The 288,358-nt window shown below is 38.9% G+C and overlaps 10 protein-coding genes across 15 annotated transcripts; all 10 read left to right on the top strand.

Annotated features, from left to right (window-relative positions):
• The first annotated feature begins 6,952 nt into the window (after positions 1–6,952).
• Positions 6,953–9,318, top strand: LOC128545829 (collagenase 3-like). The gene is made up of 10 exons (XM_053516501.1): positions 6,953–7,054; positions 7,131–7,366; positions 7,442–7,617; positions 7,729–7,857; positions 7,937–8,098; positions 8,181–8,316; positions 8,405–8,538; positions 8,614–8,767; positions 8,854–8,957; positions 9,075–9,318. Exons 1-10 carry the CDS (start codon positions 6,953–6,955, stop codon positions 9,167–9,169), a joined length of 1,428 nt encoding a protein of 475 aa, XP_053372476.1. The 3' UTR covers positions 9,170–9,318.
• Positions 9,319–40,858: 31,540 nt separating this feature from the next.
• LOC128545681 (collagenase 3-like) lies at positions 40,859–43,314 on the top strand. Its single transcript, XM_053516193.1, has 10 exons — positions 40,859–40,971; positions 41,059–41,282; positions 41,378–41,526; positions 41,728–41,856; positions 41,945–42,106; positions 42,181–42,301; positions 42,386–42,519; positions 42,637–42,790; positions 42,881–42,984; positions 43,091–43,314. Exons 1-10 carry the CDS (start codon positions 40,867–40,869, stop codon positions 43,183–43,185), a joined length of 1,377 nt encoding a protein of 458 aa, XP_053372168.1. The 5' UTR covers positions 40,859–40,866; the 3' UTR covers positions 43,186–43,314.
• Positions 43,315–58,822: 15,508 nt separating this feature from the next.
• On the top strand, positions 58,823–61,667 carry LOC128545680 (collagenase 3-like). The gene is made up of 10 exons (XM_053516192.1): positions 58,823–58,948; positions 59,039–59,280; positions 59,383–59,531; positions 60,000–60,128; positions 60,212–60,373; positions 60,456–60,591; positions 60,690–60,823; positions 60,918–61,071; positions 61,154–61,257; positions 61,368–61,667. Exons 1-10 carry the CDS (start codon positions 58,829–58,831, stop codon positions 61,460–61,462), a joined length of 1,425 nt encoding a protein of 474 aa, XP_053372167.1. The 5' UTR covers positions 58,823–58,828; the 3' UTR covers positions 61,463–61,667.
• An 18,204-nt stretch (positions 61,668–79,871) lies between these two features.
• Positions 79,872–82,595, top strand: LOC128545679 (collagenase 3-like). The gene is made up of 10 exons (XM_053516191.1): positions 79,872–79,996; positions 80,087–80,328; positions 80,431–80,579; positions 80,956–81,084; positions 81,168–81,329; positions 81,412–81,547; positions 81,646–81,779; positions 81,874–82,027; positions 82,114–82,217; positions 82,300–82,595. Exons 1-10 carry the CDS (start codon positions 79,877–79,879, stop codon positions 82,392–82,394), a joined length of 1,425 nt encoding a protein of 474 aa, XP_053372166.1. The 5' UTR covers positions 79,872–79,876; the 3' UTR covers positions 82,395–82,595.
• Positions 82,596–105,975: 23,380 nt separating this feature from the next.
• On the top strand, positions 105,976–108,341 carry LOC128505384 (collagenase 3-like). 2 transcript variants are annotated; one of them, XM_053475747.1, is made up of 10 exons: positions 105,976–106,080; positions 106,175–106,371; positions 106,471–106,619; positions 106,863–106,991; positions 107,107–107,268; positions 107,354–107,474; positions 107,569–107,702; positions 107,772–107,922; positions 108,037–108,140; positions 108,247–108,341. In XM_053475747.1, the coding sequence occupies exons 1-10, from the start codon at positions 105,976–105,978 to the stop codon at positions 108,339–108,341; spliced, it is 1,347 nt and encodes a 448-aa protein (XP_053331722.1). The 2 variants fall into 2 exon arrangements, with proteins under 2 accessions (XP_053331722.1, XP_053331723.1); XM_053475748.1 differs by having other exon boundaries at positions 105,976–106,089.
• Positions 108,342–129,748: 21,407 nt separating this feature from the next.
• Positions 129,749–133,415, top strand: LOC128505581 (collagenase 3-like). The gene is made up of 10 exons (XM_053476089.1): positions 129,749–129,873; positions 129,965–130,197; positions 130,306–130,454; positions 130,852–130,980; positions 131,079–131,240; positions 132,025–132,157; positions 132,259–132,389; positions 132,486–132,645; positions 132,885–132,988; positions 133,103–133,415. Exons 1-10 carry the CDS (start codon positions 129,772–129,774, stop codon positions 133,201–133,203), a joined length of 1,404 nt encoding a protein of 467 aa, XP_053332064.1. The 5' UTR covers positions 129,749–129,771; the 3' UTR covers positions 133,204–133,415.
• A 5,911-nt stretch (positions 133,416–139,326) lies between these two features.
• Positions 139,327–144,558, top strand: mmp30 (matrix metallopeptidase 30). The gene is made up of 10 exons (XM_053476088.1): positions 139,327–139,591; positions 139,753–139,997; positions 140,731–140,879; positions 141,070–141,195; positions 141,546–141,707; positions 141,797–141,956; positions 142,077–142,207; positions 142,302–142,461; positions 143,362–143,465; positions 144,180–144,558. Exons 1-10 carry the CDS (start codon positions 139,448–139,450, stop codon positions 144,308–144,310), a joined length of 1,512 nt encoding a protein of 503 aa, XP_053332063.1. The 5' UTR covers positions 139,327–139,447; the 3' UTR covers positions 144,311–144,558.
• Positions 144,559–145,019: 461 nt separating this feature from the next.
• acat1 (acetyl-CoA acetyltransferase 1) lies at positions 145,020–151,465 on the top strand. Its single transcript, XM_053515589.1, has 12 exons — positions 145,020–145,116; positions 145,570–145,617; positions 146,972–147,089; positions 147,242–147,337; positions 149,085–149,185; positions 149,355–149,498; positions 149,581–149,731; positions 150,136–150,231; positions 150,416–150,529; positions 150,674–150,738; positions 150,825–150,982; positions 151,063–151,465. Exons 1-12 carry the CDS (start codon positions 145,075–145,077, stop codon positions 151,181–151,183), a joined length of 1,254 nt encoding a protein of 417 aa, XP_053371564.1. The 5' UTR covers positions 145,020–145,074; the 3' UTR covers positions 151,184–151,465.
• A 12,017-nt stretch (positions 151,466–163,482) lies between these two features.
• Positions 163,483–176,835, top strand: tmprss2 (transmembrane serine protease 2). 2 transcript variants are annotated; one of them, XM_053515743.1, is made up of 14 exons: positions 163,483–163,617; positions 166,978–167,164; positions 168,462–168,554; positions 168,643–168,759; positions 168,927–169,043; positions 169,273–169,402; positions 169,547–169,669; positions 170,359–170,402; positions 170,630–170,798; positions 170,890–171,062; positions 172,184–172,279; positions 172,477–172,619; positions 172,719–172,871; positions 176,201–176,835. In XM_053515743.1, the coding sequence occupies exons 2-14, from the start codon at positions 166,978–166,980 to the stop codon at positions 176,207–176,209; spliced, it is 1,554 nt and encodes a 517-aa protein (XP_053371718.1). In that variant the 5' UTR covers positions 163,483–163,617; the 3' UTR covers positions 176,210–176,835. The 2 variants fall into 2 exon arrangements, with proteins under 2 accessions (XP_053371718.1, XP_053371719.1); XM_053515744.1 differs by lacking the exon at positions 168,927–169,043 and having other exon boundaries at positions 163,485–163,617.
• Positions 176,836–194,354: 17,519 nt separating this feature from the next.
• On the top strand, positions 194,355–264,845 carry dscama (Down syndrome cell adhesion molecule a). Of its 4 annotated transcripts, none has more exons than XM_053476362.1 (33): positions 194,355–194,976; positions 206,203–206,520; positions 206,870–207,016; positions 230,847–230,993; positions 231,157–231,435; positions 232,224–232,499; positions 232,863–233,159; positions 235,415–235,690; positions 236,389–236,667; positions 236,778–236,897; positions 237,396–237,575; positions 246,750–246,964; positions 247,219–247,315; positions 247,496–247,624; positions 247,741–247,908; positions 248,799–248,869; positions 248,949–249,189; positions 249,520–249,666; positions 253,773–253,928; positions 255,179–255,312; positions 255,691–255,844; positions 256,184–256,301; positions 256,454–256,614; positions 256,695–256,784; positions 257,141–257,329; positions 257,447–257,737; positions 259,564–259,731; positions 259,869–259,899; positions 261,084–261,199; positions 261,302–261,469; positions 261,561–261,767; positions 263,574–263,876; positions 264,284–264,845. In XM_053476362.1, the coding sequence occupies exons 1-33, from the start codon at positions 194,934–194,936 to the stop codon at positions 264,598–264,600; spliced, it is 6,033 nt and encodes a 2,010-aa protein (XP_053332337.1). In that variant the 5' UTR covers positions 194,355–194,933; the 3' UTR covers positions 264,601–264,845. The 4 variants fall into 4 exon arrangements, with proteins under 4 accessions (XP_053332337.1, XP_053332336.1, XP_053332335.1 ...); XM_053476361.1 differs by having other exon boundaries at positions 256,686–256,784; positions 261,561–261,758; XM_053476360.1 differs by having other exon boundaries at positions 256,686–256,784.
• The last annotated feature ends 23,513 nt before the right edge of the window (positions 264,846–288,358 follow it).

The raw sequence follows: 288,358 nt of genomic DNA, 5'->3' as shown, positions 1-288,358 counted from the left end.
CAGAGTTGGAGGTAGCAGAGCTGACGATGTTGAGGTTCTCCTTGGGAGTGACGAGGATGGATAGGATCAAGAATGAGTTAATCAGAGGGACAACCCATGTTATAGGTTTTGGAGATAAAGTCGGAGAGGCCAGATTAAGGTGGTTTGAACATGTTCAGAGGAGAGATGGTGAATATATCGGTAGAAGGATGCTGAGGTTGGAACTGCCAGGCGGGAGGTCTAGAGGAAGACCAAAGAGGAGATTTATGGATGCAGTGAGAGAGGACATGAAGTTAGTTGGTGTGAGAGAAGAGGATGGAGAGCATAGGATTAGATGGGGCAGATGATTCGCAGTGGCGACCTCTGAAAGGGAACAGCCGAAAGACAAAGAAGAAGAAGAACAACAACATTTGAATAGAAATAAGCTTAATAAACTAATATTTGGTTTGTTGTTATCTTATTTTAAGAAATTATAGCTATTTGGCTAAATTTAAGAATATTTAATAAAAGGGGGTAGGGCATATTTACAAAAAGGGGTAGGGCATTTTCATATTTAGCTCCAAAGCTTTGGAATAGCCAGACAGTTCCCCAGTTTAAAAGTAGACTTAAGACACATCTCTTTAATCTGGCATACACGTAATTTATCCCATAACCTCATACTTCAGTACATCTATCCTGAATGGCAACTACGCTAATTCTCTACATCTGTTGTGTATTTTTCTACCCATCCCGAGGCATCTGGAGATTGTACCAGCTTCAGTAGACAAAAGCCAACCCTGTGAGGTTCCTGAGGCATCCAGAAAAGGACCAGCTACACATGCTGCTCCTGTGCTTCCAGTGATCCAGACCCCATCTGCTCTTTGCACCTACTGACTCATCCCTATGCATGTTATAGCTAATTTATTTAGGTACTTTTTACGAAAAACATGGGGTGAAATGTACCCAAACAAACTGAGTGCAAATTGTTACCTCACATTTTTTGGGTAGATTATTTAGGTAGTTTATGACTAACTAGCCCTAATTTAATATATATATATATATATATATATATATATATATATATATATATATATATATATTGTAGCGTTTTTACGCCGGGAAGAATGCTGGAGAAACGAGTGAGCTTATTTGCTACCCAATGCAATGGCTGGGAGTACTTTATTAAGCACACAGCATGAAAGGCATGAGCAGCACCTTCACTCAGGAGCCTACATATAATTCAGCACTAGCTTGAACTGGAGCACATTTCACACGTCACACACCCCTCACACAAACAGGGCCGAAGCCACCAACCCAAACACCTTTCCCCAACATGGTGAACACACACCGACATCCCCGCAAGGCATGCTGGTCGTCAGCCGCCGCCCCGCCCACGCCACACTGCCCCCACCCGAGCTGTGACCGTCCCTGGTCACCATGACGAACTCCGTTTCGGAGGCGTGGAGGCGGTCGGCGCTGGCGGTGGGAACGCCGGCGTCCTTTGGCAGGTGAGGGGTGAACGCGAATGGAGTCCTGAGGCGGTCCGGCCTCCAAAGTTCGATGGTTCCACGGCGTGCGGCTGGTGAGGCGCAAGACGGTCCCGGTGGGGCAAAACTCGTGCCCGCCCTGCCAACCGCACCCGGTAGATGACATCGGAGAGCCGAGCTGGCTGTGAGTGTCCACGCCCATTCGCCCCATAGGTGCCCTCACCCAAAAGTCTTGCAGCGGTGCCCGCGAGTGCTGGGTGGGGCCCTTCTGCCTGGCGATGAGCGGTTCACAGTTCCACAACCCGTGGGAAACAGTGGAGCCGGTGTCCGCGAGCGCCCGCAGTAAGACGCCGTCCAGCACACAGTCGATGTAAAGCCCCGCGGGGCTCCCCAACCGTCCACCCGGCGCTAGTTTAGCGGCTGCTGGTGTACGCTGTCCCTCAGGCCTGAGAACGTTGAAGCGGTAGTCCGGCTGTCCCTCAGGCCTGAAAACGTTGCAGCGGTAGTCCGGCGGTCCCTGGCCTCGGCGTCGTCGCGGAATCTCGGAAGCGGTGTCGAGGCCTAGCCGCGACGGGTAGCCCTGTCCCCGGCTAGGTTCACCTACCAAGCGCCACTGAGCTGCGGGCGGTCGCTCGGCTCTTTCGCCGTAATGTGCCGCCATTATGGGCTCAGCGCGCTCGACCTCGCGCAGCGCCTCCTTACGGTCACCCGCGCCGTCGCCTCGCAACGTCGGAGAGCTGCTCGTTGCCTAGCCGCGACGGGTAGCCCTGTCCCCGGCTAGGTTCACGAACCGAGCGCCACTGAGCTGCGGGCGGTCGCTCGGCTCTTCCGCCGCGATGTGCCGCCAATATGGGCTCAGCGCGCTCGGCCTCGCGCAGCGGCAGTTCGCTTTGCCGGCTAACAGCGCACGGAGCTGTATCTTGCTCCGGCTCTTGCGCAGCGCCAGCCTCCGCCCCGAGATCCAGCGCCGGGATTTTCTGCTTCCCGCTCCGCGTTGGTTGACGTGGTGTGCTCGCGCTAGCTCCGCCAGGAAAACGCTTATTCTGCGCGAGTAGTCGCTCCGCTACTCGGCGGCCCGCTTGGATTTTTAGAAGGTCCTCGTTTGTGCGCTCGAACCCGTTATTCTCCATCCCACTTCTGACACCAATGTAGCGTTTTTACGCCGGGAAGAATGCTGGAGAGACGAGTGAGCTTATTTGCTACCCAATGCAATGGCTGGGAGTACTTTATTAAGCACACAGCATGAAAGGCATGAGCAGCACCTTCACTCAGGAGCCTACATCCAATTCAGCACTAGCTTGAACTGGAGCACATTTCACACGTCACACACCCCTCACACAAACAGGGCCGAAGCCACCAACCCAAACACCTTTCCCCAACATGGTGAACACACACCGACATCCCCGCAAGGCATGCTGGTCGTCAGCCGCCGCTCCGCCCACGCCACAATATATATATACTGTATAAAAAAAATAAACGAGATATAAAACTATCTTTTATAAAAAATAGCAAAATAAGAGAATAACACTAAATAACTTCTTACTTAGACTTGGGTAACTATCCCCAACATAAAGCAAGGAAGCACTCTATTCCATTCAGTGTGGAGTTTAGCTGAGTTTACCTAAACAGTCAAAGGCAAAGAAATTCACCTCATGCAGACAAATGAGTCCAATTCATACAGACAGGAAAAAGTGTATCATTTAAATGCTGTAGCTAAAGCTTAACTCCAAACTTCTTGTCGTACCAGCAAAAAACACAAATATTTATATTTAAAGTTAGCTTTCTGTAGTTAAAGTTATTTCTATCTTTTTCGTTAACTTTATCTGTTAGCCTAGACTTTGGCTAAGGCAGTCACTAGCTAGCTATAAGAGTTGGCTATCTTACTAGCTAATGTTTCGGTAACTTAAAACAGATTGTGCTTTATGACTTTACAGACATAAAATACAAGTCAATATAAAAGTCCACTAATAGTGCCACTAATACCTAACTAATGCGGGAAAAAAATGCTTTTTCTCCTGGACATTAACATTAGCTAAGCTAGCTTGTTATGACAAATGTTTGCCTAAAGAAAGCTACAAATGTGAACTCCTCATCGAACATACAACAATGACCATAAATCTTATGAGAGATAAGAATAAATGTTACCCTTTGCTTTCATAATATGATAAATAGACAGCATGTTAGAAACATATCTTACCTTCAGCCCAGAAGCTTGACAAATGAACAACTGCCTCAAATAGCTCATGCTTACAACAGATCCAATGTTTTGGGGTACCTGTATATATTACAATGTTTTTTTAGGTTGCCGTTATTACTATAAATAATTAGGTAGTGTGGGTGAATTTTACTCATTATTATATAATTAAAATTGCTGACTGAAATAATAGGTAAATGGTAGACTATTTGCAAGGGTAGTATTTACCACCCACCAAAATCCTTTTTTACAGTGTTGCCACTGTCGCCTTCACCCTTGGCCCTTCTAATCAGAGACATTTCATTCATCATTCATCTCATTTATATCTAGACACATTTTTTCTAACACATACACACTTGCAAAATTTTTAATTTTTGTGAAGCTGCTTTGAGTCAATGACCATTGTTAAAAGCGCTATATAAATAAATTTTATTGAATTTTATTTGCTACACAAGCATTACAAGAAAATTATTTAACATTTTATTATATTTAATTATTTTCACTAAAATTAGTGAAACACCTTAAAAGGTTTTTGGAAGGCATGGCAAGAATGTAAATAAGAATTGTTGACTCCGTAAGTCCATCATCCATGGTGTGTATACAGCCATGTTTAATTTAATATTTAGTAAACAAAAATGTGTTTCTATCTCTTATAATTCTTCTCCCATAGATTTAAAAAGGATCCAAACTACAATTTCTACATTTCCTATATAGAATTTGTAAGTCATTGTATACAAACACAGTTGCATGAATTCTTGGAATTTCCAAATGGCATCACAAATCCACAAACCTTCTGCAAAACTACTTTCTTTTTTATCCTAGCTAGATATGTTTATGGAGTTTTATTGACAATTACTGTCTGATTGTCATGCTAATATTTTTTTGTTGGGAATGCTCTTGTGAATGCATGTAAATGCAAAATTGAATTTCCTAGGAACAGCTACTTCGTAACTTTGTTGTTATGTTGTATTAAGTTCTTCAGGTGATTGTGAACCACTTATTCACTTTATATACTATGCTTAATAATGATTAATTATTAATCTTTTGAAGATATGCCAGGATGTCTCAGTGCGCCATGCTTTCTCATTTGACAGATCTAAATAATAGTATTTCATGAGAGGACATCCTGTGCACTGTGAAGTAACTCGTGCTTTTGCTAAAGACTATAAATATCTTTGCTGATGCTATTCACAAGATTGGACATGCCTTAGGTATCTCGCATTTATTTGCCTTTGAAGCATTTGTTTGAGACAGTTATTTATGACAGTGTTACTAGCGGAATTTGGGGCAGAGGTATTTAGGCTGGTGGTATTCAATACAAGGGTATTTGGGAGACTGGTATATGGGGCAGTAGTATTTGGGGTAGTGGTATTTAATATGGTAATGTTTGGGACAGTGGTATGTGGCAAGTGGTCTTAGAGACACCAGTATTTAAGAGAGGTATTTAAGATAATACAGTGATGTTTGGGACAGTGGTCCTTATGACAGCAGTGTTTTAGACAGAAGTATTCAGTACAGTGTATTTTGGATCATGGTAAGTCAGTGGTATATGGCAAAATTATGACCAAGATAGTGGTATTTAATACAGTGATATGTGGCAGTGTTATGTGGGGCAATGGTTTTGGAGACACCAAGGTTCGAGATAGAGGTATTTGGGATAATAGTGTTTTAAATGATGGTATTTAGTCAGTGGCATTTGGGATTGTGTTATATAGTGGTAATATTTGGGAAAGTGATATGTGGAGCATTGTTAATTGGGATGGTTTAATTTAATAAAGTGGTGTTTGGGCAGTATCTTATCACACTTCATAAAAACTTCCATAATCCTTTTGATTTGTGACAAATGACAATTGTTAAAAGCGCTATACAAATAAAATTGTATTGAATTTGAGACACTAGTGCTTGAGACAAGAGTGCTTCAAGATAGTGGTATTTTGGGTACTGTAATTATATTTAGTCAGACGGCACAGTGGTGTAATGGTTGGCATTGTCACCTTGCACCTCCAGGGTCTGGGTTCGATTCCCAGCCAGGCTCGATTCCTGTGTGCATGGAGTTTGCATGTTCTCTGTTGGTGGGTTTCCTCCCACAGCAGGTTAGGCTAATTGGCGTTCCCAAATTGCCTGTATTTGCCCTGCGATGGATTGGCACCCTGTCCAGGGTGTACCCTGCCTCATGGGATAAGCTCCAGGTCCCTGTGACCCTGAATACAGGATAAAGCGGTATAGAAGGTGAGTCAGTGGTATTTGGGACGGTGGAGATACAATGGAAAGTTATATTTGGAATGGTGGCATTAAATACAGTATATTAGGGAAAGTGGTTTGTATCAGTGATGTGCAGTAGTATTTGAGACATTGGGATGGTGGGATGTATTTAATGCAGATAACTTAGACCATGGTTTTTAAGGCAGTGATATTTGGCACAGTGATACTGTGGGAGACAGTGATCTTTGGGAGAATTTTATACAGTGATATATTGGGTAGTGGTTCATGGGGCAGTATCACCTGATTATAGTAGTATTTGAGATGGTGGTATTTGGGACAGTGGGGTTGGTACATTGATATAGTAGTAAATAAAATAGTAGTACCTAATATAGTGATATGTAGAAAAAAGGTACTTTGTGACATTTTTATATACCCTGCCTTGTGATTATAATGTTAGTCATTAGGTTTTAAATAATCTTTGACAGTATATGGCTCATTTTTGGCTCCAGACAAGCCAAAATAACAGAAGTGGCCATAATTACATCATTAACCAAAACACGCACCAAAACTACACACATGGTAAAAATTATTATTCATAATTAGAATCCTACTCATAGCGCCCAAAATAACCTAATACACCATGTGATGCATATCAACATGAGAACATGATAGAAGATTATTTAAACTGAAAGATAGGGATTAAAGAGATAGTGTCATTTGGATTTTTCAACAATTCATTGTCTATATTGATGATAGAAACCGGACATAAGACTAGAGGGAAAAAAATTCACTTTAGTTAATGTCTCTTTTTACACCATTATATCACACAATTTATAAAAAAAGATAATAAAATAAAAGAAAGATAATCTCTAATTAAATCTGCCATTTCCAAAATAAATAGTAATTTTTGGTTCATAACATTAATTGTTAAAGTAAAATTCTGTTGGTTAAATATTTAAGCCCTATTCACAATATGGAGTCATCTGTAATTTCCTTTCTTATCTTATCATATCACCGTTTCGTGACTCTGATGGTTGCTCAATACTTCATCCTTTATCTTATATAAACGGAGGCAGTGAAGCCCACACCACTTTTATTAAGAAGAAATAAGATGAAGACTTACCAGTTGTGTGTCCTTATTGGTCTTGTGCTCAGGGTTCACTCAGGACCCATTACACCACTTCCCAACAAGGATGATGAAAAATTTGCAAAGGTAAGAATGGCATCACCTTATGTAGTTTATGATTATATAAACAGATTTTTATTGTTAATTGTATCTATTTAACCAGAATTACTTAAAAAAACTGTACAACATGGAAGAAGAGAACGAGTCGTCTTTTGGACGCAAGATCAATGAGATGAGCTTGAAGCTGGGTGAGATGCAGCAGTTTTTTGGGTTAAAGGTGACAGGAACTTTGAATGGTGAAACACTGGAGATGATGAAGAAGCCTCGCTGTGGCGTTAAAGATGTGGCTTCTTACACGGAGAGAAATCCCATATGGCCTAAACACAAGCTGTCGTACAGGTAGGAGAGTAGTATAGTGTATTAAATTAACCCTTTTCTAGCTTCATGAAACAAAGGATGAATAGATTTATCAAGACACACTTTGTTATTTATATTCTATGGGCTTGAGAATTACACACCTGATATGTCCATGGCTGAAGTGGACAAGTCCATTGAGAAAGCTTTGGAAGTCTGGGCTCGTGTCACTCCTTTGAGGTTTACCCGTTTCTACAGTGGTCAAGCTGACATCATGATCTCTTTTGTTACCGGATGTGAGTCTCCAAATTAATAAAAATCTATGAAATTATTTTTTTAAAATCAGAAATCTAAACAAAATGGAAAGTTTTAGCTCAATGAACACATAAACTGTTTTGTATTTCCAGATCACGGTGATAAAGCCCCATTTGAAGGCCCCCACGGTGTCTTGGCTCATGCATATTTCCCTTCCCCTGGCATCGGTGGAGACGCCCATTTCGATGATGATGAGACATTCACCTTCAAATCTTCTAGGGGTGATTATGCTTACATTCTATTAAAAGAACTAAATACGATATAAAATATGCAAAATAATGAAAATGTCTTCTTTTACAGGATACAACTTGTTCTTGGTCGCTGCTCATGAATTTGGACATTCTCTGGGCCTTGAACATTCCAATGTTCCTGGTGCTCTAATGTTCCCAACATACAGCTACACTGATGTTGAAAATTATGATCTGCCCAGAGATGATGTAAATAGAATTCAGGCCCTGTATGGTAAGTTCCTGAACTACATATTATTAGCAAATGTACAGTAGAAAAGCTTTCTGTAATTAACAAAGTAAAATTCTTTTGACAGGCTCAAACTTTGAAAAACCTGTTGACCCTGATAAGCCTGAGCCCACCCCTCCAGTCACCCCTAACGCCTGTGACCCCAATCTGGTCCTGGATGCTGTGACAACCCTACGTGGAGAGAAAATCTTTTTCAAGAACAGGTTTGCCTGAATCCCATAGTAACTTTAACATCATACATGGATCCATGGTTTTTTAGAGAGCTCTAACTATCTGAATTGTCTTGATCAGGTTCTTCTGGCGCGTCCAGCCTCAGCTCACCACAATTGAGCAACTTCCAATCAAGTACTTCTGGCCAGAACTTCCTGATAATATCGATGCTGCTTTTGAGGATCCATCAGCTGATCTGGTGTACATCTTCAAAGGTAACATCTTCAATACTAATCTATTAGTGGTATACTATTGTAGTTGGTGTTAAGTTTCATGTTTATGATCCTTAGGTCAGAAAGTCTGGGCTTTTAACGCTTTTGACATTGTGGAACATTTGAATCTTGGTAGCTTCGAGTTGCCAGATGCTGTAAAGCGCATAGACGCTGCCCTTTATGACGAAAATTCTAAAAGGGTGTTGTTTATTGTTGGCAGGTCATACTACAGGTAATTCTTATTGTTCAGCTATATTAAAGACATTTATTCCCTACCAGTTCTTTTTCAAGATGCTAAGTAATACTTCTTTTTTTAAGCTATGACATTGACAAAAAGGTGATGGACCAAGGAGCCCCAAAACCTGTGGAAAAAATCTTCCCAGGAATGTCAGGAAAGGTTACTGCAGCTTTCCAGGAAGATGGTCAGTATTTAATACATTTCAAAATTTACTGCATAATAAAAGTCATGAATATAATTTAGTTGATAATAAACTGTATAATTCAGTTGTGAGTAATGTGCCATGCCTTTTGGTTTGCAGGTAATACTTATCTCTTCAGCGGGTCACATATTTTCCATTTCAGTAACGGAAAGCTGATGAACACGCTGAAAAGCAACCACTTCTTCCGGTGCTAGTTTTTTCAATTTAAATGCTCCACAGGCCAAACGCATTACTCAACAAATGGAAATTAATTTGTAGAGTAAATTATCTAATATTTTACATGGCATTGTATTTAGAATAACACTGATTTAAAATTGGTCATGCACCTTTTTTATGTTTTATTATGTTCATTACCGTTTTGTCATTTATGATTTGTGTTTTACAAATAAAACTTTTTTTTACTTTTGCAATTTCAACTGTTTGTGATGGTGTGATTGAATACATACTACTGTATGGTTTAAATTAAAGGCAAGACACAGTGAAATCCCCAAACAACAAGGAAACAATAGACCTTTTTTAAGACCGTGTATTACAAATGTAGACTAGAGGTTCAAAACATGAAATGTGATAGGGAACAATGCCAGTAAATTACAAGTTCAAGCAAACATCCTCAAGTACGAGTACTCAAGCAGTCACTCATTTTGTATTGAAGTTTTTGCAAGAAAGAAAAAGACTTGTGCACTCAGACACAGTTCCATTCCCAAGTGCACTTTACAGTTTGCTCCCTACTCCCTGCTTTATTCGCAGGGAATGTCTGTGACGGGAACTTCCCTTGACAAAAATGGCACGGTTTGGAACACCTAAAGTGTAAAGTGCTCTTCGGAATGGAACTGCAACATCAGCGCAGACGTCACTTCCTCCATGCGTTACCATGGTAACATAAGCCCCTTGGATACCTGTCACTGCTGTTGTGGAAATTTCACACTACGTACATTAAATATTGCATTTTTATTTAAACAAACTGATACCATTATAAAACATACTATTGAAACATGTATAACTTGTAAAAATTTTTTATTAATAATAAAAATTTATTAAAGATATATGGAGATTATAATTATTATTATTATTTTTTTTTACAAAATACTAGCCTATATAAGACTAGGGATTTCTTAATTAACTTAAAATTTTAATTGTTGTGTCCTTTTAATAAGATGTCATCCTTGATAATAATTATAATAAATATATAAATCTTTGATAAATTTGATAAATACATTTTTGAGCTCTATTTTTTTTTTTTACGCTTCAGTGATACCCAATGACTTATGGGACATTTTTAATTCCCAATTTCAGTGAAAAAGTGAAGTGAAGACCTGGATGGTATTCCAGAAAGCTTGGTTAACTTACCATTTGGTAAACCATAATCTCTGGGGTGATTTACCCCAAACCCGCATACCATGAGTATGTCGGTTTCAAAACACTTGAGAAGAGTAAGTTTAATCAACCCTCTACTGGTTACCCAGAGTTAATGCGTGTGCACGGTGCATACATAATGACATTTTCAATGGATCGCCGATTTCACGAGTCAAAATGGAAAATCGAAATCAAAAAAAGAGAGCAACATACTTTACAGAACTTTTAATGCACGCATATGAAGGATTCAAGCCAATAATAATGAAAAAAAGCAATACGGCTGCACTGACTAAAGAACGAGAGTTGGCTTGGCAAAAAATAACGGACAGAGTAAATGCGTGAGTGTATTAAATTGCTCATTTGTTAAATTATTTTGCCTTCCTTTGTGCCAGCAAAGGAGCTGTATAAGGTCCATCTTCAAAAGCAAATAAGAAAAAGTGACATGGAGATGGACTTTATACAGCTTCAAAAGGAAGAGAAAAGACTATCCATTAAAAAAGCAATAATAGAAATTTAATTATACTGATGCATCGCCTTAAGGTGAGAACTTGTGCGTATATTAATCTGTTGCATGTTAAAAGTGTTGTATATAAAACAATGTAATAAAAAAACACATTTTATTCCATTTTACTTTCATTGTTTTTCAGGAAATAAACAAATGAACTGCACAGCAGACCAGTGCAAACTATTTAATAAAAGTCATTTTGACAAACCCTGTCTCTCAAAAGTCTTCCATCTCTGTTGTGTGCAAAAATCTGTAGAGGTTCCTCTGGGCCATCTTCTTCAATACAAGAAGGGTGGCTCTCTCCTCTTATAGTGGCAATGTTGTGAAGCACAACACAAGCCACTATGATGTCGCATGCCCTCTCTGGACTGACCCGGAGCCCACGCAGACACTGAAACCTAGACTTGAGGATCCCTATGGTCATCTCCACCTTGGCCCGTGTTCGGCTGTGAGCCAGGTTAAAGCGTGTCTGTGGTCCAGGATCAGGTTCAGGGTATGGTGTCATTAAATAGGGCAGACAAGGGTATCCTCTGTCCCCCAGCAAGTAACCATTGGACGGTTCTGAAATGATTCAAGTGTACAATACAAATATAGTAGAAAGAAAAAAAAATGTATAAAGCAAAACATACCCTGTTGAAATGTATTGCATAATGATGACTCGGAGAAAAAACTCTGGCATCATGCGCAGATCCTGGCCATTTTGCCTCAACATTAGTAATGATGTGGGTTGCCTGACATATTACCTATAGTTAGTGGAAAAAGTAATGAGTGTAATGATTTTAACCAGGCAAAAAATTAAGGATAGAGAATCAAGTTGTTACCTGTACATTAATACTATGAATAGATTTCCTATTAACATAGTCGCCCTTATTTATTGAAGGAGCTTCAATAGGAATGTGGGTGCCATCAATGCACCCAATTACATTTGGAAACCCTGAAATAGAAGGTCATATGGAAGTATAAAGGGTGTGTATGCAGGATAAATATATGTATAGATATAAATAGTATGACTATATATTAAATATGCGTCATCGATTTTACTGCAAAAGGATAAACCTGTCACTTTGTAAAATTCCTTTAATAACACACAGAGGTTTATGGCCAGGGAACTGTACACACGTGTGTAAGAAGCATTTAAGTACTAGACATACTGTGTACGAACGGTTCTACACACAGTTGCCTTTCCCACATGCTCTGCATCGCCCACATTGTACAATAAATGGCCTGACGCAAAAAACCCAAGTGCTAAGCACAGAATGTTTTCTGTTCTAAGCGCAGACCCGCCGTTTGTGACATTTGCAATATGCAGTTTCAAGAGATGTGTTAAGTAAAACGGATAACCCTCTTTCAAATAATTATTAGGAAATGAAAAGACATCAATACGCGGTCTTATAACTGTCTCCCGGCGACACGAGGTTGCATCATTAACCTCATTGCAGCATTACTATACAATTTTCCTTCACTGCCATTAAGAGGCTTAAACCTGTCCCAACAAAACAATATCCCTGTGCACAAAGTGAGTCTTATAAAGACATGGTGTGTTAAGTTTGGAGTGGGAGACTGTGAAGTGTAATGCTGACTGCACCCCAGACCTCCTCACCCAAAATCAGCTTCCCACAGAACCTAAGAGATTATAATAAAAGAATGTAGAGTATATCACTAATGTAAAAGAATATATATATATATATAAAAACTAGTTCATGCATTCATGACCTCCAGACTGGACTATTGTAATGCATTACTAGGTGGTTGTCCTGCATCCTCAACAAACAAGCTACACTTAGTCCAAAATGCAGCCGCCAGGGTTCTCACCAGATCCAGAAAATATGATCATATAACCCCAATATTATCATCACTGCACTGGCTACCTGTTCAATTTAGAATTAATTACAAAATAGTACTACTTACATACAAGGCTTTAAATGGTTTAGCTCCCTCATACCTAACCAGTCTTCTGATAAGCTATAATCCACCACGTTCCTTAAGATCACAAAACTCCGGACTTCTGGTAATTCCCAGAATTTTAAAATCTACAAAAGGGGGCAGGGCTTTTTCATATTTGGCTCCAAAGCTTTGGAATAGCCTTCCAGACACTGTTCGGGGAGCAGACACGGTTTCCTAATTTAAAAGTAGACTCAAGACGCATCTCTTTAATCTGGCATACGCGTAACTCATCCCATAACCTCATACTCCAGTACACCTATCCTGAATGGCAACTACGCTAATTCTCTCCATCTTTTCTGTATTTTTCTACCCATCCTGAGATATCTGAAGATTGTGCTAGCTTCAGTAGACAAAGGCCAACCCTGCAAGGTTTCTAAGGCATCTTGAGAAGGACCTGCTCCAGCTAGATTCTGCTTTATGATGGCTGGAGCTACACATCCTGCTCCTGTGCTTCCAGTGATCTGACCCCATCTGCCCTCTGCACCTACTGCTGAACTGAATCTACACAACTTCTGATATATTGAACTTTCACCTGCACAACACACTTGATGTTATTTCTATCTGTTATCACCCAGATGAGGATGGGTTCCCTGTTGAGTCTGGTTCCTCTCAAGGTTTCTTCCTTTTGCCATCTCAGGGAGTTTTTCCTTCCCACTGTCGCCGTCACCCTTGGCTTGCTCATCAGAGACATTTCATTCATCATTCATTCATTTCATTATTATCTAGACACGTTTTTCTCACACATACACACTTCCAAATATTTTCTTTTCTTTTCTTTTCTAAAAAAAAAAAAAAAAATCTTTAATTTTTTTTTGTGAAGCATGCTTTGGGACAATGACCATTGTTAAAAGCGCTATATAAATAAAATTGAATTGAATTGAATTGAATATATATATATATATATATATATATATATATATATATATATATATATATATATATATGGTACTGCTATGTAACCCAACCTTTGTTTTTTTTGGACAGTTATCCTTTATTTATATGTACAAACTATAAATTACATTCATGAGGTATGTAAATAATAAGGTCTGCACAGTTTAGATCTGTAGATTGAAAAGTACTGGGTGTGTCACTGTAACATGTCACAATTTTGGTAAAGGTTTCCGTAGAAGAAAAGATATTGCACCACATCCTTCTTTTTTTTTACTTCACAGCCACAAACTGTCCTCTTTAAGAGCTATGTGGCATCCTGATGTGCCAGAGCCATGTGCAGTGTCTCCAACATCTTCCTCAGATGCACGAGGCGTTTGGAATGAAACAAGATCCAAATGGAAAGTGGCAGGCCCTGTGCATTCCAAAACTAAAACATGTGCATTTAATTTATTTTAAGCATATTTTAGCAATCGTTCTCTTTCACCTTTAAGTAAAAGTTGGGGATCTTAAGTATCTTATGCAGTGAGAGGGTATTTGTAATAGTGATAATTGGGAAACTTGTATAGTGGACAGTGATGGTTGTGACGGTGATATTTGAAAAGATGGCATTTGTAATATTAACAGAGTTAAAATATTCTGTAACAAAATAGCAAAACACAAGTACTGAAAAAAGCAACAACTTAGAAACCTTGAAATTAAAACAAATCTGATTTTAATATGTTATTTTTTTTATGATTGTGGGCTATATGGTGCACAGATGCTCAAAGCTGCGTTCATGTTTAAAAAAATTGTTAAGCTGTATTTGATTTTCTTCCCTAATATTTACCAATTCAGCAGTATAACATGCAGATTGTTGCTCATCCCTAAAAACAGGTAGTGAATAACATCAGAACCATTAGAACCATAGCAAGATAAAGACAGGCAGCATGGTGGCTTAGTGGTTAGCACTTTCATCCTGCATCTCCATGTCCTGTGTTTGATTCCCTGCGTTGTGTTTGTGTGGTTTCTTCCAGGATTTTTCGGTTTTCTCCCATAGTCCAAAGACATGCAGATTGGGCTAATTGGCGTTTCTAAATTGCCCATAGTGTGTGAATGTTGACTGGAGGTCCTACGCTGGTCGTACAAAAATGGGAATAAATACAGTGGTCACCACTGGCCTTCATGGTCAATAGCTGAACTACAGATGTTCCTGGGTAGATAAATAGATGGAAGGAATATAGACTAATTATCAACTGTGCATTCTCAATTAAACTGTTTTTCATAAGTTTGCTTAATTTCTAATTTGCAAATGAAGGGACAGCATCCTGAGCATGACCTCACAGTGTGACTCACAACAACCAATCAATCTGTGGTGATTACCTTCTTAGTTGCAAATATAGTGTTTGCTAATTGAAATGGATTATTTTATGAACAAGTATAATTTATCCAATGAATGTTGAACTATCAATTAAAAAAAAATATTTGGAAATTCAAATAGACTTTAGTTTTGTTAGGTTGCTGATTGTAGTAAATAAGACAATTGTATTATTTGCTGTATGATTCCCAGGAAAGTAGGATGGCAAGAGTTTAGATTAGAGATCGAATAACCACCAGGTGAGGGTACTATTGAACAAGTATGAATTTAAATCACAACTTCTGATACCTTGAGACACATAAGCAAACATATCCTGCCTTTAGAAACGTTATGTGGCTTGTTTTGCCTTGAGCAAGAGTTGTATATATCGCAACACCAGCTGTGAAAGATCCAGCAGAAAACAGGAATGTGCCGACAATATGTTATCCAATACAGCACACACACACACACACACACACACACACACACACACACACACACACACACAACCATCAAACAAAATATAGACTGATTCTATCTAAAGACAAATATTCCACTTTTTTTCCCATATACAGTAAAAGCCGGGAGCAAAGCCCAAACTACAACAGTGTCTTAGAAGAAAAGAAAAATGCAGACTTACTACAAGTTGTTCACCCTTGTTGCCCTGTTTTCAGGGCTCACTCCTGCTCAGTACCATTGCCTACTGAGATGAACGATGAGGAATTTGCAAAGGTAAGAATAGCATTGCATTTACAACATGTAAGAGGAGAGAAAGTCATCCTTTGGACACAAGATCAGTGAGATGAGCTTGAAGCTGGGTGAGATGTAGGAGTTTTTTGGGTTGAAGGTGACAAGAACTCTGAACTCTGAGGATGCTGAAACGCTGGAGATGATAAAAAAGCCTCGCTGTGGGGTTCTAGATGTGGCTGCGTACACTGCAGGGTCTTCAAGTAACAAATGGTCCACTGACGAATTAACTTAAGGTACAAGTGGCATCGTGGTCTTAGCCCATTATATAGTAGCTTTATGTGTCAATAATTATGTGAATGAATTTAGTAAGTGACACTTTTAAATATTTTTATTTTATAGGATTGAGAATTACACCCCTGACATGTCCGTGGCTGAAGTGGATGTCTCTATTGAGAGAGCGCTGCAAGTCTGGGCTCGTGTCACCCCTTTGAGATTCACCTGCATTTACAGCGGTGTTGCTGACATCATGATCCCGTTAACTGTTGGAGGTGAGTCTTGCATTTATTTAGTGTTATTTTATGGTCAGCATTTTTGACAAGAACATGGTTGCTTCAGGTTTTGCCTAAAATCTAAATTTAATTAGATTTGTTTGTACATGGAGTTCCCTTTTAAAGGGGTCATCCAGACACATTTTTAATTAAATGTTAATATGATCTTTAGGGTCCTAATTAACAGTTTGTAATATATTTAATTAAAAATTCTCAATGGTTGTGTAAAAAAAACACTACTTTTAACTGGTAAAAACTAGCTCTGTTCTCAGCAACCTGTTTCAGTGCATGTTCCTTTAAATGCTTATATGGGGGCATGTCCCCCCCCCCCCCCCCAGTTCTCTGGGGCGTGTCTTCACAACACACGTGGGGTATAGCCACGGGAGTGTAGTCCAGTGCGGGCAATGCTTTGGACTGCATTACCCACAAAGCATTGCCCACACGGCCATGCAGTCCAAACTGAAAAACGCTGGAATATAGAGCCTGAGCCTGAAACGCAGAAATTAAAAGAATGGACATGCATTTACTCGATTTGTCTTTCTTATCACTGCATGTGCATGAATTAACGGGCTGTTACGCTGCCGCGAGCAACAACAAGAAAAGCGGAGAAACTTACCGAGAGAGATACGGACGCGATGTGTTTACTGATGTGTTTACATGACTTCTTAATCTTCGACAGACATCGTTATAAACCATCTAACGTAACAAAGGTAAGCATAATATAGTTTTCCGACTATGTACACAGTTTGCAACTAGACAATCACCTCAATGCATTGTTTATTATAAACGGGCGATTAGGGATTATATAGAGACGGATGTACACAGAGAAGAAGCCATAACCATGTTCTATGAGAGTGTAAGTTAACTTACACTCCGCATTTATCGTGATTATTAGAAAAGGCCATCTGCAAAGAGTCATAGTAAAATAAATCACACTCACCGAGCCTGGTGAAGATGAAGCAGGAACACGAAGCGTTAGTACAGATCCGATTTTTAGGAGCAGCTTCCTAGTAAAACCTGCTTTATATTGACCCGCGTTTATAAAGCAGTCTGGTGAAAAATGATTAGTGCAAACATGGACGCATTTAGGTAGATCGGCGGGGACGTTAGCTTCAAAAACTAAATTCAGCCACTGCGTCCTCAGTGGCTCAGATGTCAGTAGTGAATGACGACTGCTGTGTTCGCTATTACACCCAACAACTGTACAACACACGCGCTTAGGCGACATTTTGCTCCAGCGGTGAAAAACAATGCCCGACAGCTTTTTCTCACTCGGGGCGGGTCTTTGCTAAAACACCAGTGTCAATCAACTATAGTAGGAGCGGCCTCTTGTGGTGTGGCATCACACTGACAGGCATTTGCGATTGGCCTGATTTCAGAAGGGGCATGTTATTGTAATAAATGAAAAGAAAACCACTAGGCGGCTCTTTATCATCGTAGAGTGGTTGTGTACACACTCTCCTAACACACAGTTCAGTCCAAACAGCTTAAAAAAGTGCATGTAGGCCTGTATGACCCCTTTAAAAGCTATACTCAATGCTGCGTGAAAACACTATGGGAACATCTTTCTGTGTTTCCGGTTGTGAAGCATGTGTGTATTAAACCCGCCAAATCTTGGCATATATAACCTCGGTCAGGTGACGTCATCTGATAAAGTGCACCTGCAGGTTATAAATAGGAGTCAACCGGAAACATTCCTTAGATCTTTTTGTCTACAGCAACATATTTTGTTTGCGTGTGATGTGTGCAAGCGAATTTAACAGTATTAACTCACCGATATCGTGAAGTTTGTTAGGAGATCCGAACCTTCGCGTGATAGATCTCTTTCGGAGCACGATCTCCACAACTTTGTTTCGAGTGCTTTGCGCGCGGCTCGCATTCTTAAAGAGAAACCGCGAGTTGCAATGCTATCCTCCCCGAAAAAGCACACACTCCCCACCAAGCCGCGTAGACTGACATCTTCCCTGGTGGAAAAAAGCTTTCAGGCAGCTGATCAGACTGGTGCTCTACTCCACACCACGGCGGTTTTGCAGGCTTACCAGGCTGACCTGCTGAAAGACTTGAGCACTGGTGGGGCTCTTCAATGGTGTTCCTGGAAAGGCGATCCGATTTTAGATCTTTACGGGCTGAACCGCTATCCAAAAAACAAAAAAAGACAGGTTCAAAATGTTGACTGTCATAGTGATTGTTTCTGAAATCCGACCAAGGGATTGGTTTGTGACAATTGATCTGAAGGATGCATATTTTCACATAGTGCCACAACACAGGAAGTTCCTAAGGTTCGCTTTCAGGGGCGAAGCTTAACAGTATTGGGTCCTTCCATTGGGTCTAGCTCACCCCGCACATTAGACGACTGGTTGATTCTGTGTCAGTCTCAGAAGCTAGCGCTTCGACATCGGGATGTCATCCTAGCTCATCTCCGTTCCTTAGGATTTAGACTCAACGCCATAAAAGCGTTCTTTTTCCTGCTCAGAACAGAACATATTTGGGTGTCATGTAGGATTCAATCGCAATGCGGCTACAGGTGTCTCCTGCGCGTGTCGAATCCATTTCCAACACCCTGAAGGAAGCCAAGCTAGGCCAGAAAGTGACTGTTCATCACTTTTAGAGATTTTTAGGTCTCATGGAAGCTGCGTCCATGCACTGAAAAAAACACTGGCTCAATTTTAAAAAATTTAAGTAATCTGTCACACCTAATTTTTTAGCATTGATGTAATGTAAATAAACCATTTACATGTAACTTAAAAATTTTAAGTTCATGTAAACTAATTTCTGAAGGTAAATCAAAACTAATTTTTTTAAGTTGTTCTAAATCAAAATAAATTAGTTGGCTATATTACTTTATCTAAATATTCTGCTAAATCTAACCTGAAATTATAAGCTTGATATAAACCACTTTTTGAATGTTTGAGAAAATTAACTTTTTTAAGTTGCATCAAATAAAGATTTAAGGCATTCATAATTTAAATATATAAAAAAGATACAACTTAAAAAAATTGCAGTTGTAGAGAAGTTACATTTATAAATGAAGACAATGAAAAAAACAAGTTTTCCTCCAAACACATTTATTACCATCCTTGAAGCCATACCATGTTGTGCTATTAAATTATTTCTCCAATAAAAGACAGAAAACAAAAATAAAATCAATAAAACAATGCATTTTTAATAACTTAAGCTTAAAAACTGTATAATCCTATTTGCTAACCATGTGAAAATCTAACAATTGTTTGACAAATAGTGTGACCAAAATGTAATATTTGAATGTCAATATAGAATATTGTGACGGGGGCGGGGTTTCGCTTGGGAACCATCATGCTTTGCGGGGGGGGGCTGTTATGTGTTCACCCTGTTGGGGAAGGGTGTTTGGTTTGGTGGCTTCAGCCAGGATATGTGTGATGTGTGTGTGTTGTTATGCTGCTGGTTACCTTGTGTGAGTCAATAAAATACTCCCAGCCATTTGCATTGGGCAGCAAATTAATAACTCGTCTCTCCACCATCCTTTCGGGCGTAAAAACGCCACAATTGGTGTCAGAAGTGGGATGGAGAGTCGCGAGTTAGAGCGCACCCCGGAGGAAATCCGGAGGATCCAAAGAGGCCGCCGAGTGGCGGAGCAGCTGAGGAAGAAGACCCTCCCTGACGGGGCCAGCGCGGGCAAGGAGCGGCGACCGGAGCGGAGCGGCGCGTTCCAGGTTCCAGCATTAGACCTCGGAGCGGATTCCTCCAGTGACATGGCGCCGACGCCGGAGCAAGCTACAGCTCCGTGTTCCGTCCGCCAGCGAAGCGACCTGCAGCTACGCCTGCCGGCCTACAACGGCGCCGGCGACCCCCACGCGTTCATCGCCCAGGTAGAGCTAGCCGCCAAATTCGCGGGCTGGTCCCCGGCGGAAACAGCTGTCCGGGTGGCTCTCTCGTTGGAGGGTGACGCGCTGCGGGCGTTGCAAGATCTCCGGGCTGATGAGCGGGGGGATTGGGTGAAGCTGCAGCAGTCGCTCTGTTTCCGCTTCGGCGCAGGGGATCGTAACGAGGCCGCGGGCGAGGAGTTGGCAACCCGCGTGCGGAGCGCCTCTGAGCCACTAGGGGCGTTCGCCATGGACCTGCGATCTCTCGCGCGCCAGGGCTATCCGGATTTCGGACACGGCCAGCAGGAGGAGCTAGCTCGTCGCGCGTTCCTTCGGGGAGTCCGGCCGTACCGGCTTCGCGAGCACCTCCGGTTAGCGGCACCGGCGTCCCTGTCCGAGGTGCTGCGTGAGGCCGAGCGCGCCGAGCCCATCTTGGGGGAACACCGCGGCGAGAGAGCCGAGCGATCTTCGGTGGCTCGCGGCCGCTGGGTAGGTGAACCTAGCCGGGGACAGGGCTACCCGTCACGGCTGGGCCTCGACCCAGCCTCCGAGTTTCCGCGACGACGCCGAGGCCAGGGACCGCCAGACCACCGCTGCAACGTTCTCCGGCCGGAGGACAGCGTACCCCAGCAGCCGTTAAACTAGCTTCGGGGGGCGCCGAGGGGAAACCGCCTCCCACAGCCATCTTTGTTTCCCCAACTGCCGGATTTAACTTCCGGTCGGGACGTGTCGGAAATCGCGCCGGGGTCTATGTGGACTGCGGCCTGGACAACGTTTCGCTGGGGGCGCTCGTGGACACCGGCTCTACAGTTTCGCTGCTGCGCGGGGGATTGTTGGAGCATGGAGAGCGCGGTCGTGTGCTGCCGGACCCGGCCGTGAACATTCGCACCGTGTCGGGGAGTTATCTGAGGATACGGGCCTGTCGCACAGTGCGAATACAAGTAGGTGCAATCATTCTTTTTCACCCATTCTTTGTGGCGGATATAGAGGATGATTGTATCTTGGGATTAGACATTTTGGAAAGGTGGGGTGCGGTACTAAATCTCGCGGACGGGACTCTGCGTGGTAGTTTCGGCTTAGCTAGGTTGCTAGTGCCCAAAGCGCAGGCGGACGGGTTAGTAGCACGCACCAAGGGGGCGGAACTTCCGGTGGACGCGCCGTGTAAACATCCGGTAGCTGTCCGAGCGAGAATAATGGCCGAGCTGATGCAGCGTAGCAGTGTGGGGCTAAATCAGACGCAGACCGACGCTGTGAAGTCCCTTTTGCACGAGTTCGCAGATATTTTCGCAGTGGATGAGCGCGAGTGCACGCATACCGATCTGGTGCAGCACCACATCGATACAGGTAACGCAGCTCCTGTTCGGTTACATCCGAGACGCCTCCCGTTAGCTAAACGAGCTATAGCCGAGCAGCAGCTGCGTGAGATGGCCGACTCGGGCGTCATAGAGCCAGCATCCGGACCGTGGTCTTCACCCGTTGTACTCGTGCGTAAAAAGGACGAATCGTGGCGGTTTTGTGTGGACTACCGGCGGTTAAACGAGGTGACGCGTAAAGATTCTTATCCGTTGCCGCGAATAGATGATGCGTTGGAACACGTTGCGGGCTCGGCGTGGTTTAGCTCGTTGGATTTGCGTAGCGGGTACTGGCAAGTAGAGCTCGCCCCGGAAGCACGACCCAAAACCGCGTTTTCTATCGGACAAGGGCTATGGCAATTTCGGCGCATGCCGTTCGGCCTCTGCAACGCTCCCGCTACGTTCGAACGGTTGATGGAGAGAGTATTGGCCGAGATCCCTCGCAACCGTTGTGTCGTCTACTTAGACGATTTATTGGTGCACGGCAAGGATTTTGCGGTCGCGCTAGCTAACCTACGGGAGGTGTTTCTAGCTATCCGGCGGGCGAATTTGCGGCTCAATCCCAAAAAGTGCCAGTTGTTACGGCAAGAAACTGTCTTTCTGGGACACGTCATTAGCGCTCGAGGGATTGCCACCGATCCAGCCAAAATTGCCGCGGTACGGAATTGGCCTGAGCCGTCAAATGTGTCGCAGCTGCGCACTTTTCTCGGGTTAGCGTCGTACTATCGCCGGTTCGTGAGGGACTTTGCTACGATTGCCAGCCCGCTGCACGCGCTCACGAGAAAGAACCAGCCGTTTCGCTGGGACAGGGAGCACGCGCGTGCGTTTACTCGGTTACGGGAAGCTCTGGTTACGTCGCCCGTTCTCGAGTATCCTGATATAGCTCGTACGTTTATTCTCGACACGGACGCGAGCGATGTAGGGCTGGGAGCCGTCCTGTCTCAGGTTGCCGGGGGCGAAGAGCGTGTTGTCGCTTACTTCAGCCGCGCGTTGTCTGGACCGGAGAAGAATTACTGCGTCACGCGGCGCGAGCTGCTAGCGGTCGTCGCGGCTCTAAAACATTTTAGGCCATATTTATACGGGCAATCCTTCTCGCTGCGGACCGATCACGCTTCGCTGGTGTGGCTACTTAGTTTTAAAGAGCCCGAGGGGCAGTTGGCGCGCTGGTTAGAGCGGTTGCAGGACTATGACTTTACCGTCCAGCACCGAGCTGGGAAACTGCATGGTAACGCGGACGCTTTATCCCGCCGGCCGTGTAGCAAGGAGCGTTGTCGACACTGCGAGCGGGCTGAAGAGCGTGTGGGTGGTCACGACAGCGAACACACCCCGACCCCCGTGAACCAGAACATTCTCCCTGCGCAGTCTTCCGAAGCCCCCGTCGGTAATCGGCCGTCCGAGCCGGCGTGCAGCCGAGTCACTGCGGCACCTAAACCATCGCCGGTGGTCGTTTCGCCTGTGCCACAGATGGACTGCGAGCAGCTAATGGTCGAACAGGAGAAGGACCCGGCGCTGCAGCGGGTATTAGGTTGGGTTCACGCGGGCCAGAGACCGGATTATGCCGCCATTGCCCACCTGGGTCCAGAAGAAAAAGCTCTCCACTCGCAGTTTCCCCGACTAGCGTTGCGGGGGGGCTTACTCTACCGCCAGTGGGAACGGCCGTGTGGCGCTGGCGAATCTTTTCAGCTGCTGGTGCCGCGGACTTTGCGGGCATGTGTGCTGGGGATGGTTCATGGGCACGCAGGTTCGGGACACTTTGGGGTAACTAAGACACTGCGGCGGTTGCGTGCTCGGTTCTACTGGCCGGGTTGTCATACTGACAGCGAACTTTTTGTTCACAGATGCGATGTCTGCACGGCAAAGAAGGGCCCTACCCAGCGCTCACGAGCACCCTTGCAAGACTTTCGGGTGGGGGCGCCCATGGAACGTATGGGCGTGGACATTCTGGGGCCGTTTCCCGTCTCTGATCGCGGGAATCGTTACGTGCTGGTGGCCATGGATTATTTTACGAAGTGGCCGGAGGCGTTCGCTGTTCCAGATCAGAGCGCTTCCACCACGGCTCGAGTGCTGGTGGACGAGGTGTTCAGTCGATTCGGCGTCCCGGAGCAGTTGCACAGCGATCAGGGGCGTAACTTCGAGGCGGAGGTGTTTGCGGCGGTGTGCGAGCGCCTCGGAGTAAAAAAGACCCGCACCACGCCCCTGCATCCACAAAGTGACGGCCTCGTGGAACGGTTCAACCGAACACTCACCACCCAACTCGCCGTGCTTACCAGCGACCGGCAAAAAGATTGGGACGAGCATTTGCCTCTCGTGCTTTGGGCGTATCGTACAGCGGTGCAGGAGTCCTCGCAGCTGACGCCAGCTGCGTTGATGTTCGGTCGCGAGTTACGCACGCCTGTGGATCTAGTGTTCGGGTCCCCCCCACAAGTGGATTTACCCACGAAACCAGGTGTGGAGTATTTTTGTTTATTAAAAGACAAACTGTTCCGTGTCCACGAACTGGCGCGTAGACACTTGGCGGACGCCGGGGTTAAGCAGCGCCGTGTGTACGATACGCACAGCCGGGGGCGAGACTTTGCTGCTGGGGAGCAAGTTTGGGTGTATTCCCCCGGAAGGAAAAGGGGGCTCTCACCTAAGCTTATGTCGCACTGGGTGGGCCCCTGCACGGTCGTCGCACAGCTCTCTGACGTGGTCTACCGGGTGCGGTTGGCGGGGCGGTCGCGACTGGTCGTGCTCCACCGGGATCGTCTGGCTCCTTATCAGCCCCACGCCAGGGCATCGTCGAATGCTGTGGAGGCCAGTCCGCCTCAGGAGGAGGGCGACGGGCCCTCTTCCTCCGCAACCAGACTCCGGCGTTCCCAACGCCGGCGCCGACCACCGTCACGTCTGTTGGACTGAGCCATGGTGACCGGGGACGGTCACAGCTCGGGTGGGGGCAGTGTGACGGGGGCGGGGTTTCGCTTGGGAACCATCATGCTTTGCGGGGGGGGGCTGTTATGTGTTCACCCTGTTGGGGAAGGGTGTTTGGTTTGGTGGCTTCAGCCAGGATATGTGTGATGTGTGTGTGTTGTTATGCTGCTGGTTACCTTGTGTGAGTCAATAAAATACTCCCAGCCATTTGCATTGGGCAGCAAATTAATAACTCGTCTCTCCACCATCCTTTCGGGCGTAAAAACGCCACAATATGTTCCCTAAATATTTTCTGCCGGGCCACAAATGTGTGTTTGAGCTCACCAGGATAGCTCAAGTTTAACGCATAGATAAGGCCAAACATGGAACATTCATGTGCGACTGACTTCCTGTGGTGGCTGAAGACAGTCCTCTTCCTCCCTGAGGACAAACAGGGCCATCGTGCACCTCTCAAGTTCAGCCTGAGCTTCACCTTTCTGAACAACCTAATAAAAGAAAACACATTTGTTAAAAGTTGCTCTATTTGGCAAAACAGTGTCTGATGTATGAATGTAAAAGTCACTTAATTCTCCCTATGAGTGCAAAAAAACACCTAGGATTATGGTGCATCAAGTTAAATTTAATTATGTCAATGAATAGGCCAAAACAACAAACATACATATACACACACATTATATATTACATTATATTGCCAAAAGTATTGGCTTGCCTGCCTTCACATGCATATGAACTTGAGTAACATCCACTTCTTAATCCAAAGGGTTTGATATGATATTGGACATTTGCAGCTCTAACAGCTTCAGCTCTTCTGTAAAGTCTTTCCAGAAGTTCAAGGAGCATGTATGTAACTAATGTAAATACATACTATGATTAAAAAAATAATAATGGCCCTGTGTAAAGGTTGTGCTGCAGCTGATAATGCCACTGACCTCGTAACATTTTTCAGTCCTAAGGTTGAAATGCTTCATGAACAAATGCTTACCAGTGTTTAAACAGTTGGACCACATCTTCCACTAAATACACCATAAGACATTTCAGGAGATACTCTCTTCATACATTCACCTCCAGGCTCTAGGCATGTAAAAACAAACATAGTATTATGTTAGGCTTTTAAAGCGTAATAAAATGAACATGGCAGACATTGAAACCTGTATTCAGACAGCATTCACTAACCTGTGAAAAAAATAAAAAATAAAAACAAAAATTGGACTGGCTAAAGTTCTTAGAAAATATTAATTACAGTATGTATAGAAAGAATCACCACCCCACACACACACCTTTAAAATAACTGCATTCTGTTGCTCTGTAAGCGCTCTATACTGATAATACAATAAACCAATGAACATAATTCAGTTTTGCAGTTTTTCTCTGATATTATCAGATAATTTAACCACTAATTTTCAGGGCTCTGTCATTTCGAGGGAGTTTATTTTAGGATATTTAGATTACACTGACATTTAATAAATTCACGGCAATTCTATTGTATCATTTCCATTTCAAAATATATCCACATAATGTTTTTATTTGTGGATTCTGGGACTTACCAATGTCTGCAGAAGGGGTAAAATAATGCCCTTTCAGAAAAGTTAACGGACCTTTAAACACAAAATGAATAAAGATTTCATGTTTACTTTTATACTTCACAGTAATGGCTAACCTCAGCTTGTTGGTCTAAGTGACCACTAGCTCAAAGTGGGACAGTGCTCCGCATATTTAATCCATGCTACTATTACCAAGCAAATTGAAATATTTATATATATTTTATTTCACATTTTATTTAATTTAATTTGATTTAATCGGTCAACTTGTGGACTTTTGTACTCTAACTTGTAGTAACGTTAAATCAACGTGTAAAATTGCTGCCAGTATTAGGGATTATATACTGATAACGTTAAAAACGTGTCATAAAGTGTTACCAGTATGTCAGGAACATGTGCTAATGCCCCGTTTCATACGAGGGAATATAGTTTCAGCGATATTACATTACTTAGACGTTAGCAAGTCCAGAAGGTTTTAATCATAACTATAAGTACAGTACAAACATCACTCACTCCAAACTGGCCGTTCTATGTTTAGATCACTTTCCTATTAATTTTTTGATCGTTAACCAACGGTAGTTAAATGTAATTAATTTCATGTTATTCGGCACAGCCGACTTAGCGTAAAAACTCCGGTGTTTTTGAAAATAACCGCGTTAGTTTGCTAATGCTAAGTAATACTGTATAGGTGTTTTTAGCCAGCAAACACGGACGCAAAACTCAACCTACAAAGTAGTTGTTCCTGACATAAATTATAAATTTGCTCATGGAAGAGATACATTTAACATAAAAATGACATGAGTTTGCTTTCTTACCTGTTATTTTCTTTGAAAAACTATGGCCGCCAGCAGAACGGGATTCAGTCTGCCATAATACTGCGTCATGAGGTCACGTGACACGGCGAACTTTTGGTTTGAAGTAGAAATTGTCCTTTGAGTGAACGGATACATTTAAGTTTAACCAGGAGCTAAAATTTTTGCTTTTAAGCAACGTACAAATATCAGTTTCGTATAGGAAATAAAATTTTTTTCATCAGATCAATGTAGAAAACTTACTTCGTATCAATGACACAGCAGTTTACTTTTTTCAGTGGATACCTTTGGGCCTTCTGCACATGAGATCTTTTCAGTTGTGGCTAAAAGCAAGGGGATTTTACTCAGGGCCAATTCCCGGAGGCAAATAAGGGTTACGCGCCAAGGGCTACCCTTTTATGTGGTTCAGACCCCAGTTTCTGACTTTGGGTCCTACTCTATGTGCATTTTTTTGTCGTTGCGAGACGCTAACGACAGACACTTCCCTCACGGGCTGGGGTGCGGTCTTAGATGGTCGTCCAGCCCAAGGGAGCTGGAGAGGCCATCCTCTCGCGTGGCACATTAATTCCCCTGAACTGATGGCTTTATTTTGGCCCTGAAACACCTCCTCCAGCAGTGGAGGCTACCATGTACTAGTGTGGGTGGACAACACTACGGTAGTCTCGTACCCAATCGCCAGGGCGGACTGTGCTTGCACCACCTGAATAAGCTAGGTAGTCATTACACGCGCACACACGTGTGCCTCAGGATCACAGGAATGGGCAAGACCCAGGGCCATCGAGCAACAGGTCAGACAGGCACGGCATCAGGAAACAGATCCTGGAGGAGGACCTCCTGGAAAGTTAAACATCCTGACACCATCTGCTCCCAAGCTCTACATGGAACCACACATCCCTATTCACGCCACCCCAGACGCTGTTAGAACCCTTGAGTTCCTTCTTTGGTGGCCTGGCATGGAGAAAGATGTTCCTGCTTCTGTGCCAGCCTGCCTGACCTGCACACAGAACAAAGAATCCCGCACATAGCCCACCGGACTACTGTACCCATTACCCATACCATTACGCCCATGGTTCCATCTCTCCTTGTACTTTGTTACAGGTCTTCTGTACTGTAAGTGTATTCCCTTACCAAAACTTTGGAAAAGGAGATGGCGCAGTTGATTCTTCAACAGGTAGTTGACTGATGTAGTCTCTGAACGGGGTCCAAAATTTGCCAGTCGGTTTTGCAGGACGTTCTGTTAGCTAATCGGGGCCACGGATAGTCTGATATTAGGGTTGTCCAATGGGCAGATGTAGGGGGTAAATTAAGATCTAGAGCCTGTCGTCAGGTGCGTGGCCTGCTCCAAACCGCTATGCTTGTCCAACCACCTAATGTGTGTAGAGTATACCCACACTACCCCATTTTTTGGCATGCCATCCTTCGAGTGTTAATTCTGGTGTACTTCCCACATGTTTCTGGAGAAGAAACCTGAGGTTGGGGTCCCCATTGCTAGTAAATAAAGATAAGTAAATAAAAATTATAGCAATTTCAACAACCCTTTTCGGCTGTTATGCTATTCATATACATATTCTCCATATATGCTTGTGTTGTGTTTATGTATCTATTATACAAAAGAATAAGTAAAGTGTCGATGATGTAAATCAATAAACAGAGAACCTCTACTCTTGCAAAGCACTCTGCTGGTTCTATTTCATAGATTTCTTTGTAGGTACAATAAAAAATATCATATAAATTATACATACTGTATATATTTGTATATAAAATATACAAAGTATGTGAACCTCGAATATAATAATAATAATAATAATAATAATAATAATAATAATAAATGTAGTTGCCAAGTAGCGATGAGGGGGCCCAAATACCCAGCACAACCTGTGTGCCTTTTGAGCATGGTTAGACCTGTGTGTGTGTGTGTAGTGTATGTAACGTGTGTCCACTTATTGACTTGCAAGTATATATATTAAATATATATATATATGTGCAAGTGTATGAGCTACGCAGGAAAATTTTGTGTGAAGGCCCAGGGCTCAGCTGTTTAGGTGTCCTAATGGCCACAGATTTTACCCTGTGCGCTGATTTTCATGACTTTTTAAGCAAGTTAAGCCCTGTGTGGTCTGTCTGGAATGCATGTGGTTGCAGAGGTTGATTCCACCTTGACCAAAGGCGGTCATGGCCTCGGAGATTGGATGGATAGATGGATCTGGGAGATTCAGTGTGTGCAAGCTTTGGTTGCAGTCCTCAATATTTCAGGACTGAAATTCCCTATAAGTCTACCTGGGCCTTCACGACTAATCTGGACCCAATTTTAACATTTCAACTGTTATATTGAACTTCTAGCCTCCTGACACACATTGTGACTAGGTATCTTCTTACTGCCATCTCAGGGGATTTGTTCTTGCCACCGTCACCCTCAGCTTGCACATCTGGGACAATCTGATCATTTTGATTAATTCACATTTCATACAAACTTCCATATTTTTTTTGATTGTGTAGAGCTGCTTTGCAAAAATGACAATTTTTAAACTAACCAAAATATTTGTTTGCTGGCCAAGGTTAAAAAACACTAATAGCACATTCTCATGCTCAGAAACCTATATAAACATGGAGAGAACATGTGCAGAAAATCTAGATGCAGTTTTAAAAATACTTTAACCAACCAGATTACCTTTGCTTTCTGGAAGTCTAGCTTCCATTGTGATGATATTGAAATCGTGTATGTGCAGTTCATATCAGTACATTGTGTCACTGTTGCGTGTCTCATATCTGATAAACGTCCTGCTGAAATATCACAGTTATGAAATAATGATTGAAATTCTGATGAATCTTTCTAGAGAAGATAAAGACATTGATTAATTTCTTACTCTTTCACCACAGTGATACAGTATGATACATAATTTAACTGAGAAATATCAACAAGGAAAGTTGGTCAAGCACTGTGGAGAGCTGTCGAGTCTCACGCTTTGAGCGTGAGACTCAATCGATCACGGTTTTCATGCCACACTTCCAATTTCTCACACTTTTATATTCATTTTCTGTGGAAGACTAATAAAATCATTGACCTCCAGTTTCTTTCTAATGACTCAACTATAAACAGATTTAGTTTTTTAAAGCATTTATAAGGCAAAATGCTACTTTATCCTTGTGTGCACTTCCTCACATATGGAACGACGCATTCAGCACAATAACATTATTTTACAGCGACATGAGGCATCAATTAAATGCAACAGTGGGAATGGGAATGGAACAGTCTTAATACTGCTGAACAGATTATCTAATAAAATTGTCATTACTGATCTCATTGTCAGTTTACATATCTGATATTGTAGATCAGTTACCTTTGTATTTCAGCATGATCAGCAGAATAGAAGTTGATGATTGGCGTCTGTCTCCAATGTTATTTACTAAAGTTAGAAAACCCATGACAGGTCAGTGGAGTGACACAAATAATACCAAAGATAATTATTGAAATGATTACCTTTTATCTTTATCCCTGGGTTTCCCCTCCTACTCTTCATCTCTCTGTTTGGCTGTGTGTTTATATTGTTTTCATTTTTATATATTTTTCGTGCTCCTTAACTTTATTATTTTTTTCCCTTCAATCCTTTTAATGCATTTTACTGCTTCTCTTGTCATATTTACTTTCCCTTTTCTTTTTGTATTTTTTTTCTTTACATACAACTCCCTCTCCTTTATTGATTTTATTTTTATTCTTAGCTCTTTCTCTCTTTTTTTTTTCTTATTTTGTCTTTTGCTCGCTCCTCCTAAAATCTTGATTACTTGTCTTTCCTTCTCTTCTCTTTATTCTTTCCCTGTTTTGTGATATTATTGACTTAATATTAATATTGACAAATAATGTTAATTTATCACGTTAGCTTATTGTGTGCATGGCTGGGGTGAATAGTGTAGGTCAAAATATAAAAATTTGACCTTGCAAACTTTGGCTTCAGAAAATGTTATTACTGACTCCACTCCACTGATTTTCTTCCTTTGTGCTCAAGAAAGAGAATAACCCAGGCCCAGGCATGAAAAATGGTGTTGCCTTTGCTAAAGATCCTATTAATATGCTGTTCTTCTATTTTTTCTGCGTCACTTGGGTAACTTAATTTCATGGCTGTAGATGTAAGTCTCCTGCTGTTCATTCAAACTGCAGTGAATAACTTTCCTCTTAAATCATATGAAATATATTGTAGTGTCTGTTTGGGAGGGATTGCTATATATATATATATATATATATATATATATACAGTATATATATATATATATATATATATATATATATTGCTAATGCTATTCAGCAAACGGATTTAAATAATTTCAAACTCAAAAGTTACGCATAAGTCTTGGGGCCCTGGCAGTTCAGAGATCTAGGTGCTCGCCATTTTTTCCCTAATAGTAACACTGCCTCAGATTACCCTGTATGGTGTTAGTGTTATACAGTAAAACATCAGATTGCGAGTCACGCGGTTTGTGAGTGTTCCGCAAAATGAAGAAAGATTTTTAATACATTTTGACTTGAAAAACGAGCATTGTCATGGTTTACGAATACCGAGTATCATGTATCATGCATGTGCTTCTTGTTTTGACGGCGAGTGTCACGTGATCACAACTGAGTCAATGTTTTTTTCTCTCTTGCGCTGCGGAATTGGGGGTAATCGTCTCCCCTGCTGGGTCTTAGTGCTCGTCTCTTACTGGTATAATTAACATCCGTGCACGCATGTACTGTTTACTATAACACTGTGACCACATGTGTGCGTGTAAAACATATAATATTTTGTGTTTGAAAGGGTGTGTGTACAGCGCGCGTTTACTGTGTCTTATAACACACGTGTGTGTGTGCGTGTAAAGCAAAAAAAAGTTTAATTAGAGGTAAAAAATCTATTTTCGCTCTCTGTCGTTTAGTGTGTGCATTATGTGTGTGCTACTAAATTCAAAGACACTAAATGCGAGAGAGAGAGAGAGAGACAGAGAAAGTGTGTGAACCAGCACATGGTCAAATTATGCGCGCACACATAACGCACACACTCCGCAGCGCAAGAGAGAGAAACACACACACACACACACACACACACACACACAGCGTCTGCGTGCATAAACAGAAACACTTCTGTCGCGATTTATTTTTACTTTACTTTACTTTTTTAAGGAAAAGTGCAGGTTAATTTGTTTTATCTTTATATTTTGTGTTAATTATTTTTATGTATTAATTTTGGGCTGTGGAACGAGTTTTCTTTATTTTCTATGTTTTACACGTTTTTCTATACTTTGTTTTACGAGTGTTTTGGAACACAAGCCCATTTCCTGAACAAATTATGCTCATAATCCAAGGTTCCACTGTACAGATGGAGCCACGCCAAATAGCCGCGGCCGTGTGAATGGCGTACGAATGGCGTACGGCTGCCCTATGCACGCCGTAATCCCCCCTCCTTTTTCTTCGAGAAAGGCGTGTCAAGATTTCACAGTAAACACGCCCATTCAAGCCCTATTTATGCATTTACCTGGTTCCACCACTAGATGGCGCTTCGTTCTCAAGGACACGTTAACACAAGCCAGCAATTTAGCTGCGCTGAGTTGCAATCACGTGATTTTAACAACCCGCTCCCACCCCCGCCGAACTGACGCTGCCAAACTGCACTAGAGATGAAGATGGCGGCTTAATGGACTATTCGCGGTAAGTGGTGTTTTAATTTATAATTTTTTTGGGGGATTAGTTTAAAGTTTATTTCCCAGTTTAGTTTTTTTATCGGCCATTTTGAAAATCACTGGCAGCACCAGCAGCGGTCAGATGTAACTTTAGATAACTTAATGATCTGTTTACCAAGTCTGGAGTTAACATTACAGCTTACTGTCAGTGTCACAAACTCACAATGTCACTCCTCTTCTAAAAAGACACTAAAGCTTCGAAAATACTCTTAATGTCCCTATTACAAAAGCTGCACTACCGGATGAAGAGTGTTTGTGCTCTATCAAAATGCCTTTAGAGTCTGACCGCGTGTTGTCTGGATAAATTCAGCATTTATTTATTCTTTGGGTAAGAGTTAATCTGCAGGTTATATCTGTGAATATAATGTGTTGCAGTTCATGAAGGACACAAGCTGAGGATAGATGTACAGGAGCTCGCGAGCTAAACGCTCATAACCCGGTTTATATTTTTCTCAGTTTGGCCGTGACTTTGCGCGGTAGCGCGAGCGCTTAGTTACCGAGATGGATAAAAACTCTGAAGTGTTTATCAGTTAAGGAGTGTGAGGAGGGGGAGGTGTGTGTGTGTGGGGGGCTTCAGTACTAGGTGAGTTATAGTTTGGCTTCAGAGATGAACTAATATATACGAGTGTTATATCGCCTAACTTATTTGTATGAAAAGCGCATTTTAATTTAATGCAGACGATAATGCAGACAGACCGGGGGTTAACACTAACAAAGTTCAATGGTTAAAGTTATCCCAGTTTATTTACATTCCAGAATTCCCCAAAACAGTATTTCACCCACTCTGTGGTGTAGGTTTACTAATATCTTTTATATTTATTACAACTAGATGTTCTGTAACATTTATTTATTTTTGTCTTTACTAAATTCTCCTGTTGTCTTTAAGCAGAGCTCCGCCGTGGAGGACTGGGGGGTCAGACGGATGACGGTTGGCCTTTTGGAGCTACTGGAGGAGCCTGAACAAGCTGTTGAGGGAGCTGTAGAAGGGATGACGTCACAGTGCAACAGCTTTAGAATGATGTTTGGTCAGGTCTACTGTATGTTCTGAACATAGAATTGCAAAACGTCTGATACTTTAGGGGAAAAACAAAGAATTAAACAGTTCCATCTTTAATATATATATATATATATATATATATATATATATATATATATATATATATATATATATATATTTTTTTTTTATGATATTTTAATATAAAAGAACCAGATAGAGACTGATAAGCAGCTGGTGTTATCCGGGTATTTTAATGACCTTTAAGCAAAAATGTAACATGTTTTTACCTGTTTTATACAAATTATTGTTTTACCCTTGACTAGTTTTGGAAGAATAAATTTTATTTTTAAAGTCATGTGTGCGTGTTTTAATTGTTGGGGGATTGTTTGTGTATTTAAAAATACATTTACTTAAACCAACAACTTCAATGTGCAAAAATGGGACCCGACGTTGTTTTAAATAGTCAAAGAGTTAGGCTAATAATAATAATAATAATTATTATTATTACTGGTTATAGAAACAAATTAAAACAACAGTTAAACACTTAATCATATGTATCTGTGCTAGTTTGTGACTATGTGACCCATAATAATTTTTTCTCAGTATAAACGTTTTGGGTTTTTTTAAGAACTCCATTAAAAGAGCAAAGACAAACTTAGAAGGAGTGGAAGGTAAGAAACCTCAGTGGAGAATACTGACTGTGACATGGTGCTAATTGCTCTCTCTCTCTCTCTGTGTGTATGTGTGTTTGGCGGGGGGAGGGGTACTTCAGACTTACTTGTCTCTGCCCTAATGTTTGTGTTAAAGCAACGGAGAAATGCCGGAGCGCGCACACACACACACACACACACCTCTCATCCACAAACGCTTTAACTGTTGTCTTGTAAATCGTTGATTAAACCTATGAACACAGCTGTTCAGCATCAGTCCTAAACACAAGCGCAGGGTCTGTTTTTGTCCTTAATTAAAAGACACCAATATGTTAATAATTTACACAATGATAACATGTTGTTTATGTTTAATGTTTATTTTGCGGGAAAAGGTAATAAGCAATATTTAAAATAAAACAAACCAGGAAGTAAGTGTTTCATACATTAAGGTGCTGTGTATAACCAAGTGCCCCAACAGAAATAGCAACAGTATACAGTGTGTGTGCGCTGTGGGGGATTGGAAGGTGAACGAAGATAATCATTTACAAGACAAAAGACGTTCAGAGGTGTGTTATGCCCTAAACCCCCCCCATTACGCAATCGCTATCTTCAAAGAAAAGCCGCCGCCCCTTTTCATTCAAACGCGTTAGCGAGTGTTTTTTCTTTCCCTCCGCTCGGTTTTGTGAACACAGTTGCGTTCAGTAACACGATGGAACCAATTACCTAAAAAGCAGCAACAACAACCATTATGATCACACTTTGTTGAATTTATATTGCTTAAATATTTCGCAGCTCTGTCCACTTTGCATTGCTACGTGTTTATTTACTTCCTTTTCGCATCGCACGTATAATGCACTCTAAAATCGACACTATCAAACTTGGAAATGATATAATATCAAATCAAACATCACGTTATTAAAATTAACGAATTTGTCACTACTCTTCTCTTATGCAGCACGGCTAAAAAGATAATAAAAATTACACCAAAGTGCTGCAGGTTTGGTGTCTGTGAGCTTTTCCTAATCAGAGTTACACGGGGGGCATTTTGTGGCTGCTCCAGTTACACACTACTTAGATATTACACAGAGGGGAGTTAATTTTTGTTTTCTTCATCCTAGCTTAATTTCATCTCATAAAATAATAGTAAGTTTTGGAGTTTTGGTATGAGTTCATCTCCCCAGCCAGTGTTGGGACAGGGTAGCATCATGGCAGGATTGGTGTAACTTTTCTTATCTTTTTAGCCGTGCTGCGTAAGAGAAGAGTAGTGACAAATTCATTACTTTCGTTACTAGACATGGTCTATTTTGTCTGCAAGTGAAATACATCGATACGTTAATAATTTACACCACGATAACATTACTGCAGAAGGATCTAGAGACGTGACTTTGAGACGTTCACAGTATATTCGAACCGTAGACAGTGTTTATTTTGCAGAACATTACAAAACAGCCATGTCCAATAAAACAGTGCATCTTTAATAATTGGTTTCGAGTCAGTAGTAAAATTAACGAAAGACTGAGAAGCCCCGTAAACTTGACCCTGACAATAATAGTCGATCTTATATTTATGTTTATATATATTTATTTATTTATTTATTTATTTATTTATTATTATTTTTTTTTAAATGTTCGAATTCACGTTTCAGGGTAGCCTATATAATTTGTCTTGTCATCTGTTTACAGCGTTGGCTGATTTTGTGATTGAGACCCATGGGTTACATTGAAATATTTTTTATTAGTAGTAGTAAGCCAGGCTTTAGTAACCCTGGATAAATCACAATATAAGCCCTCTCTCACGCACGCTCTCTCTCTCTCTCTCACACACACACACACGTACACACACGAACAAGTAAAACATGAAATCGCGTAAAACCAAATGAAACTATGGCAAAAATATATAAGCAGTAAAAATTACAGTAGTATCCTGTAGGTGATCCCTGTCCTGATAACAGGCGCTGACCCTCTGGACCTGTTTAGTTCTGTTAGTATTGTGTTCAAGTGTAAATGTTTATGGGGATTTAGTCTGTCACTGCTGCCGCATCTATTCACCGTAGTGATAAGTGATTAATGTCCCATCAGATCTTTGATGGGGAAACGTTATGCTGGTTAAAGACATACTGATCCGTATGAACAGATATTTGTTCCAGATATTATGCGCCATTAATCGATTTGTTATGCCAATTTTTGACTATCAGCGAAAAAAAACATCAGCGAAAACATCAAAAATATAACGAAAACAAACTCAAGCAGAAGTTAAATTTCAAGCTTTACTTTGCAGTAAAATATGATCTACCAGTCTATTAAACGGAAATAGATAAAAACACCGTAATGTAAAATACTGTACATAGCCCGCATTTGTATTTCGTACCTATAACGACTGGTATAGATAAATTACAGATTTTACCGTCTTTAAGTATTATTAAGGATGTCGTGAAAAATATTGCAATAAGTAGTTTTATTAATTGATTTAATCATTAATTAAAATAGCATAAGCATCATGGATTGTGTATTGAGTGATTTAAATCTGTTTTATGAATTGTTTTTTATCCCTCTTTTTTACCACATCATCTATTTATGAAACTATGTTGACGTAAGTTATGAAATATATATATTAAATATAGTAACCGTCTGCTTGGACACTGCAGTTAACTGAAGCAGTCAATGCTCCATCTGGCGGAATTATACAGCATTGCAACCATCTTTTTAGAAAGCGCATGGGGGCGTTTATGGGGTGGGGCATCGTTAACTACGTCATCGCGGGGGATCACATTCCGTGCACGGATCGATCATGGTCCTGTCACGGTCCTGTCATGGACCTATCATGCTCCAAGCGGCTGTTTGACGTGGCTCCCACTGTATAAGATAGAAATGCAGGTGAATATTTACATTAATATAAAAATATTTGCATCAAGTTTAGTTATACACAAAACTATTTACCGCTTTTTATATTCATGAGAACACTCAAAGGCTAACAAACTAGATTAAGAATCATGTATATGCATAAGAAAAACAGAGAGAGAGAGATTCACAATCATACAGTACATGTATGTAACAGTGCGCGAGGTCACGCCCACGGCTGGAGCCAAGCCATGATCACCGCAAGTCCTTTTCCACACCTCATTCACGGGCTTGAGCACACCGGCTCTCGCTTTTCATTCATCACTTCGCTCTATATAAGTCTCGCACAAGCAACCACTCATTGCCGAATTATGTCGTGCTCCAAGGTCTGTGGTTTTTCGTGTCTAGTTCTTGCCTAGAATATTTTGTTGCCCTTCATGCTCTTGTTTGCCTCCCCCCTCTCTTCCCACACCTCGAAAGTACTGGTTCGCTGCTTAAGCTTCACCTTCTTTTTCTATCTTTCACTGTGTTCATTAAAATCAATGCAACTAAGTTCAGTTTGTTTCTGCTTTTGGGTTCTCCAAGCGTGCCCTACATGGGCACTTCATGACAATGCAGCACAATCCCACTATATGTATTATCTTTTTCTCTTTTTCCCTTTTCTTTCCTTTTATATTGATAAAAAATTCTTATTTGACTGTACTTTCTCCATTCATTTTATTGTTTTTATTGTTGCCATTATTTTTATATTTTCTTTCATATTGTCACATTATGTTTGACAGCACAGTTAAATGCATGTATTATTATTACTTTTAAGATTGTTTTCTGTTAGTATTGTGGTATCTGATTCTGAGCTTTGTCAATACGAGTATCCATATTTGTCATACCAGTAAAGCACCAGTTGAATTTTTGATTCTCTCTCTCTCTCTCTCTCTTTCTCACTCTCTCTCACTCTACATGTACACACTATCCGGGGTAATTCACCCCGATGACCAGTTGGCAGGCTTTTCTATCCTAAGGTTTGAAATATCTTATTTTTCCCTTTTTTTTCATCTGTCTCTGCATTGTTTCCATGCTGCCCTCATACACACTCTTTGTTCTGTGGCTCCTGTTTTGTTGTATTTTCTCTTAATGAATATAATTAGTGATACATTGTTTTGTGTATGATTAAACTCAAATAATGTCTGTGTTCTGTTTTTAAATAATTTTGCCTTCCTCAGGGGTTTTATAACTTTGGGGGGTGGGGGGGGGGGGGGGGGTTTGCGGTGAGCTGGGGTTTATGGGACTGACTACTCAGGGCCCCAATAATGGGAGTGCCCTTTTAAATCTGGAAGAAAAAGTGAGAGATAAGGATCAAAAAGTAAGGAGTACAGTGGGGTTCTACGCCCCTGCCGCCCTATACTGCTGGAGGTCATGTGGGCAGTTTGGACCTATTTTATTTATTGTTTGGAAGAATATTTCAAATGACAGTTGTACCAATATACCAAAAAATACAGACAAATGCATCTGCTATTTCACTTTAACACTGCAATGCTAAAATATACAGAACCTGAGCCATAAAATAATGACAAAAAGACAATAATGTGTAACATGGTAGGTTTTATGACGCTTTCCTTATCTGAGTTGTTGTCTTTGATCCTGGAGGGTTTCTGCAAAGGTTAAGACTTGCAGGATCAGAAACTAATTGGTGATAGAGTGGTTTGTGTCTGTCACACTAAAGCGACTAAAGGGCTTTCTAGTTAAAAGGTATTTCAGGGCTTCTAACACCAATTTGCTTGCTAGCACTACCTGATTTATTGCTGTGAATAAATGGAAAAACCACTTTCTCTCAAGACAGGACCACTTCCAGCCTCACTACAGTATCACCATAAAAAGCTCTGGTTTGGCAGAAGAACTACATGGCAGCACTCTGCTTTAGACAGTTTTAAAAAGTTTAATGGTAGAGTATAGCCACCTTCATTTTGTTGTGGCTTTCATGTTCCTACACCTGACTTGGAACCTTTGTGTTTGCAGTACCTCCAGTACCATTCTCAGGTTGTGAGCTATTAAAAGAAGTGGAGGATGGCACTGAGAATAAAAGACAAGACACTGTACTTCTAAAAATCCACCAGTGCTGGGCCAATAAAATAAACCAATAACAGTTAGCACAATGAAGTGTCAAGATGTTTTGTCTAATGTTTACTTCAATCCAGTTTATGTGTATAGAACTTCCAGATGTAGATCTGTAATGTGCACGAGAGTTGCATGGAAAAAGCACAACCTAAAATATGAATGATGGAAATATAAAAAGTTTGGCATCATCTGGCACCAGCATCACATTGGCCAGTCTAATCAACACAACAGATTATGTATTGCAGGAGCACACAGTGGCCTAAGGCCTATTTGACTTAAGCAAATATTATTTACTGTACAGCAGATCAGAGCCTTACAGTATATTATATCAAACTTTACTTTTGTATGCATAGAGAAATGAAAATTAACTTTTACAGACTAAACAAAGAGCTCATGTCTTACCAGGGACATGGGCAGGGGTCTCCAAATCCAGTCCTAGAGGGCCAGTGTCCAACACAGTTTGATAATTCTTCTTCTCAAACACAGCTGATTTAACTAATCTGTTAACTACTAGGTTCAGTGGGTGTGTATAGATGTTGGTGAATCACTGGCCCTCCGGGACTGGATTTGGAGACCGCTGCTCTAGAGAAATATTGCCAGTTTTAGTAGCAAAGTCTAGGATACTAAAACAGGTGCATGTGCTGGTGAGATGAAAAGTTTTGTTTCATTTTTTGTGAACTGCTGACAATATTTCTCCTAAAAAATCTAATTATTGTTATTTAGAGTGTATATTTAAATTAAATGACATCATCACAACACATTAAAACATGACATCATTACAACACACAACACTCAAGATCATGCAGTATTTGCAGAGCTTCAATAACAAATAAAAATAAAATGCGAATAATTTGTAAACAAATTGTGTAACATTAAGAAATCAGTATTTGGTTGAGTAACCCCGATTTGCATGTTTTTTGGCATGCTCTAAACTAGTTTTTCACATTGCTGTTAAGTAACTTTATACCACTCTGGTAGCAAACAGCTCAGCCTTGCATGATGGTTTGTGACCATCCATCCTCCGCTTGATGACATCCAGAAGTTTAAGAGATTAAGAGTAAACTGCAGTGATCTCTTATATATATATATATATATATATATATATATATATATATATATATATATATATTTTTTTTATTTTTATTTTATTTTATTTTTTTTTTATTATTATTATTTTTGCAACAAGCCAGCAATAATTCAGACAGTTTCTTTGAAACACTATGCATAAATTAACCATGAGTATTGGAAAGCACAAGCATTGGAACATTTGGAATACATCTATCATACACATCACCTTGGCAGAATTTGACGGTCAGATTTTTGGGGGGAATGGCAACTTTAGGCAACTTTAATGGAAACCAAACCACCTAAGTGTGTACATTTTTTTTAAATTCGACAACGATTTAAGGGAAATAGGTGATAATATCAGCAGATACACAGTCAAGCATAATAACTTCATCAGCATCTTGTCTTTTAGAAATGTAAAGTTGCTTGCTTTGCCTTAAGCAAGAGTTTTACAGTATATGGTATCCCTCCCGAAACACACCCACACAAAAACATTAAATTTTCAAAAGAAAATATCTACACTGGTCCTAACTAAAGATGAATCTAAATAAAAATAATAATTTTTAAATAGATTGCTGCATCAGGGGGACTTGTGTACCCATATTCTTATACCATAATGAGCTTTTGCTTTTATTTGATGGTGTAAATTTGTGGTTTGCAAATCTTCTGCTCAATTGCTTCAGACTATACTTAAGAACTCCTTGGTTTGTAATCTTTCATTATCTAATGATGTATATTGCTCAACATCCACATTTTTCATATAAATGCCAGCAGCAAAGCATAAACTATAGCTGTGTCTTGAAAAGATTAGAAAAATGCAGACTTACTACCTGTTGTTCACCCTTGTTGCCCTGGTTTTTAGGGCTCACTCCCGCTCAATACCATTGCCTACTAATATGAATGATGAGGAATTTGCAAAGGTAAGACTGGCATTGCATTGAAACTTTTGCTTTTGTTATATTTTTTTTGTTTTCAGTTTCTAACTGTATTTTTCCCCATTTTACCAGAATTACTTAAAAAAACTATACAATATGCAAGATGGACACACAACCAGTGAGATGAGCATGAAGCTGAGTGAGATGCAGAGTTTTTTTGGGTTAAAGGTGACAGGAAATATGGATCCTGAAACACTGGAGATGATGAGGGAGGCTCGTTGTGGGGTTCCAGATGTAGCTTCATATGCTGATGGGTCCTCAAGTACCAAATGGCCCACAAACAAATTAACTTACAGGTACAAGGGGCATAGTGGTCTTAGCCCATTATATAGTAGCTTTATGTATCAAAGAGTTATGTGAATTGATTTAGTAAGTTTTTTTTTTTCTGCAGGATTGATCATTACACTTCTGACATGTCCCAGGCTGAAGTAGACGCCTCTATCAAGACAGCACTGAATGTTTGGGCTCAAGTCACCCCTTTGAGGTTCACCCGCATTTACAGCGGTGTTGCTGACATCGCGATTACGTTTACTGTTGGTGGTGAGACTCACGCTTTATCCAATGGTATTTCTTGAAGTCTTTTTGTCTGGCAATTAATGGTCAGAATTTGGAGAAGAACTTTTCAGGTTTTGCCATGGGCCGTGGGAAGCTCAACTCAAAGCCTGGTCTAGATATGATTAGTTTTTTTTTTATATATAGAGTTTTCATCAACATTGTGTGTATGAATGTTTGTTTTTCCAGATCATGGAGATGGCTCTACATTTGATGGGCGTGATGGGGTCTTGGCTCATGCCTTTGGTCCCTATCCTGGTATTGGTGGAGATACCCATTTTGATGATGATGAGACCTTCACTTTCAAATCCCCTAATGGTAAATATGGTCACAAATAATTATACATGAAAATACACAATTCAGTGGTCAAGATACACACATAAAAATCTTTATTGGGGTTCCACAGGATACATCTTGTTCTTGGTGGCTGCCCATGAATTTGGACATGCCCTGGGTCTTGACCATTCCCGTGATCCAGGAGCTCTCATGAATCCAAGATACACCTACAGAGATGTTGACAGCTTCATTCTTCCTCAAGATGATGTCAAAAGGATTCAGGTTCTCTATGGTAAGCTTATGCAATTAGTGATTTTGTAACTAGTTGTCAAATATCAAATTGATATAATTACATGAATTCAACAGGTTCTAACCCTGAAAAGCCTCATGTTCGTACACCTCCACCCACTCCTAACGCCTGTGACCCCAATCTGGTCCTGGATGCTGTTACAACCCTGCGTGGAGAGGTGTACTTTTTTAAGGATAGGTATGCATACTGTAAGTCGAAAAGAAAATCTAAAATCTTCTATCGCTCTAACAATAACACTATCTGAATCTTCTTTTTTTTCAGCTTTTTCTGGCGTCAATACCCCCAGAGCCCTGAAATAGAACAATTTCTAATTAAGGCCTTCTGGACTGAACTTCCAGATAACATTGATGCTGCTTTTGAGGATCCATCCAGTGATTTGGTGTACATCTTTAAAGGTAAAAAAAAGAAAAAAAATCTTTAAAATCTAATTTTTACCATTAACCATAAGGATATAAAAACTGCATAGTCTACATCAGATTTGATGTGCACTTCTGTATGTTTATAATCTTTAGGCCAGAAGGTCTGGGCTCTCAATGCTTATGATGTTGTGAAACGCGGAAGTCTCAGTAGCTTCGGCTTGCCATCTAAAGTGAAGAAAATCACAGCTGCTCTTTATGATGAGTACACTGCAAAGACATTGTTCTTTACTGATAGATTATACTACAGGTACATCTTGGTGTTCTGATGAAAAAATAAATAGAAAGAAGATGGGATGTTTATTCTTTTTGAAGGTAATGACTAAAATCTTTTTTAAAGCTATGACTCATACTCCAAGAAGATGGACGAGGGTTACCCTAAGAAGGTGGAGGACAGATTCCGGAGAATGACAGGACAAGTTACTGCTGCTTTTCAGAACCAGGGTTAGTATTTGATGAATAAATGAAATAAGACTTCTAAATAACCTTGGCCAATCTGAACCTTGTTATTCGGAAATGCTGATTTGATTGACACCACATTTTTCTGCAGGTTTCACCTACCTCTTCAGTGGACCGCGCGTTTTCGAGTTTAACGAGTCAGTGCTGATGCGTACGCTGGGAAACAAAGACCTCTTGCAGTGCTAGACTCTTTGTCCTTTATATTTATGTCACACTGATCCATCAGCAGACCTGCCGGTATTACAGTAAACTATTTAATGATTTAGAGTATAAACTGTTTTTAAATGTGTGTATATTGAGTAATTAAATGAGTGAGTGCTATTTCTCAAAATGCCCTTTCTAAATAAACCTTTGACAATCATTTAAAGACATTGTTGTTTTATTAAAAGAAAAAAACAAAACAAAACAAGATGAGGTGAAATTGCACAACAGCAAATAAAACTCAACCCACACGTTTTATGATGATGTATAACAAAGGGCTACATATGCACTGCTACTGTATTGATTTTTTTCTCCACACATTGTTTAAAAATAAAAACCGTCATAGATAGAAGACAAACCAGATGTGGGGCTTCCAGGCAAAGTTAATTTTTCAGTATAAAGAGAACTACAGTAATTAGAAGAAACAGTTCAATTAGGACCTTTTGTTGCCAAGCTAAATTAAACCTGGACTCGTCGATGGTGTATTCTTTAGTCGCAAAAATTAGTCAGTAGTCAAGAACCCTAAGGAATTCTTTTGCTTGTTCCTCTAACAGGAACCCCACTTTGTTGTGGCATGAGACATGTGAGTTCTACTGGGTGGTAACTTTCTGGTTGGTTTCCAGAGACAAAGACCCAAGTCCACCCAACCTGCAAGGTCCATGAGTTCATGGAATGATGTGGGCAGTTCCAGAGAGACTAGTTTGTCTTTGATTGCTCACCACAGTCCTTCAAAAAACATATCGCTCAAGGCTCAGCTGTTTTATTCACTCAAAAGCGCCAGTGTCCGTAACTCTATGCTGTAGTCAGGAGTAGCTCAGTGGTTAAGGCATTGAGCTATGGTTCAGTAGGTCCCAGGTTTAAATGCCAGCACCACAAAGTTGCCCCTTTTGAGCAAAGCCCTTAACCCACAACTGAGCAGATGTATAATAATAATAAAAAAAACCTTAGTTGCTCTGTATAAGAGTGTCTGCCAAATGCTGAAATGCAAATGTAGTCATAGGCCGAGCAAGAACCTTGATGAAGCTTTAACAGTTTGTTCCCCACCTCTTTGCCATGACAAAAACGATCAAATACCCTCCTCATTTACCTGGAAAAGTCCTCAAAGTTGAAGCATTATGACATATGTGACATACGTGACTTTTAGCATTCTGAGGAGAAAGTGGAGGCCTGTAGTTATAAATGTAGTACAATTAGAGAACATTAGGAAAGGAAGGAGCAGCATGTGCCTGGATCCCCCTCATAAATAGGTGGGGCAGGAAGGCATGGTCAAGACTGTGTATCCAGTTGGCATTGTAATGAAGCCAAATGCAAAGGGCTTGCTGGGATATGCAAATGGCTTCTGACACATTACTGCTGGCTTGTTGTTGGATTGAGGACTGTCTGCAAAGTCTGATCACCTGAGTCTAAAAACCTATCCCAAATATATTTAGGGAAGAAATATTTTGTTTGGGCTGTAATTATAATTTTACCACCAACAGCAATTCATTTGTAGCCTATTATTCAGTAATGTGTAAACTTGCTTTAGACACTTTTCTTTTACTGTGCTATTTGTAAACTTTAACCTCCAAAGCTGTCTTGGCACATTTATTTTGATGCTTTCAGATACAAGATCATGTTTTAAAATGCTATAGAATTTCTTTCCCTTTAGGTGATCAGTTTGAAGAAAATATTTAACATGTATAGAGTTTGATAATTAACTGATTAGTTGAAAATGTCATTTCTGTAAGAAATCACTGCAAGGTTTTGTTTTATGTATCTGATGTTTAATTTTAATACAGATCATTAACACTTTTATGAATTACATTAAATACCTTTTTATTTTTTCTCAATAACCAAAGTAAAAATAGACTGCTTTATAATATTTTTGAATGATTTTAGCTAACATCATGGATAAAAGTAGGTACGGTACTGCATACTTCTAAAAGACTGACTTCAGTACACAGTACTGTAAAGATGGGAGAGCAGCTGCCTGCCAAAACCGACATCCAAAAACAGTCACCGAATCACTTTTAATAAGAAAAAACACCTGAGGTCCGTTCTTCGTACGTCGCTTGACACATCCAAGATGAATTGACACATCTAAGATGAGATCATCGTGCTAATTACGATCCGGCTAAGTTGGTTCTTTGAGCTTACCTGTTGTTGATGATTAGTATATCTGGATTGAGTTGTCTAGGATTATTGCGCGCTTGTGCGTTGGTTTAAAAGGCAATATGCATCGACAGTAGAAACACTGATCACAAGCCCTCCGATTGGTTGACGAAATGGAAAAAGAGCGGCTCAATTTTTTTTGTAACACGTGTTATGCGCTGAAATGCCCCCTTGCCATGGATTGCCCCCCCTACATAATCGCTATCAAATATTATATTAGAACATAAATTCATAGGTTAATGGTTTACAAATTACAAATTACATAAGACAATAAAATAAAATAAGCAATATGAAAATAAATATGTCGTATATGAAAAAATAGAAATATTATGTATACTTTTATATTGTTTATTTTATAATAAAATTAGTTTCGTTCAATTTATCATTATAAAATATTAAATTTTAATATATATAAATATTTATTAGCATATTTTTATGACAAACCCCTGAAAAATAAATGTTACAAAATAAACATTGTACAAGAATTTGTAATAATGGTCTTGACGGCTGTCTCATGCCTGGGGTTTATTATAAAAGTAATATCCTATTTGATAATACTAAACCTATGAATTTATGTTCATATATAATATTTGATAGCGATTATGTGTGTGTGTGTGTGTGGGTGGGGGGGAGTCCATGGCAGGGGGAATATACTTTTCTTTTTCCACGTGAGTCAGTCGTGCTCTTTAACCAATCAGATGTGACCTCGCCATTTCAACCAATCATAATCCGCCAGGAGCGCAGGCTAAATCCTGTTTACATGAAATAAACCTGCTCCCGAGCAGGTTCAAGCTTACGGATATGTTGCTATGACAACAAATGCTAGAAGCGCATCGAAGAACGAAACAATCCAAGATCAGGACAAATCCACAACAATCAAATCCAGCTAACTGAGTTAGCGACGTACGAAGAACGAACCCCTGTTAATATTATTTTATTCTAAACAACACTTTGTTTTCTTGGTAATCTTGGTTGTTGCATTGAACTTTTTAATTCATTATATGATAACACTTATAGCTCCTATGAATATACATTAATGTGTCCACTTGAATAATTTTGTTTATGCCTGAAATGCTGTTGTGTTTGATTTACAGAAGCAGGCAAAAGTTTGGGGTTTATGGGGTTTATGAGAGTCAGTTTCATCATGATGCTTGATGGGTTTTGCAAATGTGTTCTAACAGTTTTGCATATTGTATATATCCCTGTACACTTCAGAATTCATCCTCTTACTTTCAGGAGATGTATGAGAGCTGTAAGACAATTGTGAGCTTGATTTTATTATTATTATTATGATTTCACTACCTACAGAAGGAGACCTTGTTGTGTTGTTATGTCTGATTTTTAAAATCCTTTTGACTTAATAATTTGTCCTTCTGACTTTCTGTGTCTGTGTTTATTTAAGTAATTCTCTATAAATGTCTAGGTGACTAACTTTTACCTTCTGTCTGTCTCTGTCTTTTGATTTAACTGCTTGTCTGTCTGCGTCTCTATCTGTCAACATAATTAAATGTTTTGACCATTTGTTTATCTAAATGTTTATTTAATTATCTGTCTGGCTTCTCCTTGAATCGAGTATCTGTCTCTGTGTCCGTATGCTTACTGATTTAGTTTTTTATCTGTTTGCTCATTTGTCTTTTAATTGAACTATGTCAGTCAAGGACAAGAAGCTTTCGAAAAGTTCAAGAAGTTTCTGAAATACTGGAAACAGCGCATCTGCCACCAACAACCACTACAGGTCAGTAGGTGCGTTTACATGGACACTAATATTCCAGTATCCAATATTTTGGATCAATCAATCAATCAATCAATCAATCAATCAATCAATCAATCTATCTATCTATCTATCTATCTATCTATCTATCTATCTATCTATCTGTTTCTCTCTTGTTGGATTGAATATATTCTTTCTACACATTTGGGGGTAATAGTGAGTCATGTGACGAATCTCCAGGAGGTAAATGTTGTTACTGTTCCTGATCCAAAAAGTAAATCCTGTGAGAACAACATCTCTTTCTTTTAATCTCTTTCATTTAAATATTTTATTTGGACTTACTCTCACTGGGTGTCTGGCTGAGGAAGGGACACTGATTAGCTCTCGTGTCACATGTATTAAAGCACCTACTGTATCCTACAGTACCATAGGTGAGATTGAATTATTGTAACCAATCATAATGCAGAAGGTGGGAAAAAATGTAAAACGTTTGGAAACCTTCATCTTCCCTAAGTAAGATAAAAATACTTTTTCTAGTAAATCTTCAGCAGAATAAACACCTCTCTCTCGCTCTCTCTCATCTCTGTCATGTTACTAAGCACTAACACTGGAGACTCCTTCCATACGTTATTTTAATAACCGGGTGACTGTAATGCACTTACAATAAATTGAACAACAGGTCACAAATCAATTTTAATGTCTTTATGTACTATTTAATTTATTTATTTAATTACTTATATTAATGGTGCGACTTGCAAATCCTCCGTACAAATGTTTAGCGCGTAACTACAGGAGTCTCATACTGTTTGTTGTAGACCCAGGAAAGAGGTGTCAAATTGTACATCTTATTCGGGAATGGGTTGCTATGACTTTTCTAAGGGGTGAGCCCAAAAACTTCCATAGACTTAACATGGACACCAACTTTGACAGATTTATAGCGAAAGCAAGAATTTGGTATAAATCTCAAATTTACCACATTTGAAGAGGCTTGCAAGCTGTGTCAAAACATACCCTGCAAGAGGGTATAAGAGGTGCCCAAATTCGTTCCCTTGACATTTAAGGGAGAATTTGGCCCGTAACTAGTCCCTTACCATTTGTCGTAGACCCATGAAACAGTTACCAAATCGTGCGGTTTATTCGGGAATGGGGGGCTCGACATGACTTTTCTGAAAAACCAAAAGATTTAACTCTGAGAGCAACTTTATGCTAGCAACATCATGATGCTAGCGTGATTAGCATGATTCTAGCATGACTTCAATGTTTTGCTATTGCAAGCATCGCTCACATTTTCTTCAGAAAATGTACCTCACTAGGTATTATTATTATTATTATTATTACATTTTTAGAAAGGCGTCTTTTTCTTTAACCAACCAATAAATTATTACGAAATCTAAAAATGTGTACAATGTATGAGTGTTGAAAAATTTCTTTTTTTTTCTGTAAAGATACAGGGTCACTGGGGGAAAATAATAAAAAAATTTTTTTACAGAAATTACTAAATTTAAGTATGTTTAGGTAAAAAGAAGAATATCCGTTTAGTGAGTACAGTACTGTAAGGATTAGACTGCAGTTCTGCATCTGAACACCAGAGGTGGTAATTGTGTACCGATCAGATACTGTGTGTCCACCCACACTGCTGTATACCGGTGACCTAAATGAGTCACGGGAAGATAGTTTACCTGACTGCGTCATCAAGGTGTGAGCTTCAGCTTCTGTTCACAAAAACAGCCTTAAACAAAGGAATCATTCCAGTCCCATCAGGTTAGTCCAGGAGCATGTGGATTGTATTTATGCTTCCGATTTCATTTATTATAATTCACCCCAGACATTCCTTCCAATGTAAAGATTTCACAATAAATCCAATAATACAATGATCATGCAATTTTTTATTATTATTTTCAAACCTATCATCATGTTTATATAGATATAGATGTTTATATAGGTGTACTGAAATAATAAAAAGTTATTTGCTGGAATTGAAATTCAATGCACTCTAAAATATAAAATGCTAAATAATTATAAATTATATTTATACATTTTTTATTTGAAAAACAGCAATTGGCTTAGTGTTTACAGTAGCACTGTCACATTGCACCTCCAGGTTCTGGGTTTGATTCCCGCCTCTGTGTGCATGGAGTTTGCATGTTCTCCCTGTTCTTTGTGGGTTTCCTCTGAGTACTCTGGTTTCCTCCCACTGCCCAAAGACAAGCAGATTAGGCTAAATGGTGTTCCCAAATTGCCCATAGTGTGTAAGTGTGTGTATACAGGATACAAGTGTTATAGATGATGAGTGAGTGAGTGAGTGAGTGAGTGAGTGAGAGAGTAAAAAACAGTGTTATCAAATTGTGGATTCTGGTTTGGTCAAAAGTTATTGAATCATTTTCTGTAACAGAAGCTCTGACAGTGGTGCATGTTTATATTAATGCAGTTATTCTAATACGTTATTATTCAGGTTGTAAGGAACTGTTTACTTAAAACTTTGTAAGGAGTCTCCAGTGTCAGCACTTTGTAACACTCAGATGTGAAGCTGTAAGTTGAATTCTTCCATCATGGAACATTTTTTGAGATGCTTTCTGGTTTCTTGATCAGATGACAACCTGAAGCTCATTTCAGCTGGTGATGAAAGGAACGACTTTTTTTTATATCTAAAGTCGTGGGCAAAAGTTTTGAGAATGACACAAATTTTAATTTGTTACAGATTTAGCTGCTTTATTCTATTTGTGGCCATGGTTGTACTAAAATGTAAGTAAAATAAGAAAATAATATGTTTTGTGGACAGTTCACAACAGAGCACCACAAAATTCACTCATTATGCATAATTCAGTCGTTCATGAGACACGAGAAAACAAACGAAAAAATCCCCTGCTTTTCCCCATTTTCTCATTTTCATATTAACCATGAGTTAAACGAGCCATTAAAATTTAGCCCTATTTTGACTTCATCTAGGAAGATTCCCCTTCCTCAGCTTGTTGCTCGGCTGTTTTCTGGAAGGGGCGTGGCTTAACAGTAACTCCTTTAAAGTACATAGACAAGTTAAAAAAGGTTTTGGAAGACGGATGAAACAAGGGGATTTGAGGTATGAAAATACTATTGTAATAGTATTATTTCAGATGGAACAGTAACACCTGCACGCCGAACACGCACACACACACACACACCAGGGTTAACTTGATGACGATAAATGGAAAATAGGGGACCTTTAAATGTGACTATTAATTTATAAATGAAAAGTTTTGAAGAAAAGATGACAAATGTGCATCACACTACCTGCTCACTGATTTTTTTTTTTTTTCCTTTGTATTATATTTTCCATGTATTCCTTACATATTTGTAACTGCATGTGATTATTCAGTTACAAAAAAAAAATTCATTAAACTACTAAGGGTGACGTTTTCCCCCCTGCAAGCGTGTTAGTTATTAAAACACAATTGTGTTTTCTTTGCAAGAAGCTAGACCTTAATTTTTCTGACTAATAACAAGCCACAGAGCAAAAGATCCGAGAAGGAGAACTGCCTGCCAGTGAATCAGCCCAAATCACATCTTGATCTTTTTGCAAGTGAACGGAAATGTAATTAATGAACAGCAACACTTTATACAGCAGGAATTCCCATCTGAGTCCTTGGGGAAACTCTGAGCGTCTCGTCTCTTAGTCACCTCCATCTGCTGGCAGGGTACTGTATCTGGCTCAGTTTAAGTGTGCTGGAAGGTACCCAATATTAAGAAATTTACAATTTACTGTACACTAGAAGACTGTTAAAATAAAAAAAAGCTTCCTACGGAACTCCCAGAATTTAAGTACACTTTGTAGTATTTTCAAATAATTTAATGTAGTTTGTCCAAGAAGATGTGTTATTAATTTTAGCGTGTTTTCTAGTTAGATTTAAAATCTTAGCTATAGATATAAATACTTTCATTACATGCATGAGATGCGTGAGGATGGTTCCACTTGATGGCCATGAAGACGGTCTTGGACTCAGCTGTTTCAGGCAGTTTTTCTGTAATGTCGTTCAGTTTTTGCTTTATTGGGTCTTCAACAATTAAAGTGGACTTTGTATGAACTTAAACCACCTTTCTGTTATACTTAACTTTTCAACTTAACACAAGCAGATATACCAGGGATTGTTTTATGGTCGCGGGTGGTGTCCTGTTGAGTCTGGTTCCTCTCAAGGTTTTTTCCTATCATTATCTCAGGAAGTTTTCCCCCTTGGGTTGCAAACTGAATTTTATTTCATACATTTTTATTCTGTAAAGCTGCTTTGCAACAATAATCATTGGTAAAAGTGCTATATTAATAAACTTAAATTTAATTGAATCAAATTTAGGTAATTGATTATAGTTTTGTCTATCCATCTATTACATTTACTGTATTGTGTATATATTCAGATGTGCAATTTATGTGTGATTATGCTCAAATAATCATCTTCACAATCCATATATGCATATTAATATGGTACTAAAAGCCTAATGAATCAAATTTTGACACCATCAGCTGTATCCAGAAAGCCAAGTGCCTGTCCTGGACTTTGCCTGACTTGGAATTTACTTTAGATGAAATCTTATGGAAAAACAACTCTAACACTATTGCGTAAGCAACAGCTGACTTCCACTTCCGATAGAAACATCTATAATCAGATATGGTCATGGCACTGTTGACGTCTGAGTCGTTACCTGAGTCAGTCATCTGGATGACCAGTTTGGGAAAATTCCCTTTACGCCCCTGCGTACTTCCTACACACACACACACACACACACACACACACACACACACACACACACACACACACACACACAGACAAACTAAATCAACACTGGGCCTGTGGCAACATGTCTGTGCTTGGATCCTTTTTTAGCTTCCAGTGGATTATTACATAAGACTCTTTAGACAGCATTATTTCCCTTTTTCCGTTCAAGTCATGTTGTATAGTACATGAAAATAATAAATAACTATATGTACACTAACTGGCAACTTTGACAGAAACATAAATGATCATGACAGAAACAAACAGGCCAAGAGCTTCAGCTAATGTTTACATCAAAGAAAACATGTTCCTTAATGACTGCGACTTTAATCACACCATGGTTAGTATTTCAGACTGTGTCTAATGTCTTAAGTTTAGACATCATGGTGTAAAAACAATATCTAATTGATTAGAAAAGGTTGTCAGACCAATTTGAGCTGACAGGAACGCTACGGTTACTCACATAAGCACTCTTTACAACTGTAGTGAGCTGAAAAACATATCAACATGATATCATATAAAAACTTATAAATAATAATAAAAAAAAACACAGAAGAGCCTCTGTCAGCCAAGAACAAGTATCTGGGGCTGTACAGAGCTCAAAAAGTTTTTCCTTTTGGTGAACTTGCAGGATAAACTACAGTATAAAAAAGATATAGAAATAAAATTTGTATATAAAAATAAAGTTTAAAGTTAATTGTGAGCTCTGGAATAAAACTTCCACCCACCCCCCTTCACTCACCCGCCAGAGCATTATTTTTCCTGATGGATCTCTGTGAACTTCATTTCAACACTGAGTAGTTTAGTGGTTCAGTAAATATATAAATTAATAAATAAAATAAAAATAAATAAATAAATGTAATAATTAGAATTGCTATAGAATTTCTGTATTAATTTGTGCAAATGTGTTAAAGCCTAAAGTGCATAATATATTTTATTGTCTTCACTGGTTTAACTAAGTTATTATTATTATGCAAGCATCCACAAAAAAAAAAAAGGGGGGGGGGGGTTATAACTTGATTTGCATATGCTTATGTAAAACCTATTTTGGTCATTGTATTAGAAAATGTTTAAAAGTTTTGGAAAGATTAGTCATATTGCATTTTTTTCACTGTAATCTTTCGAATGGTACTTATCTTCTTCTTGACAATAGACCATAGATTCTCTATGAGGTTCAGGACATTTACTGTATTGGTCCATTAAATAAACTGCATCAATATTATTGCTATCTTTTGTTAAATCATTATATATTTTTAGCATTTTAGTCATAGATATTTAATATTTTATACTTGGCTGTTAGCAGTTTTTGTTTATAGAGACAATGGAAGGATTTTCACCACTCCATTTTTTTTAAGCCAAATTTTACAACTGTGGGAAAAAAACGATCAAATGGATTATATTTGATTTGCACTTCTCATGTTAGTAATTGATGATGATTTGTTAAACACACAGTTATACTGAAACCACATTTTACCGATGTTGTCTAATTCACATGAGACACATTCCCACAATGACGTTTGGTTTATGTTTTACACACTCAGACGTGTTCAGAAAGACAAATCAGGAAACAGTGCAGATTAAGGAGGAACTAAAAGCTGCTGTAATTGCTTCCTTGCATCATGAGTCACTGTTGAACATTGATTTGGAGATTCTTTTTTAGAAAATTAGAAGATTTAGATTTCTCAGTTAGAATGTTTATATTTGGAAAGAATAAGGTAATTTTTCCTGAAAGTATAAAACCATGTACACAGTGTAGTTATCAGTTTTACATACAAAAAAGGAATGAACAACTTTAGGTACATATGGCAAGAGAAAAAAAACACTATATACTTGGCATGTTTCAGTGAGCTTAATTATATGAATATAATATTCATCGTACTATTTTTCTTTTTCTGAAGTGTGTATACAATTTCTTGTGTGACTCTTAATTTTTTTCATTCTCTTTCCCCATCAGTATGTTATGCTAAAGAAAGAGATTTCAGTCTTCTGTGGAAATATTATGCAATAACCTATGTCTGTGAAAGATAAATTATATTTATCATTATTATACATTATAAAGGAACATTAGAAATATTTGAGAAGTTTCCGATTCCTGATTAAGTAAGTACACCCCTCAAATTTTAGCAACCACTTTATATTCCACAACTACAACCATGTTCTCAAAGAACAACACTATGAAGATGAGAATTTGATATACTTTGGAGTAGTCAATTTGCAGCTTGTAAAAAAATACAGATTTACGGTCACAACTTTGTACAAAGTGTAAATATTCTGCGTGAGCACCATTGTTATCTAGCATGGCCTTAATCCTCCTGGGCCTGGAATTCTCCAGAGCTGCACATGTTGTTGCTGAGTTCCTCCTCTACTCCTCCATAGTGATATTATGGAGCTGCTGGATGTTGGACACACGCCGCTTCACCACCCTGAGGACGTCCCACTGTTCAATAGGGTTCCGGTCTGGAGACATACTCGGCCACTGACAAACTGAAAATGATGAATAGGACATGTGACTCTGCACGGTTAAAGATGTACAGCTGTTATTACTTATGGGGTTGTAAATCTATACTGTTATACAAGCTGCACATTGACTACCCTAAAATATATCCAGGTTTCATTTCTATATTATTGTCCTTTGAGAAGACTTTTGTGAGTGGGTGTATATATATAAGATCTTTTATAAAATCTTTTTGTACAAAGATTATATATATATATATATATATATATATATATATATATATATATATATATATAATCTTTTATTATAAAGAATTATTGTCCCATACTAGCATATCCTGAAGTGCTTTTAAATCCTTATTTATTATAGTGGCTGTATTGGCTGTTTTAACAATACTGAACTGTATATACAGAGTGAGAAATCGAAAGGGTGTTGCTATGCTGTTGCATTGACAGGTTCTTAAGTAAGAGGATGTTTCAGGTGTTTCATTAGCTGTGAGTGATTTACGACATGAAGGACTGTCTTAAATGATCTTTTGTTTTTTAATCCTCAATATTTCCCTTATATATATATATTTTTTTCATATCCTGTGGTTGTCCTTCGTAATGTCTCTACTAAATTATGTTTCTCCCCAATATTTCTCTTTTAGCCTATTCTTCTTTTTCTTGATATTTCTCTTAAACCCTTCCTTTTTATCTTTCTTTTCCCTATAATTTTCTTATATCTCGTTATCCTCAACACTCTCACTTACCTGTTCTCTCCAATTCACGCCAATCCATTGCAGGTCACACAAGCACACACTCCACCAACCTTTCTTTTGCTTCGCATTTCCCTTTTGTTTAATCTGTTTTCTTATCATTTCTCTTAAATTCTGTTTTCCCCTCTTGATACTACTTTAAACCATTTCCCTTCAATATTTCACGAAAAAAACACCTGATTTATGAAGTTTCAATTGTGTACTGTCATGATTAAGATAATGAAGATGATGATGGTGATAATGATGATGATTATTTATTAGAACATTCTTCAAATTTGTTGTTCATCCAATGATTATTCAGGTCGTACGGGATAGCTTTTCTTGCTTATGTTCATGTATTTATAAACCTATCAAGCCAACTCCATGTCCCATAATCATGGTATTTCAAGGAAACTTCTTTGTTATCTTTAAGATGCTTGAAAAGAACAAAGATTTCACATTTTTATAATACACTATAATATTCACATAAGGAAATTATAGTGTACCTACAGAAGAGTAAAGGTATAGATTCTGTGTAAAACATTTTGCAAATAGAAGTATTAAGTTAAAAGGCACTGAAGGGAACTTTTTTTTTTTTTAAACGCTTATTTTAAATGGTTTGAAAGGACTTTGAAATTGAAAGGAACTTGAAAGGAACAATTTTAACGGGTTAAATTTAGTTAATGCCATAGCTTGATTTAAAATGAAACTTTTATTAGTTATCCAAAACCATTCAAAGTTTTACCATTTTGCCCATAAACATCACTCTTTCTCTGTGAGTTTGCAATGTTTACTATTAGCAAAAGAAATTTAAGTGTTTCCTAACAAATTTTGTAATTTTTGTAAATTAGCAAGTGAAATTAAACAAAATACAAGATCAGTGTATTTCTAATAAAACGTTGCAAAAAAAAAGCGATAAAAAATTCTTGTTTTATTGGCACATTATTTTACTTGTTTTAGAAATTAATTTCTTGTAAAAAGCAAAGGTCACTGCCAATAGAACAAACAAAATTTTGCTAACAATTTTAGTAACATTTAAATAGAAATAAGCTTAATCATTTTAAATTTGGTGTGTTGTCATCTTATTTTAAGAAATTATAAATATTTGGGTAGATAAAAATATTTCTATATTTCTCTCTCTCTCTCTCTATATATATATATATATATATATATATATATATATAATCATACACCATACACACAGATAGCTCTACTGCTAATTAGATTATATCACTTTAAAAATAATATCAAGATTAATATTTTTCCAATTTTAAAACTTGACTGGATGCAAAGCAGAAATGATAAACTAAACTCTTTTGATTGATGTTTAGCATACACTCAGTACAAGTGAGACCAAGTAATAAAATGTCAATAATACTTAAGTAAATTATAAATACACAAAACTAATACTATTAATTAATACTATAAAACTAATTACAACTACTCAAGTATTGTCCACCTGACAAAAGCTAGAAAAAGCATGGTGCACTGAGACATCTTGGCATATCTTGGGAAGCTTGATCGGTGCATAGTGTACAGTATATAGTGAATAAGTGGTTCACACTTATATTACTATTGAACACTATGCTTTCTGAGTGGTGAAGATTCAAAGATTTAAAGAACTTTATTGATCCCAGGAAGATATTGCTTTGTCTTGGTTACAGATTCTTTAAATAAGAAGCAGACCTGGGTTACAATCACTTAAAAAACTTTATACTCATTAACAACAAAGATAAGTAGCTTTTCCTAAGCAATTTTATCTTAGGAGCAGTATGCATTCACAAGATCATTTCCAACAAAAATATTAAACGTGACAATCAGAAAATAATTGTTCATAAAACTCTTATAAACATATCTAGCTAGGCTAAATTAAAGAAGTAGTAAAAATGATCCAAAAGTGTTTTACAAGACCTCACTCAATTTATACCTAGACCAATCGTGACAAAAGACCTTTCACAAGCTGGCCGGAAATGTGGTTTGTGGTTTTGTGATGCCATTTGGAAATTCCAAGAATTCATGCAACTGTGTTTGTATACAATGACTTACAAATTCTGTAAAGGAAATGTGGAAATGATTTTATTTCAGGTTTTTGTTGTAAATCTGTAAAAGAAAAATAATAACAAGCAAACCAAATTTAGTTTACTATAAATTATATACAGTAACAAATTCAACATTGCTGTATATACACCATATTTTTCTCTTCATAATTATTCTCATGAAATACATACAACTTTTTTCAGGTAGTAAATTATTCTGCATGTTTTGGTAAAAATTATGAGCTTTAAATAAATTATACAAATAGTTTTTATTCTGCATGTCATCGACTTTGAGTACAGTATCACAACTTTAAAATATGTGAGATTTTCTTTAACTTTTAGTGAAAAGTAGGAAAACTAAGCATAGGGTCCAGATTCAACTTTTGTTAAAAATTTTTTATTCAACTTCAGATTTTTAATTTAATGCAGTTATATTCGGGGCAAATGCTACTTAAGCCATGAACAAGCTCCTTGAAGGATATTGAACACTTTATGTATAAGGAGCATTTCTGTTACTGTTTACTGATAGTCTAAATGAGATTAAAAAAAAAAATCATATAAAGCTCAAGTTAAACCAATACACATATTTTCTATCTTGTCAAAAGCAGGCTTAAAGCTGGTGTTTAAATAAAAGTATTTCACGAGAGGACATGCTGTACACTGTGAAGTAAATACACTTGTGCTTCTGCTGAAGGCTATAATTTTCTTTGCTGATGCTGTTCACAAGCTTGGACATGCCCTAAGTATCTCGCAATTATTTGCCCCTGGAGCATTTGTTTGAGACAGTGTTATTTAGGACAGTGTTATTTGGGACAATTGTACTTCAGCTAGAAATTTTCGGGTTCATGGATAAATAGTCCATGAAACGGGTATTTTGTCGAGTGATATTTGTGCCAGTAGTATTTTGAGACTTTGCGATGGTGGTATTTAATGCAGATAACTAGGATCATGGTTTTTAAGGCAGTGCTATTTGGCACAGTGATGATTCCTTTAGTGGTATTTATAAGAGTGATTTTTGGGAGAGTGATATTTTATACAGTGATACATTGTGTATTGGTACACGGGGCAGTAACACCTGATTATAGTAATATTTGATATAGTGATATTTGGGACAGTGGGGTTGGTACATTAATATTTGTGGTAGTAGGTAATAAAATAGTAGTACCTGATATAGTGATGTGTGGGAAATAGGTACTTTGTGATATTTTTCAATTTCCTTCCTTGTAAACTTGATGTTAGTAAGTTTTAAGTAATCATTGACAGTATATGGCTCAACTTTGGCTCCAGACAAGCCAGAATAACAGAAGTGGCCATATCATTAATCAAAACACTTACCAAAACCACACACAGGATGTACACGCATGCACACACATGAATAAAAATAATTAAAATGATTCATAATTAGAATCCTACTCATAGCCCCCACAATAGCCTAATGCACCATGTGATGTATGAGAACATGAGAACATGACAGCTTGCACAGGTTTAAAAATATGATGTTATATGGATGTTTTATCAATAATTTATCTATATTGATGATGGAAATAAGACTAGAGGGAAAAATCACTTTAGTTAAAGTCTCTTATGACACGATTATAACATACAACATACAAAAAGATAAAATAAAATAATGGTTGAATATTTAAGTCCTATTCACAATATGGAGTTATCTGTAATTTCCTTCCTCATATTATGTCACCGTTTCGTGACTCAGGTGGTTGCTCAATATTTCACCCTTTATCTTATATAAAAGGAGGCAGCGAAGCCCACACTACATGAGTTTCGTGAAGGAGAAACAAGATGAAGACTTACCAGTTGTGTGTCCTCATTGGCCTTGTGCTCAGGGTTCACTCAGGTCCTGTAACACCATCTATTGACGATAAGGATCTTCATCATAAGGATGATGAAGAATTTGCAAAGGTAAGAATGGTTTCACCTTCTGCAGTTTAGGATTACAATAGGATTTTACTGGGTGAGGTCTTTAACTGTCAATTGTATCTAATTAACCAGAATTACTTGAAAAAACTGTACAACATGGAAGAAGAGAACGAGTTGTCTTTTGGACGCAAGATCAGTGAGATGAGCTTGAAGCTGGGTGAGATGCAGCAGTTTTTCGGCTTAAAGGTGACAGGAACTCTGGACGATGAAACGATGGAGATGATGAAGAAGCCTCGCTGTGGGGTTCCAGATGTGGCCTCTTACAGAGCCAGACCTTTAACTTACAAATGGTCTACAAACAAATTGACTTACAGGTAACAAAGTAGTATAGTGTATTTAATTAACCCTTTTCTAGCTTCATGAAACAAAGGATGAATAAATTTATTAAGACATACTTTGTTATTTATATTCTATAGGATTGAGAATTACACACCTGATATGTCCATTGCTGAAGTGGACAACTCCATTGAGAAAGCGCTGCAAGTCTGGGCTCGTGTCACTCCTTTGAGGTTTACCCGTATCTACAGTGGTGTAGCTGATATCATGATCTCTTTTTTTGTCAGAGGTAAGTCTCCTACTTTATTGAGTGGAAATTAAAACATTATCTGTCAACAAATGACCCTCCCAGTAAGCATGTAGGCTAGTCCTCAGGTTGATTGTAGAAAATGTTTAAACAAGACTCCTTAAGAGGTGTCTTGTAGGTAGTTTCTAAAAAAAAATTCAAAAGTTATTACTAACTACTCGATGTAAATGCCCTGAATTTTTTTTTTTAGTACACATCTAGTCCAAAAGATGTTTGGGGTGTTAATGTTTTAGGAAACTTTCAAAAAATGTCCCACAGTGTTGTTTGCTCCCACTGAATAGTCTTTCCTGCAGAATATTACAGAATATTGAAACGGTTCTTGTTGACAGGGTCGGCTGAAAAATGTAAAAAGGCAGCCTATGAAATCATTTTTTTTTTTATAAAATCAGAAATCTGGACAAAGTTAAAAGTTTTATCACAATAAACACAGTAACTGTTTTGTGTTTTCAGATCACAGAGATGGCTCCCCATTTGATGGACCTAACGGTATCTTGGCTCATGCATTTTTTCCTTCTCCTGGCATCGGTGGAGACGCCCATTTCGATGATGATGAGACATTCACCTTCAAATCTTCTAGGGGTGATTATGCTCACATTTCATCGAAAAAATGTATACAATACAATATAAAATATGCAACATAATTAAAATGTCTTCTTCTACAGGATACAACTTGTTCTTAGTCGCTGCCCATGAATTTGGACATTCTCTGGGCCTTGAACATTCCAATGTTCCTGGTGCTCTAATGTTCCCAACGTACAGCTACACTGATGTTGACAAGTTTGTTCTGCCCAGAGATGATGTTAATAGAATCCAAGCCCTGTATGGTAAGTTCCTGAACTACATATTATTAGCAAATATACAGTAGAAAAGCTTTCTGTAATTAACAAAGTAAAATTCTTTTGAAAGGCTCAAACACTGAAAAACCTGTTGACCCTGATAAGCCTGAGCCCACCCCTCCAGTCACCCCTAATGCCTGTGACCCCAATCTGGTCCTGGATGCTGTTACAACCCTTCGTGGAGAGAAAATCTTTTTTAAAAACAGGTAAGCCTGAATCCCATAGTAACTTTTACATCATTCATGAAGAAGTTGAGAGATGAGAGTTGAGATATAACCATCTTGTACTGAATTGTCTTGATCAGGTTCTTCTGGCGCAGTCACCCTCAGCTCACCTCGATCGAACAACATCTAATCACGTTCTTCTGGCCACAACTTCCTAATAGTATCGATGCTGCTTTTGAGGATCCATCAGCTGATCGGGTGTACATCTTCAAAGGTAAAATGTAGCACGAATTTGCTAAGAATACTAATCTATTAGTGGTATACTGATTGCATATGAGTTTGTGTTAAATCGTGTTTATGATCCTTAGGTCAGAAAGTCTGGGCTCTCAACGGGTATGACATTGTGAAACGTTTGAATCTTGGTAGCTTCAGGCTGCCAGCTTCTGTGAAGAGGATAGACGCTGCACTTTATGACATAAATTCTAGAAAGGTGTTGTTTTTTGTTGGCAGGTCATACTACAGGTAAGTTTTATAAGCTATATTAAAGACATTTATTTCCTACCTGTTCTTCTTCAAGATGCTAAGTAATACTTCTTTTTTTAAGCTATGACATGGACAGGAGGGTGATGGACCGAGGATCCCCGAAACCTGTGGAACAAATCTTCCCAGGAATGTCAGGAAAGGTTACTGCAGCTTTCCAGGAAAATGGTCAGTATTTAATACATTACACATTTACTTTACAAATTACAAATGACATTATTCACTTTACAATCAAGTGTTTAATTCAGTTGTGAGTAATGTGACTTTTTGTTTTGCAGGTAATACCTATCTCTTTAGCGGGGCGCGTGCTTTTCGTTTCAGTAACGGAAGGCTGGTGAATGTGCTGAGAAGCAATCAGTTTTTGCGGTGCTAGTTTTTCATATTTAAATGCCTCACAGTCGGTGGGGAAATCCAGTGGTAAAGTAAATTATTAAACATTTTACATGGCATTATACTTTAGAACAGTATTAACTTATTTAAAGCATATCATTCAACTTTTTTCATGTTTTATTGTGCATGTAACTGTTTTGTCATTTATGATTTGTGTTTTTAAAATAAAACTTTTTTTGCAATTTCAACTGTTTCTGAACGTGTGATTGGATATGTACTACTGTATGTTGTAAATTAAAGGCAAGACACAGTGAAATCCTCGAACAACAAGAGAACAATGGACCTTTTTCACACATTGTATTACAAATGTACTCACTCAATTTCCATTGATGTGGTTGTGAGAAAGACCTAGACTTGGGCTTCTTGCTGGTATCAGTCATGTGCTTTGAAACAAACAAGGAAGAACACAAGTGCACACACTCAGACTCAGTGAGGTATATATCTGGGCTATTCATGAAATCGTAATCCATGGGTCATGGAAATTCCCATGGGAAAAAGAAATGGCCAAGATAAAGAAGTATCCAAAGTATTAAAATTACCAAAGGAACAAGGAAATAATCAAACTCAAACAAATAACAATGAGAGTTCACTTGAAACAAACACTCTTAAGAGAATAAACAGACAACTAATTAGAAATGAAAACAGCTGCACAACAGAGTAGTTCAGTAAACCAATAACAGCATAATTCCAGACTCTACCCTTGTCATATGGTTATAATTTTGTTGTGACATTGCTTTTTAAAAACACAACATCAAAACCAACGTTGATTTTGAATCTTTAAGTTAGGATTTCTTTAATAAAATGTAACTGGGCAGGGCCCTTTGTCCGAGACAATGTCCTTTGGGATACCATGCAGACGGACTATGTGCTCCAATATCAGCTCGGCTGTATTATTGGCTGATGGTAGTCCGGCGAGGGCCACCAGGTGCACAGTCTTGGAGAACCGATCGATGATAGATAGGATGGTGTCTTTCCCCTCGGAGACCAGCAGGCCTGTGATGAAGTCGACGACAATGTGCGGTTGGAGTTCCCCTGACGTCGGTTGGTTGGTGTCTTTTGCCCTGGCGCACACTGGGCATGCCTGGAAGAACTCATTGATGTCCCTCACGAAGGATGTCCACCAGAAATTGCTTTAAATAAATTGGAGAGTACGCTGCGTACCCGGATGTCCCGAGTTGGGGGAATGGCCCCACTAAAGGACCGGGGAACGTCTTTCTCATGTTGATGGGATAGGGTGTCTGCTTTGGTGTTTTTGGACCCCGGTTTTTGACACCATTCCTCCAAAGCCCACTTTATGGCCAGCAGCTTGTGGTCCCCTACATCGTATTGCTGCTGAGTGGTGTTAAACTTTTTGGAGAAGAAAGTACATGGGTGTAGTTTCTGATCTGGACCTCGTTGAGAGAGAACAGTCCCAGTGCCCATATCTGAGGCGTCCACCTCCACAATGAATGGTTTGCTTGCGTCTGGATGAAGACGAATTGAAGCAGTGGTGACACGGTGACAGAGTTCCTTTAAGGTGGAGATGGCGGTGGGGTTGAGGCTGTAAAAGTCATGAGATGATGGACGAGTCAGAGCGGTTAAGGGTGCTGCAACTGTACTGTAGTCCCGGATAAAGCGACGATAGAAATTCGCAAACCTGAGAAACTGTTGAAGTTGCTCAAGGGTCTTGGGTAGGGACCAATGACGCACAACTTCCAGCTTCTGCGGGTCCATCGCCACACCCTGGGGTGGAATGACAAAGCCTAGGAACATGGTGGAGCGCTCGTGAAAAGCACACTTTTCCAACTTACAGTACAGCTGATGGGCGAGAAATCTCTTTAAGACTGCCCTGACGTGCTGGACGTGTTTGTCAATGGTACGGGAGTAAATGAGAATGTCGTCCAAGTAAACGAATGTCCACCAGCCTAGCATGTCCCGGAGGACATTGTTAATGAAGTGTTGGAAGGCTGCGGGGGAATTGCAAAATCCAAATGGAATAACTGGGCTCTCGTAGTGTCCTGTAGGGGTAATAAAGGCCGTCTTCCACTCATCACCCTCTCTAATGTGCACCAAGTTGTAGGCGCTCGGGAGGTCCAACTTTGTAAAAATGGTGGCACCAGAGAAAGCATCCAGGGCTGAGTTGGTACAAGGCAGTGGATGTCGGTTTTTGATGGTGATGTTGTTGAGCCCCCGATAGTCAACACATGGGCCAAGTTCGCCATCCCTCTTCTTCATGAAGAAGAACCCTGCGGCAGCAGGCGAGGAGAAGGGCCGGATGGTGCCTTGACGGAGAGCGTTGGTTACATACTCCTCCATCCCTTGCGTCTCCATGGATGATAATGAATAGAGGTGGTTACGGGGAAGAACCGTCCATGGCTAAAGATCTATTGCCAGATCTTAAGGTCAGTGAGAAGGGAGATGCGTGGCTCATCTTTTACAGAAAACCTCAGCCAGGTCGCGGTAGGCGGTGGGGATGGCGCTGATGTCGAAGTCGGGGGCCTCGGACTCCCTAAAACAAGTCCCAGCTGAAGCCCGCAGGCAGAGTTCGGTGCAGGTCGCGCCCCACTGTAGAATCCGATTTTGCATCCAAGAGATGAGGGGATTGTGTTGAATCAGCCAGGAATGTCCAAGAATAATGGGAGGTGATGAGATGGTAGTGAGATGGAACCTTATCTGTTCGTGATGTTGGTCAATGGAGAGAGTGGAGGAGAGGGGGCGACCGTCGACAGATGTAATTCGTACGGGCTGGAATAACACCTCGACTTTTACCCCCAAATTTTTGTCATAAGAGGAGTCAAGAAAGTTGCCTGCGGCACCGTAATCGATAAATGCAGTACTTCTGACACGTTTGTTGGAGGTGTACTTGAACCGTGAGACGGGAGGAGTTGATCGTAGTGGCGGAGAGTTGGAGGTGACCCGCTGAGTTGCTTTCACCTCCCACCGCGCCAGAGCGTTTCCCGGCCGAATGGGGCAAATAGCTCGATGGTGCGCCGCCGATCCACAATAGGCGCAGAGCCCTTCTCTAAATCTCTGGTCTCATTCTGCAGCGGTCAAGGAGGCCTAATTGCATGGGTTCCCTGGCTCCCATGTCAACCACAGCGGGAGGTGGAGGTCGGGTGTCAGGAACCGGGGCATGGGAGAAGAAAGCAGGGGAACGGGGCGTGGTATGTGAGAGTGATGGCATGGCGGGCGGCAGGGTCCGAGGGGCTGGCTTTGGGCGAGAGAGCAGGCGCTGGTCTATTCGAAGGGCCAGTTGAATGAGACGCTCCACCGTCGCGGGCAGCTCCCGTCCGGTGAGTTCATCCTTAATACAGGAAGCCAGTCCCTCGTAGTAGGTCGTCCGGAGGGCGGCGTCTCTCTAGGTGGTCGGGCTGCCTGCCTGGATAGCAACAAGACGATGGCCTGTTTACCACATCGCAGAGGTGAGCGTAATCCGCTGCGTTCACTGCAGATGTAGGCTCAGTCAGTCTGTCACGAACTAACCGAAGGTGAAACAGAAGATTTAGCAGTTAGCCCGTGTAGCGTGGATGGTGAACCCAAACGCGGAAATAGCGGTGGGATAACCACGCGTATTATTATTAGAACTCACTCAAGGCGAGAGCAAGAGTTTACACAAATAAACCCGCGTTCAAACAACTTCACTTGTCAGGAAGATAAACCCAAAATAGTTGAGTACTCACGAATACCATGTCTGAACCAGCATGGGCAACTCAATTACTAAGCGATGTGATGCACCATTTTGTCTCCTTTTATGCTTGCTGAGTCGCGACCGTACTATTTCCGGGTCCTAGTGCTGAACGCGGAGCGAGTGCACATGACAGTTGCAGGCACCCCGTGTAGACTGGAAGGCAGGATGTGGTTCTACCAAAAATACCAAACTGCATTTCAACACTAAAACCTGTCCATTAAATTAATTTTAAGCATATTTTAGTAACTGTTCACTTTCCCCTCTTAGTAAAAGTTACGGATGTAAAGTATCATGTGAAGTGAGACCGTATTTGTAATAGTGGTATTTGGGGAACTTGTATTTGGGACAATGGGATGTGAGATATTGATATTTCAGACAGTGATGATTGTAATGTTGATATTTGAAACGATGGCATTTGTGATGAGCTGACAGGAAGGCTACGGTCACTCACATAAGCACTCTTTACAACTGTAGTGAGCTGAAAAGCATATCAACATAATATTATATTAAAACTTGTAAATTGAAAACAACAGAAAAAGGTCCAGGCATAGCATAGTTCTGCTTCTGTATCTGGGGCTGTAAAGAGCTCAGAAAGTTGTTCCTTAACTGTGCAATTTTTGTGAACTTGCAGGATAAACTATAAGAAAGATATAGAAATAGAATTTGTATATAAAATGTAAGCTCTGGACAATAGACCATAGATTCTCTATGAGGTTCGGGACATTTACTGTATTGGGCCATTAAATAAACTGCATCAATATTATTGCTTTTTTTTGTTAAATCATTATATATTTTTAACATTTTAGTCATAGATATTCAATATTTTATACTTGGCTGTTAGCAGTTTTTGTTTATAGAGACAATGGAAGGATTTTCACCACTCCATTTTTTTTAAGCCGAATTTTACAACTGTGGGAAAAAAAACGATCAAATGGAGTATATTTGATTTGCACTTCTCATGTTAGTAATTGATGATGATTTGTTAAACACACAGTTATACTGAAATTTACCACATTTTACCGATGTTGTCTAATTCACATGAGACACATTCCCACAATGACGTTTGGTGTGTATGTTTTACACACTCAGACGTGTTCAGAAAGACAAATCAGGAAACAGTGCAGATTAAGGAGGAACTAGAAGCTGCTGTAATTGCTTTCTTGCATCATAAGTCACTGTTGAACATTGATTTGGAGATTCTTTTTTAGAAGATTAAAAGATTTATATTTTTTAGTTAGAATGTTTATATTTGGAAAGAATAATCTAATTCTTCCTTGTGGCACAGTGTAATTATCAGTTATACATACAAAAAAGGAATGAACAACTTTAGGTACATATGGCGAGAGAAAAAAAGACTATATACTTGGCATGTTTCAGTGAGCCTACTTATAATAATATGATATACATCATACTATTTTTCTTTTTCTGATTTCTTTTTCAATACAATTTCTTGTCTGACTCTCTCTCTCTCAATCTTTTTCATTGTCTTTCCCCATCAGTATGTTATGCTAAAGAAAGAGATTTGCGTGTTCTGTTGAAATATTATGCAATAACCTATGCCTGTGAAAGATAAATTACATTATACAGGAACACTAAAAATTTTAGAAGTTTCTAATTCCTGATTAAGTAAGTACACCCCTCAAATTTCAGCAACCACTTTATTATATTTTCTCAAAGAAACACTATAGAAATGAGAATTTGATATACTTTGGAGTAGTCAATGTGCGGCTTGTATAACAGTACGGATTTACTGTCCTTTACATGCAGACTTTATTTTCTAAATAACTGCCAATGAAAATGAATACACCCTAGGTAAACATGTCACAACTTTGTACAAAGTGTAAATATTCTGCGTGAGCACCATTGTTATCTAGCATGGCCTTAATCCTCCTGGGCCTGGAATTCTCCAGAGCTGCACATGTTGTTGCTGGGATCCTCCTCCACTCCTCCATATTAACATCATGAAGCTGCTGGATGTTGGACACACGCCGCTTCACCACCCTGAGGACGCCCCACAGGTGTTTAATAGGGTTCCGGTCACTGACAAACTGAACATGATGAATAGGACATGTGACTCTGCACGGTTAAAGATGTACAGCTGTTATTACTTATGGGGTTGTAAATCTATACACTGTAAAAAATCCAACTTCCAAAAAGTTTGAATAACTTAAATCTATTAGTTAACTGGACAGTAAAACTAAAAAAAAGTTGACTTAATAAGTGGAAATAAGTTGGTTCAAAAATTGTCCGACCAACTTAATTTGAACTGTTGACTAGATATGCACATGTAAGTTTACAAGCACACGTTGATTTGATAGTTGGCGCATGCGCGCTGTAACATGCATACGTTAAGGCTCATATGGAATGATAGCGCCATTTTGAAGTCAAACGTACAGCAGGAGATCAAACTTGAAATTTTAAAATGTCATTGTTCAAAGTAAGTAGCTTTATTCATTTTATTATATTAATTATATTGTTAAAGTTTTTGTAAAACATTAGTGTGATCATTAAGCATTTTTGCGACATGCAAAGATATCTACTGTTAGAGTTTTTAATGGCAGTAAAATGTATAATTGTGTGTTTTGTCCTGATTTTGAAAGTCATAATTAAAAAATTTAATGTCACTGGTCAAGTTAATTATATAAAAAAAAAAAAAAAAATTGGCATGAACGTTCTCATCAAGAAAATATGCCGTAATCCCGGTTTTATATTTTGCAAATCTACAGTAACTTCATGTTTTGCAATCCTGGTTTAATTACACAGTTATTGGAAATAATGTGCGAACAGGAGATCACGACAAACCTTATCAACCCAAACTTCATCGTTGTGTGTTTTTACCTGGTTTTGAAAGTCATAAGTTATGTAGTGTCACTGGTCAAGTTTATTATTTTAAAGCAAGTCTGCATGAACGTTCGAATAAGAAGAAATATGTCATAATCCTGATTTTATATCTTGCAAATCTAACATTCGTTTGCAGTCCTGGCTTTATTTACCACAGTTATCGGAAAAATAATATGCGATTTGTCATATAGACTGTAATCATGTTACATCTCAGAAAAAGCATGCTTAAGTGGACTATTAGTTTAACATATGTTAACTAACAGGTTAATTAACGGGTGCTGTGTGTGGGTTTTAAGGAAGGTGTGTAAGCAGAGATGATCATGGGGGAAAAAGTCTTTTAATAAGGAAAACCAAACATAAACAGACATCTACATCAGGGAAACTAAGGAACAGCAACACAGGACATAAGAGAAACCAAAGGCTAAGCAAAACAGGATCTAAACTGTACAATAACTAAACTAAGACAGGGAGTTACAACTAGACACCACAGGCTAAACATGAACTAAACACGACAGGCTAAACATGAACTAAACACGACAGGCTAAACACAGGCTAGGAGTTAAGACAAACTAGGAACAAAACATGACAGTACATAAACAAAACTAAACCAAGAACAACTCAAACCAGGAGCTAGGGAAGTGGCTTGACACCAAGAACAGGGAAACATTACACCCACTTAACTTGACCGCAAGTTAACACAACAGATGCCAGACAAAGGAAACTAAACTGAAAGACTATTTATAACAAACGTAATTAGCTGCCCTCGGTTCAGGTGTGCTCCCATCACCTGACCGAGGTGCACTCTGGGAATTGAAGTTCAAATGAAAACCAAAGGAAACACAGGAAACACAAAAGAAAACAAAATGGAGTCCCGGAGCATGGCACCCTCTGGTGGCTAACCATGACATCACCCCCCCTCCAAAGGCGCTTCACCGGAGCGCCAAATGGTGGTCCAGGGCACCCTCCCCAAAATCCGTGTACGGTCCTCCCGCCAGAGAGGCTGCAGCCCGAGTTCTCTGGGGAGGGTGGCAGGGGGACCAGTGATGCTGTGTCGGGGCCGGGCGGAGGCGGAGACGGAGGCGAAGCTGGGGCGCTGGGCCGAGACGGAGGCGTAGCTGGGTCGCCGGGCGGAGACGGAGGCGGAGCTGGGTCGCCGGGCGGAGACGGAGGCGGAGCTGGGTCGCCGGCCGGAGACGGAGGCGGAGCTGGGTCGCCGGCCGGAGACGGAGGCGGAGCTGGGTCGCTGGCCGGAGACGGAGCGAGGAGCACTGACGCTGGGTCGTCGCCGAAGTCGGGCGGAGACGGAGTGAGGAGCACTGGCGCTGGGTCGTCGCCGAAGCCGGTTGGCGGAGCGAGGAGCACTGCGTCGTCGTCAGCGAAACAGGGAGGTGGCTCGACGTTGACGCAAGGCGGAGGAGGAAAAGCTGGATTGCCGAACAAAGGCTCGCCGCCGTTAAGGCCGTCGAAGCAGGGCAGAGGCGGCAGCACGATGTCGTCCAGGCCGACGACGCACGGCAGAGGCGGAAGCTCACCATCCGCGTAGGGCTGAGGTTCGCCGTCGTCGAGGTCGACGAAGTAGGGCAGCGGGGGAAGCTTGCCGAAGCTGGACAGAGGCGGTTCTGGCTCATACTTGTCGGGGAGACTGGAGCCCTCCACTGGGCTCTCTGGGAGACTGGAGCCCTCCACTGGGCTCTCTGTCAGCATTAGTCCGAAATTAGCCAATTTAATTCCAGATAGTGTTGGAAATCCTTTGGACTTTATTCATTGGCCATTTCCTGTTATGTCTTCATTTAAACGTATTGATGGCCATAAAGTAAGTGACATCATTGATCAATTAAAACTTACCGCAGCGGGTCATGATAATATTTCAGCATATCTTGTCAAACAGGTGAAGCAATCCATTCTCCAACCACTTTCTCATATTATGTCTTTATCTCTGGAAACAGGAGTTGTCCCAGATGATTTTAGAGTAGCTAAAGTTATTCCCTTGTTTAAAGCTGATGATCCTTGTTGTTTTACAAATTATAGACCTATTTCTATTTTGCCATGTTTCTCTAAAATATTAGAAAAAATTATACATACAAGGATAGTTTCCCATTTAGATTCTAACATGATTCTTTATAACCATCAGTATGGCTTTCGTAAAAATAATTCAACTTATATGGCTTTACTTCATCTCATTAATAAGGTAATTTCTGCACTTGAAAATAATGAGTTTACCTGCAGTATTTTTTTGGATTTTTCAAAAGCATTTGATACAATAAATCATAATATTCTCCTTGCTAAATTATATAAATATGGTTTCCAGGATATCACTTATAAATGATTATCAAGTTATATTTTAAATAGATCACAGTTTGTTTCTTTTAAGGGTTATTTTTCCAATAAAGCTAAACTACAATGTGGGGTCCCACAGGGATCTATTCTTGGACCACTGTTGTTCCTCATTTATATAAATGATATGTTTAGTGTTTCGGATGTGCTTTCCCTCATCATGTTTGCGGATGATAAAACTCTTGTTCTTTCACACTCACATTTTAGTACGTTAATGAGTAATGCAAATATTGGCCTAGCTGCCTACACTGATTGGTTTAAGTTAAATAAACTATCTTTAAATATTAAGAAATGTAATTTTGTTATTTTCAGTGGCAAAAAAACATATAATTAAGAACTAGCGCAAATTAAAATTGGGCCTACTGAGATGCTTCAGTTTACTACAACAACATTTTTAGGAGTCATTATTGATGAAGGTTTGAGTTGGAGAGGACATATAGACTATGTTTGTGGTAAAATTAATAAGTCAATTGGTATAATAAGGAGGATTAGTCATCTTGTTACTACAAAATGTCTTTGTACTCTATATTATAGCTTAATTTATCCGTATTTATCATATTCTAACATGGTGTGGGGGAGCACATTTCCAACGAAGCTACATAGAATTCTAATCCTCCAGAAACGGTTTCTCAGGATAGTGTCTCGTTCAGGTTCACACATCTCTTCAGCTTTGTTGTTTAAAAAATTGCAGATTTTATCAATTTTTGACAATAATATCTTTCAAATTGGTATTTTTATGTACAAATTATTTTCATTGGAAGGAAAGATTCCTGGCCAGTTTACGTTATATTTTAAATTTAACTAAGTTGTTCATGCTCATAATACTAGGCAGGTAATGGATCTTCATCCACCAAATCTCACCACATGTAGAGGTCAATTTTCAATAAGATTTAAAGGTACACAGATATGGAATAGATTTTCTCATGTGGCAAGACAATGCACCTCCATAGAGAGCTTTAAAAGAGCTGATGAATTAGCTTGTGCAATTAGTTGATTCCATATTTCTTAGTTTATTTTTATTTTATTGTGAAATGCGTGTTGTTTTATCACTAGTATTGTTGTGATATATTTTTGTATGTTGTATTATTGTGTTTTTGTATTTTTATGGTTATGCTTTATTTTATTTTTTGGTGGAGGCTTTAGATAAGCCTTACTGGCTTTTTGCCTTCTCCGGCACTGAATATGTATTAGTATGTCCTTGGTGTTTGTAATTTCTTTTTGTGCAAATAAAAAATAATAATAATACTTTCATCCAATTACAGGATTTCCTGCAGATGTCTTGCATGATTTTTTGGAAGGGATTATCCCTGTTGAATTATCTCTGTGTCTGAAGCACTTGATTTCAAAAGGATTCATATCACTTGAGCAACTGAATAGTCGTATCAAGTCATTCCCCTACAAGTATGCAGATTGTGTAAATAAACCACAGAAAATTCCCAAATCAAGCTTTGCAAAACGAACAATCGGTGGCAACGGACATGAGAATTGGACCCTGTTACGATTACTCCCTCTCTTGATTGGCAGCAGTATCCCAGAAAATGACCCTGCATGGGAGATTTTAATGGACCTCAAGGACATTGTGGAATTGGTTGTTTCTACAAAGTTCTCAGATGAGACATTGTGCTATTTGGAGAGTAAAATAGCAGAACATCGTAAATTACTTACAGAGACTTTTCCTGATTTCAGCATACGACCAAAACATCACTTTGTTGACCATTATCCACACCTGATCCGCTGCTTTGGGCCGTTAGTGGAATTATGGACGATTAGATTCGAGGCAAAGCACAGTTTCTTTAAAAAGGTTGTGCACGATACCCACAATTTCAAGAACGTGCTTCTCTCTCTTGCAACAAAGCATCAGCAAATGTTTGCCTTTTTTTTAGAGGGACACTCTCTGTTCAAGCCACAGTTATATGTTGAGAGTCTCAAAGTGGTTGAGACAGGTTCATTAGATACAACACTGAGGGCAGCAGTCACAAAAAAGTATCCTCAACAGAAAACAGTTTCTTTAAGCTCTGATGTACGCCTACAAGGTGTGCGATATGTTAAGGACATGATTATTTCTGCTGGGCAGTGCAGTGGTTTGCCAGAATTTTATAGAATTGTCAGCATTATGGTTGTTGACAACAGTGTATCATTTATCTCTGACAAACTTTCATCTTGGTATTTGGAACATTACAGGTTCTTTGAGCTTGTTGAAAGCATACGTCCAGAGATAGAGATTCTGGATCCTGAGTCTTTGAATGATCTCGGTCCACTGCAAGCATATAAAGTACTGTAGCAGGAAAACTCCTGGTATCTCTGAAAGTCTTTCTTCTACATTAAAAGGTAAGCAAGTTTTCTTGCAAAGCTTGGCATGTAAAGTTATAATTATGCCATGTACGCATAGCAACAACTCGTTTATTGTTTCTTGTCCCCTCAGATAATGTGGCTTCGGGTCATTATCTCACCCCAAAACATTCGGAAGGTCCAACTTTCACAACTTCCTGACTCTGTGGAGAGTTTAAAAGCAGAACTAAAATTAAAGTTGGAGATTCAGAAAGACCTTTTGCTACAATATGAGGACCCTGACTTTGGAAATGAACTGTGCAATTTAACAGACATTTCTGAGCTGCCTGCTGAAAGGGCTGTTTTGAAAATTGTGTGGGACCAAGATTCATCTGTGCTTGAACAGTCGGATACACAATCTGTTTCCTCTCTTGATACTGCCAGTGTGTCAACGTCTTCCTCCCAGAGCTCTTCAGCCATCGTTCAGAGCCATATGAGAAGTACATTGGAGTGGCCGTCACCTTTTCCAATTCCTACTTTCTCGTATGATGTTGAGTTGAGTCTTCGCAAAGCAAATGAGGTTTATGAACAAACAAACAAGGCTTTAAGTGTAACAAGAGAAATGAAGTCCCACATCTTGGAAAAAATTGCAGAGGCAGTATTTGCTCTTAAAGCATACCCAGACACACAGGAAACTGTTGCTTCTGCACTTTTGTTGAAACTCCCCTGCCTTACAGAGCCAGGTAAAAGCAAAGGATTTGATGGGTGGAAAATGAGCATAAAATTCAAACTTGGCAATTACAGATCCAAACTCCGATCAGCTGGTTGCCATGAAGTTAATATCAACAGGAAAAGAGGTGGGGGAGATGGTGAAGATAAGAAAATTCCTCTGAAAAAGGCCAAACGAGGAGAGGTTAATTACTTACCAGATCATCCTCGAGGCCAGTCTGATGATACTCTGGAGGAGGAAAGACTCATATTGGTAGAGGAACTAAAGATGAGATCCTCATCAGTCAGAAAATGAGTCTGACATTTTCACTTCGACGAAAAGAGATTGTGAAAGTGGTGCCAATGGTGTCTGAAGTGCTGGAACGATGGCCTGCCCTGTCTCTTCCTAATGAGGTAAAATCAACTGGAAGTATTTAGCCATAGTAGTCTTTATGATTTAGGTTATTTCTCTGATGTTTTCATGTTTGTTGAACAATTTTATAACTGAAACCTGTTTTTTCTCTCATCAGATAGGTAATGAGTTTAAACGCATTACCAATGTGGACCTCCTGGATACATTCAAATCTTTGTTACACCAACATGCACCACAACTTCTGAAGTTGTACAGAGCAAGACAGGGGGTTTTGGAAAAGAGATGGAAGATCTACTTAACAAGCTTGATCAACAGGTAACATGGGCTAATAAAATGAATTTGAGAGTTGAATTTAGAATTTAGAATAACACAAGATTACTCAAAGATTGAAAGGTTTTATTAAATGCCTTTTAAAGGAGTCAATTCATTGACTCATAAATAGATGTTTTATTACTTTACATATTAAGCATACATGTAAACTCGTAAGGTCCCATGGTTTGGCACACAACGATCAGAAGTTAAGGTAAAATACTTAACACTACACAACATCTCTAATCGATTCTTTTTTACCCATTTTACCCAAATGGTACCCATTTTTCAGACCTCAAATATTGTGAATCACAAAAAGCAAGGAGTTCTGGAAGGTCTCCCTTTGTTTCTCCGTGAAGATCCTTCTGCACTGTTTAGAAAATGTCTGGTGAGTATGTTTCTTTTATTCTTCTGCAGATACAAAGCCTTGACATCATCTTGCCACATAATCTTAGAAAGTCAATACACAGTTCTTTATGATTATTTTGATGATTACAGGAGAAGTTCACTCAGGACAAAAATTTACAGATAATGTACTCACCCCCAAGATGTTCATATCTTTCTTTCTTCAGTCATAAAGAAATTAGGTTTTTCAAGGATAACCTTTCAGTATTTTTCTCCATATAGTGGATTTCAATGGTGGACCGAGTTTGGACTTCAAGCGATCCCAAATGCGGTTGTGAATGATCCCAGCCAGGAAGAAGGGTTTTATGTAGCTAAACAACTGTTTGTTTTCATGAAAAAAAATACAATTTATATATACTTTTTAACCTCAAACGCTTGTCTCGTTTTACTCTGCCTGAACTCTGTATTTTCCAATTCAGCGCAGTTAGGGTATGTCAAAAAACTGTGTATGTTCTCCCTCAACTTCAATAATCATTTAAAAATCATCCTTCATTGTGGCAGAAGTACAGACCCAGTGTTTGCAAAGTGAACATGCAAAGAAGATCAAATGATTTTCAAGTTGATGGAGAAAATGATTTGGGAGTTTTTCGACATAGTGTTACTGTCTTGAACTGAAAAAAAATAGTTCATGCAGAGCTAGACAAGATGAGCGTTTGAGGTTAAAAAGTATGTAAAACAATTTTTTTTTTAAAATAACCGATTGTTTCGCTAGATGAAACCCTTTTTCCTCGGCTGGGATCATTTACAGCCACATTTGGGATTGTTTGAAGCGGCATTTATACTGCATTTTGGAAGTTCAAAACGGGGCACCATTGAAGTCCACTATATGGAGAAAAATCCTGAAATGTCTTCTTCAAAAACATAATTTCTTTCTGACTGAAGAAAGAAAGAAATGATCTTGGATGACAAAGGGGTGAGTACCATCCACATGGGAATTCTTGTCATGACTGAGGATGATGTCGCCCATAGCACACTGCCTACCTTTACAAGCTTTGCTGTTGTCTTGGAGGAGGCAGTTGTTCTGAAAGACATTTCAGACCTGCAATCTGCTGTTGCTTACTTGTTTGGTCTTATTTTCGCCTTGGATTTTCAATACCCAAAAGAACTCAAATATACTTTTTAGGTAATTGAGAAGGTGTTCATGGAAATGGGCCCTCAGTGCTCTGCAAGGGTACAGTCCCTGAAAACTAAACTCTTCCTGTGAACATAGAAATCTTGTGTGAGCATCTTTTCAGTTAAACAGATATTAGTATCTAAATGTTAAGATCTAAAAACATTCAAAGGGATTCTTGAACTGAATTGTTGAAATATATTTAAAAATGTTTTCAGACTGTTTCATGTCATTATTTCTTTTTTAGTTTTTTGGTGTTATGGAAATAGGCACTGCTCTGCAAAGGTCAAAATCAGAAACATTTGATGTTGTACAATTTCATTTTTATTTAATTTTTGTTGTTGATTGTGCATTTATTTTTTTGTATTTTCAGATTATTTATTTGTGCTATTTTATTTGTATTTTTTGATTGCAGTGTATTTTGTAAAGGAATATGTTGTTATTGTTGACACTTTTGGATTGTTGAAATGTGGGCAGGCCATCCAGTGTTGAATTTCTTTCTTCTTCTCGTGTTGAAAGTTGCTATTTTAAAATTGCAGATCTAAAAACTGTTTACTTTACATTTCTATTGGTGTTTTAATGTTTTAAACATTTTAAGGAATAGAGTCAAAGCCTTTACATGTTAAAAAGGTTAGAAGGGAATCTTTATTTATGCATCTTCAGTTTGTTTTTTTATTGATTTTTATTGACTTAATTTTTTTTCTGTTAGGAAGTATGACAGTTTTTTTTTTACCTTGTTTATATTTTTTTACAGTCAAGGAAATAAAGTTGTTGAAAATAATTTAAAGTCTGAAGTTAGTTTTATTTTATTACATTGTGTTAATGCTAACTAGAACAAAATATCTTTGTCTGTAAAACTCACAGGAGAAAGTTCACATAACATAAGTTATCGAGACACATGGGAAAAGTCTTTTTAACGAAAAAATCTGTGTTAGCTGAACAAAAAAGAGACACGTGACTTTACTCAGTGACTTGAGTTGAGTGAACGACTTCCTTCAAAGTTGAGTGAACTCAAAAAAGCTGTGCAGCGAGTTGCCTTAAAATTTTAAGTTAAGTCAACTTTTCATTTTTTACAGTGTACTGTTATACAAACTGCACATTGACTACCTTAAAATATATCCAGATTTCATCTCTATATAATTGTCCTTTGAGAAGATACTAAAAAGAAACTATTATAATAAACTTTTATTATAAAAAATTATTGTCCCATACTAGGATATCCTGAAGTGCTTTTAAATCCTTATTTATGATAGTGGCTGTGTTAACAATATTGTATATACAGAGTGAGAAATAGGAAGGCTGTTGCTTCTGCTGTTGCATTGACAGGTTCTTAAGAAAGAGGACGTTTCAGGTGTTTCATTAGCTGTGAGTGATTTACGACATGAAGGACTGTCTTAAGTGGCTTTGATTTTTTGTTTTTAACTCTCAGTATTTCCCTAGTATATTTTATTTAAAAGCAAAGCAAAAGTCACTGCTAATAGTACCAAAAAATTCCCGCTTAAAATTTTATTAACATTTGAATAGAAATAAGCCTAATAGTCTTAAATTTGGTTTGTTGTCAGTTTATTTTAAGAGATTATAGATATTTGGCTAGAGTAAAAATATTTCACTTGCTCAACAGGCATTAGCCAAGAAAATTATTTAGCATTTAAATATAGTGGGATTTTTTTTTTAAATGAACTCAAATTCCTTTTTTTCATTTTGGGAGGCATGGCAAGACACTATTGTATATAAGAATTTGTTGACTCCGTAATACCATCATACACATACAGATAGCTCTGTGTGTAATTTTAGAACTTGACTGGTTGTAAAGCAGAAATGATAAATTATACTCTGCTGATTGATGTGTAGTTTAAACTCAGTGCACTCAGTGTATTATAAATTAATGAAACTAAGTGAGACCAGGTAATAAAATGTCAATAATACTCAAGTAAATTATAAATACACAAAACTAATACTATTAAATAATACTATAAAACTAATTACAACTACTCAAGTATTGTCCACCTGACATAAGAGAGGGAAGCATGGTGCACTGAGACATCCTGGCATATCTTGGGAAGCTTAATATTCAAGCATCGGTGCATAGTGTACAGTATATAGTAAATAAGTGCTTCACACTTATATTACTATTGAACACTATGCTTTCTGAGTGGTGAAGATTCAAAGATTCAAGGAACTTTATTAATCCCAGAGGGATATTGCTTACAGTTTCTTTGAATAAGAAGCAGATCTGGGTCATAATCACTCGAAAAACTTTATACAACTTAACAACAACGTTAAGTAGCTGTTCCTAAGAAATTTCATTTTAGGAGCAGTATGCATTCACAAGATCATATATGTGACAATCAGACAATAATTGTTTATAAAACTTTGATAAACATCTAGCTAGGCTAAAAAAAATGAAGTAGTAAAAGATTATCGAAAAGTGTTTTACAAGACCTCACTCAATTTACACCTAGACCAATCGTAAAAAAAAAAAAAGACCTTTCACAAGCTGGCCGGAAATGTGGTTTGTGGTTTTGTGATGCCATTTGAAAATTCCAAGAATTCATGCAACTGTGTTTGTATACAATGACTTACAAATTCTGTAAAGGAAATGTAGAAATTTTAGTTCAGGTTTTTGTTGTAAATCTGTTTATTATTTAAACAGATTAAAAAAATTTTTTTTTGAAAAATAATAACAAGCAAACAACTAATCTGATCAAGTTTTACCAAATTTTTGTTTATTATGAATTATATAACAATTTCAACATTGCTGTATATACCCCATATTTTTCTTACGAAATAGACATACAACTTTTTTCAGGTAGTAAATTATTCTGCATGTTTTGTTAAAAATTATGAGCTTTGAATAAATTATACAAATAGTTTTTATTCTGCATGTCTTTAACTTTGAGTACAGTATCACAACTTTAAAATATGTAAGATTTTCTTTAACTTTTAGTGAAAAGTAGGAAAACTAAGCATAGGGTCCAGATTCAACTCGGGTTAAAAAAATTGAATCCAACTTCAGATTTTTAATTTAATGCAGTTATATTCGGGGCAAATGCTACTTAAGCCATGAACAAGCTCCTTGAAGGATATTCAACACTCTATGTATAAGGAGCATTCCTGTTACTGTTTACTGATAGTCTAAATGAGATAAAAAAATAAAAAAAATTCATATAAAGATCAAGTTAAACCAATACACATATTTTCTATCTTGTCAAAAGCAGGCTTAAAGCTGGTGTTTAAATAAAAGTATTTCACGAGAGGACATGCTGTACACTGTGAAGTAAATACACTTGTGCTTCTGCTGAAGGCTATAATTTTCTTTGCTGATGCTGTTCACAAGCTTGGACATGCCCTAAGTATCTCGCATTTATTTGCCCCTGGAGCATTTGTTTGAGACAGTGTTATTTAGGACAGTGTTATTTGGGACAATTGTACTTCAGCTAGAAATTTTCGGGTTCATGGACTAAACGGGTATTTTGTCGAGTGATATTTGTGCCAGTAGTATTTTGAGACTTTGCGATGGTGGTATTTAATGCAGATAACTAGGATCATGGTTTTTAAGGCAGTGCTATTTGGCACAGTGATGATTCCTTTTGTGGTATTTATAAGAGTGATTTTTGGGAGAGTGATATTTTATACAGTGATACATTGTGTATTGGTACACGGGGCAGTAACACCTGATTATAGTAATATTTGATATAGTGATATTTGGGACAGTGGGGTTGGTACATTAATATTTGTGCTAGTAGCTAATAAAATAGTAGTACCTGATATAGTGATGTGTGGGAAAAAGGTACTTTGTGATATTTTTCAATATCCTTCCTTGTAAACTTGATGTTAGTAAGTTTTAAGTAATCATTGACAGTATATGGCTCAACTTTGGCTCCAGACAAGCCAGAATAACAGAAGTGGCCATAATTACATCATTAATTAAAACACTTACCAAAACCACACACAGGATGTACACGCATGCACACATATGAATAAAAATATTTAAAGTGATTATAATTAGAATCCTACTCAAACATGACAGCTTACACAAAAGATTAACTAGACTGGAAGAAAAAGATTAAAAATATGATGTCATATGGATGTTTTATCAATAATTTATCTATATTGATGATGGAAAAAGACTAGAGGGGGGAAATCACTTAAGTTAAAGTCTCTTATGACACGATTATAACATACAACATACAAAAAGATAAAATAAAATAATGGTTGAATATTTAAGTCCTATTCACAATATGGAGTCATCTGTAATTTCCTTCCTCATATTATGTCACCGTTTCGTGACTCTGGTGGTTGCTCAATATTTCACCCTTTATCTTATATAAAAGGAGGCAGCGAAGCCCACACTACATGAGTTTCGTGAAGGAGAAACAAGATGAAGACTTACCAGTTGTGTGTCCTCATTGGCCTTGTGCTCAGGGTTCACTCAGGTCCTGTAACACCATCTATTGACGATAAGGATCTTCATCATAAGGATGATGAAGAATTTGCAAAGGTAAGAATGGTTTCACCTTCTGCAGTTTAGGATTACAATAGGATTTTACTGGGTGAGGTCTTTAACTGTCAATTGTATCGAATTAACCAGAATTACTTGAAAAAACTGTACAACATGGAAGAAGAGAACGAGTCGTCTTTTGGACGCAAGATCAGTGAGATGAGCTTGAAGCTGGGTGAGATGCAACAGTTTTTCGGGTTAAAGGTGACAGGAACTCTGGACGATGAAACGATGGAGATGATGAAGAAGCCTCGCTGTGGGGTTCCAGATGTGGCCTTTTACAGAGCCAGACCTTTAACTTACAAATGGTCTACAAACAAATTGACTTACAGGTAACAAAGTAGTATAGTGTATTTAATTAACCCTTTTCTAGCTTCATAAAACAAATGATGAATAAATTTATTAAGACATACTTTGTTATTTATACTCTATAGGATTGAGAATTACACACCTGATATGTCCATTGCTGAAGTGGACAACTCCATTGAGAAAGCGCTGCAAGTCTGGGCTCGTGTCACTCCTTTGAGGTTCACCCGTATCTACAGCGGTGTAGCTGATATCATGATCTCTTTTGTTGTCGGAGGTGAGTCTCCTACTTTATTGAGTGGAAATTAAAACATTATTTGTCAACAACGACCCTCCTAGTGAGCATGTAGGCTAGTCCTTACCAACTACCCGATGAAAATGCCCTGAAATTTTTTTAGTACACATCTAGTCCCAAAGATGTTTGGGGTGTTAATGTTTTAAGAACTTTTAAAAAATGTCCCCCAGTGTTGTTTGTTCCCACTGAAAAGTCTTTCCTGCAAAATATTACAGAATATTGAAAATGTTCTTGCTGACAGAGTAGGCTAAAAATTGTAAAAGGCAGCCTATGAAATCATTATTATAAAATTGGAAATCTGGACAAAATTATAAATTTTAGCACATGAACTATGTTATGAACTGTTTTGTGTTTTCAGATCACAGAGATGGCTCCCCATTTGATGGACCTAATGGTTACTTGGCTCATGCATTTTTCCCCGCTCCTGGCATCGGTGGAGACGCCCATTTCGATGATGATGAGACATTTACCTTCAGATCTTCTAGGGGTGATTATGCTCACATTTCATCGAAAGAACGTACACAATACAATATAAAATATGCAACATAATTAAAATGTCTTCTTCTTCAGGATACAACTTGTTCTTGGTCGCTGCCCATGAATTTGGACATTCTCTGGGCCTTGAACATTCCAATGTTCCTGGTGCTCTAATGTTCCCAACGTACAGCTACACTGATGTTGACAAGTTTGTTCTGCCCAGAGATGATGTTAATAGAATCCAAGCCCTGTATGGTAAGTTCCTGAACTACATATTATTAGCAAATGTACAGTAGAAAAGCTTTCTGTAATTAACAAAGTAAAATTCTTTTGAAAGGCTCAAACACTGAAAAACCTGTTGACCCTGATAAGCCTGAGCCCACCCCTCCAGTCACCCCTAATGCCTGTGACCCCAATCTGGTTCTGGATGCTGTGACAACCCTTCGTGGAGAGAAAATCTTTTTTAAGAGCAGGTAAGCCTGAATCCCATAGTAACTTTTACATCATTCATAAAGAAGTTGAGAGATGAGAGATGAGATATAACCATCTTGTACTGGATTGTCTTGATCAGGTTCTTCTGGCGCAGTCACCCTCAGCTCACCTCGATCGAACAACATCTAATCACGTTCTTCTGGCCAGAACTTCCTGATAATATCGATGCTGCTTTTGAGGATCCATCAGCTGATCGGGTGTACATCTTCAAAGGTATAATGTAGCATGAATTTGCTAAGAATACTAATCTATTAGTGGTATACTGATTGCATATGAGTTTGTGTTAAATCGTGTTTATGATCCTTAGGTCAGAAAGTCTGGGCTCTTAACGGGTATGACATTGTGAAACGTTTGAATCTTGGTAGCTTCAGGCTGCCAGCTTCTGTGAAGAGAATAGACGCTGCCCTTTATGACATAAATTCTAGAAAGGTGTTGTTTTTTGTTGGCAGGTCATACTACAGGTAAGTTTTATTGTTAAGCTATATTAAAGACATTTATTCCCTACCTGTTCTTCTTCAAGATGCTAAGTAATACTTCTTTTTTTAAGCTATGACATGGACAGGAGGGTGATGGACCGAGGATCCCCGAAACCTGTGGAACAAATCTTCCCAGGAATGTCAGAAACGGTTACTGCAGCTTTCCAGGAAAATGGTCAGTATTTAATACATTACACATTCACTTTACAATCAAGTGTTTAATTCAGTTGTGAGTAATGTGACTTTTTGTTTTGCAGGTAATACCTATCTCTTCAGCGGGGCGCATGCTTTCCATTTCAGTAATGGAAGGCTGGTGAATGTGCTGAGAAGCAATCAGTTTTTGCGGTGCTAGTTTTTCATATTTAAATGCCTCACAGGCGGTGGGAAAATCCAGTGGTAGAGTAAATTATTGAACATTTTACATGGCATTATACTTTAGAACAGTATTAACTTATTTAAAGCATATCATTCAACTTTTTTCATGTTTTATTGTGCATGTAACTGTTTTGTCATTTATGATTTGTGTTTTTAAAATAAAACACCTGACCATCAAACCCCAAACATTTGCCACTTTTCCTTCACTGAGATCATTAAGCTTAAACCTGTTCCAACTAAACAATATTCCACTACACAAAGTGAGCTTTATAAAGACATTGTGTGTTAAGTTTGGAGTGGAAGAACGTCAGTGACCTGCACAGAGCCTTGACTGAACTCAATCGAACTGAACGCCTTTGCGATGAAGTGTAATGCTGACTGCACCCCAGACCTCCTCATCCAATGTCAGCTTCCCACAACCACACTCCAAAATCTAGTAGAAAGCTTTCCCAGAATGGAAGAGATTATTACAGGATATAGAAAATATCACTGATGTAAAAATGTTTTTTATGGTACTGTTAATAGCTCCAACCTTTTTGAACAGTTATCCTTTATTTATATGTACAAGCCATAAATTAAATGAAAAGGTTGGTAGATAATAAGGGGGTGCACAGTTTAGATCTGTAGATTGAAAAGTACTGGGTGTGTCACTGTAACATGTCACAATTTTGGTAAAGGTTTCTGTAAAAGAAAAGATATTGCACCACATCCTCATTTTCTTCACAGCCACAACTTTTTAACAGTCCTCTTTAAGAGCTATGTGACATCTTGATGTGCCAGAGCCATGTGCAGTGTGCCTCCAACATCTTCCTCAGATAAATGAGGCAATTGGAATAAAACAACAAGATCCAGAAGGGAAATTGCAGGCACCCCAAGCAGACTGAAAGGCAGAATGTGGTTCTACCAAAAATACCAAACTGCATTTCAACACTAAAACATGTCCATTAAATTAATTTTAAGCATATTATAGCAATTGTTTACTTTCACCTTTCAGTAAAAGTTATGGATCTAAAGTATCGTGTGCAGTGAGAGGGTATTTTTAATAGTGATATTTGGAAAACTTAAATTTGGGACAACGGGATGTGAGATGGTGATATTTCAGACAGTGATGATTGTAATAGTGATATTCGAAAGGATGACATTTGTGATATTAACAGTGTTTTTTTGGGTAGTGGTGTTTGTGATGGTGATATTTGGGACTGTGGCTTAAAAGATGGTAATGTTTTGAATAGTAACATTTGTGACTGTGGTGTTTGTGACATCATTTGGGACCATTGTATTTGAAATAATGATATTTTGCAGAGTTGTATTTGTCAATATCCTTCCACTGAAGACATGATGTTACTCATGACATTGTCTTGACTAAAGTTTTATACGATATGGCTCAATGGCTTCAGTGCCAGACAAGACAAAATAGTAGAAGTAATCATTGTTTCACAACGAAATAGCAAAGTACTGAAGTTAAAAAAAACGTAGGAAACCTTAAGATAAAAAAAATGCTTTTTTCATATGCTTTTAATGTTATTTGTTTATTATTGCGGACTATATTGTGCACAGATACTCAAAGCTGCGCTTTTCAGCTTAAAAAACTTTAAGGATAACACATTTGTGATCTAGTTTAATGAAAAACAATGAGCTGTCTTTGATTTCTCTCCCTAATCTTTAGCAATACAGCAATACAACATGCAAATTGTTAATCTAAGGCTCATCTGTAAAAACAGGAAGTGGACAACATCAGAACCACACCAAAGCAAGATAAGGACTGGCGGCTTAGTGGTTAGCATTGTTGCCTTGTGTCTCCATGTCTTGGGTTTGATTCCTGCATTTGGTCTGTGTGCATGGAGTCTGCATCTTCTCCCCATGCTTAGGGGGTTTCCTCTGGGTTGTCCAGTTTTCTTCCACAGTTCAAAGACATGCAGATTGCCTGTAGTGTGTAAATGAATGTATGAATGTAAACTGATCCTACTAGTACAAAAATGGGAACGAATGCAATGGCCACCATTGACCAATAATTGGACTGTAGTCAAACTCCATGGTCAATATTTAGACTATAGAGCTTTCTGGATTGATGAATGGATGGAAGATAAAGACTAATTATAACCTGTGCATTCTCATGAGACTGTTGTTCAGAGTTTGCTTTCTATTGTATACCAATTTCTAACTTGCAAAAGTAAGGACAACTTCCTGAGGAATCGCATGACCTCACAATGTGACTTACAACAACCAATCAATCTATGGTGATTAAACTATTTAAATCAAATTCAAATCAAATAAAAATTTTATTTGTCACATACACAGTCATACACAGTACAAAATGTAGTGAAATGCTTACACGACTGCCAGTGACCATAAAAAGATAATTGAAGCTTATAATAGTAATAAATATGAATAAAAGAAATACGATAGAAAATTTAAATAAAAAAATAAAATAAATAAAATAAAATTTAACTAGGAAAAATAAAACTAAAAATAGAAACTGAAAATAGAAATGTGCTGTACAAATAGAAATATAATGGTGGGCAAATATGCATAGAAAGTTATATAGTTGCAAATATAGTATAGTGTCTGTTAAATGAAATAGACTATTCTTTGAACAAGTGTAATTTCTCTATGACATTTATCTATTAAATGTTATTTATGACACTATAAAATAATCCTATCTATACAATGGGACAAAACTTCAAAGTAAAAAAAACGACTTGATTTTTGCATTAATATGGTTAGTATTTACATAAGAACATATGAAGATGATAACAGCATAGTCTGTACATATTTTCTTCCAGGAAACATATTGAATAGCTTTCATTTGCAAATTGGAAAGACTTTATTTTTGTTAAGTTGCTTATTGTAATAAGTCAGACAATTGTATTATTTGCTATACAATGTTCAGGAAAGGTGGATGGCAAGAGTTTAGGATTAGGATTCAATAAATAACCATCAGGTGAGGGTGCTATTGAACACTGATGGTTTTAAATCACAACTTTTAAAACTTTGAAACACATTAGCAAACATATGTCTTAAGATTATCAGCTGTTTCAAGTCAGACTCCTTTGCCTGATTTGGGCCTTGGTTTGCATCCCGAAAAAGGTGCTTCTCAGCCATCTAGCAGTTCCCTTTCAAAGGCTACACTCGATGCTGCGTGAAAACGCTATGGGAATATCATTTCGTGTTGCCGGTTGTAAAGCATGTGTGTACCAAACACGCCAAATTTTGACTTATAACCTGCAGGTTATAAATAGGAGTGAGCCGGCAACATTCCTCAGATCTTTTTCTTCACCGCATTGTGCGCGTGTGTGTGTCAGCAAGCATAACAAAAATAAGCAGAATAAAATCTATAAAACTCACCAGTTATTATGGCGGAGTTTAGAACTAGATGTCCCCCTCCTTGTGAAAATTTCCTTTCGGAGGGCGATATGCACACATTCTGCTTCGAATGTTTGGGTGAAAAGCACGCTCTCTAAGGGCTTAATGGAGAGTGTGAGCACTGTGATCTTCTCCCCATGAAGCTGCTTCGCGCGCGTCTCGCGTTCTTTAGGGAACCACGAGCCGCGCTGCACTCATGGGGATCACAAGCAGATCTGGCCGAGGAGCGAGAGACGGAGTCCCTTCTTTCTCTCGCCCTCTCCCCCGATCCAGATGTCTCTCCTTCCACTTCACGAGCGCACTCCGGTGCTTCTCGCGGGTGTGTTGAAGAGACTCGTTCTCCTGCTTCTGTCGAAATGGAAGTTGCTTCCTCAGAACGCTCCTCAAAAGATGAAAGAGAATATGAGGAATTGCTCGAAGTTATAACGCGTGCAGTTGAACGACTGCATATTGACTGGCCACAGGAGCAGGTTCACCCAAAACAATCTAAATTAGATGACAGATTTCTGTCGGGTGGCCAGGAGATGGAGCCAAAACACCGCTCTCTCCCATTTTTTGATGACCTCCACAACGAGTTATCTCGTTCTTGGAGAAATCCTTTTTCTTCCCGTATTTTTGTACAATCGACTTCGTTTTATTCGAACATCGTTGATGCAAAAGCATGAGGTTATGTGGTGATGCCCCAGATAGAAGAGACGCTTGCGGGCTATCTCTCTCCTGGAACATCATCCTCATTAAAGTAACCAACACTTCCCTCCAAGCCGTGTAGAACTTCTTCTACCCTGGTAGGGAAAGCGTTCCAAGCAGCAGGTCAGGCCGGCGCTTCCTTGCACACCATGGCGGTTTTGCAGGCGTATCAGGCTGATCTGCTGAAAGATTTGAGCACGAGCGGCACACTGAATCATGACGCATTCAATGAATTACGCCGGGCTACTGATTTATCCCTGCGTGCGACTAAACAGACAGCCCGTGCAATCGGCCGTTCCATGGCCTTCTTGGTGACTGCTGAAAGGCACCTGTGGTTAAACCTGACAGGCATCAAGGACAAGGATAGAAGATTCCTCCTTGATGCTCCTGTCTCAACTTCCGGCCTATTTGGCGACGCTGTGAATTCCGTCGCCACTAGGTTCCGTGAAGCTAAATTGTATGAACAGGCTTTTGAAAAATTTCTCCCACGCCATGCTCAAGAGTCGAGGCCCTCGGCCACCCAGCCTCGACCAGATCTGAATCTCACCAGGCGAGAGGCAGAGAAAGAGAGCGTCAGCAGCCGGGCACCCCCCCGTAAGGACTGGGGTACGGCTCGTCGCCCCCAACAGGCTGCCTCCAAAAGATCAGATCGCCGCACTGTCTTCTTTTCAAAGACTAAGTCCTGAAGCCTACGTGCCCAGGACTGTGGGGGTGATCCCCCCCGGGGAACGGCACTCAACTCTCTTTCCTATAAGAGCATGCCCCCCCGGACACCCCCAGGGGGTCGATGTTCAGTTTTCGCCGCCTCTGGTGTTTCGGACCTCACCGACCTCCAGAGATATGTTAGTGCCTCGGTTTTATCCTGCTATATTCCAGGATGCCGAACCACTAACACCCCCCGCGCACTAAAACTTGTACCCCTTTCGGAGAAACTGGCAGCGTGGAAGCTACTGCCAGGCATATCTCCCTGGGTGCTAAAGACTGTAGAGAAAGGCTACAGGATTCAGTTTGCTCATCGCCCTCCGCGTTTCAACGGCGTTGTCAGGGGCCGGTAGGGGGCGTGGTGGATCCAAACGCAGAAGAAACGGATCACTTTAGATAGCAAATGGAGTTTGGGTGCTTGTGACTTGGTTGACAACGTTATAGTTTAAATGTCTTGACCTTAATTCCGCGTAGAGCTGGGATTTGAAATAAATCCACTGGAAAGCGGAAGCGCGGAGCGCCGACACGAGCGGGCCGAGAGAGGAGGGGGGGTGTGCGACGCTTGACTCGCAGAGACGCGGAAGCGCGAGCTTTATGCCGGTATGAAGAAGCCTGAGCCTTGCGGGAAGGCAGGAGCGAGCGGAGCCGGCGAAAAGCGGCAGCGTGAGTCCGGTTAGGAGAGGAGATAAATCGGGGTCGTGGAGCTGGCGAGGGTCGAAGCCGAAGAAAGGGAAAGAGGTCCGTGATCCAGATTCGTGGTCGATGGCAGGTAAGCAGTCGGTAACGGGAAAACTCCAAATGTGTCAGATCCAAAACGAAAGGCGAAGTCGTAGTCGAAGGGGCGAAGCGAGGTCGATACTTGGCAGGCTGAGACGAGAGATAACGCTGGTAAATTGAGGCTGAGAAGGCACACAATAAACTGGCGATGTGGTGGTGTCAGCACATGGCTTAAATAGGCATGAGAGGTGATTGCTGATAGGAGACAGGTGTGTGGAGAGCGGAAGGTGAGGTGGTGAGTTGGAAGCAGTGGTTGGGAGAAAGGAACGGGAATGCTTTTAGTGATCATGGCGAGACTGTGGCTTGACGTGGCATGACAGGCGTGGTCTACACTTCCGTGATACCGGAGAGAGCGCATCTGCTAAACTCCGAACTCCAGGTGTTGCTGGGGAAGGGAGCCATAGAACAGGTTCCTCCTCCAGACAGGGAGTCAGGCTACTACAGTCGCTACTTTCTGGTTCCCAAGAAAGGCAGGGGGCTGCGTCCGATTTTGGATCTTCGCGGGTTGAACCGCTATCTCAAAAAGTACAGATTCAAGATGTTAACCATCAATATGATTGTCTCGCAAATCCAACCAGAAGATTGGTTTGTGATGATAGATTTAAAGGACGCATACTTCCACATAAAAGTTTTGCCACAACACAGGAAGTTCCTGAGGTTCGCTTTCGGGGGAGAAGCTTACCAGTATCAGGTCCTTCCATTCGGTCTAGCTCTGTCACCCCGCACATATACAAATTGTATGGATGCTGTCCTGGCTCCCTTGCGACTCCAGGGCATCCGTATTCTCAACTACATAGACGACTGGCTAACCCTGGCCAAGTCTCAGCAGCTAGCGCTCCGACATCGCGATGTCGTCCTAGCTCATCTTCATTCGCTGGGATTGAGACTCAACGCTACCAAAAGGGTTCTCGTTCAGAGGACAACATACTTGGGTGTCAGATGGGATTCGATCACTATGCGGGCACAATTTTCTCCCGCTCGTGTCGAATCCATCCTCAGCGCCCTCAAGGAAATCAGACTAGACCAGGAAGTGACTATTTATCACTTTCAAAAATGTTTAGGCCTCATGGCAGCTGCATCCACAGTGATACCTTTGGTTCTTCTGCACATGAGAGCTTTTCAGTTGTGGCTAAGAGCCAGGGGATTTCATACAAGGGCCAATCCCCGAAGGCGAATAAGGGTTACGCTCGAAGGACGTCGTACCCTTTCTATGTGGTTCAGACCCCAGTTTCTCACCTTGGGTCCCACTCTAGGTCCGTCTTGTCGTCGCAAAATGCTAATGACAGACGCTTCCCTTACCAGCTGGGGTGCGGTCTTGGATGGCCGTCCAGCTCAAGGGCACTGGAGAGGTCATCTTCTCGCATGGCACATCAATTGCCTCGAAATGATGGCTTTATTTTTGGCCCTACAGCACTTCCTCCAGCAGCTGAGAGGCTACCATGTTCTAGTGCGGGTGGACAATACATCGGTAGTCTCCTACATAAATCGCCAGGGCGGACTGCACTCGCGCCGCTTGAACGAGCTAGCGCATCAGGTTCTGCTCTGGGCACAGGACAAGTTCCTGTCCCTCAGGGCGATTTACATTCCAGGGCACATGAATGTGGGAGCAGATTTACTGTCCAGACAAGCTGTGACAAATGGGGAATGGAAACTCCACGCCGACATAGTCAGCCAAATCTGGGAAAGATTCTTTACAGCAGAGGTGGACCTCTTTGCCTCCCAAGAGACAGGACAATGTTTTCTCTACTACTCTCTGACTCATCCAGCTCCCCTGGGTCTGGACGCGATGGCCCATACGTGGCCCAATTTACGCCTTTATGCGTTTCCACCAATATCTCTGCTCCCGGGAGTCCTGGCGAGGGTCCGTCAACACGGTTTGCGCCTCTTACTGATAGCGCCCCGTTGGCCGGCCAGAGTATGGTTCTCGGATCTAATATCTCTCCTCGATGGCTCACCTTGGATGATTCCAGTGAGGAGGGATCTTCTGTCTCAGGCGCAGGGGACAATATTTCATCCCCGATCGGAGCTTTGGAACCTTCACGTTTGGCCCCTGAACGGGACCAACTAAGTCAAGCTGGTCTCCCAGCCAGCGTTATTGACACTGTTCTAGCCGCTAGAGCTCCCTCCACTAGAAAAGCTTATGCCCTCAAATGGAATGTTTTTGAAAGTTGGTGCATGACGAAGCAGGTAGACCCAGTCCACTGCCAAATTGTTTCAGTGCTGAAGTTCCTGCAAGATAAGTTGTCCTCGGGCTTGTGCCCTACTACCCTTAGGGCGTACGTGGCCGCTATCTCAGCCTGCCACGTTCCAATCGAGGGGATTACTGTGGGAAAACACCCTTTAGTTGCCCGTTTTATTCGTGGAGCTAAACGGTTGAGGCCACCCACTAGAGCCTCGACCCCTTCATGGGATTTATCTATCGTGCTCGAAGGTCTAATTGACACTCCTTTTGAACCACTAGAGTCAGCGCCAGACAGGCTTCTGACTCTTAAGATGTTTTTTCTTATGGCCAATACCTCTCTCAAGAGGATTGGGGATCTGCGCGCCTTGTCAGTCTCCCCATCCTGCCTGGACTTTGCCCCTGGGCTAGTCAAGGCCATTCTGCATCCTCACCCGAACTATCTTCCGAAAGTTCCATTTTCAAACATGCACCCTGTTGTTCTTGAAGCCTTCTGTCCTCTGCCTTTTACAGCTTCGGAGCAAGAGAAACTTCACCTATTATGTCCAGTACGTGCTCTTCGGATTTAGGTCTACCGCACCTGCCAGTGGCGTAGATCAGAGCAGCTCTTTATTTGCTATGGAGGCCGCAACTGGGGGGCGGCCACTACTACGCAGACCATGTCACATTGGGTGAGAGATGCTATTGCTCTCTCCTATAAGGCACGTGGGCTCACTTCGCCTCTAGGAATCAGGGCTCATTCAACCAGGGGGATTGCTTCATCTATTGCACTAGCAAGAGGTATTCCCCTGCAACAAGTGTGTGACGCGGCGGGCTGGTGCTCTCCGCACACATTTATTAGATTTTATAGTCTGGATGTTCCTGTCACTCTGGGCTCACGAGTCCTCGAGTCAGCTTCCCAGACATAGTTCTGAGACCTCTCAGCCTTGTGCGCACACGCTACACAATGCGGGGTCCAGACACTCGCAGTGCGGCGACGTTGATACTCTCGTTCCCATAGCGTTTTCACGCAGCATCGAGTGTAGCCTTTGAAAGGAAACGTCTCGGGTTACTTTGTTGTAACCCTGTTCCCTGAAAAGGCGGGAACGAGATGCTGCGTCCCAATGCCGCACTGCCCACGTGACCGGACGTCCGTTCAGACAATCAATCTGAGGAATGTTGCCGGCTCACTCCTATTTATAACCTGCAGGTGCATCTAATCAGATGACTTCACCTGACCGAGGTTATATAAGCCAAAATTTGGCGTGTTCGGTACAAACATGCTTCACAACCGGCAACACGAAAAGATATTCCCATAGCGTTTTCACGCAGCATCTCGTTCCCGCCTTTTCAGGGAACAGGGTTACAACAAAGTAACCCGAGACGTTTTCTCTGCTGGCTCTGCTCGTATGGACTGTAGATTTGCGGGAAGCACTGGTCTGCAGTTCCCCTGCAGCTCTAGGTTACAAGGTCCTCTGACTTCGCCTATGCCTATGTTGGTCTTGCTGGAATCTTTAGTTTATTGCGAACTTATGTTATCACAGAGTTTTTTAGAGTGGTCTAATTTTGCCTGGAAACATTTAGATACTTACTTATTTGAACCTTAAGCTAATCTAAAACTTGTGGTTCCTGGCCAGAATAAAAACACTGATATATAAAGTACCTTGCAAAATTATCTATATTTCTTGAACTTTTCTGCATTTTGTCACATTACAACCACAAACATAAATGTATTGGGTGATATGGGTGCCCTGGTCAAAACAACTTCAAGGATTGAATGCAAACTGCTATGTAGAACACTATTAACACTGTGCATGGTGATGGCAGCATCATGTTGTGCTTTTCTTCAGTAGGGACAGGGAAGCTGGTTAGAGATAATGGGAAAATGGATGGAGCCAAATACAGTGTAATATTAGAAGAAAATCTGTTAGTCTGCAAAAGACTGGGGCAGAGGTTCACCTTCCAGCAGGACAACAACCCTCAACATACAGCCAGAGCTACAATGGAATGGTTTAGATCAAAGCATATTTACTGTATGTGTTAGAATGGCCCGCTCAAAGACCAGACCTAAATCCAATTGAAAATCTGTGGCAAGAGTTGAAAACTGATGTTCACAGACGCTCTCCATGCAATCTGACTGAACTTGAGCTATTTTGCAAAGAAATATGGGAAACACTTAAACTCTCTAAAAGCTGGTAAATACATCCACCTGATCTCATCAACAAGAGGATCCCCAGTATCACCGATATAGCATCGGATACTGATCAGACTATCAATACTATCAGAATATTTTTTTTATCATAACTGCTGTTTTTAAATGGTTTTGACCATAAAATTATTATACATTCATGTAAAAAAAAATTATACAGTGGTTTACCTTTTTTTTTTACAACATATATAGTATATGTCTGTAAAATTACAAATACTATGATTTTAGAAAATCATTCAAGTTTTCCGAAAATCCAAAGTAATAATCCCATAATAGAAACGTATACAGTGTAATGAGATGCGAAGAAAGTGAACAATGACAGTACTATACTGTAAAAGATGTACAAAATAAATAGTTAAAAAAGGTTTTATATAATATATAAAGTAGACTTTAGTTTTAATATATTATCTGATATTTGAAACTTTTTACAAGAATTTGTGCAAAAACATTTTACAAATTCATATAATATCATATTGTTACATTATATTATATACATGTAACCATTTATATTTTACTAAAAAAAGGTTATGTTAAAAAAAAAAACTAAAAACTGTCTGTACTGTAAACTGTCTGTAAAAACATCATTTACTACTGATACAACAGCTCGACCCATGAATTTAAACAGAGCCACACCCCTTGCTCATATGCCAAAGAAGAGAGAGATGGTTATCTATCCTCCAGTAGAAGCCGGTCTGCTATGAACACCCACAATGGTATTGTAGCATAAACACGAACAGCTTCATGCATCAAACATTATGTATATTTTACAGAAGAAATTGTGAACAAAATACTGTCAATAATACTAACCATTTATTTATTAAAAATCATGTTATAAATGACATTGAAACAAAGCTTACAGAAGAAATGGAGTAAAGATATTTAAAATTGTGTTTAACTAATAGTGTTCTGTTTAGGGAGATCTTGTAGATAAACTGTGAAATGAATCATTAAAAATATATATCATAATCAGCTGTGAATATAAAGGATACTGTATGCGTGTAATATGATAGATGACATTGAGTTCACATTGTTTACATTGAATAATGTATTTAAAAATGGTACTGTAAATAAAAATCTAAATAGTTTATTCTTGTTTTGATGGTAGAAATATGTACATTCTATGTTATTGTCACGATCTGGGTGTATTGGCAGGTGTTGAACGCCGTGGGCGGAAGGAGCAGGCATAGAGGCAGAGGGGTGGTGTAATCAAAAAAAGAGTCTTTTTAATAATAATTAAACAAAATATAAATAAAGATACAAACAAAGAAACAAACAAACTTAAACGATACTTAACTTTGTGCTGACAGGGGCTCTCTGGCAAAACACAGACAGGGCGAGACACATAACACGCCCTGCGGCGAGACACATAACACGCCCTGCGGCGAGACACATAACACGCCCTGCGGCGAGACACATAACACGCCCTGCGGCGAGACACATAACACGCCCTGCGGCGAGACACATAACACGCCCTGCGGCGAGACACATAACACGCCCTGCGGCGAGACACATAACACGCCCTGCGGCGAGACACATAACACGCCCTGCGGCGAGACACATAACAGGGGGACAAACACAACAGGACATAAACGAGGTGTGGAGCTGAAACGAGACACTAGGGAGAACGGGAGACACAAGAGACACGGGAGACACTAGAGACACGGGAGACACGTGAGACACGTAAAGACGAGACGAGAGACCAAGAGAGGGACAGGACAAGGGCTAAAGACATGGCAATCAGCTAGGCATGGCTTTTAGCTAAACATGGTTAAGCATTGCTTAACCATGGCAGTTAGCTACACATACACCTAGCTAAGCATGTCTTTAGCCCCAACATGCACTAAGCTATACTTACCTAATAGCTTAAACACACTAGGGAATAGGGGCTCAGAAACACAGACAAGGATACCCAGTGGCTAGGCGAGGCAGCCCTCCAAGACTAAGGGAGGCGGCACTCACAAGCTAGTCGTTACTCCCAAGCCAGGAGGGACAGCACTCTAAACCTAGGCACACTGGAACACTAGGGGGAGAGGAAACAGGACAGCTAGAGACACAAAGGGGTTATGGCTAGAAGCATGCTAGTACCGTAACTGTACTATAACTCAACATAGACTTTAGCTAATCATGCTCCTAGCCACACACACACACCTAACTACTTACCTGCTCTAGCTAACCACAAGAACACAGGAGGACAGGACTGAATCAGCTCCACTAACCCAGCTACACAAAACATACAGAGACATGGCCAATAAGAGAGCCCAAGTCAACACAACTAAAATCAAAGTACAAATTAGACAGCTAACAAAAACAAACCAAAATGCCCACATAACTGACAGTGGTATTCCCAAAAATGCTCGACCCAGTTTCCCAGTCTAAACAGCTATTTATAGATTGGTTGATGGCTACCTCGGTTCAGGTGTGCACTGCATCACCTGACCGAGGTGCCTGCTGGGAAACTGAGTCGGCCAACAAAAACTACAAACTAAAAACAGTGACCTCTAGTGGAGGACCCTTACAGTACCCCCCCCCCCCTTAAACCGCTCCTCCGGAGCGCCACTGGTGGTCCCACGGCACTTCCCTGGTGTCCCTTCACCCAACCCCGACGGGCTAGCTCCCGTAGTCAACTGTGTGGCGGAGGCAGCACCGGATCGCTGTTGTAGGCCGGGCGGAGGGGGCAGCACTGTATTGCTCTGAGAAGTAGAGCCCCTGAAGACAGTGCTGTGTTGTCCCCCAATCCGGGCGGCCGATGCAGTACTGGCTTTTCCTCCGCCGTGCAGCGGTGGGTGCCCGACATCGAAGCCGGGTGTTGGACACTGTGCTGGGGTGTCGCTCCGAAGGCGGTGAGCCTTGAATAAGGGCTACTGGACGAAGGTGGGGGCCTCCACATGAGGCCTGCTGGTGTTGCTGGGACCTCCCCGTGAGGCGCTCGACGACGCTGCAGCCGGGACCTCCCCGTGAGGCGCTCGACGACGCTGCAGCCGGGACCTCCCCGTGAGGCGCTCGACGACGCTGCAGCCGGGACCTCCCCGTGAGGCGCTCGACGACGCTGCAGCCGGGACCTCCCCGTGAGGCGCTCGACGACGCTGCAGCCGGGACCTCCCCGTGAGGCGCTCGACCAAGCTGCAGCCGGGACCTCCCCGTGAGGCGCTCGACGACGCTGCAGCCGGGACCTCCCCGTGAGGCGCTCGACGACGCTGCAGCCGGGACCTCCCCGTGAGGCGCTCGACGACGCTGCAGCCGGGACCTCCCCGTGAGGCGCTCGACGACGCTGCAGCCGGGACCTCCCCGTGAGGCGCTCGACGACGCTGCAGCCGGGACCTCCCCGTGAGGCGCTCGACGACGCTGCAGCCGGGACCTCCCCGTGAGGCGCTCGACGACGCTGCAGCCGGGACCTCCCCGTGAGGCGCTCGACGACGCTGCAGCCGGGACCTCCCCGTGAGGCGCTCGACGACGCTGCAGCCGGGACCTCCCCGAGGGGCCTGAAGGGTGCTGCAGCCGTGGCCTCCACGTGAGGCCTGAAGGGTGCTGCCGCTGTGGCCTCCACGTGAGGCCTGAAGGGTGCTGCAGCTGTGGCCTCCACGTGAGGCCTGAAGGGTGCTGCAGCTGTGGCCTCCACGTGAGGCTGCCGCTTTAGTCCCAGCCCCCTCTGCTATGCCTTGGTGGGTCGAGCATTCTGTCACGATCTGGGTGTATTGGCAGGTGTTGAACGCCGTGGGCGGAAGGAGCAGGCATAGAGGCAGAGGGGTGGTGTAATCAAAAAAAAGAGTCTTTTTAATAATAATTAAACAAAATATAAATAAAGATACAAACAAAGAAACAAACAAACTTAAACGATACTTAACTTTGTGCTGACAGGGGCTCTCTGGCAAAACACGCCCTGCGGCGAGACACATAACACGCCCTGCGGCGAGACACATAACACGCCCTGCGGCGAGACACATAACACGCCCTGCGGCGAGACACATAACACGCCCTGCGGCGAGACACATAACACGCCCTGCGGCGAGACACATAACACGCCCTGCGGCGAGACACATAACACGCCCTGCGGCGAGACACATAACACGCCCTGCGGCGAGACACATAACACGCCCTGCGGCGAGACACATAACACGCCCTGCGGCGAGACACATAACACGCCCTGCGGCGAGACACATAACACGCCCTGCGGCGAGACACATAACACGCCCTGCGGCGAGACACATAACACGCCCTGCGGCGAGACACATAACACGCCCTGCGGCGAGACACATAACACGCCCTGCGGCGAGACACATAACACGCCCTGCGGCGAGACACATAACACGCCCTGCGGCGAGACACATAACACGCCCTGCGGCGAGACACATAACACGCCCTGCGGCGAGACACATAACACGCCCTGCGGCGAGACACATAACACGCCCTGCGGCGAGACACATAACACGCCCTGCGGCGAGACACATAACACGCCCTGCGGCGAGACACATAACACGCCCTGCGGCGAGACACATAACACGCCCTGCGGCGAGACACATAACACGCCCTGCGGCGAGACACATAACACGCCCTGCGGCGAGACACATAACACGCCCTGCGGCGAGACACATAACACGCCCTGCGGCGAGACACATAACACGCCCTGCGGCGAGACACATAACACGCCCTGCGGCGAGACACATAACACGCCCTGCGGCGAGACACATAACACGCCCTGCGGCGAGACACATAACACGCCCTGCGGCGAGACACATAACACGCCCTGCGGCGAGACACATAACACGCCCTGCGGCGAGACACATAACACGCCCTGCGGCGAGACACATAACACGCCCTGCGGCGAGACACATAACACGCCCTGCGGCGAGACACATAACACGCCCTGCGGCGAGACACATAACACGCCCTGCGGCGAGACACATAACAGGGGGACAAACACAACAGGACATAAACGAGGTGTGGAGCTGAAACGAGACACTAGGGAGAACGGGAGACACAAGAGACACGGGAGACACTAGAGAGGACAGGAGACACGTAAAGACGAGACGAGAGACCAAGAGAGGGACAGGACAAGGGCTAAAGACATGGCAATCAGCTAGGCATGGCTTTTAGCTAAACATGGTTAAGCATTGCTTAACCATGGCAGTTAGCTACACATACACCTAGCTAAGCATGTCTTTAGCCCCAACATGCACTAAGCTATACTTACCTAATAGCTTAAACACACTAGGGAATAGGGGCTCAGAAACACAGACAAGGATACCCAGTGGCTAGGCGAGGCAGCCCTCCAAGACTAAGGGAGGCGGCACTCACAAGCTAGTCGTTACTCCCAAGCCAGGAGGGACAGCACTCTAAACCTAGGCACACTGGAACACTAGGGGGAGAGGAAACAGGACAGCTAGAGACACAAAGGGGTTATGGCTAGAAGCATGCTAGTACCGTAACTGTACTATAACTCAACATAGCATTTAGCTAATCATGCTCCTAGCCACACACACACCTAACTACTTACCTGCTCTAGCTAACCACAAGAACACAGGAGGACAGGACTGAATCAGCTCCACTAACCCAGCTACACAAAACATACACAGAGACATGGCCAATAAGAGAGCCCAAGTCAACACAACTAAAATCAAAGTACAAATTAGACAGCTAACAAAAACAAACCAAAATGCCCACATAACTGACAGTGGTATTCCCAAAAATGCTCGACCCAGTTTCCCAGTCTAAACAGCTATTTATAGATTGGTTGATGGCTACCTCGGTTCAGGTGTGCACTGCATCACCTGACCGAGGTGCCTGCTGGGAAACTGAGTCGGCCAACAAAAACTACAAACTAAAAACAGTGACCTCTAGTGGAGGACCCTTACAGTTATATATAACTTTTATTAAAAAGCAAAGCTTTACAAACATCCAAATGAATAAAATCCAAGTCATTTTTCAGTATATTTGCTGGTTTTTTTTTTTTTTTTTTTTTTTTTTGAGATATGTTTTTCTAATTGTAAAAAGTTGGGCTGTAAAATCACAGTGTATATACAGTACCTTTATTTTTTTATTTTCATGAAAACTTACTGCAGAATAACATTTGGAATTTTTCTGTGATTTGATGGTAACTGTTTGGCATCTAATGATCTAATTATTCTTATCATCATGACTGTCAGTAATTAATACAATCAGGAAAGTCATTTTTTTATTTTACTATCATTACTTTTAATAAAACCATAGTGCGGTGCTCCACTGCCGATCCCTGAAGAGTTGTAGTTATAAATGTAATAAAATTAGAGAAGATTAAAAGAGAAAGGAGCAGCATGTGTTGGTGGTATGGAAAGGCAAGCTGTTGGAGCCTAAGAAGCTCCTGCTGATGTGCTTTGAAAACAGCGCTTTGGCTCTTCGGGCAGATCCCATTTGGTCAAACTCTGCTGGATCCATATCTGGCCAGATTATTCTGGCCAGAGCTGAGGTTGGCGCAAGTAATCCAGTTGCAGGAGAGTGACATGCGGAGCAAGCATGGCTGAGAAAGGGTGGATATGATCAAGACCGTGTATCCAGTTGGCATTGTAATGAAGCCAAATGCAAAGGGCTTGCAGAGATATGCAAATAGCTTCTGGCATGTCACACACATGCTCCTTTCTCCTGTGTGCTTCACATTGCTGCTGGCTTGTTATTGGATTGAGGAGTGACTGCAAAAGTCTGATCGCCTGAATCTAAACGCCCAGCGCAAAAAAAAAAAAAAAAAAAAAAAATCAGAGGAGAAATATTTTTCAGTTTGGGCTGTTATTATAATTTTATGATTGACTCCTAATCTCGCTTATGCACTTAAAAAATTAACTATTAACTATTATTATTTAGTAATGTGTAATTAAAACTGTAACAGAATTTTCAATGAATAAATAAATAAATAAATAAATAAATAAATAAATGACAATGGAACTTTGTAGGTTAGACTGTGAACTAAATCTACACTTTTTTTTTTTAAACTTCTCAGTTTTTTACCTTCTCTAGTTTTGTAAATAAGTGAAATAAAAGTGTTAGTTTGGAATTAAATCCTGATCTCTAGAGGATTTGCTGTATTTTCTTTATGCGGCAATGCTTTAAGGTCCAGGAAAGACAATTTTATTTTACCGCATTGTACTTTGATGCTTTCAGATTCCAGATAATTTAAATAATAGATAACTTCCCTCCATTTAGTTTGATCAGTTAGATGAAAATATTTAACACATATAGAGTTTGATAATTAACTGATTAGTATTAAATCTACTTTCTGTAAGAAAACACTGTGGGTTTTGTTTTATGTGTCTGATGTTTAATTTTAATGCAGATCATTAACACTTTTAATGAATAACATTAAAAGCCTTTTTGTTTTCCTCTAAATGATTTCAGTGACAACTAAAGTAAAAACAGACTGCTTTATAATATTTTTGCATAGTAAAAACTTGACTTACAGTAGCACGTAGTAAAAACTCACTCTGTTACCTGCTAAAATGTAAAGTTCGTTCTCATAGCCCATGGTGATGTACTTTTGCTCCATCTAGTGGCTTTGGTTGAGATGCAAATTCCTGGTGTTAAGACAAATAGACTGAACCGACGTATAATATAATAATAAATGTCCTACAAGTCTTTACCTTCTTCCGGTTTTCTACACTGTGAAAATGTTTCCATTTACATGGAACTGAATGCTTAAGTGGCATTCATTAAAGTTTAATTTGTCACATCTAGAAAGGTGGAGGTATGCTCTGAAAAGTAGAGGAATTTGGGTTGGCCGCTGCAAGACAGAAAACATGTGTGTAAATGAAAAGGATCCAAGTGGAATGGTGAGGCTGCAGGGAGCAGAGGTAAATAAGGTGCAGGACCTCAAGTACTTAGGGTCAATGGTCCAGAGTAACGGAGAGTGTGGAAGGGAGGTAAAGAGGCGTGTACAGGCAGGTTGGAACTGGTGGAAAACCACTTATATTTTGGATGCTAAATAGGGGATCAGGACAAGCTCCTCAATGTTGTTGTGCAACTTATCTGTGTCATTGGTTGACAAGAAGAAAATGCCTTTCACAGTACCAATGTTGTGGAGGAAACCCACTAATCATAGCAGCAATTACTCTTTTTGCATAGTTCCCATAATTGCAAAAGAGATCGTAGACCATGGAATATCCAAACATTCCCTTTGCACTGCGTCCTGTACTCCATTGTAAGGAAGTGTTAATTCCAGATCCACCAGAATCCTACCACAAGAGCCACATTTAATTTCACAGAGTAAACTAAATGATCTGGTCAGGGAGTTGGAATTGCCTGGAAGTAAGGCAGAGCTAATGAGCTCCAGATTACCAAAGTGGAACCTATTGCAGTACGATGTCAGGATCTCTATTTTCCATGATCACCAAAAAGATCTGGTTCAGTATTTCTTAGTGGAAGGTGACTTTCCAGTGATATTTATTGCAATAATAACAGTGGCTTAATTAAAGCCCTTAACATTTCCCACAATCAAGATGAATGAAGATTGTTCATAGATTCATCTAAAACAAGTCTAAAAGCTGTTTTATTGCACAATGGCAATGTTTTGCTGCCTATTACTGTGGGCATGCAGTCTACATGAAAGAAACATACAAAAACATGAATCATCTGCTGAGATGTATAAAGTATGAAGAACATCAGTGGCAGCTCTTTGGTGATTTAAAAGTTATTGTCCTGTTGCTTGGCCTGCAGGGTGAAAACACAAAGTACTGCTATTTCCTCTTTAAATGGGACAGTCGAGCCAGAGATTCTGATTACAGTATGTCAAGAAACACAGGCCATCACAATAGTCCGTGAAGCAAGGAAAGACTCTCAGAAGGTTTTGTTACCACCATTACATATGAGGCTGAGCCTGATGAAAAACTTTGTAAATGCTTTGGACAAGACAGCACCAGGTTTCCAATATTCCTTTGAAAAGTTTCTAAAAACTGAGGAAAATGGAGTTCCTCGGGTACAGCAAGGTAGATGTGTATTAAAAACAAACTTACACTCGCATTTAGACTATTTCCCTTTGGACTGTGGGATAGTGAGTGATGAGCATGGGTAGAGATTCCACCTGGATATTGCTGCCATGGAGAGAAGATACCAAAAAAATGGAGTCTGTCCACTCCATTTTCTATCCTGATTACTGCTGGAATATCTTTTCCAGCAGTCTGCGACTGCTGGATTATTCTACTGCAGTTTACAAGAAAAAAGCCAAAAATTTACTGTAGATACAGAATACAGAAGCAACCATGTAATTTAAATTGATGTTAGAGCTTTTATTTTGTAATTATCATTATTTTATATTATACACCCTATATTTTGTAAGCTTTACAACTAAAACTATATAATTTTGAGATTGTATTTTACTAGTTACACAGCAATTGCTACACAGCAATAGGTCAAACCCTCCCACAATTCAGTCAAGAAAACAATAATCCAAAACGTGAGATGTGAGCGAGATCCATGAAACAAAGGATGGGTCAAGATCTAAAGGTCAAGAAATGAGCACACAATAATCTGGCAATGGGTGGTTATTTGTGAGTGAGATAAATATGGCAGAGGGATGAAAGAAATGATGAACAGGTGTGCTTGAGCCGGTAATTGAGGCGGCATAACAGAAGCACAGAAACGGAGTGTGAAATGGAGTCGCAGATCATAGTTTGGTTTGACAGGTGGGCGTGATCTGGCGTGCCGTGACAGTACCCTAAGGTAAGGCCCTACAAACACCACCTGGCATCCTTAAGGGGGCCTTGGGATGAAGTCGGTGAAAGTCCAAGATCAAAGAGCAGGCCAGGATAAATCTGGCTGACACTGTAGGCCACATCCTTAGCGACAAGCTTTAAGCAGTTTAATGGACAGTGAAGGCTTTGCCCCCATCTATGAGTCAAGGTGGTGGAGGAGGGTGAGGGGGTGAAGCCAGAGGGCACTGAACCAACCTGCAGATTTGGGAGACATGGGGTGAACTCGATGCAAAGAAGTGAGCCAGTTTGACGGAGGTGGGGTTGATGATGCATAAAATCGTAAAGGGGCCTATGAATCTAGGCAAAAGTTTTTTGGATGTAGTCATGAGTGGCAGGTTGCAAGTAGAGAGCATGACTCTATGTAATTTGGGGCTGCAGAGCGGTGCCAATTTGCCATACATTAAAATATGCTCACGGTGCGCATTAGCTGTCGCCATATGTTTTTGCAGCGAGGGAAAAAAGCTTAGACTGATAGGACAGCGGTCTCCTCCTCCTGGGTGGGAAATAATGGTGGCTGGTAGCCCAAACAGCATTGGAATGAAGACATAGCAGTGGCAGAGGTGGGGAGTGAGTTGTGTCCATACTCTATGCAGGGGAAAAAATGGGTCCACAAAGCTGCATCCCGAGAGGTCATGCATCTCAGGGTCTTCTCAAGCTCCTGATTAGCATGTTTTATCTTGGCCGTTGCTCTGGGAGTGAAAACCAAACGACAGTCTAGGTGTTGTGCCGGAGAGGCTACAAATAGCCCTCCAGAATTAAGCCGAGAACTGGGGACCCCTGTCTGAGACCCCTATGTCTACCCGGAGGCCATGGAGACGAAATACACGGTTGATCATGAGCTCGGCCGTTTCTTTGGCGGACGGGAGTTTGGGGAGGAGATCAAAGTAAGCGCCTTTAGAAAAACAGTCAACTATGGTAAGTATGCATGTGTTATTGTTGGAGGGGGTAACGAAGTGATGGTTTTGGTGGTGGGGAATGGGGAGAGGTTTGAGTAGACCCTCAGGCGGGCGGTTGGGTGTCTTGTTCCTGGTGCACGTGTCACATGTGGCCACAAAGTTCTTAACATCATCTGTGATAGATAGCCACCAGAAACATTGCTGTAGCAGGGTGAGAGTGCGGGTGGCTCCTGGATGACATGCTAGCTTTAGGTTGTGGCTCCACTCTAGTACTAGGGGGCGGACTGTGGCTGGGACGAAGAGTCTCCCGGGGGGACCATTGGTAGAACCTGGCTCATGCTCCAGTGATTGCAAGACTTGATTTTTTGCGGAGTGCCTGCTACCAGACATTAGAGTGATAAGATGGTGGGTGTGTCCTGAGGGGTGGCAAATTGATGAGAGGGCATCAGACTTAGTGTTTTTGAAGAGTGGGCAGTAAGACAGCATGAAGTTAAATCTGGGGAGAAACAGACCAGCGTGCCTGATGTGAATTCAATCTTTTAGCTGCCTTGAGATACTCGAGGTTTCTATGGTCGGTCCAGATGAGAAAGGGGGTTTCAGCTCCCTCCAGCCAGTGTCTCCACTTTTCTAGGGTGAGTTAAAATCTCACGATCCCCAGTGTCGTAATTGCGCTCGGTGAGTGTAAGTTGGCAAGAGAAAAACGAGCGTGGGTAAACTTTGTTATCTCAAGGAGATCTTTGAGAGAGAACTGCTCCGACTCCTGTTTCGGAGGCATCAACCTCAACGATAAACTGAAGTGCAAGGTCGGGAAAGACAAGAATAGGCACCATGGTGAATAAACACTTGAGATGGTCAAATGCTTCCTGGGCTTGAAAGTTCCACTGAAAGGGAATCTTAATGGAGGTGAGAATGGTGAGGAGTGTGGCTACCAGGCTGTAGTTTCTGATAAAGCATCGGGTGAAGTTAACAAACCCCAGGAAGGTCAAAAGGGACCACCAGGTATTCATAGTGGCCCGTGGGGGTGTTAAAGGCTATTTTCCATTCTTCACCCTCCCTGATCCTGACTAGATGGTAAGCATTTTTGAGATCAAGTTTGGTGAACACGTGAGCATCTTGGAGTAATTCTAAGGTATTCTTTTGAGAGCCATTGAAGCAACAACGTGAATGATAGGTATGAATTGTAATTAATCACTATTTACAGAATGCAGAGTTGCATAATGAGTGGGTGGTGAATGAGAAAATCAAGTCAGGTGAAGTCAAGTGACTTTTACTGACATTTCAACCATATACTGCAGGTACAGTCAACGATGAAATAAAATCCATGCAGCAACACAGCCATCCAGGATGTTCTTTTGTAAAGAATTTATTGAAGATGGAGGGTGGGAAATGAGCTTTACTTAGTCTTTGCAAAAAGTAGAAACACTGATGGGCTTTTTATGATATAAGGCTGGTGTTGAGGTTGAAAACCCAGCTGAGGTTCTCCATTAGATGAATTTGGACCTCCTAATGATCTCCATGACAAAACCATCAATGTGTAGCTGATAGTGTTTGCTTTGTGTTCTCCTCATGGGAACAACCATCTACTTAATTTTGTCTACCTTCAAAACAAGGTTGTTGGCTGTGCACCAGTCCATTAGCTGCTGCTGACTCATTGTTTTTGCTGATGTCACCCACCAATGGCTAATCTGCAGAGTAATTAGCAGTGGACTGAGCATACAGTACAGCCCAGGGGTGCTCCAGGTTTCAGAGATCCTGCATTAGTTAAGACTGACTAAGGGCTCTCACTCAAGAAGACTAGGGTCCAGTTGCAGAGGGAGGTGTTCAGGCCGAGAAGGCAAGGCAATCAGATACTCAGAAATTATGGTGTTTAAGGCTTGCCTGAAGTCAAGGAACAGCAATTAAATGTGGATGTCCAGGTATATCAATGCCAGTCAGAGGGTCATCTTTTTTAGTGATTATGACGATATGTGACATGCAGAGGGTCTTGATGTTCCTCCTGATAAGCCTCTTAAAGCACTTAATTATGGTGGGGTGAAAGGGATGGTAGATATTCTTGAAAGATGTTTGATGCATGTTGAGGTAATGGTGCTGCACAGAAAGATGATGAAGATGCTAGCTTGTATGTATATCCTCAGAACATTCTGCCAAGAATGTTTTCTGATCCAGTCAGACTTTTCCAATGAACTAGCATCTTAAATTCTACTGCCAGATTGTTTACTGGTAAAAAGCTGACTGATCAGATTTTAGTTACTGATTTCCATTATCGATAGATTTTATCACACTGCCTACATGGGCATAGATAAGCCTGTTAAAAACCAATGATATATGCCATTACAAGAAATCAACAATTTAGCCAGCATCAGTGAGTCATCTATTTTATGCATACAATATCTGATAGAGGTTTTCTTTCCTGGAAAGCAGTAACCTTGTAGCATGGCTGAGTTGGTTTTTATAGAGGATTAATGGGAATTCAACTTTACAAGTGATTCCCTGGAGATTCAGGTTTATTCCAAAAGATTCAGTGGAATCAGCAACATTGTATGACGTGACTTGTTTCGAGTGTGTGGCTCAACATAGTTTGGGAATTGTCTGTTAAAATCAACAACATTAACATCTCACAGACAAACAATATACACAAAGATATATATCTAGAACAACTAGGAAGATCATGATGTAGATTATGATTGAAAAGTATTCAACCCTGCTCAAAACAGCACAAAGAGTCAATAGTTTTGTGTACTCCTTTTACACTTACTGTACATTTGCCGCGCCAGCCATTTGTTTAGTTATTTATTTATTTTTTTTAAATGTTGAGCCATAATAGGATGAAAGCTTAAGTGTTTCTGAGATGGTTTCAAGTTGTACCTCTGTATGCTGCAACGTCTGAAGTGCTGTTAGAGAGGTTACTGGGAACAATTTGATTAATAATAGCCATTTCCAAATGAAGAACATTTCTAACTAAATCAAATGGCCGCATGACTCAGGATGTTGCTCAATATGCCATCCCTTTTCATGTATAAAAGCAGGTGGTAAAACCAAAATGATCAGACACAAACAAGATGCAGACTTTCTCCCCTTTGTGTGTCTTCACTGCTCTGGTGTTCAGGGTTCTCTCAGGTCCTGTACCTCCACCTACTGTGAACAGTGATGAAGAAATAGCGAAGGTAAAAATTGCATTCCATTTTGCAGCTACAGAAAACAGAACATGCATTATTATTTATCCAGCTTTTTAACTCTAGTTTGTTTCGATTTATCCAGATGAAAGATTTATTCGGCATGGAAGAGAAGGACAAACCATCTATTGGACAAAAAGTCAGTGAGATGCATCAATTTTTCAAGTTAAACATGACAGGAACCCTGGATGCTGAAATGCTGCAGATAATGAAAAAGCCTCACTGTGGAGTTCCAGACAAAGCCAAAAATTATAAATGGTCTACAAACAAATTGACATACAGGTGCCAATGCAATCCAATGTTTAAAAGCCATTTTACCATTTTGTGTTAAATAAACAATTTGGTTTGGTTATACTACCAAATTTTTCTTTTATCCTACAGGATTGAGAATTACACTTCTGATATGCCTGTAGATGAAGTAGACAGCGCTATCGAGAGAGCGCTGCAAGTCTGGGCTCGAGTCACTCCATTGAGGTTCACCCGAATCTACAACGGGGTTGCTGATATCATGATCTCTTTCACTGTCGGAGGTGAGGCTACTATTTTATCCGGGGTAACTGGTACCATTTCCCTTGAACAATGTCTTGATGTTTGTCTTGTGGAATTTTATTAAGGTTTTTATTGACAGTTAGAGACTGTGAAGGCCAGGGTTTGTGATATTTCACAGGGCAGAGGACCAGTTAGTGATGACAGGCGTAGCTGCTTAAGGATTTACCATGAAAATTTTTGAAATTTATATTGAGCTTAATAGAACATGTTTTCTATTTTTGCAGATCATGGTGATGGCTCGCCATTTGATGGACCTGATGGCGTCTTGGCTCATGCCTTCGGCCCTGCTCCTGGTCTTGGTGGAGATACTCATTTTGATGACGATGAGACCTTCACCTTTAAATCTCCTAATGGTAAATATGCTTACACATCATCAAATCTAAAACATACATAATGTAAAAAAAATCCAAATATAATAAAACTTGAAAAAAAAAAAATTACACATCCATCTTCATTGGTATATCACAGGATACAACTTGTTCTTGGTGGCTGCTCATGAATTCGGACATGCACTGGGTCTTAACCATTCCAGTGATCCTGGAGCTCTTATGAATTCAAGGTACACCTACAGGAATCTCGACAGCTTTGTTCTTCCTCAAGACGACGTCAGTAAAATTCAGGCTTCCTATGGTAAGCTTCTGAAAATTTTTTCTTACTACCTGACTTGTTATCTGTTATCTGATTTGTAGAACATCTCATTAATATAATTCAACAGGCAAAAATCCCGAAACACTCGATGTCCGGATACATCCATCCACTCCAAATGCCTGTGACCCCAGTCTGGTCCTGGACGCTGTTACAACCCTGCGTAGAGAAACATTCTTCTTTAAAAATAAGTATGCATGGTTATTAACATATTCTAAAACTCAATATTCTAATTTATTGTTTAAGAATCTTTTATGCTTCAACATGAATATTTCCGCTGTTTAGATTTTTTTGGCGCCAGCACCCTCAGATCCATCAAACTGAACAATTTCTGATTAAGACCTTTTGGCCTGAACTTCCAGATAACATCGATGCTGCATTTGAGGATCCATCAGCTGATCTGATGTACATCTTTAAAGGTAAAACAATACTAATCTTTTGAAGCCATTATAAGAGAATTTGTGTTAACTCATGCTCATCATCTTTAGGTCAGAAGGTCTGGGCTATCAATGGTTATGATGTTGTGAATCGCATAAATCTTTCGAGCTTCAGCTTGCCAACTAAAGTGAAGAAAATTAATGCTGCAGTTTATGATGATACTGGAAAGATATTGTTCTTTGTTGGGAAAACATACTACAGGTACATCACAGTGTATTACTGTTTAAAAGAAAGAAAAATATAAGAAGACATAACCAGGTTATTTTTTTAATCAAAATTAAATTTAATTTTTAATTATTTCAAATATTTTTAAAGCTATGACACAAATAACAGGGCAATGGACAGAGGCTACCCTAAACTGGTGAACATGAGATTCCCAGGAATAACAGGAAAGGTTACTGCAGCTTCCCAGTACACTGGTAAGTATTTAATGAATCAGTAAACATTTGTTCATCATCTGGGCTAATTCATAAATAAAAACTATATAACTATGTATAAAGATTTAGTTTGCACCGTGCTTTTCAGGTTTCACCTACCTCTTCAGTGGGACAAACATATTTGAGTTTAGTGATTCAACGTTGATGCGTGTGCTGGAAAACAGCTACTTCTTGCCCTGCTAGCGTTACACTCTTTTATAGGTATCTGTCAGCAGCAATGAAGAATCTACAACATGGCAACATTATTTATACTGGAATCTATTTAATAAATCAAAGTGTAAAGTAATAAATTTTTATTAATTTCTGAACACTTGCAATTCTAATGTCATTTTTCCTTAATGCAAATTTCAATATAAACTTCTGGTGCAAAGTAAAAAGTACTTTTGCTTTGTCAATTTTTTTTTTTTGTAAATTTTTTATGGGGTGGTAGCATATACAAACTTAAATAATTATTTTGATGGTGTGAAGCTGCTTTGTGACAATGTCAATTGTTAAAAATGCTTTACAAATAAAATTAATTTGAATTGAAAATTTGTTCATTATTAATATTACATAGAGATCACGTTAGTAAATACAAAAAAAAATGCAGTTTTTTTAAATAATGGTTTAATTTATTAAGGGAAAACATCTGTCCAAACCTGCCTAACCCTATGTGAAAAACACATGCCTCCTTGCTTAATCATGAATAACATATGATTAACCACATTTTTTGGAAAGCTAAGTTAAATGACTCTATTGTTTTCAGCATGCGCATGGCAAACAGCAGCCTGAAGAGATGCTCTGAAATCCTTCCTAAATAGATCATATGGTCAACATAATTTACACTGTCTTCAGCTGGAACTGTTAGAAAAAAAGAGAAATAAAATAAAAAGCGGAACTACAATTGCCTTTACAGTTTTTTACAATCGCTTAAGCACAATTTTTTAAAAAGGCTCATTTTGTCAAAACACTACACACAAATCACAGATCCACACACACACACACACACACACACAGACACACACACACACACATAGCAGAAGACCTAAGTTTCTTTTGCCAACTTTGACACCATATGGAACACACATGGTTCATACGTTCTGATTTTGTTTGATTCTGATCTCAAACACTTGTAACTTTTATACGTTTCTAATGAGATTTTTTTGTTGATGTGGCCCTGGACATTCAAAATAGCTCTACACTGAAAACCCTAATAAGTTAATTGGACTAAATTGATTGAGTAAACTCGTTGCCTCAATTTAATTGAGTAATGGAATCTTCCAAAACTTGCATATTTAAGTTTATTTAACCTGGCGGTTTTGTAGACTGTACTTAAATCATTCAGTTCAACAAACTTAGCACTTATTAAATGTACTTAAAAAATTGCGTTCACTTGGTATAAGTTTTTTTTAAGTGTACTTATATATTTAAGTTAACTCAACATAAAAATGTAATTTAAACCTGTTAAACAATGTTCTTATATTTGACTGCAAGCTTTGTGCACACCGAACTAAAATAAAACAATGAACAGCATTTTTAAGCTTAGATTTTTTTTATTGACAAAATGCCAGAAAGAATGTTGGAGAGTACTTTATTAGGCACACAGCATGTACGGCATGAGCAGCACATTCACACAAGAACCACCATCCAGGTCAGCCTCAGCATGAACCAGAGCACATTTCACACGTCACCCCTTACCCACACACACAAACAGGGCCGAAGCCACTAACCCAAACACCCTTCCCCAACATGGTGAACACACCGACATCCCCGCAAAGCATGCTGGTCGTCAGCCGCCGCCCCGCCCACGCCACATTCACATTTGTAAAAATTTGACCTTTTGAAAATGTTTTTTCCCCCAAAGGATTAATCATGATTTTGAGCTCACAACACTTGAAATCTTACGTTTATGCATTTTGATGGTAAATAAGTTAAATGAACTTATATTTTTAAGTGATGGGTCCAAAATGCAAAATTTTAAGTAATGTTTAGTCAACCTTACTTGATTGTATAAGTAAAGACAACATTAGGGTTTACAGTGTATGGCCAATGATGTTCATCTCTCTTCTTCTTATTTAGTTAGGTTAAACCCAGTCAATCCTGTGTAGGTTACAGTTTTTGGCAATTGCTTTCACACTTATTGTTATGGATCCCGTCTTCTATTTAGGTCTGGCCACAAGACCTCATTGACATCACAGGCGATGTTCTCGCAGGCTAAGCATCGGGGAAAATCCACCCTTGAATCGATCCCACCTCAATGTCTCCGCCTGCCTCATCTATTGCTTGCGAAAGAGTCATGTGGACGTATGGTTGCCGATCATATACATTCCACGCTGAAAAGAATTCCTCAGTCAGAAAGGGGCTGTAAGGGGGCAGATATAAAAGTGCGAACTGTTTATGGTTGTTGAACCAATCTTGGACCAAAGCTGCCTGGTGGAAACTGACATTCTCCCAGATGATAACAAACCTGGACTGCACAACTGCATGTAGTGCATCTAGAACTGCAATTATCTGTTCAGTATTGTAGGGCCCTAGTGTGGCATGGTGATGCAGGACGCCTTGGACACTAATTAGAGCACACAAGGTGATATTTCCCCCACGCTGGCCAGGGACATTTACAACAGCCCTTTGTTTAAATATGTTATGGCCTCGACGCCTGCTTTTAGCCAGATTAAAGCCTGCCTCATCCACGTAGATGAACTCATGTGGCAGTTCAGCAGCATCAAAATCCAGAACTGTCTGTAAATAATCAATAGTGTTACTGACAACACATACAATAAGTACAATTTCTATATTTTCACACACGTAGTGGCTGGGTTGGGTCAGTATAGACAAAAACTACAAGCTACAGGCAACATAAACCCTCATTCCCACATCACAATATATAGTATGTAAAGTAAAGTGACACATACAGTACCTACACATAATCGTGATGCACATCCTTGATTCTGACACTGTTCCTCTCAAACGGCACCCTGTATAGCTGCTTCATTCCGAAGTTATGTTTCTGTAGGATGTGACTTATTGTAGAAATGTTGACCCTGTTGATAATGCTGAATACATTTCCATCTGCAATTATGTGTTGTTGCAACTCACAAAGTCGGATTGCATTATTTTCTCACACCATTTCAGTAATGGCAAGCTCTTGTTGTAGTGTGAAGAGCTGCTCCCTTGCACCTTGAGAAGTTCGTCCAACCATTCTGTCGAAAATGCCACCACAAGATGTCATTGTTCGTCTTCTTTGTAACTTCAAACTGTACACAGTACTGTAACATCACAATGGTATTCCTTTAGATATACTTCACAGCACTACTCATTTTTGTATAGTACAGTTACATACTGTAATACTGTATGATACAGAATCATGTGACACATACAGTAATTAGAGTATAAACTTGAAGATATACCTGTTCGCCAGTCGAAATGTCTTTATTATCGATGCTACTGTGTACCGACTGAGGTTAGGTTGGACTCTTTGCCCAGTCTCCCTCATGGACAGGGCATGATTTATCACATGGTCGACCAGAGTAGCCCTGATCTCATCTGATAGACATCTCCACTCTGGTCCTCGTCTAGGTCCTCGCCCTCTTCCACGTCCGACTCCCCTCTCTCTTTGTCCTCCTCTGACTCTTGTTGCTTCCATGTTTGCATGGTTCTTAAAATGTCTTACCTGGGGCCTATTTGTAGTTCTAAGGCTTACATTAATTGGTGTTCTGTTTTTGTGCAAGTGCTTTCAGGTGTGTATGCGAGTGACCACAATTGCCAGGTGAGCATTGCTTTGTGTGCAGCAGTGTTTTCCCAATGAAAACAGGTGATTTTGGTATTGGACAAAGTGTCTAATGTAAGAAAACGTGTAGTGTTTCGCAATAAGTTTCTTACAAATTTGTAAACAAAGTGCAAACTTGAAAATGTTTTTAAGCTATGGTTACACTGTGTTTAACGCTGTGCTCATCCAAAAAAATTACTCGTTGAATAAACATAATTAAATCATGGAAAGAATTTCCAGCTGATTTAATGGCTCTCTTTCAGCATTAAGCAATTTTGTTGGCCCAACTTAATGTTTTTAGGTTCACTCAAATTCATTTTATTAGGTTCATATAACTTATTTACTACAGCTGCGTCCAACATAATTTAATACTGTAATATATTGTAGCGTTTTTACGCCGGGAAGAATGCTTGGAGAGACGAGTGAGCTTATTTGCTACCCAATGCAATGGCTGGGAGTACTTTATTAAGCACACAGCATGTAAGGCATGAGCAGCACCTTCACTCAGGAGCCTACATCCAATTCAGCACTAGCTTAAAGCAAGGCATGCTGGTCGTCAGCCGCCGCCCCGCCCACGCCACACTGCCCCCACCCGAGCTGTGACCGTCCCTGGTCACCATGACGAACTCCGTTTCGGAGGCGTGGAGGCTGTCGGCGCAGGCGGTGGGAACGCCGGCGTCCTTTGGCAGGTGAGGGGTAAACGCGAATGTAGTCCTGAGGCGGTCCGGCCTCCAGAGTTCGATGGTTCCCCGGCGTGCAGCTGTGGAGGCGCAGGACGGTCCCGGTGGGGCAAAACACGTGCCCGCCCTGCCAACCGCACCCGGTAGATGACATCGGAGAGCCGAGCTGGCTGTGAGTGTCCACGCCCATTCGCCCCATAGGTGCCCCCACCCAAAAGTCTTGCTGCGGTGCCCGCGAGCGCTGGGCGGGGCCCTTCTGCCTGGCGATGAGCGGTTCACAGTTCCACAACCCGTGGGAAACAGTGGAGCCGGTGTCCACGAGCGCCCGCAGTAAGACGCCGTCCGGCACACAGTCGATGTAAAGCCCCGCGGGGCTCCCCAACCGTCCACCCGGCGCTAGTTTAGCGGCTGCTGGTGTACGCTGTCCCTCAGGCCTGAGGACGTTGAAGCGGTAGTCCGGCTGTCCATCAGGCCTGAGAACGTTGCAGTGGTAGTCCGGCGGTCCCTGGCCTCGGCGTCGTCGCGGAATCTCGGAAGCGGTATCGAGGCCTAGCCGCGACGGGTAGCCCTGTCCCCGGCGAGGTTCACCTACCAAGCGCCACTGAGCTGCGGGCGGTCGCTCGGCTCTTTTGCCGTGATGTGCCGCCATTATGGGCTCAGCGCGCTCGACCTCGCACAGCGCCTCCTTACGGTCACCCGCGCCGTCTCCTCGCCGCGAAACGTCGGAGAGCTGCTCGTTGCCTAGCCGCGATGGGTAGCCCTGTCCCCGGCTAGGTTCACGAACCGAGCGCCACTGAGGTGCGGGCGGTCGCTCGGCTCTTTCGCCGCGATGTGCCGCCGATATGGGCTCAGCGCGCTCGGCCTCGCGCAGCGGCAGATCGCTTTGCCGGCTAACAGCGCATGGAGCTGTATCTTGCTCCGGCGCTTGCGCAGTGCCAGCCTCCGCCCCGAGATCCAGCGCCGGGATTTTCTGCTTCCCGCTCCGCGTTGGTTGACGTGGTGTGCTCGCGCTAGCTCCGCCAGAAAAGGGCTTCTTCTGCGCGAGTAGTCGCTCCGCTACTCGGCGGCCCGCTTGGATTTTTAGAAGGTCCTCCTTTGTGCGCTCGAACCCGTTATTCTCCATTCCACTTCTGACACCAATGTAGCGTTTTTACGCCGGGAAGAATGCTTGGAGAGACGAGTGAGCTTATTTGCTACCCAATGCAATGGCTGGGAGTACTTTATTAAGCACACAGCATGTAAGGCATGAGCAGCACCTTCACTCAGGAGCCTACATCCAATTCAGCACTAGCTTAAACTGGAGCACATTTCACACGTCACACACCCCTCACACAAACAGGGCCGAAGCCACCAACCCAAACACCTTTCCCCAACATGGTGAACACACACCGACATCCCCGTAAGGCATGCTGGTCGTCAGCCGCCGCCCCGCCCACGCCACAATATTATAATACTTTAATAACATAAATGAATAGCGTTGATCCAACTCAAGTAAATTTAAATTTCAAGCCCTGGTCAACAGAATTCTGTGAAGGAAGGAAGCATAAGACAAACGGGATAAAACCGAGATTTTTATTTTATACCAGCAGCAACTTACAAATGAGGTCTTAATTTGAAAAGATGTACAAAACAAAACACCACAAAGACGTATTAATCATAAAAATAAACACAGGACACTTTCACTCACAAACTCCTGTGGAAAAATACAGAGATAGATTCAATTAAAATTCATGATACTTAATTTAGCAAATGAACAATATTTATACTTTCTTCCTCTCGCTTCACAACTCATGAGAACAAACCGAAACCTGAACCGAACCGCAGATTAAGCACGCGCATATAACCGTCGGTATTTTAAGTGTGATTAAAAAAAAAATAAAAAATAGCTTAAACCAAAATAACGTGACTAAACATCGATAAACAACAGGTGACATTTATGTTCAGTATTTCGTTTCTATTTAGAAAGATGGGAATTAATTCCTGCTTACCTTTTCCACACGCTCCAACACGCTGTGTTCTCTTCTCGCGATGTTTGATCTGATATTTCCGGTTTTCATAGTGACAAGATCTCTTTGATTTATCTCAACATGATTAAATCTAATACATGTTAAGTTGTTGAATTTCATGCAAATACAACATAATTTATTCATGTTCATCCTGGAAACATGAAATTATTATGTACAAAACACATATTACATTTTAGTACATGTTACAGGTAGCCATGTTCATTTTTTTGAGTGTACAAGAAGTTTAAGCATTGAGCCTTTGGTCTAAGCATTCGCTTTTAGTGTGTAAGCGATTGGCATAAACTGTAATCAAAATACCTGTTTCAATAAATGTCACAAGACAGCACACTATAGTGTACATTGTCTCAAACATGGAACACAGAGAATGGTACCAAATAGTACTGATGGGAGTCATGTAGTACACTATATTGTACTGTAGACAGCAGAGAAAAGTTGATTTTACATATACCTGTGCTCTTATAGAAATGTTCGACTCACGGAAGCAACAACCTCTGCTGAGGTTGGGCTGAACTCTCTGGCCAGCCTCTCTCAATGTCAACCCATAGTTTACAACATGGTCAACCATGGATGCTCAAATCACATCTGATGAATCTGGTATCCGACTTCTTTGTTCACGTCCTCCAGGTCTACATCCTTCTCTCCCTCTTCCTCCATGGACGGCCCCTCGCATCCTAACTCCTTCTCTTACTGCGACATTGCCTTTCATTTTAGTTGAAGACAGCTAAACTCACCTGTTGCCTTTTCATGCCTTACACCTGATTGTTGATTTTATAGTTAAGCACCTACAGTACAGTTTGATTAATTGGTTTATTGGGGTGGTATTTGGAAATCGGTGTCTTAAAATGGCAAAGAAGTGACATTAGGTTAGATTTTTGTGTCTAATGTAGAGAAATATGTTTAGTGTTTTGCAAAAAGTGTGAGGTTAAGAATGTGCTTATAGTTGTGCAGTTCTGGGCTGAGGTTTTGATCTTTGAGTGTAAGGTTTTAATAATTGTGTTATTTTTAATTTCAGGAATAAACAATAATAAAAAACTGTATAGTGGAAAAAACATAAAAAGACAAAAAAATTAAACAATAAAATTTAGTAATGTAAGTATAATAAGTAATGTGTCAGTTAATCCTGAAGACTGGGACAAAAATTGTTTAAATTTAAACAAACTTTCACGATGGTAAGGCTGTTGCAAGCAAGGCATAAGCACAGATGTTAAGATTTAAATAGCATTTTAATAAGGAAAACTGTTGAGTTATATGTTCTCATTATTCATATAAATTTATGTTTTGTTATGTATTTTATTTATTTATTTAAAAATTTTTTTTAGATTATACTACTGACTGTTGTATGCCAAAAATGTGCGAAAGTTTGTTGTGCGCAAGTGTTAACAAACGGGACTTTTATTTTAGACTCTAGTTGTGAATGTTGAACTTAGTACTGTGTACTTCGTTTTTTATTTTTTATTGATTGCTTCTCCCTCGAGCACTGATGTTATACCAGTGCGTTGAGATGTAAGCGAACAAATAAATAATACTAAGAAGTAATATCTGGATTATTATTAAATTGATGGATGACAACAACATATTGCACATAGACATGACGGATAGAAATGAAACTTTAACAGGTTATGGGCCCAGGCGCGCCAATGGTACAGGAGGAAGATGGCAGAGGCTAGTTTTCGACGGAGACGAAAACAACTACGAACTATGGGAAGTAAAATTTCCTGGCCATCTGAGAATAATGGGTTTAAAAGAAACAATACTGTCTACCAGGGACATAGACGAGGAAACAAATGAGGAGTGCTACGCTGAACTAATTCAATTTCTCGATGATAAAAGCTTGTGACTGATGCGAGAGGCGACTGGTGACGGCAGGAAAGCTCTGCAAATACTTCGAAATCACTACGCTAGTCAGGGTAAGCCTAGAATTATCGCCTCATACACTGAACTAACTTCGTTAAAGAAGGAATCTGACGAGACGATAACAGACTACATTATCCGAGTCGAGAAAGCGGTGACTTCGCTAAGAAACGCAAAAGAAGTAATAAGTGACGGCCTGATAATAGCTATGATCCTAAAGGGCCTGCCAGATTCCTACAAACCTTTCGCTATCCATACTACACAGAGTAGTGAAGAATTGACTTTTACCCAGTTCAAAAGCAAACTAAGAAGCTATGAAGAGACAGAAAAATTTGATGATAAACCCAAATCTGACAATGTGATGAAAGTGCACATAGCATCCGTGACCTGCTACGGATGTGGAAACCGCGGTCATATTGCGCGCGATTGCTGCCAAAAAGGCATACCTAAGTGGTGCAACTACCATAGAAGTTCAACACACAGTGATGAAACATGCCGCCGGAGAAAGGACGGACACAAAGATGAAGCAAAACAGGCTGCAGAAAAACAAGAGGAGCATGAGAAAGAACAAACATTTGTGTTCAAAGTCAGTCAAACAGTTCTTCCAGACAATATTACAAAAAATGGACTAATGGTAGACTGTGGAGCAACATCCCACATCTTAACAGAGAAGAACGATGTCACGAAATTTGACGAGAGTTTCGACCCAAAATCACACTATATGGAGCTAGCGGATGGAGCCAGGATAAACAACGTGGCATTAAAGCAGGGCGACGCAGAGGTGCTACTGCTGGACGTTGGATCACTCTAAAGAAGGCCTTGTTCATACCATCATACCCACAGAGCATCATCTCCGTTCAAGCTGCTACAACAGATGGGGCCAAGGTGATCTTCCAGGAAGGACAGAATGAACTGATAAGCAAGGATGGAGCTGTGTTCCGCATAGAAGAGCACGAGAGACTGTACTATCTGAAAACGGTAAATAACAACAAACAATGTGTTGATGCATCAGTTACTGATATGATGTCCAGGGACAAAGTGAGTCTAACTTGTGATGTTAAAACATGGCATGAGATCATGGGACATTGTAATGTTAGTGATGTGTTGAAATTACCTGAAGTGGTTGAGGGTATAAAAATCACAGGTAATACCAAATTAGACTGTAATGTTTGTACTGAGGGAAAGTTCATCAACAACAGAAATAGGAAAACTGACACAAAAGCTGGTGAGGCCCTAGAGTTGGTACACACTGACTTAGCAGGTCCCATTGAACCAACTTCTCAAGATAGATATAAGTATGCAGTTTCATTCACAGATGATTTTTCAGGGGCAGTATCTGTTTACTTCCTTAAGAACAAGAGTGACACTACTCTAGCAACAGAGAAGTTCCTTGCAGACAGTGCACCATACGGTAGAGTCAAATGCATAAGATCAGACAATGGCACAGAATACACAAGCAATGCATTTCAGTCACTTTTACGAGAAAAGGGTATAAGACATGATACGTCATCTCCCTACTCTCCTCATCAAAATGGTACAGCTAAGAGACAATGGCGAACCATCTTTGAAATGGGAAGGTGTCTGCTAATAGAGAAGGGATTACCAAAAGTTCTGTGGCCTTATGCTGTCCAAACTGCAACTCACATCCGAAACAGATGCTATAATGACAGAATTAAGAATACTCCATACTTCATGTTGACAGGAAGAAAGCCAGACCTTTCTAAAATGTGGGTTTTTGGATCAGAATGCTATGCGTACAAACACAATCATAAGAAATTGGATCCTAGATGTGAGAAGGGAATATTTGTGGGGTATAGTAAAAATAGCCCAGCTTATCTGATATACAATCCACAGACAGAAAAGGTGTCAAAACATAGATTGGTGAAATTCATTAGGAAGAGCAGTGCTGAACAGCAGACACAAACCGAAGAAGATTACTTAGAAATACAATACAGAGACAGGACACAGGATAGTGGGAACAGTGGTGATGTCCCACAAAGTGAGGAAAGCACAGAGAACAGGGTCCTAAATGGAAACATGGAGACTATTGATACAGACAATACAGAGGTGTCAGAACATGATGGAACTACAGAAAAAGTAGACACAGAAGACAACAAAAACAGTACAGGTCCAACAGACACGGCTAGTCAAAAACATTACCACTCAAAAAGAGAAAAGAGAGCCCCAAAGTATTTACAAGATTATCTGACATACTCCAAAGATGACGTAACCAATGTGAGTGTTGATTATTGTTACAGGGCAGTGTGTGGAGTCCCCTAAACCTATAGAGAGGCTCTTATGTCACCTGAGGCTCCCGGATGGGAGCATGCTATGAAGGAAGAGATGGACTCACTTAAAGAAAATGACACATTTGAATTGACAACTCTACCAGAGGGCAGAAAGACAGTAGGGGGAAGATGGGTATATGCCCTTAAAGAAAATGCAGAAACAGGAAAAATCTTCAAGGCTAGGTATGTTGCAAAGGGATACAACCAAACTGAAGGCATAGACTACCATGAAACATTTGCTCCTACAGCAAATCTCACCTCAGTATGGGCATTAATGTAAATAGCTGCTCAGAACAATTTCTTAGGTCATCAGATGGACGTCAAAACAGCATACTTACATGCTCCAATAGAGGAAGACATATACTTAGAACAACCAGAGGGTTTTGAAGAAACATCTGACATAGGAGACAAGTTAGTATGCAAGTTGAAAAAAATCTCTGTATGGTCTAAAGCAGTCTGGAAGAAACTGGTACGAACTTTTAAATGATCACTTGGAACAAAACAACTTTGAAAGAAATCAGTCTGATCACTGTGTGTATAGAAAGCAGATTGAAAATGAGACAATCATAGTGATCATCTGGGTAGATGATTTGATAATTGCAGCAAGCAGTGACGACCAGCTCAACAGTTTTAAAGAAATAATGAAGTCCAAATTTAACATGAAGGATTTAGGAAAAATATCTTATTTTTTGGGGATTCAGTTTACGCAAAAAGAGGGAGAAATTAAAATGAATCAGAAAAGGTACATCCTCAAAATGCTTAAAAGGTTTGGAACGTCAAACTGTAAACCAAAAGCTACCCCAAGTGAGTTAAAAGTGGGGTGTAATATGAATGGGGAAGAAAACAACAACGAGACTGAGAACCCCAAAGAATACCGTGAACTTGTTGGAAGCTTGATCTATGCAATGACCTGTACCAGACCAGACATTAGCTGGATAGTCAGTAAACTGTCACAAACCCTTGCAAAGCCTAAAACACATGACTTAGTAGCTGCTAGTCATGTCCTGAGATACCTAAAAGGTACAGCTGACTACGATCTGTGTTACAAGAAAACAGACAAGACTTTAAGTCTAATAGCATTCAGTGATTCTGACTGGGCATCTTCTGTAGAAGATAGGTGTAGGATAGGATACTGTTTCAGCCTGACAGAACAAGGCCCTGCTATCTCATGGAAGTCTAAGAAACAGCCAACAGTGGCACTGTTGACTTGCGAAGCTGAATACATTGGTCTAGCAAACACTACTCAGGAAAACATGTACCTAACTCAACTGCTAAATGGCATGGACAGTAGTGTTTACACTTGCACCACAATGTATGGTGATAATCAGGGGGCCATTGCACTGAGTAGAAATCCAGTGAAGAGATCTAGATCTAAACACATTGATGTGAAATATCACTTTATCCGTGATGCTGTCAGTAAGGGAAGAGTACATATTGTGTACTGCCCAACAGAAGACATGGTGGCAGACATTTTGACAAAATCTGTTTCAAAAATCAAAATTCTAAAGTTCAAAGGATTTCTGTTTGGGAACTAAATATTTGTGATGACATTGTACATGGCTTAAGATGATGAGAACAAGTGGGGGGGTTGAGTTATATGTTCTCATTAATCATATAAATTTATGTTTTGTTATGTATTTTATTTATTTATTTAATTTATTTTTTTAGATTATACTACTGACTGTTGTATGCCAAAAATGTGCGAGAGTTCGTTGTGCGCAAGTGTTAACTTTTATTTTAGACTCTAGTTGTGAATGTTGAACTTAGTACTGTGTACCTTGTTTTTCTATTTTTTATTGATTGCTTCTCCCTCGAGCACTGATGTTATACCAGTGCGTTGAGATCAAATAAATAATACTAAGAAGTTATATCTGGATTATTATTAAATGGATGGATGACAACAACATATTGCACATAGACATGACGGATAGAAATGAAACTTTAACAAAAACAAACATAAACAAACACAAGCACTAAACAAGAACTAAATAGAACCATGAACAGGAAAAAGCAAGAACTATGGCAAAAACCAAGAAATCCAACAGAACAAAATCAAAATTTCTACAATCATTGTAACAGGAGAACACAAAACAGGACAGATGCAAGACAAAGGACTTACTAAACACACGACTACTTAATTAATACAGAAACTAATGAGTCACCTCGGTTAGGTGAGTCTCATCACCCGACCGAGGTGCATCCTGGGACATGAAGTCCAAAACTCAAACAAAACACAAGAGTCTTAGGGCGCAAGCACCCTCTAGGGGTTAACCCCGACACAAACAAACAAAAAATTGTTTACTGTTCAATATTGTTGAACAGTAAACTGTACAAATGTCAACCTTTTCTGTGCTTTACAGATTTTTTGTCAACACAGTCAGACATTAAAAAATTTATTTATTTATTTATTTTCTTAAAAACTTAAGTTTGTCTTATAATCCGTTTTTTGTGTAAATTTCATATAATTATTTTAAAATTCAATCTTTAAATAGTTTATTAAATCTACTGTTCTTTAAACAGTAATGTAGTAATCCTATTAATAACACCTTTCTTATTGTTAAAAAAAAATATATTTTTTATTAGAAATACACTATTGTTGGAACAGTTTACAAAAAAATTTAATACATAAACACCTAAAAGTCTACCTAACGATGTTGACACACATCTGACGGTGTTGACATCTGTATATGAAACAGAAACACACACTTAATTTTCAGGTGATGGTGGCACACAGGCGTAAGGATCTGCACGCGGGCAGAGCCGCGGATAAACCTTATGTACATGAGTGGAGCTGCCGGTAACCTCTAGTATGTTCGAAGAGAAGAGATCTTTGAAAGATATCAATAGTTTTACAGATACAAAAATATTACATTTTATTGTAAACATTTATTTTATTCAGCAGCACGGTGGCGTAGTCCTTACCACTGTCGCCTCGCACCTCCAGGGTCCGTGTCCAGTTTCTGCCTCAGGTCTGTGTGCGTGGAGTTTGTAGGTTCTCCCTGTGCTTTAAAAGTTACCTCTCGGACCACTGGTTTCCTCCCACAGTCCAAAAACATGCAGATTAAACTAATTGGCTTTATCAACTTGCCTATACTTTCAGCCTCTCTCATTTTCCACCGCAGAAGTCTTTGCTGCCTTCAGCAGGATAAATAAACGAAAAGCTGCTGGCCCTGATGGAATACCTGGACGTGTGCTCAGAACCTGTGCTGAACAGCTGTCTAAGGTTATGACAGACATCTTTTATCGATGTCCTTATCCCAAGCAACAGTGCCGACTTGCTTTAAATCCACCTCCATTGTGCCTGTGCCTAAACACTCCAAACCCATGTGCCTTAATGATTACTGACCAATTGTACTTACACCCATACTCATGAAGTGCTTCAAGCGGTTAGTCCTAGCCCACCTCAAGAAAAGCCCACCACCCACACTGGACCCTCATCAGTTCGCCTACCGTGAGAATAGGAGCATTGAAGATGCTGTCTCCCTAACACTACACATGGTACTATCTCACCTGAATAATAAGAACACTTACACAAGAATGCTTTTTGTGGATTTCAGCTCTGCGTTCAATACAGTCATCCCCTCCAGGCTGATTACGAAGCTCGCTGATCTTGGAATCAACACCTCTCCATGCAGCTGGATACTGGATTTTCTGACCAACAGACCACAGAATGGTAAATCCAATAACATTCTCTCCTCAACCATCATCCTGAACACTGGCATTCCACAAGACTGTGTACTGAGCCCCTTCCTGTTTTCACTGTACAGTACATGCATGACTGCAGTCCTATGTATGGTTCCAATACCTTGATTAAGTTTGTTGACGACACAACAGTGATTGGCCTCATCAATGACAACAACGAGACCAACTACAGGGCAGAGGTAATGCACTTGGCTGAGTGGTGTGCTGACAATCACCTGCTCCTGAACACCAGTTCGAGGAGCTCATTGTGGACTTCAGAAAGGAGAAGAGGTAACACACACACCCCTGTCTACATCAACGGGGCAATGGTCGAACGTGTTACTAACTTCAAGTTCCTGGGGATACACATTTCTGAGGACTTAACCTGGTTCACTAATACCTCCAGTCTCCTCAAGAATAATGAACAATTTCTATCGTTGTGCAGTAGAGAGCATCCTTACCAGCTGTATTACAGTCTGGTATGGTATCTGCTCTGTTTCGGACCGTAAATCCATCCAAAGGGTGGTGAAAACCGCCCAGCGCATCATTGGTACCCCACTTCATGGCACTGAGGAAGTGTACAAGAAAAGGTGTCTGCGTAGGACCCGTAGCATCGTGAAGGACACCTCTCACCCTATACAGTATATAGTTTTATAGATCTGTATATATGTTTATATCGCACTGCTAACTTACATTTCTGGTTAGATGCTAACTGCATTTCGTTGCCTTGTAACTATGTGCAATGACAATAAAGTTGAATCTAATCTAATCTAATCTATACAGTAGTGTATGAATGAGCGTATATGGGTGCGTATTTTCCTTTTAACAAAACAATAAATCAATTTGAACAGGAAATTGACAAAAACTAATGTTTTGCTGAAAAAAAAGTATGGAATAAAATCTACTTTGGATGTATTTGTCAACACTGTCCGATAATGTTATCACTGTCAGATGAATTTCCTGACAGTCTCGACTTCTGAAATGTATACGGGAGTCAGTTAGCCATAATTTGCTAAATGCATATTTAATGTGCCTAAAATTTCATTTTATTTTTTTAATTTAGTATATTTGAGGACTGATTTTGTTAACATGTTATGGTTTTGATCAAAGCAGTATCAATGTAAAATCTTTACAATATAAAAAAAATTATCAAACTTACAAAAATCTGAGCAGTTGAACAGGTTATAATACAAACAGGCAGTCAAAAAGGGGTCCTAGGAGTTTTGATTGACCACAAGATGGCCTGCCTTTATTTATTTATTTTTTTAGAAATGTATGACAGTGTGGACAGAATCTCTGGAGCAAACAAAAAAATTAGAATTACAAATATTTAGTACATTTTATTTTTAATAGCCATTAATTAATTAACATGTATTTATTTTGCTGAACATGCAATAAATAATTTTTTTTTCATATATTTTAATCGGTTTTTAGCTTTATGAAAATATCCTGGACAAGAACTTTTTCAGGTCCACTGGGGACACTTTATTAAATGAAATAAAAATTGTTGATAGTAGGATTAAAAAAAAAAACAATTTTGTTATGCTGAGTTGATTCAGCTTATAAAATTGAATCAAAATATTAATTATTTCTGAATTAAAAAAAAAAAAACTACAATATTATATTAAAACAGAGTCAGGTCACAGGTAATGGTCGGGTTAACAGCAAACAGGACATCTGAGTGTAGGCAAAATGATGAGTGAGTAGTATAGTTTGGAGTAAACTCACTACTTTACCGTGACCGAAAGTTTTTATACCCCTGCGGAGATGGGGATCAGCAGTGTCTCATTAGTACGCCGATGATTTGAAGCGTGTATGCTGGGAACTGCAGTTTGTTCTGCTCATGTGCCTCACTCTTGATTGCAGTTTGGGTTTATTTCAAGCCTGATTTAAATAAACATTGAGGTGCATTTACGTTCTGTAATACAGTACAATAGGTGATGGTCATTATACATTTTTCTGCTCTGCACACTGAACATAAGAACTATGTAAGTAATTAGAGGCAAATTCTACAACCCTCGTTTTGCATTTTATTTTCAAAGTTCAGCTGAGACTCATATAAAGCTTCTGGAGTCTCACTGAGCTACTTGCATTGTATTCACATTCTGGGTGACAAACTTTACAGTGTGCAGAGCAGGAAAACTTATAAAGACCTGTTGTAATGGCCTTACATGCACCTCAATTTTGCTTTAAGACTTGGAAAAAATTAATATTTTTTCATAAATAAGATTTCAAACAATTAATGTAAAATGTAATCAGGGCTGCAAACATTTAACTCTCACTAATAAAGATGATTCACTATCAACTAGAGTTTTCTATTACAGAAGAAAATAAGGAATTAGCCAGAAACTAAACTAAAAGTGGTTACATAACAATATAGAAGAAAGGTGAGCTACTCGTGCGTGAATGATGTTGAGTCAAAACAGTGTCAGGGCCGGATTTAATCCTGATGTCTGGATGATTTATTTTTTCTTCCTTTTATGACAATGCTTTGAGCCTTTGGCACTTTTTTACTGTACTGTTTCCAAACTATAGCTTATAAAGCTGTCTTGACATGTTTATCCAAGAAAATTTCACACTGTCACTTAAGGCTTAAGATGATACCGAGCTGAATCAGACATGTGCTTTAATGCTGGGGAATTTCCCTTTGTAAAGAAGATGTGAAAAATAACAACTTCAAGTTGTGAATTGGAGTTATTTTTTAAAGTTGTTGTGTTTTTAAATCCTAATACATATAACCGATGAAAAGCCAGTGAATAGGATTGTCTGCAAAGACTAGTGTAGAGTCTGGTCTAAAGTATAATTTAAGACTATGCAAAATGTCTGATTTCTAGACATAAATATCGTGCAGACTGTATTTACTGTAAATATCACTCTGTAGGGCTGTTGAATACAGCAGCCTGTTGAGTACTCTGGGAAAATATTGTTTTATATTTTTAAGTACTGCCAGGTTATAATGCATTCTAAAATTGTAATAATTAAGCAATTTGAATATTTTTGTTAGAGTGTGAGACTACTGATCTCACACCTTAACAGAAGGTTGGTGGTTAAAACCCCAGCACCACCCAGTTGGCACTGTGGGGCCACTGAGCAAGGCCTTTAACGTATTAGTAAATCAGAAACAAATTGGCATAGTGGCATACTGTAGTGATTGGCATAACTGGCATAGTGCTGAAATAACAGTAATCAGGGTTTTTTTTTGTTTGAGAAAAAAATTATCAAATTATTTTCCTCCGTCAAGAAAGAAAACAACTAAGAGATTGCTAAAACTGCTTTATGTGGGCTAAGAACTGTAAGATGCATTATTTAAACCTGGTAGGATGGTAGTGAAGCGCTATTTTAGAGGAAGAAATGTGTTCGGAAAAACATCCTAAATGAGTGTGATGGGAAAATCACTTAAAGGCTTAGGCAAATTAAATTCTAAAAAACAACAGTAGAATTCATGATTGTGTTTGTTGTGTTTAATAGTTAAGGTAAGAGCATTTCCATACTTACAAAACATGGAAAACTTATGGGATTGGGACTAAACAGTTGTGTAGCCCTAAAACAAAAAAGCATTTATCAGTGAGGATAATTGAAAAAAAAAGATGTACACACTGTGCTGTACACACACGCATACAGACACAAAATAAAAGATGTTTCACACACACACACACGTGGTCACAGTGTTATAGTAAACAGTACACGCGTGCACAGATGTTGATTATACCAGTAAGAGACGAGCACTAAGACCCAGCAGGGGAGATGATTACCCACAATTCTGCAGCACAAGAGAGAGAAAAACCAATGGCTCAGTTGTGATCACGTGACGCTCGGCATCAAAACAAGAAGTGCATGTGTGATACATGATACTCGGTACTCGTAAACCAAGACTTGTTCATTTTTCAAGTAAAAATTTATTACAAATCTTTGCTCGTCTTGTGAAACACTTGCAAACCGCATTACTCACAATCTGAGGTTTCATATGGGTCACTTTCTAACTCGAATTTTTCTACATTGTAAAGGAATGCTGAAGGCATCCAAAAAATGCATTAATCTCCTTTGAACAGTTAATGCTGAGATGTTTCTGCTACTTCTGCTCTGTAAAGACTTCATAACGCCTCTAATCTGAGGTGCTGTTAATTGGTCATTTTTCAGGCTGATAACTCTAAACGAACTTCTCGTCTGCGGCAGAGGTAGGTTTTGGTCTCGCCCTCCTGGGACGGCCTTCATAAGAGCCAGTTTTATTATGGTGCTTGACGGATTTTGCAAATGCACTTGACAATACTGTTCTTGCAAGAACTATTACAGAAAGGCTGACCTCTGTGTCTTAAAATAACAACTAACTGTTGTTTTTGTTGTTGTTACGTAATTGAACGTTGTTGAATTTTGACCGGTAGTATATATATATATATATATATATATATATATATATATATATATATATATATATATATATATATATATATAAACACATCCTGTTTCCCCTGATCATCCCCTGTTTCCCCTGATAAAAGGCACATGGCAGCCCATCTGGAGTTTGCCAAAAGGCACCTGAAGGACTCTTAGACCATGAGGAACAAAATTCTCCGGTCTGATGAGACTCTCTGGCCAGTCTACCATATAGGTATTAGGTACATGATAATCAATATAATATGAAAAAGGATGATCACCTCTGGATTTTATACACTAGCTAAAAATGTGCAAGTATTATGTCACACTAATCAATAATGATCATCTATGCACTGAACCAATTTTTTAATTCACACTCATTAATTTATCACATACATTGACCTAGATTTTTGGTGGATTCTGAAAACTGTAAAATTCTGTGACTTCTCGTGTTAACACAAACGTGGGTCTACCCAGGTTTTCGGGTTTCGGCTGATGGTTATTTTATAGTAATAGTACAAACATTTGCATCATGCATTATTATTTTGGAGGTAGAGCTAGACCATGATTTTTTTTTTTTTACAGTATTATACAATATAAAACAAGCAAAGCACATTCTGGCCTTTTTTGTAAATACAGTAACAGATGTTGTAAATATAAATCTGAATCCAAATTTACTGGGCTGTTTTTTACAGTGAGGAGATGTAAGAAAATGCAAAAAATAATAAATAATGTCCTTGAAACTTTTTTGTGTTTGTTTGTTTTGTTAAAGAAACCTTGACAGAACTTTTGATTGAGGCCAGAGGTGTACATCAAGATTGGAATTCCATGGGGTGCAAGAAAACCCTTTTTTTTCCCTTTAAGGTGTAATAGCGGTTATATACGAGTTTTCCTAAACAACAACAAAAAGAACCAAGTTTCAGGGCATTTATTGGTTGATCCTTGTCTGGCACTGAGAAAGACGAGGCATACACAACCAAGGGCTAGAGTGTGAACTATAATATTAATCTGGATTTAAATATTAAAGCTAAAACCAGCCCTTATATACACTGAGCAATCAGAACAAAACATAAAACAAGTACCATGAAATGATCAGATTATCACAATCTGATAATCTTTGACCCCAGTGAATGTCCAGCACCACCTCAGGACTTTCCTGACATTCCTTAGTTACTCCCTGGTCACGGTGCTTTAAAGTAGATTAGGGAAATTCTACAAATCAAACAAACACCTAAAACAAATTATTTCCAAAAATGTATCTCAATAAACATATACACCAATACACCAATCAAATAAAATAAATCAAATGGTAAGAATTCTACTAAAAGTTTCTCTCTCTAATCCTCTGGTGTGAAGAAGACCAAAAAAGGCAACTTCCTCTAGAAGGCCCCTTACTCTATATCCGCTATAAACTGGCTCGCACGTCATCACACAAACCTCCCGTGCCACAGGCCAACCAGAAACGTGAGGAGGTTCTCACAGCCCAATCACAGGGTAGACATACACTGATGATGAATTTGTTGTGTGTGTGTGTGTGTGTGTGTGTGTGTGTGTATGTGTGACACCTGTGAGAGACAGATATGATTCAGACATGGCATTAACGAAAACAACATTGTCATTTCCCTGAACATGCCGCTCGGACAAGCACAGGCTTGCATGAACATGTACACTTTGAATGTGTTTCAATAAGACCGTATCACGTCCACACAATTCTTTATTATTATATTAAAGTGTGATAATTAGCTACTAGTATACTTTATGCAATAATTGTTTGTTTTTTCTATTTCTATTTGTGGACAAAACGATACAGTTTATGTTTTAGTTTTTACACATATTAATTGTTTCTATTGTCCTTGTTTTAATTAGAAGCTTTTTTAAAACCCCTTTTTACCTATAATATTAACCACATCAATCCAGATTATTTATGATTTATTAGTAGTAAATGATGTTTTAAAAGAAAACAGATCTAAAATAAATTTGTAGATTTAAATATATACTTAATAAAAAAATTAAAAAAATATTCTACACACTATATAAATCAGAGATTTTAATACTATGATATTAAGAATCACTTAAATCCTAATAAGTAAATAGAAATTTTAAATAAAATTAATAATAAAAAAAATTCAAACCAAACAAACACAAAGAGAAATTATTTTTCTATAATAAATAATAAATAATTTTTGACTGTCTGTTTTTAAAATAATTTTATATATATTTTAGATAATTATATAGTTAAGTGAGTTAATTACATAGTTTAGTATATTTCTTTAAACTTGTTTTTTCTAAAGAATTATATTTTTGTTGCAGAACACCAAAAGTAAAAATTAACAAATAATAGAATATGCAGCAATAATAATTTACCTGTTCATACACCATATACATCTATACTTTTTTTTAATTAAATGAAAAAAAAACATAATACAAAAAAAAATTTAATTTGTGCAAACTGAATAGATAACGCATCTACTGTATGAAGAAGGGAATAAAATACAAAATACACTGATTTTCATTTTCAACACTATATATATTGTCATGTACATTTAAGACTAATATCATTTGTAACAATTAATAGAAATGCATAAAGCTATACTTGTTAAATAACTGAAATGAACTTAGCTATAAATCTCAAACAATACAAATATTCTCTACAACATACCCAGAAACAACAGAACAAAACTGTGGCATTAATAAAGCCATCGTCCCAAAACAACAACAAGAAGAAGGACTGAATAAAATCAAAATTAAAATTAAATCATGTACTGTACTAAAGTAAGAATAAAGAAGGGTAATTGCCTTGCTTAATGATTTGGGTGTAAACATTTCCTTAAAATCCGGATTGTTCCTGCCTGATCCATAAATCCAGTGATTAAATCTCTTGCGCAACATGTCTGCATCTGAAGCGTATTTAAACCTCTCAGCTTCCAAACTCAAACCAAAGCGCAGCAGCTCCTTGAGGAGGAGACAAACATGAAGATGCACTACGCAACCTGCTTTCTCGTTGCTCTAGCGATTACCGTCCAGTCAGGGCCAATACCAAGGCAAGAAGAGAAAGATCATGTCCTTGCGGAGGTAATGTATGAATCTTTACTCTAATTTTTACAAATACAGTCCAGATGTTTCTGTACAACACTGAATAAATGTTTAATTTCTTTCTCTGAAGGCTTACCTGAAGAAATTCTACAACCTCACTTCATCCACTAATAAAGGAAGGTTCGGTGACATGGGTCTCAAGCTAGCCGAGATGCAGAAGTTCTTTGGTCTCACTGTGACAGGGACGCTGGACTCCAAAACGCTGGAGGTGATGAAGAAGCCCCGCTGTGGCGTTGTGGACGTGGCTGCGTACTCCACATTCGGTGCGGACACCAAATGGCAAAAGAACCAGCTGACCTACAGGTGAGAGTACAATGAGTGTGTTATGGAATGCAAAGATCTCAGTGTTGCCGCATGTCCTTCCATATCTAAGCCTGATTGCAACTAATCCTTTTTTTTTTTACTCTACAGGATTGAGAATTACACTCCCGACATGTCTGCGGCTGAAGTGGACGACTCTATTGCGAGAGCGCTGCAAGTCTGGGCTCGTGTCACTCCTCTGAGGTTCACCCGCATCAACAGCGGTGTAGCTGATATCATGATTTCCTTCGGGAGAGCGTGTAAGTTCACTCACTAACATCTATACACACTTTTTTACGAAACTCTCTAAATAAACAATTTTTTATTATTTTACAAGGTATCTATAGCGTATTAAGTTTTAATGCGTTATGTTTATAAATTGTAAAATCGTATTTGTTTTTTGTTACGAGAAAATACGGGACCATATTTAGGGAAGGTTTCCTTATAGCTGTTTTAGAAAAATAATCAAACCTAACATTATTGCATGTCCCCAGTGAAAGGCTCTCTCCCATTCCCATAGAACACTTTGACCAGTCCTGATCACTCTAGCAGGTGTTGACTAGTTATGCAAAGATTTCAGCACATCTGTTCCTAACATTTTATGATTCTGTGTTAAACCATGTAAAGCATACATTAAAACCCAGGTCCTTCTCACAGCTCACGGCGATGCCTACCCATTCGATGGACCGTCCGGCACTCTGGCTCATGCTTTTGCACCGTCTCCGGGCATTGGTGGAGACGCCCATTTTGATGAAGACGAAACCTTCACCTTCGCTTCCACTAGTGGTGAGAAAAATAATTACTGAGCATACAAATAATACAGTTCAATAAACCTAAGTCATAGAGCTTAACCACACAAACTGACCATGTCTTTTGTTTTTCAGGATTTGTTTTGTTCCTGGTGGCTGCCCATGAGTTTGGTCACTCTTTGGGCCTGTCTCACTCCAACGACCCCGGTGCGCTCATGTACCCTACGTACAGCTACAGAGACCCAAAGACATTTGTTCTGCCTGCAGATGATGTCAAAGGCATTCAGTCTCTCTACGGTAAGCATAAAATATTAAAAAAAAAAAAAACTTTATATGATAGCAATTAATATTTACACTTAAATTAGTGTATAATAGTTACGACGTTGATAATGTAACACTAGTTTACAATGGCGTATTGTACTATTATTTTAAACTGAATCTTTCAACTACAATTACATTACTACTGTAAATATATATCGCATTTCAACAAATAAGATATTTCTTATTTAAAAAATTTATATATGATACGTTTACTAAAGCAATTATTTCATTTCAGTAGCTTTAGTAAAATGCCCGGCATTTTTTAATAAATAGCCTGGATTAGCTATTTTCTTTTTTACATTTTATTTGTAGAAATACATGATGTTGATAAATGCATAGTCTGATTTATTTTTATGATAATTGATTTAAAAACATCCTCAGTTCTCAGAATGATGCAAACTCTCCAGTTTTGGACAAAAACGTAATTAGGCCAAGAAGAGTAGGCTCCGACTGATGAGTCAAATGATCCAACCTAAAATATAACCTGGATATAACCTAGAAATATAACCTAGTTAGCTAGCTAGCTAAATGACAGTGCTAGCTAGTTAACCTTTGATAATAGAAAAATTCTTAAAAAAGAAAGATATACAATCTATTTTTACAAGTGTCCAACTAACTATATAACTAACTGTACCTTTCAAAAAGTCAAATGTACTGAATAATTTTCTTACACCCACACATGCTCAAATGCCTAACTTTATTTGCAGAATATTTAATATATAAAATAATATATTTTTCTACTTTACAAACATGTCACCAGGCCCCAACACAGAAAAGCCTGTCGAGCCCAGTAAACCCAATCCCCCTCCAGTCACCCCAAGTGCCTGTGACCGCACCCTGGTCATTGACGCTGTGGGAACTCTGCGTGGAGAGAGGCTTTTCTTCAAGGACAAGTATGCATTTATTCAAAATGTTTCATTATAAGCATTATAATGGAAAAAGTCCATCTGAAATATTATTATTCATCTTTTGACCATGTGGTTGTCTCCATTAGATTCTTCTGGCGCTCATACGGGACCAACACGATCCAGCAGGAGTTGATCAAGGGCTTCTGGCCCGAGGCTCCAGATAACATCGATGCTGCATTTGAGAACACTGTGCAAGACAGGCTCTTTCTCATCAAAGGTAATTTCACCGTCCGTAATTGCTTTTTAATGATCATATGCAATGCCGTTAATCATAAAGCAGCTTGGGATAACTGAGTGAATGTGTGCTGTTTAGATCAGAAAGTCTGGGCTTTCAGTGCTTACGACCTTGTGAGTGGATTTCCCAAAAGTCTGAGCAGCATGGGTGTGCCGGCCAAGGTGAAGAAGGTCAGCGCTGCGCTTTACGACCAAAACACTGGCAAGACCTTGTACTTCGTGGACAACAATTACTACAGGTAGGAAATACACAGCATTGCTAGATTGGTATTAGGATTGAGACATAGAAAGAACACAGTGACAACAATCAGTTGAACCTGAAACATTTAGCTAGATACAGTATATAAGGAATTTTTACAGCAAATTGTTCATAAAGCAGTTTATTCGAAGCTTTAACAGCATTGTAGTAGAAATGTTTACTGTTAATTATGATTTGCACACTTTTCTTTGGAACTAACCAACTTGAATATTTTATTAGTTATGATGAAAACAAGAAGAAGATGGACGCCGGATTCCCCAAACCGATCGAACAAAGCTTCCCAGGGGTCACTGGGAAAATCACTGCTGCCTTCCAGTACAAGGGTCAGTTTTTTTTTTTTAAATATACATACATTTAGAATCTTATGAGCTCATTAAATGTTCTATAATTGTGTTCATGATTGCAGATTTTAATTTTATGTCAACTTTGTGTTTCAGGCTTTACCTACTTTTTCAGTGGAACCCAAATTTTTGAGTACAGCACCTCATCCAAGAAGGTGTTGCGTACGCTTGAGAATTCCTACTTCTTAAAGTGCTAAGGGTTCTTTCTTTCTTTCTTTCTTTCTTTCTTTTTTTCTTTTTTTGGCCCTGGGTTGTGGACAAGTCTCACCTGTTCATATAAAGAACTACACTTATTTATAGTTTATTGTATTTTTATTTATCTACTATGTTATGTTAAAATCCTTTATCATATATACTGTAAAAATCACAATCTTGTTTGTAATGAAAAATAAAGACTGCATTGGAAAAATATAAATTTGTCTTTTGTTCCATTTACTGTATAAAATGTATCAGTAATGTAATAATATGTTTTGTTGTAATTATAGCATTCATAGAATAAGCCAATAAATCATCATGAGATGTACATGGATAAAGTAAAAGTAAACATCTACAAGAAAACAATGTTAACCTTTTTTGTGTAAAATGTGTAAAGGTGGACTGTAACCATAGAAAAAGTAAGATTAGTAATTAGTGAGAGCATTCAGGAGATACTGTGTCTTCAGTACTTCTGAAATAGAGCTCGTGACCATATACTGTACAGTACTGTATGTCCAAAAAAAAAAAACCATACATACATACATATCTCTTTTATGCCAAGCATGTAGGTGTGGCGACAAAGTCTTATAAGAAAAAGCTTCTTCTTTAAATTGAAAATGAAATTACACAAATCATCCATTACAATCAATAAAGCTGTCAGTCACGTTTTCGATTCTCTTGGCCATTGCAAAAATGTGAACAGCATGAAAAATTATGTGGATCATTTTGTGAGCAGCGCGTTACAATATTAAATTATGATTGGCTAATCACTGTTATTTAAAGTTCGTATATGATTAAACGTAGATAGTTATAATATTTCATTTCATGACAAATTTTACATAATACACAGCATTATTAATTATTAATGGTTTTTGTAATTTTTTCCCACATGGAGTATGCAATCCCGCCGCAACTCCCCTGAATCAAGCCCTGATTACACGTATGAACCGGGAAACCATGTACAGTACTTAGAGGCCATAAAATGTACAGTTGAAAGAAAAATTCTAGCATATTGTGTTTAAAACTATACATTCGGATGAGGTTTGCAGATGATAACATTCATGACAACCATGAAATAAGAAACCTCTCTAATACCAAAAATGTACTCTTTAACCAAACCAAGATACTTTATACTGTATTTACATGTGTTCATTTACATTAGCATTTACAATTTACATCTCTTTAACAGCTTTTCGTTCAAGTCGTTGGTATTTTAACTGCTCGTCTTAAATAACCGTTAGACGGGCATCAGACCTGACGGCTTTGCCCTGTGAGGCTTCATTGTCCTATAAAGTGGCCTTTAACCCCACCTCTTAACCATTTGTTTCTTTACACATGTGTTCAATCACTTTTGAGCAGAAAAAAAAACCAACCTAAATAGCTTTTACTTATTAAAAAGTAGCACAATGAAGTAGAACCGAATAAAACACAGGAGTCAGGATTAGAAAACTTGAATGAAATCTCCCATAACACAAACTTATTCATGTAGATTGTAGATACCTATTCGTCTGTGTCCTGAGCATGGAGCAAAATGAAACCTCCTGCTTATTTCTGTATAATTGTGTAGATTCGTTGGGTAATTACATTAACCAAAGAGGAGAAATACTGTAAATTGTTTATTTTTCCAACACTCTGGAGAAACATTGCAATGAAAAAAATTCTAATTCTAAATACAATAATAGCTGGTAAACTGACTAACCAAAATCCCATTGTCACCCAAAAAAAAAGGTAAAAAGGGGGGCCATAAATAGGAGGGTGGGTGTTGGGTTGGGGGATAGAGCAGATATAAACTCATCATCATCCCACCAGGAATCCAATGAAGGACAGTTTGGAGATAAAGGGGCGCAGTAGCTCTCATGCACGTGCTCGCCGCATGTCTGGTGCCTTGCAGTGGTGCCCCTGCGACGTCCATGCAGGATCAGGAGAAAGCCGAGATAAAACGTTACGAATATGATTTTAGAGTTACATAAGTGTTTTATAATATTGCTTTTATAATAGGTTTCCCCCTAACATATCATAAATCCTTGGATAATACCTTCAATTTACACATACAGTATATACAGTAGATTTTACAATAATATCCCAGATCATTAATTAGTTCCTCTTATATTGATGCTATTAATGATTCATTCTAATTGATTTAACTTCATTAAAATAAAAAATAAATAAATAAATGTAATCCAGAAACACTGAATCAACTTAAACCAACCATTTTACAACTTTGTCTTTCCTGCATGTGACCAAAACACAACTAATAACCTCTTTTGGTTTAACAAATGTGAATTTATTTTTAATGAAGTTCAGCCTTAACTTCTCTCCTTGGCTTCACTACTTTTATTTTTTTTTTAGGAATATATAAATCAGTTCTACTTAAATCCCAGAGCTTTGTCTGTCGGTGCAGGAGTTTGAGACGGTCCTAAAGCAAATGCAGGAGTTTTTTGGGCTCCAGCTGACAGGCAGGCCAGACACAAACACCATCGAGGTGATGAAGAAGCCACGTGTGGAGTTTCGATGTTTCCAGCTATGGGCATGTTAGTAACGAACTTAAATGGGATAAACAGACCATTACATACAGGTACAGACTGCTTCTAATGGAATAACTGGGTGTAAGAGTCTATGAGTGTATACAGTACATACAGTATTCTGTAAATGATGGAGTACAAAATGATGAAGACCTATGAAGATGTTGTAACCCACTGTTTATGTGTTCCTAGTATTTTTAGACAAACGTGACAAATACAAATTGTTAATTTGAATGATTCCTTGGACCAGTCCTTTGCTTAGTTCCCAACTCAAAACTGTAGATCCTTCCAATTAGCTCCAATCCATTATTTAACACCAGCAGGAGACCTAGCTTTCTTTAACTTGCCTTTACATGGAAAACTGTTACTGTAAGCACATACATTTCTAATTTGCCCTGTGGACTTGCTCTTTGTCTCTGAAAACTTGTTGTAAAAATAATTTTGATGTAAAAACCATAACCCTGGCAACTGTTCCTGCAATTCAAATTTCAATCGCCACATAAAGAGTATGATATGAAGTGATATGAATGATATGAAAATAGATTTTTTTTTACAAGTATAAAAATATAGAAAATATAGAAAAACTTTTAGCTGTAAAAAAATGCATTATGTACAAATAATAAAATAAAATAGAATTGCAAAAGAATATATAAACCATGTCTAATCATGAGCAAGGCAATGTGCAGAATGTGTTGGATAATGTGCAGAGTCAAAGTTCAAAATTCCAACAATTATCACCAGTTTTTTTGTGGAAGTATATATTAACCCTCAATAACGCAAATGTCCAGAAACAATTGATGATAACTATATTTTTAATTGGTCCAAGGTAAAAAAAAATTTTTGCTAACATTTAGTATCATCCTTCACTGATTCAAATTATAAATTTAAATCAGCAGTGGTGAAGTCGTCCTTTTATCATTTGAGATGTTTAGGTAAGGTGAGGGGCTTTTTCTTTTTTAATGACTTTGAGACACTGATACATGCTTTTATTTCTTCATGCTTAGACTACTCAAATGTGTTATATTATGGGGTGAGCCAATCGGCACTAGCCTGTCTGCAGTCGGTTCAAAATGCTACAGCACAACTGTTGACTAAATAAAAAAAATGTTGTCACATTACTCCGATTTTAGTTTCGTTACATTGGTTGCCGGTGGAACATAGCGTGATATTTCAAATGTTATTATTTGTTTTTTTTACGGTGATTAAGGGCGAAGCGCCACAATATATGAGAGATTTGATCTCATCCTGCTCACGATGTGCTATATAAATAAAATAACTTAACTTATTCAAATTATGTGATCAGCCAGGGTCTGGAAATTCCCTTAAACAATGCATGCTAATGGTGTCTCTGCTAACGGCTTTGCTAAATCCAAAGATCCAAAGATATGCAGATTAGGCTAACTGGCGTTCCCAAATTGCCCATAGTGTGTGAGTGAGTGTGTGTATGTTTATGTGCCCTGCGATGGATTGGCATCCTGTCCAGGATATTTTATATTATCTATCTTATTTGAAGTGACTTACAAATGAAGCAGAACACGATCCCTTTAAGTCATAATAGGATAATTAGATAAGATAATAAGATAATCAGGAAAAATTTGTAAAACCCACTTGTTTCATATTAATGGCATTAATTAAAGAATATGAAGAATGAAGAAAAGTGAAGACTAAAAATGAGACGAAATCAAATGAATTAATTTTGAAAAAAAAATTGCAAACAAGGGATGTGCCTTTCTGTCTGTTCAAAACCATAAACTAACGCTTATAAATGACCCTGTCTTGTGCCCTAAGACTCCCGGGATAGGCTCCAGGTCCCCGTGAACATAAACACAAGATAAAGCGGTAGAGAACATGAGTGAGTGAGTAGAACTACAGTATATACTGTGCAGTCAAAAAGTGCAATTTTCAAGTTCTTATAATCAGAAACTTGTCCACTTATGATAAGGCAAATTAATCAACAACGCAACATTATTTTTTTTTGGTTAGTTTTTTTTCCCAGGTTGAAAGTAAAAGCTAAACAGTGAGGCAAAGTCCAATTGATTTCTGAATTTAGCTTCTGTTGCGTTGAGCTAACAGGGCAACATCTTAGCTATGTCAATATTTAGCAAGTTTGTTTCCCCAAAACATCCAACATGTGTATGATAGAGGTATACCTTCATCTTGGTCTTGGTGATGTAAATTAATTCTGTCTTAACAACTTTATGACACACGTTTACAGATATACAGTAGGTATTCAACACATATACTACATGTACTGTATACTGTAAAATATTGACATGAGGATATTTTGTCGACCATGAAACAGGACGTGTCCATTATGTACTTTATATACAGTACAAAGGTCGTTCAAAACAAACTGTGTTTTTTGTGATTTTTATTTTTTTTTGTGAATGAAGACGTGAAACTAATTGACATTTGCAGAAGACTTCAAGCATGGTGCGGTTCTTAGCCACAGTAAAACATTTGAATGATGCAAATGTTTTAAAGAAGGCCTTATGTTCATGGATGACGTTCCTGGCCCAGGTGGCTCGGAGCGCGCTGCAGTTGTTCCCATTTGTCGTCAACGTGCGGAGAAGACTTGTCTGGGACTTATTGACACATACCCCTCTCCAAGCCATTTACACTTGTTTGGGCCATTAAATAAGTTACTGGGAGGCTAGCATTTTAAACATGAAGCAGGCAGTCTGATCATGGCTCCGCATACTGTAAAAACTTTTTACCTTGATGATATCCAAGATGATGATATCCAAGCACTAGTGAATAAGGGATAAGTGCATTAGTGTAGGAGGGGATTATATAGAAAAATAAAGTAGTTTTTCTCTTGTAAATGTACTCTGTAATTCCACAAAATTAAAAATCCTGGTTCGACTTAAGCACCACTTGCATTTATTTGATGTCTCACATTCCCCCACTTCTTACTGCTGCAATATACAAAAAAATCCTTATATGGTAATCGACACTGCTTTTACATTATCTACTCATGTGCATCTGTGGCTTTTTGTTTATGTGATTATATGAACATTAAACCTGGAAACTTTGCACTTAAAGATTTGTTTGTCCTTCACAGTGACCTCTAACCTCACCCATTACCCATTTGTTACTTTACATAACAATAATTCTGAAACCGCAAAAGATTACCATTGGGATATTTTTTATATTATCTTTTTTATTTAAAGTGACTTACAAATGAAGCAGAACACGATCCCTTTAAGTCATAATAGAATAATTAGATAAGATAAGATAATTAGGAAATTTTGGTGAAACCCACTTGTTTTATATAAATGGCGTTAATTAAAGAATATGAATAATGTATTTAAAAAAAGAATTGCAAACAAGGGATGTGCATTTCTGTCTTTTCAAAACCATAAACTAACGCTTATAAATGACTTATACGCTACCTGACTTATAAATTAATAAAAATTTCATTACTTATAAATTAATATTTAATTTCATACTTAACTCAAGAATAAAAGTGCATTTCATTTCAGGTAACTACTGATTCTAAGTAAACATATATCCTTATATAAGAATAGGAAGGTATAAACACTGCTATGCACTCAGTTGCGTAATGAGGACCTAAGCTATCTCGTTGCATAGATGCCCCTCGTGCATTGAAATTGGGAGCATGTTGGGACATGATTGATTCCTTCCATAGTTTAACTCTATTTACAGGAAAAGAGCACATTTTACATAAGAGGGTGGGTCTGGGTAGAAAGAGCATATATAAATGCATCAGTGTCTCTCGAGGGTACCAGAAGACCAGAGTTTGGAGATGAGGAACATAGTGGTTCTCCTGCTGACCCTGGTAGCATGGATGGCGCCTTGCAGTGGTGCCCCTATGGTTTCCACAGAGGATCAGGAGAAAGCTGAGGTAAGCTTAAAGTTTTTTGTTCTTTAAAGGCTAGAATAAAATTAGTAGATCTGGACTCAATGACAAGATTTAGGACATAACTTAAACACTGCTACTCAATGAGGAATTTCAACCAGCAATGTTCAATCCAACTTGCCTGACTTTGTGTATTTTCTTTTTAGGAGTATCTAAAACAGTTCTTCTCAGGTTCCAGCGTTTCATCCGTCACCGGGAGACAAATCAATATGCAGGACTTTGAGGACACCTTGAAGCAAATGCAGGAGTTTTTTGGGCTCCAGGTGACAGGCAAGCTAGACACAGACACCATCGAGGTGATGAAGAAGCCACGCTGCGGCGTTTCCGACGTTTCCAATTACGCACATTTTGGCGGCAAGCCTAAGTGGAATAAGCAGACAATCACTTACAGGTACTGGGATGGAATAACTGGGTCTAATGGTGTTGAAATAAAGCAATTTGATGATGTTATATGTAGAGCGGTGGTGGCTCAGTGTTACTGGTTGAAAGGTTGGCGGTTTGAGCCCCAGCCAGGGTGCCGCTTTATGTTCCTTGAGCAAGGTGCTTAACCCTGTCTGTTCAAGGGGGGCCATATAATGGCTGACCCTGAGCCCTGACCTTAGTCAACTAACAGGAAGCTTAGATATGTGAAGAATTAAGAATTTCACTCTGCATTAATGTATATGTGATGATTAAAGGCTGAACTTAACTTATAGCCTACTTTTATGTACATTTTTCTTCATTTCAGATGACATGAAAATAAGTGGCTTTGCAGGGGGTCGCCATTCTTAGTGTTCACCTTGAAAGAAATTTCTTGCTTGTTTGTCTCTCTCCTGTCAATCAAAGCAGTGTTTGGAGCTGTTTGCAGGCATTTCTTAGCTCATGTACACAGAATAAGGCAGATAACATCTTCTACCGGATGCATGGCTAGTTCCATGTTCGTCAGTGGCTGGGTTTAGTGTTGAAGACCATTAGTATATTGTCCTTTACTTATTCAAATTATGTGATCATCCAGGGTCTGGAAATTCCCCAAAACAATGCATGACAATGGTGTCTCTCAAAGCTTACGGCTTTGCTAAATTACTGTACATTATTTGTTCCTTTCAGGCTGATCGATTATAAGGCTTTATCATGTCTCATTTCAGAATAACTGAGTACACGCCAGATCTGAGCCAGAGGGAAGTGGATGTGACGATCGCTCAGGCGTTCAAGCTGTACAGCGACGTCACTCCTCTCGTCTTTAAGCAGATCTACAGCGGCACGGCCGACATCATGATCCTCTTCAAAGCCAGAAGTAAGTATAATAAACCAGCAAAGCAGGACCTAGTTTGTACATAGAGCACTATGTGCTGCTGATATTGTATCCACATACATAATATGAAATGACATGAAAATACATTTGACAATAACACCTGGTCTATGAAGTAAGCAGGATGTTGTTTTAGAGTTCTATACTGTATGTTCCCATGTGTCCTCTACTTCAGATCACGGTGATTTTTACCCATTTGATGGGCAGGGTGGTGTTCTGGCGCACGCCATGTCTCCGGGTTCTAATGAAGGAGGTGATGCGCACTTTGACGAGGATGAGAAATGGACTCTAAGCTCAGCAGGTAGAGCAAATAAATTTAGGAAAAATTTATTTAGGAAGATATACACCAATACGGAAATAAAGTGGTATTATTTGTACCTGTCACAAGGGTTTTTACATTGCCCATAGAGTCCAGTCATACAGTATATTTCAAAATTGGCAGACACCCTTTTTAAAAGTGACTTACATTTTTATCTCACTAGACATCTGAGCAGTTAACAGTTAAGGGCCTTACTTAAGGGCCCAACAAGGGAAAACTTGGTGGTGGTGGGGATTGAACTTGGGAACCTTTCAGACTGTAATACAATGGCTTAATTACTGAGCAACCCCTATCCCAATTAATACAAAATGTATTAAAATATTGTGCTTCAGGTTCGAACTTGCTCTTGGTGGCAGCCCATGAGTTCGGTCATGCGCTAGGACTGGATCACTCAAAAGATCCCTCCGCTCTCATGTACCCCACGTACAAATACGTCAACACCCAGGGATATCAGCTGCCCTTCGATGATAAACGAGGAATCCAGGCGCTCTATGGTGCGTATAAAAGCAGATCAGACGAGATCAGGAGGAGGAGAATCCATACAGTGCATACCTCTATAATTTCTTGTTTTTTGGTTTCCAAGGTGCCAGTCAGTGCGAGTGCGTGTGTCCCCAACCTGAACCCACTCCACCGCCACAACCGTTTCCACAACCAAAGCAACCTCCACCAGAGGCGTGCACCCGGGACTTGGTGTTCGACGCTGCAACAAGCATCAGAAATGAGCTGTACTTCTTCAAAAATGAGTAAGACAACATTTTTATGTTTATGAAATTGTTTCTTAAAGTTTTTATGTTATATTACTCTAAGCTAGATCACCCCCCTCCCCCCACCAATTTGTTCACTTTATCCTTTCTTCTTACAAGATACTACTGGAAGAAAAGCAGTGTGATGGAAAATATTCCACAGACTCTAATCAGAACCACGTGGCCCTCCGTCACATCTGTTGACGCAGCATATGAGCTCAAAGCGAAAAGCAGCAGTTTCTTTTTTAATGGTTTGATCTTAAGCATTTCTTTATTTTCATATTTACACTGTAGACATATCCAGAGTGTAAATGCGTATGTGTGTGTTTGTGTGACACCATGAAGGTCAGAATTACTGGGCTGTGACAGCAACCTCAGTCGTACCCGGATACCCCAAACACATTTCCCACTTCGGATTTCCAGCTTCAGTTAAGAAGATCGATGCTGCGGTGCACGTGGACTCAACCAGACGCACTCTGTTCTTTATCGGGGATAAATATTGGAGGTGAGAATAAAAAAAACAACAACAAATAAAAAAAATTTAAATAGAGCAAATTAATAAAAACTGAATACATAATAAAATTTTGTATAAATTTTGGATTAAAAATAAAAAGAAATTATATTATTATTATTATTATTTAAACTTTATTAAACTAAAAAAAATATATATATATTTCTGTACTACAATGTTAAAACAAATATAAAATTTAGTTGCAAGCAACACCATCGTCATCACCTTCCTGGCACACCAGAAAGACAGTGGGCACAGGGGGAAATGTGTTTAATGGGGACATACCATTACCATTATGACATAATTTCAGAAAAGGGGGAATTTTATTTTAAGACGTCCAAAAAGCCCCAAATGCTGGAAAAAAGTATCACTCTATGATGTTCTGCAATGTGATGTCACACAATGTGATGTCACTCAATATAATGTCACACAGAATATTATTAACCACTTTTTGGCATTAGTTTAAGGCAGCATCATGGTTGACCTGCTGAAGAAATCAAAAATCCTTCTGCAATTTTGCATCCTCAATACAAATCCCCTAGGTGGAGTACATATGATATGATACATGTAGTGTTATCCTCATTTTAGATGTCAAAAGGGTTTTGTGGCTCCCAGTGCTTTTTTTCTGTGGGAAACGGGTCCAAATGGCGTTGAGTGTTTAGGTTTGCCGACCTCTGCCTTAGAAGAACAAGGGGGCCCTCATACACCACGATGGATTAGGGGTGATGTCATAGTGCTTAGGGTCTAATTAAATATTTATTTATATAAAACATTATAATATTAAAATGTTATATAATAACACTAAAAGAACAAAGCATATGCAATAGTAAATACATTTTTCTTATTGTTTTATTGTGTGTGTGTGTGTGTGTGTGTGTGTGTATTATTTGTCAGCTTTAATGAGAACACTGGAACGATGGACGCTGGATTCCCCAAATCCATTCAAGCTGATTTTCCAGGAATTGGCTCCAAAGTGGATGCTGCTTTTGAGAACTATGGTAAATATACATACACTCTAAGATCAAAAGTCTGTGCACCCCTGACCATCACAACCATAATTGCTTCATTTTCAAATTATTGCTAAATAAATGGAAGTGTAAAATCGTTTAAAATGACTTGGTATGGTGGAGGAGGACCGAAACCCAAACCCTAAACCCTTATCCTGTGTACAAACCCAAAGCCAGCTGATTGACAACAATGTGATTAAGGTTGGTGTGGTAGAACTCGAGTGTCCTGCACTAAATAATTGACTGCACACCAGACATTAATGGAGCTACAGGAATTTCCGGCAAGTTGGGGTTATCTCTGTTAGTGTGGGTTCACGGGAGGATTTTTTCACAAACTCACGCTCACCAAAATCACTCCGAGCCATGCAGCATGTGACATAATGTCATGGTCTGTGTATAATCCTATAAAATATGTTTGGCACAAAAACCTAAAGAACACCACGGCCATGGTGAAGCACGGCAGCATCGAGCTATGGCTCTGCTTCTCTTCAGCTTGGTCTGGGGCTCTAGCTAAGATAAAGGCAATCACTTATAGCTTCACATAACTTTATCTATTTATTGTGATAACGAAGCAAAACACAAATTCAGTTCTACAAAGAAACAGCTGTTAAGCAGCAGCATGGCGTTATGAGCTGAATGTGCTTTAATACACTTTTTAATACTACAAGATTGTTTTATTTCAATATTTTCCTATTTCTTTTGCAGGTTTTCTGTACTTCTCCGACGGAGCCAAACAAACCGAATACACCTACAGCAGCAGACGTGTGAACCGCGTGCTTCAGAATTACGGATGGCTGAAATGCTTTGAATATTCCAAAAACCCAGCACAGTCATGAATGCATGGTTTCAGCACATTCATAAATGATTTCCCACTAAGAAAATTTAATCTCCTTATTGTATATATAGTAGTGAGTAGGGCAGATGTTTGGGAGCTTTCTTCAAATAAAAAATAAAATGAAATGGGCGGAGCCAAGCGGCTGTGTTCAGGTATGGGTGGGGCTGACTTCTGGGCCAGAAAATATAAATAAAAGTGTTATATGTATGACTTTTTAAAAAATACATGCTACAACTCTAAAATGTTTTACTAAACTGTTTGTATGTGAATAAAATATATAGTTTTAAACATTCAAACATGTTTAATGATTTAAAACCTCTCTCTCATGCATGCGCAAGCACACAGAAATAAGCTTATATAAGAAACAAAAAATGTAAATAAAATTATTAAATTAATTAAATATAAAATTGATGACTAATTAACTAAATTATTAATTAATTATCTAATTAATTAATTAAATTAAGGATACCCAATAGGGCTTAATATTATAGTAACATAATATTTGATCATAATAAAAGATATAAAATTATTCTGTTATTTAATTGTATGTGAGTATGTGTAGGGGGCGATGTAACACTTGGTAACATTTTGTCTAAAACGACTACAAAGCCCTTTCACAATAATACAACTACATTACCCATAGTTCTTGTGAGACAGCGTGACACAACCACACCCCCCAACCTGATTGGCTGTTCCCCTGTGAACTCGTTATACCACGCCCCCCTCCCTCCTCGAGGTGAAGGTGAAACTCGTTTTCCTGCCGCGATGTCACTCCTCAGCTCCCGCACACAGCTTTGCAAACGGCTGGTAAGTAAAAAACAAAAACAAAAAAAAACATCGGGTAACGAGTTCAATCGATTCCCGAGCTTTGCTGTAATCGCGCTGAGTCACCACGTCGGTTTGTATTCAGCTAGCATGGTTGTTTGTTGTAAGGTCCCGAGCAGCCGGGACTGTGTTCTAAATGGCTTCGTGTTGTCTAATCAAGTGCAGTTCATCCGCGCTGAACGCAGTGTCGCGTGCAATATATTGAGTGCACTGTGTATAGACAAAGGCGCGGTTTAGGATACAGCCTTTTGGGATGGAGTGATGGCTGCTGCAGGCCTGTAGCTTTCTAACTAGACTTTCTAATAGAGGTTATGGCTTTTATATGAATGATTTATTGCTATCAATGAATTGTCACTTAATAGTTGTATATGCACATATTAGCTTTCATTAACAAAGCATGCTTTTTCCCTTATTTATTTATTTATGTCATTACAGGCACACAAGTATGTGTCCAGGACCTACACCTCTCACTCTGCTCTCAATGTGAGTTAATGTGCAGTTAACTACTTGCATGCATTTTAAATGTTTCCTAAATTATTTTGTTTTTTTTGTGTGAGCTGCAAGTTTTAAATAGAATTCCAGTCATGAGGTGGATACAATTATCCAATTAGATGTTTGCATTCCGTTACCATGGCAACAGACTAAAAGCTAGATAGGTACTGTAAATGGACATAACTTAATTGTCCTTAATTAGGGACCAAGCTCTATAGGGCGCGCAGGACCCTCTTGTTTTTCTAAGGATTATTATTATTATTTTATTTATTTTCACATGAGATTTTGCTGCATAGCTCATACACACTTTTTCACGTATGCACACGAAACCTGGTACACATTTAGACCTCATTGAGCCGAACAACTTTCGCACTCCTGGACATGTCCTGGATTTCAACTCAACAGGAGGCCGTTTATTTATGGGTCGTTCGCAAAGACCCACCCAATGGATTTTGTAATAATTATAATCCTCAGGCGGGTCAGCCGTGACGATGCCTTGAACTTGCCCAAAAAAAGTGATTAATAATTTTCTGTGTGGCATCATCTTAAGTGACATTATAGTGTGATGCTTTTTTCCAGCATCTGTGGCCTATTCTATACACATACACATCACTAATGTTAACGCAAGCACGCACGTACACACGCACTTGTGCACATTTTCTCGTCACACACAGACTGACACACCCACACACACACACACACCTCTTTCTCTCTCTCACACACACTAATCCTCACATGTCAAATACACACACACAAACAAACATATGTAACAACTATTTAGGGCCTAATCAGTCCTATATAGTGTGTAATGTGTGCAGATTATGCGCTGCACCCAGGCGTTGATGGCTTTTGGTAGGTCTTAACACGCTCTAATAACACACAGGTTGTGGGTGCGTCCGGTAGGCGATGGCACAAGTGTGCTTGGGACCGTCATCATTGCTTGCAACTATATCTGTCATCGTAGAGTGCAGGAACTCGGCAGGGAAATGCACTTTCGTATCTAAGTGAAGTGCAAATATTGCCATTGTGCAAATTACTGTATAAGGTTAAGATTAAATTAGTATCAGGATAACAGACCAATACACACAGCAAGACTGGTGACAGAGTGGTTTAATGAACATGGAAGTGAGGTTAAACATCTCCCACAAAGTTAACTTGAAGTTTCTTTTATGTTTTATTCATTTATTGTTTAGGCTTACGGTTTTATGTTGATTGTCATGTGGCTTACCAAACTAATTGGGGTAAATCTTTGTTTTTGTGCATGAAGTTGTTTAAGACCCACCTTTTAAATTCTTCTTGATATAGAAACGTGTTACAGTAATGTTATACTTTTGCACCTAAACAGGAAGTTGTCATTGTCAGTGCAGCCCGCACCCCTATGGGCTCGTTTAAAGGCAGCCTCTCTGCGCTTCCTGCGACCAAGCTGGGCTCCATTGCTATTAAAGGAGCGATCGAGCAGGCAGGTAACCACCTACTGAAACAGTACACCTGCCTATTTACACAAAATACATAATGGCACAAGTATGTGATGTTTGTTCCAAGGTTGCATGTAAATTATGTGTACTTTATAATGTAGCCTGAGGTGAAATGTTTTTTTTTCGTCTGCTGTTTGCAGGAATCCCACTGGAGGAGGTGAAGGAGGTGTACATGGGCAACGTGCTGCAGGCGGGTGAAGGGCAAGCTCCAACGCGACAGGCTCTTCTAGGCGCCGGTACAAAAGGGCATCATAGTACAGTAGAAAAACAAACACATATATCAAGCTCCTGAACTCTGTACTGCTTTATCTTGGTTTAATCTCATAATAAGGCTGTTATTCAGATGCCAGAATTTGACAGCGATTTATTTTAATAAATAATTTGTTCAGTGATGCGTTAATAGCATATTATTAACTTATCATTGTTCAAAAATCCAGAGAGACCTTTTTAAATTAAAGATCTTGATTTATAGAAGGTTAGAATGGGAATCACCAGGGACCACACGATACGGTATTATCATGATTCAAGAATCAAGAACTTCATTAATCACAGAGGGAAATTGCTTGAAATCCGGAAAGCAACTGCACCAAGCTGCTGCACGCTCACGCATGCGCAGTAATGATACTTCGGGTGCTGATTTTGATTTATAGTATGATTTACTAAGCATCACGATTTTATAAATATCCCGTTTTGATATTAAATTTCCCCCCTATTTTGTTACTGTTTGAAGATATTGTCCCAAAAAAAGAACTCAAAAGTTTTATTGTGCAGTTAAAACTTGTTTTGCGAGCATAATTTGTCCCGAAAGTGTGCTTGTAATCCAAACCACTCATATTAAAGCCCATAGAAGAATTACACACACATGAGACTGAGCATGGGAGACAATTACCCACAATCCCACAGCGCAAGAAAAAGAAGAACTATTGGCTCAGCTGTGATCATGTGATGCTTGACAGACAAAGCGGATGCGTACTACTTGTATATTAAAATGGTGCTCGTTTATCAAGTTTTATCAAAATTTATTTAAATTTAAACCCCACCCAAAAAATTTATTAAATACTTCCCGAACAGTGTTCGACACTGTTTGCTAACTTGGTACCATGATGGGGAAACTTAAGTGGCTCTGGATAAGAGCATCTGCCGTATGCTTAAATGTGAACAATACAAACTAACTTCCAATACAAATTAAATTAAGCAAAAAAAGCTAAATTTTTACAGAGCAGCGGACATCCACGGTCATTATTTTTTTTTATGCAAACTTGGCGAAGCATTTTACTTTTTTATGTTGCCACGTACACAGGATAAAATGCAGTAAAATGCTTATACAACAGCCTGTGACCTAAAAGAAGGGTTTCTCTGCAAGAACAAATTACACCAGCGAGTACAATTAAAAAAAAAAAAAAAAAAAAAAGAGTATTCAAATAGAGAAATAATAGGAAAAAATTGTACAAATATAAAAACTTTTAGCTGAAAAATTTAGAGCGCAGGACATGTAGCATTATAAAGAAGCAGCAACATTTTACCGCCTCAAAAACCTCCAAAGCCTCAAAACACAACTTGGAAATAAACGTGTGTTCCGACGCTCACGGATTCTAACGTGCACACGTGTCAAGATTAATTTGCACTCGCTCTGTGTTGAGACTGGTGTGTGTGTGATTATTCCGTTTGGGAAAAAATGCCAGATCAGAGGCTTTTTAATGTGTGCGACTTTCAATAATGTAACACCATAAAAACTAATTTTTGTTAGAAGCTTGTGCACTTGGTACAGAACAGATTATATCCGAGGTTGATCAAGCTGAAAACCAGCCAGTTCTGGTCACTGGTCTGATATTAGATGGCTATTATTGATGTTAAATTGTGAATGGTAAATGTTGAATCTTATTTTAACTGTAATAGAACGGGTTAGGATGCAACAAAATCATCATGTAAGTTACAGCAAGGTAGAGCAATGTTTTTTGTTTTTCTTTCCTATTCATGTTGCAGGCCTGCCTCTCTCCACTCCAGCAACCACAATAAACAAAGTCTGTGCCTCAGGCATGAAGTCCATCATGATGGCGGCACAGAGTCTGATGTGTGGGCACCAGGTACGGTCTTAACATTTATTTCTATACTAAATTACAGGATTTGGTTAACTTGTATATGGTAACCATGTAAAAAAAAAAGCTTCCCCTTATATAGGTATATATTTGTACTTTTTTACTTATTTACTCATTTTTACCATTTTAATCTTTTAATGCAGTAATGTTGTTTCAGGATGTGATGGTAGCTGGCGGCATGGAGAGCATGTCTCAGGTTCCTTTCGTCATGGCGAGAGAGGCGCCCCCTTATGGCGGGCTGAAGCTCGAGGATCTTATCGTGAAGGACGGCCTAACGGACGTCTACAACAAATTTCACATGGTAGTTCATTCCCTGGTTTAACGACTGCATTGAGTTGACATTTACATGTGTGTCGTGTGTGACCTTCGCATTTTATGTTAAGGGGAACTGCGCGGAAAACACAGCCAAGAAAAGCACCATTTCCCGCGAGGAGCAGGACACGTACGCCATTAACTCGTACACGCGCAGCAGAGCAGCATGGGAGTCAGGAATCCTGGCCAAAGAGGTGGTGCCAGTCAGCATCCCCCAAAGAGGTTATTAAAATTTGGATTCAAAGAATTTTTAAACCACAGACACCTCAGGGTCGCTGGAATGGGATTAAAGGTGCAGTTTGTAATTTTATCTTGGACATTTGTGAGTACTTTGAGATGAGCAACATTCAAATCTGACCTTTCTGGATCTTTCTGTCTTGGAAGTTTGTGGCAGTTACTAGATAAATGAAACAGGACGTCTGATACACTGTGAATTTGGTTGGAGCTAATTTCTGGGCCAGTAATAGTTTCAAAGACGCCTGAAACGGCCTTAATGTTTAGTTTAAAAATCTAAACAATTATAACAGGTTTAGGATCATGTCTAAAAATTACAGACTGCACCTTTAAGGAAATTTGTTGAGCTGAACAGTGTAACATGTTTATACGTGTCCCAACCCCCCATGTAGGCAAGCCAGATGTTGTCGTTAAGGAGGATGAGGAGTGGAGGAAGGTGGATTTTAGCAAAGTACCCAAACTGAAGACTGTTTTCCAGAAAGACAACGGTGAGAAATAATACTTTTGTTTGCGTTAGATTAATTCTAATATGTTGGTTTGTTAGTGGTTTGTTATACTATGGCACTTTGGCACTAACATGACCTTGAGTATTTAATAGTGTTGGTAGAGAAAGAGTATTTGTTCGTTTATTAAAGCATGCTAATCGGATTTGTGTATATTTTTGACTTGCAGGCACGGTGACAGCGGCTAACGCTAGCACACTGAACGACGGCGCGGCTGCGGTGGTCCTCATGACGGCCGGCGCAGCGAAGAGACTTAACGTCACACCACTGGCGAGGATCGCAGGTGAGGTTCCGGGCATCTTAAACCAGCATCTAACACGAAGCAAAAATATCCTCTTCTTAATATTATTAACAGTTTAATTGCGTTGATTCTAGTTTTTGACTCCGCTGCATTTCTTTATTAAACCTCAATATATTTAATGCGTAGCATTTGCTGACGCCGCCGTGGCTCCTATCGACTTCCCGATCGCTCCAGCTTTTGCCGTTCCCAAGGTGAGCCTCCGTTTGCTTTCCAGTCACAGAGCGGTGGTAGTCATGACATGTTTCTGCGTTGTCTACTAAGCCGTTTTATGGTGCAGGTCCTCAGCGCGGCCGGTGTGAGGAAGGAGGACGTGGCCATGTGGGAAATAAACGAGGCCTTCAGCGTGGTCGTTCTGGCCAACATCAAGATGCTGGACATCGACCCAAGCAAAGTGAACATCAACGGTGGAGCGGTGTCCCTCGGCCACCCCATCGGGTGAGGGATTGTCAGACGATCAGAAAAATATTTCTGTATACTTGCTTCCTAAGTCTTGTTTTGTTTTTTTTTCTCACCAGAATGTCTGGGACGAGGATCGTCGGACACATGGTGCACCACCTGCAGCCCGGGCAGTACGGCCTGGCGAGCATCTGCAACGGAGGAGGTGGAGCCTCCGCTATTCTCATCCAGAAATATTAGCTCATTTAACGTAGTATTAAAGTTAATGTCTCTAAGGTCAACTTACCACACAGTACAACTCCGCAACCACAACGCTCCGTAGTTACAGTCACTCCAGAATAGGTCACTCCTCCCTCTGTCTGCATCAGAGAGCTATTTAATATTTTGATGAAGATCGTAACCATTCATCAGGTAGCATATTTAAGATTAGCATTATTTAAATTTTCTTCTGATTCTATTTTCTGATGTAGAGGTTATTTGAAAAAATGCTGAAGCTGCATTAAAAAAAAACTCAACTTTGAATAGTTTTTTTAATTTTATTATTTTTAAATAATACTAGTTGTGTCTGTGACTTCATTTGTGTGAAATTTAACTGCAATTTTCAACTGCATCCTCAAAAGCGCTGTAACGTTTTTGAAGCATGAGCTGCACCACAGACACGCAGACACAATGTGCAGGTAAGGAGTGGTTTAATGGAGGTAGGACGGGGGTAGGGGATGAAAGGTTGTTAGGGTGTGCACCCAGGGTGGGCCTGGAGGCTGGTGAGCGATGGTGGCAAGCAGAACGGCTCCTCTCGCTGGCTGGCCAACCGGCCCCTCCCAACTCTCCTTGCGTGCGGTAGTCCGTCGTGACGTCTGATGACTGGGCGGCTTTCCCGGCTTGGAACGGGAAACGCGTCTCTGTCTTAACCTCCTGACCTCGAGCTACATTCCTGGCTTATTTTTATAGCGCGTTGAATCCATCTATAGGCCAAGATCCATTAATGATCATTCACCACCTAAGCCCGATCTTAGCACACCTGCAGAAGGGCAGGCCGCCTACCTAGTGGGCCTACGAAGTGAGCAAGAAGCAACAAAAGGTTGAGGTCGCAACCCGTCACTGGCGTACACTGTGACAGTGTGTATTAAAAAATGGCAGTGTTATCTGTATGTTGAGATGAACGTAACATGCATTATGTGACGCATGCACAGGCAAATGATAATTCCAGAAACCTTCTTGATGTGTTCTATTGCTCATCGTAAATTTTTGCATGCAAAAAAGAAGCAGGTGCAGCAGTCAGTCCTCAAAAGAACTGTTGGTGGTTCTACAGGATGCTCAGTAGAACTAAAGAGTCCTTACAATACTGTCACGTGATTTAAGAGGTTATTTTATATTTTCGAAGGCATCCTTGCACTACAGCAGACTTTTGGACAGCCTACTATGTTTATAGTACAAACTTTTATTTTATTTAAAAACTGGGACTACTGGACACAATGCATTTGGCTGTATGGGGTACATGAATCCTTCTGTAACTAGGTAAGCAGTAAAGAAGAACAATAAACAGTAATGTTTATTTCAAGTATAAACAAACATTGTAAAGTTTGTAAGGTATATGGAAAAAAACCAGCAGTATACCTTGTGGCAGCTCTTACTGGTGAATCAGCTGGGAATCTAAACCGGGGCTTCCACATGATGGCCTAATAATGAGATTTTACGAGGAATATTTAATCATTTAGACATAGTTGAGCAGAGAAAAATCATATATCAGGGATAAAAAATATAATTTTTGTTACGTGAATAGTTTAACGGCTAGAAGAGCTTTTATAGGTGTCTCTGCAAAGTGCCAGAATTCAGATTATTTAAAGAAGGAGAGAGCAATTCTAATCAACTCTGTCAACTCTGCAAAAGAATTCTGGTTTTAAAAAATCTCATTTTGCAAAAATCTTCTCTTGCTGTATTTGTTTTTTTTTGTGTGAGAACTGGGATAAAATTTGTTTTTGTTTTTTTCAAATAGCACTGGATTTGAAAATGGAAGAATTTGGGTGTAGACCAAATACTGTAATATTCCAGCTGATCAACAAATTGGGGCGCTCATGCCCAATGACAATGGTTTTGGCAATGCATGTCCATGGATTTAGGAATTTGAGCTTCTGGTGACCCATGGAAAGAGGGGTGTATTTGATTGGATGTTGAATTTTAACAACAACCTACCTCTGGTATTTCAGACTCCATCTGTAACAGTCGTTTTTGTCGTTGGTCTCTCCGCTGCACCCGTCAAGGGGTCGCCACAGCGGATCATCCAATCCGCACACAACTTGGCACAGGTTTTACACCGGATGCCTTTTCTGATGCATCCCTCCCATTTTATCCGTCTTGGGACCAGCACTGGATCCAGTGGCTGGAGTTTGGACGTTAACTGGGAATGAAATATGAGTCTTCCTCATGGCAGGTGAGAGACCTACCACTAAGCCACCAATGCCCAAACCTTAGCCACTTGTAGCTACACACTATGGCCACCAGATGGCGCCTGTTGGCTGCTCTGCAATTTTGTCTCATCCTTTATTTGGAACTGATGTAGCTTTGGATCAAGGTAAAGGGCTACAGATTTATTCCTCATAGTGTTTCAGCCATTCATAGTTTTAAACTAGAAATGATTAGTTGACATAGAGAGTTATAAACACTTAAAAGTAAAAGCTTGCGGATAGTATCTGATAAAAGCAATGCATTAAAGGCCAGTCATCGATTTCATAAAAGATGGCCTTGACAAGACATCATCAGTGAGCCGATCCTCCTAAAAAAGAAAGAAATGTTACTTATTTCCCCAAATTGACCCAACCATGTAAAAATGTCTTTCATTGGTATATAATTGGGTGTCTTGCATCATGATGCTCTGTCATGCACTAGATCCCTTAAAGAGGTTCCTGGGATTCTAGGATAAAGCGGTTACTAAAGAATAATAAGTGTAGTTATTTTACTATGAACAACAGCAGACATGAGTAAAATTATGAGAATAAACAAATACACATTCCTGTAAGATAGATAACTGTAGGTAAACCAACAATAAGCATAGTTACAGTACCAGAACAACTTTTTTTTGTTTATTTGCCAATTTCCTTATTTGTTTTCTAATTTTGCTTTACTGATTTATGTTTGCTAAAATTTGTAAAAAAAAAAAAAATAAATAAATAAATAAAAAAAATCAGATGGGTCAAATTACTGGCCTGCATTATGCAAAGAAAGCAGCTAATCCAATTTAATATAACTAAAATTGGGTTAAAAACTCATGATTAAAAAATAAGTAATGACATCCATCCGTCCGTCTGTCCATACGCCCGCCCGCCCGGATCGGGACTAACCAGCTGTGTTTTCACTTGTTAGTGAAACTCAGTAGGAAAAAAAAACTTTAGTTTGCTAGGGAGCATGAAGATTTAAAGACATAAAGACTTTGGAACGAAAAGATCGTGTAACCTGATGAGTCCAGATTGAGCTTATCCAATGGGCGTGTCTGGGTACCCACTGCGCAACGTGACGTCGTAGTGGCGTCTTTTCCATGTCATTTTTGGACATCCAATTTCCGTCCATTGATGGGGTTGTTTTGTAACGCCAGGTGACGTCTTTTTTTCGACGTCTACCGCATGTCTAATGTTGACGTCGGTGGAACATCTTTTCCATGTCATTTTTGGACGTCCAATTACAGTCTTTCGTAAGATAGGAATAAGGTGGATAGGCTAACATGATTTATTTATATAAAATATAATTTACATAAATTTATATATATTTATTTATTTATTTATTTATTTATTTTATACTGCAGCAGTTTACCGCCAGAAGGATTTTGGAGAACGAGTGAGCTTGCTTGCTTGCTGCCCAATGCTAATGGCTAGGAGTACTTTATTTACACACAGCACTCTATAGCATGAGCAACACGTTCACCCGGAACCTACACCTAATTCAGCCTAATCATGAACCAGGGAACATTCAACAGGTCACACACACCCTAATACCCTAAAAAAAAAAAAAAACTGTTAGGGAAACAGGAAAATGTAAAAAATATATATCTATATGGTCTACCAAATAAATAAATAGTCATACAGATAATAAATCTTGTTTGTTTATAAATAATCTGTATTCATATAATCATATGTTGATAGGCACTATTTTGTAAAACACATTTACTGCCACTGCCATAGACGTCCAAAAAAAATAAGCCAGATTAGGTCAAATGTTGAACGTCAAAATGACGTCCAAGTTGGGTCATGGTTGGACGTCCAAATAGTGGACCTAGTTTGGACGTCAAAATGACTTTAAAAAAAGATAAGACAGATTAGGTCGTCAAAATGACGTCCAAGTTGGGTCATGGTTGGACGTCCAAATAGTGGACCTAGTTTGGACGTCGAATAGATGTCCAGAACTGGTCATGGACCAACGGACCCAATATAGACATGATCTGCACGTCTATCCGACGTCCAATGTTTAGTGGGTAGGAAGGGAAACACATGATCTGATGCACCTACAGTATCATGCATAGCTTCTGGAGGCAGTGTTATAATCCTGGGTTCCTTCCTTTCCTCAGTCCTAGACTCAGCAACTTTATGTGACAATAAAATGTTTTTACATCTATGGAGTTTCTCTTCCGTGATAGCACAAACATACTCCAGGACTCATGGTGTGAAAAAGTGTTTCTGGGTGTGTGGTAATTAAATTAAAACTAATAGTGGTTACACACCTTCAGTTTCCTGGTAATAAACCTAGTTATTACTCTAATACAAAGACTCCCTGTTCTGGAAAACCCAGATGATGATTCAAACGTCACAAAACTTCCATTCATTCTGTTATGTTCATGTACCTTAGTCATATCTGCCTAACTCTTGCTTATGTCAAACAGTAAAAGTGCGGAGCACACACAAAGATCTGATTCAACGACAGAAGTTTAGTAATCAGAGAGGCAGCTTTTATAATCCTTCATGTTCCTTTTTAAGGAAAGCAATCTGTTCCACAGTTCCATGCCTATCTACCATCTCCACGATCTGTGCACTGGAACCGAACCACACCTTTGCCTGTTAAACTACATAATTAAGGGATACACATTAACACTGGGTACTGATAATATTTCAACCATTATCTAAACGAACTTTTCCGCCTGTTTCGTAAAAATATGTTACCTGAGACTGAATAACAAAAAATAAATTGAGTTGCACTGCAAGCTCAATGAATGTTAGTGAGAAATTATAAAGTACATGGAGTTCAAGGAAGGGAGAGGGAAAAGCTTGTGTGTGTGTTGTAATTTAAAACAGAAAAAGAAACTAAACTAAGCATATTCTAACATAAAGGGTACAGAATGTTCCGGAGGAGCTTAGCTTTTCCTCAGAACAACAGCAAAAGGTAAGCTGTTACCATGGTTATTAAGTTATTAAGTCTTATATAATCCTTATTCTCATAATATAAATTTTATATTATTTTATTTTCCTTACTTTTGCTAGCTTTGGTCAGCTTATATGAAGCATTGTCTTTCAATGTCAGTTACATACAGTAGTTTAGGGTAGCATGTAGATAACACTGCTAGTCATGATAACCTGCTGCCTTAGCAAAAACATTAGCTCATGGTGGCTAATGATAATTAGATAATGCCTTATGTAGATTACAGATGTCCATGAATATTAGCTGTGGTGTAAATGTTTTAATGTATTTCACCCAGTTTTGGATAGCTGTAGCTTATGGTAGCTATTTGGTTTAGTTTTTGGTTAGCTTATGACACTGCTATCTATAAAGATATTTAACGCAAAAGCTTTAGCTCCAGGTAGCTAAAATACTGCCTTTAGTGTAGAGATTTTAATCGTATTCAGATTTTTTTTATTTTTAAAGAGTTTACGTCATTGTATGACATTACAAAAGCTTGTGTTGTCCTTAATTATGGTCATTAGTGATTGATAATGAATTAATGATGATAATTTACATCGTTTGTTTTTATTGTTATTAAGTTTATGTTGTTTTTTTCTCTCTTTTTTTCTAAACAATCGTGAAAATGATCAGAACCTGTTTGATAGAAAGCAAATGCAAACAAGCTAACAGGATACAGATGGACCATCACTGTCATGGAAAACACAGACTGATGATGACACTCCGCCATTCCTGCCCGCATGGGAACCTGGACCACAACTGGGATCCGGATTCAGGATGGATCCGGACCCCAGAATTTAAAAGTTTAAATTGTATTGTAAACAGTTTGTAAAAAGTTATATTGTAGATGGAAATTCGTATTTTATATACTGTACAATTTTAGTGTGACTGTATTTTGTTTTTGAAAAAAAGCATTTTATTTCGTTTAAATTTTTGTTTATTGTAAACCTAAAATGTTTTTTATGTTCAGAATATTTTACTGTAATATATGCATTTGATAAATTTTCATAGTCACTGATAATAAATTGATTGAATGTCTTATTCAATAGGAAAATCACCAAAGTTCCCAAAGAAACACATTAGACACCATTATTATTATTATTATTATTATTATTATTTCTTTTTTACATTTAATGAGTTTTATTTTATTGGGTTTGTACAAAATCATCTCTGACATCAAAAATAGAATAATATTCAATTATTTGTCACATGTACTTTACATCACAGTGAAATTTCTTCTTCGCATATCCCAATTAGAAAACTGGGGTCAGAGCGCAGGGTCAGCCAGCTTACAGCGCCCCTGGAGCATATAGGTGTAAGGGCCTTGCGCAAGGGCTCACCAGTGGCAACTTGGCGATACTGGAGCTCGAACCCCCGACCTTCCTAACAGTAACCCAGTAACCCACAGCCTTAACCGACTGAGCCACCACTGCCCATCAAACATCAGTATTCCACTACAAAATTGATAGTTACAGAAAAATATTTGTAGGCCAAAAAAAAATTATATAAGCAACAACTTTTTAGACAAAAAACAAATGAAAGCTGTCGAGTTTTGCAGGGATTTTGTATTACATTAATAACACCTTAATTACCCGGAAACTGTAGGTGTGTAACCAGTTTTGGCTTTGATTTTATTACCACATACCCAGAACCAGTCTTTCACACCCTGAGCCCTGAAATACACTCGTGCCAGGGAAAAACACCACAGATGTGATAACCTGGTGATTCAATACCTTCAGGTCATTTGCTGACTTTTTGATGCTACATAACGTTGCTGAGTCTACTGTAGACCTAAGCAACTGAAGCAACCCCAGATCATAACACTGCCTCCAGAGACTTGTACAGTGGAGACTATAAATGATGAGTGCATCGCTTCATGTGCTTTCCCCTGACAATAAGTTCAGTTCATTCAACTTTTATATAGAAAATAAGAATATTACTTAAGATTTTTAACACAGAAATGCTTCGTGTCAACTGGACTTATTTTTTTGTTGTCTAAAGAATGCCATTAGTTAGCGTGCGAGTTGGGTGAATTACAGTAAATGTAAATGCAAAAAAGTGCTTTGGATAAAAACACCATATAAACAGGCCATTCACCATTTCTTAAATGTGTTTAAATGAGCAGCTAAGGACAAAAAACCTTGCAATAAATCACCTCAATACAGTAAAAGCATTTCCTATGGGTTTTTACTTACAGGATCTTTGATTGCCAGGACGGCCTTAAGCTTTTGCCCCTTCACTCCTCCTTTCTTGTTAAAGATCTGTATTAGTTTTTCTGAAAAATGGTCCAGCTGCGCCAGTAACTTCGATCGCAGTGGCTTGGTGGTGATCTGCAAGAACTCTGCGTTTATCTGAAATTTTTAAATAATATACACTGTAAAAATTGCAATTGGGCAGCCTTAAACACCATGAACAATAATTAACATTACTTACTTCACTCTCGAGAAACAGGGCGGGCCATCTGTTCTTAAATTCCCCTATGATAAGCCTTTGTTCCACAATTTCCCAGCGTCTGTAGGAGAAGTTTTTTTTTTTCTATTTTTGCCTTAATTACCACTGCATTGTCACGCTTTTTTAGTTCTGACAATAAAGCAATTCTCTCATTCTCCAAGCTTTTTGTGGTTTCCCCTTTTGGGTGCAGAGGAATGTGGTTAACTTCTAACTTCCTTGGTTTCTTAATATTAGCTGCAGCCTTTCCTTGGCCTTCTCGTTTGTGCTTCAAGGAGTTTACACGGATCTCAGGATGTCCAAGTCACCCAAGCTTTGTTCCATAGTTTTGCATTTTATACTTAAGTGACTGTTTCCAACCCCCAAACCCTGTCTCACATCCCAGCTGCCCTAAACAAGGTTGGGCCCTGATCAAAGCTGCAGCTACCTCCTCACATTGATAGTCTTTCAGGTATTTAGTGTATTTCTTGAGATAGGCCATCAAGAATGACTCTTTTCAGCTTAGAGCCAGGGTTGAAGTATGTTCTGTTGGTCCTAAACTCCAGGAAGACAATCCTGAGAGCTGTGTTTCTGGGGATGAATGGGGGGGGGGGGGGGTGGGGGGTTGACGTGTACAGTGTATCATCACTGCAGGATGAGGCTAGTGATGAAGCTGGGGTTCGAGGGTCTGGGCACATGGTGTTTGAGGTCTCAGCAGATGAGTCTACTGTGTCCAAAATGATGTAGGGCTCCACAGGAGTTAGGAGAGTATATTACTTTCAGCATGCTTTTATTTTGAATTTCTGACACTGAAGTTAGGTTCATGAACTCGTTATATTTTTAAATGTTGCTAGAATTCCAGAAGCCAGATTAGAAAGATTATCCGCAGAACAGTTTGACTCACCATTATGGAACACTTTTAATCAGAGCATAAACAAGAGGGAAGAAGAATAATACATTAGCATTGTGTGAAAATGTGTAAAATAATAACAGACTTAGAAATTTAAGGTACATAGGCTTAACAATGACACTAACCGTTAATAATGATGAATCTTTTCAACATTACCATGCGCAAAACCCCAATTGTGTACTCCACAAGGGGATATGAGTCTTCCAATTCAGCAACCTCAATCAGGGCAATCTCTCTAGTGTGTGAGGCAGTTAGCTCAAATCCACCATAATGCTCCCTATACAAAGGACATAAATCTTTGCCTAGAAGAAACAACTTCTCTTTAATAATGCACATTTGAATGATCTCATTAAATTTATGCAGTCCATCTACAGAGCCATGCACAATAAGCATCCCCTCACTGTAACGTATACCACTGCAAGACACATTAATGTAATATCTGGGTATCTCTGCCTCAGTGCAGACACTACTCCCTCATTAAGAACATCAACAAGCATGATTAAAACATCTGTGACCTCTAATGATGACTGGAGAAGTGTGTGTGGTAGGCAAGCATGAACTGGTGTTTAATAGCTAGTGAACGAGGTATATTTTTAAAGCAATTTGTATGACGAACAACCTTCTTAAAAAAGCGGTGTTTAGCCTCAAATCTCATTGTCCACAGTGCTATCAAAGGTCCGAAGCAACGAATCATCTGCGGATAGTGCTCTAAATAGTGATGTTTTGGTTGGAGCTTGATTTGTGGAAAAAGTTCAAGGTACCGCTGTCTGCGATCATAAATCTTGGCCTCAAGAGATGCAATTGTCTCATCTGTATGAAATGGAGCCACAACCAACTCAACTACATCCTTTAGGTCAAGAATCACCTGCCATGCTGGCTCAACTTCTGGAAGAATTTGCCCAATTATAAAAGAAAGCAATCTTTTCAAAATCCAATTTTCATGTGCATTGCCACCAATAGTGTTGCTTGATGTGAAAGTGCATGGTATGGCATGGGACCTATTCGTTTGTCCGTTTCAAGATGTTCAAGGACACCTTTATGAGAGAGCAACTGTTGCAAAGATTGTAAAACCGGGATATATTGAAATGTTTTATTTCTGTGAACATCTAGTATGTACTCAACCGGCTCTATAACACCAAAATGAGATGTGTAGTACTGTGTACGTTTATATGCAGTAGCAAGAGGCCCAACTACTGACTCCTCAATTTGCGGTTGATGGCTCTGGGATATATCTAATACAATACCTCTCGTCACAGGCAAAGATACTGTACTTAATATGTAGTGAAGTTCAGAAAGCATCTCGTCAATAACTGCCTTTGGAGTGTAAACAATATTTTCCTACTTCAGTAAAAGGCAAGCAATTTTCTCTTCAATTAAATTTGGCAGGTGTAATTCTACAGCATCACCACTACCTAAAAAAGTCCCTTTCTGTTGCTAGTTCTCTGTATGAGCACACATGGCACTGGAATAAAGATACTTCCACCTGCTTTAAAGCTTAGCATGAGTTTTATATGTGTGATTTACAGTAGTAGCTTATTCCATGTGTTAAACGTACACAGGCAATCTGTGTATGGACATGGACATCGATAACTGCCCCTAAAATGCCTGTGACTCTGTCTAAACGGCTGCAACAGTAAATACCTGCTAGCTAGTTCCAAACTGCATTCTTTGCACGGCCACATGTATTATTCTGAAAAGGAGAACAAAGACAATAAGCATATATCACACCGAACAAATGAGCATAATACAGATCAGTAGGAGTTACTCACTATCAGTAGGAAGCTGCCCCAAGAAGCTTTGTAGTGCTGATCAAACTGCAAAAGATGAAATAAATACATTAGAGGTGCAACTTCACTTGCTGGAATTCTGAAAATGACAAAGTGACAATGACAACTTTGCATTTGACCACTCAGCAATTTAAAGGGTAAACTAACATTTTTATTAGATTAGCAATTTTACAGCAGCACTGAAAGTATATATAATAAAACAAGCATGTAAAAAATAAACTCTGCCAATTTTATTTAAAGAAAATAATAATAATAATAATAATAATAATAATAATACGTTATAGTACAATTAATTTATCAAATGTTTGTTAAGGCACAGTGAGCATTTGTCTCTCTGGACAACTTCAGAACAACAAAGGAGAATAAAACCCCTATGATAAACTCAGTCTGTCCTGCCTGCACATGAGGGGCGAGGGAAGAGCGCGGTGGAGGTGCTGCTGTTGAGCCGCACGCATAAGAAAAGTTAGAATATACTAGACTTGTGCACATTCTCTCTTTCCTCTGGATAGTATTACGGTGATTTTCGTTAGTTGCTTTTTAGAGGTGGTATGCTAACTGTTAAAGTTGATACCAAAGCATAACCTAAACTACCGTCCAACTTGAGATAGCAACTAATTTACTTTAAGTTAATGAATCTCATAGGTGAAACTATTAAATCTTTTTTGTGTTACAGCTATTAAATATACATGTATATTTTTAAAATTAATATATATTTAAACAAAGCAAACTATATTTAAATAAGCCATATTTAAGAGGGGCTTGAATAATTTTTTTGAGTGTAGATGCGTTTCACTACTCATTCACGTAGCTTCTTCAGTCTCTTTGAGGGTACACAAACTTTTGCACATGCCTTGTATATGTACAGTAATAGGATTGAATTTCTTCAAATAACTTCTGGTTTGTCGGTGCTTTTTGGCGTCTTTGTGTGTGTGTGTGTGTGTGTGTGTGTGTGTGTGTGTGTGTGTGTGTGTATACACATGACACAGCATGCAGGATTCATGACTTTCTTCAACAAAGCCAAGCCGTTTTGCTGTGGGTTTTTATTTTGTTGTAAAATGAGTGCATGAGGACATTTGATACGATTCCGAACCATAACACAAAGACTCTCCTGGAAACCATAACTTGTCTGACTCCTTCCATAAATGCTCCTGGAAAGAAGAATTCAACAGTTTAATCAGTGTTGTTATCAAACTTACACCCTGCTCAAGCTTAAGCTGGTAAACTTGTAGATAAGACTCAAGAAATACAGGAATACACGAGAGTCATAAAGATTTTGACTCATGATTTCCTGATTATATTAGATCGAATCTGTTCCCATACTTTCAGCAGTGTAAACTGTTGCCACACCAAATAAACGCTGTGTATGCGGAAACATACTGAGCTAGTAACTTATAAACTCACGGGTTGAACGATCAGTGTGTGGTGCTGTTTAAGATCTGTATTCATCTCAGCCAAAACAGCCAGAACGAATGCTACTGCTAATGGGTGCAGGTTTGATTCAGTCGATTAAAATGCAGGGCACACGAGTGAAACTTGATATCGACCACACCCACGGAACCATTCACTATAAATAACACTTCCCGGTGTTTGGTGTTAACAAGGAAAAAGTGTGGGATTTTTTTTTTTCTTCCTTTTGGTGACAAAGCACAAAGACATTTGTGAATCAGATAAAAAAAAAAAAATTAAAAAAAAAAAAAAAAAACAAGAAATAAAATAGAAACAAATAATAATAAAAAACAAACACTTAAAAATCTCATACACTGCTATATAACATTTAGAAAGATATACATACTTGACATATAAATATAATAATCCTACAGTTTGACTATGAAACCATTGCCCCCCCCCCCCCCCTCAATGTTTGAATCACAAGCATGCATGCAAAGACACACACACACACACACACACACACACACTCCTATAACCATATAGTCAGTTTCTTATTTGCAGTGTTATACGACTCCAAATACTCATCCCAGTTTAAGCCTTGCTTCAGGAAATTGCGCTATTAATTCGAAGGCGATAAGTAATGCACCGAATCTGACAGGGTTGGGCCCGTGGTTGATCTTTACCAGTAATACAGGAAAGGTAAACACACACGGGGTGAGAAAGGAGGAGACAGATGCTGGTCAGACAGGAGCGACCAGGAGAGAGACAGACAACATAGCTCAGAGGTGAGTTCTTCTACCAGAGTTTTTATTCTTTTGTAGATTGTGTTTTAGTAAATGCTGTAAATATAATATACATTCATGTGTACAAAATGATTGTAAGGTAGTTACACTTTAAAGTACACTCTCTTACTGTTAACTTTTATTAGTTAGAAAATGTGTAGGTTCCGTGTCTACATGTAGATCAACTGACTATGGAGATCGAGCTACATTCAAACAGCAGGGGAAAATCACTATGTAAATCATATGATCTTTATCTCAACACACTGCTCTACATCACACCAGTTGGGAATTTCATCCAGATCATTTGGAAGTACAGTATGGTGTCCATCCAGCCACAGAGCCCTGTAGAATTTAATTTAAGGAATCTTTATTTATATATTACTTAGGCTTGTTTTGGTGGCTCGCCATCACCATCGCCCAGAAACATACCAGCACGCTATTGTTCTTAGAACCTTTTTTAAATGGACTATGAAGTAATAGGTCAACTCTAGCTATACAAGTGACTTATATTTTTTAAGCCGCCATGTTGTTATGAGGAAAAAGTACATTACACCTTTTTTGTAAATTATTTACTTTTGCCATTAAACTTTCTTTCGTCAAGGCTTTCGCATGATACAAGGTTACATTAATGCCTAACTCCTAGCATTAGTGCATAATGATTGTGCTTGTTGGCTTAATATACAGGAATGTTTATGCTGACAGTTAATTAAACAAAAAGTTTAAGAATTGAGAATGAGATATATTGTGGCAACAAAATTTGAAACAAATGGTTTCTAAAAAGAAACTTTATGAAATTGCCATAGAAATTGAACACAACAGACAGTACGTCATTTCTGTTTGTTCTTTTGTACAGACATATAGTAAGGAGTCTTGTTGGCTGGGACTAAAATCATTGTTTTTATTTATTTATGTATTTGTTTGTTTGTTTGTTTAAGGGTTTTAACCTTAAAACCAAACTTAGATATTGCAAAATCATTATAATTTATTTGGACTTATTTATGAATCAGTATAAAACCACTTAAAGTTCGACCAAAACTTTGTGGACACCTCACCGTCAACGTCATATCTGCTTCTTGAATATCCCTTTCCAAAACCATGGGCATTAAAATGGTGCCGATCTCCCCTGTCCTACTAAACCTGCCTCCACTCCTCTGGGAAGGCTTTCCAATAGATTTTGTAACATAATTGTGGGAATTCAGCCACAAGAGCATAACTGAAGTTGGCAACTGATGTTGAGTGGGAGGATCTGGCACACAATTCATCCCAAAGGTGTTCAATGGGGTTGCGGGCAGAACTCTTAAAAAAGGAAAACCGCTTAAATTCTTCCACATATTGTTGGCAAGCCGTGTTTTTTTTAAGGAGCTTGTTGTGTGTACAAGGGCAATGTCATGTTGAAACAAGTTTGGGTCTCTAAGTTCAATTAACGATAACAGTACTATATCATACAAAAATATCCTAGAAACATGTTTGCTTTTTACTTTGTAGTGACTATTTGGGTAAGAAACAATTATATATAGGTGTGATAGTCACATGGCCAACCATATGCAGTATTATGATATTAATATGAAATAGTTTAAAATGACCAAACCTGCACAAAGTGTAGTTTTCATAGTACAAACTAAATGTAATTACAGTAATTACAGTAATTTCCTTTAATAACCGAGTAAGTATGCAGATACAAATCATGTATAAATAGTAATTAATTATATTTAATTGAACAATTAAATAACTGAATAATTAAATTAAGCGATACTTTGTGTTTTGATGATTACAGCTAATGAAAATCAATCAAAACCCCAGTATTTTAAAATATTAGAATATTTCCAATATTTTCTCAATTAGCTCAATCATTAAATAATTTACAATACAGAAATATCAACATCTGAAAAATGATATCTGTTTATGGGCTTAATACTTTGTCAGGGCCCCTTTAGCACAAATTTCTGCATCAATACGGCATAGCATGATGGCCATCAGCCTGTGGCACTGCTGAGGCGTTACTAGAGACCAGGTTGCTTTGATAGCAGGCTGTCAGCTCATCTCTACTGTTGAGTCGGGTGGTTCTTATATTCCGCTTGACGATAAGTCCATAGATTCTCTTTGGGGTTCAGGTCAGGTGAGTTAATGAATCAATCAAGCGCAGTAAAATCACGGTCAGTAACTTAATTGGTGGTGGTTTTGTTCTGATTAAAAAAGAAAAAAACGGCGTAAAGCTTGTCAGCAGAAGTAAGCACAAAGTGCTCTAAAACTTTGGACTTTACAAAACACAGTGTACTGTACCAACATCAGCAGATTTACACTAGACTTCATTCTAGTATTTTGCCTTCTGAGCCTCTTCCCCTTCTCCTCCAAACTCTTTTTTAAAATGAAATGTAACATTTACTTTCATCTAAAGAGAGGACTTTGGACATCTGAGCAACGATCTAGTTCTTTTTCTCTTTAGCCGAGTGAAGAATCTTCTGCCATTGTCTCTGGTTCAGGAGTGGCTTGTTACTAGGAATGCAACAATTGTTACCCCTTTCTTGAAGACGCCTACTGTATGAGTGGTGGCTCTTGATGTACTGACTCTAGCCTCACTCCGCTCCTTGTAAAGTTCAGCCAAGTCTTTGAATCGCCTTTGTATGACAATTTTCATTCCTGATGCTTGTGGACCAGTCAACTCCCCACGAATATTGTTCACCAAACCTCACCTTCACCAACTTTTTGTCATAGATCTTATACAATGTCTGTATTATCTCTATACTCTATATAAAAGGTTATAATTGTAATGACGTGTGACTTTTATTCATAGCATTAAAACTTACTGTTATAAAAAACAGGAGTGGCATTAGATGAATAGCACACTTTGGGAGGTGCTGGACATCAACCTAACCTGACGTAAAGTATTTTCTTATACCAGCACAACACACCCTGTTATATTCCATTCTTTTCCACAAGAATAAATTCTGTCCAGTCAGAACTGCAAACACATCAGTTCTGTTGTTAAATCATGATAAGCTGAGGAACAAAGAATTTCTTCCCATGTTGGTTCAGATGATAAAAGAGCATAAAGCTTTGTTCAGTTCACATAGTTACTACACTGGCCAGATTTTTCATTAGCCAAGTATAAAGTGCTCTCTGATCTTTATGTTTGCTTGTGCTGTATAAAATATAAGTGCTTTTAAGATCCCTAATTACGGCATCACTGGGCATTTGTTATGAAACCAGTCCAGTCAGTTTTCTAAAGATCTTGGGTCACTTAATACTGTAAATTTACACTATTCATTTGCTGTCTATGAAATCATACATCGTTATGGTTGTTTTGTCGACTGTGCTTGTTTTGTGTGGACAAATAATTGTTGTTAAACTTTCCTCATCTTCCAGATGCATAATAACCCCTCACATGTAAATTATGGATTTCAATATGGAGAAGAAAGACCTCCGGCATTTGCGCCTGGATATCCAACGGCGTATCCCCCTGCACCTCAGTACACGAACAGAGCACCTGAACCCATCAACACGCACCACACCGCCACAGCCGGACTTCCTCACACCACAGTGAGACGCAAAGGTACCTGACATGGTCTAACACCATAATTCATATGTTTTATTTTAAACCTAAAATTTAAACTTTTAAATAGTTTTAAATATGCCAAGCAATGCTAGGAATCTTAACTAAAGGTAAAAGTCATCTTTTAATTATGACATGATTGTGTATTTCATTAACAACTTAACAGAGCTCTCCAGCTGAAATACCCCTCAGTTAATGCATTTATTCCCCCTTTAAACTCACTTTGGTTCATTCCCCTTAAAAATGCATTGCCTATGTAAATTAGGTCCTGCTATGCCACACCCCTAGAGACCAGAAGGGCTGACCAATAAGACGGGGGAGGGGAATCTCCTTATAATGTATGAGGTCACAACTGGGGCAAAATCTGATTGGCTTGTTTAAGTGCTAGATAATACGAACATTAGGAACAATAGCACACTGTTTTCCATTTTACATGCAAGACAAACTGCCTAAGGAAATTTTGTATAGTAGGTTCTCTTTCAACCCATTACTTTATTTTCCTGATACAAAAATAATGTTTGATTAAAAGAAAAGGTTAAAGGTTAAAATTAAAAAAATTAAAAAATCTAGAATATATTGATTTATAATCATTAAAAAAAAACAGTGGAATAAAGACAACATTGTTAAATTGTCTTATAATTAATATACAGTGATCAGTCGAAACATTATCACATTTACGTTAGCAATTATATTATAAAGAAAAGCAAATACTTAAAAAAAAAAAACCCATATCCCAATTCGATTGAACACCTACTGGATGCACTGGACAAACAAATCTTACAACCCACAGCACCCAAATGTGGTGCAAGAGCCATGCCCAGAGGGCCAGGACCACCCCGGGTGGCACAAATGGAACCCAAAACCTAGGTGGTTTCAATGGTCAGGCTTATTGGTGATGGTGTATAACCTCTTTGCAGGTAAAAATATTAAACACAGTCAAAGTTAAGGACTATTAGAACAACTTAAACAAATCTCTGGTAATTTCAAGCACTTTGAAATTACTGTCTTATTCTATTGCCAGATTCTTACTTCTTCTAAAAATAGATGTTAAAAAAAATACTTGTCTATCATTACAAGACAATTTTTGCTTTGGTTCTGAATAACAGAATACCATCATTTTTAACACTTCTGTTTCACGTATCAGCACAACCATGTCTTGAAAATGCTTTCAAATGGCCATTCATGTCCATTAAACCAACTGCACTAAGCATCTAAAGCTTTAGCGTTATTTGTGTTTTTAAGTGAAAATAGGTACCAGGTTAATATTTCATTGCACTTTGTTTCTTTTTGCTTAAAGGCAGCAGATGTAAATGTCTGTGCATAACAGCAGCAGTTGTTATTATTATCCTCATCCTCTTGGGAGTAGCGGCCGTGTTGTTATGGTACTTCTGTAAGTATCGAATCATGACATCAAATAAGAATAAACTCTTACAAGAAGTTAGAAGTCTGTCTAATCACCATCTGCCTATTTTAAACAGTATACGGAGTGTGTACGCTGGGACGGAGATGTGGACAAAGCAACACATGTGTGCGTTCGTCACAGTGGTGTGACGGAGTAACGGATTGTCCAAAAGGAGAGGACGAGGCCCAATGCTGTAGGAATCTTTTTATTTAATATTAATTTCAATGATATATATATATATATATATATATATATATATATATATATATATATATATATATATTTCTATCATTGAAATAACTGCCATATATATATATATATATATATATAAAACCAAAACAGTATCCCTGGTTTAAACAGTATATGGAGTGTGTACGCTGGGACGGAAATGTGGACAAAACAACAAATGTGTGCTTTCGTCACAGTGGTGTGACGGAGTAACGGATTGTCCAGAAGGAGAGGACGAGGCCCAGTGCTGTAGGACTCTTTTTATTAAATATTAATTTTAATAATAAAATAAAAAAATAAATATATATATATATACAGAGTCAGCCAAAACAGTGTATACAGTATATACACACACACACACATATATATATATATATATATATATATATATATATATATATATAGAGAGAGAGAGAGAGAGAGAGAGGGAGAGAGAGAGAGATTCTAAAAATAACAGCTATGTTTGTGTTATTTTTAGTTCGCTTCTACGGTGCTGATTTCATGCTGCAGAGTTTCTCAAATGAAGACCAAAAATGGAAGGTAGTGTGTTCAGACAGGTGGGACAGCAACATCGGGAAGCGGGCATGTCAGCAGATCGGATATTCCAGGTGAGAACTTGTGTTTCGTGGCCTATATAGATTTTTATAGATTTTTACACTTCCACATCTATGAACATGAATAAAAAAATCTTCTGCAATCTGTTAGGAAGCTTGGACATCTTGTGATATAATTTGTTTTTGTTTTTTCTTCAGTTCTAATTATGTGAACTCTGGGACAATAAACCCGGGCTCTGTGGCAGCAGACGGCTACATGACCCTCAATGCTGATTACTTGGCACTCAGCTCTGATCCTGTACATAACTCTCTCTCTAGCAGGTCTGTTTTTCATTTTATACTTTATTCACTATAAGTGTTGATGGTGTAAAATTACCTATTAATAATGACAATGCCATTATTTGTATCTGTTCCGAGCTTAAAAGCATTTATAAGTGAAGTGAGTCAATGTGTGATCCTGTAAGCATCTATCTATCTATCTATCTATCTATCTATCTATCTATCTATCTATCTATCTATCTATCTATCTATCTATCACTTATTTGAGGTGGGAATTTTTCTGAGACCTGGCAACCATGCTAAACATATCTGTCAAATAGGCAAATTTGTCCTAAACAAACATCTTTTGTCAGCTTTCTAACGAAAGGAGGGATAACATTTAATATTATTTAATGTGAAACATTACATCGTGGGTAAAAACAAACAAACAAACACACAACAAAGAAATACTCTGCCCACTGCGCACTTCTGCTTTTTTTTCCCTGCAATTGGTTATCAGGGATATAAGGATGAAATTGTGTTTATTTATTTATTTATTTATTTATTAATAGTTTCGCACAAAGTAAAAAATGAAGGTAGTAATCAGTTACAGTAAATACGTACAGCAGCACGAAATGATACTACTAACTTATTGTGTAAAAATAAAAGTTTGCAAGTATGTCTGTTGTTGTTGTTATTTAAGGCTTGTCTTATTTTAATGAAACTGATTTATTTATTGCTTCTCCTTCCAGTGCGAGTTGCCCAACTAATGAAGCAGTGACCCTAAGGTGTAGCGGTAAATGATTGTTAAGTCTTTCTATGCTTTGTTGAGGTGGACTTTAAACCAGTCACAACAGGAACTAGTGTACCATGAAAAACATCCTGTAGGATAAATTATGAGTCAGAGTACAAAGTGCTGAAAGCCAAAAAAAAAAAGATTTAATTGTCACATGATGAACCCAGTACATGTTACTATAATAAATTTTTTTTTTGTTATGATTTCCTCCTTGTGTTGTTCTCTAGATTGTGGAAAATCTTCAGCACTTGCAACGCGTATCGTTGGAGGAAACGTGGTCACGACTACGAGCCGCTGGCCGTGGCAGGTCAGTCTACAGGTCTCGGGGAACCACATGTGTGGAGGGTCGATCATTACTCCATCATGGATTGTCACAGCAGCTCACTGTGTTCAGAAGTACGTCCCAATGACAGCCACGTTGTCTGTTATTGTTATTACCTGGTTGTATTTCGCTGTCACTCTGGGACATTCTTTCCTCAATCTGCAGATATTCATCTCCTAGTCAGTGGAGGGTGTATGCAGGGTTTCTGACCCTAACCCAGATGTCCTACTCTTCTGGAAACTTAGTCAGCGAAGTCATCTCACACTCTGGCTATAACACTGACACCAGTACCAATGATATCGCTCTGATGAAACTCAGGACGCCGCTTCAATTTTCTTGTAAGTTACAATACTAGAAGATGTGCTGGTAAAAAAAACAAGGCGTGGTGTAGGAAATATGAAAATGTAAATATACACACTGTCTGGCAAAAAAAAATTAAGATTAAGATAAAAATAATTAAGACCAAACAATTTGACGCTTCTAAAAGGCTTTACTATAATAATATAAAATGTAAAATATATATAATAATTAAATGTTTGCTTATTTTGCTGTAAACATTACTTTTAATATATTATTGATAATAAGAATAAAAAATGTTTTCATTTAAAATACTTTAAATGTTAATAAGAGAATTAAAACTAAACGATTTTCGATTTTCACATTTCACTAAGCGTACATTTTTCAATGGCGTTTCTGAGATATGTGGTATGTATCAAGATGTACATATTGTAAATAATTTCCAAGCAATACAGTGATGTTGTATAAAAAGATATTTGATAATAACTTACATAATATTTTATCATTTTTATCAATGCATGTAAATAGTATAAAATAAATTAGCATTTTTACAATTAATAACTAGGAACATACAAGTTTTACAGAAAAAAATGGCTTGCGTAAAAAAAAAGAAAATGTGGAACAAATGTTTAAAATTGAAATTAACGATTTTGAATACAAAAGATTTAAAGTAAAAAAAAAGTTAGCATCACGTCAACTGCTTTCAGTTATTTAAAAAACAAAACAAAAATACTTTGCGTTGCAACTGTATTGATCTATATTGACATGACAGCTTGAGTTTGAGTTATTTTTAAATGATTAATTTTTTTTATTTGTGATACAGCTTGTGGAAAATTAGCTGCTTAATTACAATTTTTTTCCACAACAGCTCTGACGGAAATACAGCTGCAATGCACGCATAAATAATAATGTTACAGTACCAAGTCTGTGTTACATTAACAGCTCATTATAAAAGCTGTATTATGTACTGTACAGTATATCAGATGCTTAATGTAAAGCACATAGGCATGGTAAAGTGGGGGAATGATAGATTGCAGATGTGATAAATTATACAAGGAAGTTGTTATACAGACAGAGAGCAAAAACAGAAGTAATAATGTTTGTAAAGGAGGAAGAAAGCAGGTTTATAGAAGTTAAAATTTCCCCTTTTTTTCCTGTTTAGCTAGCATTGCACCAGTGTGTTTGCCCAACAGTGGTCTCGACTTCTCAACATCAAGAACCTATTATGTTACCGGATGGGGGGCGACTTCGAATGGAGGTATGAACATCTTCAGCATCTCACCGCTGCGAGTTTGACTCGGTAGAGCAGACTCACTAGGGTTTATTTATATCACAAGCACATGTGGATCTACAGTACATTAAAATTTGAGTACACTAGTAGCTTGAACGCGTGCTCAGTGAACATGTGAACAGTAGTTTTGTTGAAAATAAATGTAAACCCATGTCCTTCTTAAGGTTTTGCCTCTAATGATTTACGTGAGGCTCAAGTCTCGCTGATAAGCAACACGGTGTGTAACAGCCAGCAGGTTTATAACGGTCAAATCACCGACTCCATGATCTGCGCGGGCAAACTGGAGGGTGGAGTGGACTCATGCCAGGTCAGCAACCAATACATGTCATAAAAAAAAGAATAATAATTTTAATGTAATTTTTATCATTAATTATTAGCATTAATGTTGATGATGTTATTGCTTCAGGGGGACAGCGGTGGTCCTCTGGTCACGTCCCAGAGTTATCTGTGGTGGCTGGTGGGAGACACTAGCTGGGGTCAGGGCTGCGCCATCCGAAACCGGCCGGGCGTTTACGGGAATGTGACTTTGTTCCTTGACTGGATTTACACACAAATGAAAGTAAGTACATGTTACATGTGAAATAAGACTCTTAACCTGAGATCATGTAGACAAATTCATAAACGCTTGTCTAAAGTCCCTGTGGAACGAGATCAGACTCGACCAGAACCAGAGAAATTTACTTGACTTTAAAACAGACATAGAGCTGTGCATTTAAGACACAGAGCTGTGTATCCGTTACGCCAGATTTGGACCTTAAACCCAATTTTTATAGACGACTACCTGACGGTATTAATGACTTTTTCTTTCTTTCCTCCTCACTTCCTGTACCTGATTTTCGTTTTGTGCTTAAGCCCATTTCCGACGTATCTGAATTTGATCCTAAAATTTCCTAATTTCGAGATTGCTGGAAATAATATCATTTTTTTAGCATTCTTTAAAATGTAAAATTTAAAAACCTTGCAGCTCAGTTTACCAATGTTAGAGGTTTGTAGGGGGTTCGTAGACCTAGTAAGTGGTTCATTCCTCATCATAATGTGTATACAGACGTCCCTGTTTAGTGTTGACGTGGACAGCAGGACTGGAGTGCGTGTAAAACTTTCTCATAAGGGGATGTAGGAGTAAATCCACTAAAATGGATCAATTCAACCCTGTGCACTAAACTACTAAATAGTATTCTCGATAAATACTAAATCTACAGTTTGGGGGCAGGTGGGGGGATCGATTCAGTTATTAATCTTGTTTTTTTTTGTGGTGATTCACATATCTGGTTTTCAGTTTGATTGGCAGTGAAAGATGATCAGCCTTAGATATAAACGATTCTGTATTGACACACAAAAGCTTCCGAGTGGCGCAAAAGAAACGCATTTTTATGTTTGTTTTTTTCTCCAAACTCTGAGTAAATTAGTCTGAAAAACTTCAGAAGACTCACTTAAAAATGGTGAAAAATGGAACATTGAATCAGGATATTTATAAAATCATGATATTTTTAGAATCACAATTTTAATCGAATCTTGACTGCTTTAGCAAATCATGAGGTGTTATAGGTACTGCACACTGTCAGTAAACTAAGAACACTTATATGAGTTGGTACATCTAACATACTTTTTGGCTTGAGCTTGCCATGGATCGCATTGACTTTGTGGTTGATTTCAATCATAACTGTAAGTACATTGTTAGCTCATTGTACTATTGCTTAGCTCTAGGCTGCTGATCTGAGGATACGGGTTCGAGCCCTGCCGTTGGTGGGTTGCTGCAGCTACACTAATTGCATGAAATCAATGAAGCATGCAGAAAATGTACAAAATCAACTTAAGGAGTTGCGTAACCGGATTATGACTGCACATCAAAGCTCCATGTGTCAATATTGATACGACTTTGTTGACGTTCTGTCTCTGAATGCATAAAAAGTGCAGTTCTGGGGTGCGTTTCCCGTACAACGATGTAGCTCTTTACTTAACCACCATTGTACGATGGAACGTTGAAGAAAATAACTAACTAGTCACGAGTGTTTCCCAACACCATAGTACCTGTGTCGCACTTCCATCGTTAGAACCATGTTGGTTTAATCTGTCGTTCTTCTTCTTCTTCGATACAATGGCGGAGTAGTGCCATAAGCACATATCGCCCCCTACTGTAAAGTGTTTTTTCTCTCTCTTCGGCTCGCATTCAATGCGCCTTCGCAGTGACGTTACGTAGAAGTGGTGTAATAATGTCACGAACGCAACATTCATTATTTTCATTATTATATATACAATAAAGCATATATAGGCATACACAGTTTAAATGTGCTCTTTTCGGATAATAAAGTCTATAACTTTTAGTTATATTTCATTTTAACTAATTTTTTTAATTTGGTATTGATACATAAGTACAATTAAAATAAAAAGAAATTATGGGTTTTGAAAATGCTGGGATTGTGTTGTGAACACCTGTTACCTATTTTGCTCAAGATCATTTCCTATATAAGTCCTTTTACATACAGCCATGTTTTAATGAGAGTTGATGTGAAAAAATTACACGAAAACCACAATTTACTGAAAAAGAGCTTGAAGTTCTTTTGGAGGAGGTGGGAAACAATCAAATCTTGCTTTTCTCCAAATTAAAAAACACAGTTACAAATTCTGACAAAAAAAAACATGGAATGAAATCGCACAAAAAATTTATGCATCTGGAAATGGGTATGAGAGAAGCCCAGAGAAAGTCAGAAACAAGTGGAGGGACTTTGCAAGTGTGACCAAACAAGCAAGTCCAGTGGTGGCCTGAAACTGAACCCCTCCAAAACCTGCCATGTAATTGTAGTTACTGCAATTCTCCACAACATTGCAGTCAAGGAAAATGTCCCGCTTTTTAATGAGGAGGGGGGGGGGGGTCTTTCTGGTGCTGCTGTTGATGAGGAAGATGACACTTCTGATGAGGATGATGATGATAATGTGATAATGATGATCCTTCGAACGAAAATCAAGGCAGAATGCATCCTGTATTTTTTTTGTTTAAATGAATCTCGAATGAACTTAATATTTTGTTTATTTTCCTACATGGTTTTCCCCTTTCAGACTCTCTTTAAATACTTTTGTAAAAAAGTAGGTTATATATATATATATATATATATATATATATATATATATATATATATAAATTAACCTATGAATAGTCCATATTCTACTTTTACTTCTGAGAGCACAACACAATACCACATGCTTATTTATAGCATTGTTGTTGATTTATTTGGGTACATTCATTGAATATATATTAAGTAATATTTTAAATAGGCTTACACTATGGTAGTGTATATTTTTTTTATTTTCTTAGTGCTTAACACTTTGTGCTGAATATGTTGAATAAGTGAACAGTACAGATAACATTCATTATAAGTGAAAACCTCTAACACTACAAATATTGTTATGAGAAATAACCTAATATCTGAGCACCAAAACATTAAGTTTTCCAAATCGCTTAAAGTGGTTGGTAAAAATTGTAGAAACTAATAGAGCGTAGTGTCGTTAACTGTGAATAGAACAGACCCAGCCGCGGCATGGAACTATGCTTCTAACCACAGGCTTTCGTCTTCTTCAGGTTTTTTTCTTTTCTTTTTTTAGCAATAGGTTTAAATAAGAGGGATGAGTGGCAGAGGGATGGTGGGATGATGTTGTAACTTAAATGACCAAGTCTTGTAAAACATGATAAACTGGTTGGAGATTAACATGGGTGGAGATCTCAGCCCTCCAATGTTGAACCCAAAGTTAAGCCCTTGCTTAGAGATCATAAAAGCTATGAGCTCGGTAACCCCATCAATTTCAACTTTAACTTTATCTACTGTAAGTTAGCTTGTATGAGTATTGGTGTTTTTTTTGTTTGTGGTAATTTGGTTGATTATGTGTTTGTTTCAGAAATATTAATTTGACATCCGGACAAAAATGGAAGACCTCGTGGACCTTCATTTTCGAGCCACTTTATGGAGGGCAGTTTGAAGATATTCATCCTAATGTTATATCCTGTGGATTAGCAGTATTTCTCAATCATTTATTTTGATCTCTGTTTATTTTTGTAATAGATTTTAAATATGTTTTGACTAAGATGTTTAGCGCTTAAAATTTTAAAACACTTTAACTATTTATTGTAAAAAAAATATATATATATTTTTTAATGAATAATCTGAAGATTATGCGTTTTTTTTTTTTTAAATGCACGCAGTATCTGATACATGAAGTAAAACGTGCAAGTCTTGTGTCATTAAGAAGACGCGGGGCGTGTTTTTGGGACTGTTCAAATTTACTTATGCTTTATTTGCACAACTCTTGTTCTCCAAACACTACCCTGACCATAGTGAGGTCAGAAACAGAGCGTGAGTGGCAGAGAAAATGGTCATATCTCTCTAATCTCTCCATAAAGACAAAAAAATGTATCATAGATTATAGATCATAGCTCATATTCAATCCAAGTACAATCATATATTTCCCTCTGCATTCCCTCTGTTCTGTACGTATCACTCATTACTGCTTTCTGTAAATTAATTAAAATGATTATTGTATGTACTGTATGGCTTGTTCTTGCTTTTCTTTCTTCCGTAGTTATAACCATTCTGAAAGCTGACCTGCTATCACTTAAGTTCTCTTCCTAATATCTTTGATCTTCCAGATTTATACGTCGTTATATACCCGAAACCTCCACCCTGCCAGTTAGATTTAATTAGATGCATAAATACATTTACCAAGCACATGTTTCAATTCAGACGTGCTAAAATATTCTCATTCATTCTCCCCCTCTCTGTCACCATGTCTAATCAGCACTCATTGCGATCTCAGTTTTAAATGGCAGATGCCCAGCAGTGGAGAATACATCTGCTACCTGTTTGTGCCAATTAGCAGATGTGTGACCTCTTTAGCGGGTTAACAGATGTGGCAATTAGGGACTCATTTGGATGAATGCTTGTTTAGCACAAGGGCTCCCGCAATTACATCGCCACCAGGAAGTGGGTTTGATCCACACTCGTTTGTTCTTTAAAGTCTTCTGATCAAATGAGCAGGGAAATTATGTGTTGGCAAACAGATGGCGCTTTTTTTTTCTTCAGGCCCTCAAATTTTACAAGGTATTGTGTTTTGCAGGTAATATCTACAATGGTCTGGCATTTTATTATTGATGAAGCTCAGTATTATGAAAATCACTAACAACATGATTATAATTATTACAGGGAAACATGATCTGAAGACAATGCAATGAATTCCAGCGGTTTAACTGAAATGTTTTGCGGTGATAATGTGCAGTGTTACTGTTATCAAACCTTTCAGAATTACAAAACAGTACTGCTGTCCTACTAAATTATACTGCATTCTTACTAAAATGCACTACAGTGTCACTGAAATATAGTATCGTCTTACTAAAATGTACTATGATGTTGCTAAAAGGCACTACAGACACTAACATTTACTGCATTGATACTTACCTTTACTGCAGTGTTACAGTACTTAAATATACTGCAGTGTTGCTAAAATAAACCGCAGTGTTACGAAAGGACAATACTATATATTGCAGTATCACTAAAGTATACTATGATGTTACTAAAATATATTGCGGCGTTGCCTTAATGCAGTGCAGTGTTACAAAACTATACTGCAGTGTTACTAAAATATACTGCAATATTGCTAAACCATACTGCAGTTTAATTAAACTACACTGCAGTGTTAAAGTATACTGTGTTATTACTAAAATATACTGTAACACTAATAAAATGCACTGCAGTGTTACTAAAGTATACTACAGTGTTACTAAATAATACTGAAGTGTTACTAAACTATGCCGCAGTGTCATTTAAGTATAAGACTTTATTATTACAACAACGGCAGTGTTATTAAAGTATAGCACAGTGTTACAAAACCATACTGCAGTGCTACTGAACTATACTGCAGTGTTAATAAAGTACACCACTTTATTAATAAAATATAATATAACAGTACTAGTACAAAAGTACAACCCCAAAGTATAATGCAGTGTTACTAAAATATACCAGGTTTTTACTCAAAGATACTGCGATGTTACAAGCATCTAATGCATTGTTACTAATCTACACTGCATTGTTGTGAATATAATGCTGTTAGGAAAATATATTGCAGTGTCACTAAACTATACTGCATTGATACCAACCTATACTGCAGTTTTACTAACCTATACTGCAGTGTTACTAAAATTTACTGCACTGTTGCTAAAATACTGTGGTGTTACTAAAATATACTGCATTAATACTAACCTACTGTATACTGCATTGATACTAACCTATACTGCAGTGTTACTAAAATATACTGCACTGTTGCTAAAGTGCACTGCAGTGTTACTAACTTATACTGCATTGATACTAACCTCTACTGCAGAGTTACTAAAATATATTGCGGTGTTGCTAAAATGCTCTGCAGTGTTACTAAAGTATACCAAGGTGTTACTAAAATATATTGTGGCATTGCTAAAATGCAGTAAAGTGTTACTAAACTACACTGCAGTGTTACCTAAGTGTACTGCAATATTGCTAAACCATACTGCAGTGTTACTAACGTATACTACAATGTTACTAAACAATACTGGTGTTACTTAACTATGCCACAGTGTCAAAAAGGTGTACAGCATTAATACACAGCGTTATTACTAAAACATACTGCAGTGTTACCATTTTATTATTAAAATATACTATAACATTACTAAAATATACTGCTAAACTATACTGCAGTGTTACTAAACTACTGTATACTGCGCTTTCACTAAACTATGCTGCACTATGTTGTTATAGTCCTGTAGTATAACTAAAATATTCTGTAGTGATAGTGAAATACTACAAAGCTACAGTATCCCCAAAATATCCTGAGTTCTTATTGAAATATGCTGCATTGCTACTAAAATTTCTATGATCAGTCATTTTTAACCTGTTTTTTTTATTCTAACTGCAAGAAAATAATTTAAATATCTTAAGATAATTCCAGAGTGCCTCATGCTCATTGGAGAGAAGTGAGTTTTATTCTGGTGTGAAGACCAAAGCGAGCTCTTAATCAGGTCTGAGAGTTTAATGGCACTTATAGGATTGACTGCGCTCATCTTTCACAAACACTTTGTGTGTACATGGATCAAACCTCATGCGTGTCGTTCGGTGTGAGAGAGCGATCAAACATGCATCTCAGCAGCCAATGAGGACAGAGAGCTTGTTACTGGGCAGTTATGAGTCTCTCTCTCTCTCTCTCTCTCTCTCTCTCTGCGCATTCTTGAGGTCGATGTCATACGTCAGGGCTCATAGATTGCAAGAACAGCGAGAGTCCTGTGCTGAATATCTGTGTGTGTGTGTGTGTGTGTGTGTGTGTGTGTGTGAAGTTTGTAGGTCAGCTAATGCTAAGCTCAGCAATCTGGATTCAGTCCCAGTGTATGTGGCGAGGATAGCTTAATGCACTGTACTAAGTACAAGAACTCATATAAAGCCAATTGTGTCACTTCCTGTTTCTCCTCATACTCTTGCAGATTTGCAGATGTTTTAACCAACATCACTTACAAGTGACAGAATCCTGGCTAAGTACAGAAGGACATACAACCATTATTGCTCAACGCTCAGAGTTTATAATCTGGCGCAACTACAGGGATTAAAAATAAAAAAAATCACTGGCTGTAAAACACGTGAAAGGTAAACTTTGCAAGTTTTTAAGCCAAAATTGTTTTATTTGTTAGTGTGACAGGTGGTATGCATTTATCTTATGCATTGTATACATACAATCTAGCACACACATAAGGATCAATGTTCTAATAATAAAAACGTTTGTGAGTTTCAAATAAACATATCCTACAAATATATCACAAAATAGAATAAATACTTCTATTTACACACTGTATGCATAATTAGAGTTAAGATTAAATATTAACATGTAATAATTGTAAACTAAACAATGCAATTGATATAACAATAATATGAACAAATAAAATTAAAGCCTGCCGCCAAAACCACAAATCAACATTATCTGAATAGATTAGTGAAATGAATGTAATGTACATGGTGTCATGTGTATTATATCACAGAGTGACGGTTCTTTATTTGGGTCATACGGGATCCCTCGGGCCGCAGCCGAACACATCCTCTTCAAAAGTGATTGACGCGGCATCTGATTTAAAATGAAGTCTTGCTGTGGCTCTGCGCTGCGCAAAAACCCACGCGAGTCGTGCATTCCATCCTGCTCTGTCACTGTTCTCATGTTTTTCCCTTTTACAAAGAGATCATCGTTAGACGATCAGTAAGGAATTAACAAAATGGGAAAAAAAACATTACTTCTGTATATACTCCTTATATCACAACAAGAGTTTCTGTAATGAAGACTGTCATGGGGTATTGCTGAAAACATTCTACCAGTGTAGTGTTTTTTTTTTTTTTTTTTAAGCAGTCATCAAATAAATAAATAAATAAATAAATTGTTCCTATTATGTTGAGGTTTTATGAAATATTATGTAATATATTATCATGAAATATGTTTTATGTAATTTTTATAATTAGTCTAACCTTAAGGAATGCTTGCTATTTTAGTGCTGTACGATGCAGCTAAAAGGTGAGGAGAATAAACCAGGGTTTTACTTTATATCTCCGCTTACTCCGCTTCAGGATACCTGCTCATTTTCTCTAGTACAGTGGGGCAAAAAAGTATTTAGTCAGCCATCATTTGTGCAAGTTCTCCTACTTAAAAAAGATGAGCGAGGCCTATGAACTTTCATCATAGGTATACCTTAAGAGACAAATCCAGAAAATCACATTGTGGGATTTTTAAAGAATTTATTTGCACATTATGGTGGAAAATAAGTATTTGGTCAATAACAAAACTTCATCTCAATACTTTGTAACAGTATATACCCTTTGTTGGCAATGACAGAGGTCAAACGTTTTCTGTAAGTCTTCACAAGGTTTTCACACACTGTTGCTGGTATTTTGGCCCATTCCTTCATGCAGATCTCCTCTAGAGCAGTGATGTTTTGAGGCTGTCGCTGGGCAACATGGACTTTCAACTACCTCCAAAGATGGGGTTAAGATCTGGAGACACTGGAAACATCTGGAGCTAGGCCACTTCAGGACCTTGAAATGCTTCTTACGAAGCCACTCCTTTGTTGCCCGGGCGGTGTGTTTGGGATCATTGTCATGCTGAAAGACCCAGCCACATTTCATCTTCAATGCCCTTGCTGATGGCACAGGCTTTTCACTCAAAATCTCCATTACATGGCCCCATTCCTTCTTACATTTACACGGATCAGTCGTCCTGGTCCATTTGCAGAAAAACAGCCCCAAAGCGTGATGTTTCCACCCCCATGCTTCACAGTAGGCATGGTGTTCTTTGGATGCAACTCAGCATTCTTTCTCCTCCAAACACGAAGATCTATTTTGGTTTCATCTGACCATATGACATCCTCCCAATCCCCCTCTGGATCATCCAAATGCTCTCTACATAACTTCAGACGTGCGTCTCTAGAAGTTACAAGTCTGTGAGAGCCAGAAATATTGCTTGTTTGTAGGTGACCAAATACTTATTTTCCACCATAATTAGCAAATAAATTCTTTAAAAACCCTACAATGTGATTTTCTGGATTTATTATTTTTTTTTGTCTCTTATAGTTGAGGTATACCTATGATAAAAGTTCATAGGTCTCGCTCATCTTTTTTAAGTAGGAGAACTTGCACAATTGATGGCTGAATAAATAATTTTTGTCCCACTGTACACTATTTAGGGTGTACCATCCCTTGTTCCACACTCTAAGTAGTACCCATGATTAGGGGTTATGGAGGGATTTGGGATTCAGCCTTGTAATAAATGCTAGTTAGCTTTGTAGCTTGTGTTATCCGTAAAGCCGGACGGTTCAGATTCAAAATTATTTAAAAGCAGTGTGTTGTTTAAGATGACATAACGCTATCTTTTCTGAAAGTGTCTCTGTAACTGGTTTTGAATGTGGGTTTTGGCAGGCAGCTGCTCTCTCCTCAGTACAGACCTACTTTAACCCATGATGTGTCTAAAGGTTCGTGTAATTAATGATTGCAGAACACCTGTGACGCTGAGTGATATACATTTACAATTAGACATTTGGCAGATGCTCTTATCCAGAGCGACTTACAAAAAGTGCTTTAAAGTTTTCAACATTGGATACATCCTTACACTGGGTTACTTAATTATTAACTAAGTGTCATCAGTTAAACACAATTTGAATATAATTTTTTAATAAGGGGTGGGGTGGGGGGTGGGGGGGTGATTAGTCCAATACAGTATATAGTTAAATGTTCCAGTGCTGTTATGCTCAGTTATCACCACTCGTGAAATGCCTCTCATCCAGTCAGATTCTAGAATATGTCATATAATAGGATGTTACATTCATTTTGTCAGGTTACATTTAAAATGTATATTTGATATTTGTGTGAAGTAACCGAATAAAGCAGCACTCATTTGCAAGTCATGTTCCTATGTAGGTTTTTTAAACTGTTAAAATCGTGTAACATTTTAGTGTGCTGTAGTTTTAAAATCATATTCTCAATAATGAGATTGTGTTGGAACTTGACCCAGTTTTAAATGCTTTGCACAATCCCTGGACTCCACCAAGGTCTCTCGATTTACACTAACTTGATGAAGAAAAACAGAATTACCAAAACGTCCTTAAGCAGATAATGCTCGTCTAAGACGTAGGGCATCTGTTAGAGTTTACCCGCAATATGGGACACGCTGTAATTACAGCTTTTCAGGATGAACTTGACAATCTTGTGGATTAAGACCAAATGAAGCGTGAGCTCATGTTTGACATGAAAATCCCATGTTTTTGACCAGTTTTGCTTTTTTTTCACGAAAATTTTGTTTTAATAATAAAAAAAAAAACAAAGTTGGGGATGCTGTATTTGTATATTATCCATTTTATGGGTAAAAAGATTTAACGAAATAATGGCACCCTTATAATTATCAATTGGTACTGTGAATACCATAATAGCAGCTGGAAGTTGTTGTAAGAAAAACTTACACCAAAACTGATTGAGCTGTTTTATATATATATATATATATATATATATATATATATATATATATATATATATATATATATATATTTTTTTTTTTAGTTATTTAGTTCATTTCGTTCTTTTGATCAGAAAAAAATAAAATGTTAAATTTTTAAAAAACAGGCCCCAAACATGTCTACATACACAAATTTTGGCTATAGTTTCAGTAAGAAACTATTTCAGTAAGAAAGTATTACAGTGCAACTAAGGACATATTATAATAAACAGAATGAGCAGCTCACCTCTCATACAGTATCTTCTGGTCCGAGTTGTTCATTCGTTTAAATCTACTGCACTGCATAGCCTCTATGAAAGTCACGTGACAAAGGAACAAATGACCAGGAGTAGAAGACTCATTGAGAAGAATCCTTCAGTTCTGTTTCCTGTTTACTGCACTGCAAAATTGTACGAACAATTCAGACCAAAGACTCAAAGTTAACTACTCATTTCTGTTTCCTGTACAGAACCTACAGAGGTTTTGCGATGCTTTGCGTCTGCGCGCCCAGTAGAAAATGGACTAATCACTCTCCGAGACTACTCGTTCTAAATCACGTTAAAGACATGAACGAACGACCCATCACTACTGTATATTACATTTAGGATTTTCATGTATTTGAAATTGTTAATTGGTATCAACAACCGCTGCATATGTTATAGGATTAACAAAAAGTCTACATGGGAAAGTAGTTTGAAAAAGTGGTTAAAATACACTTATTTATTTTTTCAATCTCACTCAGAAGGGTGCCAACAATTCTGAGTTGACTATATTATATAGGATTGAATGTTCAGTCATGTTTCATTAAAGTCACATAGAACTGTGTAAATGAACACGAAGGTGCCGCAGATCCTGTGCCATCCACATCACGTCTTCTGCACTCTAGCCACCTGAGCACACACACCTGCTGTGACGCGCCGCCACCGCCGGATCGCCGATGATTTCCTGCACCTGTCTGATTGTTGACTGAGAGTAAATAACCCCTCTTTGTAGTGTTTGTCCGACTCGAGGGCTTGTTTTTTTGCTTTTGTTTGGCCGCTTCATCTTGGTTGCTTTTTGTAAAACCGCAGTTCAGATGGATGTGTTTACATTTTATGTTTACTTTAGCAAATCTGACAGGTGGAGATCTGCTTATTTATTTTTTACATATTTTAAAAGGGAATCAGCGTTTGATTTTTTCCATGATTGTCGTGTCCACTCTTTTTTCTTTCTTTTTTTTTTCAAGACACTGTTACACAGCTGAACTGTCTTCAGAGACCACATGAGCTTTCATCTTCACATGAAAGAGTGAGAGTGGTGTGAGAGCCAAGCTACACCGATCACTGCACTCACTGTGAAGCACAAACTGATCCTAATTAGTTTAATGTACATTTTTTTGCCCGTACTCTACTCAAGAGATAAGCTCTTAAGATGCACATGCAGTTAGTCTTCGAAGACTTCTAATGCTCGGCTTCTTGATGTAATCTATTTTTAAATCTGTACGTACAGTAGTGTTATATTATCTTTCATAAAAAGCGTACAGAATCATCCGTGTAATCAAATATCTGTTAAAAAAATCGCACTGTTTAAATAATGATCTTTTAGTTCAACATGTTCAGAGATTCACTTAACTGTAATGAACACTGTTCGAGGGAATCTAGAGGGAATTGTATGTAATAGAGATGATTGTACTGTAGCATAGCTCACTCTTTACAGATGTGAGTATTCATACCTTCGAATCAAAGTCAATCCGAACCAAGGCTACACCGTAAATTAGCATGGCAATAACGCAACTAATAAAGTGTAGATTTCTTTCATTGAAATAAAAAGGTTATGATCTCCAATAAATTAGTTCGTTTTGTAGCCTATCCAGGGACTGTTACAGCAGATCCTGGCCCAAGACTATGCCTAAAGTTAATAGTTTCCCTGTTAACAGCCAGCAAACGTGCGGGATTTCATGTCACAGAGTTCAAGCAGGCTAACAAGCTTTCACGTTCAAAAAACAGTTCTTCTATCTAGCGACCACACCTTTTTGTGCCAAAGTTTTGGCAGCTTATTTGGCAGCCAGACTGCGCCATTTCTCAGCCTGGGCTCCTGGGTATTTAGACTGTCTCTGGGGCCGTTCATGTGTCGCATCTTTTGGGCTTTTAAATGGAGACGTGCGACATAACACAATACAAAAAAAAACATGAACTTCCCATTCACATCCACGCAGCAACGAGATTCAAATAGCAACTTTTCAGAATCGCAACGAATCAGCTTCAATTGTTCTGTCCTTCTGGATCAGCTGATGAATGTCTCTGTGTTTCCTTCATGCTTAAAGGATGATGGGAAACACCACAGGAGACGCCATGGGAGCACGAGCTCACGAAATGAAGGAGAAAGCAGAACGGCTGGCGTTTTTTCACACGCGACATGTGAACAACCGCACATGCTTTAGGCGTTTATGGACTTTTGCTTGAAAAACATATTGATATTACAGAGTCGTGTTCTATTTGTTTAATTAGTTTATTCAGTCATTAAAAAAAAAAATCTATAATACTATAAAGGAAATCTAGTACCTTAAAGAAGACAAGACATTTAAATGCACTTTAAACAGTGTATTTCTTTCCAACCATTCACTGTGCATATTTCTGTTCCTTTTTCCATGTGATTGAGTTGAAATACATAATACAACACTTGATCATGAAGGAGCAAGTGTTCCTAATAAAATGGCTGGTGATTGTTCAGCATTTGTTGTTAAAGAGAGCTCTTTGCCCATGTTGGCGTTAGTGCTAACATGGCCGGTGCAGCGTCAACTCCGATGTCCCCTGGCTTTGCATTCGAGATGTGGCCAGATGGGAGTGTGTGTGTGTGTGTGTGTGTGTGTGTGAGAGAGAGAGAGAACCTACTGCCTCCTTGACTGCCTTCTTCCCTCTTCAACTCGTGTCCTCATCCCTCAAGTGCTCTTTGAGTGTGCACCATCTGCCGCTACATTCTCCTGCAGACAGCTACGCCAACATCTGTGTGCCCCGTGGGCACCAACACCAGGCACTTAACTTTACAAACAGTCTGCTGAGTTTCTCAGCAACACCAATATTTGATTAATTTATTACCTTTAGTGTGATATCCCTATAAATTAACCTGTAAGGCATCCAACCTTCAACTTAAGCAGTCAAATATAATGGTTTTAAATGCTATTGGAATCAGAATCCAAGAAAAGAGAAAATAATTTTTTACTTAAAGTAGATTTCTAGGGCGGCACGTTTGGTCTAGTGGTCCGGGTTTGATTCCCAGCTCAAGTCTGTGTGCATGGAGTTTGTATGTCCTCCCTGTGCTTGGTGGGTTTCCTCCGGGTGCTCCAGTTTCCTCCCACACCCCAAAGACTTAAATTGCATTGAAAATGTTAAGTAAGTCTTTTTGACAACATTGACTCCACCCTCCATCATACAGTATTTTAGGTATTCCGTATCCTTAGGAGATGATGTCAAAACATCTTAATGAAACACACTACTACTATGTACTATGTCTATTGTCGACGTGTTAGGAAATCAGCTGAATGTTGTTTGTTTGCTATCCATATATCACAATCTGTAAGATGTTATTGATCTCCAGATCGTACAGTACACACCCTGCAGTACGCTAGCGGATGGGTGGTATTTGAAATTACATGAAAAGCATAAGAATTATTAGAAAAAAAAAGCTGAGTGAAAGAACAGAGAGCTAAGTCACATGATCAGCATCTGTAGATAAAGCAGTTGCCTGAACCTCAAGGCAATACCAGCTCAGTGTGTGTGTGTGTGTGTGCGTGTGTGTGTGTGTGAGAGAGAGAGTGTGTGAGTGACAAAAGAAAAAACAGACGGGAGACGAGAAATATTACTACGAGGTCTTCATACATATTTTTATGACCAAGCGGATAAGGTCAGCCGTGTGCCGTTGTTACTAAGCAACACTGCAGCTCGCGGCTGGACGATGGTGAATGAGGAACCTCGGCTCACGTGGTTGTTCCTGAGACTGACAGTGTGTACAGTGGCCTGATGTTTTATAACAACACAGCTAAGCTACTTCATTGATGCAGCAGCTCTCAATACCGTCTGTGTGTGTGTGTGTGTGTGTGTGTGTGTGTGTGTGTGTGTGTGTGTGTGTGGGTTGAATATATCGTTAAACCAGATATTACAGTGTAAATCAACGTAGCCTCATTTAGAGAGAGCAGTTTTAAAGGGAATTTATGTTCTTTTATATAAAGATAAAAAAAATACATTAAGATTAAGCCTTTAATTTTCTAATTGAGGATTACTCTCATTTACTATGTAACCATTTTAACAGTAAACCACCAAAAGGTACAGTATTAACATGGACATTATTCCCATGTTATTGCTCTAATCTGCCCAAAACGTAACCGTCTGTAACACACTGCAGCCTGCACACATGGCCGCCTTGGACTACGAGATGTGGCCAAACACTCTTAGGTCATCCTGATCCCAATCACAACCATCCATTTACATTTAGGCATTTGGCAGAGCGACTTACATTTTTATCTCATTATACATCTGAGCAGTTGAGGGTTAAGGGCTGCGTTCAAGGGCCCAACAGTGGCAACTTGGTGGTTGTGGGGTTTGAACCTGGGATCTTCCGAACCGTAGTCCAATGCCTTAACCACTGAGTTACCCCTGGCTGTTCCCGATCACAACCAGACTCCAGATAGATACTTAGCTTTGTAGCGTGGCTTAGGCGTTATTAAAACAACACAGAGGCAATGCAGAAACAGCGTGTTGTTTAAGACGCCATAATGCTATCAGGTGTGTGTTATTGCTGATAGTGCATCAGTGACTGGTTGTGATTGTGGGTCGTGGCAGGCAGCTGCTCTTTTCTCAGTACTGCAGACCGTACAGACCTACTCTCACCCATGCTGAGACACACAGTTAGTGTCATTAACGATGGGAGAACACCTAGAACATCATAGCAAACAAAAACATTTACAAAAACAACAACAACAATAATAATAATAATAATAATAATAATAATAACAACATGTGATCATTGTTTATACTTTGTAAATGATTTTATGAGCTATATTAGACATAACATTAGGACCACCTGCCTTATATTGAGTAGGTCCCCCTTTTCCGCCAAACAGTGATGAACTGTGTGTTTCTGACTCCTTTCTATTGGAACCAGCGTTATCCTTTTCCTTCATTTGATCCACACTAGCACTCCTATTGGATTGGACCACATGGACCAGCCTTCGCTCCCCACGTGCATCAGTCTGTCTTGGCCACCCAGGACCCTGTTGCCAGTTTACCGGTTTTCCCTCCTTCCATCACTTCTGGTATGTCCTGACCACTGCAGACCAGGAACATCCCGCAAGAGCTGCGGTTTTGGAGTTGGGTGGGATATGAACCAGGTGACCTTTTTTCCCAGAAGTCGATGTGTTTTTATAAGCATAAAAAATGGGCAAGCGTAAGGATTTGATTGACTTTGACAAGGGCCGAAGTATGACGTCTAGACAACTGTGTCCGAGTAACTCCAAACCTGTAAGTCTCGTAGGATGTTCCTCGGCTGCAGTGGTCAGGACTTAGGGTCAGGGGTGGCCAGGGCGCACTGATGCACATGGGGAGCGAAGGCTGGCCCGTGTAGTCTGATTCAATTGAAGGGATACTGTAGATCAAATTGAGGAAACGGTAAATGCTGGTTGTGAGAGAAAGTTGTCAGAACACACAGTACATCACTGTATAGTGCGAAAAAGGGGGAAAATATTATAGCTGACCAGAATTAATAAACAAACAAACAAATAAATAAGTCTGTATAAACTGTATATGTAATATGTGAAACATAATGTACTTAAAATCTGATCTAACATAACAGCTTAATCCGGATATAATCTGTATGTTGATACAATAGCCTGGATCTTATGTGTACAATGTACAATCTGTCAGTGCTGAGTAAGTGTGTGTAATCTGTGTGTAAACCACAGCGAGCCTTCAGCATGCAGACATGGACAGGGTGGGGTCACGCCCTGGGTACGCACAGCATGCTGGGATATTTGGTGGGGGGATGGGGATGTGATGGACTGAGTCTGTCATTCTGGCCCAGAGGAGACCTGATCAGTATTGTATCCACACACAGGGCTACAACATGTGTGTGTGTGTGTGTGTGTGTGTGTGTGTGTGTGTGTGTGTGTGTACACATTCTGCAGTAGTGCTTCATCCTCATGAATGTAGCTTGGACAAAACACAGGGCTGATGGAGATGAGCAGAGAGATGCTGGTCAATACACCAGATCAATGTATGGATTCTCCAGCGCGTCTCATCAGACCTGTTCCAGCCAATCAGCTGCTCACTGCTGTTTTTTTCCAACCAAAGGATTTAATTTGCTCCCAGCAATGTGTGTTAGTCTCTTAGTAACTCGCTGTGATTACACGTAGAGAGTCAGATACAGAGTTCCTGTAATTAGTACAAATAAAATGTTAAATTTTTTTAAATAAATAAAAAATGGTACACTTTTCTAGAGCAAAAGAAAAAAAAAATTTCTTTTTTTTTGCATTTCATAATTTTTATTAAAAGCCACTTACATTTTAGCTTAGTAGAAATATATAGAAATGAATACATATAAAAAAAAAAGCCATTCCTCTGCCAAATGGCTAAGATGTTGCTTCATGGTTAAAATATCAATAAATAAATATCACAACCACATAAAATGCTTATTTGTGGTGGCGCAAGAACCTATTTTGTGGGGGGGATTAGAACAACTTTATTACTCCTGGTACTGTATGCTACAAACAAGCTAAAAACCCGCAGATCTAGTGTTTTTTTTTATAGCATACCTTACATACCTCAACCGATTGGTAGAGATGGTTCAATCAGGCTAAGTTGGACACAGTTTTCAATAAGTTATCGTGACTCAAAACGGTGACAGAATACAACAAATGCGACAGAACACTACAAGTTTAAAAATGATAGTAACTGGTGTTAGCTAGATTGTGTCTATGCCATTATCTAAATTAGTTTGATTATAAGTTTTCTCATTTTCATTAGCAATTTTTTTCCCGCTTTTTCTCCCTAACTTATTCTTAGCCGATTCCCATTCACCCAGCAGCACATGCTTCCTCTGAGACCTTTTAAACCAGCTATCTGCATGCTTTCAAATTACTTTGCATGCAGCTTCACATGGCAGCTTAAACCCCCTTCCGCATACAGAAGCTCACAGATGCATATGATTACCGAGCAGTGCTGTGATTGACAGGAGAGAGGGAGGATGTCACCCCTCTTCCCAGTTTTCCTCTCTTGGACTTCTGGCCACAAATGGCAGCTGCATCATCAAGATAAGACAATTTTATCCCTAGCTAAATAATTTTGATGCATTATTATCTTATGATTCAAGTCTTCTTTAAGGAAATGACGCTGTAATCTATATTGATGTGACGTACTATATACCATCATACTATTATAATGTTACACTCAGTTACGATTAGCATTCACTCACTCACTCACTATCACTTATCCTGGGATGTTGGGGGGCTTTCCCAGGGGACTCAGGCATTAGGCAGGGTACATCCCGGACAGGGTGCCAATCCATCTCAGAGATTAGCATTCAAAACAACATCTTAGCTATCTCTCTTTGTCCTGAAGATTTCAGGATACTAAGTTAGAACTTTATCTTTGATAATTCAAAAAACTAAAAAAAAAAAAATAGTCGAATAAACTTCTCCTTCCCTAAAACATCACAATTGCACATGTGCGTTCACTGTATACATCCCTGTATAAGTTGGTACTATATGTATACTCTACGATTAATTATTCAATTAAATACTATTGAAAAAATAAATCCACATTTTTTGACTCCTCAAAATTGAATTCAACAGTGCTTTGGTTTAAACAATAATAAGATTATTAATGTACATAGTACAAGATTAATTCGGGTTTATAGTAGGGGTAAAAAATTTTTGATTTTGAATTCTCTATTCATTTATCAGTATAGTGAGACATCATTGTTGTAAGTGTTTCTCCAGCCGTTTCTGTCTCCCAGTTGACCCGGTCCTGATGTGCAGATGTGGAAGTGTTGTTGCGGCAGAACGCCCTGGGACCGCCTCCGCATACACACCATTCATAACACCAGTGACAATCAACCACGTAAACAGAAAAGAACAACAATGTTGCTGGCAAAAAAATAAAAATAAACACATTCAGAATACGCTATATATTCTTCCATCCTCCTGAACTCTCAGAAGGCTCGTGGTCGATATCCCAGAATTCCCTGTGCATAATTAACTGGTCGGTTTAGTCAGGATTTTCCCTCAGGTGCTCCGTTGTCCCGTGGGCTCGGATCACGCCGAAGGACCCGACTGGGGGAGACGTGTCCAAGGGCAACATTTTAGTTTTCTACTTTGAACACACGCTGATTTACATAATCCGAGTTCCACCATGTTTAATGTAACGTGTGATCATTTGTCCTCTTCTTGTCTTTGGTAGAATCTCACATTTGAATCTGCAATAGATTTTACACAAGGATTAATATCAAGCATTAGGATTGCATAAACCAGTGTGTAACCTTCGTCATCTTTTACCCGACTTCTAGAAATAGTTCTACTTTAAATACTTGCATGCTGCCTCTTCTCCATTCACTATTGATTATATTGTTGCCGGCTAATTTTGTTATGTTCTGTTCCATAGCTAACACATAACAGCTAGCAGCACTGTACCGCTTAAACATTAACCCCGCCTTCACATCTTAAACCACGCCCCCTAGCCAAATCTGGTGCTGGTATGGAGCGACACCAAACACTTTACTGAGAAAGAAACAATGTCTTTAAGATCTTCGACCATCTCTTTTATATTTTCTCATTATAATGAAATACATTAAATGATTCTTGACTCCTCGATTCTGATTGGTCAGAAGGTGTTTTGTTTACAAATGACATGTTTATATGATTATTGACACCCATTCCTATATGTTATCGTTTCTTAAGTGTGTATTTACAAAAACTTTTATGGCTGAAAATTAACACCATATAAACTAACAGATTAAAAAGTAAATTGTTGACATCAGCGTCAGGGTGGCGCCACTAACACCGCTCCAGTGACGTGTTTTCCTCCAACCCTTCAGATGTGTTTTCTTTCCTTATACGTCCTGCACTCGACAACCTGAAGCACACTATGTATCCGTAGTTCTCCATCTGAACAGTTCCGTTCTGTCTGATCACCCTGAGGTCACAGATTTCCATTTGTAATGCACGTGCTTGTGTTAATCCTTAACTACATCTTGGAATCATTTCACTAAAGAGAAAAACGTGTAAAAGTCTCCGGACGGTGTCTCCCTGTAGAGACTTGCTCTGAGGCTCTGAGGCTCTGCGGCTCTGCGGCTGGGCGTGTTGGTGTGTGCGGTGTGGTTTATAATGTTAGCACTGAGGAGAGAAATGGCGGAACCATGCATACAGCTGGAGCGGAGCTGATAACCACCGCAAAGCGCCATTACTATCTCCGGCGGCTCCGTCTCCAGCGCTCTGTCTCCTCGGGTCCGGCCAGAATGAAAAAACTCGCTCAATCACCACACCACAATAAGACGTAATTCATTCTCCCAAAAGCCTAGTGGGAAAAGGGAAGATGGTAAAAAAGCTCAGAGGAGCTCTGTGTGTGTGTATGTGTCTGTGCGTGTGTGTGTGCCCATGTGTGTACGTGTGTGTCTCTGCAGCAGTTCTATAATGATGTGTATTTTCGGCCCCAGGCGCTGAACAATGACGGGTCCTGTGTTCAGCAGCATGGGCAGGTCTGCGCTCGACGCTAAACCAATCAGACAGCAGCAGCAAACACAGGACAGGTGCAGTTTGTCTGCAAAACACTCGACACACAATATCACACGCAAGAGAAGCAGCAGGAGCGCGTCAAATGCCTCATAAGATTTTCGGAATTATTTTGCATCATTATCTAATAAATGTATAATATTATTTATGATGTAGTGATTAGTAAAAGTGTTACTATTATTATTACGCTATAATAAAGACGCTTATTAAGCTACAAAAGCAGAATGCTGACTTACTAGTATTATTATTATTATTATTATTATTATTATACTTGTAGGTGTAATACAGTAATGTTATGGAAAATAATATAGCATGACATTTGATAGGTTAGTGTTATATATTACTACTACTACTACAAATAATAATAATGTTAATAATAATAATAACAATAATAATGTAAAAATTACATTTATAATAACACTAGTAGCATTTTACCATAGAATTAAGTAAAATGCATTATTAGTTTATGGATTAATTAATATATAACATAATAAATCATAATCATATAATTATAATCGTAATAACATCTGTAATTATTCTTCTTTTCCTTTTTCTTTTTATTATTATTAAAGTAGAAGTATTTTATATTATTCAATGTTGAATTAAATAGTAGTTTTTTCTTATTAAATTGTAATCAGTCTACTATATATTGTTTTATTATTATTATTATTATTATTATTAAACATTTATTTCAAATATCATTTTACTTTATTTTTGTGTTATAATTTTTTTTTTATCAGTAATTAGGAATTGTAGACTTCACGGCACTATTTAAATCACTGCAGTGGGTGTTTGATGTATTTGAGTGTTAAATCAAAACAGGGTTAATATGAAGCACTTTGGCTTAATGGCCGCATCGCACGCGACGCCGGTGCTGAGATTTGTCAAGGTCAATTAATGAACGCAACTTAATGCCGGCATGTAAACGCACCAATCCCCCCCCCCCTCCCCCCAACACGTCCTCCTCTCCCCTCCCCCCCCTTCCCCTTGGGGCTCATGAATTATAAAACCAACACACCAAAAGACACGGGTCCATCTCGTCCAATTAAGACGGCGTGAGGGAACTGCTGTACCTGTCCCTGTTCTGTGGGTGTGTGCTGGAAATCATTGTAAATGTAAGAGAAGGGGAGTGATGCTGGAGGTGAGGAGGGAGTTGAGTGGTTGGAGTTGGGGCGGAGTGGCCCTGCACCTTTAAGGAGAGAGAGAGGGAGAGAGAGAGAGAGAGAGAGAGGGGGTTATTCCGCAGTGCTCGGATCCGAGCGGACGTGTGTGAGCGTGAGGAGCAGCACAGGGAAGATGTGTGTGTGTGTTTCCTCCTGGATGGAGCGACGTGGTGAAGAGGGACTCACTTCTGACTACAGCTAACAGCCGATAAAGCCGACTCTCCATCTGGATCTCATACTTTATGTTTTATTTATTTCAACCTGTTCTATTTTTTTTGCACTTTTTCTTTTTGTTCGCAGTCCGAGGGAAACTTTCACCATGATTTCAAACCCATGACTAATTGGAGAGGATTAACTTTTTGGTTTTTTGGACGTGCACTGCTATTCCCACGTTACTCACGGATGAGGGTCCACCTGGGCGAGGGGCTTTAGGGACGACAATCAGCAGAGAGAGAGAGAGCGCGCGAGAGAGAGAGAGAGAGAGAGAGAGAGAGAGAAGGGGGAGGAAAGATAGTGAGTGTGAGAGAGAGAAATTCTAGAGCTTATATTGATACATGTCACACTGACAGCCATAGATTGAAGATTTATGAAATAAAATATTGACGTGTGCAGGAAAACATTGCAAAAGTGAGGGGAAGAGGATAGAAAATCTGAGTTTGGGGATTGAAAGGAGCGGGGCATGAGGATATTGGCCATCATCTTTTTCCAGTGCATCTTGAATGGTGAGTTGAATATATACACATATTTTTTTTTAAATAAAAACCCAATGATAAATCTTTAACGAATAAACTATATGCATCAAATCAATTTATTAAACCTAATCATCCATAAAGGTTTTGGAAAACTGTCAGCTGATAAATGCCTAATGCTTATAAGTGCATGACGATTTATATTCTTAAACATAAAACACACCTAATTCTTCAACTTGCAAATTTTTCATGTCTATTAGATTATTATTATTTTTTTTAATCATCTTTCTTTTTAAACCTCACTAGCGCAATAAGATCGTACATACCTGGTGCATTACATGCTTTTGAGACCTGTGCATAAAATCTAGCATTAAATTCTAAGGTTGAAATCCACACCAGGTTTAAAATTTTGTTTTTTCTTTTTAATTTAATTTAATTATTTTGCAAAGTACATCTGCTAGTGTGTCCGGTTTCTATTTTAAAAAAAAGAAAAACAAAACATCCTGTCATTTGATCGAAAAAAAGTAACCATGCAATTTTTTTCTTTCTAATATTTTTGTTACTATAAGTGTTATTACAAATGATGATGTTTTCAAACATTTTATTTCTTAATAACAAAAATAAACAACACACATCATTTGTGCCTTATTGAATTAAATCAAGTTAAATCATATCATGCAATGTACTGTATAGCATTTATAAATATAGTTCAAATAAATGCAAAAAAGAGATGTAAAAAAAATAATAATAAAGACCAAATCTGTTTTTATGGCGTCACATGCGCCATGTTGGAAACGGCATTAAAGGAGGAGGGGGAAAAATCTTAAATTCACCAGTTTATCACCAGTGTGTGTGAGTGTGTGGTGCATTTTTTTTTTTTTTACATTATTTTTTACTTTTTCATTCTGAATCAGAATTAGTATTATTCAGAGTCATGCAAATGCAAAGTAAAATCTGAATGACCTCTAAAAATGTCTCAACAAGGGGTGCAGGAATGAAAAACGTGGCCGCGGATCTAAAATGGAGAGGTGTTGAGAGGGGCTGCTGGTTGCTGGGCTAAATCAAGAAGGGTGTGTATAGAGGGAGGCGAAAGGGGGGGGGGTGGTGGTGGGGTTGGTGGATGTAGGGATGGTGGGGGGTAAGAAGGGAGTGGAACCAAGGAAAATGGGGCAATTTTTTTATTTTTATTTTTTTTATAAAAGATGGACGCAAATCGAACACAGATCCGTTTGAATATGTGTAAGAGTGTGATGGCGGAACATCAATCGACGATGACGAGGGAAAGGGTTAAAAAAAAATCTATAAATGTTGTGTCGTTGAGCAGTGTCGGTTTTAGCACAAAGCACGTAGCATTGCGATGACGGACACATGCAGAGACACGTGCGTACCTGAACATTTATTTTATTTCATGCTCATGCGTCCAGGAGGAATTGTACTGTATAACCGCGGACAAAATCATTCAGTCGAGTGAAGGCTTTTTATTTATTTATATACTTATGTATTTATTCAATTAATTATTTATTTATTTATTTATTAATTAATTTATTTTTATGAGCGAAACCGTTCGATCAATACAGCCCCATTTGCAGCAGTGTGCTTGTGCACCCAATCCACGTTCGCAGGGAATCGATCTCGATCCCGATCGTGTGGTTTTTCGGGTCGACGCCGGCCTGGAGGCTGTGGAGCAGGTCCGTTGCGAGACAGAGATGCCGTACTGAATGCAGCGTTCAGGATGCACGCAGCCTGCTCCCTGCGCGGTCTCTATGGAAACCCTTGTAATGGACGACGGCGCTTGCGTTGCGCAGGTGACCCCGGAAGTCCGAGTGCACAACTACTGGCAACCTGCTATTTATACACCGACGCTTTCAGGCTCCGGCAGCAGGACGTGTTGCTGTTGCTGGATATAAAGCTGCATAGTTATTTGTATAAGGTGGCCTTTGGGAGCGTCTGAATTTTATTTACAATCACATGGATGATATTTAGGACATGATATGTTAGTATTGACATTAAATCATCATTATATAATTCTTAATGGGTCGGTCACTCATGAGAGTTCCTCTGTAGGATCTTCTAGAGGAGCTTTTTTTTGGGTCTAGAATGCTACACCAGATCTTAGAGCATTATTTTATGAAGATATTTGTGCAAACTTACATTTTAAAAAAGGTTTAATCTTGAATATTTTTGAACTTCTGAGAAAACCCTTTGAGTAAAAAGTTTCAATGTTTAGAACCCTTAGACATCCAAATGTTCTTAATTGACATTTTAAATAAAATTGTTCAATCTAGGAGGGTCTTTTGATTCATTCTGTTTGGTAAAAGATTCTATGTAAAAAAAACTTGTTTTCCTTTTAGAACTGGTTTTATGTAAAAAGAACCTTGACTTAGCGTATTTAACATCTCTTAGAATGATGCTTAAATCTAGAATCCATTTTTCATCAGATTCTTTCTGATCAAAGCGGTACTATGTAGAACCCAACAACACAGATCTGTTCTTTAGAGATTGTTCCAAAGGAAAAGCAAATTGGAAAGGAAAAAACACAGAAGAAGAACCAAGCAAAGAACCCTTATGGAACCTAAATGTCTCCCAAAAGTGTTGATTCTAGGAGAACCATTAAAGCTACTATATTAAAGATTTTTCCAGATTTTTTCTGAGGAAGCTTAAGCAAATCCTAGACGAATGGCAGCTTCACAATATGATAAATGCTTGTGCATCATTTTTTTTTTTTAAATCAAGAACCAAATTCAGCATTTCAACAGGGTTGGCCAATCTGTGCTGACAAATTACTCATAAATTAGCTTCAAGCAGACATATTCCCCGTTAACAAAACAAACAATTATCCTCTGTATTCAATGTTACAGTGTGTTTCTCAGCTCTGATGTGCGTCATTGCTTTCAAGAGCTCTTCTCACTCTGTAGTGCTCTTGTCCATCGCATCTTGAATTAAAACCCAGCCGTAATTGGGACAACAAACCCGTCCTCGGAGAGGGAACGCCGAATAACTGGGATAGCAATGTTTTACACAAGGTGCTGCCACGGGGCAAATCTGATACACACTCAATTGGACATTAATGAGCAGCACAAATATACTGTAGGACGAGGCGTGAGACGCCGCATAATCTACACATTAGAGAGCTCAGCCAGACCCGAACAAAACCGCACGGCATGCATGAGTGGGTTTAAAATAGAAGATCTCACCGCTGTGAATAGCTACGCCTTTTAATTTTAATCGTATTCTCTGAATCTATTCTGAAAAAGTTCCAAGAAAATGCTCTTTAGAACATTAAAAAGATGACGAGGAAACCTGTTTTCTACAAAAGAATAAATTAATTACAGCCCAATTATATCATCAAGCTCTTAACTATTTTATGTAGAACTGTATTGCTGTGATTACGAGTAGAACCAAAGATCTGTATTAAAGTGTGTCTAAGACATTTAGACTTAAGATGATTACGGTTACATCTTAAACCTGGTTTTAAGGCGTTTCTCTTTCGATCATTACAGGTTTACAAGTAGACTCCAAGAAGAAAAAGTTGTTATCTGAACAAAGAACCCAAATTTTCTAAGACTGAATAAACAGTAAAAAAGCAACAACTTTGGCTTACCTTGACTAAATTGCATCCATCCTCATTGATGTGAATGCTAACGAGGCTGTTCATTTATATACTATCAACAGAAGTCTATTTGTCATTAAGGACACAGAGGGAGTTCCTGTAATCTACACACAAAGATGTATTGTGGTGGAAGCGGCCATTTTGAAACATGAGATTAAACTTTTTTCTTTAAGCATAAAAAATACCATTATGCTGTTTTTCAAAGAGACTTCTAGCTTCAATGTACACTCCCTGGTACATCCTCAAGGTACAACTGCTCAACTGCACATTATTGTAAATATGGAATTACTCAATCAGATGGCAGCAATTCAATGCATTTGGGCATGTAGATACAGTAAGTCCAAGACGATCTGCATCAAACTGCATTAGAATGAGAAAAAATTATAATTTAAAGGGTTCTTGTTGGTGCCAGACGGGCTGATTTGAGTATTTATTAACCCACGCAACTATCTCTAATGGGCAGGCTGTCTTTAACTGAAAATAACGTACGGTATGTCGAAGAGCATCTTTGAACGCACAACACGTCGTACCTTGAAGCGGATCAACTACAGCAGCAGAAGACCACTCCGGGTACTTCTCCTTTCAACTGAGAACATGAAACTGAGGCTAGAATTCTCATACGCTCAGGAAAATTGGACAACAAAAAATTGTAAAAACGTCGCCTGGTCTGATGAGTCTCGATTTCCGCCGTGGCATTTGGATGGTAGGGTCAGAATTTGATGTACTGTGAACAACATGAAAGCATGAACTCATTCTGCCACTCATCAGTGCTTCAGGCTGGTGGTCATGGTGCAATGGTATGGGGAGATGTTCTGGTCACATACTCGAGTATTGTTGCCGACCTAACACGCCATGTCACAAAGCTTCAGAGTTACTTGAACATGACAATGAGGTCACTGTACTCAAACGAATGGCCTGATCTGAGTTACCAGATCCCAATTTAATAGAGTACATTTGGGACAGGGTGGAACGGGAGATTCGCTCTATGGAGGTGCAGCTGACATGGAATGTTTCTAGCATATTGTTGAATCTGTGCCACGAAGAATTAAGGCAGTAGAGCCAAAAAAAAAAAAAAAGTCTAATCCAGGATAAGCAAGATGAATGTTAAGAGGTGGCTCTTAAATAAGGTAGAGAAAGAGTTCATATAGACGTACATCACTAACAATACCGAGAGCGATTGTTACCTCTTAATGTTCTTCCAACCTTGGCATTTCTTTTTCGTCTTCTTTATGTTGCCTGATAAGGTTAAACAAATAGCAAATTAATACAAAAATCATTCCTTCTGATTATAATCCTTGAGAAATTTCCAGTTTAATGTTATATCTTATGGTTACAGTCACTAAAATCCTCATGTGCTGCTACAAATATTTTCTAACGAACGTCATGCACTGTATGCTGTTGCATCTATAACCTTCTTTTTCCGTCTCTTCTTCAAACAATGCTCTCATCTTCTTTCCTGGCTGTCCCGCTTTGTCTCCTTTTCTGTACTCATTGAACTGTCACTTCAGCATAGGAAATCTTAAAACGACAAGATTAGGAACAGCAGACAGGTCAGAACAGGAATAAGCGACAGAGCTTCAGGAGCACTTATTTCTCCCGAGCGCTGATGACTTGGCATAACGAGTGTGTCTGGTTGGCATAAGCACATGCAGTCCACTAATGAGCGCTCTTGTGTCAACCTGCAGCGGAGCGGCTTGGTGCTGATGCTCGTCTCTTATGTAAACTGTTATGTGCCTTTTTTTCCCCCACTGTAGGTGCCCAAGGAATGATGTGAGGTTTGTTAAATTAAACACTGCTGTCAGATCCCTCTGCAGGCAAGTAGAGAAGACGACCTTACATCTTACTGTCAGTGATATCTGCACAAGGTAGCTGGAGGGAGTGATTAGGATTAGGACATGGCTATTCCAGGAGAGGGTCAAAATACAAATTTGGCCAAGGAGAAACAGGAATAATCCATATTTATATAGAGGGAAAAAATAAATGAAACTGGAAAGACATTCTGTAATAAGAAAAACGTAAATCAAAAGTAAAAACGTCTTTTTGATATGCTGTCGTTTCTATGGCAACATCAAATTCACTGAGACTTGTGTGGTTTCCTTTAAAGGTAACATTTATTTAACATTCACGGAAAGAGTCTCCAGCGTTTGAAAAAGGTACAAAAGAAAACTGTTCACCTCTGATGAACGAAAACGCTGTTACAAAGCGCTGACCTTCCAAAAATTAGGAACTCGGAAACATAAATACAAACTGGATTAACGTAAGCCTGTAATTTGGCTTGAAACCAGAACTACGAGGGGTTCAAGTCACCTGGGATTTGTGATGAAATTTCTCATGAATGAAAATCAATGAAAGTACGACACTGCAAAAAATTATACCCGAGCAGTGAAAATATCTTGAATATAGTTAAATCTATCTCACTTTCGTAAATACGATAACAACAAAGCAAATATAAGATTAATGAACTTATTTCTAGTCAAATGTTACTAAAATTTCAGGCGAAAATGTCTCGTTTTATTGAGTTTTATCTAACTCAAAGAAGCTAAATTCTCTGCCCATAAACAAAGAAATCTCGGTTTGCCATTTTAGTAACATTTGACTAGAAATAAGCTTATAATGGGTTATAATAATGTGTTGTAATCTTATTTTAGGAAATTATAGATAGATTTTGCTAGATTCAAGAATGATTAGCCTAATAAGATGTCATTTTGTTTTTTTAGATAATAAACAGAAACTGCGTTATTGTGCTCAATCAAAAGTCCCGGTTTGACTTAACGCCCCTCATACAATCAGCTGCTGCTCTTATAGGTATTTAATCTACCAATCAGAAGCAAGAATTCAACAGAACTGTCGTGGAAATGAATTAAAATGCGTTGATATTTTAAAAGGTCATATTTTTACCACCTGGAAACCTGAAACAGCTTGTTAAAGCAGCGCTAGCCTTGGGCCTGTTATGTTTCCTTTTCGTTTCTATCAGCCCGTCCCCAGAAGTGATTATGCTAATTGCTGTTTGATCAGATGATTAAATTATAATTTGATTAATCCTGAGCACTAAACGCTCAGAATACATTTACATATGCTTGGCTGCCTCGGCGCGCGCAGTGAATTTTCCCTCCGCCACTAACCGAACACGACCCATTAGCACCATGACGAGGAGGAAAAAAACGCTAATGTAAACCTAGTTGGAAAAATATGATTATTTAAACCTTTTTCGAACCTCGCGTCTCTCTGAAAAAAAAGTGCTTTTATTCTTATTCATTTGCATGCGGCACCAATTTGCCAAGTGTCCGTCATGAAGATTTATGTGCGCGTCAAACGGAGAATCCTAGGGGTAATACATCAGAGAGATGAAAACAGGGTCCTAGCTGTCCTCACGCCTCAGCAGCCATGGTGTGGTGCTGCCTATTTTTCCTTTTATTTATTTTCACGAGTGTGATTGGAGACACGGTACATGCCGGGTTTTCTTTAAGCATGATGAGACAATGCAGTGCAGCAGAACCAATCTCAAGATGGAGTAGGGTGGGAAGGGGATGAAGGAGAGAGAGAGAGAGCGAGAGAGAGAGAGAGAGAGAGCGAGAGAGAGAGGGGTATGTCTTCTGAAGATGGAGAGAGTGGCCTTGAGCAAAGGACGGTGGCGTCTTGTCTTATCATGTGACCCACGATTGCATGTGACCCCAGGGTTGTTTGGTCGTTTCCCATTTTCCATTCAAGTTGTGCAAACACTGGTGCAGATTCAGTGATTAGTTCATCTCCGGTGATGACTACAGTGACGGGAGTGATCCTTGCAAGGGGGATTTGGGTCCCAAAGAAGAAGGACGTCTCAACCTAAAACACACGACAATCTATCAAGGCTACTGTATGTTTGCACCAATACAGTATATATATTTTTTATTTCAAAAATAAGACGTTTCGGAATCCTAAAATAAATTGCGGTTGTAATTTCTTTGACAACACGTGGGTTAAAATGCAATTTGCCTCCACAGCAAGAAGCCGCTTGTTATTTCTTTCCTAATGTTTTCATTCAGGGATTAAAAAAAAAAAAAAAAACAGCTATGTGGCGCAATCATGTTGCAAAACAATTTTTTTCCCTGAGCTGAGTGGAGAAATCAAGCGTGGATGTGTTTACATATTCATAGTGTGCGCCGTGCTGATGGGACATTAGGGAGCCGAGCTGCACCGCAGCAACAGAGGGAGCTCATTTAGTCGCCGACCCTGGCGCTTTCTCATCTCGCCCCGATTCAGACGTCAACGTCTCGCACCACTGTAATTGATTTGGACCTACTGAGGCCGTTTGATCTCGTTACCGCGAGCGGCGAGGCTGTAAATGAGCATTTGCTCCAGCGCCGTTTAGCTGATACTCAGATTATCTCACTTAAGAGATGAAGAAGAGGAGGGGGTGGTGCGAGATGATTTTTTTTTTCCAGCATGGTCATCGTCGCTCGGCTCTGCTCTCCGAGCATCAAAGAAACGGCAGTGTCTTTACATATTGGACACGAGTGGGGGGTAAATGAACTCCATTACTGAGCTTTGCTTAATATTCATGAGAGCAAATTGGGAACGGGCCCGTGTGTGTATGTGTGTGTGTGTGTGCTGGGGTTTGCACAAGCCTGAGGGCACGGGCGGGATTGCTCTGGTGGCTTGTTCTGCTGTCCTTGTCTCCTGCTGTCCCTGAACAGCTCTGCTTTAATTACCTTCAGATCGTGACAGAGCTACAGTGGTGGAAATGTTCTACCTTTTGGCATCATTTACTTGCACAATGTCCCAACCACAGGCAAGGTGAGACTGGGTAACAGATTTACACCCACACTCTGCTTAGCGCCTCTGTGACCTTGAGTCTTTATATAGATGGGGCTAGTATAAATAAACTTCAATGGTTTAAAAAAAAAAATAATAATTTATAAAAAAAAAATATATATATATATATATATATGGGCTCAGAGTTGCACAACCGAAAAGCATTTGATTTCAAAAACTGATGATCCTGTTATCAGTGCTGGAAGGCCTGGCATTACTTCTCTCATCACAATGGCACAAGCAGAAGACGATGGATGGCATCAATCTTAGGGTTCATTCTTGGCAGGTTATTTGCTGTCAATACTGGTCCAAAGGTGGAGAAGAAAACAGAAAAATGCACAGAATGGTATAAAAAGTGGGCTTAGTGGTTTGGACTGTCACCTTGCACCTCAAGGTTCCAGGTTCGATTCCCACCTCAGAAACATGTGTGCATGTTATATAGTTTTTTTTCCATGTGCTTGGTGTCCTCCTTGTGCCACCGGGTACTCCGGTTTCCTCCCACAGTCCAAAGATATGCAGATTCGGCTCCCAAATTGCCTGTAGCGTCTGAGTGTGTGTATATAGATGGATTGGCACCCCGTTCAGGGTGTAACCCACATCTTGCCATCAGTCTCCTGGAACCAGGCTCCAGCCCCCTATCAAACCCCCCACCCACCCGCTAGCGACCCTGTATACAGGATAAAGCGGTATAGATGATGAGTGAGAGACAGTGTGAGCATGAAAAATTCCAACAGCATCACTTTGGCTAATTTCTTTCTAGCCCATTAGAATCATGCAGCCTATAACAAAAAGACATGCTTTTGTTTAAACCATTACGCTTTGCGCCTTTGTCCCTGATTACAATTAAATTGAATTAATTTTCCCAAGTACTTTCAGGTACTTTCCCCCGCTTTAAATTTTGCTGACATAGCTTCAACAAGACGCTCAAAGCCAACTCCTACTGTACAAGCCTGTGAGTTTTCCCTTTTCCATCTCTATCTTTCCTCCCTGTCAGCACATGTGTGATCACTTTGATCACCTTGAACTGGAAACGTTCGGGATACACATTAGAGTCGGTCTCAATCAAGACATTCACGCTGGCAATCCGGAAATCATGCTGTTACTTATAGTAGTTCGAGCTTTAAGCTTTCCTCGAGCTGTGCGGAATTTAAAAAGCTTAATCAATTATACATTTATCAGCATTCATATTTAAAAGCAGTACCCGTTCATGTCCATGGACTCACTACAGGCAGTTGTTCGGGGGCAATTGTACCAGAGATGATGGTATGCCTCCTGATTGCACACATATACAGTAAGAAAATGCGGGTTATACAAAGCTGCTTCTGTTCTGTACCATGAGCAACATCTTAAATCTTAAGCCATGTAAACATGTCATCACTGATAGAGTATGTGAAGTTTTCTCTAAGGAGCTGTTGGAAGGAGTCTCCTGAGCACAACAGCATCACTAACAGTTGCAGAGTAAAGGCGTTTTGCACTTTTTGCTGTTTCTCTGTAACGTGATATGCTTTATGCTAAAAACGTGATTTTTGTTCCATATAAAAAAAAGAACATCTGTTCATCGTTATTAATGGAACAACATAAAATGATCTTGTATTGTGCACGTTTTACAACATGTAAATATGGATTAAACGCATGTGAAAAAAAGGCAAATTGCTTTGGAATTAATCCATTCATCATATCATTCATCCAGGAACCTCTGTAGTCCAACTAGGCTACAACTGATGGAGATCAATGGTGATCATGGCGTTTATTCCCATTTTTACAACCGTGGTAGAACCTCCAGTCAACATTCACACATGCATTCACACGCTACAGACAATTTGGGAATGCCAATTAGTCTAATCTGCATGGTTTTGGACTGTTGGAGGAAACCCAGCAAGCACTTGGAGGACATGCAAACTCCACACACACAGACCTGAGGTGGGAATCGAACCACTTACTCTGGAGGTCAGAGTGGTCAAAGGACACATCGAATAAATAAGAGGAATGAAACACTTCAGGATGTGACGTTGTAGGAAAATAATCAACCGATAATTTAATTCTTCAAAAGATTCTGTTTTGGAAACGTATCTATTTTCCTATTTTTATTTCTACTGCTTTTCCCACCTTACAGAGCCTAGACCCCAGTCTGCTATTCCTTTATTGCTTTATTATTTTTTTTTTTGCCAAGCTTTCTTATATAAGAAATTTATATATGTGAACTTCTATAAGAAAGATCTTTTTAAAAAAATGCACTTTACCAGACTTCTGTCTTCTAAAGACTGAGCATCACTAACTAATGGACTACAGCTTCTTTTGTCTCAAAACACATTTCAAGAAACATAAAAAATTCAGATGCTTTCTCCAGTCTTGCCTTTTTTCACCACACTCTGATGGACACTCGCCTCTTGAGAGATGGTTTTTATTTTTTTGTAGTGCTTTTTCAGGGTTCAGGTTGGAGAAAATAAACGTAAAAGAGTGCTACAGTGAATCACGCTCAGAGATGAGGCGAAGCAGAAATAATCAGATGTCACTAATTATCAGATTTTATAGGAATAATTTGCTTTGTAAATGTTATTGCTACTACAGCGCAACATTGATTATTTTCCCATAACGCCATGCCCCGTCGTGTTCTATTGCTGAGTTACATACAGTAGAGATCCTTATTTATGCAACCAATTTATTATTAATACATGGTGTACGTGGTCACCGAGCCACCATTACAGAGGTTACCTGAAAGCAGTACAATGCACTGAATGTCTATGGGAGTGTATTGGTTTGATTCCAAACCAACCAAGCAGCCTTATGAAGTGAAAGACACACAACCAGCGAACCAAGTCCTGATTGTTCCCCTGTTTGTTTTCTCATTTCTGTTGCAGTTCTCAGTGAAGATCTTCATTCCAGCTTGTATTTTGTCAATGCATCTCTGCAAGAGGTAGTGTTCGCCAGCACCACAGGGACGCTGGTGCCCTGTCCCGCAGCCGCTGTGCCTCCAGCCACGCTGCGCTGGTACCTGGCCACCGGCGAAGAGAGCTACAACGTGCCAGGGATCCGCCACGTGCACCCCAACGGCACGCTCCAGATCTTCCACTTCTCTCCCTCCAGCTATAGCAAAGTGATCCACGACAACACTTACTATTGCACCGCTGAAAATCCTTCAGGGAAAATTAGAAGCCAAGATGTTCACATTAAGGCTGGTGAGTACTACGCAGGAGCCGATTTGATCTGAATTCTCACTGGCCAAGTTATGTTAAAAGATGCAAATGTTGGAGCTTCAACCAAATTTAGCTACCGCGCCTAAAAAAAACGTTGCGCTGTACTTTCACCTGTAGAACAACTTTTTTGGTCAAGAATCAGGAAATTGTCTAATTTTAAGCACCAGCTTAATACTAGCCTGTCTATGTCTTTTGTAAGTCTGTTGCTGGCTTTATCCTTCTTTCATAATATTTGCCTTCTCTACTGTACATTCTAATCAGAAATGTCCGATCGTTACTTCATGAAGTTTTGTTTTTAACTAAACGAATACTTGTCTGGGTTTTCCTTCAGTCTTACGGGAGCCATATACGGTTCGCGTGGCGGACCAGACAGCCATGAGAGGCGGCGTAGCGGTCTTCAAGTGCATTATTCCTTCCTCAGTGGAGAAGTACGTTACCGTTGTGGCATGGGAAAGAGACACGGTCGCCCTCGTCTCAGGTAGGACCGGGATCCTGTTTCGTTGTTCCGCTGTAAATGGTTATCACACCCTACGGTATGTGAGATATGCTTGCCATGTGGGTTATTACAGGGTTGAAACAAAATGCAAAAGAATACGGTGTACTGATGTGTCACAATTAATGTAAATAATTGTTTGCTGATTTTGATATGCAACAATAATATTCGATGAAGGCGTTTAACACTAAATAAATTTAATAGATTTGGTTTAAAATTTGAACCTGAACTGAACTGGGCTGAATTTTGTTTGAAATATGATATAATAAAATGCATCCATCTATCAGAGCTATTGTTATATTTGCTTCAAACACTGATGCTCCGCCCACTTTCTACTGAATGTCTCACAACTTTTATACAGTACACTTGTCTGGTCACAGGCTTTACATTGCACTTCCCTCTATGGCCACATTCTGTACATCCCCATACATGAGCTCACGAGTGACACAGTTTGATTGACAGGAAAGACTGCCCCACCCACCTGACTTTTTCTTCTCCCCCTTTGAAATCCTGCATTTTCACTAATAACCTTTAAAACAAGCTGATTGGCTGTTTTTAGCAGAGAGGTGGGGCTTGCATAACCCTTATCCAGAGCAACTTATATTGTTATTTCATTATACATCCAAGCAGTTGAGGGTAAAGATCCCAACAACGGCAACTTGGTGGTGGGGTTTGAACCAGGAACCTTCTGATCACTAGCCCAATGGCGTAACAGAATGAGCTACCTCTAGCCATCATGAGTAATTTTAAATGCTACTGTATGTGCTGTCGCTTCTAGAATTTAAATAGTGCTTCGTCTCTAGTCACCCCTTGTCTGGGATAACTGACTTTTTTTTGTTTCTGACCGAGTCTAGACTCTCTGTCTGGTCTGATTTAGATGTGCGAGGGCCGATATGCCAGTTGTGTCACTTTGTGTCACTGTACTGACCCACTTCTCACCCAAACGAAGGTACAGAGAGATCGAGAGATAGGGAGAGAGGAAGGAGGAGTGATTTGAAAATTCACCTTGGTTAAATGGAACACGATCGTGTCCTTGCCTCGGGGCTGAAGGCTCTCTCTGTGGAGTTTTGTGCAAACTCAACCAAGAGACTAACATCACCTTGGCGGATGATTTTCAAGATTTTAACATCAAATCCTTCTAGTTAGAATATGATCATCAAACAAAACTATACTGTATGTCTATTCTGTATATTGACCAGTTTTAATTGCAATGCGTACATGCCCAGGAGAACCTTCTGTACATCAGAAATTAGTGTTCGCTCTGGAGCGGCTGTCAGAAAGTGTTATCCAGCCAGCACTCGGTTGTTCTGTATAAATATTTGATAAGCGAGGGCAATACTGCACAAAACAAATAGATTTTAGGCACAATTCACTGCGTGTGTCATAGCACAGAGCGCTCCTCACTTGTGCCAATTCAGGGCATTAGCAGGGACTTTGAAATGGTGTGTGACGTTCGTGTGTCTGTGTGTAAGGGATACAATTTATGTCTCTGCCTTTGTTTTCTGGCTATCTTTAAATGTTCATGAATAAATAAGCGGCACATGGGGAGTTTTATAAAAAGCCCTGGTCTACTCTACAAAGAAATCTTAAAGCTTTCCGTTCAAAATTTGAAATTGTGGCAACTACTGTATATGTCCAAGTGATGATGATGATGATGATGAAAAGTTATGAAAAGGGTACAAACCAAAAATTGGGGCCTCATTCACGAGACGAAAAAAGAAATTTGGTGGTTTCCTTCCTTTTAGTGAATAACAGCATGTACTCTCTAAAATAAGGTTCAAGGGAATCTATTCCAGGGTTTCCAAGTCTCTAATAGTCTCTAACAGTGCCGTCTGTTTAGCGCGCTGCTTCATGACATTTCGCTAACCATTAAGCAGAAGCTTGAACGTTGTTGCCCTCACAGAGCTAATAGTCATTGCACCAGAGAAGGAGGAGGAGCTCAGGTCATGCCCCGCCCCGCTTAATGAGCCGGATCTAACAAGGTTTCACCGCAATTAGGTTTTAAAAATTTTACTGCCACTCTCCATGGGAAAATGGGTCCAGAAAATCTTGTATCTAGCGTGTCTAACAATGATGAGCGTTAATCAACAGATTTCGAAACGACCGTGCGTCAATTATAAACGCTGATATTTCAAGAGCCTTGCTAATGGAGCTTGAAAAGAAGTGGAGGATGGAGAAGCACCGACAACATGGACACCATTTTAGCAAGAAAGCCACGAGGGGGTATTGAGAAACAGAAAGCCTGAGCTCTTGTTTTCCAGTTGGATATTGGAGGCTTTTCTCTTGTATTTTTTTACCACAGCAAGTGTCTAAAATGTTGTTATTCCCTGGCAACAACAACAAAAGGTCAGTGAGGTTGTAGAGCTAAATCACCAAGCTAAACAGAAGCAAAGCAACAGAATGATTTCTCTCCTGAAGCCTCTGGAAAATTCCGAACCCTATGTATGATCCGGAACAGAGAATAGAGAAGAAAAAAATAAGCGGTTTAGTGGAATAAAGAAAAGGATTTGTGTAAAAGAGAAAAGGAGTGTGGGTAAAAAAAATCAATACCTGTGTGCATTAATCATGCTGTGGGTGCAGACGGGAATTATGGGTACGCCGAGGGGTAGAGAGATGCATTTGTAATTCACACACTACCTAAAATGCATCAGATGCACTCTGCACACCTTCAGCATCCACTCAAAGTCCATCCCCAAGGAGGTGTAGAGGTGTGACGCTAATAATCCTAATCCTGCTCTAGAACATAGCTGGAACTTACTACAGTACATAGTGCTGGGCGTGTCGTGTCTGGTCTTTTGTGTGATACGGGAAGTACAGATATGCGCACATGGGTGTAAGCTGGTTAAGTTTCTGGATGCTTATACCAGAACAATTTGCCAAATATTAGGATTTTTCTAATCAATACAGGATTTATACATTGTTGGTCTTTCGGCTGCTCCCGGCAATCAATATATATATGGGGCACTGGTGGCTCAGTAAAGTATATATATATATATATCAGTTGTCATCCCCTCATCCAGGTCCATGTTTTTTTGGAGTTAATAAGAGAAAAAAAAGTGGAAGAATTTAATCTAAATTTCACCATATTAATGTTAGACATACAGTAAATCCAATTGTAACGGTGCTGAAATGGATATATATATATATATATATATATATATATATATCGGATATGCAGTCAGTTATCATACAGTTAGTAATTTTAGTCTTTTGAATCATTTACTGTATCATTTAAGTGCAGGATTCAATTCCCTAATTTAAATCATTTAAATAATGTGTTCTATTTTTTTTATTCTTTGAATCATTTACTGTATCAAGTGTAGCATTTAAATCCATCATTTCCTGTATCATTTAAAACATTTGAATCCTTTAATGTATTATTTGAATCTTTTAAATAAATTACTGTATAATTTGAGTGAATTTTAGTAAATTCTTTAATTCATTTACTGCATCAAATGTAGCACTTAGATTCCTCCACTGAGTCATTTACAGTTTCATATAAATCATAGAATCCTTTGTGTAATCATTTGAATCCCTTAAATCAGTTCCTTTGTCATTTCAGTACAGCATTCAAATCCCTCCTTTGAATCATTTACTGTATCATTTAAATAATTTGAATCCTTTATTCTATTATTTGAATCTTTTGAATCATGTTCCGTATCATTTAAAACATTTGAATCCTTTATTGCATTATTTGAATCTATTGAATCCTTTACTCTTCCATTCGAGGGTAGCATCTGAATCCCTCCACTGAATCATTTACTGTATCATTTATATAATTTAAATCCTTTACTCTACTATTTGAATGCCTTGAATTGTAGCATTTGAATTCATCTTTGGAATTATTTACTGTATCATCTAAATTCATTCATTCCTAAAGTGTATAATTTAAATCATTTGAACCCTTTACAATGTGAATCCTGTTAATCCTTTATTTGAACAAATGATTTGAACAAAGAACTGAAACTGTAGACTCTGCATTTAACAAATTCTAAACAAACAACAAACTAAACTATGTCAATGCTAACATGCTATAACCAGCACATTAATACAAATCTACAGACCAATCAGAATCAAGAACTCAACTCAGTGATATAAAACAGTCTGATTAGCATACGTTGCCCCAGATGGAACATAAAAATGATCGTAAAATGATTAGTTTGATCATGTGTTACGAGCGCCCGTCTGCACGGCTCATAAACGGCTACATTGTTAGCGATTAAGCTGGGAAATGATTAGCGAGGACATCGGGACTAATCTTCTATAAACACGGACGGGCTCAAGCCGCCGCCTCGCTGCTCTGAGAGCTCGCAGAGCTGGATCATGGCCAGGTCACAACGCGTGGCCGAGATCCAAAACGGGGCCCAGCGATAAGCACAGCGGAGGCTAATTAAGGCAGCGGAGACCCATTTGCGTCCACTTATGAATATTTGCCTGACGCCTCATGAAGACGCTGGGGAAAAAACACGCAGGCTTTGCTGGATTTAATGGCGTATCAGAAAAATATATATATATATATATATATATAAGGGTGCAAGAAAATGATGTCATTGTGTGTAGTTGATTAGATTTGGGTGAGATGTAGAATGCCTGTCTAAGCTATTTTATGTGTGTGTGTGTGTGTCCAGGCCACATTAGCCAATTAGAGTTGATGGCCATGTCTGCAAGCTCTTATCATCAGCAGGCAGCTGCTGCCATGCGTTTGAGTGAATGAGAGATGGAACGTGTGTCCATGTTATAATTTTTTTTTTGTGCGTGTGCTATTGTTTGTGTAAGGAAAAAAAGAAGGGTTCGGCTGAAAGGACAAATCGTTGTGTGGTAGCATAGGACACTTTTCAGCCAAGTAAGAAAACAAGACATGTCGTTTGAAAGATGGCATGCTCAGGTCGTTTTGCATAATCTGTTTTTTTCTTATATTATTATTTTTATTTTATTGCGAATCTCAGGGAAAACATGGGCCATGAGGGAAGTGAAGAAGAAAAAAACTTCCCTGAACCATTAGTGTGAGCTGGTGTGCATTTAAACACAAACACACTTGTCTACATTTGAATTAAACAGTGGTACAATATATTAATAACTATGCACCATAACAGGCTCGTTCCTTTTTAAAAAGCAGACATGTTTGTTGTTGCTAGGACTTTTCAGCAAATGAATCCACGACTCTAACCTCCTACACCAATAAGATTCGAGACGAGTCTTGCTGAGTCTCGCTTTTTCTCTTTTAATCACCCGCCTGAAGAACCTGAACAAAAACAAGCTTGAAGCCTCCGTATTAGCTGTGCTGAGAAGATAAGGCGCTAACATCTGATTTTTTTTTTCATAGCAGAAGCCCTCCGTCCTTTTACTTAATACTTTGGGAGATTAGTCTCTAAAATTGTTCCAGCGGCAATGCGAGCGCCAAGATGGAGGCTGAATCATGTGAACACAGGCAGCCATTTTCTCTATGAGGTTGAATTTAAGGCTGGATGGGATTGTAAATGTTTCAGTTAAACAGTAATGGCCCGAATAAAACCAGAGTGGGTTAATTATTTATTTATTTGTTTAAAGTCTGTTAAGCAAATCATGCTAAATATGAAAAAAAGAATTGTGTTGAATTACAAATTAAATATTATGGTTTTAACCAAAATAATAAATCAATCAGTAAATACCTTTGATTTGTTGCCATGTCAGTTTGTGCCATCACATAATTAATATATAGATTTCTTTCTTCTGTTTTCTTCAGAAGGAAGAAATCTAAATGTTAGAATTTTTGTGTAGTTTCTTTATGCCAACAAACGTCATAAATTTGTCATGAACCTAAAAAAAATATTATTTTTATGAATTAAATAAAAGTGAATTGCTTAATACAAAATTGAAAAATAAAATTCTAATTTTCCAATTTTAAATTTGAACAATTTTTTTTTTCAAAATAGTTTTTAGATATACGCATGTTCTAAATTTTAATTATTATTTTATTTTAGTTAATAAATTTTAATTGAGATATATTTTACTCATTCAATTAAATAAATAAAATTAAGTAAACTAATATTTAAATTTAAATTAAATAAACATTCCTATTTTTTTATTATTATTATTATTATTATTATTATTATTATTATTTATAATAATAATAACAGCAATAATAATAATAATAATAATACTCATTATTAGTATTATTGCTGTTATTATTATTATTATTATTATTATTTCTTTTTCTACTAAATAAAGTAATTTAATATAAATTAGATTATAAATAAAAAATCTACAAAAAGAAATCCAGTCCTTTATTAATTCATAAACATTATTATTTCTTTCGGCCTACAGTGTGAATTAAATCTGAATCAATAATTTTATAGTTGTATATTTTTTATTATTAATTATTTTATTGTATTTTTATTTATGTATTTATTTTATTGTACTTGAGGTCCTTTTTATTAGGACCCTGTTTCCGAGCAGAGGCATTGCTGCAGCTCTATGCCCCATATCTACAGTCCCTCATGTTAAACAGCTATTATCAAGTCTTCAGTTTAAAAAGCTCACACTGTGTGACTGTATAATCAGCGTCCTCCGGCTGCTCTTGCTCGGCTTATTCTGCATCCAGCATATGGCTCCTGGAGGATTAAACAACATGGAGTAGCGCCATCGGTGGCCCAGAGACACGAGACCGTGAGCCAAGACCCCAAATCACGCACAGCTGAGGAGGAAATCAACATAATAACAAGAACCCTCTCTGCAACGGAAAACAGATTTATTTTCCTCAAGAAATTAACTAGACCATGTGCAGCACATGTTCAGGAATCGTCATGTTATGATGCAGGAAGGAGAATAAAAAGTGTCTTTGATTTTTCACAGTGTTTTGGAAGCTTATTGGTGGGCCGCGTGCGACAAACAGGAAGTCTGATTGAACCCTGAGTCGACTCGACGACGGACCATCTGTAATCAAAGAGGCAGCGCACAGACAGCTTTCACTAGCATGTGCTAATCTATGTGGCATATGGGCATGGAGTGGAATTAACATTGAGGTGGAAAATAAGGCGAAACGAATGAATCAGGGCGGCACGAGGAACAGCATCCTTAATGCTCAAGAACTTAAAGCATGTGTGCCAACAACTTAGAAAAAATATGTACACACGCATTTTTAGCAGTTTTATTAATATTTTATATGAAATATTATCAAACTGGAAAATCATTAAATATAATTTTGGTATAATTAACCTAAATCTTACTGCAATCCTGGATTAGGTACAACTTGCAAAACAAAATGTAAAAAAAAAAAAAAAGAGCATTACGGCCCTTGCAATGAAAAGTCAAAAGTTTATAAATACTTCAAATTAAATAATATAATATAAAAATAATTTTAAAACACTAGGTAAGTAAAAGATAGCAATCAATTACTAATCTCACTTATGCTATAGCAGCTATAAACGTCGTTTCTTCACCAGTCTCACTTTATTTTTTTGATAAGTTTTAAATAAGTTTAAAAATGCAGCTTGTCACTCATAAAGCATAATGTTCCCATGCTGAAACACCTTAATTTACTTTGAATCAAGTCTTATTGAATCAGAACAGTATCTGTGCAATTAAATCAGTCATGAATTGAAGTTTATCAAATTATTTATTATTTATCATTTATATGCTTTGAATCTTCTACTGCATTATTTGTATCTTCGAAACATTTACTGTTGTTTGAATCTTTGGAATTATCTACTGTGTTGATTGAAATCATTGCTGTATCAACCTGAATCCACTAAATCATTAACTGTATCATTTTTGGATTTTATTCTACATCGAAGAATTTATTATATCACCTCTACTTGGAAGACACAAAGTCTTTCTCAAGAGCAACCAAATGTAAAGTGTCTGGCTGTAGAGTCTTAATCATGCTTTTAAGAAAAAAAAAGTTAAACCAACCGTTGAATCAATTATCATTTACAGTATATCAAATTATGAAGCTTTAATCTATATTATAAACTCAAACAACAAACGGGAACATACACTGTTCCCCATGTTGTTCTCCGTGTTGTTCCCCGTGTTGTTCCTCTGGTCCTTCATTGGTGAAGGTTCCCTGTAGATGCTGATCATCTCTCTCCACCCAGCAGTTAGTGAACCATCTAATGTCTGTTTGGACTTTAATTTAAGTGCCCTCCAGCTTGACACCTTGTTAAAATAGCTTCAATCTTATTTGACTGTTTTTAAATCATAGTTTAAGTGTAAATATGAAACTTAAACCCAGACCAGCCAGTACAGCCAAGCATGGTGTCCAGTCTTTTGAACTAAAGCTATAAGGCTGAAATACATGTAGCTAACAAATGAATGCATGCCTATTTGATCTCAAAAAGATGTTTTCGGTACCTAACCTGGGGTCAACACACTTATTTCTACATGAAAAGACAAGCATCTGCATGTAGACTGTCTGGCTCCTTCAAAAATGTCACTGTTTCAGAGGGGCTTGATTCAAGCAAAGAAAACAACTAAGAAGTTTGGGTTCAGAATGATAACCTGGAAGATGTTTAAGTGAGATATTAGCATGAACTTTTTTTGGGCCAGGAAGTGTATCAGCAGATCTGTTTTTTTTTTTTTGTTTTTTTTTTTGAGACAGCGAGATCTTCAGTGGAATTATGCTGAGGTTTGGATGTACAGTACTCTTTTTTGACTTCTGTCTATGTCTAGCAATGTTGTCACCTCGGAACTTTATTAAGCAAGTCATAGCAAGGTAGCATTTATGAAAGAATTAAAGGTATTGAAATAATTGTGTATGAGAAAATTGTTTGTTAGTTGCAATAAACTGTAGTCAAATATTATTATAAGTATTATCATCATCCTCAAGATAGGGTGGCTAAAACTCAGTTCGGATTTATTCATTAAAATGAGCATTGAAATGTACTGTAGTGTTGAGTCCATGACACTAAATAATCAATTATTTATTAATTAAGGTTTAAGATTTGTAGTAGTCTCCTGAGACTCATTCTTGATACACTGACTCAATGACTGACTTGAAATTTTTTAGTAATTTTAAGCCTTGTTCAAGTCTATATCCTTATAACTAAAATCCTGTTACTGTACTATGTTATTAGCGTTTTTATTTAAATGTATCTATCATCAGTTTTGTTGCGAGTTGGTGTCTGAGTCGGGGCAGGTGAGGCGTCTCGGGAAGCGAACAGATGGAGGTGTTTAGTGAGCACGCTGACTCGAACCTGTCACTCGTCACCGCGGCATCGAGGAAGCGCCATATGCCTGGTGCGCTCAAAGCCCTCCACCATGACATGAAAGTCGGTGCATCCTGGGAAAAAAAATGACTTTTTTTTTTTCACTGTGTTTGTCCTGTCACTAGATGTGAAAAGTTGTCACTATTCAAAGTCTGTTCGGTGTCCTAGCCTTCACCCAGAGTGTGTTTTGCGTCACGTTTTGCTGACTTCATTATCATTTTGCATGACACCCCCTAACCCCAGCCGTTATTACCTAGCAATCATTTTAAGTCGAGAGAGTACCTCCAATGGTATGTGAACTAGCTCAGTTAAAACATTACATAATTATGCATCCATTATTAATTCATGGAAAAATGTTCTTTTCTTTTAAACTCAGAGTCCTCGCTTAGAGGGCACCGCTAGGTCGGGTTTGTCAGGCTGACGTGTTGGCGCTCTGTAAGCTCATCTGCTCGGTGGGAAGCTGTGGCATCTCGAGCCACCGCCCCGCTGTGAAGGTTTTGTTGGCCATCTGCTTGTCGCTGGACTCCTACGGACCATAAAGGTTAGCCGGGGAACTCCTGCGTGCACGTGTGACATCACGTCATAATGCCGGACGCTTTCGCCAGACGAAGTCGAGGTGGAGGAATGATTTATAATAAGGACAAAAAATAAAAAAAATCAGAGTTTAGTCAATCAGGACGATAGGTTTGGTGTTTGGTGTTTTGCATATAAAGCGTCCAACATTTTCACGTCAATCACTTAAACAGTATGTTTTATTCCTCTTATACAACAGCAATCTGTCAACGTTTATATCATACTTTTGGAAAAATATATCAATTTATGGTTAGATGTGGCTTGAATATAAGTTGGTTCATGTTATGACTCAAAGCAGCCTTTCCTTCACCTCTTTTTCTCTCCTCTTAAAGTCATTATGATGGTAAGAGCGGCACGACCGTCTGCTGGTGCCACTACTACTACTGGTGCGGTAGTAGAACATAAATCAACACAGCTGTCGTTAAAGTTTCGTCCACGGTTATACATTTAAGGTGGCACAGTGGCATAGCGGTTAGCGCAGTTAGCGGAGATTGCATGTTCTCCCTGTGCTCGGTGGGTTTCCTCCGGTTTCCTCCCACAGTCCAAAGACACGTGGATTACATTTAGGCATTTGGTGGACACTTTTACCCAGAGCAACTCAGTGCTTTGAAGTTTTCATCACTGGATAGATTCTTACACTGGTCACCAGGATTCTAACTAAGTACCATCAATCAAACACTGGGGATTAACCCAAATAAACTATAAATAAAGATTAGGATGATTGGTTTGCCTGGAGTGTGTGTGTGTGTGTTTGTGCCCTGTGATATTTCCGTCCGGGGTGTACCCCGCTTAGTGTCCTGGGATAGGCTTCAGCCCCCCTGTGACCCTGTATACAGGATAAACCGGTATAGAAGTGAATTTATACATTAAAGTTATAATAATGATAAATATTTACACGAAACAAGTTTGATACCAGTGATATCTTTATACACTACATGGCTAGAATTATACTATTCCTTTGTTTTAGTTAAATGTGACAATCCTTTATGTCACTCCCATATAGGTATATATCTACTGTTTAATATTTATGCTTAGCGGATCCATTGTTGCTGAGAAAATAGCCGCTCTAGCATCTTTTATCTCCTCACACACCTGACAAGACAGCATGTAAAGCAGCTGTGTCTCCAGCAGGCCGGATGCTGTTTTGTTATCAGGAACCTGTCGCCTTTCTCTCTCTCTCTCTCTCTCTCTCTCTGTCTTTCTAAGAGCCTCTTTTGTGTATGCGTGGCCATTTCTACGAGCCGAAGACAGAGCGAGAGAGCGTCTGGCTACGGCAGGAGCGCACTGACATGACTTTAATCCCCCCCCCCCCCCAAATCATCATCATCGCCCTTCCTCCCCTCCTCTAATGTCAGAGCGGGGCCCTGGAGTCACACGGCCAGTTGCCACAGTAACCGACTCAACTTCCTCCTCCCTCACATCATCACACCTAAAGAGAGAGAGAGAGAGAGAGAGAGAGAGAGAGGGATGTCTTGTGGCAAAATGCTGGTTCACTTTATTTCCTTCTTGCTTTTTCTTTTTTTTTAATTCAATGGACAGAATAGCTGTCAAGGACTGGGAGGAGGGGGGAGAGAGAGTGGAGAGAGAGAAATGAAGGATGATGTATGTGCAAAGATGTTTATATATACATAGATACTTTATAATGGTGGGAACATCTAGTAAGGATCTGGTAATTTGCCCCTTGTTGGGACATCTGGCTGGTGGAAAGGATTTTTTATTATTTTTTTTAGAAAGAATACACCAAAATGGTATGGTGAGGTTTGTGATTTTGGTGAGGTGTGATTATACCCTTGGCAGGTCCCCAGAAGGCAACTAAAACAACTTTGCGTGTATGTGTGTGTGTGTGTGTGTATTGGGGACATGAAGTGAAGGATATGGTGGGTGTTTCAGAAATGACAACCCTACTTTTGCAAATTTGCAAGCTTCACAGGACAGCACAAGCTTCTTTGCAGACTGTGTGTGTGTGTGTGTGTGTGTGAGAGAGAGAGAGAGAGAGAGAGAGAAAGAGAGAGACTTTCTTTCTTTCCTGTCTGTCTTTTCTATGCGGAGGGAAGCTTGTCCGCCCAATCTTCCCGTCAGAGCAGCAGGCAGGAGTGCACAAAGAAAACGCCGGCGTTTGGCACCTGGGCGTTTAACCTGCATTTTGCCGCTCGTGCTGACAAGCAATTATGCTAAAGCTAAGCGCTAATTACAGCGGACAGCCGCACGCTCAGGGACTGGGATTAAAGAGAACGTTTTAAAGAGAAGGGAAAAAAGAAGTTATTATAATACATAAGTGGTGGCTGAAAATAGAATGTTCTCAAGCCAGCTCTGGTGATAAATATTCGCCTCGTCTCGTGTGCAGGATCGTCGGCGGAAATAACTCACTGGGATGATGAGGGTTTTTTTTTTTCCCCTTGCAAAAATAGGCAGTCGGTCCTGTTTGGTAGAGAAAGGGACGAATGGAGAACGCGAATGCAACCTCGCTACAGAAAGAGAAACGCCGTAATTGTCTGTCACCACGGTAACATCTGATTCGCATTGTTTAGAGAGAGCAGCTGCTGAGAGAGAGAGAGAGAGAGAGAGAGAGAGATGCACAGGAAGGGAGTGCAAGAGAGATGCAGAGAGAAAGGAAGATATACAGAGAAAGAAAAAAGGAAAGAAGGAAAGGAAGAAAGAACAAGGAGAGAGAGAGAGAGAGAGAGAAATGCACAGTCAAAATTCTAATTATGAAGCCTTTTTCTTTCTTGACAATTTGTCCAAATTATTTCTGATGTGTTCTTGGACATTTAACTAAAGTGCTGAGTCACAGTCAAAGACCATGATGAATAAACAAAAAAGAACCACACCTTTATTTAGGTTTACACCACACCTTTATTTAGTTTTACATCACACCTTTATTTAGGTTTACATCACACCTTTATTTAGTTTTACATCACACCTTTATTTAGGTTTACACCACACCTTTATTTAGGTTTACACCACACCTTTATTTAGTTTTACATCACACCTTTATTTAGGTTTACACCACACCTTTATTTAGTTTCACACCACACCTTTATTTAGGTTCGCTCCACACCTTTATTTAGGTTCGCACCACACCTTTATTTAGGTTTACACCACACCTTTATTTAGGTTCACACCACACCTTTATTTAGGTTCGCACCACACCTTTATTTAGTTTTACACCACACCTTTATTTATGTTCGCACCACACCTTTATTTAGTTTCACACCACACCTTTATTTAGTTTTACACCACACCTTTATTTAGGTTCACACCACACCTTTATTTAGTTTTACACCACACCTTTATTTAGGTTCGCACCACACCTTTATTTAGGTTTACACCACACCTTTATTTAGGTTCGCACCACACCTTTAGTTAGTTTCACACCACACCTTTATTTAGGTTCGCACCACACCTTTATTTAGTTTCACACCACACCTTTATTTAAGATTACACCACATCCTTATTTAGGTTCACACCACACCTTTATTTAGGTTCACACCACACCTTTATTTAAGATTACACCACATCCTTATTTAGGTTCACACCACACCTTTATTCATAGTTTTACACCACACCTTTATTAAGATTTACACCTTTACAAACATTGTTTAATATAAATATCTAGTTTGCCCGCGGGTCTGACGCGGTGACAGCTGGCACGCTTTGTCTTTGCTAGAGATTTACCGCACGTTAAATGTGCTTGAGTGGCACAGCGAGCAGCTTGTTGACATGGCGAAGTGCTGTCCCGCGATCCCAAAGCAAACATCGCCGTCTGCTCGACACTCAGGCTGATGGAGCTGGGAACCACCTCGACCTCGCGCCGGGGGAATAGACGGCACCGCCGGTGCAATTAAAACGTTAGCATAATTGACAGGGCATCATTGAACTCGAGCTCTCTGAGGAGTCGTGATGAGAGTGGGGGTTATTATAAGCCAACGATGCCGGTCGTTAAAAAGCTGGTTCAGAGATTTGGACCGTGCTGACGCCGCGACTCGAGCTTGAGATTCTCGGATAATGCTGAGGCAAGCTCTACAGCTAGCATGTTTGGTTTTATTAAAAGGATTTTACGTCTTATTTTCACATGGACCGTATTATGTAAAAAATATACTTTAAGAAACCCCAAAATGAAACAGCCTCTAAGAAAATGCAAGAAAGTGGTATCATGATGCAAATATATGACCTGTCGCGTTTTTGATTTGCTGATGCTACAGTCAACAAGGCTGCGGTTATTCAAGCTGTTTGCTGCTGCTTGTGTCCTCTTCTTGTTGATTGTGTGCGTCCAAAAGCATGATGGTGGTGCAAAACCCACATAAGTCGTAGGGGGCAGTATAGAGCACCATGTGATTATACATGTGACTGTAACTATCAGAGCTCTAGTCATTGACATTTTGGCAGGAACTGACTACGTCTAAACACTGGTTAATCCATAAATGGGCGGAAATCCATTGAATAAAACCCCTCTGTTGGTAGGAACATGTTTATCTAACTCAGTAACCACAAGTTAGCTAGCTTAGCTAGCTTAGATTCAGCTTAGCTAAAATGCTAAGGTGGCTAATGTTCATTTTTATTCTAAAGTTACTCCATCAACCCCATCAATTGTACCCTACAACTCGACCCCTGTAGCACGCTCATAATTATGCGTAATTTTTTTGGTTTAATATCATTTTAACTGATGAGTTCAGAAATTCACCGCTGCACAGTTGTCATGAATGAGAAATCTAGCTATGGAGATTACCAATCTGCAAAGATGTTGTAAAGTTGGACATTTTTACATGGGGCTCTTTGACGGTAGATTTATACACTTCTCTTGATTTATACCCTCCACCCTTCCTCACCCTCAACCCAACCTCCTCCTAGCTTTTTCTTTTTGTTGACTTGCAGATGATACTCTGTGTCCATTCTCTTGTTCATTAATGTCACCCGTAACATTTGTTGATTAGCTTTGTAAAAGATTGAACGGATCTAATTCAGCAAATGATCTCATGTTACATGTAGTGCTTGCAGTACCTCTGTTTTTAGCTGTACCCAAGAGGACAAGAAAAGAGAAAGCTTGATCTTCAGTACTCCCTCCCTTTCCTCTCTCTCTCTCTCTCTCTCTCGCTCTCTCTCTGTCTGAATATTTAATAATGTTGAATTATGGAGCCCCTCGACCATAATGAAGGCAAATCAGACAATTAAAGTCGAGCGCCTGCGCCTTAAATCCTCCAGCTCTTAGCCGAGGGCTAAAACGATTTAAAGTGCTGCGTTTGTTTGATTATCTAATCCTCCTGCCGCTCCTCAGCCCCAGCCACCAGCTGCTTCCCAAATCTGCGTGAAATTAAATAATCAAGTGTCACATCAGACGTATTATCAGTTATAATTCCAGGAGTTCAGCATGAACTTCCTGACAGGATTTTGCCCTACGAATAATGTTGCTGTACCTCTTTTAAATCAAAATGTTTTTGAACAGCATTTCTGCTGATGTTTGAGAAAAAGGTTTAACCTAAGCATTACTATTCTGACAAGGTGACTAAATCATTAGAATAATCATATTTTTTTGAAAAAAGTTCCATATGCTTGTTATTTCGTTTCATGGATGTGCACGGGGTACACGTCCTTGTCTGAGCGACTGTCTATTTCTCCTCTTTGGATTGTTTAAACGCTTTATATTAAGCTTGTGTTGCATGAACCAGTCTTGGCTAGCTAGCTGGTAACATATGCGGAGCTACAGTATACTGTATCACAATCACAACACACAAGACACACAAGTTTGTCTAAAACATTTAACTAGAAAAGCAAAAAGCTATTACCTTACTTCTACATTGAGAGCCACTCACATTGCTTTTAAACAAGTTTTTATAAACAAGTTTTTGTTTATGATGTTTTTTATGATCTTCAACCATCTTTGTAATTAAAAGAACGTTTTGTAAAATATAACTCAACACTTTTTCCTTGATCTAATTTGCTCTCAGTACTTTCTGTTTGACTCGCTGCAACAACGCAATCAAAGCATAAGCTTGCTCAATTTTTTTTAAGACTTAACCAAGATTTTATTGATACTAAATTGCATACTGAAATAACTACGGTAACAAAAAAATGCAAATACGCTGCAATGTATCCATTGGGGGAAACAGTGTAGGAGATGGAGTTATAGCATTTAGAAAAATCATACAAAATTCACACAGATATAACCCAAAGAATTTGGACAAAATATTTTGCCATTTGTGTCTTTAACAACGTTGTGACTCGAAGAAAACATGCAAGAAGTATTTGCCAAGAGTTTGCAATCATTTTTGCTTCAGTTAAAAAAAAAAGTGTAGTTGTCTCATTTTGCTGTCAAACTTTTCATTTGGTTTTGGAAAATACAGTGAAGTGTAATTACATTTCCAATTATTTAATTTGCAAAACCAATTTTATTTTTTTATTTTTTTTGCAAAATATCAACTCATAATCTGCGTTCAGATGATTTATCTCTGAAGGTTGGTTATTGTTTGTTTTTTCTCTAATTTCTTTGTTTCAAAGTTTTTTGCTCAAAATCTGAATGCTTTACATACGGTAGCTTCTGCTGTCTGCAGTGTCGTGCAAGGTAACATTTCAAAAAAGCAAGAACTCAAAGTTAAGTTTACACACATATTTAAATGAAGTATTTCACCTTCATACTGTAGTTCACAAGTTTGAGTTGCATAACCTACATGAATCGCATAATTCCGAATGAATAAATAAATTAAATAAAAAGGTCGCTTGAAATAACATTGCAGTTTACATTGCAACACGCTTCGTATAGACAGAAAGGATGTGGTCTTTCCATTTTTAGCCTTTTGTGTATTTTGAGTAGGTTTTCTTCTCACAGTGGATGTACAGAGTGGTTGTTTAAGTTACTGTATACTTTGAATCATCCCCAGCCTGTCTGCCCATTCTGCTCTATCCAGTCTGTCTGTCTGTCTGTCTGTCTGTCTGTCACACAAAAATATACAACAATCTGTACATTTTCTATACAGGGGCCACCATGACAAACATTGACATTCATAAAGTGTGTGTGTGTGTGTGTGTGTGTGTGTGTGTGTGTGTGTGTGTGTGTGTGTGTGTGTGTGTGTGTGTGTGGGCGTACATTGTGTGGGCTCGTTGCCGTGCCAACTGCAGCAGCTGTCAACATCTCACTCTCTAATTGTGACAAATGGTACTTATTACATCAGTGTTAATTCGGTGGCATTCGCACCGAGACGGAGACGCCGATTCCCACCCTGATCGAGCTCAGGCAGAGTAATTACAGCACGCAGGGCTCAATTAAACCACTTATCCTGCACACTTTGTCACTTCCTTGCACAAGGGAGGATAAAATGACAAAAATATCATATCACAGTACACAAAAAAAAAATGTTTCATGATGTTAAAATTCTTGGGGAAAAAAACAGTTGTAGTGGCTTTTTGAAAGGAACTTTTTGAAATCGAAGTGTTTAGCTCATGTGAAACTTGGTCAATTAATGTATGTTTATTGCTAATGTAGTAAAGAATAAAAGAAAATCATCTTCACTCATACCTGAAATTTCCACCGTATTTATTGCAATATCATGGGATATCTTGTTATCGTGTAATGACATTATCTCTTGCTTTGCTACAGTATGTATCATACTGTATGTCACGTTGTATCATCACATCAAAACGTAAATGAAGTCATATATCATGTCAAGTCGTATATCTTATTTCAATTTCCATGTCATGTTATCCTATCATGTCATACTGTATATGTTTATATCACAATTTTAGAATACTCACATTTACTTTTATTATAAACATGCAATGTTTATATTATTATCAGTGTTAAACTTGGCATTATCACACACAGCCAGGTAACCGATTATGGAAAGCCATTAGGGTCAGACTTGGATATATATATATATATATATATATAGTGTTGTGATATGATGATATTCCCACTGAAGCAAAGTTGAGGGACGAGGGGGCAGAAGAAAGCAGATTCACGATCGAGGAATCTATATTTAATGCCACTGTAATCTCTCAGGAGAGGTGCCAAACGCTCCTGCTGCTTAAGGTAAGTGAGCTCGGGGGTGTGGGCGCTGTGTGATTACAGATGAGTGGAGAATATAAAGGAGGGCAAATACAATTGTGTGTGTGCCTGTGTGTGTGTGTGTGTGTGAGAGAGAAAGAGAGACAGAGAGAGAGAGTGCTAATTTCAGCCTCTGTTCCAGTGCGTGGAGAGAAAATGTGATTTAGTGTGTGCAGAGTGTGTGTGGAGAGCGTGTGTGGGCGAACAAGACGCGCTCTAATGAGCCCGAGATGGAGGAGCTGACGTTACACACCGCTGTAGTACTGCAGCTGGTATTTACGCGGCTCCTGATGCTGATGCTGCCGCTTTCATGGAGAGCTCTACAAAAACTAACACATTTCTCTTCTCAGCAGCATCTGCATACACTCATGGGTCTTTTGTGGTGATTCAAAATATTTCTACATGTCTCATAACCATGTACTATACCCTATTCTAAAGATACCTTGATTAAAAAAAAAACAATAATGTGCAGTATTTCCATACATTGTTTCTTCATTTCATTAGGATTTTTGGCTTGACATTTTTTTCTGGCCCAGAAAAGATCACCCCAAGTGAAACAAATCCCAGCTTATCTCTGCCCCATTTGGCTGAGACGAAATGTGAAACATGTATTCAGAGGCGATATGGTCAGTTAAGTAAGAATAAAGTGGCAGAGCAAGCTAAAAAAAATGACAAACTGCCACTTGGCAATCCTAAGAGTCACACTCACTGACTGTAGCAGATTACAGATTACAGAAGAGGAGGTTTATCAGAGGTCCAAATCTTAACAAAAGCAGTATTTACTGGGGGAAAAATATATGCCTAAACAGATCCAAATAAATAATCATGTCGTCTGATTGTAAATCCTTTTATTAATAATATACAACAAATAATATATATATATATATATATATATATATATATATATATATATATATATATATATATATATATATATAGATATATAGATATATATAGATGATCCACAATTTTATTAAAATTGTATTACATTTTATTTTAAAATGTTATTTAGAGCATCTTCTAAATACAAGAACACAAGATTCTTCTTAGGCATCTGACGAACTGCTGACGAAGAAAGAAGTCAAGCAGTGTTAGGTCTAGTTTTACTCCATCTTCTTTTGTTTTATCAGTTGTGCAAGGAGGTAATAAAGTTTGAGGGTCAAAGCAATCGTTAAATATTCACACACTGTAGCCACAGATGGCCCGAGGGGTCAGCGTTGCGGCCAAGGTCATGCCAGTGTCCAGATCTTCTATTCCTATAAATAACAGCAGATTGCTAATGGATGTGCTATTTTAATTTGAATTGATGTCCCAGCTGAATTCTGGCATTAGGGCTGGGCAGTACGACCAAGGCGTCATTGATGCAAGGGTCAAACCAGGACTTGTAACTTAAGCTTGAACAGATTCTCAGCAAAACTTTGATGTCGTGAAACACACTAGATATCATGATACAGTATATTTGCCTGAATGCTGGGGTGTAACCAGAAAGACAAAAACAATAATTATATATATTTAAGCCCTGCCCACTTTAGTATATAAAAAGAAAATTGGGCGGTAGGTATAAAATATTTTAGGGTTGCATGGTCTGAACAGTAAACGTGCCAAAAAATCACCCTGTTATTAAGGTAACTATCGAGCAACTTGTTACTTTTGCTAAATGCAGACAAAGACATTAAAGTTTGCCTTAATAAAATAATTAATTTAAGGGAAATTGAGTGTTCTGTACATTTAGGATGATTGTGTGTGATTTTAAAAAGGTGCTAAGCTAGAGCAGTAAAGCTGTAACATAAGCAGTAAATTACCGTCTCGCTAAACTTTAATAAACTCCAGTGAGTTCCTTTTAAATATTTGTCATATATTCATATACTCAAACATTTTTCAAAAGTATTCAAATTGTGTTTATGAAAAAAAAAAACTTTAAATTAATAATTGAGGCTGCAGACAGTATTTTGCCTCAGTGCTAGCAAAAATGATCAAAAGTTAGCTGATAAAAACATTTGGGTGTATGATTAGACAGAAAATACATGCTAGCTTATAGCAGCAGACTAGCTCTAAATTAACACCTTCGAAAAACCCAGAAGATGTTAAACTTTATGGATTAGCTTTAAATTAATTAAAGTCACATAGGCTTTTATTGTGATTTCAACCATATACAGTTCAGTGTTTCAACTGTGAAATGAAACAACGTTTTTCCAGGACCAAGGTGCTACATACAACATAAATTAACACCTTAAATTAGCATAACTAGCTGCGTGAAAACCTAATTAGTTAACTAGCAAAGACAATGAATTAACATCATAAATGAACAAACTAACAAGTATACAAAAGACACAATAAAGTGATAATAAAATGATAACAAACACTGTGGCAACGTAGCGGCACAGAGCTGAATTAGCACTTTTTTGCCATTGTTTACATTTACATGCAGAACCTTGCTAATGGTTTTACCCCTCAAGGAAGTAATATATATGTATAGAGTACCATGCTGGGTCATATTTTTAGTCTTTCCACAGAGCAAGTGGGTGTTTTTATTGTGGCACAAGGAAAGGTGTGACTGGGTTTTGAAGCCAAACTCCCGGGAGGTCATGGGGGAACAGTGCAGGGCGGGAGTGCTAAATTATTAACCAGAGGGCAGGAGAGGAGCGGAGAGGAGAGATGGGGTGAAGTGTTGCTCGGTAGATTTTTTATTTTTTTTTCTCCAGGAGAACCGCACAGAGTCGAGCAATAACCTGCCGCTTCGACACGCTCGGAGCGCTTCAGAGCTTCCTGATTTCAGATTAGCAAAACTGGGGCAGGTGTTTCCTGGATGGCCTCCTGTGTAAACGCAGTCATATCCCGCAGCACACTTTTCATTTCACGCTCTCTCACAGGCGAGGTGCTATAAAAGCTAGCGACTAATAGCATGCTAAATAAATGCGAACATGTCCTTACGCTTTGAGACAAGGTTGCATACATTTGTACTGTTAGTCCAAAAAAAAAAAAAAAAAAAAAAAACCTGAGCTAAGCAAAATATAATAATGTTTAAATTGCTTAAAATGTATCTATTTACTTAATCAGCACTGGTGTAAAGATCATTGTATGTGGGGTGTTCAAACCAAACTGGGACTTTTGAAAAATAACAGCACACATTTATGTATAATAATTTTATTTCTTTACAGTATATAATCCCCTGCTACACTACTTATACTTACTTAAGCCAGTGTTTCACTAGTGCTTGGACACCACCAAGAGAGAAAGTTTTCTCAGTAAACCGGATCCAGGATCAGACTGTGTAAAAAAAAAAAAGTACTGTTTATTACCTAAAGAGCAAAGTTTTATCTATTTATTCTTACATTTAAGGTTCTGGAGTGTCTGTAAAACACGTTCGTTACTGTTCTCACTGACTGTATATTAAAGCAAATAGTTAAGCCATTATTTTTTTCCTTTCTCAGAAAACATAATGTAACATTACAGCTTGACCTAAAACAATTACGAAGCCCTGACACTGGAGACTCCTACCATAAATCCAAAATAAAGATATCCTAAAAAATTTGTAAACAATGCATCATAGAATTTTTTGCCATATCTACTTTTTTTTTTGTTTGTTTTAAATAAGTTGTTAGCAGAGACAGTACTGTATAACACATTTAAACCTGTGCATTAATAGAAATTTCCCATAAATTACTAAGATAATTTGTATTTACAGAAACATAGCCTCTGATTCAATTCATGCTACATCAATAGTTTTACCACCTCCATTTCATCTCGTTACATAACTCTCTGGTAAATGTGTGGGATGCAGCATGTCTGATGTGCACTTATCCCTCGGTTGCATGCTTTTTCTTCCTGTTTTTGTCACAAATAACAAGCTAGCTGCTTTAATGAAGCTACGAAAGCACCAGGAACAAAAACGTGCTTTAAACTTGAGGTGCTTAGCAGGGTGCCTAGCAGGATTGCAGTGCACTTTATTATATGTTATATATGTTTATCATGTCTGCATTATTACGTGGAAAACAATTCAATTTTTCCTTAACACTACTTTTAAATAGATAACATTACAGAAGAAGTCTGGCAAATTCTCCAGCATGCTCAGTAAAACCTACGGCTGGTTATTTATTAAACACAGAAATCTTATTATTATCAAGCAAAGAGTTTTAACACCAAATACTGACATCTTCTTCTTCTTCTTCTTCTTCTTCTTTGTCCTTCAGCTCTTCCCTTTTCCTTTTTTCGTCCACCTAACCCTATCCTCTGCATTCTCTTCTCTCACACCAACTACAGTAAATTTATTTCTTCATTTTACATGAACTTAAAAAAAAACTGAATTGTACAAGTGTGCATGAAATTCGATCTCCAAAATTCAGTTGTTACTCTATAAACATACTACAAGTTTTCCATATTGTTTTGTGTTTTGTTGCAGTCGTATTTATCTTATAGTCCTTAAGCAAACGTGCTGATCTGTTTTCATTTTCTCACAAATACTGATTCCTGTTTACAGACACACTTGCACAAAACTATGCATTTATCTCACAATCTGAAAATGCCTCAAAGACATCCCTCTGTCTCTCTCGCTGTTTCTTTTCCAAATAGGTCACTGGAGCTTACAATAGCAGCTTCTTCACTTCCGGCTTGTCTCACTCCATTTGTTTTCTCTTTCCCCTATTCAGCACTAAACTGTTTATCTATGCCATGTAAACACACACACACCCACACACACACACATACACACACACACACACACACACACATACACACGGTAAATTGTAAACAATATGATTTCAATATTAAATTTCAAACTTTTTGGTGCAAAGTTTCTTTAAATTGAAATCCTTGAAGACGCAACCTGCTATCAAGCTTCCAGTATTGCAGTTTATTTGCAGTTGAAAGCATAAATCAATCATGTTGCTAGACTGCCACAGTTTTCTAGAATATTTACATAAAACTGAATATTTCTTAGTATTTGGTCTGGCAAGATAAATAAATAAAAAAATAAAAAGCGTGCACACTAAGATTTAATGCAGTCACTTTTGTCTTTGATTGCGTTACACAATGTTGCGTCTAATTCATGTGTGAAAATGTTTCCACATTCTCGCAGAACCTTAAGTATGTCCGTGCCATCGGTCCCTGCCGTCACCTTTTTCCATTGCTCTATTGTAGAAAATACTCTACACATCTTGAACTAAGCTTCTGACGATATACCAGTATGAGACTTGAACTGGTGAAGGCTAATAACATAGCTTCCCAGCTTATGCTTCCCAGACAACTGAAGCCTTTTTTGCACAATTGTTACTAACAGTTGGTTTTCTTATAACACACAGCCCTTTAGTCCCAGATCTGAAGGTTGTGTGCATATGGAAATGCACTTTCTTACACTATTAAACAGAGCTATCATTTCTTCTGATCACATTTCATATGTTAAGTTGACGGTTCACAACTATCCTTCCATGTTTCAATAATGTGACCCTTTAATGAAAGTGTTCACTTGAGCTGGAATGGACTGTGTGAAATGTGTTATTATTCATGCTAGATCAAATCGTGAGAGTGGGGTCTAAACATGAACCTCAGTGGAAGACATTAATCTAAAAAAAAAAATTGACCTTTTGTACAAAATTACTTGACATTTCATAATGTCACCAATTTGCTTACATTTACGGGGGACCAACAAATCATGCAGACTCTTAAATATTACCATTCTGGACATTTCCTTTTCTTCAGTAAAAAAAAAGAAGAAGAAGAATCTGTTTCCATGAAAAAATCACCTTTGATATTAAAGATAACTTTTATTGCAACTCCACCCTTGAGAATTAATCATGAGACCATCTTGTCCAAATTGCTCTCTCAATCATTCCTGACATGAACGTCCCCTCTGACAATCCCAGCAGGACGGTTCTGTCAGGACGTCTCTCTGGATAGAGCTAGAGAGCAAAGTCAGCTTCTGTTAACGAGGGCTTAAAATCTTCCATAAGCACAGATTATTTGGAGGAGAAATGAAATTTAGAGTAGCTGGTGCTAAAAATGATCTATGTGCATTTGTGTGTTTCAGGACCTCGATTTCTCATAACGTCTACGGGAGCCCTGTACATCCTGGATGTGCAGAAGGAGGACGAGTTGTTCAACTACCGCTGTATGACAAGGCATCGTTACACCTCCGAGACGAGGCAGAGCAACAGCGCCCGACTCTTCGTGCCAGGTGAGAGGATCTCATTTGCTTTCCACCTGCTTTTATGATCAGAGGTTATGGGTTCTGCCCAAGGGCTTGAGTCACAGTAACATAAAGCAGAAATCAAGTTCAAACAAACTAATTTTTAAAATTTGTATTATATCAAATTATGCCTTTCTGTTCATCTTCCAAGACCCCACAAATGCTGCTCCTACGATCCTCGATGGCTTTGAGAAGAGAGAGATCATGGCCTCGCACAGGGTGGAGCTCCCCTGCAAAGCTTCAGGGCATCCAGCACCAAAATACCGCTGGCTGAAGGACAACCGGCCGCTGGAGCCAGACACACGCTTTAGACAGAGCGTGACCGGTCTGCTAATCGAAAGAGCGCAGGCCAGTGACTCGGGCAGCTATGTGTGCGAGGTGTGGAACAGTTACGGAAATGCCGAGGTCATAGGGCGCCTTCTGGTCAAAGGTACATTCGCTTGTTCATGCAACAATGAATTCACTGGCATATGAAAAAGTTTTTGGAACTGCAGGATGCATGTAATGCTAATTAAAGATTAACTACATTTTAATGATGTGAAATGTAAAACAGTTGTCCTGGCCAGTTAGGGATCTACTGCTAACAACAAAATATAAAATAGTTAGTGAAAATCACAAAAGGTTATGGTGGCTTGGTGGTTAGTACTGTCACCTCACACCTCTACAGTCCCGCCTACACTCTAGGAGTTTTCATCTTCTCTCTGTGCTCGGGGGTTTCTGCCAGGTACTTCAGTTTCCTCCTACAGTTCAATGACATGCAGTCTAGTTTGATTGGTGTTTCCAAATTGCCTTTAGAGCTTGACCAGTTGTGTGAAGGTATACAGTATGTAGACTTTGTTGGTATCCAATCCAGACCGTACTACAAAACAGAAGCATGTCTTTGAGCTCGCGCAATTGGAGGAGGCGAATAGCATTTTATCCCCAACATTGTTTGATTGTGTGAGCAGTTTGACATGATGTCCTTAGCTGGGTTACGTGTCTCAGAGGGAGCATGTGAAAGTCTTTGTTGGTAGTCATCAAGTTGATAGAAGATTTCCCTAAAAAAACACATGGTTAGGAATTGGCTACGACTACTATATTTTACACATCAGAGGCAGATTTTTCTTGACTAGCAGGATCTGAGTCAGGGTTTTTCGATAAGATCTCAACCTCTGCCTTTAAAATCAAGAATTTTCCTTAACACTAATTGCTGATCCTCAGTGTGATGGATTTGTTCAGAGCCCCTGCGGGTGGTGGTCAGTCCTAGGAAGGTGAAAGGCAGTGTGGGCAGCCAGGTTTCCCTGACCTGCAGCGTCACCGGTTCAGACGAGTTCGAGCTCTCCTGGTACCGCAACGGTGACAAGATCAACCCTGGCGGTGACGTCCACATGAACGGGATCAACAAAGAGAACCTGGTGATGGACGGCATGGCCAAGAGTGACGGAGGAGCTTACCAGTGCTTCGCCAGGAAAGGGAAGATCTCAGCTCAGGACTTTGTGCAAGTCATTTTAGAAGGTCAGTAAACATTGTGGAACTTTCTTTCTTGTTGTTGTTGTTAAATATATCACCTCTTTTATGCATAGAAATAATTTGGACATGGCATCTTGATACCACGATTCCACTTGTCCAAGATAGTTATCTTCATCATCGCCCAGCTATGAGGTGAGAATTTGGTCCTGTCTTTAGATGACAGAAGGTCCAACAGTGGCCATGCAAGTAAGCCTGCATAACATCAACCGAAGGTCTTAATCTGGTGTAAAAGATATTATTAGAGATTTTGGGTGATATACTCGTTTCTGAGGTATATTGGTTTTCAAAGCCAAAGTTTTCGTTGATTCTTTTATAAGCTTTCTTGCATGCTTACCTGTTTTTTGACAGACGGCACCCCTAAGATCCTGTCTGCCTTCAGTGAGAAAGTGGTGAGCCCCAACGAGTTCGTCTCCTTGATGTGTCACGTAAAAGGGACGCCGCAGCCAGCTGTAATGTGGACCCTGGACGACGATGTCGTTGTGAAGGATAGCCGCCACCGCATGGGCCACAGCATCACTGCCGAGGGAAACGTCGTCAGCTACCTGAACATCTCTCACACGCAGGTCCGTGACAGCGGTGTCTACCGGTGCACGTGCAACAACTCAGCGGGCACGGTGTCCTACCAGGCTCGAATAAACGTAAGAGGTGCTTGTCAGATCAGCTTCTCCAAACACACACACAAGTCACACAATAGCATTTAATACCATGTTTCTTACCAAAAGTCTTGTGCAAAGGATAGTGCTTTCATTTAATTCTATGTTTTTTTGTGTGTAAAAAAAATCATCTCATCATAACAGGTCTTAATGCAACCTTAGATGAACAAGAACATAAACCTTTTTTCACTGTGCCATTATTTATTTTACAAAAATGAAGCAACAAGAAAAAAATCCGGCAATACCAAGTACCCCCTTACTGATTATACAGGATTTAAGAGAGTAAGTTGCAATCAGGTGCTGCTAATAATCATCCCTTGATTAACTGATCATCAGCAGGTGTGCAGACCTCTATAAATGCAGAGGTTTTGGCAGTTTGCTGGTCTCAAGCATTCAAGTGTGTGTTAACGCGATGCCAAGAGGGAAAGACATAAGCAATGGTCTTAGAGTATCAATTGTTGCAGCACATTGTTCCGGTTTACTGTTAAACCATTTATAAACAAGTTGGAGTTCAATGTTCGACAGTGAGAGAGCTTATTCACAAGCATTAAAGACAGTTGGCATTCTTTTCAGGAGTGGACGTCCCAGCACATTCACCCCAAAGTCAGACTATGGAATATTCAAAGAAATACAAAATAAAATAATAATAATAATAAATAAAAAAAACGAGAGCTACATCACAGACCCTCACTGAGCATGTTAAATGTTAAAGTCTGTGAGCTAAATTAGAAGAAGATCAAACAAGTATGGTTTGTTTGGAAGGATTGCCAGGGGAAAACTCTTCTATCTAAAAAGAACATGGAAGCACGACTGAGGTTCGCAAAACTGCACCTAAACAAACCTTGAGTCTTCTGGAACAGTGTCCCATGGACAAATAAGCCCAAAGTAGAGTCGTTTGGCCTTAATGCCCAAAGCCATGTTTGTCAAAAACCAAACAGCATTTTAGCAGAAACATGTCAAGCCACTGGACCCGGACACTTTGCAGTCATTGAGTTGACCATGAGATCCTCCGTATACCAGAGTATCGGGTCGAAATTGGGTAATGTAACATCTCTTGCAATCATCTGAAGGTCATCAGTAAATGGAATGGCCTAGTCAAAGTCCAGACTTCAACCCAACTAAAATGCCGTGGTGGGACCTTAAGAGAGCTGTGCATAAGCAAATGCCCAAAAACCTTAATGATCTGAAACAATATTGTAAAAGAGAATGGACCACAACTACATGAGAAACTGATAAACTCATACAGGAAACGATTACTTCACGTTATTGCTGCTAATGGTGGGTCTACCAGCTCTTAAATCATGGGGTACCTACTATTGTCTGCAGGTTTTTTTTCTTTTTGGCTTAATTTTTGTTAAATACATAATAGCACGGTGATAAAATTGCATACTGTATGTTGTCCATCTGGGGTTGTATTTGCCTAATACTAAGACCTGCTATGATCAGATTATTTTTTATTATATTTTTGTCTAGAATTAAAAACCTAGAATTAAAAGCGGCAGCACTATCTAACCAATCATCACTAACCAATTTCCATCATAACATCAGATTATAAGTTTTTTTCCCTTACTGTCTTTCCTGCAGATCTGTGAAGCATTACTAATGATTTACATCACACTCACCACTAATTTCTGTCATTGTTGCTTTTTTTTTATTTGCTCACTTATTTTTAGCCCCAGCTTTTCTCGGGCTGTTCTTACTTTAATGCCTTAAAGCCTGGGGAAATAATGGCCTCCCTTGCTTTCATCTTGATTTTAAAGCTAAATAGACTGTAATAATGCTAATAGACTGTAAAGGTTAGATGTTTTATTTATGGCACAGCAATCTCAGTGTTTCAGTTCTGATTGGTCAGAAGGTATTCATTTATTTTATATAATAGCAGCTCACAGCTTTATAGTATTAATATAGCTCAGGTATTATTATTATTATACTCAATGCTTTTACAGGGGACGGTCTAAAGGGGTCTCCAATTTTTGTGCTTTTGCACTATGGGATGATTTCCCAAGCTTTATTTTTAAAATATTAACATTAAAAAAAAAAAAAAAAAAGACACTGAAACAGAAGAACTATCGACTGTTTATAGCTGTGTTAACTATCAAGACTATTAAGAGGAATTAAAACATTATAACAAGACACAACTGTAGTTGGGATTGATATCAAATCAAACATTATTATAACTTCAGCCATCTCTTGCAATGCAATTCTGCTTACAAGTTTTGAAACCAGTTTTTATTCTCATCTTTCCAGGTCCTGCTGACATACGCCCTATGAAGAACCTCACTGCCATTGCCGGCCGGGACACCTACATCCACTGCCACGTCATCGGCTACCCATACTACTCCATCAAGTGGTTCAAGAACTCCAACCTGCTGCCATTCAACGACAGACAGCGAGCGTTCGAGAACAACGGCACTTTGAAGCTACTGAACGTGCAGAAGGAGCTGGACGAGGGCGAGTACGCCTGCCATGTCCTCGTCCAGCCACACGTCTTTAAGAATCAGAGCGTCCATGTCACTGTGAAAGGTAAACGTCATAGGAAACAATAGATAAATCGATATAAGGAAACTTGGCATCTAAACAATAAAAAAAAACAAAAAACGTATTATCTAATTAATTCATGTAATTAGGGTTTTTAGCTCATGGGTTAGTACTTGTAGATGTTAAACTCCTCCCTAAAACACTTAAAAAATATATTTTAATTATCTGAAAGATTTTTATTGAATTTGTGTTGCTTTATATATATATTTATAAGGTTTTTGTACTGAACTTTATAGTTTTTATGGTTTTAAGAAATTAGCTCAAAATTGATTGCTTGATTGATTAGAATTTGGATTTGTGTGTGTGTGTGTGTGCATTTGTTCTAAAAACTAAAATAGTTTTATAATATTTTAAAAAAAAAAAAATTTAAAAACATTTCTTAACACTACATATTTAATTTTTTTTATTACAACATTATTTTAATATGCATTTTTTAAACATGTTTAAATATCCTGCTTCATATGTATATTTATAAATATTATTAATATTGTTACTTCTTGTATTTTAAATGATATTAAGAAATGTATAGTCATTATTTAAAATAATAATTCTATGAATTCTATAATTATATTTCTATATTACTGCATCCCATGTTAGCACTTATGCACCTTTATTTGTTATTAGCAGCTGTAATATTGAATGATGTACTATAATTATTTATAATCCGTCCTCCTCTTCCTCAGTCCCTCCCTTCATCCAGCCCTTTGAGTTCCCGCGTTACTCCATCGGTCACAGGGTCTTCGTTCCCTGTGTGGTGCGTTCAGGTGATCTGCCCATCTCTATCAACTGGGAGAAAGATGGAAAGCCCATTAATGTCAGCCTGGGCGTCACCATCGACAACATCGACTTCACCAGCTCGCTGCGCATCTCCAACCTGCAACGGGTTCACAACGGCACGTACACCTGTATCGCTCGAAACGATGCCGCCGTCGTGAAATACCAGAGCCAGCTCATCGTCAGGGGTGAGGATGAAATGATTTACTCAGAGTTATTCCTCAGTGGATCTAATAGAAAAGGTCTTCTGATGATGTAGCATGTGGTTAAGGAATGATTTTGCTGTTCTCATGTGTAGTTCCACCAAGATTCACCGTCCAGCCCAAAGACCAGGATGGGATCTACGGGAAAGCTGTGATCCTCAACTGTTCTGCTGATGGAGAACCACGTCCAACTATAGAGTGGAAATACTCTAAAGGTATACATTTGCCTATTTACATATGGATCTAAAGCAGTGGTGAGGTTCTTTTCTGATTAAAAAAGCAGTGGGGTTCTTCTATAATTACAGCGACAATGAGGTTCTTCTTGGATTAAACCAGCATTAGGTTCTCTCTGATAAAAGCTGCTGTGAGGATCTTCTCTATTTAAAGCAGCATTATGGTTTTTATTGGATTACAACGGCAGTGAGGTTCTCCTCTACTTAAAGCAGAAATCAGGTTCTTCTCATATTTAAACAGCCTTGAGGTTCTTTTCTGATTTAAGCAATTTTAAAGTTTTTCCTCTGATTAAAGCAGTATAAAGGTTCTTCTCAAATTCAAGCAGCTATGAGGTTCTTTTCGGATTAAAACAGTTTGGAGGATCTTCTGATTAAACAAGCAGTGTGGTTCTTCCGTAATTGAAGCAACACCATGGCTCTTTAATTGACGCAACAATGCAAAACGATGTTCTCTGATTTAGGTCCTGAATGTTCTTGCAGGTGCTGGCGTTCCTCAGTTTCACCCGATTGCACTAAACTCGGGCTACAGGGTCCAACTGCTGAGCAACGGTTCTCTGCTCATCAAGCATGTGCTGGAGGAGGACGCCGGTTACTACCTCTGTAAGGTCAGCAACGATGTGGGAGCCGACGTCAGCAAGTCCATGTACCTCAACGTCAAGAGTAAGTCACGCTGAATTATTTACCTCTGTCGCTTGTACATATTTACTCCTAGAGGTTAACCAAGGTCATGGGTGCATGAAGCATAGAGACAAGCGTAGAACTTCTGGCTTACTGTAGCCTTCCTGCACTGTGTGTGTGTGTGTGTGTGTGTGCTGTATCCCTCAGTACCCAAGGACTTATCTTCCCTCCATTAAGCCTTGAACTGAAGCAGAGGCAGTCATGTAGAAAAGCGAGCTCTGAAAAAGCAGTTTGTGTGTGTGTGTGTGTGTGTGTCCTCTTTTTTTCTCTCTCCTTCTAGCTCTCACTCTTATCCCAATCTGTCTTTCGTCCTCTCTGTCTCTCTCCTTACGCTTTAACCATGTGTCTTCATCTTCTCCTTTCTTTTTTTCCTCCTTTCTTTTTTTTCTTTCATTCCCGCTGTCTCCGTCATGCTTATTGCCATCTACTCTCTGTTTCTCTCTTGCTTAGTACATATTTCTTTCTTCTCCATGTCTGTTCATTTTGATTCCTGTCTTTATCCATCTTTATTAGTCTAAATCTTAGTTTTTCCCTATACCTTTCTCAATCTGTTTTTTTTCTTCCTCCCTTTAACCGGGTATTCTATCTGCTATTTCCTTGTTTCTAACTCACTCCCTCTCTCTCTGAATCTGCCTTTTTTGTCTCAATTTGACTCTCATTCGTGTCCTTTTCCTTTGTTTCTGCTTCTCTTAATCTCATTATGTCTTTCCCTCTTTAGTTTTTTTTACCTCGTTTCTCCTCCCTTTATTTACCTCTTTCCTCTCTCTCTCTCTCTCTCTCTCTCTCCGCTCGATATTAAAATGATTTTTCTAAAAAATAAACGTATTACATTATTGGATTTTGTGGAAATTGTTCACATTTTACACTGCCTTGTATTAACTTAGCTGCGAAAGCCATTTGTAACATAATCTTAATGCAACTATAATTCGAGAGTTTGAAACTTTTTTTTTTAAAAAAAAAGGTTCAAAGATTCTCTTCACCGCCCCACCACACACCTCTTTATCCAGTCAGTGTGTGCTTGATACGTGTATGATCGATGCCATGGTGGAATGATCTACCTTGTGCGAGTCTTCGTGCGGTGTTGCCACGCTCGCCACAGGTCCCCGGGGTCCTCAGCATCATGTTGTTTTGATCCTCAGTACCAGCATCACTGTAACTAGAGCCTCCCCGAGCGTCCTGACCGGCTCTGCTCAGCTCTGCTCTGATCGCTGTGTGTTGGCTCCATATGACGTCCTCATTAAGCGCTATGTGGATATCGAGACTCGCTGCTTCCCAGAGGGAGGGACAGGATGTCCCATTATAAACAAAAAACATGCATAATGATTGTAAAAAAAAGAAATAATAATAAATCAAACTGATTTGTTTGAAATATACATATGTCCCGTCTGTCCTTGAGGCTAAACACATATGGGTGATGTTGTCTTAGGCAGCATTATTAGTGTTTTATAGTTGTGGCATGTTAAACCTGATCCAGAGTCAGTTTAGAAATCCACTAATCATAAAGTTATCATAATCCACACTTCAGGATGAAATAATGCACTAGGCATCATGATGTAGCGTTAATTATCGCGTTCTTGAGCTAGCACACCATATGTTGTATTAGCTAAGAAACCACACGCTGTGTTAAGATGTAATAAACCGTTATATGATAATGATGTACAGTGAGATCTTGTTACTTGTTTTCCCTTTAAACATTTTCTAACTCTCTGTTCCTTTAGCATGAACGATCAAGAGTGTTAGCTAGCTACTGGGTTTGTTATTATTATCTGCTAAAAAGCTAGAAAGCACACGACATATTAACAGAATGATGAGATTGATAAGGTATTACATGATTATTGGTTTATTTAATTTATTTGAAATATACAGAAAGGCACGGTGGCTTGATGGTTACCTTGCACCTCCAGGGTCTGGGTTTGATTCCCGCTTCGGGTCTGTGTGCACGGAGTTTGCATGTTTGCATTGGCACCCTGTCCAAGGTGTTCCTCGCCTCATGCCCTAAGTTTCCTGTGACAGGCTCCAGGACCCCGCGACCCTGTATACAGGATAAAGAGATATAAATGATGAAAGATGCTAAAATCTGATCACTTTAAATCATATAAGAGACGGTCATTATCATTAGTTGTGTCAGAATAAGGCACACTCTTCCATGTTTGAAGGAAGTAGTCAATTAAAGAATGTGTGTGTGTGTGTGTGTGTGTGTGTGTGTGTGTGTGGTGCCCTGGCATCTCATACAGGTTATATTTTGACCTCACTTCCTTGTATTTCTGAGATCCAGAATAAAAATTATCTTTGTAACGTAATGTAAAGGTAATGTGGTTAATGATGACTGAATGATACCTGTGATTTGCCACCTAGTGGCCATTTGGTGAAATAACACTCCTGCACACGTGTGTTTTCCGCTAAACGGGTTAAAACTTATTATGTTGATCTTGCACAAAAAAATGTATTTTATTTGCATAATGTCTTAGTTTATGTATATCTGCTAAAGTAAATACACCATATTGACAAAAGTGTTTTGCCAAACCTGCAATGACATTGCATACAAATACTGTTAATCGATATGGAGTTGGTCCCCCTTTTGCAGCAACTGTATAACAGCTTCCTCTCCTCTTGGAAGGCCACCCACAAGATTTTGGAGTGTTTCTATAGGAACTCGTGCCCATTCATTCTGTAGAGCATTTCTGAGGTCAGGCACTGATGTTGGACGAGAAGGCCTGGCTCGCAATCTTCATCCCAAATGTGCACGATGGCGTTGAGGTCAGGGCTCTGTGTTCGGGCCGGTCAAGTTCTTCCTCACCAAACTTGCTTTGTGCACTGGGGTAAAGTCATGTTGGAACAGAACGGGGCCTTCCCCAAACTGTTGCCACAAGGTTAGAAGCATAGCATTGTACAAGATGTCTTGGGATGCTGAAGAATTAACATTGCCCCTGATGGAAACACCAGAATTCAATAATTAACAAGTTTGGCCAAAAAACCTTTGTCCATGTAATGTAGCTTTAGATAGTGAAAAAATATTGAATAATTGTTTTTATTTTATTTTTTCATTTTTATTGCATGCAACGATTCGTAAACAGTATTGCTGTGTTTTTGGACATAAAATGGGTTAGATTATATTAACTATATATTAAGACTATATTAATAATTACACTGTATCCTGTATTATACTGGCTGATCAGGTCTCTCAGCTGTTTATTACTGCTTGTTTAGTTCCAATTACTTTACAAATCTTGATTAATATCTTAAAATATTTAAACTGTAACACTTTTATGCTGAAGCACAGCTTGGACTCAATTAGCTTTACAGCATTAATTCAGCCTTCTAAATCACTTACTTCCCCATTACATTATGCTAAACGCTGAAATGAATTACGCTGCTAATGGTGATTCTTCAGTGAAGTACCTTTTAAATCTGGCAAATGTCCTTCTATCACAACCAAGACACATCGACAAGCAATCATTGTTTATTGGTGTCAGTTAGGACCAATTAGTGCAATTGTGTCTTTTATGGAAGCTTAGTGACGCTAAAACATTTACATAATGGAGCGGCAGATGAGTGGACTTGCTTGTTTCTTTACACACTGCTCTTGTTTTACATTTTGCATTGATTTATTTCCCAGACGCTTTTATTCAAAGCAGCTTGCGAGCAGGATAGTGTAATGATTGTAGCTGAATATCCCAGCCGTCCTGAGAAAAAGCCCAATGGTGCAATAAAGTGTATGAGCAGAGGACAGCAAGCTCCTCCGCTTAACCGATTGTCTCCATGTTTACCTCCAGGCAGGCAGGCAGGGCCAAAGCTCCTGTACAAACCGATCACGTCTCCCAAAAAGGCCCAACGAAGTGCATCAGCATGGCTCACATTCCCAGAGAGCGTATCTACCTCAAATAGAAATCTAAAAGTGTGGTAGAACTGTAGCAGTTACAACGATCATAATAGTTTGTCAATTATCAAGAGTAGAATAAGCAGGCTAGCGTTGTTATCCCATAATAGGTTTTAACTGTATATACAGTACATAAAATTGAACAGTTCTTTAAACAGGACTCATGTTTAGACCATGCCTTATGCCTAGAACATTCAAGCTGAATTTTCATAGGAACGACTGCAGTCGGCTCCGAGTCACTTCGGCCAGGAATATCAATCACGCATAATTGGCATTCTTTAAAACGTTTTAAGAAATTTCATCACAAGTCCTGGTTTGACTTGAACACCCATTGTAGCTTGCTATGATGGCCGAACTAGCCTTTTTTAGCTTTCAAGAAACAGATTTCTCTCCCTATGGCTACGTTTACACTGTTAGTAAAATGTGACCCAATTCTGATTTTTTGCTCATATGTGACACATATCCGATATGTTCTATGTCCGTGTAAACAGGAAAAAAAACGCATGCATTCTGATATTTCGAGATCGGTTTCAGGCCTCCTTCATATGTGGAAATAAATCCGATATAAATCAGATGTGCTAATGTGATTGTCGTGTAAACAGACAGATCGGATTTCCTGAGGCATCGCGTTCTGTACGTCATTTAAACTGCGACTTCTTCGCGGTTTAACGACGTAATGTAATTATCCGGTGGAAGCGCGTGTGAAATTATAACATCGCAGGTGACATGAAAAAGAAAAAGCATGGAAAGGAAAAAAAATGCCTATTTGGGCTAAATAACATTAAGAAATCAGTATTTGGTGAATAAAGCATATGCACAGGCTGCAGTTATGCCGTTTTTTTCATCCTCCTCCGTTTTAAAACCATGGTGATGTTTGCGAACTTTGCATATATCGCAGAGCGTCAAGCATACTTCACCTTCGTCTATCTTGGCTAGTGTATAGCGCAAGAACCTCCCTTTAAGTATGCGTGATGTTTTAGATGGTATGGCAAGTGTAAACACGTGTATTGGATATTAGTCATAGTTGAAAGAACGTGTAAACAGACGGTCAAAAAAAATCAGATAGGCAACAAATCAGAATTGGGCATCGAGACCTGCAGTGTAAACGTAGCCTATGAGACATGTTTCTCTATATTACTGAATACATTAACATTGAAGACGTCATCAAAAATTCACCCTCTTGCATCCACAAACAATAGATCGGTTGCTCCTGAAACCCCTAATTGTTCCTTCAACTCGTTTCAGATTAGTAGGTGTAGTAGTAGTACTTGGTTTCAGAGGTAATTGGTTTAAAAAGTTTTAAAACAAAACACCAAAAAAGATTGGCATGCAATACAATCTACCACTGTGACCGAGGTAATGTGTAGGATTTCAACAGAATAACAAGCTGTAAAGCAACACTTTTATCTCGAATGCAGTTTAATGTGATTTTGACGATAGCTGTCAGAACATTTTGACAGTAAATAAATGTAATTGACTGTATCTGTCCTTCCTCAGAGGATGGGAGTGAAAAAAAGACTTTTGTACAGCATTGTATTTTTATACCAGCAGTACCCTGACTGTGCTTATAGCTGTGATATTTAGTTGTTTGTGGAGTCAGAAATCCAAAGGTTTCACAGGGAAACAGTTTGTAAGATTTTCCTTAGAGGATCTGAGCATAAAGTAAGAAGCAGATCTATGCAAATATTTGTTGTTGTTGTTGTCGTCGTTTTTTTCCCCCATGTGACATCATAAAGGGAGGAAAATCTGTTCGGCGCGTTTCAGCACAGGTGTTTCCACACAAAGCAAAAACAAGAAAAGTGGAGATGTTTCTCATATCTTTATTCATGTAAATGTTCAAAAAGCGAATTTTGCATAATAAGTGACCTTTAATGAATCATTCATTTAAATAGATAGACTGATTTAAACCTTTCATTCTAATTCCTCTGATGTCCCGTTATTCTTCTTTGTTTATATCCTAATCTCAATCATTTAAGAGTAAAGAGGGGGGGGGGGTCACCAGCAACAAATGAATTAGAGCCCTAATGGCCTTATTAATGTCGTTGGCCAGAATCTACTATGGTATTGGGATTATTTAATTTCTACTGTAAGTAATCTATGATGCGCTGTTTTTGAGTCTTGTGGAATGAATAAAAACAACTTCTCCGGCTTTTTTTTTTTTTCCTTTTCCCACTATATGAACACAAGTGTCTAAAAATCAATCCTGTGTGTTTGTTCTATTCTTGTCCTTCATTGACAATAGCAGAGAGAGAGAGAGAGAGAGAGAGATTGAACCGGGAGCTGGTTGGCATGGTAACATGTCCAGGTGAAAGGGGGATGGGGTGGACGAGGGGAGCCTAGCTCATGAGGGAGACGAGTGAAGAAAAACAGGCAGGATTCCCTCAGGAGGAAATGCTAAGCAGAGACCACAAACTCTCTTTCATACCCCTGCTAGCATAGGGTTTAAGGTGAGGGTTTACCTTGTGAGTAAGGACATTTTTATGACATGCCTAGCATTTCTGATGCTAAATTGTCCGTCTGCGCTGTATTTTTGTGATTTCCAGGAGAAGTTAAGTACCGTGCTGACATCAGAAGGCGGGCACTAATATTGCAAGCGTAGTTACACACAATGCCAATCAACAGGAGAAAAGATGTCAATAATCTCAAAACAAAAGGGAGGATGGGTTTTTCCTGTTAGTCTCTAAAAAACGGTGCTATCAATCGATTAAAGATTAAGATAAAGATTTTAATCTACTTATCACAGTCCTAGTCACAGTCTGGGATTTAACACAATTTTTAAATACTCAGATTTACTTGTATGATAAATGTGCAATGTTGGAATAAAAAATGCATGACAAACTGGTTAGAGGAAACAGATTATGCAGTTTTATAATATCTCAAACATTAACATTTAACGGATGTTAAATATAAATCTCATGAATGGGACCGGCACTGAATCCAGTGGTTGGGAACTACGGGTTGTGGCGACGCCAAAACTCACAGTGAATCATGATGAACCGTACTTATGGCCACCGCGTGAAACCGCGTAGGTGAGATGGGGTATTAGTAGTGAACAGATGATGGGCCAAACTATGCTGAGTGATGATGGTAGAATAATTATAAAGGTCTTGACTATACCAACATGCATGAGGAATCACAAAGGAGTTTTCATTTACTGCAATGGAAAAGTACCCGAAATAGTTACTTTTATCAGAAAGTAATGCTGTAATGCAACTAATTACTTTTTAATGACAGTAATCTTGTCATGTAATTCGTTACTTTAAAAAGTAACGTCCCCTAACACTGGTGGCAACCCACCGACAGCGGGACTCGAACCTGAATCCTCAGGACCAAAAACCAACAACCTGGAGCTTCAATCACCTGAGCCACTACCCCCATAATATTTCCATGTAAAAATAGTTCCCCTTAAAGATAGCTTGAGCGCACAACTTTGGGATTATCCAAACTCATCTTATTATCCACGTTAAAGGTGACATTATCACACACAACCGCGCTGCGATTATAGGAAGTCGTTAGTGTCAGAGAAAGTTACAGAATGCATTGCGGCTGTACAATGGTGTGGTGCTTAAGTTATGACAGAGAGCCTACGACATACTGTAACAAGCACTCGTAAGAGTAGATGGTGGTATTAGCATGAAAGCTGAAGCTTTGCAAACTGACCTAGTTTGGACAGACTAAATGAATAAAGCACTGCTGCAAGGTAGAGAGGAGTGGAGGCTCAAATCCCAGCGCACCACTATCAGAACTAACATCATTTTACCCTCTCAGTGTATCCACTTTTCATTTTCTTGTTGCCAATTCTAAGACCCTTTATTAACTTATTTTTTTCCTCCACCCAGTACTAACCAAACAACCAATCAGACAAAAGAAGTAGCAATCTACCTTAAGACTCTGTTAATATTTAAGGCAGTTATTCTTTCATATTCTTTTAATTCATCTTCTTTTAATGATTGTCAGTAGCTACACACCATGCATGAAAACATGAGCTTAGGAGCTGTTTAAGATACAATTTTTAGCCTGGTTAGATTTTTCAGCTTCTGTGAATGCTAATCCCTTTGCAAGATTCCCAAGATTCACTTATTATTTCACACTCATCGCATATATAATTTACCTTTTCCCTACAGGTTTATAGAGATTTCTGTTGCTTTGGCCGTTTTATGCCAGAGGCATGTACAGATCGATCAGCGCTGGTCTGTGATGGCGATAAGGCAGATTAACAGCCATGTTATCTGTTATGTTGAGAAACATCTCAAAGTAAAGGTTATAACTAGAAAAGGCTCACATGGGCTGCTTCTGAATTTGCCTGGCAACCTTTAATGAAGCTAAGCAAACACCAATAACCAATGATAAATAAAGGAAACTGATTAACTCTGCATATCCATTTGCGTGTAATGGCTTCTTTCTCTAAGCTATAGATTCTGTACCCATCTGTTTCATTACAACTCGTCGATACTACCATTAGACTCCCAGCCCTGTGCCTTAAGGGTAAAGCATTTTAAACTAGGCTGTCGGATAAAAAAAAAAAGAAAGTTCATCCGCAGAGAAACAAATGCTCTTCATGATGGGGTCTTATAGGAAAAGAAACAACTTCATTACCAGGCAGAAAATCGTATAATTTGAATACGGTGAAGCTTCACACCTTCACATTTTTTATGGGAGTGCCCTAATGACATGTGGAAATTGGATATGACTAAATTAGGAAGAAAATCAGAGGGGTGGGGAGGTGTTGGAGCGTACAGTCTGAGGAAGACTCTCAGGGCAGTGATTTAAAAAACCAAACAAAAAAAACCTGCCTCATATTTTTCAGTATGTCTTTTTTTTCAGTAACCAATCTATACACTACAATCAGCAACTGGTTCTAGTGTTATACTGTCACAAAAATAAAAACTTCAGATGATAACTCAATGCATTTCCTCTCCCTCCATGTATCTAAAAAGCCCTGACTGAATAAAAGATGAGCAATAATCGGCGGCAACCCTAGGCCTGACACGCTGAATAACATCACACACGCAGTGGAGCATCAGCCAAGTTGCCAGCATAAAATGGTTGTTTTCAGGGCAAGAGTGTGTGTGTGTGTTTGCACAAGAGTGTCTACTGCCAAATATACTCTCAGCAATAAACCTCTGCTATTTTGGTAATGGCAGCAAACTAGATACGAATACAAGCTTCAGGGATGCAGTAATAGTCTGGTATTTTGATTTGGTCCAATGAAATGCCATCTACTCTCTCTTCACTGGAGGCTTCATCTTATTCCCTTCCACTCTCTGTGTGTCCCTCAGTACCAGCCATGATCACATCGTATCCCAACAACACGCTGGCCACCAAAGGCGAGAAGATTGAAATGAGCTGCAAGGCCCACGGCGAGAAGCCCATCATGGTGCGCTGGGAGAAGGAGGTGGAAAAGGAGAAGCAGTCGCACATCATCAACCCGGATATGTGGAGGCACACGGTGACGGTCAAGAAGGTCAGCGAGGAGGTCATCTCTACTCTGGAGGTATCTCAGTTAGCTCTCCGTGGTTGTCCTGCATTTTCCTATAACCTGGTAAACGGTACAGAAAAATGTAAAGCAATTCTGCCAGCTAGTGGCTGTAACCGGAATTACAGGAATCTAAACTAACACTCAATGGAAATGATGAAGAAATGGGAATTTTGGAGGTTTTATTGTATTTGTGAGGAATAAAGACATCAACATGAAATTATTTCCTAGTGATCAGTAGAGAAAACAATTCATTCATATTAATCCAACAGATCTACCCAACCTTGAGGGAGGACTCTGGGTTTTTTTCCTGCCATGCAATCAACTCTTACGGTGAAGACAGAGGCATCATTCAGCTTACAGTGCAAGGTAAAGACTGGAGAATTTCCTTAATCAGATATGACTGCGTTCCAAAGCACATATTCAACTAAAAGTATTTGTTGCATGCATGTTTGCTTCTTTGTTGTTTTTCCACTGGTGCTAAACGGCTACTGAAAGTATAATAATGCAAGTATATCTAATGTTTGTTTATCTTTATTGTGTCTTCAGAGCCACCAGAGCCTCCTAAAGTGGAGATTCGAGAGGTAAAAGAGAGGACCATCGCTCTCCGCTGGACTATGGGATTTGACGGGAACAGTCCCATCACTGGATATGATATCGAGTGCAAAAATAAAACAGGTAGAGTCAATCATCTATTAATCATGCCAGTCGTGTAGTATCCTGTTTGTAAGTAATATAAGCAGCCATGTTGGGTATCTCCAAAACATGTTATACAATATCAATTTTATTTGCAGCTACTTGGGAAAGAGCTCGCAGAACTCGAGATGTCTCCCCAACACTGAATCTGGCCACCATTATCGAGCTCCACCCTTCATCCACCTATAACATCCGCATGTTCGCCAAGAACCACATCGGGGATAGCGAGCCAAGCAACGAGCTCATGGTCACCACGGATGAAGCAGGTAAAACCAAAATCAGAGAGTTTTTCTTTCCATGTAATATGCAATGCTATGTGACTTTCTAAAGTCAAGAGTTGCAGAAATAAATTTTAATTAATTTAAATCATAATCTTACCTGCTCTTGAAGGAATTCTGACCAATCTTACTCGCTTCTCAAAGGAATTCTGACTGAACCCACATGTTCCTGAAGGAGCTTTGACCAATCTCCTGACCAATTCCACCCATTCTTGAAGAATTCTGAATACAAGCATTCTAACCACTTAAGAAGGAATACTGACAAGCCCCCCATTAAAAAGGACTTTTAACCAATCATTCCCACTCCAGATGGAATTCTGACCAATAACTACTGTAATAGAATGAATTGTAAAAGGGGTCCTAACAAATTTCATATACTCATAGTCTCACCTGTTCCTCAAGGAATCCTGATCAATCCAGCTTGCTTTCCAAAGAGATTTTGACTAATCCAACATCTTTCCTTATGAATTTTAATAAAATTGGATGGAATTCCAAACAATTCTGACTGACTCAAAAATAATTCTGCCCAATCCCACAGACTTGATTGTGAACTCAATTCTGTCCAATCCTAACTGCTCCTTGAGGAATTCTGGCCAATCACTCATTTCCAGTTTTTATTATTATTATTATTATTATTATTATTAAGAAGATGCTCTTTTTAGCCAGGTCCCTGATATTACCCCTTTTGGTGTAAGCGAATTCGTCTCCTTTCATTCATTCCAAATATGTCACAAGATTTGCCTATTAAAAAAAAGGGGGGGGGGGGGGGGGCTAATTTGGGTAAAAAAAAAAAAAGGTCCCTTTGGGATTAATAAAGTATTCTATCTATCTATATTTTTGATAATTTAATACTCACAAATTGTGTCTCAACATTCTAGACCCTGAAGGTCCACCTCAAGATGTGACTCTCGAAGCGATGTCTTCTCAAAGCATCAAGGTTACATGGAAGGTACACAGCACTCATTTCACTTACTGTATTCGTCAGATTCTCAGAAACAGGTTGTTTATGGATCATTATTTACCCTCAGGCTCCTCAGAAACACCTCCAGAATGGCATGATCAGAGGCTACCAGGTGTGCCACAGGGAGCACTCTGTGAACGGGAGTCACCAGTTCATCTGCCTGAGTGTGGAGAGCACGGGCGAGACCGAGACGCTTACCCTGAACAACCTAAAAAAGTTCACGCAGTATGAGGTGGTGGTGCAGGCTAGCAACAGCGCTGGACCGGGACCTGCCTCCAGTGAAGTGCGAGCCACAACAATGGAGGACGGTAGGACGGACTGAAATTTCTGTTTACGTTTACACAAAGCCTGTGGGATTCAGTAAAAGTATAAAGCACTGAAACATGGGCTGAAAGTTTTACCAGTTTTCCAACCAGTCACGTGAATCTTTGTAAATGTTTGTTGCGCTATTGCAGCAGTGTGGATGTGCTGCCCTGTGGATGTATTTAATATGTGCGTGATGTAGCAACAAATATCACAGTACTCGATGACATTTGTCTTATTAAATTATGACATTTTGTACAAAATTAAACATTGCTGTTGTAAATATCTCCTTATATTTGCGTCAGTTTTACCTAATTTCCCCCCACATTGCTCAGTTCCCAGCAGAGCTCCAGAGAAGGTCACCGCCACGGCAACTTCTCCTGAGACCATCTCTCTGTCCTGGTCGACACCTCCCCGAGAAGCTCTGAATGGTGTACTGCAGGGTTTTCGCATCATCTACTGGGCCAATCTACCTGATGGAGGTACAGAACATCTTATACTAATGTGTCAAGGTACTCCATGTTTCAGTCGTCTAGCTTATGAATTGAGGGTAGGCTGAAGGATTCTGAAGTAGTCCTCCTTCTTCTTTATTTTGTACAATACACCACTCATACTGGCAGAAAAAAAGCAACGCATGATGCCACCACCATGCTTAACAGCGGGTACAGTGTTCTTGTGGATAAATGCCTCAGCTTTACTCCTCCAAACACCTTTCTGGTCAAATCTTTCCTTTACTATGGAGCAGGGGCTTCTTTTCTTAGATGGCCACGTTTCAGTCCATGGTGATGAAACAACCTTGAATGTAGGCAGTGACACTGGTTGCTCTAGCAGTTTCCAGGTCATGGCAGGCCGGTGTCTTGATAGTTCTCTGGTTGGTGCTGACCCTTTAAACCAGTTTCTCCTCAGCTGAGTGTGAAACTTTGGGCTTTCTTCCAGACATTGGCTCCTCCTAATAATGTATCTACAATTGCTTGAATTCATACGGGAATCTGCAGTTGTTTAAAAATGGCTCCAAGAAATGTCCCTAAGTCTTGTTTTTCTGATCTGGATTGAGCTATTTAGACTTTTCTATTGTAGTAAGTGCAGGCAAACACACCTCTTTTTATGTTGCTCATAAAAGCTAAAAGCAAGATCACTAACAGGAAGTTGAGAGGACTTTAACTTGGCAAATTAAAAGCCATTTTAGCTTTGCTAAAATAATAATCTAAGTGGCTGTATGTAGTTTTATAACCCAAAAATTACACTTCGGAGATTTCTTATATTAAAGACTAGCATACAGTAAGTACCTGTTGTTGACGGTTAAAGAATCTGTAGGAAGAGTCAAAACATTAAAGATAAAAATATTCTGACTGCTTTAATGTAATCAGTGATATTATTTCAGGTTGAAGCCCACGTACATGTCTTTCTGCATGTACTCTGCCTAATTTCTAAATACAAAAAATATAAAATTTTCAGTATTAAGTTGTACTTTTTTCATCGTCAGCCAAATACACTTCCTGCTCGGTAATCAGAGAGTGAATCAAAGATAAGAAATTAAAAAAATTTGATCGGATAAAGATGAAGTTTTGTCCTAAAACAACTACAGTACACAAGAAATTCACTTACACCACTTCAGCGCTGTTATTTCTGCGGGGAAAATATGAACTAATCACAGTAAAGGTTTTTAGCTTTTAGCAGTTTAGCATGTCTAATTAATATCTATTGGTGCAAGTTTTTTTTTTTGTTGAGCAAGTAGCTTATTAGAGGCTTATTGTAAAGTAGATTATTAAATCTGACACATAACTGTTCATAACATCACTTTTACTCAACATTTTGATTTCACTTATGGTGCAGGTTAAACTTCAGCCAGATATCCAAGTACTGAAAAATTTTCATTAAATTCTGTCCAGTCAGTTTTGGGTGATGCTGTGGCAAATCTGGCTGGACAGACATACAGTCAAACAGACAAGGACCTACAGACATACATGAAGACAAAAAGTTTTCTGAGACTGGTTTCAGGTCCTTCAATGTATAAAAAAAACGTAAAAATATATAACTGAAAGAGCGAGTTCTGACCAATGTACAGACAAAACCTTTTCTTTTATTTCTTTAGATGCATGGTGAACAATGATTTTGCACTACATCAAAATAAAAATAGCTAAATAAAAATAAAAAAATAAAAAAACACACTAAAAGATCAATATTGCCATGACATTCATTTTCATGATGTATATAAACTTCTGATCGCAACTGTCTGTGTATCAGTTAGGGGAACCCTAATGTAAAGCCTTACCTTACCTCAAAACAGGGACCTAAATCTCTAGAAACAAAGCCAGGTGCAAAAAAAATCAAGAGACAAAAAAAAAAGCTATGGTCTGTGGTAGCACCCTGTAACTTTTTTATACCAGGAACACCTTTTTTAGAAGGGAAACCCTAGGTTATAGGGAGTTACAACTTAGGGTTTCCCTTTTAAAAAGGGGGTTCCTGGTAGAAAATTCCTTAAGCAACCAAGGAAACTTAAAGAAATAGCTAAGGTACTGAGAACACAACCTTTAGTGTAGATTAAATAGGACACTAGGGTTGTGTTTAACATGAAACAGCATATGTATCACATAATACTACAACACTACATTATGCACTAGAGAAATATATATATATATATATATATATATATATATATATATATATATATATATATATATATATAATCTTTATTATTGTTCTCTAGTGCATAATGTAGTGTTCCTGACATACATCATTTCACCACGAGGTGGCAGAACTTTCCTTTCACGCCTCATTTTCGAAAAGTAGCATGCCTGAAAATAAATATTCAATCTATGTTACAATAATTAATGATCGATGGATAATTTACAATTAGGGATAATTTATCACTAAAAACTGATTTCTTTTTATCCCTCAGCTGTAATGTATTATTTTTCCTCCTTTACATTTTAGTCACACTGACTGTTTGTAGATTTCACTCCAACTCTTAAAACACTATATCATATCACCAGATATAATGTTAAATATAACTTTATAGAAATATCCCTTGATATTGTTTTTAGATTGCCTCAATATAAGACTGTATGCTCTGACACGTAAAGGAAGTGAATGATAGGAAAGGAACGATTGTAGCTCGCTGCGGGAAGAAGAAAAAGAGAACAGTGTGGGGAAAGGGAGTGTGACAGATTGATGTCAATTATTTAAAGCCTCATCACCAGAAAGAACACTCTGGATGTGAAGTGGATTCCATCCTACAGTCCATCATGTTTTTTTTTGTTTGTTTTTTTTAAACAATCCCACCAGGGAAATCTTCAGATAAACTGAATTTTACCGCAACATCAGCAGAAGAAATGACTTTTGAGAGTGTTGAAATGTTCTCTTGTTTACTAACAGTACAAAAGACATGTATAAGTCTTAATTTATCATCCTGAGTAAATACAAAGTAAACATGTGGTCCTCTCACTGACCACCATGGAAGCTATATGAGAGAGGCATGATGGGTACATGATGTACTGTATAGACATTCTGCAGTGAATAAAAGGAGGTATTGCCAGAAAACTCCCATGTGTCTCCCATGTTCTTTCCCTTCCAGGGAGTTTTCTTTTCCGTGTTTGGTCTGATTTCTGATTTAGCTAAGAGGAAAAAAAAGACAGAAAACATATATCATATCTAGACAAAACATATTTTATTTTATTTATTTATTTTTATGTTCTAGATATATTACAGAAAATGTTTGTGCCAAAGAAGCTGCTTCTGAAGTTTATGCAAGTGACTGATCTTGCTTCCCTAAAAATTTCAAGTTGCTAACTTCAGCCGTTTTGGAAATATGATTTTACTCTATTAGTGCTCCAAAAATAGCCATTTTTCAGTGTTATACTGTCTCGCTTTAAACAATAATCATTTAAAATGCAAATTATTTATATTTCTTTATGAGTATTGCTACTAATTACTGGTGTAAGCTTCTAGAAGCATATAACCTGTAAGAATTACTGCTTAAATAGTTTTTTTGGTAAAAGCTTAAAAAGCAAAAATTCTGTAGTGTCCTTAACTAGGTCAAATTCATGTTTTGGAATTTAGCATTTTAGAATAATACACTTTTTCAGGTTTATGTCTTATTAACTTTCATCTAAAAGATAATTAAGATAATTAAAAGATTTAAATTGAGAAAAGTTACGGACACTACATAAAAGGGCATGAAATTATATTTAGCAAATGTGTTTTTTTTTTCTGATAAAAATATAAATGTGCATATTTCCAAAAATGAAGCATGGATTGGAAGATTAAGTATTTTTTTACTTTTTATGTAGGTGAGACACTTTTTAGCACCAATACCACGTTTTGGCCGATATTATATAAATAGCATAAATGCTAAATTAAAATGCGTAATGTTCACAATATGTCCATATATCTTCTGCTGAATGGGTGTTATAGATAATATATGCTGTAGGTACTCACAGGGACCAACATTGGCCGTGTCATCTGTGTGTACTATTTGTCACAATATACTGTATTGTTTAAATACTTATTAGCACATCCCTATGAGATACAGTAAGTGTGTGACTTGTATGTATTGTGCTTTATCTGGAATGTTTGTTAAATCTTTCAGAATTGGGTGAGATCAGAAACATCACCACCCAGCTGCCCCCCCTTGAGCTGGATGGTTTACAGAAATTCACCAACTACAGTGTTCAGGTGCTGGCGTTCACCCGGGCTGGAGACGGCGTGCGATCTGAGCAGATCTACATTCGCACTAAAGAGGATGGTAATACAGATGTTTTTGTTGTTGTTGCTGTTGATGTTATTTGTAATTGTTTAAAACCAATATGAAAAAAAAAAAAATCCTCTCTGGAAACCACTTTTGTCCCAGCTGATGGTCTCACGTTGTATCTTTTGGCTTCAGTGCCTCTAAAGTTCTCATCAATGAGCTCATCTATGTAAACATTCTGTAGAGCAGTGAAGACCAATAACTATGACAAAACAACAATGAAAAAAGATGAAACAATGATCGATCTGCATAATATTGAGTAGGTCGTCCCTTTTGCCAACATAGCAGTGATGTGCTGCTTTGTTTCACAAACAAGCATTAACATTTTCATCAATTTTATCTACACTAGCTTTTCTATTGTATCGGACTACACAGGCCAGCCTTGTGCATCAGCCCTGTGACCCCCCACATGCAGCCTTGACCACTGGTTCACTGTTTTTCCTTCCTTGGATCACTTCTGGTATGTCCTGACCACTGCAGACCCGGATCCTCCCACAAGAGCTGCAGTTTTTGAGTTGCTCTGCCACTGTCTTTTAGCAATCACAAAGTCAAAGACTCTGATCAAACTCACTCCAATCCTTATGCTTGCCTATTTGATCTGATTCCAACATTAACTTCATGAAAAAAAGGTTCACTTGCTGCCTAATTCACCCACCAACTTACAGCCACTATTGCAACGAGATATTGAAAAAGTAGCTACTGTGAGAAGGGTCAAATTGTGATGGCTAGATGACCGGTCAGAGCAACTCCAAAATTGCAGCCTTGTTGGATCTTCGCCGGCTGCAGTGGTCAGGATATACCAAAAGTGATGCAAGGCAGAAAAACAGGTGAACTGACAACAGGGTCATGGGTGGCCAATGCTCACTGATGCACATGGGGAGCAAAGACTGGCCCCTGTAGTCCGATTCGATAGAAGCACTAGTGTGGATCAAACTGAGGAACGTTAATGCTGGTTCTAATAGAAAGGTGTCAGAATACACTGATCATTATTGTCTGGGTGGCAAAGGGAGGACCTACCCAATATTAGGTGGGTGCTCATAAGGGTATGGCTGATTAGTGTGTATATTGAGTAGAACCTTTGTATAGAACAAGAGTTATTCCACTGACATGTGCAGTTAGAACCACCTAAGACTGTTAATGAAAAAAGTTATGCCCACTTTTTTGTTACTTTTGGTAAAGCCCTCGTATAATATTTCTGTGCTTATGGTAATTAATGGTGTTTAAGTTGTTTCGCTTTCGCACTGCAGTTCCAGGTCAACCAGGCGGCGTGAAGGCGGTGGCTGCATCCAACTCTGTGGTGTACGTTTCCTGGCTCCCGCCACTCAAACTAAATGGCGTGATCAGGAAATACACAGTGTTCTGCTCTAGCTTGACTCCTACGGTATGGAATATTTAGAAGCTGTCATTCACCTTACAGGCACACACACACATACACACATTTTTATTTAACATCATCTTCAGCTTATCAAGGTTTATTTAGGATCCTTTAATTGTAGAGGCAAAATATTACGCATCCAGTTACACTACATTATATAATGTTTTACAGCTTTTATAATTTAATTTTGTGTTTGGCCACATCTCTCCATTGACTACAGCATGCCTCATTAGGCTTTTATTTTGTTTTAGTAATTTATTAGGATATGATATAGTTTAAATGTATATTTTGACATTTTTACAGTCTGTACGCTTGGCGATTTGGCGGGTACAGGGTTAAAGTTTTAATCCTCATCTACTGTACGTTTTTTTTTTACTTCTGAAGTTGGTGAGCGAGTTTGATGCTGCTCCGGACGAATTCCTCCACAAGGTGCAGAATCTGTCTCGTAACAAAAAGTACAGCATCTGGGTGATGGCAGTAACAGCGGCAGGCCGCGGAAACAGCAGTGAGGTCATTACGGTTGAACCACTCGCTAAAGGTGTGTGAAGGAAATGCAGTGGTTTAGGGAAGTATGGTGGCATCATGTTGACGTTAACTCTTAGACTGAGGTCCAGTTCAGATCCAGGTTGTAACAATAGAAGATCTGGAGAGTTCAAAGGGCGAATACATATTTAACACATTCTGGATACTCTGTAGGGTTTTAGCAAATAATACCTCTTTTTGGCAAATTTATATATTTATTTGTTTTATCTTTTCTTTATAATACACTTCAGCTGCACAATGCATCTGGCACTAATAAAATCTCATAAAACTTCAGGAAAGTTTTCTTGTGTCCACTCCCATATAAGTAGTAAGTCAGTATGTTTGTGTCATGCAGCTCCTGCCAGGATCCTCACTTTCAGTGGCACAGTGACAACTCCATGGATGAGAGACATTGTCCTGCCCTGCAGAGCTGTAGGAGATCCACCACCCACAGTCAAATGGATGAAGGAAAGGTAAACAGCACCCTCAAGGTCATGGATCATACAGTAGCGCACAAAAACACAGAGTGCCATACTGATTTCCTTTAGACTTGGCATGGGTAAAAAGGTTCCATTTGTTAAAACATGTTGTTCTTCTGCTTCGTCAAATGTCTACGTCTTGACAGCGGGAGCCCAGGCCCGGCCATCATCGATGGAAGGCGAAGCATCCACGGGAACGGCAGCTTCATCATCAAGACCGTGAAAGCTGAGGATTCTGGATACTACACGTGTGTTGCCAGCAATAACTGGGGCACTGATGAAATAACGTTGAACCTGCAGGTGCAAGGTAAAAAGGAAAAAGTTTATTTAAATAACGCGCGGCAGAATGATCAGTTTGTCATGAATGCATGTGTTCAGTACCTCCAGATCAACCTCGTCTCACGGTGACCAAAACGACGACCACGTCCATCACACTGTCATGGATACCAGGGGACAATGGTGGGAGTTCCATCAGAGGTGGGTCTAAATAAGGTTTTTGTAAATAGTTGACTCCAAAGGTTCAATTCCCACCTTGGGTCTGTGTACATGGAGTTTGCATGTTCTCCCCCCTGTTTGATGGGTTTCCTCTGGGTGCTCCGGTTTTTCTTCCAAAGTCCAAGGAGTTCCCAAATTGTAGTGTGTGAATGAGTGTGTAAGTGTGTGTATCTGTGTGCCCTGTAAGTGTAAACTCGACAGTGAGGATTTGTCACCCTCTCCTTGGTGTAACCAACCAACATGATGTGCGACTACAGGATCCTTACCATATTTGTTTTCTTTCATGTCCATTCATTTGGACTAGGTTTACATCATTTTTTTTCTGTCTCCATGTTCAGGTTACATTCTACAGTATTCGGAGGATAACAGCGAACAATGGGGAAACTTTGCCATCAGTCCGAGTGAACGCTCGTACCGTCTGGAGACTCTGAAGTGTGGCACCTGGTATAAGTTCACTCTTACAGCCCAGAATGCCGTGGGCCCAGGCCGCATCAGTGAGATCATAGAAGCAAAGACTCATGGGAAAGGTATGTCAAGAACATACAGAGAATACTCCACCAAAAATTTATCATATACACACTTTGGATAAAGATAATGTACTGGAACTTGTTTAATACACTCGGTTTCAATATTTTTTTCTCCAGAACCTCAGTTCTCCAAAGAGCAAGAGCTGTTTACAAGCATTAACGCTACCTGTGTGCGACTCAACCTGATTGGCTGGAATGACGGCGGCTGTCCGATCACGTCCTTCACTCTGGAGTACAGACCTCTGGACAGTCCAGTGTGGACCAAAGCCCAGCGTACGTCACTGACAAAGAGCTACATGCTGATGGATCTGCAGGAGGCCACATGGTACGAGCTGCAGATGAAGGTGTACAACAGTGCCGGGCTGGCCGAGAAACTGGTTAAGTTCGCCACGCTCAACTACGATGGCAGTAAGTAGGATGTTTTCTATTAACAGCCAAATTTCTGGTGAATGAAGGCATAAAACCAATTGACATTTACAGAAGACTTCACGCACAGTGCGGTGATAAGGTTTTAAGCCAGTGGGAGTCTTTCCCATGAACAGCAAGGGAAAAGTCTGATCCTTAAAAATTGAACCTGTCGCCAACTTGCAGGAGAGACACATCTGTCTGTGGAACCTGTACACACAATCACTCACCACTGCCACGTGCACATTACAGAAGCTTTTTAAAGGGTCTTTAAAAGGAGTTCCTGGGAGACCAGTGTTTCAGACATGAAGCAGTCTGATCATGGCTCCGGTTAACTGAGAACTTTCTACCTTTATGGTATCTATGCTTTGTTATTCTGCACAATCAATAGAACTGCTTAGCTGATATAAATTAAAAAATAAAACCTAAAAACAAGTTTTTAACATGACCATGTGAGAAGACCAGCCTTAATTCAGTATTTTTATATAACATAAATTTACAGCATTCTAAAATATAAATAAACTTTAGGGTAATAACTGATTTTGCGGTGTTTAAAAAGTCCATGGGAAAAAAAAGAAACTTACATAAGAGCCTTAAGAAACCGGAAATATTTTTGGAAACATATAGGTTATATTTTATTATTATTGATACTTAGTAGCTAAAATGAAAATGCCTCTGCGGGTCTTTAGTGGGTCCACCAGCACTTCTCGTCACGGACGTCTGGATGTTTTTATGACTTCCCTCAGAGTATCCCCTGAGCTCTGTGGCTAAAATTTATTTCTCAGCAAATTGTCTGAGGCCTGACTGGCTAACTGAAGCTCTCACCAGGGACCGCTGTGTAATTACGGAGCCAGGGTTCTGTGCACAGGTCCAGCCCTCGTGATCCATGTTTAACCCCTGGAAAAAAGGAAAGATGAGTTCCTCTTTGTTAAGTATGGTCTCGGTCGGCTGGGCATTATTGATGTTTTCTGCAAAAAGGTCAAATGATGACTGGAGCCAGGCAATGCTAGCGTGATGTGCTGAACTGACGATTCAGCTACTCCTGGTCATTTCCAAACAAGACCTAATTGAGATAAGTGTGAAATAAGAATTGCAAGGAATTTCTAGTGTTTTTTAGTGAACCATTATATCAAAGTAGAAAAAGTTTCAGCCTTCAAATATTAGCACAGTCACAGTGTTCACAGTGTTCGGATATTATCAGGGCAGAACTGAGCATAGGTCACATTGGGTGGACAATTTAAGCGGATTGTTTAAACCTCGGCAATATAAAAATGTTTGTACCTGCACACTCGAGACTGATTTGAATGTTTAAACATGACTAAAAAAAATGTACTTATAATAATAGGTGCCTTTTAAAATTAGATTTTGACTATTTGTTCTCTGGAGTTATTGTGAGGTTGAGTCTCCAAAGTTGAAAATAACAGTTTTTAGATAAGATGATAAGTATAACTCTGAGCAAAGTATATATAAGTAAAGATATGTATGGAAATAACAATTACAAAATAAATAAATAAAAAACTCATTTCGTATATATCAATCGTTAAACGTTTTTTTAACTGCTCTGTTCAAAAGCTGCTTGCATCTGAGGCCTGAGCTTCTCGTGTAAATGTAAAACACCCTGAAAAAAATATTTAAATAAACTCTAAGAGCTTAACTGAGACTCGTGCCCTAAGCCTTCTGGGATAGGCTCCAGGTCCCCGCAACCCTGAATATAGGATAAAGCGGTATAGAAGATGAGTGAGTGAGTGAGTGAGTGAGTGAGCTTAACTGAGCTAACTTAAGTAAACGGACCATCTTTTAATATCACGTTTTCTTGCCCAACCTTCCAGGCACAATTTCGCCGCTAGTGACGACTACAATTAAGGGCCCAGAGAATAAAAGTAATAAGAAGATGATGGTGACCATATCGTGTATCCTGGTGGGTATGATTCTGCTCTTTGTCCTGCTCTTGGTGCTCAGGAGGAGGAGGAGGGAGCAGAGGCTGAAGAGGCTCAGAGGTAAGAGCTTGTGATAAGCTGCTTAATGAAAGATACCTTTTGCAGCGCTAAAATTTTGCATTGTAAGAATGTAGCATACGTTAAGTTGTTTACTACTTGAATGCAATATATAAATTGAATGTTTGTTTGCTTTCTAGATGCAAAGAGCTTGGCAGAGATGCTCATGAGGTAAGTTAATTAATTCCACAGTACGGTTGAATTTTCTTTTCTTGGTTGGTTAGAAGGTGTAAACACAAAGTGTGCAGATGTTTGTGGTTCTTACAGTAAGTAAGGTCTGAAACAGCACTAGATGTTTTCTAATAACAGGAAGCATTTTTTACTAGAGGAACCCAGTTTGCAATTGGCAGACTGGGCAGAATAACAGAATACAGCTCTGAAAGTAAAAACTGTTGGTTATTTTTCTTTATAATTCTCTGCTACACTGATGCACTTATCACAGTGTTTCACTAGTGATTAAGATAGAAGGTTCTCAAAACACCGGCTCCACGATCAGACTGCCTGCTTCATGTCTGAAACGCTGGCCTCCTAGGAACATCTTTAATAGCACTTTTATTTAAAGTTCCTTCCTGTCCAGACTTCCCGTTCTGATTACCAAAGGCATTCTGTTTTTACAACACAATCCACAATTTATACTGTCCGCTGCTCCACTTGCACCCAGAAATAAGCTTGTTTGGAGATAAAAAGGTGAGCGCTATCACCAGTCCTGTGTTATGCCAAAGCATCCTAAACCATTCATGTGTGGGGTGCTTCTCAGCCAAGTTCACTCACAACTTCTTTCAACCATCCAAGAACAGTTTGGTGATGAACAATACCTTTTCCAGCATGACGGAGCAGCTTGCCATAAGGCAAAAGTGATAACTACTGTAAGTGGCTCAGGGAACATTGAAATTTTGGGTCCATGGCCAGGAAACTCCATGGCCAGAAGACTCCCCCAATAATCCCATTGAAAACTTGTGGACAATCCTCAAGCGGTGGACTCCCACAAATTACAAAAAAAAGTAACCCACAAATTCGGACAAACTCCAAGCATTGATCATTATGCAAGAATGGGCTGCCATCAGTCAGGATGTGGGCCAGAAGTTGATTGACAGCGTGCCAGGGCGAACTGTGGAGGTCTTGATAAAGAAAGGTCAACATTACAAATATTGACTCTTTTCATAAATTTATGCAATTGACAATAAAAGCCTTTGACACTTATGAAATGCTTGTCCCTTATACTTTCTGGGGGTTTCCTGCCAGAAAAATATTTTGTTGCTGTTCCACTCTTGTCTACAAAACACGACTTATGCTACAAAAGAACATGACTAGAGACGTGTAACTCAGGGCTGTGCATCTGCTCTGTTTGCTTCCAGCAAAAACACAAGGCCATCAGACACGCTGAACAAGCAGCAGCAGACGCTCCGCATGCACATCGACATCCCCAGGGCTCAGCTCCTCATCGAGGAGAGAGACACCATGGAGACCGTCGGTGAGTCTTCTGCTCCTTGGTACCTCTATTACTGTAATAACTAACATTGTAATAGTAACACTGTAATCTCTAACGGTGTTGTAATTGTGCCCTCGCTTTCAGACGACAGGTCAACCGTGCTCCTCACAGAGAATGATTTCGGAGAAACTGCCAAGCAGAAAACAACCACAGCGACACACACAGTTCATTACCAGTCACTGACTCAGGCCACGGGGCCGCTGGTGGATGTTTCAGATGTTCGGCCTGGAACAAGCAAAAGCAGCCTGTCGAGTAAGGAGACAAATGATATCTACAGTATTTGTCTACACTAATGTGTATGTGGGATACACTGTGACTAATTCTTTTTCCGTTACACCATCAGATCCCACAGCACGACGAGCAGCTAAACCGGGCCCTGCCGCCCGAAGTCGCTACGCTAGTCAATGGACGTTGAACCGTCCTCACCCGCAGGTCTCCACACACACACTCAGCACGGATTGGAGGCTGGGAACGCCGAGAGTACCCGGCTCTGTTGACAAAGAGAGCGACAGCTACAGCGTCAGTCCGTCTCAGGACACAGGTTCTTCATGTTCGTCTTTTCCTTACTCTTTCTTGTTTAAAAAAAATTTCACCTGTTTACATTTTTTTGCATGTAAAATTATGCTATAATTATAATTTATTCAACATGAGCCCATAATAAAGTGTTCATGAAATTCTCATTTTACCTCAGAAGGATGCACCTTTCACACTGTTAGCATGCTAACATCGTCTCTAGTGCTATGAGAAGTTATAAAACTAGCTAAAGTTTATTTAATAAAATTTTTGGTGAGCACTTAATCCTGTTCAGGGTTTCGATGAATCTGGAGCTTATCCAAGACCACTAGACACGAATAAGAAATATAACACACGCCAGCTTAAAGTTTAAGTGTTAATAAAAATAAACAATACAAAGTCTTTTTAGTAAAAAATATTTTGAGTAAACAAAATAATTTTAAAATGTTTATTATCCCACATCTAACATCCTACAGTACATTTAAAGCTATTTTGCCAGCTAGCCAATATGCTAATGCTAATACCAGCCAGCTACCTAAAAATGACAAGTTAGCACAGTGGAGAGTCTTTAAGGCACATTTTCAATTTTAGCCCGATTACTAGCTTGCTATCTAAGATGAGCTAACCTGGCAGGATTTTGAAGTCATACTCATCAATACTAATAGAAGCTTGCTAGCTTGCTGACAAAACAGAAATGCTGCACATGAGCTAAATTACATGATATTAAAAGCTAACACAAGCTAATTAGTTATGACTAGCTGTGAACAATCATCAACACTAGCACTGTGTAACAAAATATCTAGGAGATAAATGATCGTTATACACATTTATTACTGACAAATTAGCTTATGCTAAAGGATTTTTAGTAAATGTCACGCTTATAAATTGTAAACAGCATCAATACTAGTCAGTGATGTTGGCATGTTACTGATGAGGTTACAGATATATTTTTGTTAAAATGTTAAGTGAAATTTTCTAAATTAAGAAGATCTGAGGAAAATTTCCATTCCTTCTGTAACAATTTCGCAAACATCACCTCTAATTCTATCCAGCTAGGTGTTATAAGCTAACCAGACAGGTTCTTGAAAGGAATTTAAAAATCAATCATAATTTTCAATGGTGACAAGAGTTAACTTTTAACTTAAATTATATAAGAATTTTAAGAACTCTCCGTTAATACAGTGGTACCCCGGCATGTGAATTTAATCTGCTCCGGAAGGAATTCCCATGCACTTCCAATTCTTAAGGTGAAACTTCGTATTGTGAAACGCATTTGTCCATAAGAAATAATGTAAATGCAAATAATCTGTTTCAGCCATTCAAAAACTATTTTTAACATTATTAATTTCCAACACTGTAATCACATTTTTGCATATAAAACCAATCACAACATTTAGAAAAGACATGTATAAGTAAAATATAAAATAAATAGACATTAAACCTCATTTAACATTAATTTATAATTCCTCTTGGACAGCTGTTTTAAAAACAAAACTGAAAGTGACTCCCTTTTAGTTCTTGCTAGCCAGTGTTCAATTTAGTTTAGCTTGCAAATGCTTTACATGCTAGAGCAAATTTTTAAAAAAACATGAGGCATATGCCAAGGTACCACTGTATTAGCATTGTTCTGTACAAATATTAGCAACTATTTAACACCAACTCATATTCATAAATATTTAAGCTAAACGGGTTTCTGAATTGATTTAAATTTACAGGATATCTGACAGAGTTTTTTAGTCTTAATCCTAAATGCTAATGCTAGATAGAGATACCTGCAACTAACAGACTTTGCACTAGCCGCCTTGAAAGAGAGTCATAAGCGTGCCCTGTGTTGTGTTTCCAGACCGAGCCCGGAGCAGCATGGTGTCCACAGAGAGCGCTTCATCCACCTACGAGGAGCTGGCACGGGCGTATGAGCACGCCAAGATGGAGGAGCAGCTCCGGCACGCCAAGTTCACCATCACGGAGTGCTTCATCTCAGATACGTCCTCTGAGCAGATGACAGCAGGAACCAATGACTACACGGACAGCCTGACGTCCAGTACGCCGTCGGAGTCGGGCATATGCAGGTTTACAGCCTCGCCTCCCAAACCTCAGGACGCATGCAGGGTCATGAACATGGCCGTGCCCAAAGCCCACAGGCCAGGTGAGCTGAGCAGTGTCAAGAGAGTTATAGTGTCAAGATTCTGGAGACATTTAAATAACGTAAAGGATGAAATGTAATCAGCAGGCAATTAGAGATCTTATCATAATGACAAAATAAAACTATTAAGATATTTCCTTTTCCGATATATTTCTCAGCTTTTTTTTTTTAAGCTGAAGCTTATGGCAACAAAAGTAAGCACCCTGTGCAACCATGATGAAGCATTTCAGGACACACGTGTCCAAACTTGAGCTACAACAGAAAAAGACCACATCAGTGTTCAGTCCTGTCAGCCAGGATCACCTAAGACATTTGAAGATTGGGTGTTCCTGGTAGCGTTATGGATATTTGCATATTGTTTTAATAAAATCAGATGACTCAGTCAACTTCTGCTTTTTGTGATCCTGCAGGGGGCGAGTTGGTGCACCTTCCACCATACTTGCGCATGGACTTCCTGCTGAACCGGGCCGCGTCAGGCCTGGAGCCACAGAAGAGCCGCTCACTGAAGCGCCCGAGCCTGGTGCCGGTGCCAGTGGAGGTTCCGGCAGCCCGGGAGGCGCAGCAGTGGCAGCCCAGCTCCGGTGCCTCCACGCTGCCACAGAGAGAAGCCGGCTCGGACTTGGGTCAGGCTGCCAAGCTCAGCACGTCGCAGGAGTCCCTCTTAGACTCTCGGGGACACTTAAAACAGAGCAGCAATCCCTACGCCAAGTCCTACACACTGGTATAACCCAGAGGACATGGACTGGACACACACATACCCACACGAACACACATACACACAGCAAGAACTCATCACACAGTTGTACATAGAGGTCTTTCCTCACAGGAGGGCCACTGCCGATTCCTTACTTTCTTTTATGCTTTTTTAAACATGTGGATTCACTTTTTTCAAAAAACAAACAAAAAAAAGAAACACTCCAGATGGGAGATTGCCAACTTGATTTATTATTATTATTATTATTATTATTATTATTATTATTTATGTTAGCATTTAGTGTGCACTATGATGACTGGGAGCCCATTTTTTCTACCAAACTTTGTGTTATTAAATTAATATCCAAACATGGAACGAATACTCCAGAGAAAATGAGCGCGTGAGTGTGTGATCACCACTGTTCCAAAGTTGTCACTGTTTTCAGATTTTTAACATTTAAAAAGTTCAATTTTCTTATGGGTGCATGGGGAGCGATCGGAAAAAATGATGACAATGATGAAGATAAAAGATAAACATGAAATAGAGAACAGCCGGAAGTTGATCCGGACTTTACGACTTTTTTTTTTTTTCTGATTTTCACTATAAAATGATCAAATGTAAAGATTTAGTATTCTTATGACTATAAATTCATATATAAATAATATATATTAAATGAAAAAAAAATCACTTTTATTTGTGGGTATTACAGGGAAAAGTTTGAATTTTGATCGATTAATAAAAGTCCTTTTAGTCATGTTTGCACATTTATCGTTTTAGGAAGGTTTTGAGTCTCGGTTGCTGAATATTTGTGTCCCACTTTCTGATGGTGCAATATGGGTTATAAAGAATAACAGAAATGCTTTTGCTTTCTACTGTACTGTATCAAAACCTATATTGAAATGTACGAGTTTAAGGGGTGGACCAGCTATTTATTCAGGTGTAAATTACCACCGGGTGTTTACAAGGTAACTATTCACCACACGTCCAGGGGGCCGTCGCGCCTCCTGCTGCACTAGCCAATGCCTGCTTATTTAACCCCCCCTCCTTTCCCCCACCCCTGTACAGTGCACTAGGTTGTGTCTGCAGGTCACGCACTCTCTTGTCTTCGCTAGATTTATTTTTGCTGCATTGCAGTGAAGCTCCTCTACAGGGAAAAGAAATACTGAGACAATCTGAAGAGATTCCCCTTAAAGAACGACAATGCGAGTCTATGGAAATCTATAAAAAGGTGTGGTTCTGTGCGACGCGGTGTGGCTCTGCATCAGACCTGCATCTCTGTCTCGCAGAGCGCCAGGAATGCCTGAGATGCTGGTATATTTGCTTATATGAATCTATTCCCCCAGACTTCCCCCTGTTTCCTGGTTTTGCTCATTATACTGATGGTTATGTTTGACTGTTTTTTTTTTTTTTTTGACAGGGTGTACACAGTTGTGTCACTCCATTAAAGATTTCCCATGCACTTCCAATCGATTAATAAAAGGCTGTTCCCCAATGAGATCTCTCTGTCTAAAATGGATAATGAGTTTTTCAAATGATAGAAGACGGAAAAAAACAACCTTTCTGTCACTCACACACACATGAGTAATGTGATGATGAAGCAAAAGTGTTGGTCTAGTTGTCAGTAATTTGTCCACATTAACTTATCTAATGTTACGTAGCCTGTAGTTATGCCATAGGAAGGTGTAATAATAAGGTGGCCCTGAAGTGCAAAACAAATTAACAAAACTGAAAACAAAAAAACAACTGAAAACAAAATAACAAAACCCAAAACAAAAAACCGAATTCAAAACCAAATTAACAAAATGGAAAACAAAATAACTAATTCAAAAACAAAATATCAAAACCCAACACAAAATAACAAAACCCAAAACTAATTTGATATTTCGTTTTGGGTTTTGTTGTTTTGTATTTGGTTTTGTTATTTTGTTTTCGGATTTGTTCATTTGGTTTTGAACTTGTTATTTTGTTTTCCATTTTTTGTTAATTTGTATTGCAGTTTTGGCCAGTCAGATACAAACCGGAAAAGGTAGGTATAGTTTGCGAATGAAATTCTTACCGCTGATTTGACGAGACATCTGTCACTCAAGATATACAGGAAGTACTGTAGTAGCGGTAGATTCGTGTGTGTGTATGAATGTGCAAACATGTACAGTACTGTCCTTATTGTGGTTTCAAATATAGCGTTCTTACGGTGGCCCTGAAGTTAGGTTTTTTTTTTGTTTGTTTTTTGCACTTCACTGCCACAGTAGTTTAAAGTAAAGCAGAACACGAATAGAACAAGAAACAAAGATAGAGAAACAAGTTCATACTTCCTGTATATCTTGAGTGACAGATGTCTCGTTCAATCAGTGGTAAGAATTTCATTCGCAAACTACACTATACCTACCTTTTCCGGTTTGTATCTGACTGGCCAAGAAGTGCAATAAAAACTAACAAAAACGGAAAACAAAATAACAAATTCAAAACCAAATTAACAAATCTGAAAACAAAATAACAAAACAAAACAACAAAACCCAAAACAAAATAACAAATTAGTTTTGGGTTTTGTTATTTTGTTTTGGGTTTTAATATTTTGTTTTTTAATTAGTTATTTTGTTCTCCGTTTTGTTAATTTGGTTTTAAATTTGTTATTTTGTTTTGGGTTTTGTTGTTTTGTTTTTGTTATTTCCTTTTTTAATTTATTTTGTTTTCAGTTTTGTTAATTTGTTTTGCACTTCACCGCCACTGTATGATAATGATTTTTAAAAATTTTCAAAGGTGAAAAAAAACTCACAAAACTGTATTCATGCTAACTTTAAAACAACAGGGCTCTTCAATGCGGTTCAATATGGCCTTTCTAGTTTTAATGGCATTGCATTAACATTAATAACACAATGTCGGATTCGGATCATTTAACTTCATGAATAAGTCTTCTAAAGCATTTTATCACAATTATGCAGCAAGAGCAGTTTTTTTTTTATAATGACATAATTTGATGCAGAGGACACTTAAGGTCCAGTAACTCATTGCTTATTATACGAGGGGTGTTCAAGTCAACTCAGGACGTTTTTTGTGCAGAATAACAAAAAACAGGTATGAGAGTAATAACTTCATTTCTTTCTCTGTATAATCCTCTGCTATTCTAATGCACTTATCCCAGTGCATTAGTGCATTAGTGCTTTCACTAGTGCTAGAAAAACACTTGCACAATTTAAATGTTTTACTGCAGGTAAGAGTCTCATCATCATACAGTGCTTAAAGTCTTTTTTAAATGTCAATCGCTTTTACGCCTTCGTTCATGAGAAATATCACAAGTCCTGGTTTTACTTGAACCTCGCTAGCATAAATGAAAATTGATCGATACAGGTTTACATTAATGAGTTTTCTTAAACAAACAAAAAAAAAAACAGCAAAGATAGGACGATAACTTGTTTTTCAAAATTAATTTGCATCCTGTGTAAGTATGAAAATGAGGCCTAAAGATGGCTGAGCCACAAAAATCATTGCAATGAAGACCTGGATGTGTCTTTAGGAAGATATTCACAAAAAAACATGAGACATTAAGAGATGTTATGCTTCACTTTACTCTACATTGAGCTTTTCCAATCATAAATGACTTTTGCTTGCCATGGTGTTCACATGTAGCACTTTTGATACAGCTAAACAAAATACACAATTAAATAAAAAAAAATTTTTTAAAAAAGGTGTGTCACCTAACTTTTACTACGGTTTACAAAACCAATCTGTGCAATACTTTACTTTGTGATTTCTGCTGTTTTTTTTTTTTTTTGTCGTTTGATTGTTTTTCTCTGATTCTGTTCCTTTTCACCCAAATATAACAATTGCAGTAGCTGATATTACAATTACAAATCTCTGGTATGTTTCAGAGGTGTGTTTAAAAAAAAAACATATTGGTGTTTGGCACATTGCTTCACCTCACTATTATTTTTTTAAACGTTAATTTTATATCGTCCGGGGCATCTTGGTCCGGAAGCACACATTGTGCCCGGATCATTCTGTGAATTCTTTTATTCTCCTAAATTGAATCTTCCCATCACAAATGTGCTGAATCTGCAGGTCTATCAGACTGCAGCGTGTCTGCTGAAGCAGATGTTCTCAAACCAACAGCAGTACAAATTAAAGGTCATCGGTGTTGTGATTTAGTGCAAAAGTGCAGCTCGTGTCCCTCGAGGATGAAGCCTTCTTCCTCCCTTCACGGTCCTGAATCCCAGACACCACGCAGCGAGTCCATTAAGAGCAAAGGCCTAAATTGGCCTATTGATTCAGAATCTTTCATCAGCCGAGCCCTTTAGCAGTCGCCTTTTGCCATCAGACTCGGTTTCGCGCTCCTAAATCACTCCCGTCAGCATAATGAGGAAATGTATAACTCCGTGTGACAAGTGCATCTCCATCGTCCTCCTCGGAAGAGCACGGCAAATTAAGCAAGTCAGCGGAGATTTACACACTGTCACTCCTCTCTGCTATTAAATGCCGCTCTAAATAATGGCTGACGTGCCACACCGGGGACTTCGGATGTTCCGAGAAGTGCCACACTGTCAGGACTGAGACACTGATTGCATTAGGAAAATTTATGCCTGCTTCATTCCTTTTAATCATGCACTGTTAAAACATTGCACTGACGGATCATGCGAGTTTTTCCAAATAGAGTGAAATTTATGAATATTTGGTAAAACAGCAATGTTACAGAAGGAGGATGTTACATTAGAAAATTAGATTACATTTGTACAGCCCAACTTTAGAAATATTGCTTGGTTAATACAATTTTGATGAAATAAATTTTCCAAAGGAGTCAAATTTACTTTCATTTTTAAAATTCACATTTCAGAAAACAAACAAAAAAACAAAACAAAAGACTATTTCTGGGAGTACGGGTCATAACTAACAATAATACCAGGTGTGCAGTCAGGAGCTGTTAGCTGGCAGTGCCACTTAAAGAACTCTCTGGGTGATGAATTTAAAGGAGGTAAAAAAAAAATAAAAAATAGCAGTACATTTTCAGTGCTTTAAAAAATAGATTAGCCAACAACAACAACTCTTCCAAGACTTTCATTACTTTTGTTCATTTTTTCCCCCAAAATTGTTCACTTAAGTCGTCTCTGCATTTAGACCTATTCTCCTGTCTCTAAGGCCTCCTCTCTCGCATGTAGACGCACCCAGAAAAACACATTCTCAGAAACAGCAACTCCTACATGATGACAGATTTTTGCAACCTATGATCCAATACATTAATCATATTTTATTATTTACATGCAGTAAAGTTTTGTAGATTCTCACATTATTACGCTTATTTTAATTTAACCCGTTGACTAAAATTCACTTTTTTTTTTTTATTAAAAAAAATTAGATGTTCAAAAAAGCTTTCTGTAAACTACGAAGCACATGATTTATTTTCAAAATACAGATTAAAGGGCACATTATTTAAACATACAAAAGTGCAAAAATGCTAATACATACTTCCTCGAGGTACTAATACTGGTACTTGTAAGTTACAGAATGTGTTTTTTCAGCCAGTTAAGGATTAACTTTTTGTCAAGTATTATATTCGATGCTTTGATGCAGCCATTTAACCTGTAGATGTTTTTGTCATTCCTTCTCTTGGGAGGGAAAGATTTAATCTATACATTTTTTTAAAAACCCTGTAAAGTTGGTGACTCTGTATATTGAGGATATTTGCAAAAAATTGGGGCACGCAAGATGAATAATAGAACACATCTAGATGGATTTTTTTTTTTTTGTCTGTCTGTCTGTCTGTTGCATGCATCACGTGAAACTACCGAATGAATTTGAATGTTTTTACAGGTGTACTTGGCTGAGCTTGAGCTTTGTTTTCATGGCAATCGGCCCACAGGAAGAGAAGATACGCTACTTTAAAATGAAAATGGAAAACAACCCCTATATCATAAAAAAAATCTACCTTGAAAAAACCACTGAACATTTTTTATACGGGCTTACGAGTGTGCAATTAACTAGGTTATACTTGACGAACATATGTAACTGATGTCAGCTAAACCAAGCCACACAAATAGATTTTAATTTTTGTAGGAATAACCTCAAAACATTCTTCATTTACTTTTCAATAAGTTTAAAGTTGAAAAAAAGTTTAAAAAAACAGATAAAATTAAAGGCACACTATTTAAACAAACAAAAGAGCAAAAATGCAGATATGTACTTTTTTGACGTACTACTCAAAACATTCTTCATTTTCAGAAAAAGTAAATAAAGAATGAAAGGATACAGTAGAACTGCTAGAGCATGTGAGATGAGGACGGATCAATATCATTTCATTGTGTAGACGATTGTATTTCATAATACAACCATTATAATGTACAGTGGGGGCTAAATGTATTATACTGTAGTTCTCCCTAAACACAAAACAGGTGATGTCAGTAATTAGTTCTCGCCTATCTGGAGTCCGGCTAATGAGAATCAGCTGGTTTAATTAATGAATAGAACAAATACATGGCAGGACTTTTACTTTCTGAAGCTGGGGTGTGCATGTCTGCACAAAAATAGCTAAGTTCTGTTGCAAATTTCTGCACGTGATCTTAGGAAGCGGGTATACAGTAGATTGTGCGAGTGACACTGAGTACTGTCAATCTAGATCCGTCAGGGTTTAAAAAATAAAGGCTTTCATACTAAATACTGACTGTTGTACAGCAATTTCATTGCTGAAAATCAATTGTTCTTATTATCTTTATTGTAATTATTTTATTAAGTTGAAAATGTAATTTAAACATTGAATTAGATTTTTGTCTCAATACATCCCACCTGAGCTGCAGTATTAGAGTTGTTCTGACCCAGTCTTTTAGCCATCACAATTTGTCTCTTGTCAAATTTGCCCTACTTACTAAAAATTATACAAAGAAGGCAAATCAGTGAACCAGTGACCGGGTCATGGGCAGAGGTGGGTAGTAACGAGTTACTATTATTACTCTGTTACATTTTCTCGAGTAACTTTTTGCAAAAAAATCACTTTTATGAGTAGTTTTACCATACTTTTTACTTGAGTAGATTTGTGAAGAAGAAACGCTACTATTATTCCGCTACATTCGGCTACACTCGACTCGTTACTTTTCTTACCATTTATTTTACACATGCAGCCGGTGGATCTACCATATGACTGTATCACCAATCAGACGTAACAAAAATAATCACATGACTCTGTTTGTCCAATCAGTCGCAATAACAATAACCACATTAATACACTCAAACTGGCTGCATAGCGGGAAAAGAATCTTCAGCCGTGGTAGACAGCAAATGAAAGCATAAAACAGGTTCATGATGCGGTTATATATAATATATAATATAATTACACAATTAAAACAGAATAGTCTTCTCACTGAATTCCTTTTCACTTCTACTTGAGTAATATTATTTTGAAGCACAGCTACTCTTACTTGTAGTAAATTTTTTGCCTACTCTTCCCACCTCTGGTCATGGGTGGCCAAAGTTCACAATGAACATCATTTACTTTTTTGGAAGATAAAATAAACACATACTTATCTTTTTTTTTAATGAAAATTACTTGCTAATCCCTCACGACAGCAACATTCGCCCAGCACAAACAGGCAACTCACTAAAAATTACACAATGATTGTTATCCTTTTCCATCAGTTACATTAGTTTTTTGTTTTATTGAGTTATTAAATCCTGTCCGTCAGTTGTTTTATGACAACAGAATGTTTTATTGTACAGTATGTACTTGAAGAAAGCCATGATTTTCAGGTCATTTCTTAAGACGTTAAATGTCCACTAGAGGCCCCTAGTGGTCAACGGAATATCGGCCTTTATCCTGTACATACTGTACAATGTCCAGTAACGCAATTCTTATTATTCTTAATAAACTGTATTCCATTTTTACCGTATCCTAGATACACATACCAAACTTACACGGTTACATCACATCAATGATTATACCCATTCCTTAATAATTCTTTTAAATATTAACAAGTTCCCAATCCAGTATTATTATCTTAAATTATCTTACAGCAAAGCGTCTGCTGTAGAAGTCCTAGTGAATAAGGTGTTACTATGGAAACGATAACACATTAGAACAGGATTAATTGGATATGGTCTTGTGAGCCAAGCATTTAATGTGAGATTCGGCAGATTTTTGGAATCTCCTCCTCTGCTTTATCCTGATGAATCATTAATATCGATCCTAACCTGCTCAGATTTCTTTTATCTTGCATGTACTGTAGGTGGTATCTTTAATTCTTTATTTTTATTTCTTTCTTTATTATTATTATTTTCTTTTTTTTTTTGCTGAGCATAACAACCAGGCCTGGAGCTGACTTGCTTACTAGGTTAAGTTGGGCCACCAGAGGGATATACAGTAAAGTATGTGCAGTCTAATGAGAGCTTATTAGTCTCAATCAGTCTCACTTGTCCCTGAATCTATTTAAGGGACACTTACCACTCAATTCCTGTTTAGTCTCTGGCTTACTTTGCGAGGTTAAGACTAAGCTGGTTTTGGTCATTTACGTAGCATGTCCTCTGTCCTAATCCTTGCAGTCTAACCACTCAAAAGTTTTTTAGTTTATTCTCTTCGGAAAAATCTTTCTACGTTCGACTTTGTCTTTTCTTCACCCTTTTTGATAAGGCAAGGTCTAAGAAGTTCTCAGGTTTTAGTCTTCCCCTAGCTTATTGTCTTTCACTGAGTTCCCTGCCCCTGCACTTAATGCTGTAGTAGATACGTTCTGAGGTTCTGAGTACTAAAAGTCCTGCTTTTAATTCTTGCTTTAGTGGGAACAGGAAGACAATAATAAGATATTTACTGTATAATTGATTAAAAATATAACCACGCAGTTAGAAGCCGTCTCTGCTCTCAGGCCCATTCTCCTGTCCTCTGTCACACGCACACACACCTAGGAAAAGACCATTTCTTGAAACAGCAACTCTCTGGACGTTTTTTTTTTTTTGCAACCTACATCCAATAGATTTATTATTTACATGCAGTAATGTTTTGTTCATTCTTACATAACTAAGATCAGAAGAAAACCTTTTTTTTTCAATCAGTCAGCTATGATATTCATTTCCTTCATTTATTAAACCGTGACTTACTAAAGGTTTGTTTAAAAGAGCAAAATAGTTTGTGAAAAAAAGTTGCTATGAAAAGCAAGGATTTTTGTTGACTTTCTATGAAAAATTCAAATGTTATGAGTACTGTATACAGTTCTTATGGAGACTAAACAGCTTCTATGAAATGTTTGAACAGTTTGAATGCGTAAAAATCTAAATTGCATTATGGAAATTATTTAATCGCAAAAGGCTGCAATTTATGTCAATTAATATATGCATACTGTAATTAGTATTTGCCCAATAATTTAGGATTTTGTTTATTCTTATAACACTTTAAATGTGATAAATATTGGCAAACATCCTCCTAATGATGACCAGTTGTGCCATTATGTGGTGTTAGCCTTGCTAAATTTGTTTAAATACAAATTGTACAAATAATAGTTTCATATCGCAGCTTAAGCCACAAACGCACAGTTGCAGTATATGTCAAAATAAGTGCAAGGCGTTTATTTATTTAATCAGATTGTGCAGCCTTAACTTGTACAAAGTTTTACTCTTTTTCTTTGGTTTTTAAAATAAAATCTTTATGAGAAAATTTCTACAAAGAATATAAAGCCGATTTGGTTTTCTTCCCTAAATAGCGTCCTTATAAAGTGCAAACTTTACAAATACTTTTTAATGAAAGATCTGTATTAACAGTTTTTAATAAGTAAATAAGTTAAGTATTTTTTTTTTTATGAGTTGCAACTGGAAACTCAACTTCTGCATATAAAATGTTGTAAGCGGGATGTAAATTATAAACCTGAAACTTCTGAATGTTGATTTGGGAACATGACAAGAAACATAAGTACAAAGGAAATTTATGGTGCCCCTAGTGGACCAGGTGTGTTATTGCACTCGAAAACTAGCTGTGTTAATTGCTTCAGATATGGTGAGGAAAAGACTTCAGGAATGCCTTTTATGTAATCTTTGAAACTAAAAATCCAATGCAGCACCTTTCGACACGAGTGATTCATGCGTCCTATTTGCTCCCAATGATATAAAATAAATTTCTTCGCCGTTGTCAAGCTGACTCACTGACCCTTGAAATAAAAGTTCCATCTCAGATCGTTGAGTCGCTGCTGCACTAGAACCCCACAAATTGTCATATTAAACAGTATAAAGTTACTAATACAAAATATATGTAACACAAGATGGGGTTAAGACTTCATTTAGGATTCGACTGTCCTTAACAAATAATGTGGCAATTTCCATTGTGGTCACTTGATCGCATCATCCCATTACCGTGGATGGTTATCTTCGAATTTCCCACTGCAATGAGAAAACCATCTCCGTTACTTTATTGGCTTTAAATGCAATTAGGTAAAACCTGTTGTATCGATACTGGGTCAGAAGTTCGCTCGGCTCAAAAGAAACAAATCTACTGAAGGCATATGGTGTATGTCATTAACACTAAGAGAAAGGAGAAAAGACAGCAGAAATGCACAACATGGCAACCGTCTGCTCCATTCTTAAATTTTTATTCGCTCATATTAAGGTCTAGTTCTTTTCAAAGTGTATTTTTGGACAGTATAATGTAGCACATGGCATATTTAGTAGGTAAAACAATGTATTTTTTCCTTGCAGGGAAATAATGGAGGTTAAAGCACAAAACACAGTAATGAAGCCAGCCGACAAGAACTAAACACAGTAACAAATGAAAGTGATGCAATTACACAAAGGAAAGGGGTTGGTCCACTTGCTCATAATCTGAAGTTGCTTTTTTTAGTTCGTCCCCAAATAAGACTGAGTCATAATAAACCAGCTTCATAGTAGACATGCCAAACACCTAGAGAATATTTCTGCAGCTCTTTTCTTCATCGTTTCACATGATGAACAGGATATAAAGACAAACTATCTGAGCACACGTACAGAGTGAAATACTGTATATGCTTTTAAAACTGTTGCAATGACAAGCATGACTGAGACTGAGAGCAATGTCTGAAACCGAAAGAAGAGAATTCAGTTACAAAAAAAAAAAACAAGCAATAAACTGAAGAAGAAAAGGCGAGCATGAACAGACAGGGGAATTGAATCTGAAGCATCAGGATTATTGTTCCAGATGGGCGCCAGTGATTGACAAAAAGATGATTCACTTCCAAGTCCCTTTTCCCTTCACCACTGCCACCATAATCCCCACCCTAGAGTCCATGACGGTGCGCTTATTAAACATGCAAACAGCTTCAGGCCGAGTTCGGCTGGCTCAGCCTATGGCTTCGTATCCTGCTTCTTCTTCTGGTACTTTCTGAAGTGCGACTGGATGGCGACGGCGGCCTTCTCCGTCTCTGGGGCATCCAAGTCGATGTCGAAGTCATCAGGAGGGACGTCCTTCTTGGAGGCATCTGTGGATGGTTGTGTTATTGTTTTAAGTCATACAGAATTGTATCGTCATTTTATCTAACAAACAAAACGCAACAACAATTAGTGAGTTTCTGCTTCATCGCAAAACCTTGCTGTTAATTATTTTCCTTTTAAAGCATGACATTGTGTTGTATTCCTTACACAACCTGTTTAAAGTGCATTTGACACAGTATTAGAGTATTTAAAGTGTTTGTATTGTATATTTGTTTAATACGTTTGAGGGTTCGTGATGATCGCTCGAGGACATTTAGCCTCTGAGTGGAACGTTTTTAAGAGGTTTTAAACTCCCATCCAATAACCTGAGTCATCTAAGCGTTTCAGGTAGAATTACGCCAGAGCCTGGCTACCAGGCCCTTATCAGCAAACACAGAGCGAACATAAGAGCCACTCAAGCTCCACAGCAAGCCTCACGGGAGCGGTCTGATCCGATCAGCCTGACTCCTACCACGGTGTACAGGGCTAAAATAAGATGCTCCTGGATCTCGCCATCGATCACACCACATATTAGCCCGTAAAAGAGATTCACGAGTACTGGGTGTCCTAGCGGTTTGCCTTCAGGATCTATCATTGAGACTCCTAAATAAATGAGCTGCTGAGCAAAGTATTAAAGTTCTTACCGTCAGCCCCTGAGGGTTTGCTGAGTCCAGTCGGTGCTCCGGATCCTGGTCTCTGTAATCCAAAAAAGAAATACATGAATTTATGAATGTGTACATGGTGTACAGTCTTGAACGTGGAGAAATTTTTTAACAGTCTGAATAAACGTTTTGGTTAATTGATTCAAGTTAAATCCTAAGATGCAATGTATAGAAGTAAATTAAAAATTGTATTGAGTAATAAAAGGCTGGTCTCTCTAATGAGACATATATACTATAGCACAACAACAACACACATGGTGATACAGTACTACCCCTGTCAATTACATTGGCTTCTGCTGCCTTCATGAAGCCATTTAAATGGTAATTTGCAGGTTGTTAAGTTCGACGTGCAACAGGGGGAAAACTATAAACATGCCTCAACAGAAGCACGGTAACTTATAAAAAGCTACTTGCAAATTACAAGGTATGTTTAGGTCAAACTAGGATGAAATTTCTGGTGAATGAAGGAGTAAAACCAACCAATACCAAAAATCTGACTTGTATAAATGTTTGAGAAGGCCATACATTTAGGAATGACCATTCCGGCCGAGGTGGCTTGGAGCCACATTCAGGGGAACCTGATGTTTGCCTTTTCCACATGTTTGGGCTGGTAAAGGAGTTTCTGGGAGGCTAGGGAGCTCCTTTCAGACATGAAGCAGGCAGTCTGATCTTGGCTCAAGCATACTGAAAAGAGAAAACCTTGATGGTATCCAAGCACTAGTGAAACACTGGGATAAGTGCATTAGTGTAGCAGGGAATTATATAGAGAAATGAAGCAAGTTTCAGGTGAAATACAGGATTATTCTTGTACGTACATTCACACTAACAATTTAAGCAGCATTTTAAATGGATTTTTTTCTTTTATGATGTAATATCCAAACCGTGATTCTCCTGACTGATTCTTTGGTGCATGTGATCTGACATTTTATCAGTTCTCCACTCAATACTTTTTATTCCCACATGGATTTATTTCTCATGTACTGTTTGTTGCACAAAAATGATTTCATTTAACCCTGTAATATAGGATCTGTTAGCAATTTTTTTATGCCCCAAAAACAGAACTTTTTTCTTGTCGCCAATTGAACCCTACTTATGCAGTGGCCGTTTCATCCACTAAGCAATGAAAACATCACGGGCAGCGCTGTCACAGCAGTTCAGCTTGTCGTGCCCTGAATAATTAATCTGACACTTTCAATGAATTTTAAACACTTCTGCGCCGCTTTGATGCTCTGCAGCTGGGGAAGTGGAAAAGAAGGTAAAGAAGGATCTCTCTCTCACACTCCTTCTACGTCTTAAAAAAGAACACTGCATGGAAGTACAAGTCAATTAGCAATTAGCTTATGCAATATAACTCAAATATAAATCAACCATCCTAACCTAGTATGGCCTCTAGTCAATTTTTTTTCCTGTTACACAACTGTTGAATTGACAACAGTGTACAATAAATTGGGATGAATGCTTACATTTAGGCATGAATAAAAAATATCCTGCCAATTTAATACACTATAAAAAAGAAGAGGAGAACTTTTTTTAGGGCTCGATCCTTAACCTGCCATAAATAATTTACTGTAGCTAGCATAAAACTTGCTAAATAAGTTGGCACAGATGTTTTTGAAGATGAATGTCTAAACGTTAGTGAGTGGCACCTAACAAAGATAACGTCATTAAAAATTGTTGTGTTCTTCTTTATATTGCACTCATTGTCATTTTTTTTTATATATATAATTAATGCTAACTAGTTAACATTATTATCTTCAGCAGCCAACTCGTTGCTTCACCTGAGTTTGATTCCTAAACTAAAATATTTGGACAACCTGCAATGACGTTGTATCTAAATACATACACTTCAATATGGGAAATCCCAGCCTTTTCCAGCTATAACGACTTCTACTCCTCTTGGAAGGCCATCCACAATATTTTGGAGTGTTTCTATAAGAATTTGTCCCCATTCATTCTGTAGAACATTTATAAGGTTGGACCAAAAGACCTGGCTCACAATCTCTGTTCCAGTTCATCCCAAATGTGCACAATGGGGTTGAGGTGTCTTGTACAAGATGTCTTGGTATGGGGATAAAGGACCATTATATACTATATTTGTATATTTAGTGTATGTTGTTCAGCCGCAATAAATAAAATGACTGCTGCTAGTTTAAGATTAAAGCTCAGGTAAATCAATAAACTAGCAAGGCATGCTAAATGTTATGGTATGTGATCAAAACTACTACTTTTAAAAGTTAATTTTAAAAAAGAGTCTTTTTAGTAAGCACAGTAAACAAAACTAACTAAAATTACCAACTTTTATTTTACTAAAAATAATCTCAACATGTTAGCTAATAGTTAGCTGGAACTAACTAGCATGATGTGAACACTGTATGCACAAAACAAAAAGCCAATGATTTTCTTATCCAAAAACAATATAAAAATATAACTTATAATGCAACAAAAACTAACAAATTAAAAAAAAAATTGAATAGATTGTACTCCATATAATAATGGATTAGATGACTCTGTTTATATCATTTAGCATGTGGAATCTGTTTAAGCTGCACACATCACTTTCTGTCTGACATCATGCACTGAGGCTGGTTAATCCAAGTTCAAAGGGAACTGCCTTACCTTCTTATTTCAAACTCTATTAAAGCCATGAAATAAACAAACACACACACACACACACACACACTGACTCACAGCCCTGCCTCGAGTCTGAATGCAGACATGCGCAACAGTGGGGAAAAGAAAATTGAATGCAATCCAGTGTAATTCTGGGACTAGACTATTTTGTGCTTGTGTGTTTAATTAAGCCGTCAACCTGATTAATTTGCCCACATTTTACGCACAGTATTTGAGACAGGTGCTACCGATTGATATTACACTAGTTGCATCCCTAAACAGGTCCAAACAGGCTACATTTAAGGTCTTCTTCTGTGATTTAATAGGCAAGAAAATGAGCATGGATTTGGGATGAACCTGACAATGAGCCATATAGTGTTAGGTTTTAGTCTAGTGGCCTAAACTCCCTGAGCAGGCTGCCAGTCTCAGCCAGTATATACAGTAATGTACTGTATAGACAGTAATAATATACAGTAAAGCTCAGGTTGTAGGTTGAAGATGAATCTAAAACTGAAATCTCTTTAAGAGTCTTTAGGTTGTTTTTAAGGCAACTTTTGGTATGACTTTAGAAAAAAAAAAAGAAGATTAGTCCTGAAGACGTCTGGTGTTGGAATATTTTTCATGGGTCCTGAAAATGTCCCGAATAGGACTCTAATTGTGAAGACATCCTGTCTGTCCACCGGGTAATAAACTATAGGAGTCTGGTTAGCTACTGTAGTCCTGCACAGTAATGATCTATCTGATTAAACATGGATTAAACTAATATTTTCCTCTTCTTACAAAGTTGGAGATGGACACGAGATAAGATTCCATACTCTCAGTTTTAAAGAACTGGTTTGGGCTAAAATAGTGTAATATGATGCACTGAGTTAAATCTTCCACATTTATCCTATTATTTAGTTGTCATTAACAGTGTACAAGCCTAAAAAAACTGAAACTAGAAATTATGCATTAAAGGTCCCATAATTTACTAATTCTTTAACATGGGTCTCCGAGCTCCCCCAAAGTATGTGTCTATATGTATGTTTTTTTGCGTGTTACTGCTCCAGCTAAAATACCCAGATAACGCTTTTTTTCAGAACTCAAACTAGTTTTTTTACTCCTTCTCCAAATGCGCTGTTTCAGTTTTTATGCAAATGAACCACTGCTGAGCCACGCCCCACAGAGAACAGCAACGCTGAACAGAGCTGGTTTTGGTAAGAAATACATGTGTCTCTTCAATAAGTTAAACTCTGTCCTGGTATAAAAGAGATTTTTGTTCACAAATTTAGTTTAGTTTAATCCTGGAGGAGGTTCTTGAAGCCGGCAGAGAACTGTGATCCTGATCTAATCACAGCATCTACAGATACTGTACTACAAAAAAAAGAGGAAAAACACACCCTGAAAGAGAACGCAAGGTTGCACCGGCACGTCTCAGCCCCTCGCTGCTTTCTTCCCTGTGACGCCGCACTGTACGGCTCTGGATGCATAATGAACCTTGTCATAAAGTGCGTGAGAGGATTAGAGGGAAATGCGCTCGCTGAGATTTCCCAACGTCAGTGTTCTCTCTTTTAAGCCTTGGACGACCGCGCCTTCTATCCTATCTTTGTCTTTCAGCTTCCAGATAAAAAAAAAAAAAGGTCTGCATTTGCATGAGAATGTGGGAAAGCGTAAAGCTGTGAGCGGTCACGGCCACTTTGGTGCTCTCGCTCCCCAGAGCTACAGTCTCAGAACTCGACGCGAATCAGTGGGTTATCACGCCGCATTAGGAAACCATTATCATCCGGGGGAAAACGAGTCACTGTCATGAATCCTGTAATATGGTGCTAGGGATCAGGGATGAAGGACGACTTTCCCCATGCTTATTAAGATTGTTTGGGATTTTCTCTTCACAACAGGGAAAGGATATTCTTATTGCTTATTATTGAAGCAGTCTTTAAAAAAAAAAAAAAAAACACATCGAGCGCATGAGAGAAGAGGAGACGGACAAGCACGCCATCTGTGCACTGTAGGGAATACCAGAGAAAAGAAAACCTGAGCACATTCATGAATATTAATTAGGACAACTGTAAAATGTGAAGGGGTTGCATTCAGGATACAGTGCTGGATTTTAATGCAAAACCAAGATTTCTTTCTTCTGCGAAAATACACTGCACAATTTTTATTTTTATTTTATTTTTGCCAAAACATAGAACCTTATATTAATAAACTTTCAACACAATTGTTTACAGACATATTATATTCTTGAGATTTAGACAAGGACTAATTGAATAAAAAGCCAGTGTTAACAAGATCTTGGTGTCTTTCATGGTCACTGCAACACTAGGGTCCGGTTTCCCAGTCTGAGGTTTCCGCTATTATAATTTCTCAAATTAGCACATTTTTATTTACAGTAAAGCTTTGAGCAAATATTCAGTTAAAACCAGAATGTAGATGCAAGTGAATAATATTTTAATCTTTAAAACATGATTGGTCAGAAAATTTTTTATTTTGTTGCTTATTGGTCGCTCAACAGAAACCAAATTTCTTTATTTAACAACGAGAATCACAGCATAGTATATAGCGCTATAGGGAAACTTTTATTTAAGTATACATTTATTTTAAAAACTTCTGAAACGTCTCCAGTCCCAGTGATTTCCAGCTAACGGTAACGTTTACACCATGAAAAATAATTAACACTGACTCCATTTAATTTTTCAACCTGTGATCTTCCTTTAAACCTTCCGGTTTGTTATAATTTTTACACAAGCGTACCTGATTGACAAATCTCACTGATATTTGGGTTGTGATCACGAATTAACTCTTTCGATTGTGCGTCTCTGTCTTCTGGAGATGCACTAACACGCCCACATTCCTATGGTGTGGTTTGCTGCAGTTTCACAGCACTCCCCCTCATACACACACATTGCTTTCTATTACACTAAGGAAAAACTCCCAGCTCTCTGCAGAGGAGGGGGATCTCTTCACTGCAGAAGACACTCGCCATGTAATCCTGCTTATCTAAGCAACCACTGAGAACAGGCAGTGACTACTGCAAGCATACACACACATAGTGGCTTTTGGACAACGTAGATATTCAAGAGCACTGTAACCTTAATGATCCTTGACATAAGCATGGTTATGCAGCACTCGATACAACACCAGCAGCAGCACCATTAATGTAATAGAAATGGATAAAAAGCTGACTGCAGCAGCACGTTAAGAAGAACTGTGCATGAGCGTATTTGTGTGTGAGTGTGTGGCACGCATCCCACCGGACGAATAAGGCACGAAACGGAATGAGCCGTGTGCCCACGCCACGGCACGATCCGGGCCAAGAACGTGCGCAGGAAACACCCAGAGGAAACACAGGAGACGGATCAGAGCTCTGCAACGTGAGATATCATGTGCTGTAATATCATGTGGACAAAAAAAAGGAAGAAATGAAAGACAGAAAATTTTTCATGGACTCCTATATTACATGAATAATTCAAACAGATCACGAACCACACCAGACTTCTCTTCTCCATTCATTAATATCCATCATAGTATGGAAAAATACTGAGCTGAATTGATATATACGAAGGCAAGTTTTTCTTGAGATCTATTTCTGTAGTCACTGGCAGCATGCTAACTCTCTTCAGGAAAATGTCCTTAAAAAGTCGTTTGAAGTTGCTGGAAGACATAATGAGCTCATTTGCATATTCACAAATCATGCGGTCATTTGCATTTCAAAACGTGTTGCATGAAAAATGAAGAGTTTCTGAAGATAAAAGAAAATAATAGAATTTTATCAGTATAGTGATGGATAGATACATTTTTAAAAGGTCACCAAAACTGATAACATACAGTATAACGTGCAATATTTGTTGAACCTAATTTCTATCATGACAAAAACAGGCAGGGGTGAAATAACTTGCAATCCATACAGTAAGAGTTCCAAAACAGAAAGTGTAAAAAAGTAAGTGGCATAAAAGAGGGCAGGACAATCAATAGTGACTTTTCATTATTTTTCCCAAAACAGCTCATTTTCATTGGGAACAATGGTGACCAGCCACTGGTAGTTGGGAAAAATGGTGACCAGCCGCTGGTGGTTGGTAAAAAGACACTTTTCATTGGAAACAATGGTGACCAGCATCTGATTATTGGGCACAATTGTACCCACTTTTCATTTGGTACAATAGTGACCAACCACTGGTAGTTGGGGAAAATGGTGACCAGCCACTGGTAGTTGGTAAAAATGGTGACCAGCCACTTCTTGCTGGGAACAATGGTGACCAGCCAGTTTTCATTGGAAACAATGGTGTCCAGCCACTTTTCATTGGAAACAATAATGACCAGCCACTGGTCGTTGGGAACAATGGTGACCAGCCACTGATTATTGGGCACAATTGTAGCCACTTTTCATTGGGTACAGTAGTGACCAATCACTTTTCGTTGGGCACAATCATAACCAGCCACATGTTTGCTGGGTACAATGCTGTTCAGTCACTGGTCACTGGGAACACTGGTGTTCAGCCACTGGTCACTAGGAACAATGACCAGCCACTGGTTACTGAAAAATCAGTTCACATAAATGCAACTCTGTCAGGCTTTACACAAAGTCTCTTCTTCTAACTTATAACGAACAGCTGTGATTAAAGCCACATGAACAGCTCTGTAGAAAATAGTTGCTGTAAAATAAAAGCCATTAATTTGCCATGTCTGTAAATGGGGGAAATAGTAGCAGGTTGTCCTGGAGTAAAGTTATCAAGGAGTGCAGAGGGAAAGCCTTCATCAGCACAAATCAGCGATGGGTGGAGGAGAAAAGCCCCATCATCAGATTCGCATCGAGCCCGAGCAATCACCGAGTACTTTATTGCTAATTCAGAAATGGAGTCGGTGCAAAAACAGGACGGCAGCCAAAACAAGCTACGATACATCTTTTTATATGACCTGACACTTTCAATGCTTTACAAGAAGCCTCAGGTTTACTTTCAAAGCCGAATTCATTCTCTAATGCCTCAGATCGGCTAATGCTGATCATATTAAATAAAAGCTACGAGCAAAATTAGCATTACACAAATGACCCACATTAACAATAACTCACTATGGTTTCCTCTGAGCAAGAATGAATTGCATATGTGGTGGCAAAATGAGTGAGGACCATGGATACAGAGCCACTGCTCCAGCAGCACTTACAGCATACTCAATAGTAATAACCCCCCCCCCCCCCTGCAACTTCACACTTAAAGTTAAAACCAACACAATGAACATCTCTGACCTCCATTACAATTTAGCTTGCTGGAACATATTACTACATATAATTAACACTGCATTGTTAACAATATAGATCAATCAAAAGTAATGACATAAGTTAATATATTGCCCCATTAACATAAAAAGTACCTCGGCATAATAATATAAGTGGGAAATGCCTCACTTTTAGGAATCAAGCAAACAGCATAATATCTAGCAAGCAAGTATCTTAACCAGCAAATCTTCAAATAAGTTTAGTCACAATTTCAAGGAAAATTGGACTAGTTTTAGTGAGCATGTCCATCTACCCCTGTGGGCTAGCATAAACTTAACTCATTTTACAGCCAATAACTGGAATTAAATGTAATTTAATATTTTTAAACACATAGTGTTCTCAGATTTCTTCTCTAATATCTATTCTTACAAAGAGCATGAACAAGAACAGGACATTATGGGTCGGATGAGTGATGTACCATAATTGCAGATACTGCTAATTAGAAAGGTGTGCACACTACGGTGAACTCCGCTCTATAGTAAAACCTATGCGTTCCTTTACAATGTTTTTTTTTTTACCTGTGGGATTTCTGAGATGGTAACTGGCTCGACATCTTTACTCAGACATCTGTTGCTCTTCTAAATTAAAGAACTTTATATTGAAAGTGACAAAAAGTAAGTTTTCACCATAATGAGTGCTGGTGTGGGGAAAATGTAAATCCTTAGTATTTTTATTCGTAATGCACCTGGGACTTTAATTTGAAGCTCTACGCTATTTGAACACGGCTTGAATCCCCTAAAACAGAGAACTCTACATTTTTCAAGTTTCCTGCCTCCCAAAAAAACAAATAGCAGGAAAATCAAAGCGAATAAAAAAAAGATGGAGAGAGAGAGAGAGAGAGAGAGAGAGAGGTAGCGAATCATGTTGAAGTGAGTTAGAAAATAATGAGCTCTTCCTGGAGTTGGACTCCAAGATGGGACCTTCACTTCCTCTCAAAGGAACATGAGTATGTTCACACTTCGTCTCCTCCGTATGCTCCCCCAACACCAAACTCTTATTTCACAAACCACACTGTTCAAGGCTTAAAGCTTAACAGGAACCAAGTGATAACTCTGAATACACGCTTCCTGCATGGAAATACTGAAACTCCACCGTATAAACAGTGAAGTGATGGACATAGATATGCAGCCAGACCTAACCAAACAGTAAAGGAAAAGTCAAGATTCTGTGATTAGGTTCTACAGAGATAACCGGTAACTTCGGCTGATTGATGATAACATTGAGCCTGTGCAATTCTTCCAGTCCTCTAGCTACTCAATCACACTGTGTGTACCCTGTCTCGCGTTCACACACAGCATCAACCCACAGCCAGCATGAGTTCTGAACTCACAGGCTTGCAGACGTGCCATCCTTTCCTGCTGTCACACCAGATCTGCTATCTAATGCTAGCTAAATGTTAACGCTATGCATTATAAAACTCAGCAAATCAGCAACAACTCTGAGTGTCCCAGAGCGTGAAGAATTATTAAAGAATTAACGTTTTTAATAGATATTGAAAAATGAAGCTCAGTAAAAGACATACTCGAATCAAAGTAGTGTTGGCCTCAAGCAGTTTTACTTAGCAAGCTAAATTAACTTCATGATTTAATTACTGTATTATAAGGCAAATGTAAAATTATTGAACTTGGTTAGAGATATTTGAAAAATATATTATAATTAAAAAAAAAAGTATTTTAATCAGCTTGAATTAGGATTATTAATATTTTTTACATATACTTTAAATTTTAATGCTTAAAAGAAGCTAAAGTGTTAACCAATGGAACCTTAAAAAAATCTAAATCATAAAAATCACCAATAAACTATTTTTTTTCTTCTTCTTTTTATTATATTATTTATATTCTATACCTCTTATCTTTTACAGGTCTACGGAGCCCTGGGACTTATTCCAGCAGCCTTTAGGCATAAGGCAGGGTACTCACCAAATCTGCATGTCTTTGGACTGTGGGAGGAAACCAGAGTACCTGGAGGAAACCCACCAAGCACACAGACTCGAGGTGGGAATCAAACCCCTGACCCTGGAGGTATAGAGCCACAATGCTAACCACTACGGCATTGTGCTGCCTATTATTATTATAGTAGTACTAGTAGTGCAGCAAAGCCGTTAATATATATATATATATATATATATATATATATATATCAGTCTACTGAGAAATGTTAGATCAATTTACTTTCCAAAATATATCCATTGCTAACATTATTTACCTGTTAAAATAATACCAATAATAATAATAATAATAATAATAATAATAATAAATCTATGCAAATCTTCTAAAATAATGCTCCCATCTCTGGAAAAATAAATGCCTTCCAAACGTTTCCTTGAGATTCATCCAAAGCGAGGTAATTCAGTGAATAATTTGTGTTTCTTCAACATATTTCTGGCACTATTTTGGGTCTTTAGGCAGCTTGCGTGCTCCAGAGGGGTTCCCTGCTGCACACAATGTCTATTAACAATTTAAAAACGGAGACGCTCAACTAGGCCATGGATGACTTTGGCAAGGAAAAAAAAGAAACGGACCTCCTGTTCGCGTGAAGACGAAAGCGGCGTGTTTTTCGAAGCTGAACAGATGGCGTGAATTTATGGAAGGAACCATTTTGAAGATGGAAATTATCATCCCTTAGAGCTGAAACGCTGTTACCGCTTTTATCTGGACCACATACCGATAAGGAGAGAAATCATCTGAATCTGGCTCGGGGACTGTCTGTCACAGGCTATAATGAAGCACTAGTGGAAAGTGTTCAATTGTGGGGTGGTAGCGGTAACACTAGGTAGTCACACCACCGTGAAAGTGATTTATTTTCTCATAACAGCAAGGCTGTATTTGTTTTATTTTTTTAGTAATGTGGTTATGGCCTTAATGGTGTTTAGAGCTGTAAACCACTAATAATGTGAAATTAGTACAATTTTTGGCCACTACTAATTTAAATTTGATTCATTTATGCTAATGTTTAATGTCTACCATTTTGAAAAACTAATCATTTTTTAAATAAATATTGCAATGCTGTGTACCTTGGGTTGTTGATTTTTTTTCATACATCATGTCTTATCCATAGTAAATCTTTTTACCCCTCCTGCTGAGCAGTCCAGGCCACCAGGTGATGGTATTGCACCAACCGCCCTTAAACTCAAAAGATGAAGAAGCAGAAGTGATAGTCTCACAAAACAAGAGTATTCACCCATGCATGTGTGGAAGGTGCAAACGGTTTTGTATTTTTTGTAAAATTTTAATAAAGTGTATTAAAAAGTGACCTGTTGATTCAATGGAAAGAATTGACTAAGAAAAGATTGTAAACTGATGAACATACAGTCTCTTTTTTATATTGTTTTTTTCAAATGCATAGTACATATTTACAAGAGGAATGGAAGGAAGCTCAGGAACCCCTTCCCCACCCCACCAGGAAGTTCAAGCGGGGGTTGAGCAATACATCCTAATGGCATGTTATAGCATTACTTGTAACGCTCTGGGCAAGACTAGTCAAAAACTGCACCGTTAGCATTTCTTAGGACGCGATTAATCGACCTCCTCATTCAACTAACGCTCTGAGAAACGGACCGTCTCTATTGATACCGTCTTAAAGTTTGTTTCACCATCAATACATATCAGAGCGAGTGACCGTACTGCTTGGTCAGACCTCCGTGCAGCCGTTACTCTTCCAGGTGGATTCATTGGTTCAGCATTTCTGCCTCGAAAGACTTAGATCATCATGTCATGCGGGCTCAGCAATAACTCTTCCTCTGCCATGCATCACGGAAAACCGATAATCAAACAATCCTCTTTAAGCGCCTCAGGTGATTTAACGTGCACGGAATGTATATCGTCATGGACGTCCCAATTGGACATCTCCAAACGATTTATTTGGAGGCGCTCCA

The sequence above is a fragment of the Clarias gariepinus genome, chromosome 17 (genome assembly GCF_024256425.1).
Source record: "Clarias gariepinus isolate MV-2021 ecotype Netherlands chromosome 17, CGAR_prim_01v2, whole genome shotgun sequence".
NCBI classification, from domain to species: Eukaryota; Metazoa; Chordata; class Actinopteri; order Siluriformes; family Clariidae; genus Clarias; species Clarias gariepinus.
Note: the sequence above shows the minus strand (reverse complement) of the source record. Positions and strands in the feature narration are given on the sequence as shown.

Bases quoted from the DNA above. Each gene is read 5' to 3' on its own strand.
- LOC128545829 (XM_053516501.1), top strand. From the start codon at position 6,953: ATGAAGACTTACCAGTTGTGTGTCCTTATTGGTCTTGTGCTCAGGGTT. The intron at 7,858-7,936 runs GTGATTATGCTT...CTTCTTTTACAG, and splicing joins CACCTTCAAATCTTCTAGGG to GATACAACTTGTTCTTGGTC. The intron at 8,317-8,404 runs GTTTGCCTGAAT...TGTCTTGATCAG, and splicing joins AAAATCTTTTTCAAGAACAG to GTTCTTCTGGCGCGTCCAGC.
- LOC128545681 (XM_053516193.1), top strand. From the start codon at position 40,867: ATGCAGACTTACTACCTGTTGTTCACCCTTGTTGCCCTGGTTTTTAGG. The intron at 41,283-41,377 runs GTACAAGGGGCA...TTTTTTCTGCAG, and splicing joins ACAAACAAATTAACTTACAG to GATTGATCATTACACTTCTG. The intron at 42,520-42,636 runs GTAAAAAAAAGA...TATAATCTTTAG, and splicing joins TTTGGTGTACATCTTTAAAG to GCCAGAAGGTCTGGGCTCTC.
- LOC128545680 (XM_053516192.1), top strand. From the start codon at position 58,829: ATGAAGACTTACCAGTTGTGTGTCCTCATTGGCCTTGTGCTCAGGGTT. The intron at 59,281-59,382 runs GTAACAAAGTAG...TATATTCTATAG, and splicing joins ACAAACAAATTGACTTACAG to GATTGAGAATTACACACCTG. The intron at 60,374-60,455 runs GTAAGTTCCTGA...TTCTTTTGAAAG, and splicing joins TAGAATCCAAGCCCTGTATG to GCTCAAACACTGAAAAACCT.
- LOC128545679 (XM_053516191.1), top strand. From the start codon at position 79,877: ATGAAGACTTACCAGTTGTGTGTCCTCATTGGCCTTGTGCTCAGGGTT. The intron at 79,997-80,086 runs GTAAGAATGGTT...CGAATTAACCAG, and splicing joins ATGATGAAGAATTTGCAAAG to AATTACTTGAAAAAACTGTA. The intron at 82,028-82,113 runs GTAAGTTTTATT...TCTTTTTTTAAG, and splicing joins GTTGGCAGGTCATACTACAG to CTATGACATGGACAGGAGGG.
- LOC128505384 (XM_053475748.1), top strand. From the start codon at position 105,976: ATGCAGACTTTCTCCCCTTTGTGTGTCTTCACTGCTCTGGTGTTCAGG. The intron at 106,090-106,174 runs GCATTCCATTTT...CGATTTATCCAG, and splicing joins AAATAGCGAAGGTAAAAATT to ATGAAAGATTTATTCGGCAT. The intron at 107,703-107,771 runs GTAAAACAATAC...CATCATCTTTAG, and splicing joins TCTGATGTACATCTTTAAAG to GTCAGAAGGTCTGGGCTATC.
- LOC128505581 (XM_053476089.1), top strand. From the start codon at position 129,772: ATGAAGATGCACTACGCAACCTGCTTTCTCGTTGCTCTAGCGATTACC. The intron at 129,874-129,964 runs GTAATGTATGAA...CTTTCTCTGAAG, and splicing joins AAGATCATGTCCTTGCGGAG to GCTTACCTGAAGAAATTCTA. The intron at 131,241-132,024 runs GTAAGCATAAAA...ACATGTCACCAG, and splicing joins AGGCATTCAGTCTCTCTACG to GCCCCAACACAGAAAAGCCT.
- mmp30 (XM_053476088.1), top strand. From the start codon at position 139,448: ATGCATCAGTGTCTCTCGAGGGTACCAGAAGACCAGAGTTTGGAGATG. The intron at 141,708-141,796 runs GTGCGTATAAAA...TTGGTTTCCAAG, and splicing joins AGGAATCCAGGCGCTCTATG to GTGCCAGTCAGTGCGAGTGC. The intron at 142,208-142,301 runs GTTTGATCTTAA...GACACCATGAAG, and splicing joins CAGCAGTTTCTTTTTTAATG to GTCAGAATTACTGGGCTGTG.
- acat1 (XM_053515589.1), top strand. From the start codon at position 145,075: ATGTCACTCCTCAGCTCCCGCACACAGCTTTGCAAACGGCTG. The intron at 145,618-146,971 runs GTGAGTTAATGT...GCACCTAAACAG, and splicing joins CCTCTCACTCTGCTCTCAAT to GAAGTTGTCATTGTCAGTGC. The intron at 149,186-149,354 runs GTACGGTCTTAA...ATGTTGTTTCAG, and splicing joins GTCTGATGTGTGGGCACCAG to GATGTGATGGTAGCTGGCGG.
- tmprss2 (XM_053515743.1), top strand. From the start codon at position 166,978: ATGCATAATAACCCCTCACATGTAAATTATGGATTTCAATATGGAGAA. The intron at 168,555-168,642 runs GTAAGTATCGAA...TATTTTAAACAG, and splicing joins CGTGTTGTTATGGTACTTCT to TATACGGAGTGTGTACGCTG. The intron at 172,280-172,476 runs GTATGAACATCT...GTCCTTCTTAAG, and splicing joins GGGGGCGACTTCGAATGGAG to GTTTTGCCTCTAATGATTTA.
- dscama (XM_053476360.1), top strand. From the start codon at position 194,934: ATGAGGATATTGGCCATCATCTTTTTCCAGTGCATCTTGAATG. The intron at 236,898-237,395 runs GTATACATTTGC...ATGTTCTTGCAG, and splicing joins AGAGTGGAAATACTCTAAAG to GTGCTGGCGTTCCTCAGTTT. The intron at 256,615-256,685 runs GTAAAAAGGAAA...GCATGTGTTCAG, and splicing joins GTTGAACCTGCAGGTGCAAG to TACCTCCAGATCAACCTCGT.